This window comes from Genypterus blacodes, unplaced genomic scaffold (genome assembly GCF_046128005.1).
Source record: "Genypterus blacodes isolate CSIRO-AG114 ecotype Tasmania unplaced genomic scaffold, CSIRO-AGI_Gbla_v1 ptg000105l_1, whole genome shotgun sequence".
NCBI classification, from domain to species: Eukaryota; Metazoa; Chordata; class Actinopteri; order Ophidiiformes; family Ophidiidae; genus Genypterus; species Genypterus blacodes.
Genome location: NW_027466909.1, coordinates 2,501,935 through 2,783,430, shown reverse-complemented (window position 1 = coordinate 2,783,430; position 281,496 = coordinate 2,501,935). Strand labels below are relative to the sequence as shown.

The window sequence follows — 281,496 nt, the reverse complement described above, 5'->3', positions numbered from 1 at the left end:
GATTCTTGTAATAGTTCACTATTATACTTGTACTACACTATAATATCCTTACTTTCACTCTGTATTTAAGGACATCTCAGGCAGAGTGGAGCAGCATTGCTAGAAGCACCAGTTCTCTCTGCAAACCTGCTCTTCCTTCTTCCACCCCTCCTCTCTCTCTAAGATGGCTGACGGCACATGTCAGTCTCTCTCTGGTCAAACCACAATACAACCATACACCTAGCTACTAAGGGAGAAGGGGAAATCTAGAGAATCTCTCCGAGTAGAAGCAAATAGTTTAGCAGAGTTTTTCCTTTCTATTCTTCATATCCTTCATGTCCCTCTCATTTGTTTGTTTGCTATTACCCAATATATACCACAGTCTTTCTGCTTCCTTTTTGAAGAACTGAAAGGATTGCAAACTTCCTAAACTTTTCTTTAATGTACTCACTATCTTGATTACACACTGACTGAATGTCTCAAGCATGTCAGATATCTTGTCATGTTCCAACAGTTTACTCAGCAAATCTAAAAGAGGGACAGAGACAAAAGTATGTAGTATAATGTATAACATGAATGTAGTATGCAGTCTAACATTACACACATACTGAACTGGTTCAATGCCTGAAAAGCTGCGTCTTTTGCGCTCTGTGCCTTGAGGCCTCTCTGCAGAAAAAACTAATTGAGTGGATTTAAAGTATTAGTTGTATTTCAACAGCTAATGAAGCTACAATAGAAGCATCAAGCATGCAGTTGTTATCTTTCAAATTGTTCTCCATGGTTTTCTTGTTGTTTGAGAAGACGCAAAACTTACATTTCCACATCTGCAATGCTGACACCTGTTTATTTATCATATACGGCCACGAAAAAGACAATTCAGACTTCAATTTACCAATTTTCCATACAATTTTCCATTAACCCAACCAAACTCCCCCCTAACCATTTATGTAAATGTGAAAGATAAATGATACTGATCTGCACTATAGTAAGATTATTTATGAATGTAAACAAGTGGCATCATATGGACACACAACACTTAACACATGTTTCAGTCTGGAGGAAAATGTCTGGCTCGTCTGCTAAATGTAGCGCATGATGCAGTTATATTGTTGTTACATTGTAAACCCAAAGACATTCACATTCTGTCTTCAGCATTCACCGTCCTGACATTTAGGAACATTGGCAAAATACTCAAACCTAGATCCCACAACCAGGTGGCCCTCCTTCCTTCCTGCTCCTCAAAAGAGGAACAGAATGAAGCTAAATCCCGCAACCTCTGAGGCCAGGAACGGCGAAACGACTGAAAGAAAACAAAAAGACAGAAACAAATTTGTTGTATGTCTGTTCTGATGATCTCATATTAAACATATTAAATTATTCCATATGGTTGGAATGATTGTTTATTCCAACCTTACGGGCGACCGTGTCTTTGTCTACTACAGGTGCATCTCAAAAAATAAGAATATCATGGAAAAGTTCATTTATTTCAGTAATTCAATTCAAAAAGTGAAACTCTCATATATTATAGATTCATTACACAGAAAGTGAAATATTTAGAATATCGTGTTAAAGTAAAATATTGTAGACTCACAGTGTCACACTCATCCATCCATCCATTATCTATCTCTGCATGTCTTAATACGGTGGAATGAAGCTGCAGTACCCAGACAGAACTCACACAGACACGGGGTTAGGAACATGCAAACACCACACAGAAAGGCCCTGGTCTCGCACCCACAACCTTGTTGCTGTGAGGAACAAGTGCTGACTGGTGTCACACTCTAATCTGCTAATGAACTCAAAATCACCTGCAAAGGTTTCCTGAGCCTTTAAATTGTCTCTCGGTCTGGTTCAGTCGGCTTCACAATCATAGGGAAGACTACAGTATTCTCATTTATTGAGATGCACCTGTATAGTTTGGCCTTAGAAGCTCCTTGCACTGGACTCCATAGCAGTGCCTTAGAAAAAACTGCAGTAACTATTAGTTCCACATTTAAAAATCACTACTACTGAGTACAGCAATGATTAGCAGCTGTTTGATTCTTGTATTAGTTCACCATTATACTTGTACTACACTATAATAGCCTTAATTTCACTTTTTCACTCTGTATACACTGTATACAGTGTAGTCGGATGTGGGATGTCCCCGTGGGGGAGTTTTGTATTTAATCGGACGTAATTACGTAGTCGTTTACGTCGACGCCGAGTGGCTAACACAGACACCCGTCTAGTTTGTTCCCCCTGGCTCCAGCAGAGGAGACAGCCTGAGAGAGAGATGGCGGGGGTTAACCTTTCTTGGCGTAAGTACTAAGGCACTTTAAAAAATGATTACTTAAACGATAGCTTGTCGTTTGGAAAAGCAAAGACTGATTTAGTGTTAATTTGCGTATTCCTGTTAGTAGTTTGCATTAAGTTGGACGGCATTGCATCACCCGACACATGTTACAGACAAAACGAGAATAAAAAAATCGTGATTTTTACGAAGGCGATCGACTTTTAATGTAACACGACGCGCTGTTTAGGTTTTTGAGTAACGTTATTACTGTCTCCAAGGTAGAAAAACTTAACGCTATAAAACGACCAAAGTTTAGATTGCTCTCTCTTCCATCCCATCCACGGCGGGGGGGGGGGGGGGGGGGGGGGGGGGCAATTGAGGATTCGGTGCCTTGCTCAGGGGGACTTTAACCAGTCGCCGTTCAATTGGTCTTTGATTTGCCTCGGTGTTAAGATAGGATAAGATAATCCTTTATTCGTCCCACAACGGAGAAATTCACATGTTACAGCAGCAAAGTGCAAAGCAATAACGGGCTCTTTAGGTAAAAATCCTTACACATACTAAAATGACTTGTGGCTGATTTAGGGAACGCTCGGAATTCAAATCAGGTAGATACGTAGCCCGCTAGTGCTTGTGCTACTGCCCGACAGCCGTGTAGCTGTGGAAAACTCAATCACGAAAATAAAAACATGGGGCTGCTAAATGTCGTGACGGTACTTTTTTTTGTACAGAAATACAAGTAATTGTTTCGCACCACGTCTCTTCAGCGAGGGCAAGAATAGAAACGCACCAGGTTGGAGTTTTTTTTCAGGTTTAAGGCCCCAATGTTAAGTCCCAATGCACCTGGAATTCCTCCAATTCTTATTTGGATATCGTCCAGACGAATGTAGACAATATTCAAATAACATTTGAGCGTTGTTCATTTCCGTTTTGCCACATCGCCGGGACGAATGGGCGACCAACAACAACAAATCGAGTATGATATTTAGTGACGTTAGTTCGACGGTGGCCTTGTGGAAATCGAAATAAACTGTCAAGACTTAACCTGTTGCCTTGTTGGCCTGCAGGCGTTAGTTAAAGCGACATTTTGAGCCCAGAGTACAATTAAAAAACTGCGTATCAAAACTATAAACTCGACCGTATATGAACTAATGAATGCAGAATACGACCAGCATCAACCATGAAAACAATGAACAAATAAAACACATACCTGCATACATGACATAAAATCCAAGTTGTAGTTTCCCAGACACGACAGATCCTCTCTTTATGGCGCGAACTGAAGAGTCGCGCAGCCGTGATGTTCAAATAAAAACAAAAAATCCAAAACATGAACAATAACCAGACATAGATCAAAGATTTGGTGAAATTTCAACATATTTACAATTGTAACCTGGTTACATAAGAAATTAACAGGTGATATTTGCTTATCACCGATATAGTGGTGTTGGGTTATTTGTAAGAAGATATACAAAAATACATTTAATAGCATATATTTTGTATAAGATGCATATTTTTGTATATTCTTACAAATTAAGATGCATTTTACCCACAGTTCTGTATCATTCAATGTTAACTGGTCAAACTTTTATTGTTATCTATAGTAGAGCTAACACTGTCAGAGCACGTTAGTAACTATGTGATAGGAGGGTCCTTGACAGAAATGATTGACATTCTGTGTTTACATGAACAAAGTAATATTATTTGCGGTGATGTGATTGTCTCTTTTCCAGTTGTGATTCTCGTGGTATCCAGCAACGCCTGCATAGTCAAGGATGTTGGTGGCAACACTCAATACACTGTTCCAGGGTCAAATGCATCTAGCTGCAGCTATTCGTGGTTGGACAGCGACGTAAGTCAGACAATTGCAGTTGCATGAATTGGACTGTAATGATGATGTATTATCTGTGCATTGCGAGAATTGAGTTTTACTGTTACAAGATTTGTCATCATCTTATCTCTCATTTTACTCCCTTTCATTTGTTGACTTTAGGAAAAAAAACTGGCAGATGAAACAGAAGTTATCTTTTCACCTGTGTTGGCCAAAACCGAGACAACCTTGTTAACCTCCAAACGCCTGAATAATGTCGCCTATGAGCGAATTTGCATGCCTGAGGTATTGCACATTTCACATGTGAAGAAGCTACAACTGACAAAAATGAGCCTCTTTCAGTATGAAAAGACAAGATATTAGTTTTAACAGTATGGGGCTAATTAATATAACATAGAACTTCACTCCTGTCAAAGCATTAAGTGAATTCAGGCTTCAGGAAGCTTTTGTCCTGCGTGAATCTGATCTTACCTTCTAAATGTTGTGTAATATATTAGATGAAACCTTTAGTCTGCCTGGAATCAGCTGGTAATATTCTCCTGCATTCTTTCCTCCTCTGCTCAGGGAATCCCATTCAAGACTACCTGCCCAAGTAAATATGTTTTTTGTGTAACTGACATTATTTTCTGTGTGATTTCTTTGTCATTTCCTACATTTTGTTGTATTATATAAAATTGTGTTTTGATTTTGTTTCTTTGCACTTGCTGTTTGCTCAGATTTGTCTGATTTGCCAGTTCCCTTTGCTGAAGAGGCTGAACATGTGATCCGCAGCACAGGTCAGTTAATCTCATCAATCATTCAAGCTCATATTGGTATTAGATGTGATGGCTGTGTTACAACAAAGCAATGTGTCTGTTTATTTTTTATCTCACTGTACACATGTGGTTATGTATGTGATTACAGAGGGCACAGCGGCACCAAACATCACCAAACCCCCACAAAGTAAGATTGTGTTACTCATGCTACTTCAAAAACTACTGTCTGTGGTTGCACCGACCTGAGTTTGTGGAGTGTATTCGAGTTATTCCCCAGTTTAGTTCATGACTTTGTGTTACATATTTATCTTGTGTTTAGTGTTTGCACAGTGCTTTCACTTTGCCCCGCAATTTACAAACTGTGAGAACAACTGGAGTTCTTACCATGTTGTGATGTTTTGATTTCCTGGTTACGTCACAACGCAAGGGCAAAAGGATTTGGCGCAACTTCCTACGTCCTTTTGTAGTTTTAGTTGCCGGTAGTGTGTTTGGAATAACCGATTGTTCCCAGGCTTCAATAGTCGGGCTCCTGTTACACAATATTCAATTCTAATGGTTTTCAGGCAACTTTATATGATCTCATGTAGGACATATGTAGAGTTATTAGTTCAACTAGAGACCTAAAACAAAAGTGTCAGTTTGAAGCATTGAGTGTAAAGGTTCTTCAAACTTTGAAGGTTGGTTTATGTTATTTTAATGAAATCTTTTGAAATAGAATGTTGCTGGGACCACATTTTTGACCACCTAGATCTGAATTTTATTATGAAGAGTTTGTGAGAGTTGATACCAGCTCCACTTCTCTGTCCCTGTTTTTTTGCCACTGGAGTTAGATTACAGATTGTGCCTTAACTGTCAAATTGTCACGACAGATTCTGGCCAACAACACATCATCATTGCTGTCGCTGTCACCGCCATCTTTGTCTTCGTCGTCGTCTTCATATTTGTTCTGTGGCACTACAGAGCGCAGGTATAGGTTGCTCACATCGCAGTGTATAAAATCATATGCATGGTCTTCATGGCATCTTGGATAATGTTCTGTTGCATCTACAGGAAGGTGTCTAAGTGGATCAAGCCAACCAGGGGAGAGCAGCAGATTACTTTGACAGGGGTTGGGGACTGCTGTCTCCCTCGAGGGGAGAAGGAGGAGGAGGAGAAAGCCATGGTGCCACAGTGATCAGTGATCAGCCGTATCCAATGTTGTAGTCCTAAAAACTTGGAGAGGCATCAGCTGTGGGTTCCTTCGTCCAAATTCCAACTCAGTCGCTAGTTTTTATCAATTTAAACTCATTGTAAATCGTTTGCGGGCTCTTATCTCTTAACCCATGTGAGTATCCGCCGTTAATCAAACTTGTAAACGGAAACCTTCCAAGGGAACCCATAGTGAAGTGACTGTCCAGGTGGCCTACATCATCCCCATCATCCCATTGACCCTCCAATCTAAAGTCAGTGGGGTGATTTTTAGTCCTTTAATGATCATGGGAGTTTTGCTTGCCTTTATATATATTTCACTCTTTCTCCTTAGAACTTAAGTACTGTATATCCATGAATTCAATCAGTGTCAATCATGCAAATATACAGCTTTTCTTATGGCATATCTCTAGTTGAGATAGGACACGTGCTCAGGTTAAAGGGAAGGGGTTGAAACCTCTAACTAAATGTTCAAGGTTCCACAGCACAATGTGGGTAATGATGTCCATATCTCTACAGTGGATTTGTACTGTACATGTACCTTTGTTCAGCAGATATTAAGCAAAGTAGAGTATAGGTAGCACGTGCTGTATTTAAAAAGAAAAGCTCAAATACTATGAAGTTAAAAGGTGCAACATTTGCAATACTCCAAGCATTCTTAACACAGCCAATTGTTATTTATCATGTATTGGTGCATAGATGAGAACCCAAATTGTAAAAAGAGGAGTCATTTTGGCTGTGGAAGCTGAGACTCTCTGCTGCGCCAGCGTGTGCACACTGAGTGGCCAGACCCTAGTGAGCAACATGTGCCTAAGCTGTGGAGGCTCACAGACAGAGACATATCTATAAGTAATTGAACAAACAATTTGTAATATATAATGTTATTAGTCTAATATATGTATTTAAGTATAATATTGTATTATAATAATATATATATTATTTCATATAAAATGATGAGCAGTGATAAAGTGCAGTGCTGTGGTAAAAGATTTCCATGTCCCCACCTATGATCTCTCAGGGATAGAATTGTTTCACTGCCATTTGACACCAAAATGCTGTACTTCCTTCTCAGTTTTGGACCAAGATGAATGCACAGTTGTAACTTGAAGCCGCACTTTACTGCTGGTCATGTGAAAGCAGATCAACTAACGTGTTATTATTGAGTGCTTTACTATTTATATTATATCTTATTTTAATATATAATGTGTATATATATGAATATGTCTATCCTCTGGTGCCTTAGTTTTCATATCTCTGTGCCTTATGGATTGAAAACATGCCATGTATTAGAATGTCTGATTCATTGTCCTTGTTAATGTGCTTCGCTGTGGAAAACCTCTTTCCGGTGAGAATCATGTGAGAGGAAACGACTCATCAAACACCTGGGGGGAGGGGGCTACTACACACTGGACACATTTCTGTTAGTGTAGGAAGTTGTCGATGAATAAAAGCACCTGTCAGTTATGATAAGTTATGATTACTTAATGTGTTTACTATTCATTACTTAATAAAAGATCACAAATGCTTAAACTCCTACAAAGCATGTGTGTGATTTTTCAATCAAGGAGCCTAAACAGTGGAGACGAAAAACAATCTCCTGAATTCCTGGGGTGATCTTTTTAAGCCAATGAGTGATCAGCCTGAGTGACGCTGACTGAACATTTTGAATGATGTTATTTATAGAAATGTGTGGAAGTTCCCCCAGGACAGAGGTGAGGCAACATTGCCAGGTCTGCCTTTATGTTGGCAGAGGCCTAGACTGCCATGGGACTTCCCATGAGGCACCTCTCTATCTGTGCATACCATACAAATCATTAATGCTTTTCAACAACTAAAATAAAACTCCTTCTCTGTAGATTTCTGTGTAGAAGTCTGTCCTGTAGAGACTGTAGACCCTGTCCCGCTAGAAACCCATGCATTCTATTCAGATTAGTATCATTAATCATATTTAGATTTGGCACTATGGAAAGTTGAACTGAATTTAATTGAATTGTTGCCTCAAAGGCCAAACTGAACAAACGGCTATTTCATATAAAGTCAACATAAAGTGGTTGCAGAATTGTATTGTTTGCTTCTTCTGGCTGAATCAGTTAAATTGCTGTACAGTTAGTCACCAGCTCACCAGCATTTCATCATGAAGAAACGCATGGGTTTTGTCCCCGAAGTCACATGTCCACTTACTGTGTGTGTGTGTGTGTGTGTGTGTGTGCACGCTACAATATAAACACATAGATCAGATCATGCCAGTCACTGCTGCATAGAAATGGAAATGACCATAAATGGAACACTGCTCCAGACTAATAAGGGCGTGACATGTGACTGCTGGAAGCTGAGTCGGTGGCTACATGTCTTGTGTTTGGTGGAGGTGAGCACAGCAGTGTGAACCCTCTACATTCTGTAAGAACTTTGAACCAGGTTAAGCAGTTTCCCTCTTCAGCAGACATAAATAGATTCCCTTTGTCTTCGCCCTCCAGAATTAGGAATGTACCAAGTACAATCAGTGGGTCCCACATGACCTCACACACATTTCTTCACACGTAACCTGGCATATTACTGTTCTGCATATTGCATCGCTTATAAATATGAGGGAAAATGATGATCTTTTACGCACCATCAGAAATCTATGCCCTAAACTTCTTAAACCTGTTTTTAATTCCAATTTCTTCTGCCAATCCAAAAATACTCCTTTGCTCTGATAAATGAACCCCCCAGGTAGCTCAATAGCTCCCCCAATTCTGCCACGCCCTGACCCTTGTCCTCATTACATTACATTACGATTATTTGGCAGACGCTTTTATCCAAAGCGACTTACATTACATTACCACCCTTCGCAGAGGGGGGAGCAATTGAGGGTTCGGTGCCTTGCTCAGGGGCACTTTGGCAGGGGCTCGAACCGGCAACCCTCCGGTTCCCAAACAGAAGCTCTACCCACTGAGCTACTGCCTCCCCTTGTCCTCACATGTCATACTTGTTTATTGGACATGTTTAGTGCACAGGCTCTCTGTCAAGGGGGTGAGGGATTAAGATGATGATTCATATCATGCCAGGTACTGCTGCCTTATATGGTCAGCCCAGTCAAGATATTAACACGAGGGTGTGACCATGGGCCGCTACAAGTGCCTGTGAACCTGCTTGTTGGCTCATTGACTCTTTACGTGGAAAAAAAACTGCTGAGTCACTGTGTGTTTGCAGCTGGGCTGTTTGGATTGTAAAAAACCCCAACCTAACTGGTTAGAAAGAGAACAACATCATCTAATGTTTCCATCTTGCTTTAACTATCTATCTATCTGTCTCAACATTGGGTCAAAGTTCAATGAGGTCATACCCAGCTTCAACAGATAATCGCAAGTGACTATGACAAGTGCAAAGCATTTAAAAGCACATTATGCAATGGCGCAACATAGTGGTTAAGAGAAGAAAGACAAAGAGACTAATCCAAACTAATCAGCCATTCAGCCTCTTATATCCCCACAAGAGCAAATATATATTTTTATGTCGCTGTTTTAACTTAAAGGAGGACAAGAAGGAAACAGATGGGAAATATAAACAGATTAAGAGGGGAGCACACACACACACCACACACACACACACACACACACACACACACACACACACACACACACACACACACACACATATGGAATAATGCACAAAACACTGACTGAGCCTCGAACAGCTTGTCGTGAAAGCTACATCTGTACTTGGAATGGAAGAGGTTAAACAAAAATGATGATTAAAAGAGTATGAAACCTACCTTACTTTGACAAGACACGTACTTGGAGCGCTCTCTGCTGGTGTGCCAGGAGAATGCAGATTTTTACAGAAGAATCAAAACTTTGAATTCCATTCTAAGAGGAACATTTTGCTGCTTGATCTCGTGCCCCTGTGTTTTGTGTTTTGTGTTTTGCTCTGTGCTTCAGTTCTATGAACGCATTAACAAGCAAGAAGAGGAAGACAAAGAAGGAGCAGGAAGGAGAGAAAGCTCGATGGGAAGGGGGAGAACAAAGGCAGGCGAGTCGGGTGAGCCTGGGATTACAGAAGTTTAAAAAACAAATTTCATATTAGCTTTGTGTCGTATTTAGGAGGGGAATTTGACAGATTTACGCTTATCTAATCAAACAGACTCACACGATTAGAGGGATTATCTGCCCAGAGGGAGGTACTCATCTTCCTCTCCTCTCTCACCAAGTCCACGTTCTCACCAAATCCTCTCTTCTCTCAGCCAGTGTTTACATGCGGTGTGTGAGGTGTGTGTTTTAGCTCTGCCTCTCCTCCTGCAATATTGTCACAGATCCTGTTTCATCAGTCAGTTTCTATCCAAATTCAAATAGGATTGTTAGGCCTTATTTTGAGGTTTTGTAAACGTTTATGCCACACATGCTTTTCCTTTAAGAAACAACAAACCTGATTATCATTCAACCTCTGCAAATTGAAAGAAGTGAGGGAGAGAGATAGAGCGAGAGGGAGAGAGAGAAGGGGGGAGAGAGGGGGGGAGAGGGGAGAGGGGGGAGAGGGAGAGAGAGAGAGAGAGAGAGAGAGAGAGGGAGAGAGGGAGAGAGAGAGAGAGAGACGCTCACCTGATTAAAGTTCGTTAAACAAGTGACTGTTATTATAATTTATCTTCCGTTAGAATAAGTGTGGAGCTCATCCATTAGAGCAAATTAACATGAGGATCAAGGCAATCAGCCATGCTATATACCTCTGGAGACACTCACACACACACACACACATACACACACGCACACACACACACACACACCATCATTTATCATCGTCATCATGAAAGAGTGAAGGAGAGAGGAGGAACGGGGACACTTGAAGTTGTTTCAGATGAGATGAGATATATGATGTGAGAGACACACAAACACACACACATTCAGGATCCACTGACACAAACACACACACACACACACACACACACACACACACACACACACACACACACACACACACAAGCAGGGGGAAAATAGCTACACTGACAGCAGCTGTGGAGAAATAGTAGCTGTGCGTCGTGTGTGTATATTGTGGATACACGTGAGAGTGTGGCTGTCTGGCTGTCTGGCTGTGTGTGTGTGTGTGTGTGTGTGTGTCTTTGCATCAGAGATTGAAAATGTGTTTGATGGCTGTTCTCTGGGAGGGCGGCGAGGCGTGTGAAGAGGATAAGATACGAGAGAGGAAGCTCCGCGTCACGCTGAGCCCACACCCAAACGCTCCATCGCTTTCCCTCTCAAACACCCTCAGCGGCCAAATCTATTGATCAGCCTGACGAGGCCGATCACAGTCAGTACACCAATAGTGTGGCCTTTAAAGACATACAGTTAAAACAACAACTAATTGGCCTTCAGTGGAACTTTAATAGAAATTTCAGAAACGTACAGGTCAGCAACATCTCCCAATAACCGCCATCTGATGTGAAGTTAAGTGTCTGGAGGAAATCACTACTTAGCTCTTAATTGCAGCATTCTGGGGGAAGGACGGCGGCCTTGTCTGGCACATAATCGGATTTCATTTGCAGTCGTCGCAGCGCAGAGTGACACATCGGTGGCTCCTGCAGCTGTTTGTGGACACGCTCGGGAAAGTGGAAAGCTCACATCTGATCCTCTAATTTATAATGTGGTTTTAATATGTAAGAGGCGCCGACTGTTGACTGTAATCCTGCAGCACTTTAGAGGATTTGCTGAGCTCGGGGTTCGGTTCAGTGACAGGCCGCTTCACAATGATTCACTACACGCACTTAAACGCGCCAGAGATCATTTCAATTTCAATCAGAGTGAAAAAAGTCGGAGCGATCCTTCATAAAGTGTGATATACATGTGCTGTTTACATCAGCGCCTTCCATCATACTTTTGATCAGCAGTGAGGATAGTCAGCCAGTGAGGATGACGAATCAAAAGTCAGATCATGGCCCTGACAGTTTACAGGGTCAATAAATGGAAGATTACCCATGAGCCTCTGATACTGTGTGAGTTTGATAAAAGCAGGAAGCTCTCAGCCGGCGGCCCACAGGGGGCAGGACGTGTGCTGAATGCTCACACAAACATCTTCAGGTGCGTCGCACATTACGGCCCGTGCTCTTCAACTCTTCATTCATGAAAGCAGCAAGATGAAGAGTCACCAGACGCTTCGTTTGACCGAACACGACGGCCCAGCGTGCGACTCAGATATCAGCCAGATCTGAGTCGCACACATACAACACCTCTCATTTACGTGGGATTAGAATGTTATCTGTGCTATGTATGAAAGGTGAAATAGGAAACGTCCTGCTGGCTGCCATCTGCTCAGGTTCACGGGGAGAAGAGGAGAAAGCAGTGGGAGAATTCTCCAGTATGAAAATGTGAAAGTGCTCATATGGAAGAATGAATCCTGTTACACATTTTGATGATGGAAATCTCCAAAGAGGCTCTGTAATGAATTAATTCTAATTAAATTTGGGGGTGAAATAACAAAAAAACACACAAACAAAGCTCCTCTCTAATGTCCCTTCCCCCAAAGCAACAGATGAAGCATGTTTCTGCCTTCGCGTTGGGGGCAAAACACAAATCCGTCAAGTGACAAGAAACCTCTGACTCCCTGATGAAATATGGAGTAGAAGGTTAACGTGGTGTGAAACTGGAGATGAGACGTGAAAGAACGCAAAGCAAAGCGACTTTTCCAGGCTTTAATATGGAGCAAGATGGGACGGAATATCGGAAATATGAAAATCAAGTCAGTACAAATCTCAAATTTCATGACAACAGAAAAATACTGCAGTAAAAGTGAAGAAGTTAACATTACATCCAAACAGCACCGCTCCAATACTCCACTGCTATGTTAAAGATGTGGACAAGAATGTTCCTGTTCCAGCTCCTCAGACATCTATCCACTTATTAAATACCTCAGTGAATCAGTCTTGATTTGAAAGAAGTGAAAGAAAAGTTTTCCTTTAAAAGCAGCATTTTCCAGAGGAGCAGCATCTATAGTCTATATGAAGTATGTAGGCTCATTTTTCCTTCAGCTGCTCCGAGGTGTCAATAAAAAGACTCGGGGAGAAAAGGCCCTTTTTCTTGATTTGCTCAAATCTGTCACTGCCCGCCGAGTTCAAGGCTCTGGAAAAGACCAATCCATCACCGGTTCGACTCGGCCGGACTCGCGGCTCTGACCTTGAGGCCGTAAACAGCATTACTGATGTATTACAGCGACGCCGGCGGAATAATTACATGCGGAGGAGGAGGAGAAGACGACCTTTGGCACGTGGGCCTGTGGGTGGACGGAGGGGCGTGATTTGGACGGGCCGCCGAGTGAAAAGCGGGGAGTTTGATGGAGGTGGAACTCCAGCTGGGTGGCTTTCATGCATAACTGTCACACTGAACCGCCTATCTGTGACTACAATGGATGTGTGTGGCTGCAGATGTGATGTGTGAGAGGCAATCTGATTTGTACCTGTTGTGTTTTGTGTCATGTTGTATATTTAGGCGGTTTGTTAGGCAATCTGGAGAAACAGCAGTACAGAAATTGGATGAATAAACTGCATAAAATTGTTGCCATCAGCATCATCATCACCATCATCATCATCGCCATTTTAGAGGTCAAACTATCTTTGCTGCTTCGGGGGGGTGAAAAAACACACAGCACTTTATCCCACAGGAACAGGTGTGATTTGGGAACATGGAGCAGCAAGGTTCCAAAATGGATGGAATTTGCCTGGTGGGGAAATTAAACCGCAGCAATCAAACCCACTTTAGATCTGCTGCTGCTTCTGACTGTGTGAGGAAATGAATGAAATAACTTATATGAGTTTAAATAGATCCATTTGCAGATGCATTATTCATACTCCCCCAAGTAACCACAAACACACACACACACACACACACACACACACACACACACACACACACACACACACACAAGCACGCACACACGCACACACACACACACGCACACACACACACACACACATATATATTTTACCTGGCTGCATCTTTAATTCATTGCTTGAAATCATTTCCTTGCCTTGCTCATGGGCGCATACATTGACCTTTTGCAGCACCTTTGGAATGTTGAACATCCCGATGTCCTGCTGCATCTTTGAATCATTTCTCAGGGTTTTCCAGGCTCCAGTTTGTTGCTACTGGAGGTAAAACATTTCTTTCTCGCTGTTATTCTAACCAAGGTATACGGGACTGTTGAATTAAAGCAGCAGAATCTATGACCTTTGTAAGCCTCTAATGGCAAATGCAGCCACGTTGACAGAACTGATCACCTCCCACACTGCCTTTGGTTCTGGCAGGGCTTCTAAATTACAATTGTTGAGGAGTTTTGCTCCTAAAAAGAGACCTGAAGGGAATGAAAAAAAAGCAATCACAGAGTCACTATTGTTGGTTAACAACGCAATCAACTGACATGTGATTTATTATGGTCATTTTGGCCTGTGGGGCAAGAAAAACCTTATTACATCTTTAAATGAAATTCTTTTTTATGGCGCTAAGGTACAAATTGATTTTGGCGGCTGTTGCCCCGTCAGCAGGACATGATGCTCCAGCCGTCGGATGCAGACAGGTTTGTGTTGTGCGTCCCATCGATACGACAGGAAACAGGACAGTTTGTATTAGGGGACTCACTCTGTAAACGTGTCTGCTGAACACTCTCCCCTGGGCATCGACTTAATGATGCTGTGTTCTAGTGCCTGATGGAAAGCACGCACGCACACGCACACACACACACACACACACACAGCCCGGCTACTCACTGCACAAACCAGCAAGACACTGCAGCCGCATTTCTTTCACCTGCTGTGAGTATTATTAGTGCTATTAATTCCAGCATGATGAACCAAAAAGAGAGAGTGTGTGAGAGTGTGTGTGAGAGTGTGTTGGGTTGGGCTGAGATAACATTCTATTGTGTCATTGCACCAGAAAGGCCAACTTCCTCTGTAAAGCCCTCAGTCAGTTATGTATGCTGAATGAGTCTGCAGCAGATCATTTCCATCCTTTTGTAAAATTCATACAAATACTGAAAATTTGGCACCCAAACTTCCTCTCCGCTCTGTGACTGCCGAGCTCTATTTGCTCTCCTGGGTGCACACGTCTCCAAAAGCTGCTCAGAGGATAAACAGACTCTCCACAATTTAAACCTCAAAGTGCCCCAAAGCTTGTTATTTGAGTATTTCCTCGATTCAAGGGGAAAGAGCAGTGGGCCCAGTGCGGTGCCATGCGGTCCTCCCTCCGTGCTGCAGCTGGGCAGGATGAAGTCCAGCAAAGAAGCAGCTGTTCCTGTCATTCTGGTGTCCTAGAATCTCTGTTTCCCTCTATGAACACCCTGACACGGAGGACAGCGGAAACACGGCCCAAAAGCTTTTAACATCAAACATGTCACATTGATATTCTGGATGCATTTCGTTCGCATGATTGTGATGAGACGGAGCAGCTCTACAGGTCCTCGCTGTCCTGTGCAATCAGCCCGATGTGGGAGACATTTCTGTCCAGAGCAGCTCATCCTCTCCTCTCCTCTCCTCTCCTCTCCTCTCCTCTCCTCTCTTCTCCTCTCCCTTAATTGATTCACTTCATTATTGCCTTCACTTGTTTATTCATGAGGTTTGATAACCGTAAAATTAAATTATGCTTCAGTTGCAGTCGGCTTTGCAGGTTTTTTTTTATGTCCTCATACTTTGTAGAGGCAAATATGAACTCTGAAGTCGTTTTTATGATCATGTGACATCAGGAGTTATGACGTTCATGTGTTCAGACCAGAGGGAACGACTAGAATCTGGTAAATCACACAGTTATAAACCCAAGCTGATGTTTATGTCAACGTGTGACTACAGGCCAGGACTAACACAGAGGTTTCTATTTATTTCAAAAGAAGATATTTACACCCAGATGGTGCTGTTAGTTAATAGCCAACATGCTGACATGATCTGATTCTCTTGTTGCTTTGAGCCGTAAGCCAGAGCGAGATGGCAGCGACTCCTCTGTCTGTTTCATACTGCATAATATTATCGTTTCAATCTCAGTTTGAGGAACACTTGTTTTTTGCCCCTATTAAACCACATTTCCCTTCACCAGCCTGGCAGTTTGCCGTTGCCGTGGCATTAAGTGTAAAGAGCAATTTCATGCACGCAGCAGACAGTAACATCTGGGCATATGAGGTTATTAAAATGTAATTTCTTAGAGACATCAACACCAGGGAGCCGCTGCTGTTTCTCCCATTTGATAGGATTTTGACAGTTTGTGGTCTGACATGTGAACGTGTCGTCGTGATCTCTCAAGTCTCATTACTCAAATTCACTTTTTCATTATGTCTGCTGTTACATAATCATATGGTGGTTTAGTGGCATGAGTTTAAGTCTGCAGCAGGAGCAGCACGCCGACACATCTCTCTTCGATTCTAATCACCGCGGTGATGAGCTTGACTTATGATCTTGACTTTTACTCCTCATGCTGTTGCAGCCTGTAATGTATCACCGTCAAGGAGACCTCTTCTCCCTAATGAGCCACTGATTAGAACCATGGATGCATCTTATTCAGTAAACGCCTGATCTCTCACTCTCACTCTGTCTCTCTCTCTCTCTCTCTCTCTCTCTCTCTCTCTCTCTGTGTGTGTGTGTGTAGCCTTATCGTACATCAGAGCCCATGTTTTATCGCTCCAGCTCAGGCAGGGGTTCAGGTGAGCCTTTGGTGAGAATTTGCTGGACATCTTGAGTCTCTGGAAGCTTCAAAAGCCTCAGACAGTGAAGCTATCTCCTGTCTGCAGACGGATGCATATTAATGCCCAACAGAAATGTCACACGGTGAGGAGCCGTACAAAAGCAACTTTAAAGGACCTACATTTGAAGATGTAAATTTATGCTAATTAAATCATCTGAGTTCCGGGCTTCATTTCACCGGGAAACTTTTTTCCACTTCACATGATGTTGCTTTGTCGAAGTGTTTCAAAGGAGGAGAGAATCAAATCAGATTTCATGTTCCCTCCCCTGACTGTCACATTTCACAAAGACTTTACTTTTACAATAGATATTTTATCTATGCAAGATATGACAGATACAATATGTTTTTCCATTCATGCTCCATCTGTCATAACTTTCATTTGATACAGTTGCCATGGTTATCATCAGGATTTGCTTGGTATGGTTTCCTGGTGGCTCAGCTCTATCTATAATCTTTTTGCTTACACATTGGGATGCATAGATATTAGATAGTTGGAGTCTTTGTGCATCATTTGGTTTTTGGCACCTGGTAATGTGCTGAAATTTACTTCAACATCTCGCAATACAAGAAGCAGGCATCAGCCTTTGCCACTTAAGTGTAACAGCAACCTCTCTAAGCTGATCATATTGATGTAGCAGAGATAACAAACTAGTACCAAGTTGTTTCAGTTGCTTACACACAGTCGGATACTTCCAGATAACGCTGGCAGTGATTTGATGTTAAATTTGAACGTTTTGTCAACATGTTGATGAGCTAGGTCACATTATGCGTCTCCCTGAACACAATTTGCCAAAACAAAGTGGATGGATTCTATATTAACATAATTCTTATGGGGCAGGGTTGAAAATGATTTACTGTCATAAAAGAAAACAAACCTCAATCAGAGAAAATTGGTGAGTGATTCATCAAAAGTATTTAATGTGACATTCTGGCAATGGCTCATGGTGCATAAAGTTTATTCAAAATCCCCGTCGTTACGATCTCTTGGTGCTTTTTGCTTTTATTCAACTCCAACAATAAGAGAAAATTAATAGACAAAGCATAAATTATATCCAAATAGCATGACAAGAACAATTCATTCTGTTCAAACCTCTAAATTGTGATCCTTGCTCGTGTTTTTCACACACACACACACACACACACACACACACACACACACACACACACACACACACACACACACACACACACACACACACACACACACACACACACACACACACACTCCTGATTGACATCACATCACACTCACATCAGCGCAAACATAAACAAATGTCAAACCTTTGCTGAATAGTGTGTTGTTTTTCTGCACCCATAAACATGAGATAATAAGCTGCTGCCTATGGGATTTGTCCAATAAATGATGAAATATTGATGAAATGCAGGCTTGGAAATCCCGTAAGCCACCGGAAAAACTAGGAAAAGGCAAAATGCAAAGAGTTGCGACGAGAAAAGTTCAGCGTGACTGCATATATGGCGTTTTCACTCAATGTCAGCGCAAAATAAAAACACCAGTTCAGGGTAAAAAATGAATTCTCACCACTTTGCATCTGAACTCACTCACTCACTCACTCACTCAAAGCCTCAAACGTTCATCATCCTTGTAGGAAAAATGCACGCAAGTCGACACAAACGCCACCAAGCAGTTTAAACGGTTTTAAAAGGAAAAGTTTTAAATTGTCCATTTAAATATGTCAAACATTTCAAAGACAGACAAAGACAGGCTGATATAAAGTCATAAATCCAACATTTACATATTTCAATATATACAACTGTTCCACTGAAAAGTTGATATTTTTTTATCCAACATGTTCGTGTGCGTTTATATACAGTCTCTACAAAAATACAACCACAGGAGCAAAAACATAAACCACAGTAAAAAACAAAGAAGAAGATCAAACATGAGTGTTCTTGTTGTCGGTGTTCCTGTTTGGGGCAGAGGGTCGGGTCTGTAGCGTAAAGCACTGAGGCTTGGAAAGGCATCTGTCTGTGTCCTCGGCTCAGCAGCAGGCCGGCCCTCCGCCTAGATAAAGTATTCCTTTGGGTTCTCCCTCCGGCCGCCCTGCGCCTCCGCCGGGCTGCTGAACGGCGGCTCGGGGCTGTCCTCGTGTTTGGCCCCCTTTGCCTCCTGGCTCGGACACGTTCCTTTCCTCCTGTAGAGGAACCTGGCCATCACGGCTGATGCGGCGACGATGACAAAGATGGCCACGGCTATGGCACCTGCAAGGCACAGAGAGAGAAGGAAGGAACACTGCTGCTCAGCCGGTGTAAACGTTCATCAAGTGCAGCACGGCAACAAAGAAAGAATGATTATATTGTAAATGTAAGACATGATTGACAGTTGAGGTTGTGATTCCCCCTGTGGTAAATGGTGGTACTCCATTAGCTTCCCTCAGTAGGAGGCGTTACAGAGATATGATATCTTTTTCACACAGAGCGCTCACTTTATGGATTCCTGTCAGGATATAATGAGGATTTCAGCAGAATCATCAATACGCGGCGTGTAACTGTTTAAAGATTTCTGATACAATACCTCCAATTAGCGCCGAGTCACTCCGGATGGCATTTACTAAAGGCTGACCTGGATCCGGCGATCCAGACTGATCTGCAGTATGGGGAGAAACAAAACAATGAACTCTATGTCTCCGTTAGGAAGTTGGAGAAGTAGATCTCACACACACAGTAATTGTTTAACATAAATTCCTTTGTATCATCTAATAACCTGGCAAAATGCATTTTCCTTGACTCCAAACCTGCCCCATCAAAATCATATGAAATAATATGACAATGAGCCAGCGTGTGAACCAGACCGGGCCTCTTACCTGACAGGTGGCGTGTGGTTTCCGTGGCGTAGGGATTGGCTGACACGGAGCCACAGTTGGATCGGGCCAACGGGCCGTCCACCTCCACAGGGCTGGTGTCCGGGTGGAGCAGGGCGGCTTTCAGGGGGCTGATGGAGTTAAAGTGGACGGCCGACAGGCAACCGGTGAAACCCAGAGAGGCCAGCTGGGCCAGCTCAGGGTCCAGGCCAGCAGACTCTAATGAGAGGAAGAGGAAGAGATAATCAGTATGTTTCCGTGCCCTTTAAAACTTAAGATCATCCTGTGATTAAGGCAATAAATCAGATTTTTTTTTTTTCAGACGTCATATGACTTTAATACGATTCAAATGAGCACAAATGGATTCTTGTTGATTCTGCCTCTTCATCACATTTGGCCTTTTGTCGCAGTAAGGACAAATTACAGTGTAGCATGTGTGTGAATGTAGTGACGGCCCACAGCAACCTGTGTCTTAGTCCATATGAACAGATGGATCGGTCTCTCACACGGGCAGACTGACCTCTTGGTTTAGTTTAACCCAGCACACACACACACTCAGCGACACGGTGACTTTATTTATTTATGACCTTTACTTTCCCAGCTTGGCCTTTTGAATAGAAAATCTCTTCTGGGAGTTTGGGCCTTGCGAGCCAACAGAGGGGAAATGTTGCATGCAACGAATGAAAATCAGAATGTGAGAGAGCAGAGCTTGTTAGAGGGAGGGAAAGGTAGCACGGATGCTTAAATAAGGAGTTCTTGTTATGTGCATTAGGCCATGGATGTAAACATGGAAGCTTGTATCATCCAGAGGTAATGTGCTAAGTATAATGAGCAGAGGAGCGTCACTGGAGCTAACGACCGACCTACGAGCCCACAAACACATCCAGCAGCATGGAGGCGCTGTCTGGGAAGTTTAGAAACTAATGCGCAGATTGAACACAATCACAGGCAGCGGAACACACATGATGACCTTTCTGCTGAGTCGGCAGAGACCCAAGTAATGTGTGATCGTTAGTTTGTTTGGGAGAAGCTGCACACCGACTATAACGAGCAGCAGAGTGTGTGTGCAGGACATTTACATCCACACCTTCAAGCACACAGAGAGAGCTGAGTGTTTTATGGAGGCCTTATTTATTATTGACTGCGCACGTGCCGTGTGTGTGTGTGCTTGTGTGTGTGTGTGTGCAGCGTTTCTCCTCCCAGGTGTCCACCCTGATGACCTTCCTGTCAGATAATACAGAATGTCTCTGCGTGGAAGGAGAGGCGCGCAGCTCGTCTTGCCTCGTGTTGCCGCCTGGCTCACCGTGTATTTTGCCGAGAAGCAGCGACTTGACAGCACTGAATTCTACATCAGAGGTCAAGTTGAAGTCTTCCCTGATGTGCTGGTCAATCTGGAAGAAAATGAAAAGTTGACCCTTAGCATCTCGCACAGAATAGTCTATGTTTGCACAGGTGCATGATAGTGAGAGCAGATACTAGAGCTTACTGCAGATGATGAGGAAGATGATGAGGAAGCAGAGATACTTTCATCCATCTAACACCCACTGAGCCTTTTTAAATGAGAGGGTTTAGTGTCTAAAACCTTAAAGCCTTGAAAAGCTAAACTTAGGGGTGTTTCAGAGCTCAGGTGTTCATCTATGTGTGTGTGTGTGTGTGTGTGTGTGTGTTCCCTGCTGTCCTCTCATAGCTAACCCCACTGTGCCTACACAGAGTGCTGACACCGCTAGGCTACTGAGGAGAGGAGAAAGGCTTCTTTACATAACTACACCTAGCATGCCTAACAGTGTGTGTGTGAATGAGAGAGAGAGACCTGCACAGAGACAGCATCTGCCAGTCTGCTGACAGTAACAGTGTGCAGCTGTCCGTTGGAGAGGTTCCTCACGCTGCTCCTCAGCACGTCTTCGTCCTTGCTGCTGTCCAGTTTGTATCTCACCTCCAGGTTGTCTTCACATGCGAACACACACACACACACACAAAACAACACACAGGTATGTTGCTGAATGATCGAGCCACATAACGCTGCCTGCAGGTCGATAAACTTCCTCTTTTTCTCACACACAGCAGAGCGAAATGAGACTTCTATGATTCTTTGTCATGTTAAACACACATTTATACCACACTAACTCTTATTAAAGCATTTCAAACACTGTCACTCCATAAATTCTTTCAATTCTCGCCATACGAGTACATTGGGCACAGCTATTGTGAGCATATGCAACAAACTGAAACACTACTTATGTTGAGCAAAGAGAGAGAACACTAAAGTGAGCAAAGTGATAGGAAAGTGAAGCGACTCGAGTGAAAGACAGAGAGCAGTCATCCAATCTAAGCATTTTACAGCAGGAGCCATTATCATTATCACTTCATGCAGACTTACCTTTCACGTAACACTTATTAGAAGCGAGAAGTCAATTTTACAGCGATTCACGCTGTGGCAAACATGACTAACGGAAGCAGAGATGTGATTAACACGTGGCAGAGCCCAGAGAACCACGGGACACAAACTCATTTAACAAACAAGCAGCTGCCAACAACTTCCCACCTTCATGCGGCGACTCGGAGACAGGAAGAAGAAGAAGAGGTTCCTGGGTTTAAAGTGCGGCTACCTGACGACTATCTGATCACCATGGCAACTCTAATGACCCAGCAGCCCTGTCAGCTTCCTCCAGTCTGAATCATTAGAAACATTCCGCTCACATTGTCTTTGCAGCCAATCAAGGTAGAATCCCTCTTTTGATTTGTACCTCAGCCTTCTTTCGTCCTTTCCCCGTTGAAATGACCCCAATCAGCACTCGTCTGATGAACTCGCCGCCGCTTAGTCAAACAGGAAGACGGATAAATAGAGGGAGGAGGACGACAGACGAAGGCCGGAAGCCAGAAAAGGAGCGCAGGATTATGTCGTATGTATGATAATTGATTTATGAGTAATATTGACCAAGGAAATGTTCTCTGCTGCTGCAACACGTAAAACTACTTTAATATGCACACGATGAAAAAGACATGTTAATGGATTTTTAGGTGCAGGATAATGTGATGTCATCTACATCACACACACACACACACACACAAACAAAAACAAAAACAAACAGCATCAGGTGAGGAGTGTTTGGCTCACCGTGCCGGTTGAGCAGCAGAGCCAGGTGCTCTCTGTGGTAGGAGGTGATGAAGAGGAGCAGGGCAGGACTCTGGCTGGTCCTGAAGCTCAGCGAGATGTTCTCTGCTCTCAGCGTGGAGGCGTCAGAGTGGACGGAGGAGGGCGGGGGGGCGCCGCTGCTCACGTTCAACGCCGGCTCGCTGAACGTGTAGCTGACGGACGTTCCCGGCTTGAAGCTGGCTGAAACCTCTGCAGAGAGGGAGAGGGAGAGTGTGTGTGTGTGTGTGTTGTGTGTGTGTGTGTTAACCAGGTTTCCAAAGGACGAGATGAAGATGAAATAATGCAGGAAAAACAACTCCTCTTGATCACTCACATCAGACAAAGTTTCTATATCAGATTTGTGACTCCAGCCCACACAGCCCTTCACTTCACACACATCTTCTTTACACTTCCATAAAGTTTTATCTTGACAATAATTCATGTATTTTAAGTTCCTCTGTACACTCACAATGCCTAATTAGTCAGAACGCATCATGAAGCCTGCTGACAGCGGAAAACAACAATATGAAACCTGGCTGCTGATTATGAAGCAGCACCCCCCCCCCCCCCCCCCCCCCCCCCCATCAGGGCTGTGATCTGGGACTCAGATGAACCTAACAGCCACCACAGCTGGCCTGCTTAATTACTGAACACACACACACAGCCTGGGTCCCTCTCTGCTGTGGGTGCGATGACACAGAGTTCCTGTGATGACTTAAATAAGCAAAGTTTGTTTAAGTGAAACATTTTCAGTTGTTGAGTATTCCTAAGAGAAAATATTTGTAAATGTTTGTGCGGAGCAGTCGTAGCAGCGCTCCAGCTCATCGCGTGTGTGTGTGTAAAAGGAGGCAGTGGCTTAGTGGGTAGAGCTTCCGCCTACGAACCGGAGGGTTGCTGGTTCGAGTCCCTGCCGAGGTGCCCCTGAGCAAGGCACCGAACCCCCAGTTGCTCCCCCCTCTGCGAAGGGTGGTAATGTAATGTAAGTCGCTTTGGATAAAAGCGTCTGCTAAATGATCGTAATGTAATGTAAATGTAATGTAAAAGCCAACGTGCAGTGATGAAGATGACCACAGATTCCTTGTGAAACAGCAATTTACATGAGTTCTCAGGCCTCACATTGCATTTTTACAATTTTACTCAGGGACGTTTCAATAAATAAACGCATAAATATAAATGTATGAAATGTAAATGATCTCAGTGAAGGGTTTTTAATTTACTTATTTAACATTAATTCATTGTAATTGTTGCGTTATGTGCATATTCTTCACATACATGGGTGTAATATGTATGCATGCATATCTGTGTGTGTGTGTGTGTGTTAATCATTTATTTATATTTACTTTTCTCTTCACTTCAGCCCCGACATGCATCACAGACGGATGACATCGTTTGTCTCCTCTATGAAACACTGCTCTAAATAATTGGTACACATCACATTATAAAGTGAAAGCTCACACGTGTGTGTTGTGTTTACGAGGCGGTGTGAGTGTTTATGTACCCTCGCACAGAGCATCTGTAAGGCCGCTGACAGGCGTGGATGCTGCACGAGGAGCACAGAGAGGTCAGGGCAAGATGGATGAGCGACCAACCCTGAGCTCCCGACACACTGGGATATGGATGATGTCATAAACTTAATAAAGGCCTCAGCTTTATAAGGTTATAGTGATTACTTATTGTGTGCAGCCAGTGTGTGTGTGTGTGTGTGTGTGTGTGTGTGTGTGTGTGTGTGTGTGTGTGTGTGTGTGTGTGTGTGTGTGTGTGTGTGTGTGTGTGTGTGTAGGCTGCGTCAGTATGTGCCTGTGTGTGGATGTTGTGCAGTGATGGCAGAAAATTCAGTCCAGTGTGTTTGTTTGCGTGGCCTCATTCTAGCGTGCATATTCTCCCTTCATGTCACGTCCAAGTGTGTGTGTGTGTGTGTGTGTAAATAAACATAAATTAGTTAATAATTAATAATGTTTAGTGAGCATATAGACGTGTTAGCAGAGCTGTGATCTCATTACATTCTTCCATTAAAATACACAAACTGACTTAATTTACAAGAATATAAAACAAAGGAAAGCAGCAAATTGAGACGCAACTAGATAAGGTTTAACAACTTTACCCCATAAATGACTGAAACAATGAAACCATTAAAGTTGGTGTTACCCTTCATATGCACACATACTTAAGTTTCCATAACTCATTGTTGTCATAGCGCCTTGACTCACAGACGGCTGGAACACAAACTAAAAGCTCAAGCTGAGGCTGAGGTGTAAACAGTGGCAAGTGTGTGCAGTGTGCAGTAGATTAGCTGTGTCACTTTAATTTGGCACCAGATGCCTCGGGGTGATTTTGTGAGTCTCTGTACCTCTGTCGCAGAAAGCTCCGGTGAAGGCAGAGGAGCCGCAGTCACAGGTGAAGCTGTTGGCTCTCTCCACGCAGCGCCCCCGGTTCTTACACAGCGAGCCGTAGCTGCTGCAGTGGCCCGGACATCCAGGCTGAACCCCGGGGGTGATCTTAGCCCTCTGCTCCAGGTCCAGCGTCACGCCGTTCAGCTGCAGGGAGCGCATGCACCCGCGGAAACCCTTCTGTCTGGACGCCGTCCCTCCTGATGACGCGACAGATCAATTCGTTAAAGTCTTTCAAATGGAAGCGTGATCATATTATTGGCTGTGGCCCCTGAAGTGATCCCACAGGCTCCAGTAACGGCAGCGTTGACTTGATTACAGTCCAGACAGCGTGGAGCTTGTGGATTTGGGGTATTCTGATGTTGCTTCAGGAGTCACTCTGTTCATTATGGGCCTTAAACTCACCATCAAATCAATGCTTTCTGAGCCAGAGGAGCTCATTGATTTCACTAATTGTCTGCAAACGACAGGATCAGGTGCAGCCAGGGCCTCGGCAACACCTCCTTATTATTGCTTGGCCACTTCTTATGGTGATCAGTGGCCAGGACTTCGTTTCCACATTTAAAGAAGTCGTCTTGTTACCACGGCATGCCTCCTCTCCTCTCCTCTCCTCTCCTGTACTTCCTGCCTACATAAAGACATCACTCCTGCATTGTGTTTGAACTAAAATCCCCCAAGTATCTCAACCAGTATATCGCCTGAACCAGAATTCACATCAGAAGCCGATAGAAATGTATTTTAACAAAGCATCCTCTCCTTCTCACAGCCGTAGTGATTCTCCTTTGGGTGCATATCACAGCAGGCTGAGGCTGTTTCCATATCATCCCCTCATATCATCATCCCGCAGGATTTTGATTGACTGTGTGAGAGAGACTTCTAACGATGCAGTGATGAAACAGCGGTGAAACATATACTGGCAGGTAAAAAAATTCAAGAAGCTGATTTTTGTTGTCTGCCTGTGTGCTGGCTAAGCAGTGTGCTGATTGTAGCTATCTGCAAAGGTTAAACTGTCAGTCACAGTGACAGTGTGCTCGTCTTGCCTGACTGTGACAGAAAAAACGATTTATTTTCCCCTCACTTTTCCCGTTTCCTGCAGAATTAAAAGTTTTTGTTTCCCCCAAGTTGTCACAACCTCTAACTGTCCTCGTAGCTCCGTCCCTACACGCATTATAATTGTCTCAGAGCACCAAACTGGCAACCTCGAAACTGTTATGAGATAAACAACTCTCCAGCACTGTGGAGTTGATGAGGCTCATATCAGAGCCCAGAGTTTCATCAGCTGCTGCCAGGGAAAGGAAAAGTCTCCTGACTAATAGACTGATAGGCCTGAAACTGGTACAAGGCTGCTGAGAGCAAAGTGACCACAACCACAGTAACTTTCCACTGCACCTATTCTATTTGTAGGGATTTACTCTATGGAGGTGTTCCTTTTATAAACTGCCCCCCCTGTATGGCAGAAATTATGGCCCAACATTGCTCATGGTGGCGTGTTACTGTGGAGTCGCCCTGACAGCTTCATTCTCCCAGACTACCTGCTTTACTTCAGGGGGAACTGAACCAACACACACATAAAACCTCTCCGGCTCCCTGGGGTCAACAAATTGCAGTAGTATAGATTTATTTTGTAAGTGTGTGTGGGAGGGTGTGTGTGGGGGTGAAAGAGACAAAGGTAGAGGGAGAGAAGCAAGAGGAGGGTGACTAGAAGGCACTGGGAGCACGTAAGAGATTGATTAATTATTAGATTGATTCATTATTGAGAAAAAGCACATAAACACACTCGTACCTATAAATAACTGGCTGTTGAGTTGCAAGTGGATGTGTCCGTCAGCGGGAGCCTCCTGCGTGGCGGCGGCGAGCTCGTCCAGACGCAGGGACGCCTCTTTGATGTTCCGCTCGGCTCGAACGCGGTGCCACCTGTTGTCGTTCAGCGGGACGGCGGCTTCCACCCGAACCTCCAGCGGGCCGTTACCCACGTCCAGGGAGAAGACGACCTCAGTGGCGGCTGGAGATGGAGGAGAGAGAGTCGAGTGTTTAGCTGCTGACCATTGACCTGAAGTTGTTGAAAAACACTCAAATTTGTGGATTTTTATGCGATTCCATAAAGAAATAATTGGCAACACTGTAATGGAAACAGACTCTGTGATTTAGTGGTTACGTTTCAGTTCCCTGTTGGGTCTAACAGATGTTTACAGACACACACACCGTGTTTTGTGTGGACTGGAGAGGAAACTGACAGGAAGAACACACTAGCCTGCAGCGACACTCGGTCAAAAGCAACAGTGCAAATGTGAGAGTCCATTTAAAGCTGGGAGAGCAGTTTGCAGTTTGTTTGTGTTTCAGTTTCAGTCAACAGCAACACTGACAAACTCCGGAGACGCGACTGGACGAGACTGTCTGGTGTTTTCCGCCATTCTTCTTCTGATGCCTGATGCCCCCTATGCTGTATGGACACACATACACACACACACACACTATACGCGAGCTTGTGACCCATTTCCTGGAGTGTGTGCTTCATCATTTGATTTACTGCAGCGTTTATCTGTATGCGTGCCTATTGTTAGAAAGAAAGAGCGATGGAGGGTCGTTGCCATGTGCTGCTTACAGCTTATTACAGCCAAATCTATGTTACCCACTACAGCGCCTCGATTGCAGTAATTATGAATACTTGCCCTCTTTCATTATATATAATTGTCATCGCTAAGCAACGGAGCAGAAAGGAACACGGGCTCAATTAAACTTACTTCATAACCAAAGCAAACTCTATCACAGTTTTGAGATTAGTGATGTGCTGTCTTTGTAACGTTCCAGGTGGTGTGTGGTGGTGCGTTCCAATTCTTAAATCAAAGGTCACAGTGAGGTCACGCTGCATCCATCTACTGCTGATGTTGTAAGTTAGAAAAAAAGTCCTAATTTTACACCAAGAGCAACAATAACACAGCCAAACCTAAGCTGGTGTGGTTATAGAGGGAATGTATTGCAGCAGGCTGGAGCAGCGATTCCCCAGAGGAGCGGGAATAAATGGCAGCGTCGGTGGAACAGCGAGAGACTCATCACCTGCGGCTAAATTCAATCCACTCCCAGGATCCCTCTCCCAGTGAACCGAGCGCCGGGTGTCTCAAACCTGCAGGTTTTACTCACAGCTCAGCTCGATCCGGATGAAGTCTTTGATGCCCAAGTTTTCCAAGAAGACGCCGGAGGACGACGTGGTTTTGAAGAGGAAGGAGACGTCTGCGCTCAGCTCTCCGTGGAACGTGGGGAAGTGGAGGTAGGAGGTCTCCTTGTCAAAGAACGCGGCGTTCCAGAGGTTTCCTGTGATAAACGTTCAAAAATCATGAAGGTTCAGCATGGGGAATTATTTTTATTAAGTTGAGTAGCGCCACGGAGCAACAATGAACTTACGGTCTCCATGGCAATGAAGCGGTCCCACCCTGTAGGCGCTCTCTGACCCGGGCCTGTTGGAATCACCCAGCACCAGAGACCGGACCGGCAGCGTCTCCTTATGGGTCAGCAAGCCGGAGTCATTAGTCCTGAGAGGGGAAGGTGCAAGAGAAGAAGGTGAGGAGGAAGACGCAGTGAGGTTAGAATTTAAAAGAGAGAGAAGAGAATAGAAGAGAGAGAAAGACAGGAAGCTCTTTCACCATTCAGAGTGGTCGGCGTCACAGTTGCAGCGGTGCCTGGGGTCCACGCAGCTCTCCTGCAGGCCACACCCACACTGCTGGCTGCCCGGCCGCGCCCCGCCCCAGTGAGTCTGGATCTGCCCCGGGTCCGGACCACCGACCCACCAGCTGAGCAGAGAGCCCTCTGACACACACACACACACACAATGTCTTACTGCTGTCATTTGACATTTTATTTAGCAGGGAAATGGAAAAGGTGAATCTAAAAAGACCTTGTGCTGTCTTACCCAGCGTGTTGAGAAGGCGAGACTTCCTGCAGTAGTAGGCCACTTCCTGTTGGCAGTGTTCTGATTGGTCGATGGCGGCCGTCAGCTGCTCCTCCCCGGATGCGTACTCAAAGCGGGCAGAGCGCAGATTGTCTCCCGGCGACGGCTGGACTCTGGTCAGCTCCGTGTTATTATGTTGGATCATCATCCACGTCTTCTCCTCTGAGCGAGACGCAGACAGACAAATGTGTGGGTATGTTGCAGAGACTCAAGCGTGTTGATGTGTGTGTGGGACTGTGTGTGTGTGTGTGTTACCTGTCATGTTGCAGTATACAAGCTGCGGTCTGATGGCTCCGCTGCCATCCACATCAATGTAATAATGCCCTGATGTGTTTCCTTTGTGTTTGTAGGCCTCACAGGACTGCTCGTAAATCGCTGAGAGGAGAGTCACAACATCATCATCATCACCATCACCATCATCAACATAAAAAGCTCACAGTGTCGCTGAGCCCTAACTGATCAAACCAACGATGATATCAAAGCCTAGTTTGTCAAGCTTGGGGGTCAAAGGGCAGCATGTCGTCACCTCATCGTTTACAGGCAAACGCACACACACACACACACACACACACACACACACACACACACACACACACACACACACACACACACACACACACACACACACACACACACACACACACACACACACACACACACACACACACACACACACACGTACAGAGCATGTGGGGTCCTTACAGCTGTGACAGGTGGCTCCGCTGTAGCCGGTGCCGGAGCAGTTACAGTGGAAGGTGCTCCAGGACTGAGTGCAGCTGCTGCCGTGCTCACAGTGACTGGGAGAACACCTGAGGAAGACAGAGACGATGATGAGGAATTCATGTTTCTGAGTCATCCGTCCCGAGTGATTCTCCTCGAATACGTCTCAGAACTCCTGCAGCATCATCAGCAGGACAGAAACTCAGAGGAGAGAATGGTGAGCAGTATTGTTTTGGTTCTTTCTTTGGAATTTGTTCTCTTTGGAATTCTCAGGGCTCAGTCTGGACAACAAGTAGGGCTGTGAGTTTGCAGGGAGAGTGAGAAGACTGAAGGCATTCCAGCCATGAAGGGAGAACTTAACCTCGCATTTCTGAGCACAATCCTGCAGTGAGTGAGTTTAGAAATAGTTTTTTGGGATTTAGAATTTGTTTTCTCTCTCAGTAGGAGCTGAGGCAAGGAGAAAGATACCAAAACTTTCCAGCAATTCAAAACCCTCATCACCCTTTCATCCAAAAGAATGAGATTGTGACCAGGATGGATTTTTTCCGGGCTTCATATAGGGTGTCAGGAGGACTGGGAATGACTTGAGAACTCGGAGGAAAAGATGAAGACATAGCTAAAGAGAGACTTAGCTAGTTTTGCTTGACACGTTGCCTGTGCCACCTCGTTGAACGCTGTGTGTGAAGCCTCATCGCAGATTAACATAGACGGCAGCATCCTGAATATGTAAGCGGCGCGGGAGCGAACTCGTTCCCCTGCACGGTGACAAATTAGCCTTGTGTGACACAGCTACGTCAGCCTGGTGTCAGGACGGAGCAGGGGGGAGGAAGAGGAGGGAGAGGAGGAAGAGGGAAAAAGTTAGAGGAGACGAGGAGCGGTGAGATGAATGTGAGTGAAGTGAAGCCGTGCGATGGAGGGAGGGAGGTGGAGAAGCAGAGGAGAATGAAGTGTGAGAGAGAGAGAGAGGCAGAGGAAGGAGGGAGAGATGAAGGTGGGGTGGATGGAGCTCAGCTGTGACAGGGTAATATTTGTGTGGGAAAATGAGGTCAGAGTATTGTGGCTGCAGACAGAAGAGAGAGAGAGAGAGAGAGAGAGAGAGAGAGAGAGAGAGAGAGAGAGAGAGAGAGAGAGAGAGAGAGAGAGAGAGAGAGAGAGAGAGAGAGAGAGAGAGAGAGAGAGAGAGAGAGAGAGGAGAGAGAGAGAGAGAGAGAGAGAGAGAGAGAGAGAGAGAGAGAGAGAGAGAGAGAGAGAGAGAGAGAGAGAGAGAGAGAGAGAGAGAGATTCTGAGCAGCTATGCATTTTTAATCTCTCCGTCAGTGGGAGTATCTAAAACTCTTGGAAAGTGTCTTACTCAGCCAGTAAAGTTTGGTTTGAGCACCATTTTCTGTGCTCTCCCGTTATCTGAAGCTGAGTTTGGGGGCGGAGGCGGCGTCGTATTTATATCACATTTGTGTCAGCTTTCCCTTTAGTCACCGTCTGCAAGCTCCACCGGGTCTGCAAACGTTCTCATCTCACACAAAAAAGGAAAGGAGGAGGTTTTCTTCCCCCCCCCCACAGGCCGCAATTAAATTCCGCGACCACATGATCAATCAACCAGCAGTTATTTAAACAATATCCACGGTGTTGGTAGCGAGGTGAAGCGGTGCAAATCAATTTTTTAACTTGACATTTTATTGAAATAAAAGCAGCATGGTGGATAATATGTATGCCATTTACCAGCGGGCACTAATGATTTGGAAAAGGTCTTAAGTCGTGTTCTTGGAGCAGTGTGTGATTGCCGATACTGCACAAAACATTAAACTGACACAATGGAGGTTGACCTGACATTTGCCGCAGTGCAAAATGAGGAAAGTCACACATTAGAGGCCACAGTTCCCAGGTACAGGGACGGCTGGAATATTGATCGTGTCCGGCTGTAGCCCTCAGCACAGCCTTTCAGATTACATCACCTTATGAACGCTCGTGTTTTTTAATAACAGCAAAGCGTTGGGATTTTAGAGGGAATCCATTTTGAATTGTCTTCAGTTATTTGCGTTGAATTAGCATGCAAAGCTGCAACTTCCATCCAGCTGAACGCTCTCGCTGTGGGCTTCAAAAGTGCAGGAGCAAATTGCGGACAGATGCGCATATTAGTTATGAGCACAATCATAATGGATCAATAGCTTTTGCTTATGTCTTTTAAAAGTAATGATACGAAGAGAAGATGTCGACAGAAACCAGCAACAACGACTCAAACAGCAGAGACATTTCTTATTTGCATAGTTTAGACAAAACGCAAAAATGTTTCCAAAGGAGCAACATTGTCAAACTTTGAAGCAGACACACACACACAAAATAGAATTTCCCTCCAAATCCAATCGCACAGTGAGTCACAAAGTTAGGGCCGATATGTTGACACGTTAACACAGGCTAGGCAACAATCAGCAGAAAAGACAAAAATACTTCTGTCACTGTGGTTATTTCTCTGCTCAACAATAACTCTGGATTTTAAGGGAAATAACAATGTGGCTGTGTGTGTGTGTGTGTGTGTGTGTGTGTGTGTGTGTGTGTGTGTGTGTGTGTGTGTGCGTGCGTGTGCCTCGTGCTATGCTGCATTCTCTTTTTTTCCCCCATTTTACAGATTACCACCACTCCTCACAAATAAATTACATTGTCAAAAAAGTGAGAAAACAAAATCACATTTCAGCTGAAGGGATATAAAAACCTCTGCACCTCATATGAAGCTGGCTGACAAAACAATAATGGGATTGTTTTCCTATCAAGGAGACATTTTGGTGCGGATTAGTGTTGCAATGACATCACTGGCATCCACCCCTCTGCTCGACCTGATGGCACCTCGGTTTGTGATGACGCCGGGTGGCTTATTAAGGATTTTATATTTTTATCCTGGCACTCCCGGGGAAAATTTGGTGTAAATTTGAATTTACAAACAGAGCTCATCTGCAACTTGTGTGAAGTGTTAAAAGTGAAAGTTTTGGTTTGCTTGCTAATTAACTTGAATGGGAAAATGTTGTGGATGTGGGTGTGTGTCGGGGGACACACAGTTATTAAATGTATCACTTTGATTTTACAGTTAGACTCATGGTGAGATTTGGTGACAGGGTGACAGGATCAGTGTGAGAGCCCAGGAGAGCCACGTGTGCTTCTCACTCACATGTGTGAAAGTTCCAAAGGCAGAGACTCAATAAATTACTGTATGTCCTTGTCCATGAAACATTACAAGTGTGTGTGTGTGTGTGTGTGTGTGTGTGTGTGTGTGTGTGTGTGTGTGTGTGTGTGTGTGTGTGTGCTGCTCTCTCTCTCTCTCCTGATTGCAGGTTGAGGTTCACTTGGCTGCTGATCACCACCAGTTCCTCTTCAGCCAGCTTGTCTACTTCCCCGTATGCCTGTCGGTCAGTTCCTGTGTGTGTGTGTCTGTAGCAAATCCTTGGACCAAACTTCTGCCTCCCAATGTTCTGCTTTTGGGTTCAGCTTAGGCTCTCATCTCACTGAAACTATTAGTTTCCTGTTTTAATATAACAACTTTCCGTGACGAAAGGCGGAACATAATTTTCATTTCATGGATGACAAAAAACATGATTTTGTGGAAGAAAACAGATTTTGTCATTTCAAGGAGAAAATTTACCACCGCGGTTTCGTCCAGAAAATATATACACTTGCACTTTGTGATGGTATGAGATCAGAAACTATTATTAAAAATGACCAATAAAGCATTAAATGAATCTCCCCTGGATTGATATGAGCCTGATGGTGTGTTAAGGTCTGACCTGTCCATGATGCCACACATGTCAATCTGTAAGTGACTGTAGTTTCCCAGAAGTCTCTGCTGCACAGCCATCAAGTCAACCGCTCGCCCGTCCAGAGTCAGCAGACGCATGCAGCCCTGGAAAACGTTGTACGGGTTCCGGCACTCTTGGTTGATCACTTCGGCAGGACAACCTGGACAGGAGAGGAGAGGAAATGACATGAGTGTGCTGAGTTTAATTCAGAGAAGGTCATCAGTTATTACCAATAGTCGGAGCCTCTCTCTAAAGCCTTCTTAAAGAAACAGCTTCAACATTTAAAAACAGTTACGATGACACACACACACACACTTATTTGTAACCTTTCTTACCACCAAAGTAGAGGTGACTTCCTGTCGTAACAGGAAATGAAGGGCTGGCATGAACAGTGGATTCTTCATTTCCATCCACAGCGATGGTCAGACGCCCTCGCCTGTAGATCAGCTCCACAGCGTGCCACTGACCGTCATTCAGAGCTGAGCCTGACCACACACACACAAGTTTAAATTACAGCAGACACTTAACTAATCAGTTACAGAGGAGCGTTTGAGTTGTGACAGACCGGCGCTGAGCTCCAGTGGTGCCCTTCCAGGCTTCTGGATCTCTAGATGGAGCCTGGCTTTGCTCAGGTACAGCCAGGCCACGCCCCCTTGCTTGGGCAGGTCAAAGGTCAGCAGCAACCCGGCTTTATTCCACGTCCGAAACTGGAGCCCCACTGACATTCCCGTGGGAGACGGTTCTGTCACCCCTGGCATCCGGAGGAAGCTCTGGGTGCCGGCGAACGTCATGGCAACGAAGACGGGCTCGGCGCAGGAAAAGGTCACATTGCCCTGAGAGAGATCCAGAGGAGGGGATGAGGAGACAGAGATTATAATGGCTTAAGAGGGAAAACATGATACGACATGAATTTGAATTATTTTCCGAGGGTTAGTAGCGGGATCTCATCAGCAAGTCTCCTTAAAGAGCACAATAGCATTAGCATAACGATAACAGCCAAGGCTTAGCAGAGGCACACGCAGATCAAAACAGGAAAACGCCAATGTCACGAAACAGCTTCCTGAGGTCACCGCCGGGAGGTGAGAGTGAGCAGGAGGGGTCAGAGAGTGAGACAACAAACAGAGGACGAGCCTGGGGGGGTCAGCTGGTCATTTCTGGATGTAGGCTTGTAGTCTTGACGTGCGGTAACTGCAGTAAATCTGTTGCCGAGGTAGCGACGGTGATGTATTGGAGCTCATGTCGCCTGTTGGGAATAGCAGCTTTCTATTTTCAGTGGACTTTGCAGCACAGACACTTGACCAAATCTAAGAGCTCTTTGTGGGGCGTTTAAAGTGATTTACAGTAATGCAGAGCCAAGTCGATAGCACCTTAGAGACTCGGCGCTGTTTGTGCATTAGCCTCAGACAATCCAATAAGCACCCCACACACAAACACACACACAGAGAGAGAGAGAGAGACACTCACACAAATCTGCACATCTGAAGAATTTACAGTAAATAAAGGCTGTTTCATTGCAAAACAGAAAGAAGAAATTAAGAGAGTGCAAAATTGTAGCACTGGGACTACAACTACTTTTTACAATTTCATTTTACTACAATATTGAGATTTCAGCTTAGTGCATTTATACAATGATGACATTCATTAAGAAAACACTGTCCCACTGTCTCTCTAAACAGAAGAGCATTCAGAAAGCACAAACCTGTAACCTGTGCCTCCATAAACATGCTGCTGTATGGGAAAATGCATTTCTGTCCACTAGGTGCAGATAAATCCAAACTATTCATGCATTAATCCATCCATTGATTAGGTGGGGTATTCGGAATTCGGAAGAAATGAAAGAAGAAGTGCTTTTCAAGTGTGTGAACAATAATCCCTCACTCAACCGGTACCAAGCAGTGTAACTGTAGATGCGACACACAGAATCATCAATTAAACATGCAGGCAGAGACTAGAATCGTTTATTATTAGGATTCTGTTGTGACACTGGACAAATACTGCAAGGCACTTTGTACGGCATCCAGCAGATTACCTTCACAGTAACTCTCTGGTTTTTCTGCCTGGCGAGCTCGATCAGGTTCAGGCCGTTGTAAAGGAGGTTTTCCAAACATCCATGGAAGTTGGAGTCCACTGACCTCTGAGAGCCTGAGAGGCCGTGATCTGCTCCCACACTCATCTGCACCGGGAAAACAGCAGACATGCATCAATAAAAAGTATGTCGGATGTGTACCCGTGAGTGTATTTCTTCATCTTCACTCACTCACTCACTCACTCACACACACACACCTGCTCGTGATCCCAGTGGGCGAGTCTTTGGGGGATTTGGACCCACTGTGTGCTTCTGTCCACAGTGAGGTTGAGGTGAGTGATGTGACGCTCCACTGCCACGTGATGCCAGTGCTGGTCGTCCAACAGGCTGCCAAGGGACACCACGTGGTCGCCGTCGGGGGAGGAGCTCCTACCTGGAGCACACCAGGAACAGGAGGGGGAGGAAGGAGAGAGAGAGGCGAAGATGAGAGACAAAAAGCTGAAGGAGAACACTTAAGTGGCTTGTAGACATTAAATGAAATTTTTTATCGGTGCAATGAGGAAGATTGAATTCATTCATAAGTGTTGTTTCAGGGTAGAAAGTTGGCAGCAGCTTGGAATCCATTGTTTGAAAACGGCAGACAAATTCAATATTCACAGTTTCACCATTTTCTGTCAGGGAAATGAATGCACTAAAACAACAACAACAACAAAATAAGACAGAAAAGGCAAAAGTAAATGACAAACAAATGCGGCAGATTAATTAATCAATTTCTGCATTCCCTTAAGTGTTGGCAGAGAGCAGAGTTTGGAACTAAACGCACCAAGTCATTAAATATGAATTGCATGGTTTGAAGGGAGACAACTTTGCTGAGAGAAAGAGACAGAGAGACAGAGAGAGACTTTTTCTTTTTCATTCTATTCAGTTCTGTCTGCTGTCGATTTAATAAAGTTATAGTATAGAAGTTTTAACTGTAAAATCGTTTTCTGATTTTCACCACACTTTAGCTCAGATTTGTTGTGGTTTATTCAATTAAATCGATATTTTCGAACACAGTTGCTTGGAATTCTATGGTGTGCAGCTCAGCAACAAGATAAACGACGATGTCAGACATAAACAAATCACATCCACGCTACATCCATATGCAAAACAAATGTAAAGTGGATTTGTAAATAATGAATGAATGAATGAAGCTGGCAAAACTATGTCAACTGTCAATGTTGAGAGCCCCCAAACATAACAGGCATGGAGTGTTCAGTCTCATTAGTTTCACAGCCTTTCAGCCCTTTTTGATTTTCAGCGCCGCTGCTTTCATGAAAGGTTCACTCGTGTCTTTTAAACATTCCTCCTCTGTAAGTTCCTGTGCGATGTCATCCACGGCAGGCAATATGTGCCAATAATCTGCTGTCAGTGCTGCATTAAGGCTGCTTGGATCAGGCTCAAAATGTAATTTGGTGCGGGGGTATTGGCAGGTTGTACCAGACGACGACGGGCGGCTGTAATTGTTTCATTCCATTCCATCCAGTTTAAAATGAGAGGGACTGTGTTCGCTATCAGTCAACAGCAGCGTGACGCGGGAACGCTGAACCCGCTCCAGCTAGACACTTATTTCAAGTTTTTTCTCGACAAGCCTAAAACAAAGAGAACACATTATTTTACTGATATTCCTTCACTGTCTGAGCACGTTTCAATTTAGATGCAGAATAAAATGAAAAAGTCAAATCTCTGCTTTCTCGTACGTGTTTTATTGAATAGGGATTTAGAAATTTGCTGCTATATTACCATCTTTCAATTTTTAGTTATTTGAACATCACAGCAGGGAAATCCATACTTCTCAGCCTTGTCGGAGGTATACGCTCTCCTCACTGTGTGTGTGTGGCCGTGGGCTATAAAATAAAGCCCCTCTGCTTCTCTCTGACGTGTGCGTGTGTGTGTTTTCGTGGGTGAGGTTAAGCTGTTTATTTACCACCATATAAGACGGAACACAACCGTAAGCCCGTCCCATAAATCAGAGCGGCCGGAGTGGGATAACACGGTTAATCAATAGCAGAGTATTGATCATGACACGCAGCTTACCATTCATTCTGCCTGCTGTATCCTGACTGACTCATCTCATGCACCCACTGGACATTTTCTCTCATAACAATGACGTGACAGAAATGTTTGTAAGCGCCTCCTCGTGCTCATGTTGGTGCACCCACAGATTCTGTGAGCAATTATGGAGAGAATTTGAGCCTTTTTCCCCTTCAGGTTCAGGCAACCACAGGGGGAATAAAACCCAAATATTCAGGTTTCACACCGACACCAAAGCTGCATCAAATGAGCCGATAACAGAAATGTACTTTCTATCATCTGACACTTTTTAAAACCTGCTCCTGACAAAATCTCAGCCGGAGGAGACAGAAGGAAAGGCAGACACGGGGAAAGTGTATTAATCTTGGCAAAATAATCCATTGGTAGAAAAGAAGTGAGGTTAATTATGATCCAACGACGCCACAGAACTATAAAACTGACATTTTAATAAATGTAGAGCGGAGAGGAGACGAGATGTTTTTTTGGAAAGTGGATGCGTACATTTTAATAAGCTGGGGCATTTATTGGAACGCTCCGAGTGGCTCCAGGCAAACAGAGTGGAACTAAATGTGTTCCGTTAAGCTGCAGCCCAAGCCTGCTTAGTGTACACAGGGGAGCAAAAAGCTCATAATGGGATGTTACGGTGGGGACCCGACCCGCGCGCTAATGAATATCTAATGCAGGTAAAGGTGCGCCGCTGAATTTGTAATGAGAATCAGATTTTAGTCTCAGTCTGCCTTGATGCGACAGACAAAGTTACGGTGAGTGTCAAACATACGATAAGATGAATATACAGCATCAAAACAAATCCATACATTAACAACAATATAGCTTTTATTGTATATTATTGTTTTTTATACTCCCTAATCTACACACACCCACACATACTTTGGATCAAGCGGTCTTCCGTCCCAGCCTTTCCACTAATCAACAGTTATGAGAAACACCTGTGGATCCTTACACACACCTGCGGGTCGTTAGTAATCACACCCAGCCTACACATGCTGTCTTTGTCAGACCTTGGCTCAGCGTTTTTCACTTTGCTTCCTTTTGTGTTACGCTGGGAGATTTTGAGTTTAATAATTCTATTTGCTCAAACAGCACAGCCGTTTGGAGCTCCATTTGGCTAAGCAAGAAAATTGAATCGTTTATGACAATGAAAACATTTTTGCATCCCTCATTGTTCTGAAATCCTTTCACAAAGACGAGCCAGACCTTTAGGTGTGAGACTGCAGATGTGTGTGTGTGTGTGCGTGTGTGTGTGTGGGCACAAAGTACACAGCTTTGTTCTGATTCAGGGAATAATATGATACAATGTTTCACTTGGCCCATTTGTGTTGGCATGGTAACACTTAAGAGTGGACCAAAACATGAAGACAAATGCCACAAGCTTGCAAACTGTTTTGTGATTGATCAGAATTGTCAAGGAAGTTTGAATCTTTGGACCTTTTAGCTAGAAAAGTTTCCTTCTTTGCTGGGACAAGGTTGTGGTGTTCACACGTGCATAAACGATTGCATCTAGGGGAGGAAAGCTCCAGGTTTTGGAACAAATCCTCCAAACCAGCCAAGTCTGAATATCATTTGTAAGTTTTTGTCCTCATCAGAAATCCACTGTTTTCAAAAGGCATAACAGCATCTTGACTCTGAATGGAGGAGTTGTATAAAGGCTCTTAGCACCGAAGTCAGCGGTGTGCTGGGGGACGTTACAGTAGAGCATCTGTGAGAGAACAACATGTGCCACGCTTTGGCTTCAGGACTCAAATAAAAAAAAAAAAAAAGTCAGAAACTCTTCGTCCTGACAAAGCTGCGACTCTGACGTCTGTGCTGCAGCAGTGTGTCGCATGAAAGAAGACCGAGGCAGAGGACTACACACCATCCGCTTGTTGTTATGCTTCCACCACCCAATATAATATAGAACCGGGATAAATAATTCAGAAATATATTGGAAATGACCGAATAAAATGAAGTGATTTGACTTTGATAAAGCCATCATGCAACAAGCAAGTATGACGCCATTTAGATGTGATAAAATAGTTTCATTGTTAATTTAAATGAAAAGTAAAACTCCCTGACCTCTGGTGCTGATGAAACACTTTCAATTCTCTGCATTAACATAAAAATCAGTAGTGGTGGGCGCGCTGTTATCTTTCTCTTCTTGTGCCAATCTTATTAAACTGTTCAGGGGGAAGATCATTTTACAGCTTCGTAGCTTGGTGGTTGTTTGGGGAGACGAAAACCCATCTGACATTTACATAATATAAAATAGTTCTCTGCTACATTAAACATAAGCACAGCAGACAGGCAATTCTATGTTGGGGCCGCCTGCATTATACATTTACGCGCGCTGAATCACAAATGTATATATTTAAGTCACAGGACATGATGTTTTTCCAGCGCGGCATTGCGGCTGACAGCTCAAGGCGGATGTGCAAAATAGTGCAGTTTGTAGAGTCAAGAGAAGGAGAAGGAGGAGAGGAGGGGAGAGAAGAGGGTAAGTTAAGAGGAAGGACACCTGCAACAACGCAACATGTCATCATTCCAGCTCACTCTGTCAAGGTGGACAAATGAACCGTCGAACGCCACCGATGATTACATCTGATCACATTATTTCTGTTCCAGACGTTCTTAACCTGCATGCAGTTTGAATCCTTAAAGATGTGACAGCAGAAAGGACATGAACACCATCTGACCCCTTGGCACCGGGTCTGCATGTTCTGTCTTGAGTCTGTTAATGTATATGAGCTGAAACAGTGAGGTGATGCAGGGAGAAGGTCAGAGGAGGGAGGGAGGATGAAGGGAGGCAGAGGGAAGCTGCAGACAGAGGGAGGACAGGTGTGTGATTGAGGGACGTGTGCTTCAGGGAGGTGGGGGGTTGGGAGGGAGGTGTTACTCCTCGCTGACAGGAAAGGGTTTGGAATGGATGTGGGCAGGTAAAGAGTGAGAGGAAGAGATGGAGGGAAGAACAGACGGGGGGGATTTAGAGTGATTTATAATGGGAAGGGATAAACAGAGGAGGGGATAGAGACAGAGACGGGATGAAACGGGGGTTTAGAGAATCAGATGTTCATTCTTTATTTTTGAACGCTTCTCTCGCAAGATCGTCGTTCAAGGGTCGAGCTGCAAACTTCAAACAATCAACAATCCAAAGGCAGCATGAGCTTGCCTGTGCCCGTGTGACGATTTGACCTTCCTACCTTGTCGCAGGAGCAGGAGCAGCTTTCCTTTCTCTAACTCCAGGGTGAGGCTGTGCTTGCTCCATCCCTCTGCGTGTAGCAGTATCCCAGAATTCTTCAGGGTTTTAAATTTCAGAGAGATGCTTTCGCTGGTCGTCTGCCTTTTAACGCTCGGCCTGTAGACCAGGCTGCTGTGACCGTCAAAGCTCACCACACCAGAGTCTGAAACACAACACACACACACATATGCATGAATGTATGAATATATAATTTCCACATCAGTTTGAGAAATCAGGAGAATCCGTAAGGTATTTCGAAAAAGTTAATAAATCACTTCCCCACACCTTAAATGATAAACAAACACAAATGTTTTGATAAAGGTTCTGAATAGCACTCAGACTGAAAGGAAATGAATGTTGGCACAAGTAAAACCTGGACAGAAGATGAGTGAAAACTCAGAATTTAGGGTTTAAATCCCATCTGGTGTGAGACACCAACACATGGCACAAGCACACAAGCACACACACACACAAATTCCTTGTCTGGGTTATAATAATAATAATAATAATAATAGCGCAAGTTGATGACTTGCTTACATTGGCTCGCCCACATTTCATCAGTCTAAGCTGCTGTGACAGAATCAGCAATCAAAACAGCAGCTAATTATTCATGCTGCACAACGGGCTGTGTGGTGAAACTTACAGCGACGCGGTTATTTTAACTGTTGTGACGCCTGAAGGGAAAACTAATGTGAACTTTAAAAAGACGAGAAGATGAGACATGAAGAAGCTCAGCAGAGAGAGAACACACACACACACACACACACACACACACACACACACACACACACACACACACACACACACACACACACACACACACACACACACACACACACACACACACACACACACACACACACACAATTATTGGCTAAATCTAGCCCCCCTGTTTCTGTTAAAGAATTAAATAACTAAGTATTTTTTATAATAATATTTCTGTTCCGATTTTAAATTCAAATACACAAACATCCCATTATGCTTAATCCGCTAAAAAGTGACATATCAGCTTCTAATTTCAAATGTAGTAATTAAAATTTCACATGTATTTCTGCTTGATTTCACGTTCTTCCAGCTTTTCGCTCGATTTGTATCCATCCTCTTTATTCCATCCAGATAAATCATCCATGTTGCATGCAACTTGTAATTTGCATTTTATCTCATTCCCCCTCGCAGGAAAGTAAGACAGTGTCATGCAATATGTTATAATTCATTACACGTGAAAATATAAGCACCACTCTGGGACTCTGTATTTCTGGCTGGAAGCTCTCACATCACTCTCGGGACAATAATCATACAGTAATGTTGCCCGTCGTGCTGGTTTAAGTGCTACTTTGCTGATTCCACACATCTCCCACCTGCAGTGTCACCAGTGAACCATCAAACTGGGGAACGTCAGCTGAGATTCATCAATTATAGAACGGAGCACATTCGGGCCTTCACTCCTGACGCTGATGTTCCGAATGATACAAGCCGTTGAAATCAGACGGCAATGCCAGCAATTTTTAACACACAGTTCCTCCTGCCAAGAGAAATCCTTACGGGTGGAGTAAGACTGTCGTAGATCTGCAGCAGACACGACCCAGAAACCTCAGTTAATACGGAAAGCCGTGTCATTTCTCTTAGACGTCACTTTTTCTTGTTTCCCTTGCTGAGAAGTGTCTGCAGGACTTTTTCCTGAGATATTTCTGTAAATCTGTAGCTTCCTTGCATTCCTATTACTTGTTCTTACTGCTACTTTTGCACCTCTTTGGCTGTTAGCTATATATCTCAAAATATTATAAATAGATAAGCGTGATGCTCTGTGGAAAGCTTGACTTAATTCACTCGAAGCGGAAAAATGAATACCAAATTGTGGTTTAAAATGCATACACGATGTCTCGTCACACCTTTCCGGTCAGCAATGCGTGATGATAAGATTCATTTAATTACGACACATCTTCATTATCTGGTGGCTATTACTACACGACTCATTATAAGAGGTGGCCATGAGTCATTTGTGTTAACAGAGGACGTTGCCTCTCCTCCTCCACATACAGTGTTAGTGAACCATGGAGCAGGAGAGTACATGGTGTCTGTAAACACCCTACTGAGCACCATCTTTATCATCATTATAAAGAGTCAAACATAGACACACACTTACTGTAGGGACATCCATAGGTCTCCAGCCTGAGTCCAATCCGTCCGTTGGGATTCCAGTCGAGGGGGATCAGACGGACGTAGCGAGCGATCACCGGCTGCTGTAGCTTGTGCTGGACCACACTGTCTGCATTAGTGTTACCTGGAAAGGCCTGGAGAGGAGACAGACACAGTATCCATCCCTTCATCCTTCATCTGCATCATCTGATTTTCCTCAAAATCACTGCTGAATAAGTGAAGGACTCTTTTATCGTTTCATTAAAACTGAACTGCATCCCCAAAGGCGTCTGTGGAAGCTGACACGGTTGATTTATTTCTTAATGAAGAGAATTTTGTGGAGACACAGCCATGTTCCTGGTGAACGGCTCCTCAATCAGCCCGAAAATTAGATTTTGGAAACGAGTTCTACATCGTATATGTGACACCATGCTTTGGTAAACTTTCGGCTCGTAGAGGATCGGATTGTGTGTGTGTGTGTGTGTGTGTGTGTGTGTGTGTGTGTGTGTGTGTGTGTGTGTGTGTGTGTGTGTGTGTGTGTGTGTGTGTGTGTGTGTGTGTGTGTGTGTGTGTGTGTGTAAATCACTATATTGGCAGTGGTTGTGTACAGGAGTGCTATGCTCCACACGTTGCTGTCTCCTACTGAGAGTAGCACTTAATTTACTTTATCAGTGTTTGAAAAATGAGGCAGGTCAAGGGAGTAAAGCTTACAACCGCAGGCTCTGATTGGAGGACTGAGGGAGATCCTGGGAGGAGGGGTTTCCCACAGAAAAGTGTGGCAACGCGCCATCGTGGATGTCACAGCAAGACAGAAGAGCCGGAACCACAGGAAGAATCTCAGTAATGCAATCAAAACTTGGCATGGAGCATTGCCCATTTATAGAGATGATAAATCATGTGATGTTTTATAAAGTGGAAGTGAACCCATAGAAATGTACTAATGTAGCTTCAAGGCTACGAGAGGACTTTCCATAACGGGTGTGAAGTGGAGAGAGATAGAGAGAGAGAAAAAGAAGGAAAGGACAAAGTGAAAAGAGGATGGGGACGAGGAGAAAACGAGTTACTGTATTGAGCGCCTCACATTCTGGCCAGCAAGAAGATATCCTGAGGGAATCGGAACGGATGAAGCAACTCAACAGTCCGATCTCTTCCCCAGAAGCCACAATAAAGCGGGCTGACTAATATAAAAAGCTTTAGAAAGACACGCTGCGGATTTATCACAATTTATGCCGAGTGTGAAATCAACAAGCCTCTAAGCCCTGAGCCGCCGCCCCCCCCAGGGAGTTTTAGACTGACACTCCCTCTCATCTGAAATATTTCCTCTCATCAACTCTCCACATTGCCAGAGTAGGGAGAGTTTCCTGGCACTTTCTGGAACCGCACTGCTTGAGCCGTATCCATGCCCACATCATGATTCTATTCTATGTGAAATAACGTATTGGCCAGCGCAAAGCCTCTCTTCCAGTATGGTGCCAAGGTCTTGTTTCCTGGATGGTGCCTGTGCTGTGATCAGAGAGCAGCCTGCTTATTATATTATTGTTTATAACATCACTGCTGCGTGGGCTGTGAATGAACACATCTGTGTGTGTGAGGGACTAAAGCATTGTGATACAGATCCTGTTTAAATGCATGATGCACATCACACTGTACTCACCCCTATGCTGTCTTCCTGTCTGTACTGTTTCCAGTTGTGGCCCGTGTCACTGAACATCAACAAGTAAGCCGTCAGCCAATCAGAGCTGCCGTAACGGCCCTGCGTGGCCACAGCTGTGATTTGGGTCCGCCCACCCAGATCGACCTCCAGCCACTGATATCTGTCCGAACTCAGCGGAGACCAACCACCAGCTCCTGGACACAGAGAGAAAAGGCAGAGAGACAAAGAGATCTGATAGATTAGAGGAGATATTAACTTTCAGAACAAAATGTAAAAGTAGAACTAGGAAGGAAAATGGCCTCAACCATGATTTATTCTTAATGTTCTTCATTAGACGCAACGTTTCCAAAGTTAAAGGCCAGGAGCAAAAACATTGTATCAACTTCTGTCTTTGATCATTCAGTTGGAACATTTAAGAGTTTAATCTGTAGCTTTAGGACTGTTTGCTGTGTGCTTAACAGAAGCTTCAGGCAGGACCTTCATGATGAATGCCACACTCCTTATGCTATATTAAAAATGGACACTGCAGGAGAGATTCTGAGTGTCGTCCTCCAAACACGGCAGGTGATGAAAAATATGCGACCACATGACGAACACCTGGTAAATAATGAAAAGGTCAATGTGTGTGCATTGGTGTGTCCTTGAGTGTAAGCTGCGTAAAACCACATTACCATATGGCCTGATTCTCACACACACACACACACACACACACACACACACACACACACACACACACACACACACACACACACACACACACACACACACACACACACACACACACACACACACACACACACCCTCTTACCCTCATCTCTCTAAAATTACTGTACATTATCCCACTTAGGTTCTTATCTCATATATACATACATGATGTGTGTGTATGGCATGTATTATAGGGCTAGATAGATAGATAGATAGATAGATAAAAAGGAAATAGCTGTGCGTTTCTCTTAAACGGGGCCGTGGAGCCTCTGCTGCTCATTTTGCTGGTAAATTGCCTCTGACTGAAGCTGCTCCTCTGAGAGCGTCAGCAGCAGCTGGAGGAGACTCGAATGAGCAGGAGACGCCAATTTATCCACTGATTTACTGTGGACGGCTGAGATTGCACAACTGAAGCCGTTTTAATTTCACGTGAATGAAGCGGTTTGTTTTGGTCTATTGCAAGTGTGTGGCAGTGTTTTGAAAATAAAAACTAGTTTGTGTCTCAGGGTTTTGTTTATTTAGTTTATAAAGTCACATCATTGTAAAGAAGTGGAAGCATTGGAATGGATAGAATGTTTTTGTAACATTGAGGCAGCTTTGTACTCTACTATCTACATCAAAGTCAAGTATTTTGTTTTTTAGAGTAAAACTATTTATCTACATCTCCCATCTTTCCAACCTGCTGCATCCACACACATCTAATCCTCCTAATTTATGACATACGCTCGCTGCACAGCCTCCTGAGTGAGCAGGAGCAGGGAGGTGTTGATGAGGAGTCATCAGGTGTGACACAACAGGATAACGAAGCAACGAGCCGCACCTGGACCCAATTAGCACTCCACGCCTGTTACCTACACACCAGACACACCTGCAACCTCCAGCTGGGTTAAGTGCTGCCTGCATATCATTCCCTCATTTTCACTCTTAAAGCCCCAAAACTTTTCCTGGCTGCTTTAAACGCCTCACCTGACCTCACTGCACCTGTTTCTGCTTTTATCGTCTTATTTTGTACATTACAATTGAACAAAATGTGCTTTTGACCGCGCTTCATTAATGTTACTCATTAAGTTAAGTCCCCTGCAACCTAGGTGAAAGTGTTAAAGAAGCATCTAATGAAACCAGCTAATTATCTCTAAGGCAGAGAGCTGATAGGACATTTGTAAAGTATTTGTGAGATGTTAATGAAAAATCATTGACAAGGCCAATGAAAGCCAATAGGGCAACACCAGAACCAATATGTGACCAGAAGGGATTAAGATGATTTCAGATCAGCTGAAAGGATATTCATCACTCAGCAGAGATTGTTGTGTTTGCACTGTTGCTATTCCTACATTCTATTTCATCTAACGTAGCCTTTCATGCAAATGAACCACAAAAATATCTCCGGCTTCTATCCTGTCATATTATTTTCTCGGATTCAACTTTGTAAACCAAATTACATATGTTTAGTCCCTAAAATGCATCAGATTCTCCTTTGCCCGGATCAGACTCTGATCAGCAAGCAGAGAAAGCAGGATGGCTCTGCTGCAGGGAAACACAAGGGCTGTGTTTGCTTACAGCTTTTCGCCATGAAACACACCGAGGAAACCAAGACCTTCAGGCTGTGCTTCTTGTACTCCCCCAGATGGTGAGAATCTGTCAGAGTTTGTGTCAAAGACAAAGACAACACAGCACTTTCATGTGATTTTCGTCTCTGGTTCGAGTACAAAAACAGCCAACCCTGCGTCTCAGAACATTCTACAAAGAAAGTCTGGAATTTGTTTAAATGTTAGACCGCTGATCCACTCAGATGTATTCCTCTGGCGACAGAAGGTGACCTTTCGCAATGTCTGTGATGCGACACAGTCATATACCTGCAATACATGTCAACAGAACAAATAGGAATAACTGTTGTTTATCTGTCATCTCTGTGGTGTCACTTTGAGTGAATCTTTGATGTGTTCTGTGTGCCTTGCAGGGGAGTCGGGGCTGAACAGAAACTGAAGAGAGCTTTACTTCTGCAGGTCATCAACAGAAACGAGTAAAGAAAGATGGAGAGCGTAGCAATAATTTATTGATGTCAAAGAGTAAATTTTTAAACGTGGGACTAGGGGGAGGTGAAAGAAGCTTTAAGGCGTTCCTGTTTCTCATGAGCAATAGCATCCTGTCCATATCAGCATTTTAGCATTCTGAGAAGCTGCCTGGTTTGTTTTTTTCCCAGCAGGCTGTCATCGAGTTGTTTGTCCAATGTGGAAGAAAAAAGCTTTAAAAAACCAATCTAGTAGGCTACAAAGTGGTTCTACGCTCAGATTCCCTGCTTTTACTTTTACTTTCTTTGATGTTGCAAAAGAGTTAGAGGGTTTTGTGGACGCTTGTTGTTTGAACTGCAATAGTTTGAAAATTCCCAAGCTAATTAAGTCTTTAATTTTTGTTTATGTACTCCAACCATGCAGACGAGAACACCTCTCCATCTGCAGCCACCATATATCTAATGGAAATCATCTGCATTGACAACAGGACAGCTGTGACCTGACAGGCTCACAGTAAATTTGCTGGGCTGCTGTTTATGATGCCACACATAATGATTAACAACACTAAAAAGACACTAGAATATAGCACTCAGAGCCAGGGGCAGGCGTTGTGCTGTGACTCACCTTCTCTCCTGTTCAGCTTAGCGAAGCCTGGCCCGTGGCTGCTGGACAGGTGGGAGGCGCTTCTGAAGGACGACGGCTGTAGGTTGGACACCAGCGGGCCATCACACGCCTCTGTAAGTCACAGAACCATCAGAAACTCAGTGTTAACGGGGACAAACTAATACAGGAAACACTGAACTACGGATGGAACACAAACACAAGCTAACTGACTGAACAACAAGGAGCACAAAGGAACACAGAACAGGTGAGGAAAATCACAAAGGTGGAAACAATCAGCTAACAAAACAGGAAACACGAGGGCAGGAAGTAAAGCAGGAGAAAATGTAACGGGAGATGATTACAAAATAAAACAGGAAATGAACACAACTGACAATTAGAGGATCATGGAGGGGAACTAGTACGTCATATCTCCATTAACATTAACCAGATAATACAGAATAGCATGTTAATTGTAGGAGTTCACAAAATGGTGCTTTCCTGCCACAATAGTGAGAATATCTTTTTTAATGATACTGCGGATTATGTGAATGTTAGCAGTGGATCTTACTCCCTGATATCAAGCTTGACTCTTGTGTTCTTTTCAGTGTAATGAGAGCTGTATGGATAAATAATGCATGGTGTCCAAAACAGCCAAGCAGCGATTCATTAATTAGACAAACTGGGCGTTGGGGGTGTGGATCTCTGATGTATAATGAGACTTTTCATAGAACCTGAAGGTTAAAGATACAATGCTGATGCTGGATGTCATAAACACAAAAACTATTTCCATTTTTATCTTATGTAATTGGATTCCACGGACCAATTATGGCAACAAAAATGCAGTTTTAGAGATTTTCGAACAACTTTTATGGTCAGCTCAAAATTGCGAAACACACAGAAGTGAGTTTAGGTAAATCTGTATGTTTTGTTGATGTAAACATGTGTAGTATGTTGTCCAGCAGGTTGCAAGCATTCATCATCATCGTTCATCCGGCAGACTAATATTTCACGTGGAGTCCATTTCATAACCACTTTACTGTATTGCTGAGGGGCCCACAGAGTCAATGATTACATCACAGGTCTTGACAGCTGAGGGGCATCATCCCCCACTTCCTATAAACAACAGCAATCAGAACATTTACAGGTTCAGAGCTCTTCAACGAAGGCTGAACATTCATAGATCAGCGCGTCTGTCACTGTGATGTAATTGCTCAGCCGTGCATCAGTGAGCACAGTAATCGCACCGAGGCTGCCTGTCTGTGCCCTGAAACGCCAACTGTGTTCTTCAAATCTTCAAGACTTCAATGTACCCCTCCCATTATACATGCAACAGCCTTTGCACGTTTGTTTCCACGTGTTCACCATGTGTCTGAAGTGTCCTGCTGTTGTTGCAATCATTAAACTACCTTTATTTGCATTTTAATTTCAAGTGACTTGCTTGCTTCGTCATTTTCTCAGAGGCAGATAATGGAGCATTTTCAGATGCTGCATGCAGTTGTCTTCGCAGCAATAATCGTAATAATTCATACAAACTTAGAAACAGGATCTTTAATTGCGACCATGAAAGCTGTGTAAGCAGTGTCACAGACAGAAAAACAACAGGTGATATAATAAAGCGCCCAGTCTGTCCTCCCACTCATCAAAACCTTATTGTGCTCAGAAGAATACAGGTGCCTCATAGCCTGTGTTAGGCTGGGTACACTCCATTTCTTCAGATTATTTGGGAAAAGAAAACGGGAAATCAAAATGCAGAAATGACGACATAATATACGAACAGACAGATATAAAATATGCAATACTGTGCCAGATAAATGAGATAAAAGCCAGTAGGTACAAACAAGAGATGACAACAAAAGACACACAAAGAAGAACCTGGTGAAATGTGTGTTTGCGTCATAGAAAGTGAAGAGCAGAAACGGTTCTGTCCTCATTTCGTAGGAGGAGGAATAGACTGTGTGGGGAACAACTCTAACTCCGCCACCATAATTCATGTTGGAAAGTTGCGGTCAGGGGCAACAGAGTTCTCTCCAGAGGAAGCCGGTCTTGTGTTAAGTGACGAATGCACTCAGTGTTGCAGCCACACACTGTATAAATTAAGAAAAGGGCAGGGAAGAGCACATCTTCTCCGTCTGGGCTTTGTGCTGTAAATAAAGCAGACGTGGCAGCCTGTTAGAAGCACTGTGTACGTTCCCTCTGTTCGTTAGCTGCTCTTAATGTACTTCTGCTCATCCACTTTGAATGCAAGAAGCTTTCAGCCATTTACTTTGGATTAGACTCAAGGCCGCTTTAGAAAACTGCTCCCATCATTTTCAAAATCGCTGTAGTGAATTCCACAAAGAGTCGCATCTCTGTGTGTAATGTGAGCCCTTTTACTCATTAACGTGCCCGGTTAAACTTTCATTGTAGAGGAATGAAACTGCAATGGCGCAAAGAGAAACCGTGCCCGCCTGCCTTGACCCGCATGGTAGCCTGATACCGTCCGTGTCTCTCTTGAGCCAAGGCAATTGCGATGTGATTGTGAAAATGAGCGTACACATGCGCCGACCTTGCCTGGGTGATGAAACGCATTACAAACAGCTCAAATGCTGCTGTAGGGGGCAATAGGGGGCAAGAGGAGGAGGAAGAGTCGGCATGATTTATACAGATTTAGAGGCAAGGCGATGGACCAGATTAATGCTAATGGCCGCCAGCATCATGAACTGTAGAATTCATTGAAACACAAACAGATTCCACCAGGCAATCAATTGATATAATTTATTCAGATTAGTTATATAACTCCACAATTGAAATGCAACTATTGATTTTAGAGATGATAATAATCAGAAGAAGAATTTGGTAGTCATAACAGCAAAGGCACGGACTAACAAGCAAACGCAGCAAAACGAACACGAATAAAACAACAAATCAAAGAATCAAACAAAGAATAAAAACTATTTCCTTCATTTGTTTGTGTGCTAATGGACACGAGCCGGTTGATGGCGGCTCTCCAGTTGTCATTAAATCCGAAACATTAAAGAAGTGTATTCGCTAAAATGATTCCATTTTCTTAGTAATGCGTTCAAAATAGCTGGTAGCTCCAAGCCAACGATGTAAACAAGCACTTTTAGTATCATGACAGCATTGGTTTTTATCACAGCAGGTGGTTTGTTCTCATTCTGGAGTGAAGCTCTACAAATGTCTATTAGTGCAGCAGTAACATTTTAACTGCTGTTTTTATCTGAAATCGAATTATAGAGTATTAATAGTATACAACAAAGAAGAGAGCATGAAGCATTTGTGGAGATCATTTATGTAATCTGCAACTGTACAAAGACTTTAATTTGAAAGTATAAATAATAGCTACTAAACCAAAGATAATGAGAAGTGCCACACACACACATTATAAAGGCTGTGAAGTTTCATTTGTATCTTTAATCTTTATTGAATATAGCCCATCTTGCCTGGTGTGCTCACTTTCCTACATGGGCTGTAAGTTTCTCACATTCCATTCACGCCATTCATACACACTCACAAGCTCTCTCTCACACACACACACAGGGCTTTTCATGGGTGCTTGGTAATGAGCTGTTACTTAGATGTTTCCTTTGGTTCAAATGTGTCAATCTTTGAACCTTTTCTTAAGGATCTCCTTGTTTCCTCTGAAGGTGACGTCCTGAGAGCTGATCAAAACAAACCAAAGTGACGGGGGGAGAAGCGTTCCTGCTCTTACAGGTGCTCTCGGGTGAGTCCTTGTTTCTCTGCGGTGTCTCACACCCCATTAACCACGTCATTAACCGGCTCCTCAGACATTGCCGTGTGTGTCTCATTGCAAACTTTCTGCTTCGCCTCAGCTTTGTCCTGCAGTGTTCAATGTCAGCTCCACTCCTTAATGCCACTGCTGTTTTTTCTCACTCACATTTACCACGACACCGCAGCTGATCTAATTATCCCTCGTGGCAGAAACTGGGCTTGGGCGTAAAAGGTAACAGATGGCAATTTACAGTCTTAAGGAACATCCAGACAGCTCCAGTATGTAGATGTTCAGTTAAATTATGCCCAGGACTCTCTGGAGCAGGATGGAGCATAATGTAGAATATCAGAGTATGAGCCGAGCAAAACATTGGATTCAATATTCTAAAGAATGGATTTGAGGGAATGCATACTGTATGAAGCATCAGATACATATTCAAACTGCGGTTACAGGTTGCCAAGTTGCATTTTAAATCGTACAGTATATGAGGACAACAGGTCAATAGTATGCGTTAAGATGCTGTGAATGAGCAGATCCAATGAATTTCTAAATCTTTGACTTAATCGCAGTATAGACAAAATTGGAACATACTGCCAGTAAGCATCCAGTGTGTGAGTGCAAACCGAACATACACGCATCTACAGTACAACCCAGTGCTGCATCTGCAAAGTGACAGAACGCAGTGACCTCAGCACGGCCGGACAGATTCTTGGTGTGGCAACAAGTCATCTAAAACTAATGACAGGGCAATTTGATGTATGGGTGTGTGTTCAGGGACCAGTGGGACGAGGCCTTGAGCAAATATCAACGCGTCACAAACTCTGATAGATGGACTTCAGGCCTCTGTCAGTTTTATCACTTAACCACTTGTCTCCGGGTTAATAAATCCAGATTTATGACTGACGGCTCCAGGTTTGTACCGACAGGCGCCGCCACCGCTACGTCGCCCAGACTTCATCAGATCATATTCATGGCTCGCTTCCACTGACACACATTTTCATAAATGACACTAAAGAAGAAATATGGGAGGGAGTTCCTCCTTTTGCTTTCGTTTGGCTTTCTCCTCAAACTGCAACGACTCATCAATCATAAAGGACAATGGGTTTTGCAGGGAAATCCACATTATATTCACAAGAATTGGATATATTCAAAGGGAGAAATGGAGCTGTGTGGAAGCTTCAGGTTCATCGGTAAACAGAATGTGGAAGATTCTCAAAGCTTTTAAAGGACAGACATAGAGATAATATAGCTGGTTAAGAAAATTGCCCAAAACAATGAACATATTTTAAGGCAGCAGAGCACTTTATAAAATCAATTCTGGTACCAAAAATAAAAATGAAAAAAGATTTAAAAGAGCAGGCAGGGAACAGAAACCTCTGAAAGGAAGAAAATGAGATTCCGTCTCTACCCAACACGAGGTTAAAGTTGCAGAATTTTTCCTTTAATTATCACATTTCCAATAATCAAACTCTCCTCCATCTGAAATGAGCATTTGTCAGCAAGATTGCCTGTTTAAAGGAACGATGATGAAAGAAAACCAATAATGTGACTAAGGTGAATAATGTGTAAATGGGTCTCTGCACATACGATCAGAGAGTCAGGGACACTCAGGGACACTCGAGTGTGTCAATAAATTAACCCGGGGCCTCTGACAGACTGACCCCACTCACTTCATCCCACACGGATCCTGTTTGGGAACATGTGGTTACAGGAAAGGGAACGTCAGATATAAAGGGCAGTAGATTCCATTCTTCATTCACTCCCAATGGTCTCTGTTCAATGATCTTCCTTGATGCGAGGAAGACTCTGCCTCATTCTACTTCCATGTTTTACTTTGTCTAACTTTGTCCTCCACAGTTTCAGTGGGTTAGTTGAGAGACCATGATTCGCCCCTTTATAGTACCTTCAGTAGTATATTGCTTATTTCTCACTCTTACACGGCAGTTTTAATGCTCGGCTAGTCTTCACTTTACGGTGCGCTCGGTTTGGCCCACGTACAGTAAAGTCTCCTGGGCACAGGGATGCGTCGAACTATTTGTTGCTGAAAAAGAGAAAATTAATGTTCTTGGGGAAAATAAAGTTAAAAAAGACCCCTAAGTACCATTTAGCCTCTTGCTGAATAATCAAATACATGGAAATCTACTGCTTAGCATCCATCATCAGCCAACAATTCCCATTTCTAAACAGCACTGGGACAAAACCAGCTGACTCTCTACCGATCTCTCTCTCTCTCTCTCTCTCTCTCTCTCTCTCTCTCTCTCTCTCTCTCTCTCTCTCTCTCTCGTTCTCTTTCTGTTGCAGCAGCTGATGTAGGTTTAACCACGACCGGTGAGAGAGAGATAGAGGGCGAGGAGGAACATATGCACAGACTGAGGCACATATGCTCAGGCACACATGCCCCCCCCCACCCCTACACACACACACACACACACACACAAACACACATAACAGCTAAGGGACTTTTGTTAAACTCTACATTGCTTATTATTTCTAAAGCAGCTGCAGAAATGTAAGCTTCTTGTTTCCATCTTCTCGTATTCTCCCCTGGTTTGCCACTCAAAGCCTCATCCCTTCCCGCTGGGACCTGTTGACTTCTTAATGATTTTTCCACCTTTTTTTGTTGTTTCTGTTTATCCATCCGCCTGAATTCCTCCTCTCGTATTCTCCTTCTCCTGCCAGCTTTCCCACCTGATCCTGCCCAAACTTGTCCGCTGGCTTCTGTCTCGCTGCTCGGCTTCTAGCTTCTGGCTTCTTCCTAACCCACAGCGTCCATCCAGTTTCTTGTTTGTTGGTTTGTTCTCGTCCAGTTTCTTGTTTGTTGGCTGATCAACCTGCGTCTTGTTTGCGGCCCAACTCTCCTCCTCCTCCTCCTCCTCTACCTTTCCAAGCTTTATTCTTGGGTTTCCATCAGAGGTTCTATTCCCTGGTCCATCCCTTTCCCATCTTCTCATCGCCTTCTTGAGCCATCACTACCGTAGGCTACATGAGCAGGGATGAAAGAAATGTTCCTTGCACTTACAGTTTCTACTACAAGCCGACACTCGACCCTTAAAGCTTAAGGACATTCCCCTCCGCATCTGAGAATCCCCTTAGATTCTGACCCTGGCACCGCTCCAGGATCTGCATTAAGTGCAGGGGCGGCATCGTTTCCTGAGGCTGAATGACTTTGACTGAGTGCCGATCATTTAACATCAGCTGGTGCATTCAGTTTTCAGCTGGACTCAAAGCTTGTAGGCTCCATAAACGACTCCCATTACATAATTGCCCATTAACTAACTCATTAATATTTGCATCCACTCTGCAGGGCATTTAACTGTGGCTGTTACCTGGAGCAACCATAAAAGAGTGACATCACTGGCTATTGTGGGGATCAAACCTGTGGACATCATGTCACAGAACACACACTCTCTCTCTCTCTCTCTCTCTCTCTCTCTCTCTCTCTCTCTCTCTCTCTCTCTCTCTCTCTCTCTCTCTCTCTCTCTCTCTCCACCTACTCTGCCCACCCAGGCTGGAGTTCTGCTCAGTGTTTCACCTCCTTTGTTCACTCTGACAGATCGCTCTGGTCAGACCTTGCCTCTGGCACTGGCACAGCACTCACACAAATTCACATGAAATGCAGAAGGAGGGCATGAGAGATTACTAAGTGGCTAATGTGCTGCATGTAGGGTCTCTGTGGGGGCAAAAATGGGTTTCAGACTCCACGTATTGATTTGGTAGCCAGATGCATTTTCTTTCTCTCTTTTTTGGGCTGTGCTTCTCAATTGGCACTCCGCCGAGACCAAACCTCCCTTTGCCTTCTGAGCAATTCAATCTCAGCTGTAGTCTGTAAAGAGGAATATAAACGTAAAATCCAGAATATAAACAAAAACAATGCAAAATACAAAAAACCGAGGCGGCAATATCCATCAATTCACCTCCTTCTCCCTTCTCCGCTGAGCCTGAACGCCTCTGTGTCATTTTATTTTCTCAAATACTTTCGAAAAATCTTGTTTATTGAGGCATGTCGACTCAGAACACAATTTAACACAGCAATCGCCTCACAATAAATAAACATTTCCCCGCTGACATCCTCTTTATAAAGCTGTGTCTGCAGTATTGTCAGCTCTATATTGTACGGGGAGGAAACATTGTTTGCCATTCTTTTGTCTGCCACTTGCAAACAGCTTCTACAGAAAACAATTATCCATTTGTTGACATTTCCATAACACAATGTAGGAGTGGGACCCCGTGTGGAATTTGAACAATGACTAAACTCACATGAAGCAGCTGTTATTGGAGAAGTGGTTTACACTTGGAAGTTTTGCAATTGCTACTATTCATGATATTTCACTTAAAGCTGCTTTTGCACGCTCACCCGCAATGCTAAGCCAATGTTTCAACAGGGGGAAAAAAGAATAAAATAATTGTAACAGGAAACGCGAGAGGGATAAAAGAAGCCAATGAAATATTTAATCATTAAATTATACAGGGAATAAAATCAAGATGAGGCCGAATGATACAAATCATAAATCTGGGATAAGTGGAACTCAAGGAGGAGGTTTGTTGTTAGACTATAACAGCAGCTATAACTCCTATAATACCCTCACCTATAACTCATATCTGCACATAACAGCCACATCAACCACTGAGGAGGAATAAACTCACCCACAAACACACACTTTCACATTCACACAACTCCACAAGTCAACAGCAAACTACTGCACTGAGCAACAAGGAGAGAAAGGAGTGACAGGATATTCACACAGATATCAAAATTTCCCACATCCTCATAAGTTCTTCCTCATCATTTGCACCACCTGTCTCACTCTTGCTCACCTTCTCCAGTTGCCCCGCACAGGCTGAAGAGTAGAAGGACAACCTGTGCAATAATTCCCCCGACTTTCTCACTCCAGAAATCCATGACGGCGCAAAGGATGCAGCAGCTGATCCCGCGCCGTGAAGGAGCGAGCACAGTCCGTCTCTCCTCTCCTTTTCAGTCCACTTCACTCCACTCCCTCCTCCTCCTCCTCCTCCTTCTTCTCCTTCTCACTTAACTCCGGATCCCTTATGAATTTTTCACTTCTCAGCTCTGCGTCTGCACAGCGCCCGCCTGTGTCGTACCACACTGGCAGAGAGGCAAGGGGATGCTCTCTGTTTGACTGCACTCTGCAGAGTGAGCAGAACGGAGAGAGAGAGAGAGAGAGAGAGAGAGAGAGAGAGAGAGAGAGAGGGAGGGAGGGCATGGGGGGCTTTCAGCACTATCACAGCTTCAGTGAAAGGTTCATTAGTCATTAAAAAGGTTAGAAGACCCTCTGCTCTGCTGTAACCCCTCAGCTTCAGAGCCCCCCTGGCTGCGGGTGACACTGCTCCCTCCGCTCCAACAATGTGAGAAAGAGTCGTCCTAAGTCCCATCAGGATCCGGGCCACTGCTCACCATCTGTTTGTCATCGTGTAATGCACCGGTTCAAGGTTCAGTGGGCACCGTGGAATCCCCGGCACAGCGAGAGAAAAAAGGCTTTTCACAGCACATCCATCAAGAGGAGACATTAGAGAGAGAGAGAGTGAAGTGATGAAGTGAGAAGCCCAGTTTAATGGCAAATCAACAACCCCATCGCTTTGGAAATGAATTGATTTTGCTATATCCTTGATTGACAGGTGTTTTAGAGGTTCTGGTTGCCCGCCTGCCTCATATCAGCATCGGCCAGATTCAATTTTGCCAGGGGAACAAGTCCTGCGTCCATGTTTTCCCTCAGCTTACTGTTTCTGCATAAGTGTGATAATCAGACAGATTTATTGGCAGTTTTTGCGCAAACGTGACGCTTTCAACAATGGCAAAGTCCAGCAGGGACACAGTGGACGGACGTCTCATTTAGATATCTTTCATTCAAGAAGGCATATAGGGGATATAGAATAAGGATCACAAGCAACCGAGGGCGGAAGAGTTCACCTTATCAGCACAACGATAAGAAACACAGCCGTGGAAATATGTCTGCATGACTATTGATCATGCGGTGAAAGAAATCAGATTATTTGCTTTCTTGTCATTTTGGATTAAAGGGAAGGAGGGGAGGTGATATCGCTTGTTTGACGTGTCGGTCCGCAACACAGAGAAGCAACGCAGAGACAAACACAAGAGATTAAAGTTAATACAAACACACACACACACACACACACACACACACACACGCGCACGCACACACATTCCAGGGCAGAGAAGTGTGTCTGGCTCCACTTTTATACGTCCAAGTGATTTATATTTTGATGCCACCTCCAGCCTTTGTGGCTCATAAAGAACACAGAAAGTGGAGCAATGATGTTTTATCTTTGTAAAGGACAGATTATTCTCAGTGCTTCTGGTTGAGGTCAGATAAAATCACATCATCATCACAAACCACCAAAGAGTCGTGTTTCTGAAACTCAATCAGACGTTCAGACTTTTACTTAACGGAGTGGAACAAAAAGCTTATTCATTATTCATCATCTTAAATGTGTGTTAAATGATGTCGTAACACCTCGTCTGAAGCGCTCTGACTCACCTGCGTTTTAAAGGCGCAGTACATTGAACGCCGGCCTGCTTTGCCTTATTTGAGCCCCTTGTTTTATCTGCTGTGATGACTTACAGCTACTCGGGGGTGCAGGGATGATGTTGGGCTGTTACACTGCAGAGAGGCAGGCAGCATGTGAATGAGGCTGGCGGCTGCTGCTGCTGCTGCTGCTGCTGCTGCTGCTGCCCGGTGCACGTCGGCTTCTCTGCCCTTTGTTTTCTGCCTAAATAATTTAGAAAGACAGAGAAGACAGCAGAGGAGGTTTTTCAATATCTCTGTTTGAGAGGCATGAAGAGAGACTGGACATTTTTAGCAATTTATCAAGTTCCCCTTTTTCAGTTCTTCATCTGAGTCTCTGGATGTTGTGTCTATATTTGGATTTTCCTGTTAGCAGATATTTGCTAAGTGAAAGGAATGTCAGCGCCCTTTAAAAGCCAACATGAAAGTGAATATTTGGATGGAAAACATTTGCAAACCATTTGTTAGTCGGGCCGTTTGTGGTTCCACATCCAACATATTGATTTTGAAACAGAAGCCATCAAATGGACTGAGCTGTGTTTATGATCTACATTGACATTAAAAGTTTTCCTTCTTGGTATTAATAACTTATTGGTAAGTTGGTTGTTAAATGAAGCGACACATTTGGAGTAAATTAGAATTTATTAGGACTTATCATTATTACTATTATTAATATTTGGCTTTCACTTAATTGTTAAATGAAATTTCATTTGAACTTACTGCTGAATAAAACAACATTGCTGTAACTTTGTATTTTGGTCAATTAAACTCTTTTTGCTGGTAAATGAGGCGACTCATTTTGCTTTGCAGCTGTTTTCCAGCATCTCTGCGGCTTGCCAGGCCTTGTTTTGTTTAAACATCATTTTTATTTTGCATACCGAATGAAGGCAGTCAATGATTGATGCACTCTTATGCCAATTTATATTCACAACACCTGCTGCAGGCTGCGGACGGCCTTCCGGTCGGCCAGTGTGCCGGCTGCATGAAATAGAAAATAATCTTTGAATCTGGCTTTGCGTGTTGAGCAGGTGAAGATTAGACTGAAGATAGACAGAATTGATCCTCTATCGAAGGTGATTGTAGCCGTGTGTTGTGGGTGATGAGGGCTTGAGAGAAGGAGTGAGGTCTTCTACTACTTGGACAAAGTGTTGCTGTCTAGATTGAGCAGCTCCTCAGCTCACAGTGCCGTGCAGCCATGTCACTCTCTCCTGCTCCTCTCTATTTAAAGCAAAAGGATTTTACAGGCGTGCATAAATTCAGCTGTGAAGGTACAAAGAAATGAACCCCCTGCCTCTGTACTGAACGATTCATAGCACTGTGGCAGAGAGGAAAGAGACAGAGAGAAATTTCCCTTTCACTATTGCAATTGTGCTTTTAACTGTGATGTACAGATTTTTTAACTTCTCCTTCAACACACAAAAGAGAAGAAATTAATGATACACCTTACATATAATTAAAGATTACCCTGCAGCATGTAGCGTGATTTGTTGAGCAGGAGGCTCCGCACGCCGTGGGAATGCTTTGTTTATTAGACTGGGTGAAACATTTCCCTCTGAGGAAAAGTGCATCCTCTTGCATTTTGGAAGCAGGAGTGTTTCTTTCCTTTAATGACACACTGTCCCGGGCGGTGCGGCGTGACAAACTGCACATCCCGTCTGCACAAAGGCCTCTGCTGGCGTGCAGCTCTGCCCGGCGCCGCTCGCTTCAGAAGTGGCTTAGTTTCCATTATCGACTCCAGGTTGGTTTCCATTATTGACCAGAGGTGAAGGAAGGTTTGTGTTATTTGTGCTTCAGTCTTTAGATTATGCACTCATGAATAATGTGGAGGAACTCAATGAGTGAGCTGATGCCACCAGTTTGTACGATTCAAACTCAAGATCAAGCACTTGGCCAGTCTGAGACCAGTACATATAGAAATTCTACAGACTGGCTGACATCATCAAGTTGGAATTTGGCTTTTTCCACCAATCGGCACCAACTTGTCCTCTTCTTGTCTGTACAGTGGGAGAAGGATGGAGTGTGTGTGTGGTGGGGATCTGGATGCGGCGCTGCAGGGTATCTGCGGGGTTGTGGAGCATGACATTAGGCGCACCTCTCTGCACCGCGGGGAGCCTTGCTATCTCAACAACCTCCAAGCTTCTCTGACCTGCCGTGTGTGACTGACAGGACCGCTCGGCTGGAAGAAACAGCTGCTGTGGGCTGTTAGGCAACAAGAGGATGGACGCAGGGTGAAGACTGGTATCACTCTGAGAACGTGCACACAAACACACACACACACACCTCAGGGATCCATACCTGGCGACCCTGCAGACTAGCTCAACCTGGAACCAACTGACCAATCACATCCTTGTTGTCAGAATAGGGCTGGGGAAGAAAGACTCTCTCTTTCTCTCTCTCTCTCCTTCTCTCTCTCTCTCTCTCTCTCTACCTTTTTGTGTTTTAGTTGTATTGAATACATTTTGAAACCCGTCCCCTCTCTCCCCAGTCAGATGTGTCTGCAGACTGATGCGTCTCTGTTTGACCCGTATCTCTCCTCTCAGTGAGTAAATCAGTCTCAGCCACCTGTGACCCTGCGCGGTGCCGTCGCCCTCGGTCTAATCTTTGGCTAACGCTGACCCTCGGCCTTGTATTTCTCTCTCCCACTCTTCCTCTCTCATTGTCTCCTACATGCAGCACCATAAATAACACACCTCCCAGGCTGTTATTTCTTTTCTCAGTGAGCGCTGCAAAAGATTTATGACACCGGAGGAAACCTCTCTGCAGATTTCTCCGTGCTGCGCGTGTCTCTGCACCGTATTCTCTCCGCTCGGGGTGCTGCCATCAGCAAACGGACTAATTTATTACAAAGACGGCGTTAACCTTTCCTCTCCCGGCCCGCTCACCATCCGTAATGTCTTAGGACAGGTCAACAACTGTCTCTCTGCCTCTGTCGCCCTCCATCTTCTGCTTCCGCTCACTCTGTCTCTCTCCTTCTGACTCGCCTCCTCCTCCTCCTCCTCTTTCTCGCCTGTCACTGCCCGACACCTGTTTCCTTTTTCGCTGACAAGATCTGGATTAACCTGAGCAAACTGGAGGCAGCACACGATCCAGGGGGAGCGAAGCACTTTAACAGGGAAACAGACGGGAGAGAATGACATTGATGACTTTTCCTTAAAATTAAAAGACGGTGCAGCAACATCTTATTGCTTCTTCTTCCTCTCTTACTCCTCGCTGGAATCAACACTTGTGGTCGAGCTTAGAATACCAGATCACAGGAAACTAAACGCACAGGAAAAATTAACAAAATCTTCAGTATATGAATAATATATGTGTTTTAAATCGAGCTTTATTCCCCTGTTCTGAATATTCTGCATGTTTTGGCTTCGTTTCCGCATCATGTTGCCTACGAAGCGTGACTCTGTAGCGTGTTCTATGATTATCGCATACATTTAGCAGAAGGAAAAGTGCACCCGGCAAAGCCCTTATAAGTTTCAAAGAGAAGCCGCCGCAGAAACCCAATCTTCATTAACGGCAAATGAAGAATAAGTGGATGTGATCGCTGCAAAGTGGAAGTGCAGCAGAAAAACACCACCTGGTTCAAAACGCTTCACTCGTCCCTGTAAATTCCTTCATTAATACTTCCTCCAGGAATACACAGAAGAATCAAATTACATACGTCATAAAAGTCACATCTTGTGTAAATATTGGAGTGCTTTGTAAATGGACAGATTATTTTCTTTGACATTATTCAGCCTCTTTTGTTCAAACATCATTAAGTAGCTTTATGTGTTGCCAATGGTGCTCTGTCAATAGGAAGAAGAACACACTGCAAATGTTCCTTTGCTCTTTTGTAGTTTCCTTCATTTTTGCCCATCTTGAAGCACAATCCCTCACACACACACACACCCCCACCTACACACACACACACACTTGTGAAGCACCGAAGACCCTCTGAAGTCGCAGTTGTCGTCGTCACTTTTCTGCTGGAAGAGTCTCACTGCAGACGTCTCGCTGAGTAAAACAACAACACACACAGAGGTGACAAATTAATGGAGCGCCCGGCGACTCTCCAGGCCGGTAATGGAGCTCTTTGTGTGACGACAGGCTGCAGGTTCACGGGGGTTAATGGGGGTATCGCCCGCACGGCTCTGTGGTGGCAAATAAGCTCCTATAGTGACTACAGAGAGCTGAGAGAAGAAGGGGAGGAGGGGGAGGGATAAAGGAATATAGAGCTGAATACACACGTGATGTTTGTGTTTTATATATTGGTGCATAGTTTCTCTCTATCAAGTTCAGTTGTGAAGATTTCAGCCAGAAGCTGCAACAAACAACTGAACACTGAAGGTGTCGATTGAAATGCTGAGTGGAGGAGATCAATAGGATCTCTCTCTCTCTCTCCTCCTCTCTCTCTCCTCCTCCTCCCCTCTCTCTCTCTCTCTCTCTCCCTCTCCTCCTCTCTCTCTCCTCCACTCTCTCCTCCTCTCTCTCTCTCTCTCTCTCTCTCTCTGTGTCTCCTTCTCTCGCTCTCTCTCTTTCAAAAGCACACTACACACACACACACACACACACACACACACACACACACAGCATATTTAATCTAGTCAGTAGCCCTGTGAAGGCAGACAGGTATGCAGCCATTTTGTTACTGCAGTGTGTGTGTGTGCGTCTGTGTGTATGTGTAGGTGTGTGTGTGTGGGTGTTTCAGCGCGACATAACAAGGCAAAATAATTGTTGCCGTGTTTCTTCTCCGCTCTCTGATATTAAAGTCATTTAAATGCACAACAAAGCTGTTTTAGAGATGACATCACTTTCAATTAGTGTGTCCAACTTCGCTTTATTGCCTTTATACCTGGAGGCATGAAATGAATTGTTTGAGTGAAGTGTGTGTGTGTGTGTGTGTGTGTGTGTGTGTGTGTGTGTGTGTGTGTGTGTGTGTGTGTGTGTGTATGAATAGTAATGTAAAATTGGTTCCAAGCTGTGTTGACACTGGATTATTAAATTAAAGTAACAAACAGCCATTTTGTCCTTGATGTCCGTTTAATGGTTTTGGAGACGTCGTGCCGAAGCTCCGGCAGAGGAACACACACAGTGTTTAGTGCTGCGCTCACACTGACGAGTGTGTTCAGCGCTCCTGCTCCTTTGTGAATCTGCCTTTTGTTGCAGTTTAGTTTCCGACGCTTGCGAGTGCCGATAAGAGAAAAGGAAAAGCTTTGGATCTGCCTCAATTTCTGAATAATGATTTTGCATTTTGGAAAGTCTCACACAATCTATAAATCATCAGCACCGCCACATTTTAACTTCTATCTCTCGCTCTCTTTTTGCTCTACACACACCCGATTAGCTCATTCAGAAACAAAACTTTAGTTGGAGCGCAGGAACAAAAAATACATCAAAGGAGGCGGAAGGGAAGGGATTCAAATACTGAAGCAGGAAATTACAGATTCCAAGAACAAAGATTTTTATTACAACTGCCACAACTGAACAAAATCACAAAGCAACTTAACCAACACGAGTTTCTTCAAGACCTCGTTTGGGTCCTAAAGAGTCCAGATGTCCTCATGATTCCAATCTAATCTCATAGGAAAACTTTACTTTCAGGCCTCAGGCTGTTGTTAAATTAATATTCCGCTATATGGCTGTGAATGCACCGCGTTGCTTTCAATGCACGATCAGAGCTCCTCAAAGAGCTTTGATTAGAATTTTAAAGAAGTAAAAGGACAGTTTTGGCTTTACTTTCTCTCTCACACACACACACACACACTTCAAGCCAATTAGTAGTCCGAGCAGTCGTCCATTAGCTGGATATGAAATGACAGTTAGCAGATTCACAAATTTGGCCATAAGTCCATTTCCACTGGAGATGTTCTGAATCTGTGAAACTACTCAAACTAAAGTGTGACGCCACTTTCACAACCGTCAGCAACGAGCTCACACGTCCAACCTTGATAGCTACTCTACATATCATAGTAAAGCTTTGATTTCACTTTCACGTTTCCTTTTGAACTGCCCATAAATCTTTGGCTTGTGCCGTGTCTCTGTTGACATGTAACACATTTATATTCACACACACACGTGCGCTACAGTAAGAGGTGAGCTAAGCGTGTGTGTTTGGCCGGCAGCCTGCGGGGGCTGCCAGCTCAGACTCGAGGCGTCCAGTGTGCACAGCGCTGCAGCTGCATGGGAGAGAACAGGAGCTTAAAAAACACCCGAACCTGAACGCAGCACCATTGGCGTTCACATTTTGAATTGTTTCATTGTACACTGAATGCTGCAGATGATGTTACGCAGTTTTAATTAACGATTTGATATTTGTTGAGGTGTGAAGTCGGGATTTCTCTCCACCTGCGTCTCCATATGCTCGGCCTCCTGTTATCTGTCTGTCTCTCTGTCTCTCTCTCTTCCTGTCTTACTTTCTCTCCTTTGCCAGTGTGTGTTTGTGTGTGTGTGTGTGTGTGTTGCGTGTGCATTAATCAGCATTTTTTGGAGGCTGCATCTGAAATTCATCGTTCAATATTTCAGTGGTTCATATGGTTTAAATCTGACACACACACACACACACACAGACACACAGACACAGACACAGACACACAGACACAGAGTGTTGTTGATCCCACGCGTGTGAGCAGAGACGTTGAGTCCTTTAGCCTGATTTCCCTCTTCCCGCTCAATCTACCAAACGTGTAAAAATTCACTCACAGCCGCGTGTTTCTGGCCGTCGCTGCCGTCCATCAAGCTTCACGGTCCAGCGTTCAAAGCCTCCTCCTCGTCCCTGGATGTGTTGCTGGAACGCTGATCGCGCTACATAAACCGTGACATTCTGAGTTTCAGTCCTGCCAGACTACTTTCGCGGTCATGTCATCCATTTTTTCCCCTCCTTTAATTATTTCAAGACTGGCAGCTTCATTTGTTCACTGCGTCAGTTTGCTGTTCCTTTTATGGGAAATCTGCTCTTTTGTTTGATTGCATAAAACGTGTTGAAGGCTACGAGTCTGCCCGCACACAGCAGAACAAAGCTCAAATCCTCTTTTTTGGGTCACAATGATGCATCACATCCCAACGCTGATGTCGTCTTTAGCAGAGCCAGGTGTGTGTGTGTGTGTGTGTGTGTGTGTGTGTGTGTGTGTGTGTGTGTGTGTGTGTGTGTTGAGCTCAAGACTCTGAACTGAAAGATGTGTCATTACTTGAGGCGTCTGGGAACAAAATGTGATCATGTTGTATTTTTCCATGCAGTTTGTTTCTGTTATGGTCTTTCTTCTTCTTCTACTGTGTGTTTTTGACATAAATGAGAGAAACGAGGAAGAAATACACTCTCCCAACTTTCCCAGCAAGTAAACTTGACATTTGCAGTCCAGGCTATTGTCAGATTATGAAGCTTACAGGCAGCATAACCTTCACATACTGATGAGTTCTGCCCATGTCAGTCTGTTCAGTCTCCGTTCATTTCCAGTCTTCACTTGTTTACTCGTCTCTATCTTCTTCTTCTTCTTCTTCTTCTTTACCTTTGATTGTTGTTCCTCAACACATACTGTATCTGTTTCCATTTTTAAAGCAGTCTAGGATTCAAACCCTCAAAAACAGCGCTGGGTTGTATGAATATGGCCATGAAGTTGTAATTTCAAAGCCTAATCTTAACTTTTACCTGACAAATGTAACAACTTTTGAGTATTCATCGACTTTCTCTCACTTCCGGGTTGGTTCTGCTGTTTTGGCTTCATGTCAGATCACTGATTGTAGAGGAATTAAACTAAAATCGTCTTAAATTCTTCCGTGTATTTTCCCTTTCTGAGGACCGTGTCTCTATCCATGGTGCTGAAGTCCAGCGTGAGACCTAAGTTCTTGTTTTCGGGACCTTTTAAAACAGATGTGTCCATTATTTAGCATTTACGCCCCAGTGGCTCTGCTTCGTTAACACTCCCCACCCTCCTAACCCCCCTCCCTTTCCCTTCCCCCTAATTACACTTTTAACAGGCTCTTCATTATTGCAGAGGTGCCAGCTTTTATCCGATCATCTCGCCCTCCGCCTGAACTCTACACTGGTAACTCTGTAAAGGTTATTCCGCTTGGGGTCATTCAAAACCTTTCACACACTCTTTGAAGTAATTATGAATCCTAAGGCAGCTTTCCAGCGCGAGCGGGAGTGTTTAACTCTGAAAATGTCCCTGTTTCAATCCCTCTGGTTGAGGTTTTAGGTGTGTTTGGAGCCACACAAGCGGCGCACAAAGCCAGACGGCTCTGCAGTTTGCATGAATTTGTTTGTTAGCGACTGTTCTGGGGAATGAAACTATCTTGTGTTATTGTTGTGTTCCAACAGAAGTTTGAGGCTGGGGCTTAGAAGTAGAGGAGCGCTTAAATCTACAATCCTTACTGTATTAATAACACAAACCACCTGCTCCACCTGTATCCGCCATGTGTTACGGTGTGTGTGTGAGACTGTGTGTGAGACTGTGAGACCAGATGTAGCTATGTCACCTTGTCTGCTGCTTCCCATCATTAGATCAACACCTTCTTCTTCTCCTCCACTCAAGATCAGTGTGTGTGGGTGTGTGTGTGTGGGTGTGTGTGTGTGTTAGACCCGTGTCTATGTGTACAAAGTCAAACATGGACAATTTCATATTTTATTTACCCTTTAAATGAATGTCTTTAGTTGCTATGAAGTGATATTTCCCTTGTGGATGTCATTTCACTTTCTTGTGACTTTTATTTATTTATTACTTTTTCCTTCCTTTTCCGGTGTAATTTTGTTTGCCAACAAATACAAATTGGAGAGTTTCTATGGAGTGTTTAAACAGGAACCGAGGCTATTTTCTTTTCTTTCCTGTGTCTGCTTCCTCCTTTAATCTGTGCCTGAGTGAAGCCTCCACCAACACAACACAGCACAACACAACACAACACAGCACAACACAACAGGCACCAGAAATCAGAGACACCTGATTCACAGTGAGATGTCCCCACGCAGTCAATCAACACAGACACCAGCAGTCGAGCTGAGTTAAATCAGCACAGAAAGATCAATTGGCTTCCTGCGAGGCTCAGTTAAGGACCTGGACTCTGGAGGAGGCACGGCGGCGTGGGGGGCGGGGCCTCACTGCAGATTAGTTCGGGCCTGATTTGTTGATTGTGCTTTAACACACACAGAGAACCTGCCATCTTGTTATAGCGTGTGTGTGTACGAGCATGTGTGTTTTATCACAGAAAATGGAATAAATCCAAGAATTTGTTTGGAATATTATCCATAGTTGTACAATTAATGGATATTTTAAATGCTTCTTAAATACTTTGACTGACAGATCACCTTCTTTAACATGAGCCATATTGCCGTTGCCTGATGAGATCATTGCGGTGGTCTTGATTGCAGACGTTGCAGAGATGGTGACTGTGAGGCAGCAGGAACTCCAAGATAATCGGATTCATTACACGTTGTGTCATTTATTTGCCATTTGCCGCTAATTAATCTTAGCAGGAGACAAATTTCCACCCAGTCAGAAAGCAATTCAAGTCACATTTGTCTCTGCGTCGCCTGCTTCAAGTTGGGATGATTTGAATAAAATGGAGAAGTTTCTGATCCAACTCAACTCCTGTTTGCATTTTCAACTTTAAAGGAACTCATTTCAGCTTTTGTATTGCGAAAGCAGAAATTGACGTGTAACCTCGGAATGATTAACCCTCTGACTGCTTGGTTTGCAGCAAGAGATTGGATTGTGTAAAGTCTGGGTCTTGTAACCTGTTTTAGCCTGTAGGGTTTGTCTCCTGCTCTGGCTCCTAAATGATCGATGGAAAAGGGGAAGAAATAAATGGAACTGGATCAGCAGATTTGGCCTTTGTAAGTAAATCTCATTAACTCAGGAACACTGCTGTACCCACGTCCGTCATCAAGCCAAAATGTCACTGGAAATTGCAGCCTTTGCTCTGGAGTCGTAGATTCCAAACATGCCTGAGAAATGTGCACATCACACAGAAGACAATTTGTTGTTACACTTAATGCTGCTAAATAATCTGAGATTAAATGTTGCATAGAATGTGCAATGTATTATTTTATTTTATTTTATTTTATTTTATTTTATTTTATTTTATTTTATTTTATTTTATTTTATTTATTTATTTATTTATTTATTTATTTATTTATTTATTTATTTATTTGTTATTATTATTGTTGTTGTTGTTGTTTTTTTTACAGCTTTGGTGAGGATCATGAGTTTTCCCTATGTTAAATTTTAATCATCAACAAGATTCAACTGTTTAAAATGTATTTGATGCTTTAACATCCTTTTCTGAGATGAATGAATGATGCTGTGGTGACCTTTGATCCTTGTTGCTGTTGGTAGATTCAGTCATTGACACTCTGCCCTTTGTTTTTGCACTTTCTTTCACTTAAGTGCTTATTACCGGTTGAACCCAGCACCTCAAACTTTTACTTATGAAAGTCCAAGTTGCTCCATGATTCTGTTACATCAGCTGATGATGTGGAACAGCAAAGCAGATGTGTATTTATGGAAGAATGCCCCAGATTATGACTTGAATATTGTCATTATCCTGTCTGTACTGTTCGGCTCCCCACTGAGTTGCCAGTGTGAAAGTGGAGGAAAAACGCACGCTCAGCAGAACATCCCAACATAAACGCAGTATAAATACAGTTTTAAAAGTTGGCACTCTGTTGTAATAGTCTATAAATAAGACAAAAGAGCCCATAAATACAAAGCCCAAGGAGGCAGGTTCTGGCCTTGCTGCTCCTCCTGGTACAGTGTGAGTTGTTCCCCTGTATTCACTGTAGAGAGCGTCGGCCTCTCACAGCCTGCACTCACTCAGCCTTATCTTAATAGATCTTTCTCTCTCTCTCGCTGCCCAAACAAAACCCTCTGTTTCTTTGGCAGCGAATATCATCTGACAGAAACAGATGACTCAGAGTTAATAGAAATGACGGGAGAAGCACCAGTAAGGATTTAAGTTCACACAATTGATTCCAGGAGTTTCCATAGCTCATATTGGATATTTCACTGATCTATTGATTATATGTATTGATTGTTCTCTGTTTTTATGTATGTCTTTGATTGTTCCTTGCTCCTTCTTCCTCGTGTGACCCAGGAATTGATCTGGTCCGCCATGAGGACGTTCCACAAGCCCTACTTTCTGCTCTGATGGAGATAATTCAGAATGGCGCAATAGCAAGAGACTGAGAATTGATCACCACAGCACAAAAAATAATAATAAATAACAAACACAGCACACAATGTTGTTCACCCGGACTCTGCAGCCTGCAGCAGTAAACTCTGTCTGATCTGGATTATGGCGATGTCCTGATTCAAACAGGAACATTTTCATCCCAAAATACCAAATGTGTGTGGAATTGTAATAAAACTGTAGATATGATAACCTTACTCCACTGGGTAGAAGCTCAATTATGTGCTTATCTTTTATCAGGATTTCCATTCAATGTGGTTGCCTGAGCTGCAGGAGAGAACTGATATACGGACATGAGATTATCATATACAGAATGAAAGAGATAGGGCAGCAATCCACTCCCTTTGGAATGTTGACATTATTGGTCCAAAGGGCCATAGAAAAATGCTTGTCATGTTTGTGTCTGCAGCCATGCTGTCTCATTATATGAACATGTAAAACGTGAAGATGTGTTTTTTAATGGAGTCTCGGTGTATTGAGCAGACTGTTGGATTTCCTAAAGAAATTAATTAAGATTTTATCAGCATGATGTTTGGTTTAGGAAATCATTAAATGACTTTTAATCTATTTCCATTAGAGGCAAAGTGATGAGGTATGTCCAGAGGGAACGTACTGGAAAGGAATTAATGTCAATGTTTCTGACTGAAGCTGCACACACCTGAATTAGCCCAAACAAGCAAAGAATGCATTAACAAAAGCCAAACTAAAAGCTATCAAATGATTTCGAACCTCTACTTGCGATAGATTTTGTCCTTTTGCTCTTTTGCTGAATACACCAAACATGGTAAAGGTAATTTAAATAACAACAACAACAACAATAATAATAATAATCACAAACCTGATCTTCGGCTTTGTAAAAACACCGAATTTTGATAACAAATTATTATTAATGACCTTCGTGTTGTTGAGGCCAAACATTGGTTTTTGCTGACATCTGCTGGACAAATCCGGAACTCAAACAAGCGCTTAAAGGGGAATTTCACCCCACAAATACCGGAACACAAATTCAAAGTCCCACATCGAGTCTGCACAACACAACGCAACTTGAATTCAAGAAAAGGATGTAAACACAAACAAATAGTTGGTATAGACACAAATATCGGTATAAAGACATTCAATGCGATAAAACGCGCAAAAGCTGTTTACCATGCTCATTCTCAGCGGCAAATATCAAACTACATATTTCAATTATCTGTGAACGGTTTATGTCACATTACCATTTACATCGGCTTGTTTTTATGGTATAATTTTTGTATAACTTTAAGTGCACTGCCCCTTTAATATCTCCTTCGCATAACCCTTTTGGTCAGCGTCGCTCCTCGTAGTACACAGGAAGTCTGTGGGATAGCTGTTTGCAAACACTTGCTCTCCGCTTCAAGTGACTATTTTCCAGAACTTGGACGTTAAAGACATCGTTTTAAAATGTCTGGAGGAATTCAGTTGGACAACGCCAACCCGGTGGTGTTCGAGAAGTCTGGAGCGAGGCAGCTGACGGCGTCCGAGGAGGATGAAGACGTCCACGATCCCATCGACGACAGAGAAATATTCGATATCCTCTTTCTAGACCTCACTTGACACGACTTCCCTGATCTAACTAGTAAATATGAGCACCGTGCTTCTTAATTTTAAGTCTTTATAAATTAGGTAATCGGAGGACATAAGCCCTGTTATAAGCTGTTGCGTCATGTCCTGCACGCTACGTAATGCTTCGTTATTTAATAATTTTTGTGTCGTTTGTATGTTTACAGTGCTCGAACTGCTCATGTTTCTTACCTAGTAGGGTTATAGATTAATTACAATAATAACAAGAACAACTGATCAGACTGGATTAGATTCTTAATTCAGGAATGTTCATTCTTTGGAAAGTTCAGCTCAAACCTCAAAGTTTTATTTGCTGATCATGTTATATGGCTGTAAGGGGCAGAGCTCATGTTGTTGTTCATCAAATCCTCTGTACGAATCTTTAACTAAAGCTACATCTGATCAGATCTATCAACGACCCTGAGCACCCTCTGTCTCTGGAGGAGCTCAATGTGGTGGAGCAGATCAGGATCAAGGTAAGCAAACGTCCCTGGAATGTTCTTGTAGTTGGATGTTGTTTGTATGGGAATGTTATGGGAAAATAGTGTAAAATAGATGATGTACTAGTGTGAGTTGTGTCGTCTCTCTCTCTCTCTCTCTCTCTCTCTCTCTCTCTCTCTCTCTCTCTCTCTCTCTCTCTCTCTCTCTCTCTCTCTCTCTCTCTCTCTCTCTCTCAGGTGAACGACACAGAGAGCACAGTGGGAATTGAGTTTACTCCCACCATCCCTCACTGTAGCATGGCAACGCTCATCGGCCTGTCCATCAAGGTCAAACTGCTGCGCTCGCTGCCCAACAGGTTCAAAGTACGTATGTCACACTGTTTCACTCAGTTATCGCTCATGTCAACCAACAATGTTTTCCCCTGCTTTCTTTAGTTTCTCACATTATGTCTCATCTCTGTGTGTCTCCTCTGTCTCCCCTCAGGTCGACGTCCAGATCACCCCTGGGAGTCACGCCTCAGAGGAAGCAGGTAAAGAGCAGCAGCCGGACATGAGTTGATTTTTATTCAGTTAAATTACAACTTACGTGTTGTTATTTCTTATCGTCTTTAATTATGTTGTGAATTTTCTCTTTCCTTTTCTGTGTAGTAAACAAGCAGCTGGCAGATAAAGAGCGAGTGGCAGCAGCACTGGAGAATTCTGCGCTGCTGGAGGTCGTCAACCAGTGCCTGACCACCAGGAGCGCCTGAGCAGCCGTCACCTGCTGCAGCGTTCAACTTCCTTTTGCACCAGAACAAAGCTTCAACCTCCTCCTCTATGCCACTGTGTCTGACACCTTAAAGTGTTGGCATCTATCCCTTAACAGGTCAATATGAAGTAATGAGGAGGATGAGGGAAATCTGCTTATCAGTAAAATAGGTTTGTCATCATTGTGAACATCTGGAGAAAAAGTGTAACATCTATTTTTCTATTATTCAGTTTTGCAACACAGACATTTTGTAATCATAGTTATTTTTTAGACATTTTCTTTCTCTTTCACAATGCTCATTAAAGCGCACAAATAATGTTAATGCTAAATAAAAGAGAAATCTGTCTATATCATTGCATTTTACTGTGGTTTTTAATGTCTATTATATTGAGTTTTTATGTCTGTCATAACCCTAAGGTCTGTTTCCTGGGGTCATCTTGAGGAGAAGTGGCTACAATATTACAAACAAGACAACAACCATAACAATCGGGCTCTAACTTTTACAGATAAACTTTGGTTTGTAATGCCTGAGCTCGGAGGCCAAAGTATTTCTGCAGACAAACTGCACAGTCAATTTTAATTTGAAACACTAGGGAGCGCCCTTACTCTGCAAGAACATTCCAATGGCGCTGGATGAGTAGGAGAATTCCTTTATATCAGAATAAGAGACTAGGACACATTGCTTATTTTGAGATTTGTATTGGTGTATGATGGCACAGAACACTTTTAAAATTTTCTCTCTCTATATATATATATATATACAGTACCAAGGTTATATTACTGTTACAGAAATATGTGTGGAGGAAGTAATTGTTGTTCCACAGACCAGACTAAGTTTTTTTTCTTTTGTTCCACATCTGGAAACATTGCATCACAGCTAAAGCCTCAAACCGGCACATCTGTCTGAGTGAATCCAGAGCCACGAGTACGCAGTGTAACGCTGCGTACTCGTGAAGACTTAAGAATGTGACACCAGACAACAACAGAGTGCCTCTTATTGAAATTATGTGTAAGAGTGATGTCATAAGAAGACACACACACACATTCTAAAAACACAGATTCAAATAAGGATCAACATTGGATTCTTCATTGTTTTGCAAAGATGAGCAGCATAAAGTGTAGGCCTACAGTAGTTGGCCTACTAACATCATGCCATAAATAAGAATAGAATAGCGTTCATTGTCATTGTACATAATACAACGAAATGCATTTGTGCTGTGCCTGAATCTTTGAAGAGTAATAAATAAACAGCAATAAACTGTAAATAAACAACTATAAATAAATAATAAATTACAATAAATAAACAACACACAGTTCCATTCATACATTAAAACATAAGTAGTCCCATAGCTCAAGATGACCCAATAGCTCAAGATGTCTCATATGACATGTCTCGACATCTCATATGACATCACGACATCCCACATGACATCACAAATGACATCATGACATCACAACATCACATGACCTCACAAGACACCCCATATGACATCACATGACATCATAGTTGAAGATGACCATGGCTCAAGATGCCCAATATGTCCAAGATGCCCAATATGTCCCAATATGTCCCAATATGTCCCAATATGTCCCAATATTGCAATTGACTTTTGGGGTACTAACTTGTCTAAGGTTTGATTTAGTTTAGCTCACTTATGGCCCTTACAAAGAAGCTGTTCTTCAGTCTGGTGGTGCGTGTGTCCAGTGATCTGTATCGCCTTCCAGAGGGTAACAGACAGAACAGGGAGTTACCAGGGAGGGTTGCATCTTTCAGGAGGGTGTTGGCCCCGCGGAGACAACAAGTCTTAAAAATGTCCTCCAGAGAGGGCAGGGGAAGTCCAATTGTTTTTCCTGCTGTTTAAACAGTTCTTTTGAGTTTTTGGCGATCTGCCTCAGTGCAGTTTGCATACCAAGCTGTCAGACAGTATGTTAGGACGCTCTCTATACAGCATTGGTAGAAGGCCCTGAGCAGCTCTGCAGACAGGTGGTTCTTCTTCAGTGTGCGGAGGAAATAGAGTCGCTGCTGCGCCTTTTTGACAAGGGCCGAGGTGTTTACAGTCCAATTGAGGTCTTCACTAATGTAAGTCCCCAGGAATTTGAAGCAGCGAACCCTCTCCACCTCCTCTCCCCTGATGACAAGAGGACTGTGGTCCTCATGGTGTCTCCTGAAGTCAATGATGAGTTCTTTTGTTTTTTTAATGTTGAGTGTGAGGTTGTTGTCCATGCACCAGTCTGCCAGCTTGTCTATTTCCTCACAGTAGTGGGTTTCATTGTTGTTTGAAATGAGTCCCACCACTGTTGTCGTCAGCAAATTTGATTATTGTGGTAGTTGGGTGTTTGGAAATACAGTCAAAGGTGTAGAGTGAATACAGCATTGGACTGAGGACACAGCCCTGAGGTGCCCCAGTGCTGGTGTTAAGACTGGGAGAGAGCTGTGAACCAAATTTGACTGTCTGTGTGCGGTTGGAAAGAAAGTCTTTAATCCACATACAGAGGGAGCTATCGAAACCAAGGCCAAGCAGTTTGTTGACCAGCCTGCTGGGAATAATGGTATTAAAGGCTGAGCTGTAGTCGATAAAAAGCTTTCTCACATATGTCCCATTCTTGTCGAGGTGCGTGAGTGCTGTGTGGAGAGTAAGGGCAATGGCGTCCTCTGTGGATCGGTGTGCTCTGTAGGCGTTTTGATGCTGGTCGAAGTTGGCAGGGAGACTGGATTTAATGTGTTTTAGGACCACTTTTTCAAAACATTTTAAGATAAGAACAGTGAATAGAATTTTATTAATATGGTGATATAGGCAAAAGAAGATTAAAGAACATGTAAATCAGACAGAAGGCCCTTTTCCAGTTCAAATTGAAAAGAAAACAAAAGGTTCTGATGAAGTAGGAACGTCAGTACATTGAGATGAAGAATCCGCTCGCGTCTCTTGCTTTCTGATTGGACAGTTACGCTTCGCTTTCTGATTGGATAGTCCAGAGCATTCTCCGGATTGGCCCGCTGGGTTCAGCCGTGCTGGTTCTGCCAAAATTCCGCACATTTTGAGTCAGCGTTTGTAACTTCACTGTCGCAGAGTGTGTAGGAAGTTTGAGCTCTGAGTGAAAATCCATGTCCGCGCATTTGCAAAGCGATTAACTCCCAAGCCCAAATAATTCCTACAGATACACAAAACCTTTTTCATATGTACAAATGTTTTCTTGCTGCCTCAATCCAGTTGCACATGTTAATCATACTAATATTTCCTATACTGACAATGAGGCCGAAAAAAGTTCAACGCCGGCCTGAAGGTGTCCTCAGAGAATACGAGGTCACAGTAAACTTCAGCTAAACAGCTCTCTCCTCTCCTCTCCTCTCCTCTCCTCTCCTCTCCTTAAAGTGCTCAGGAGAAGAATTGTTTCCTCCCATCAGGTTCCCCCAGTATTCTGTGTGTGAGTGTGTTCAACCTCCTCTTCCATATTCACACGCCTGGGGCACCGATGATGGAGCAGCTTCTTCACTCTGCTAACTTCCTCAATACTGACGTGATGAAACCCACTGACTCATAAAGATATCAATGTTTTTAAACAGTAAGGTTGACCATGAAATGAAATCCCTGGGCTGTTCAAGTAAATAAATGTAAAATGTTATATGAAGATTAGTTTCCTTGTCTTTAAATTAAAGATCAATAATAATAACAATAATAAACCCCTTCCGGCTTTTTTCTATTTATTTTTTTATTATCATTATTATTAAAATTATTATTATTTTATTTTATTCCGTCTCTTCCGGTGCTGCTGTATGATTATCGAGCTCCTCTTCCTGGCATATTTCTGACGTGTGTGTGTGCGTGTGTGTGTATGTGTGTGTGTGTGTGTGAGGCAGTCTTGACACAACCCCAGCCTTTAGTTGGCCGCTGAGCTCGCCAGTTCCTCTGCACACACACACACTGCGCCGTGCCGCTGGCTGCACACACACATACTGCAGCAACACCGACGCTGGATGGGAGCTTATTATCAGGCGTGCAAAGTATTCCACACACACTCTCACGCAGGTAAGTTAAGAAAGACAACGTTATGATCATTTTGTTCCTGTTTGCTGTTGACGTGTGTGTAGAAATAGGTTTGATGAAGCGGAAACCGTGAGCTCGCGGCTGATTTCCAAAGCGAAAAAGAAGTTGTCATCCTCCAGAGAGAAGATAGCGATGGAGCGGTGATGAAGAGTGTGTTTGGCCGCTTAAATACGCCTTATAAGCCGCCACAAAGTCTTCGTAGACTCGTACAGATCTTTGGTAGGGTTTTTTTCTGGCGACATGCCAAATGTTGTCTTTTCTTCCACCCTCAAATATCGCGTTTTTTTGCCGTTTTAAACTTTGTCTGCTGCGAAGTTACAAGCCGTGCTCGTGATTAAATGTTTACGTGAAGGAAGCTGCAGAGAGAGAAGAAGAAGAAGAAGAAGAAGAACGGGAGGGATGGACGGACGGACATGCTCGCATATTTGGGCTTTAATTCAAACACACACACGCATACACACACACAAACGCACACACGCGCGCGCACACGAGTAAAGGAATCCCAACTGCAAGCAGACGCAGCATCGCATTAATTAGGACGTAGAGAAACATGAGGAATGAGTGTGTGTGTGTGTGTGTGTGTGTGTGTGTGTGTGTGTGTGTGTGTGTGTGTGTGTGTGTGTGTGTGTGTGTGTGTGTGTGTGTGTGTGTGTGTATGTTCTTAAGCTGTTTGACAGAATGCTGTAAGCTGTCTCACACACGCACACACACTGACTGTAGAGGCCGAGCTGCTCCAGTAAACATTGATTATTGTTTATAGAGAGTTGCTGGTGTAGTGTGGAAGAATTCTGAGTACACACACACACACACTCTGATCTGATCTTCCTCTCTCTGCGGTCCCATAGACTACCGTAATATCTGGCAGTGTATCCGTCACGGTTTGCCCCTTTATTCCTGCCTCTGTTGTATTGTTTTTGTGATTTTATCACCATGGTCACCTTTTACTTGTGTACAGTTTTTGGTCTCTTGTTTGTTTACAATGGAAGACTGAGCTGTAAGACAAATCTCCCATGTGGGACCTGAACCGTCTGAATCTGAGTCTTAGAACCTGCTGCCTCTCTATGCAAGAGTTTGTAATCTTAAATCAAGTTGTTTTGGAGGGATTGGTAGTACATTTTTAATCGATTAGTTGTTTCTTTTGTAATCGAATAGTTGTTTATAATCAATTAATCGGGACAGGCCTGATGCATGCCAGTCTGGGGTCAAGGCTCATTGGTGATGGTGTTGGTTCATTATTGGTGTTCCTCTTCCCATATGTGACACTGAGCAGAAGGAGATCGCTAGGATTATATTGCACAACAGTCGTTTCCAAGGTGTTGTCCATTGTTGAAGCTGCGCATGAGGTCGTGTTTGTTTGCGTCAATACTTCAGCAGAGGCCTAAAAGGGATTTGCAGGATTTATTCTCTGGGTGTTTGCTGGTTGCACAATTGATGAAGGAGGTTTGGATCAGGATCTCTCTGTGTTTCTGCACTGTAGTCTCCAAATTCTTCAACCCACTGGGTCCAAAAATATCTAGAATAATAAGGAAACCCCCCTGCAAGACGAATTCACAAGAAGTATGAAAAAGCGCCAACTACTTTCACTTCATCTAATGTGTCTCCTGGGGATGACTTTGAAACTCAGCATCCTGATAACAGGCTCAGCAGGGGTGTGACAGCTCTCTGTCACGCTCCGCCTTTTGCTCCTAAACGGGAGTTCTTGGATCCTCTCAGAGTATGTCAGGATCCTTGTCTCCTTGTCTCCTTGTCTCCTTTTCTCTGTGCCCTTGCTGCCTTTGGTCGTCTTCTCATTCGCCTTAATGTATTTATGTGCTTTGTCACTGAACCTAGTTTGAGGTCATTGCAGCGCTGAGTTCTCGTCATTCCTCAGGGTCTCAGAGGAGCACAGTGGGGCAGATGCAGAGCTGGTAAGGAGCTCCATGATTAACTCCCATTTATCCTGCCTCCTCCCTTTAAATGCATTCAGAGGATCCAATGAATCTCTCTTTTCCCTATGCAGATATGAGAATTAAAGATACGGAAAGAGTCCAGACCGTTTCTGTAGTTGACCCGTGTGTGTGTGGTGAGAGGATATGGAAGGGTGGGTGTGTGTGTGTGTGTTGTAGCAGAAGCATAAAGCAATGTTGTGTCTCCATCTTTGCGTTCAGCTCCGTTTCCTAATCAGGACATGTGATCCTGGCATCTCCCTGTCCATCACCCCTTCAGACCCATGACCATGGGCCTCGTGCTGTTAATGGAGCAACACACACCCCGACAGCATCCAAATTACACTTCAATAAAAAGTGTACGTTTTGTTCGCAACTTCATTTTTTAGAAATCATTAAATCAGCAGTTGGGTCGTTCCATTGGACGTCGTGCTCTCATCTTGTCACTGTGTCTCAACTTGTGTGTCAGTTGCACATTTCGACGTAACTTTTCACGCTGCATCTGAATTTAAATGTGATTGGCCTTCAGTGTGTGTGTGAGTCGTGTGAGTCGTGTGAGTCGTGTGTGTGTGTGTGTGTGTGTGTGTGTGTGTGTGTGTGTGTGTGTGTGTGTGTGTGTGTGTGTGTGTGTGTGTGTGTGTGTGTGTGTGTGTGTGTGTGTGTGTGTGTGTGTGTGTGTGTGTGTGTGTGTGTGTGTGTGAGCACAAAGCATCCAAAGTGACTGAATGGCCTGGAGGCTAACACTCATGTGACTGTGACATACAGGACTGAGGTCTCTTCTCTTCTCTTCTCTTCTCTTCTCTTCAACGTAGGCTGACGACTGGTTTGCCCTTTTCCATCTGTGTTAGTCATTGGTGTGGACAATTGATACAGGTTTGTGACCTAGTCAGAGCTGAGCTGACAGTGTGTCCACATACACACACATACACACACACTCACTCACCAGGCCTGTTGGTGATGTCAAAGCATAAGAACGGAGGAAATGTGTTGAGACACAATTCAGTTCCTGTTGCTACGCTGTAGTGTTGTTAGGCAGAAACTGGGGGAACATTCAAAGAGACGCATCCACCCATTCACCCATTCATTCTCTGTGACGCCATTATGGCCCTGATGGGACACAATGTGCTGTACTTCACAATACAAACAGCACTGTAAGACTCCAAACAGTCAGAATCAGAAAAGTTCAGTGTTGGAAATTGATGTGTCGTCTTAAAGCTGGAGAAAATGGAAAAGCCCAGACAGGTATAGGTGTCAGTAGCTCTGCCTGAAGGACCCATGTGCAGATATTTGCTGTAGATCATTCTGTGATGATGTAAGGTCCATAATAGTTTGCTCTCCTGCACAGCAGAGCAGAGCTGTTACACACTCTGCCTCTCTCTCTGATACTTTTCAGATAAATATAAATATGCAGACTTGTAAAAACTTGTGCTTTTTCCTGACATGTGCCAAATATGAGGTCACGGATGGAGGAAACAAAATACAGATTCCCAGAACTTTGTTTTTTCTGTCCATGCCTGAGGGAGACGCAGAGACGTTTCGGTTCTTGCTGCAGGTTTGCTTATGTTTCATATACTTGCAGTTTTTGAGCATCTTTCCATGCAGCGTCGGCTCAACTAAAGCAGCGTCTGTGGTGAATTCTGACCTCGCTTAACGCTCAAGCACCAGCTCGGAAAGCGTTGCCACGGTAAAGACAAACAGCTGGCCACGGAGTTAAAAGCCAACACGTCTCTCTCCCTCTCTCTCTCCTTCTCTCTCGCTCTCTAACGCTGCAGTTGGCTGTGGAGAGACGGGACGAGAGGAGAGTGTTAAAGCGCAGCCGCTGGTGTGTTGGCAGAGGGCCGCCGACTGTATTTCGAGGCAGGAAGTGTGACACGCAGAGCACAGGAAGTGGCCGACGATGGCGTCAGGCTAGCCCTTTCCCTTCACGAGCGGTTTACTCTCAGCTCATTTAGTTGATCGGCGGCTTTAATTTATGTTCTGACTAATAGATGAAGGTTAGGTCTTCTTTTAAAGCGTTTTGTTTGTAGCAAAGTGCAGCCCAGTGAGGGGGCGAGTGCAGGGACGCCAATCAAAACAGCAGGAAACGGGAACACTGAGCTCTTTCACTCTTTACCTTTTTCTTCTTGTAATCTTTTATTTCTACATCTCCTTTCTGTCTCGTTGTCCCTCGTTGTCTTTCAGTGTTTTGTTCCACCTCGTCTCCAACTTCTCCCTTGTGGTCACTGCTGTCAAAAATTCAAAACTACATATGACGAATGAATGAAGATAAAGTTAAAACTGACGCGTCCAGTGTTTCTCAGAATAATGTAAAGTGAATCACTAATAACGGCCTTGTGTCATCCTGTGACATCATTCAGAGGAGGAGGAAGACGACTGGGACTCTGCAGTGGTGTCTTCTTCATCCTTCGTCTCTCAAACATGACCTCTGAGGTGTGTGTGTGTGTGTGTGTCAGATTGTCACTCTTGTCTTTGTGTTTGCTTATGCACACAAGATGTCCAGCTTCCCAGAGTGACAATCTAAGTCAGATATCTCAGTTTGCCTTCACACACACACACACACACACACACACACACACACACACACACACACACACACACACACACACACACACACACACACACACACACACACAGAGCAGCAGGACTAACTGAGCATTGAGAAAGAGGAAGTGACACGAGCCGCATATGAAGTGCGTGCGTGCGTGTGTGTGTGTATAAGTGTGACTTCTCTAAACGTTTTTATATGAGTGTAGGGGAAGAAGAAGTTCCACTCTTTGCCTGGATGCGTTTAAAAAGACTGAGGAGCTTCTTATCTTCCTCTTCTTCTTTGTCTTTTAGCTTTATGTGACTGCTTGATTGCATTTTTACATTTTTGTGAGGAATGAACTGAGACGCTTCTTCTTCTACCGTCTTCTTCTCAACGTACTGCGGATTCTCCTATGGGCACAGTTTGAGTAAGTAGACGTGGTTCCTCTCTGTCAGACTGGTAACCAGTCTTGTAGATTTACAGGAATGTGGTTGAAATGGGATTGAATCATCTACATATAAATATGAATGAAGTGGCTGAGTGGAAGTTTCCTGTATGTTAGAAATAAAGCGACATCGATACAAAGTGTTGCTCAGAGACGATGTTTACTTATCATTTCAAAACCTGATCAACTTCTCAGGAGTGTGTCTTGGTTTTGGTCCTGCCCTTCCCTGCAGCCTGATTCACTGCTAGTTAACATTTTGAGTGTTTCAGACAAACAGAAAGGCATAATGTGGTATTGATGTGATATTCTGTTCATCCTTAAAGGGAAAGATTTCTTTATCTCGCCCTTCGTCAAGGTCAGAAGTCGGGATCGGTTTCATAATGGCTGGAATCTAAGCAGTAAGGCTCCTGTCAGGGTCGGCTGGAGTGCAATTTCAGTATCTTGGTGATGGTAGAAGGTTTTATAATCATAATATTCATGTTGTGGGAGAAGTATTGTGAGGAATCAGGTGTGTTCTTATTGAACATTGCTGTATATGGACTATACAGCATGCAGGCAGCTGGTGTTGATGCCTTTTATAAAGCATTTCAAGACTCAGCTTGACATCACAGGGGCAGAAGGGAAGGGATGAGGACGAGGCGATGAATTAATGTTTGATTTGTAAGCCTTTTTGTGCAGCGTTAAATCAGTGAGAGTAGCAGGGAAATGCTAGCACGTACAGGAACCTCAACTACTCCATATTCAGCCCCGTCTGGTTATGTCAAGACATGAAACACACGTACACACACACAGAACACTTGCGACGTTTACCACAAGTATCTCTTCATTAATAAGACAAATACCCAGAAGGCCTTTCTGTTTTTTTAAGAGAAATTTCCTATGTAAACACTTGTGTCACAAAATGCCCTCAGCAGTGTTTATTTTAAGCGTTTGCCCATTTTTTACAGATAAAACCATGACACAGCAGAGGGGGAGTCGAAAGTTAAAGCTAAATGCAGCTGCTGTGAGTGTGTGTGTGAGAAACGGACGGAAAGAGAGAGAGAGAGAGGGAGAGAGCAAGTGCCTGTGAGCGCAGCACAGGATGTTAGCTTAGCCACTCAGCACCGTTCCTGCACCACTGACACATTTGTTACAGGCCGTTTGTGTTGTAGGTTCTTAGTGTTACCTTTCACCCTCGCCCACCAGCAGCAGTCATACTGACATTTTTGCCTAGCGACACACGTGACTTCCACTTGAGGCGGGTCTGTGAACGCACCAAATGAGGGTTTGAACTCGTTTTCAGTTTGTTTCAATGTTAAACGAGAATCTTTTAATGTTTGTCCTCCATAATGAATGTTTCTCTTCTTGAAGGATTCGTTCTGACTGATGTTTACTTTGATTTCCTTTCGTCTACGTCTCACTAACTTCACCAGTTTGTACAATAACAGCATCCAGGTGCGCTGTGAGCTGGTGGTTGGTTGGATGTTGTTGTTGGTTAATAAACTGCTGACCAGGTGCCCATTTTCTGTTTTTATCTCCCTTGGATACTTGGGGAAAGACGTCGTCACACTACTCCCCCCCGAAAATGTGCAATGTTCCTTTAAACGGCCCTCTGAAGTGAACACGGTGTGCGACTTTAAAATGAATTTGTTCCACCAGCATTAAAGTATTAGGAAGGGGTTTGGATCAGCGCAACCGGGGAAGTGAGGAATTATGTTAAGATTGTGAAAATGTGAGCAAGCGTGTGTGTTTATGTGTGTGAATGTGTGTGTACATGAACCCCTAATGAGGTCGCGAAGCGTGCGAGCTTCGGTGGCAGGATGAAGAAGCCTTTTTATGGCCATTTGTAAACTGAAACACATGTGGACCCTTTCTGTGTGCGAGTGTATGTGTTCAAGCGCGTGTGTGTGTGTGTGTGCTGGTTGGCTGTGTTTCTTCAAAGGTTCCACACCCTGGAATCCTCATATCTCTCTCTTTCTGTCTGTCTCTCTCTCTCTCTCATTTATGTGAAAGGAGCCATTGTGAGTGCTTAGCTAATATTAGGCAGAGAGAAGGAGAGAGAGAGGCAGAGTGTTGTGTGTAGAATGTTAAAATGTCCACACACAGGCTTGTTTTGAACACTCTGGGCTCTTAAATCAACTTGCGGCCACGTATCTTAGTCTATATTTAGACGTCCTCTTCACCGTGGACACCTTATTAGAAACACATGTCTTTCAGCCACACTGTGAAAACGATCAAACGCTCCAGAAACGTGCGTCCTCCCGTCTCACATCCTGACATCTGCAGCGAAGAGACGTCGTTGGTGTCATTTCATCACGGCTGCAGGAAACAACTCCACGTGTGGGTCTCTGCGTCCTGATGGAGGCCGATTTGACGAAACTCAAGACGTTTCACTCTGGGTATAAACGTCCTCAACATTCCACGGGAGAGGAATGAGTGGAAACGGTTTCAATTTGACACCGAAATAGAAATGGAGGCACGAAGGTCAGAATGCAACCATGTGAATGTGTGCGAGTGTATACGCTGTAGTCACGCAGTTTCACACAGCTGGCACATCCTGTTCCTTCTGTCGTTTACTTTGCGTTCAGCTCTCCTCTTCTCTCCGCCTCGTTCTCTTATAGTTCCTTTATTCACCTCATTGTGTTTGTCCTTTTGTGCTATATCTCAAAAAGTGTTCCATAGATTGTAATGAAACTTGCTGTGCTGGTTGGACACCACCCAGGGAGGAAACAGTGACATTTTGGTTGCAGTCGGCCTGACGGTGGCGCTGCAATGACCGGTTTCACAGTTTGGCCTTTAGTTTTGGAACAGTGCGTCGTAGAATCAACATTGCTTTGGTCTTATTGCAGCTGTCAATCTAAGCCACGCCCACTTGGAATTTCACAAGTACAATATCTTTGATATTGCTCACTATTTTGATATAATTGGCTGTCAAAGTTGAGAGTGGGTGTGGCTTATTTGTCAATAAAAGAATGGATTAGTCGATAAAGAGAGATGAAGAACAATAGAGAGAGTCTTGATCAATGGGAGACGTGGTTCGGTGTACACACATGAAATATTAAACGTGTGCTGACTGAGGGAGGAAGAGGAGATGGAGGGGTGAAGATGAACTGCAAGACAGAGAGAGGGGAGGAAGACAAAGGGGATATGATGTGACTGCATGGAGGACAAAGGTGTGAAAAAGACAAGGGCAAAAGCACAATGACAAAGTGATGAGACGTATCTGTATCATCATCGTAGCAACCGGATGGCTGCTGTGGCGCTGGGGCTGTGTGTTGACTTCCTGTTTGTCAGCAGCATACAGGAAGTAAGAGGCCCCTAGAGGATGGCCTGACACTGTGCGTGTGTGTGTGTTTTCTTAAAATGAAATGAGAAGTTCAAATGTGTGACATGAGATTGATTTTGTGTGTGTGTGTCTGTGTCTGTGTCTGTGTGTGTGGGGGGGGGGGATTGAACATTGAACATTTTTGTTTCCTTTGAGTATTTCATGTGTTTTTATGGTTAAATCTTGCCCAGTGAATCTAATGTGTGTGTGTGTTTTGTCCACCAGGGTGCAACATCCAGTACAGACAGATTAAAGAGGAGAGAGGAAGATGCCTGTCCCGCCCCCTCCACCCCCAGGGCCTCCCCCACCCCCCACCCTCGCCTTGGTGAGCATCTCTCTCATTTATTTGTCCATCTATCTTTCCCTTTATCCGTCTTTCTGTCCACCAGGCGAGCTCCTTCGCTGCCTTGCTCCGGGCGATTGCGCACAGCAGCATCACCCTGTGGTTAATAAAGTCATTGCATGCTCTTCTTCTGCACTTTTGGTTTTAAGCGCCTGTGTGTTTGTGTTTCAGGCCAACACAGATAAACCGTCTCTGAATCGATCGCAGCAGAATGGAAGGAGCGCTCTGTTGACAGACATTTGTGGTGGCGCCAGGTTAAAGAAGACGGTCACCAATGACCGCAGCGCAGCCCTACTGGACAGTAAGTCTGGAACAGTACAGACCCAGTGATGTATTGATAGACTGCAGAAAGAAGAAGTCTATACAGCTGAAAATATGCTTGCAGAAATGAAATGAGGAATCGGTCCTTGTCTTCCCAGAACCCAAAGGAGGAGGAGGAGGAGGAGGCGGAGGAGGAGGAGGCGGCGGCGGTGGTGGTGGTGGAGGAGGTGGAGGAGGTTTTGGAGGAGGAGGCGGTGGTGGTTTGGGAGGTCTGTTCCAAGGAGGGATGCCAAAACTTAAATCTGCTGCAAACAGGGGCTCCACAGGTAAATATCATACAAAAACAGCTGAATTTACCCTGGAAACACCGAAACACTCACAGATCCAAACCTCCTCAGGGCAGAGCAAACCCCAGGCAGATCGTGGAAACATTGGAACCATTTTGGAGTTCATTTTTAGTTTTGAAATCCACAAGTAGATTTCTGATCATCTCTACAGAATCAACCTCACCATGATGTTTTTCCTTCAGATGCAGGACCGGGTCGAGGCCCTATGCTCCCTCCAGGCGGCCGCTCTGCTGGCCCCGGCTCCATCGGTGGTGGTGGAGTCTCCTCTGGACCACCGAAGCTCCCAGCAGGCCCGGGGGGTTTCCGTGGCAGCGCCCCCGATCCCGGGCGAGGGCGGGTGAACCAACCAGCCAGACCGGACACTCCTGGAGGGCCGCCCCCACCCGTGCCCAGCACACCCAGACCGAACCAAGGTTTTCAATCCCGCGGGGGCCCCCCTCCACCACCGATCCCCGGAGGTCCCAGGCCCGGCTCGGCCCCGGCGCCTCTTCTTCCCAGTGTTCCACCTGGCAGGCACGGAGCTCTACCTCCACCGCCCGGAGGATCCTCTGCTGGAACACGATCTGGCTTCTCTGGGCCTCCTCCTCCGCCCCCAAACAGCTCCCGCCCGCCTCTACCCCCCGCTCCAGGTGGGAGGCCCCCACTTCCAGACGACCGCCCACCGCCCCCACCCGCTCCGATGGGAGGTCATCGACCGGCGATGCCACGTGATGGGCCCCCCCCGCCTCCTCCGCCCTCTTTCAACTCCAAACCCTCGTCCTCCGTCTCCTCCTCCCCCTCTCGCCCCTCGGCTGTAGGGAGCGCGCCTCCTCTTCCGCCAGGTAGACCGGGCCCTCCTCCTCTTCCTCCCAGCCCAGCTGGAGGGGACGAACACAACACCCCTGCTCTTCCCCAAAGGAAATTCTCACTCAACAGGTGCTCACTTGTTCACAGAGTTCAGGTTCAGTGCCTTGCTCATGGGTTATTGACAGTAAATGCTGAGGGCGTTCAGATATATGGCATGTAGGTTAACATGTTTCTTCTCTCCAGCCACCCTCAGTCCAGATCAGGACCCCTTCCTCCCCCGCCCAATGAGAGGCCGCCTGCTTTTGGAAGAAACCAATCTTCAGTTCGCACAGGTGAAGATGTTTCACAAACCTTAACAGGACCTGAGCTAAGTTAAGTTTAAGAGATACTGGAGTGTTCGCAGCTGATTTGTACTCATGTATGTTACTTCGTTCTGCCTCTCCCAGGGCCTCTCCCTCCTCCTCCTCCCTCAGGGCGTGGCGGGGGCAGCGGGAGATCGGCACCAGCGCCTATTGGTCGCCCGCAGCCCCCTGGTGGCGGACCCGGCAGCAGACCCCCTCTCCCTCCAGACAGGCCTGGGACTGGACCCCTGCCTCCACCGCCCATGGGCAACGGCTTCCAAAACTCTCATCACAACCAGCAACAAGGTGAGTGGGTCAGGGGTGGGATAGATCTGAGTCTGAGAAAGGACAAGAATGTGTGTAAATTGACCATATCTGTGTGTGTGTGTGTGTGTGTGTGTGTGTGTGTGTGTGTGTGTGTGTGTGTGTGTGTGTGTGTGTGTGTGTGTGTGTGTGTGTGTGTGTTGCTGTACACCATGTATTTTCTACCTCACTTTTACGTTGTGGCCTATGACTTTTGAAGAATGCATTTTTTTTGTATTTCCTCCTTCAGTTTAGGGTCAATTGTATTTTTTTCCCTGGTGTTTTTTGTTTTCCACGTTGAATGTCTGGACCCAGCCAGACAACAGTCACATCATTGACTGCCAGGGTTGTGTGGGTTTGCCTCATTCATCAGCCGTGCTGTATCTCATGAATGTATTAAAGTGCCCGGCCCTTTGTGATGGACATGTCTTATAGGAGCCTCGTCTTACTGTCTTACTGTCTTACTGTCTTACTGTCTTCCTGATGGTGACAAACCGCCATTTCTCTCGTGAACAGATGAGTGGGAGTCCCGATTCACCTTCCACCCCATCTCAGACCTTCCTCCTCCAGAGGCCTATGTGCACATCCAGAAGACCTATCCCAGCAAGATTGGCAAGACTGAGGGCAGAGGTCATTCACTCACCCACACACACATATACACACACACACACACAGAACTCCCCTGAGGAATGGAACAGGGCAAACAAGTACAGAACTGCAACTGCTCCACATGCAATCTGTCCCCAGCGGCAGAAAATGCAGGGAAAAAAGTGAGGGAAACTGAAATATCGTTGTATTTGCTTCTTTCCAGGTTCTGGGAAAAAGGAAAGAGGCGCACCTCCTCTTCCTCCGGCGCCCAGGTGAAGGACAGTTGTCCGTGACCACAACACCTGGATCTACTTTGTCTGTGTCCACTCCTGTCTCTCTCTCTCTGTTGTGCTCATTTTGCTTCGATCAACAAACAGCATGTGGTTCATGCATGGACTATTATGTAAATGAGCTGACGTACTATTGACCAAGTAGAAAAATACATCGTCTCAGTGACACCATTGACACATTGTAGCAGCAGAAAGCAGCACCTAAAGACCAAAGCCTTATACTCTGGTATACTGTGACGAATAATTACAAATGGCTGATTTCTGTTTGTTTTTGTTGTTTGTTTGCATCATTGGGTGGTGAATTGAGTAATTAGCATATTTTGAATGAGCGATAGCATTTTCACGCACCAATATTTTTCTACCCGCTTCTCTGTGAAAGAACAAACGTCCACCGCCTCCCAGTGTTTCATTTTTGTGCTGCAGAGAAATAGATCAACTGACGGATCCCAGATATTGTATTTCACCAACCAGCTACGCCTTACGGGAAAGAATAGGATATCTGCACAGCGGCTGCATACTTAACAAACACAGCGTTGGGTGGTGCGCTTGTTTGACTTTCACAGCCTATTTGCAGACATCATTATGCAAAGCTAATTCAGGCTCTTAGGTCAATATCTTACCCAGCAGTGCAGTGCTTATCATGCATCTTCCTCAGGTGCGCTGAGACGCTGTTTCTCTCTTTGTGTGCCTTTTGTTCGATTCAGGTATGTGATTTCTCGCTGCATACAAGTTAAGGGAAATATGGAGTGCTGCCATTTGTGCCTTCAAACTGTGTGTGTCTGTTTGTTTCTTTTGATTGTTTACCACCTTCAGAAAGTACCACTTCTGCTGATTTGACACCTGGAAATAGAAAGAGGACAGCGGCCTCTTTTCTTTTTCAACATTTAGACTCTTTTGTGCTGCAGGGTATGTTAATGATTACAGCTTTAAATCCAAATTCAATACATCATACACAGAGAGACATTGAATGAAAATAAAGTCCCAGGCCCCCTGCCACTGCTGCACAAATCACCAGGGGAAATGCTGGTGTGCAATTTGCCAAAACCGCAATGTGCCTTCACAGTGTGTATCTTTCTGCTAAATCTGAAGTTTCTGTTGGAACCACTGAGCGGTACTTTTTATTTGATTGTCTTGTTGTGACGTGAGCATGTGATTGTTGTGTTGGGATAGAGATCAGCTGTTTTATAAGGAGGTTGTACAGGGGGGTTATAACAGCATGAGTTTACTATGAAACTGGTTCTTGGTTTGCTGGTTTGTGAAAAGCTGCCGTGGCTTTTTTCTATGAAGGATCTGTGTGTGGGACTATATGATTAAAGGACTGTATCGTTTTAAGTTATGTTAAGGATTTGTGCAGTATTATGTTTTTTGCTTTACCCAGCGCTGCTTCAGACGGTCTTATGTGTTGGTCACAAAAACATTTTCTTAAAGACAATCATACAGAAGTATACATTTTTAAGAATAAATAAATAAAAAATGCTTTATGTGCTGTACATGGGGTGAATGTGCTTTTATTGGATGGTGCGCTCTTAGTAAATATTTTGACAATATTGCACAAAAGAGGATTGATATAAGATTATCCTTTGGTTTATCCAGGTGTATTAACAGCAAGTGCATCATATGTATTGATTTGTTGTGTATGTGATCATATAAGTTATGAATCATTTACACGGTTGTACAATAAAGATGGGAAATATATGAATAGCCTGACGTGATGTGAGACCAGAGCTTTATGGTATTTCATTGCCTGTAAATATCTGAGAGCAGAAGCTGCAATTGTCAAAATGTGTTTTTGATATGAAGGTATTCAGGTCAAATCATGGTGATATTTAGCCAATCCAGCTGATCGGTTAATGCCGATCAGAAACTGTGAATTAAATCCACACTGCAGGAAACAATGCAGACTTGTTGTTTCTTTCAATAGAAGCATTCTTGACTACTTTAGAAATTAGAACAATGCAACATTGTGTGGCTGTGATCACACAGAAATCCAATGCTGTTCCAAATCCTAAAGAATTTGAATCTACTGACACCTAGTGGACAGACAATTTGCAGCACGCAAATCAAGATATACTCGTGCCGCCGCCAGAGTGCAATCATTATGGACATGCAGTCTCATAACTTGCTGCACATCTTCACCATCATCTCCCTATTCGCTGTCATCATTACATTCCTTTGAGGTGTCACTCTTCATCAAAAGTGAAGAAATTGTCAGAATTTCTTAAAGTTGTCACACTAATGTCATACACAAACATTTTCACTGGGTGCAGTCCACTGCCAAAGTCATGTTCCATGTTCAGGTTGAAGGCAGTTAAGTATTGAAACAATGTATGACCAAAGTGGATAAACCCTCAGATGAATCTTTCAAATCCCTTTGTGAAACCTTTTTCACGAACTCTCATGTGTCACAAATTACACGCATGACCCTGGAGAGCACAGATTTTATCCGTCCTACGTCACGCGAATGCGCCACACGCACATATATGATCTTATCCAATCACAACTCGAACTGGAAGCCTATCTCGCCGGCGATTGGCTGAATAAGCTGTCAGTCATCGTGCAGGGTGTTTTCCTTTCTGCAGCTGTCAGATTCAGAAACGGAGATTTGCCATTCAAACGGCAAAACACGGTCTTTCCCCTCCCGCAGGACTCATCTACCCCGCATCTTTTGCGTGAAGATGCTGTTGTAGATAAGAGACGTAAGCGTTTTATTCATTTCAAAACAAAACCCTTTAAATATGATGTTCGTGCCAGATGTGAAACGTTTAGCTCGGGGCTACGCTTGTTTGTATCCCCTAATGTTTTTAGCGTGCACCTAGCTAAAGCTAACGGACAGCTGGCCATGACAATGCAGTGCTGTCACACACGGCAGGTTGTTGTTGTTGCCACTGTGGCTATTTAAGACCACAGAGCATTCGTTTGAGTTCCTTGCCTTACATATTGCATTTATCGTGACTGAACGGACTGATTTGACTGCAGACTCCGTACTGTTACGCAGGGGCGCATCTCTCTGGATTCTGTGGCCGCTGCTGGCCCCCCTGTTGCATTAAATCAAACTAAACAGTCTAGAGTGGTTATTGGTTTCTCTCCAGCCAGAAGAACTCTCACCTTACACATTTATATCAGGTGTTATATGTTTATGTCCTTGATCAACAATTTACATTTAGTTGTATTCATTTTGTCCAATGTGAATGTGGGAAAATGTGGTGTAGTATGACAGAAGCAAGGTGCTGCAGGAGAAACATGGAGAAATATTTAAATATAGCAACCATATGCACAGTGTAGTGTGTGTGTGTGTGTGTGTGTGTGTGTGTGTGTGTGTGTGTGTGTGTGTGTGTGTGAGGAGCATTGATTGATCTCAGACAGGTAGGTGCTGCTCTGGTCGGTGCTCTGGTCGGTAATAAGGAGCGACCGCCACTGTGATTTTCTCTTTCCTTCCCTTCACTTCTGTCGTCCCCAGTTGCTGAAGTCAGCCCATTACCTGACCCCTCCCATACTCCTATCCCATCACCGCCATGGAGAGCAACAACTACGTGCTGATCCATGGCAAGAACATATCCCAAAACACCGTGGCGGGCGCCGTCGGTGGGCCGCACATGTCCATCGACAAGCTGTTCCCGGCTCTCCTTGAGTGCTTCGGGATCATTTTGTGTGGCTACATAGCTGGCAGGTAAGGGGTTAAAAGGGGTTAAACAGCAGTCTATTAAAGTTTGCTTGCTGCGTTGTGATGGCTGATGAAGGGAATACTGAGATGATCTTTGACCCACAGGGGCGACATCATCACAGAAAGCCAGGCGAAGGGTCTGGGGAACTTTGTGTCTAAGTTTGCTCTGCCAGCTCTGCTCTTTAAAAACATGGTGCTGTTGGACTTTGGAGATGTGATCTGGGCTTTTCTGTGGAGCGTCCTGGTAGCTAAGGTGTGTCTTAATATCTATATCTTGATGGCTTATTTACAATCTGCTGTATTTGCACAACAGCCCATTGTTTCATACTGGACTGCTGTTTAATGTAGCTCAATTCTAATCAAAGGAACTAGTGACACCCTCTGTTTAAAAGGTGTTACTGCAGTCTTGTAAAAAGCACAAAGAATTATGCAATTAAACACAACTTAACACTCTCTTATCGTGTGTGTAGGTGACGGTGTTTGTGCTAGTGTGTGTGCTGACACTGATGGTGGCGAGTCCAGACTGCAGGTACAGCAAAGCGGGTCTGTATGCCATCTTTGCTACACAAAGCAATGACTTTGCTTTGGGATACCCTATAGGTGAGACAGAGCCCATATGAGTGACTGACTGACCACTGTACACACTCCCACTTTCAAAATACTTACATAAAACTCTTTTGTTTTCCCTAGTTGATGCGCTGTACCGGACAACATATCCAGAGTATCTCCAGTATATCTATCTAGTAGCTCCGGTCTCCCTCATGCTCCTCAACCCCATAGGCTTTGCTCTGTGTGAGGTGCAGCGGTGGAGACAGTCCAGTCACCCTCAGCACAGCACTGCTGGCATACTGGGAATCGTAATGCTACAGGTACAGTATGTAGAAGGTTGGTAGTCCTCTTACATCTGTTGTGTAGTCTACCTGCGGGTCAAAGGGCGAGTAACCCCCCCTCTATCCCCCTCCTCACTGCTGCAGGTGCTGAAGAACCCGATCGTCTTCATGGTGATGGTAGGAATCATCTCCCACTTTGCCCTGGGCCAGCAGATCCCCGCTGTGCTGTCAGAGTTCATAGACGGCCTCGCCAACTCGTTCGGTGGCGCTGCCCTCTTTTACCTCGGCCTCACTATGGTGAGTGTGATTCAGTTTGGTCCTCCTCATATCGTTTGTAAATCAAAATGACATTCAGCTGATCACAGTGACGTCACCGGGCTTTTTTGTGTGACAGGTGGGCCAGCTTAGAAAACTAACTAGAGACACTGGCGTCGCCTTGATTCTCCTCATCACTGCCAAACTGTAAGTTGCCGTTTGTTGTCCGTGTGGTCGTTTTATCTACAAATGCTTCAACCGTCACATACAAATGAAATTCTTTGTAATCATAGGACTCCACTTGTCCACTTGTCCTTATTGTCCTCTTGTCTCCGCCCTGTCTCTGTCAGGTTGGTGATGCCATTAGTCTGTAAGGACATGGTGGACATTCTGGACATAGGAGTGAACAGCACTAACGCCAACCACACCAGTTTGTCCAACTTTGCCTTTTTATACGGAGTCTTCCCGACCGCACCAAGTGTAGCCATCTATGCAGCTCACTACAATGTGGAGCTGGAGGTGGTGAGTCACGCTCTTCAACTCAAATAAATCGATCCCTGTTTCCAGCTCGTCCCATTAAGAGGAAAAGCTCTCAGCAGCAATCTCTGTATTCACTTCTTTTCTTTTGTAGGTAACTTCAGGGATGGTCATCAGCACGTTTCTGTCCGCCCCCATCATGTACGTGTCGGCGTGGTTGTTGACGATCCCTCTGATGGACCCTGCTCCTCTGGTGGCAGAGCTGCAGAATGTCAGCTTTAACATCAGCATCGTCAGCCTTGTAGCACTGGTGAGCGAGTTTGGCCACTTTGATTGTTAAAGAGGTTTAAGGAACAAGAGAACAAATGTAGTTTAGGTGTGGATTTGATGACGACTACAATGGTTTCCTTCAGGTGTGGACCATAGCCGTGATGCTGCTCAGTAGGAAATTTAACAGACTTCCTCACCTCTTTGCCTTGAATCTCTTCCTGGCTCAGGTCGGTGATTTTAAAGCTTAAATATCATGAATTAATGAAGTAATTCCATGATGATTTGTGATCGGTTGAAGTTTGTCCTCTAATGTGTTCAGTGTGTTATGTTTGCTCTCTCTCTTCTCTCTCTTCTCTCTCTTCTCTCTCTCCTCTGGCTGCAGTTCCTGGTGTGTGTCAGTATGGTGCTGTGGAACTTTTTGGTGAAACAGGAGGACAATATGGTTGGAAAAGTTCTCTCCTTCACTCTGCTCTACGGCTCACTGTACAGCACCTACATCTGGACCGGTAAGTGTGTGTAGACATAAAGAGTTTGTCACAATACCTGAATAATGTTTAGACACATGCAGGTGTGCTGTGTGTTCTCTTCTCCAGGTTTGATCCCTCTCAGCCTGGCTCTGACGAATAGAGACGATCTACTGAGACTCCGACCGGGAATTTTTATGATTTTGGGTTGGGGGTATGTCAGCACATCACACCACACACTGTACCTCGGGACCTCACTGTTACGCCACAACTGTCTGGTTTAATGTGTGTGTTTGTATGTGTGTGTAGGGTTCCGTTCCTGATGGCAGGAGGTCTTCTCATAGTCGGCGACAGGACCGACTCCTTGGACTCTGCCTTCTTCTATGGCAGAGCTCAGGTTTGAATAACAATGGCACTTCATTCCACTTTCTATCTATTGTAATCCATTCTAGTGTAATCTCTTCTATTCTATTCTATTCTATTCTATTCTATTCTATTCTAGATCATCAGCACAGCAGTGGTGCTGGCAGTCAGCCTGGTGCTTGGTGCCATATCTCTGATGGGTCTGAGCCAGGTTGGCAGGGAGCAGAGGGACTACCAGGCCCTGGACAGAGCCTCTATAACCTGCATCAATGAAGACTTGCTGCCCCCTGGTGGCTTGGAGGAGCAGCAGCATCAACAGCTGCAACCACAGATGGCAAGTCCGTCTGAGGGCAGCGTCCACTCAGGTAGCCGTATTCTGTTTCTCTACCCCTAACCTGAGCTGAGTTGTAGCCACAAAGGGACATACTCACCTGTCATCACCGTCGCTCTATTATGTGCCTCTGTGACTTTCCTAACAGCTGAGACTCGTCAGCGATGCGATGATGTCACTTGACAGGACCAATACACACACAGTCAATTTTGCCTCCGTTTGTGTTTTTCTTTTCAGACCTGCACCTCTGCTCTCCTCTCCAAAGCATGCCAGACATGATAGCCAGCACACAGAGAGAGCACACACACAGCACAGGTGACCACACACACACACACACTCACAATAAAACACAATGACATCCTTTATACCGTTGCTAACTTTCAGTCATTATGCCATTTCTCTCCAGGCCTCAGTGAGGCGCTGTGCGACGGCCAGCAGCAGCCCAGCTCTTCCTCATCAGAGCAGCCTCTGAACCTTCCACCGCCCGGGCTGCAGCCGCACGACGACAAACAGACAGTCAGACACGTGCTTCTCTGCCTGCTGCTCATAGTCAGCCTGCTCGCGGTGCGGATCCATTACTCTACTTAAATACTGTGTGTTTGGCTGCTGTGCTCTTCTTCTTCTCTTTATTCGCCTGATTGGTAATTCTGTGTGTGTGCAGAACTTGTCCAGTTGTCTGTGGTGGTTGTTCAACAAAGATCCAGGAAGACTTTACCTGGAGCTGCAGTTCTTCTGTGCTGTGGCAAACTATGGACAGGTACACTTTGAGTTTCCAGCTCTGTGTTAATATGTATTTGTGTTAAAGTGTTACTATGGGAGTGTGTGATGTGTCGAATCCCAAGTGATCATTGTCTGGGTTTCTCTTTCATCTCAGGGTTTTCTGTCCTTTGGTATCTTCGGTTTGGACAGACACCTCATCATCCTCCCCTTTAAGAAGAGGTGAGACTTCTCCTTTCATCAGTAAATCACAAACAGAGAGGACAGATAACATCAAAGTGTGTGTGTGTCTGTCTCTGTCAGGTTGCTCAGCCTGTGGTACGGCAAGGACAGTGAAGAGTTGAGTCCCTCGGTCGTGCCGGAGGAGGTCAGACTCACCTGCACGCAGTTTGTTCGTTACCACAAAGAACAGTGTGTCCAAGATATCGTGCACCCACACAGGTATGAAGACAGGTCTGCCTTTTCTTCTTCTATTCTGATTGTTGCTGATCAGTTAAATAAAGTTGTGTTCCATGTTTGGGTTTGTTCACATGATGAGTTGATGCCAGGAAAGGGACGTTTCCATAGGTAGTTTGCTCTCTTCTGTTGCCCCTCTGTCCACTCTGCACTTCTTTATCCCATGAAACACAATGAACGTTTCAGATTGTTTTTATGCATCTGCACTGCTGAATAAGTCCTAAGGCATTTCAGTGTAAGGCAATATTTGACTCAACCTGCTTCTTTAACCAAAACATTTTGGGTGCTTTACTTTGCTGAGTTTCTCTCCTAACACAAACTCTTTCCACTGTTTTCTTTTCCCTTCTCTCCTTTTCATTTAACCTCGACTCCTCCTGTATTTCCTATTCCCTCCCTGTTTCCCCCTCTGTCCTCCATGCCTCTCTCTCTCTCTCTCTCTCTCTCTCTCTCTCTCTCTCTCTCTCTCTCTCTCTCTCTCTCTCTCTCTCTCTCTCTCTCTCTCTCTCTCTCTCTCTCTCTCTCTCTCTTTCCCCCCTCTATCACCCCCTAGTGGCTCAGGGGAGAGCGTGAGCCCTCCGACAGGTGAATCCTTCCTCTGATAATGACAGGTTCGGAGCAGAACGGGAAGAGGACAATGGGGCTGTGAGATGGGGTCACAGCATCCATCCCCCCCTTCCCCAGCACCAGAGCGTCCCTTTGGAACAACCAGCGAGACGCCACAGTTTCCAATCCCATCACGTTCAGGAGCAATTCAGCCACGAGCCACAGAATCTGCATCAGAATCAGCAATCTCACCATGAAGGCAAACCCCGGGGCGGAACCTCTTTTCCATCCAGGTGCCAGGCTCAGCGTGAGATTGAAACCCAAACCCACGTCACCACCACAGACCAGGATCACGAACCAGCTAATCCTTCCCACCCGACGCGGCAAGCCCATAGCCTTATCCCGTCCAGTGTCCGCGTCTGTCCCCCGTCCCACGCCGCAGGTGTGTTTCAGGGCAGCCGCCTAGTGGACTCACTGCTGGAGCGCGGCCTGTGCCCCGGCCGAGCCGAGGCCCAAACGTTCTGCGCCCGTCTTCAGCGGGGAGGCGTGTTAGAGGATCCAGCGGCTCGGCACAGATTTAGGGACGACCCCACCCTGATGTACCGCTTCACCCAGGATGGAGAGGGAGGGAGAGAGGGGGAGGAAGATGAGCTAGTAGATGGGGGGAGAGTAGTTGAATGACGAGTCCATTAATTGATCCACAAGTAACCAACAGCAGACGGTTTACTGATCGGTTTTGGCCTCTCAGGTGTTTTGCTGTTTTATATTTCATATCATTTGAATACCTTTGCCACATTTACAGACAAACCAAACACTCCAAAAAGTAGTGAGATGCTGTAAATTGGGATCAATCATCAGTTGTGGCTTCTTCTTCTTCTGCATGCCCTTGTTGTTTTGTTCGGGGTGTTTAGAGATGTTTACCTTCGTTTGTGTCGCACTGACCTGCGTCGGCTGCCGTGTTGTTGTTGTAGTGTATTGACGCTACGCCGTATGGACTGCATGATGAAAGGGCGGGGCGAGAGGACTTGAGGTAGGCTAGTTGCAGCTTTCCCCTGTTTGTCCTCCACCTCAGAGCTCCTGATGAATCTCTCTCCATGGCTATTTTTAACTTTGTGTTCTGTGCATTTGAGAAAGGAATGCTGCTGCGTGCTGAGCCACCTGAGAGGCACAGAGATGTGTGAACACCAGATAGTTGATTCTGGACGTTCTAGAATCTAGATGAAGCCAAGAAGCAGCAGATTTGCTGACTAAACACCAAAACAGCGTCCTTGCACATTCAGTTAGATCCTCTCCCTTCATTCGTATCGTCATATGTATTGCACGCCGTGTCTTTTCATCTTACAGCCGTCTATGTCGCCTACTTGCATGACAGGAGAGCAGCACACAGGCTTCCACTGCACTCTGACTCATTCTACAAACATCTTTAAATTATGCAACTCTGCGGATGTTTTGTGTGTGTGTGTGTGTGTGTGTGTGTGTGTGTGTGTGTGTGTGTGTGTGTGTGTGTGTGTGTGTGTGTGTGTGGGGTCATATCACTGTATAGATTCAGCCAGGGTTTGAAAATTGCACAAGCTGCCTTTTCCAGACAGATTCAAGCTTCATTCATACTCGTACTGTAATTCCTCTCTCGCTGTGTGTTTCGTGAGGTTTAACCCAAATAAACCCTGATATTATATTAAATAAGCTCTCATGAAGACACAGATGTAGGTAGTTAATCAATCATAAACTAATCCAGCCCTTTAAAGAGGTCGGATGGAAAGAGTTTGGGTTACACGACTGCATAGATCCTGTAAACAGATCAGAGTCCTACAGTAGAAACGTTTTTCATTTCTCCTCTGACTCAACTGTTTGTTGTCAACTGTGACATAAAGTATTTTTGACTGTGATTAGAGTGGAAGATGGAGGATAATGTGCACATATAAACCACGCCAGTATAAAGCTCAAAAGGAGCAAAATAAGTGATTTACTGCTGTATTTTTCTGTTTACATCATTGCCTTTGCTCTCTACTGCCACCCTCAGGATAACTGTTTGAGCCCCACTAAGGTATGGTAAGGCATGAAGAATAGTCATTGTTGTTGTTTTTGTTCAGAACAATTCATCCAGATTCAGAACAGATTCACTTTTCTCCTCTCAGATTTTCTTCATAAGTGCAGATAAGGAGCGTGTTTGCTCAAACAATCCACGCCAGATTCTTGTTGTTTATTTTCAGTCCAGTTAGTCAAATAATTATTTCAGTGCCTGCTCAACCAAGGAGTATCTTCTCTATAGTGTTTGTTGTGTTGTATGCTGGAAGGTAAAAGAACAGAGCCAGAGGGAGTTTCCTGTTAATGTGCGATGGTGTGTGTGTGTGTGTTTGTGGTACAATAGTGTGACAGTATTGTATGGTTGGTTATTTTATTTTAAGTGTTCTAAAGTCAATCAGGATCAATGACTGTGTGACCTTAAGAAAGGCACTTATTAAAGTACTGTTTGCATCCAAAAGGCCCACATGTTGCATCGTCATTAAACAGTCACAGCGATTAGAGAAGGACATTATGAGACACCATGAAGAGGGTGAGAAGTTAAATGTTTAATTCAATGAACAAATAAATAATCTATACAATGTTTTTGGTTTATTAACTTAAAATAAGACTGCAGATTTACTAAGACATATTTTACACACATTCCACTGTCTGATAACACCTGAATTCTGCTCTATTCTTCTTCTAGAACTTTTTTTTTGGTCAAACAATGATGCTGCTACTGCTGAATCATCCAAAACACAGAAACAAGTCGACTAATAAGACCCTGATAAAAGACCCTAATAAGACTATGATGCTCTGTCATTAACCCAGTATTTTATAGCTTCACTCTTTATGGCACCAACATACGTTAAGCTATGTCCTATTTAAAATCAAGCTGCAAACTTTACCTCTAAGCTCTGGACTGATCTGCAGCATGATAATCCTTGGATCCAGCTTTAAATGTTCCAAAAGATCCTGCTTCCACTCTTTCTTTTCTTTAAAGGATAGCATCTGCATTTTAAGACTATTTTCTAAAACCTGACACAGAGGAAAATTAACATTTGTGCAATTTCACAATAACTTTAACATTCATTCAGTTACACTGAGAGCAACGGACATAAAGTGCAAAAACACACCTGAGCAAAACTCCCAATGGGAATGAGCGATGTGTGTTAGTGTGTGTGCGCCTGTGAATAAGGGAGAGAAGGGTCTTGGTGACCCCGGGATCCGGTTTCAAGATCCATCTACAGTGACGTGTAATGTCTTTGAAGGCTCGTATGTCTCTATGATGTAAGAATAACATGAAAGTCTCTGGAGGTATGTAGAGTTCATGAGGAGTCAGAGGCTCTCCTGTAATGGATCTCCTGTTGGATGGATCTCAGATGATGTCCTTATCTTAAAGCCATTAGCAGTGAGACATCCCTGGATTCATGATGTTTCAGGGATTCTTCTTCAAATCAAACCTCTCCTCTGTTCCCCCCCCCTGCATCATCGCCTCTTTCTGTCCGGCTTGATCCCAGCCTGACTGGGTCCGTTGCTGTCCATGTCCTCCATCTTAAGGTGCCCCTTGCTGTAGCGTTTGATCAGCGCCCCGGGCAGGAGGGCCATGCAGGCGATGGCCAGGAGCTGAGCCAGTGTTCCCCACGAGAAGATGTCATCTAGAGAGGAAATCTTAGAGAGGATGGAGCCCGTACGGACACAGATGAAGTTGTACGGTATCAACCCTGGAGAGGAGAGCGACAGGTGAGTGTGGTATTGTCAGTGCGTGTGTGTGTGTGTGTGTGCAAGTGTACAGTCTCACCTATAAACACAGAGAAGAAGAAAATGGGCATAGGGATGTTGAGGATGGGACAGGTGATGTTAAGGAACCAGTTAGGAGTCATAGGGAAGAAACGAAGGAAAAGGAGGAAGAAGAACAAACTGCTGCGGTTCTCTTCCGCCTGACAGAAAGAAGAGAGAGGAGAAAGGAGAAAAAGAAGAAGACAGGAGGAAACAGGAAGTGTCTCCAGCTACTGTCTGCTTAAACATTACACATGACAGACTCACCTTCCTCTGCATCAGCGCCACCTTGTCCGGGAAGAACTGAACCACGTAATGCTTTCCAAAGGCAGAGGAGAGCAGGAAGCAGAAAGTGGAGCCAAAGGTGCTCAAGAGGCAGGCCAACACCAGGCCCTCCCACGGCCCGAAGATGGCCCCGGCCAACATGTTCTGGAAGAAGGACAGATGGACAGACATGCAGGCAGTCTGCAATCTACGTGTGGCCTCACAAAATTTGGCTGTTTGATTTGGAAAGGTCAATTGATGGACTTTGGTGTGTTTGTGTGTGTGTGTCCATACTCACCAGGAAAGAGGACCCAGGTATGGCGAAGGATTGCTTGTAGAGGTAGGCGCTACAGAACAGCAGCAGGACGTAGCTGTAATGTTCTCGCTTGTAAAACTTCAACAGCTCAGCGAGCTCCCGCAGCTCATCCAGGTCAGACGGGAACTTCAGCCTGGACGGAAACAAATAAAACAGCATGAAATCTATTTTCCCCCAAGTTTTGGAGGAAGATTTGAACCCATGTCCTTACACACACACACATGTACTTCATCCTTCCGTCATATTTCCGAGCAAAATCTCATTGACAAACCCCAGAGCAGTGGATTGAACGCGATGCATTCAAGTGAAAGTGGGGAAATTCAGAAAATCAATTTCTCTCTGTAAGATAGTTGAAAACGCTTACTTCCTGTGTGTGTGTGTGTGTGTGTGTGTGTGTGTGTGTGTGTGTGTGTGGACAAGTGGAGGGTAATGTGATATGCCTGATTGAGGGACAGAAATAGCCTTTGCTGTCTGTAGACTGGAACACACACGCACACACACACACACACACACACACACACACACACACACACACACACACACACACACACACACACACACACACACACACACACACACACACACACACACACACACACACACACACACAAAATCCCCCTTGAAATTCAAGATGCTGTCTTTCTCTGCCACCTGCTTTGACATTCGGCAATCCCCTGTTCCTATTGGCTGGTGGACAGACACGCCGCTGCCCCGCTCCACTCATTGGGGCGATCACGCACGGGCACCCAGATACCTGAGAACATACAAGTGTATGTACTGTATTTAAGGAGGGAAATGTGTCATCGTGGTCACCTTTACTTTAGCTTATGCAAAGCCCCAGGAGAAACACTTAGTCTCACACACACACACACACACACACACACATACAGCATGGGTATAGACGTGCAGGGGAAACTCAGCAACTCCATCAAGCCTCAGTGCTTCATTAGTGATGACGGATAGCATTCCAAAATGTCGGAGCAATCATGAACCTCCAGGTGTGGAGTTATGAGTTTGTTGAGAGTGATGGATTTTGTCACACCTTAGGTTATGCTTATTGTTCTCGCTTCATCTTGTTCTCCTCTTGTCCCAGATTCTTCCATCCCTGCCCTTGTGTGTGATTGTCTACCCCGCCTTAATTAGTTTCACCTGTTCCTGATTGGCCTCACCTGTTTTTCATCAGGGTCCCTCCTCTATTTAGTCTGTGTTTCCATCTCTCTGTAACAGTTTGCAATTGTGAATAAGTGATGGGATGCAGATACAGAAAATACACTGTGATGGCTTTGACTATGGATCAGTCGGTCATCCTTGTCTGTTACAAAAACCTTTGCGTCGTCCGCTCTGGACATTTCTACCTCCAGCCTGCTGAGCACAAGTAACAGTCTGTTACTCCAACAGTTACTCCAACAGCTGGACATCACATTCCTGTGAATGTCATTCTCAGACGCTCCCTTGCAGATACCAGCGACTTAATAAAAAAAAAGTAAGAGTCGTGGCTGATTTACATTCTGTCAACACCACACAAAGCAGCTCTTTCTAGAAAATGATGAGTTTTATTTTGTTAGCTTTACTTTTTGTCTTCTGCTTCCTTCAACATTCTGCCACATTGGCCAACCTCATCTGGTTTACAGTATAATTATATTGCATGATTTCATTGACTTAGGCTGCTGTCCTCAGCTGACCTTCAATATAGATGGAATCTATCCACACCACTGATACACACACACACACACACACACACACACACACACACACACACACACACACACACACACACACACACACACACACACACACACACACACACACACAGGTATGACTGAGCAAAGGGGATTCACACAGACGTCATCTTTGAGGACACTCACGCCATACTTAACCGATTTGATGAGTAACTGTATAATATGAGTAATATCAATTTACAGGGGTCACACACAAACACACAAACACACACACACGGATCGGACCTAATCTTGGCCGCAGAGTGTCTGGGTCAATGATATTCTATCATCCTGTGACAACCTCAAAGTTGACTCTCTGGCACATTGCAAAATACCACTTAGAGCACAGACACACACACACATGCACGCACGCACACACAAACGTAGAGAACACACTTATAAACACACAACGTTGAAGTACACACTCATCATTCAGACTTGCGTCTTCATTCTGAGGGGTAATGTGATAAGTGCAAACTGCTCTGATGGGAGCTGGTGAAAGGAAAGGAGGAAGAAGAGGCAACAGTACTGCCTGTGATCGTGCAACACTGGTTATGAGAAATAAACTTATTTGTAGAGTAATTGCAGTTAAGATATGAAAGACCCACCTGAGAGTTGTTTAAATACTCTAAACTTACATTCGCCATACGCATGGCAGACAGGATGCAGGAAAATATTACAACTATATAAAATATAACAGAGAGAGAGAAAGCCACAAATTCAAGCAATCACATCAGAAATGCGTCCGGGTTTTTTCCTGACGTCACTGTCAGTAAAATTGTTGACAAGTATCTGCTGATTCCTCTACAGTAACACACAATATCCTGGAGTGAACTGGGATACAGGAGAGGAAGCACTTCAGGATAGGTTTCAAGTGCATAAACATACTGCTGTTGCTGTGTGTGTGGGTGTGTGTGTGTGTGTCCTTGTTGTGGTATGTAAAATGTAGGTAAACACTTGAGGAAAAGCCCGTTCATTTTTTTGGAAGAAATACAAAGTGTAAACATTCATTCATTCATTTATTTATTTTAAAATTATATAATCTGCAGTCATCTCCAACAAAGATTAACATTATTAGACTCTTTCTGTCCTAATTACACAAATGTATGTACAAATGTAATGATGTTAAAAGTTATGATTCCTTTCACTTGACAAAACTTAATACACCTTTTCTTTCTTTTCTACATATTCCATCAATGTTTTTGACTATGTATTTGCCCATATATATTCTATTCTGTGATTCATATATTATAATATATTTAATAATATTATATCAGAGTTTGGGCAGTTCCCTTGGATTATAGCAGATAACTAGAGACATTTGGTTCCATCACCTGCACTTGGTCTGTTTCTGTCCGATTCTTACCTGAGCTGCTGACCTCCCCGCTCCTCCTCCCCTTCAGGACCCGGCTGAAGGTGCTCAGGCCCCGGGGGAAGGTACGCGGACAGCAGGTAGAGGTAGAACGTTGCTGCCGCCACAGTGGCAACCAGAGCGGCTAGAGAGCGCATACTGCTCCCGCTGAAGGGCGCGCGTCTCCGGCTCTGAGTTCAGCCGGCACCGGACTTGAAAGAAGTTTCAAAAAATAGTTTTTACAAAGTCCCGCGGTGATACAAAATCTCGTCGTGTTGTCTTTTCGTTAATCGCCTCTGTTTTCTGTAATTATACTTTTCAATAGATCCGGCCACACCGAGGAGGGCTTGTGTCGATGCGGGGCAGTAGGCTACAAGTGACGGCTTACATTCTGGCTGGGCTCGGTGCAGATCACATGGCAAACGGCGACCAACAACTTCGTTCATGCTGATGGATAAGTCATTTGCATTTTCTTGTCATTGATTCGTTACTTTAAGATATTCAATTAGATCATCCACAGTTTGTCTCAAAATAAACAAACAAACACGTGTTTACATTAAAAATCATTCTAAACTCCATTTTTATGTTTTTTCAATCTGTAGTGACATAAACACACCACTAGAGGTCGATGTGTTACAGGCCACATCACTGGCACTGTTTGGAGTTTACTCATGTGGACAAGGCTTTTAGATTATTGTGATGTACAGTCAAAACATTTGCATTACATTACTACTCATCAGAGTTTCTAAATCACAACTACAAACATGAACTTATGTTGACAAAACCTCTAGTTTCAAATCAAGTAACATTTTTTAAATGTGTTTTTTTAATTTAATTCATCATTGGTTTGACAAACCAAATTATAAAAGAACTAGCTTTTGCTGAAGTAAGCCATTTATTTATATTGCCTCATTGCTCTCTATAAAGTGACCTCTGTCTTGTCTTTGCCTTTCACCCTACAAGTGAGATATACTATACTGTTTATAAATCAATGCCTTAAAACAAGAACATGGTTGTTCTGGTACCACAGTTGTATATTTGTGATGAATTTAGATGCAGATTTTCTCCTCCCAGAAATGCTGCAGCAATGTTCTCCTGCGAAATAAAAGTAGAGCATTTATCTATAAATAGCAATGAAGAGGTAGCCACAGTCATACTACAACGGTCTCACTTTCCTGCATTTCTAAGCTATCCTCGTTAAGGACACAAACATGAAGATTACATTCATAAAAGCAGCTTGTGATTGTTATTACAATAAAGCCATGTAACATTTGTCATAATGGAACACAACAGGGCAGAGGTTGATTTTCTTTCTTCCATGCAGCCATTGAGATCCATTCAGTTCAGCACATTACGGGAACCAGCTTGCAGAGATTTGCAACTTGCTGGAGATAAATGGATGGATTCAGAAGCAACTATAAATAGATATACTATTTTAAAGTCTAGGTTACACTTGAACTGTTGCTAACATAAAGTAACCAAATTCCACACACTGGTGCTCGTGTATGATGTAACATTTCCAGATAGATAACACAGCCGATACCAGCATCTTTGTCTAAAAGTCTCAAGCCATTGTGTATAGAAATGAATGGGACCCTGTGGCTGCTTGGACAGAACAAAGGAGGTTAGAGTTTGATGTGGTGAGGCTTCCATAAAACGCACACAATGAAATATTAAAATCTTACTATTCATTGGTCAGTTAAGGTTGGTTTTGGCCGTTTGGAAGACCTCGTCTACCATTGCTGGTCGCTGTCAGTTGAGAAATCAGTGATGAAAATAGGATTCTTCAACAGATAAACACACACACCCACACAAATACACACGCACAGCTTACTGTCATCATCAGCATTTGTATCGATTATATCCGGCGCAATGGATTGAAGGGCCTCCAACTCTGGAATCACTATGAGATAAGAAAGAGTTTGGTATGTAAAAAGAAATAAGCCAAAAGGTTTTTCATCAGTACTATTCTTGTTTCGTCATATGCAGTGTGTGTCTGTACCTTCCTCGTCATCAGTCATGTCGCCATCGTCTGGTTGTGCCTTAAGACCCAGCACAAGGCCAAAGAGCAGGAACAAGATCGGAGCTTTCATTTTCTACAAAAATGATAGCGTGGCTGAGTTAAAGAAAAAATTACTCGCAGGCTTCAAAACAACCTTTAGCTTTTTTGTTTTATAATATAAGTTATACGTTTTATAATGTAAAATAAAGTAAGGTCCCAATACATCCTTTTATCTCACCTGTAGGAGTCTGTTGTTGTTGCGGCTCTGTTACAGTGAAGTTCCCGTCTTTGTTGTTGAATTGTCATTTGCTGTTTGAGTGTTTGAGGCTGGGTGTGGTGCCCTGGGTTGGGTGTGTATGTGTGTGTGTGTCAGTTCAAGTCCTCATGTCTCACATGACTGGCCTCTCCACATTCCTGTCCACTTGCAAATGTACTGTATGTTTTTGTATGATTTGAGGAAGTGAGTTTCATAGTGTTGCCTGAGCATTTAAAAATGGAGGAAATAAACCACGAATGGCTCAAATGCTGGTGTTTGCAGCGGAAATAATTCAAAAGTGATTGGTCTCTAGCCTGTCATTTACAACCTCAGACTTTCTCACCTCACCCGTCACCACACACACACAACACATCCTCTTCTTCCCCATTGTTTGCAGCCACATCCTCCTTCCTCTATGCCAGTTTGTATTAGCAGTCTCTTGCGGTTCAGTCTGGTTTTGATCATCTTAGATAAATAACGTAACCGTAACCCATTATTTAAATTTGAAATAAAGTTCTTCAGGTTTTCAAATTCTTGTGTCTGCAAGTGTTTCCATCTCCTGATTCTAGAACCCAGTCAAACAACCTAAAGAGTTTGTTAAATGCTAATGTTTAAAATATATTAAGAATAAAACAACAACCAATAACCATTTTAAGAAATTTATTCCAGGATTACCATTCATTATCTCCAAACTATAGTGGATGCAGGCTGTAGAGGGTTTTTATCATTTCTTCAAAAACTACCACAACACCAAGCACATTAAATGTACAGCTATTTATCATAAATTTGGAAATCATTTGCTGTTTGTAGGTGTCATATCTTCCAAATTGTACTTGGAAACTAAATTTCTGGACTGCTGTAAAGCTAAACCTGCCTATACAATACATCTTATTCTGTGATATACTCTTATTGTGTCAGCAGTTCACCACGTCTAACTCCATGTTCCCCCGCTGAACATTTGCTGTTAAAGTTACTATTCTAGTGTTACTCATCTTCACAGTCAATCAACACTGACAGAAATACCACCGATCGACTAATTAGCCTACTGCTAGGGCTGACCTACATTTACTTTCAAGCCGATCAATTCTGTAAGCGAGACATTTCAGTTATTAAATAATTATATTGATTGTAACTGAGAATGAAGGGGCCTCATTAGCAGACGGATGGTTATTCCCCCTTTTTCCCTCTTGAATTTAAAGGATTGAAAGTAAATGACGCTAAAATATTTCTGGAAGATCCTCTGTATCGCACAGGCAGAGAAAGAGAGAGAGAGGAGAAATGGAGGAAAAATAAATGGATGTAAAGCTTCAGCGGGAGAGAAAGGGAATTAAATTAGCAGAGAGAGTGTGAGAATTAAACTTAAAACGGGAAAATGTTACAGAGTTAAAAGCAGCAAAAGTGACGACACAGACGGCAGATCATTACAGCAGCCTGGACTCTTCCATCGCAACATAAAGCAGAGAAGATAACATTTATGTTTACACCCACTGACTCGTTACTCCGGACGATTTACAGTCAAACGTAAACGCTGAGTCACTAACTGAAGGCTCGTCGTCTCTCTAGCTAACACTGAAACGATCGCTGGGACGACGCCTCAAAACCTTTTACGTATTTTCCTCATCTTGCCTCATTTAACAGGGATCCATTACCAAGGGGGGGGAGACCCTACACACTGCATCTTTGACAAATCAACACAGCAAAACAACAGATTAGCGCACAAAAGCACTGGATTATTTGCATTGAGATTATTGTGTTTATGGCTACAATGTTCAAGCTAACAGTCTGAGGGTAATTAGGCACATATTTCAACTTGAGGACGATGAATGAGTGAGTACACATAAGCGGAATATAGGTCAGTTGATGAGTGAACGTGTGATGAACATGGCGCCAAGGTCTACAGTTTCATGTGTACGACGCGCCAGACGGAACGAGTCAGTTCCATCGACCCGGCATCGTGTTAAGGAGCTACATTACGCTGCTGGGAACCAGTTATAGTGTTGATATTGCAACCACAGCCCTTGGTAGGTAATGTGAGGACGGCTCATGCAACAGGGGACGTGTTGATACGTCCGAAAGAGAGATACACACACCGCAAATACATGCCCTCCGTCAGGATTCTCGGACCTTTAAACGAGCAGCTGCCAGTAAAAAAACCCTTCACATAGCTTTTGATTTATCTTCAGCTCTGGTCTGGCTGCTAATGTTTCCATATGTGTTGTGGGTTTGTTTTTGTAGCACAGAGGACATTGAAAACCCTTTGACACAGTTTCCCCTTGTTGTAGGGTAAGATGGAAGTCAGGCTGGGGCTGTGTGTTCGTTTCCTGCTAGGTTTGTATTTGATGGCAGTTACCCTAACCCAAAATCTAACCCCAACCCTTACCCTCTCATCCCACAGCCCCATTTGTCTAAGCACTCTGTCTGCGGCTATCACCACACTGGATTTGAGAGAATAGTGAAGTTAACTGAATGTTTATACACTACAAAAATTGGAAACAGAGGAGTGTGTTCTTGTTTGTCGGCGACACTACTGAAGTAGAGACGCAACCTATGTTGTACGCTCAATCTTGTTTCAAAAGTCGTCTGTCAATAGTCGCCTGCAGTTTAATGAACACGTGTGTCATGGTGTTTGCTCTAAAACGCTGAAGGAAACATGATCAATTGAAGGAAAGACTGACCTAGACAGTAAATGTCATCAGATGGTGGGAAGTTTCTCCACAGGAGCATCATTTGGAATACAAACCGTTTTACCAGGAGCATCGTTATTCCAACATTCTTGAGAATTTGAGTGGCAGCAGGTACAAGCTTTGTGTCCAGAGAACTGCTGTCAAATGTTGGCCGCATTCCATTCCACTGAGCTGCTGAGTCTGTCAAAATGGTCGGGCTTTGGCAACAGTGTGAAAGTGTATGCGTCTCGTTACAGTTTCTCATCTTTGCAACTGGTGTCACAGCCATTTTGTGCCCTGAATCACAAACAAAGTGTTTCATTCAGCTCAGAACAACAAATTGTGGAAGAAACAAATTAATTGTTTTGCAAGATGTGATTAGCCTCGTGTTGCTGGGAGTTCCCATCATCCCCCCTCTCGGATTGGTGCTTGTAAAGATCACATGGCATGAGTGGGAGGGGCTGTCCGTGTGCAGGGAGCACTGACTCGTAAGGAGGCGCGGCCTCCAGCGGGAAGCAAATAGATGCGATTTGCTGATGCTCCTCGTCCTGCAGTCCCATCTGGTAGCGGGTGGGGGAGAACCAGGCAGCGCTCGCAGAGGTCTCCCCACAATATGCAGAGGGATCTGGGCTGATGTAGTCTGGCTCCTCTTCTTCACCAACCCCTCTGTTAGAGGGGTCCAGGATGGAGTAAGGAGGGGGATCATCAGTAGGGATGTAGATCTGAGTCGCACCCGGGCTAACGCACTCATCGTAACTATAGAGACGAAAACAAAAAGTGCAAAGTCAGAACTATAATGATGTCATCGCAGAGACACAGCATATGTATGATTGAGTAAATTATGATTTATAATTTGAATCATAATGCAGTTCAAAGCACACATCACTGTAGAACAACAACATTAAAGGTCTGGATGTAAGCACCGTATCAAATGTACATTAGGTTGGAAATGTAATTTCCTAAATTGAATCAGTGGATACCTAAATTGAATTTCCTTGGCTCCAGTGTGCGTGCGTGTGTGTATGTGTCTGTCACAGCAAAGTTAACTGTGTGTGTTAAAAGATATATGCTGACAGCTCTCCAGGTCAGTTACTGTCTCCACTCTGACAGAAAGAGACAGAGGAAGAATGAGCAGTGCTCTTCATCGAATTATTTTACATAAGACAGGAAACGGTCTCAAAAACTCACCTGCTCACCACACACACACACAAAACACTGTACTCCCATAAGTGCCTTCCCCCCTACACACACACCACACAAGTATAAAATTCAAAGCTTAGTCGCCCACACAAAAGCAAAGCTACACACACACACACACAGCACTTGGCAGCCCACAAGCTTTCTTGCAACAATATAACTCCAACATGAGTGTGTAGAATTTCACTGTTTCACTCTGTGTTTCATTCCTCCGGAAGATAAACATTACATGATCCTAAGGTACCTTGCAGTACAAAAATAATTGTGACAGTAAAAGGCCCCATGAAGCAGCATCAACCGATATAACACACAGTATCTTCATCCCTGCACAGCATCCTCACACACCGAGCAAGTCCGCAGCCTCCTTCATCTCTGCCAAACGCCAGATCTGCTGCTGACTGGCAGAAGCCCAAACACTTCATGAACTCCTGCAAGAGTTCAGGTTTCTACCAAACTGCAGCACCAGGGAACTCGGAACCATAAAAAGGAGATGAAGGTTCAGTGCCGCAACATACACAACAACGTATGCAGCTCCTGTAGGCCCCCGTCAGCATCACAGGGGTCATTTAAGAACAGAATATAAGGGTGAAAACCTCTAAAATGTTCTCCAAAGCATCTTCTCAATCTTTGTTTGCAATTTATGACAATGAGAAATGATTTTGTCCACATGTTCTGTTATATGGTGTATGTTTAGAAGGTTTCTAAGACTCTAACTACATACCCTGTGTGTATTTCCACCCATTAATGTGATGAGGAACATATCAGAATTCCTGTAAACACACAGGATGATGGTGGAGATAATAAGCTGCAGTTGTTTTGTTGTCATTGAGGCCACATTTCATACTGAATCTTGCCTTGAATCTCATCTTTATGAATCTTTTTAAGAGCAGGTTGGAAGTGATTTCTTCCTCTCGTTCCACCATCTGTCATCAGCAGAAACTATAAAAACAGAAACGCCGCTGCCAATTTTCACGTCTCGGTTATTTTTAGCGATCACGTCTCTAAATGAAGTCGTTTCTCCAAGATGAATTGTGACAAATATGGCATGTGGAACTTTGATGTTATGACAACGAGTAATGAGGCTCAGGATGGATGTGAGCTTGATGCTGATGGAATGCAGTAAAACAAACATAATGCTACTTTCTAGATCGCATCCCTCTGCATCCTTATTATTATTATCATTATTATTATTGTGTTGCTTTGGGAAAACTGACCTCTAGTGCTCTCACACCCGTCCAATAATCCATGTTGTGTTGAAAATGAGATAGGAGACTGTGTGTGTGTGTGTGTGTGTGTGTGTGTGTGTGTGTGTGTGTGTGTGTGTGTGTGTGTTGGCAGGAGGAAGATGTTGGAGAGGTGTTGTAACACGCTGTAATCCCTGTGTGGGGGAGTGTGAGGCTGTTTGGTCTTTCTCTCTGAGGAGTTATGAGCTCCCTCCACTCCCCTGTGGCTCCCCCCTCTCTCTCTCTCTCTCTCTCTCTCTCTCTCTCTCTCTCTCTCTCTCTCTCTCACACACACACTCAATTCATCCCCTGATCTTTCCCCTCTGAGACACACACTGGCAGACACACCACCTCTTCTGTTTATCTGTCTAATTATGTTTCTGTCAACAGCTTTTTTTCACCTGCAGATGATTCCACCAACATGCACGACTTTCTCATTTATAATTCATAAAGTTGTCTGGAGTGTGTGTTCACGCTTCTTACTCGTCTTTGTTAAAGCCTCAGTGATGGTTCGTGGTGAAAGTGTGAGATGAACACACAGGTCAGGATGAAGGGAGGACCTCTGGCATGTACTCATACATTCTTTGTGACGCTCTACAGAGCAGGACAGGGTGCAACTACAACATACAGCATATGGTCGTGTGTGTGTGTGTGTGTGTGTGCGTGCGTGTGTGCGTGTGTGTGTGGGGATCTGGCAGGTCCTTGCTCTCTGCCCTGTCAGAGGTACATGCCTGTTGAGATTACTGTGAGAAGGACAGAATAGATGCTGCATCATTCACGTGTGTGTGTGTCCGTCTGTATACCTAAGTTAAAGCGGAACTGATTTCTTGGCAGTTCAGAAAAATTCAATTCAACGAAAATGATTGAAATCACATTGATTCTAAGTTGAATGAGCTGTTGTGACAATGGAATCTGCAATTGCAAATATTTTAAAAAAATTCACACAACAAATGGTTGACTGATTACTTAAAAATGAAAAAGAAATAATAGCTGCAGCCTGAAGGCGAGATGACCTTTAGAATCTGAACTCAACCTGAAGCACATCTAAGATTTAATTTGTTGAAGTTTGAAGCAGAAAGAAACGGGAAATAAATTCACCATCTAACACTTTAAATGAAGAACAGCTCTTATTTTACACATAACAGCATCATCCACCTACAACTCAACTGTACTGTGTTTAAGCAGGCTTCAACCAACGCTGCCTGTTTGTTTAACCCCAGTTTGGTCTGAGAGAGCAGAACACACACGGGATTTAGCATTTAAAATGGTGGAGCTCGTGTGATAATAAGGAATATGGAAGAGCTTCTGTGTGTGTGTGTGTGTGTGTGTGTGTGTGTGTGTGTGTGTGTGTGTATGTGTGCCCGATTCCCCCCCGAGCGGAAGCAGAAGCTTTCAGTCACCACAGGTAAGCTGCTGATCCGTGAGTGTGTTTTTCTATTACACAGAGAGAGAGAGGGAGAGAGAGAGGCTGTTTCGGAAGTGTAACGTTCACAGCCTCAGTTGGTGAGCTGTTGATCTGAGTTCTCTGAGTTTCCCTCAACCATCTGTGACCCACACACACACACACTGCAGGATCATCACATGACTGCACCTACCTGCTTGCTGACAGGGTACTAAACAACAACTTCCTGACATTATGGTGAACAAAATGTGCAATTTGTACATATGTACTGTTTTGTGTGTGTGTGTGTGTGTGTGTGTGTGTGTGTGTGTGTGTGTGTGTTGGCTGCACTCCCATTACTTTGGCCAGAAAGTCCGGTAGTCACACAGGCTGCACAGAACACTCTGGTTCCCTGCCAGAGCACTGATGTACAGTTCCTCACTAGCTCCTATACTCTCCTCTCCTCTCCTCTCCTCTTCTCTTCTCTTCTCTCCTCTCCTCTCCCCTCCACCCCTCTTAACTTTGAACTTTGTGTTTGATGGAGAAATGAAGGACAAAATGAAAGAGTGATGTGACTGTATATCATCTTGGATTTAGAGATGCAGGCAAAAGAAACAAATCTGATATCTGAGATGAACACACACACACACACACACTGGAGGGAAGGGATGTATGTGAATTATTAAAGTTGCCAATTAGACCAGCTGACATTTAGATCAAAAACACCATGGCATTGGCCTTTAGCGATCTCCCTCTCTCTCTCTCTCTCTCTCTCTCTCTATCTCTCTCTCTCTCTCTCTCTCTCTCTCTCGCTCTCTTGTGCATACACACATAATAACACACACACTAAAGGTAACCAAAGGCACCAGGACTCCCTAATGAATGAATTACCACAGCTGACAGGTCAAACCACGTCATGAGAAAACAGGGGGAGATGGAAGCAAAAGGGTCGATTACATTTCAGATTTGACATTTTACACGTGTAGAATCAAATATCGTGTCAGCAAGTCTTCAGCAACGGTCCAATATCAGCACTGTTTGGATGAAACTAAACGGTACCTGCGTAAACTAACAATCTCTCATTCATGCAAAGATCTATTATCTCTTCTCTGATTAAAATAGCACTGATTCTATATCCGTGCTCACACACACTTACCATGGAGGGGAGTCTGGATACAGGTGGTTGACCTGTGATAGAGTCTCTGTGTAGGAGTCAAAGTCTAAACCAGGGGGGAAGTCCTCCAGGCAGGTGGACCTCAACTCTCCTGCTGAACCTCCAAAGGAGAAACCATCTGGACCTACAGAGACACGAGGCCACGCCCACATTTATAAAACACAACATTTAAGGAACAGACTGTGTTTACTTCTTTTACTTTTGCACAGACTCACCGTAGGTCGCTCGAAGGTGAGGGTGTCTGAGGCGGCTGTCTTTGCGCAGGCTGCCGATGATGATGGTGATGCAGGAGAGGAAGAGGACGAGCCCTATAACGATCCCTGCCACCACCAAAGGAGACACCAGGAGAGACGCCTCCCCTCCTCCTGACTCCCTCTCACTGCGGCAGTCTGGGTACTCCCCATGGCTCTGGTTGGAGCTCACTGCGGGGAGACGCGGAGGGAAGAGGTCATGGTGTGTGTGTGTGGGAGTGTGTGTCTATCTATGTCTGGGTTCAGGTTACATAATCTCTCTCTCCCTCCCTGAGGACTTTATTTCATTCCCCCATCTCCATCATTAGATTACTGAAGGATCCTCTCCCCCTCTGTTTCTCTGTCCTCCTGCCTGTCCACCGTCTGTCTGTGTGTTTGTCTCTCTGTCCTCTCATGCTGTCTTTCTCTGCCCGTCACTCTGGACATGGCTTTGACTCATATCAGAGGAGAAGAGAGCGGCTCAATTAAAGTAGACCCTAAGGGGTTTGACCCATACGAGAGGTCACGGCTAACTTGCTATGGTCAATACAGTCAGCCTGTATGTAATCTTATACAATGTCTTAAAACTAATACTATAATATAAGAGAGGGATATATTAACTGAATATCTTAAACCGGTTTCTGTCTGTTTGAGGTGAGCACGCCGGGAATCAATGAAAAACTATACTACTTGGCCTTGAGGTGGCGCCAAAACTCCAAGTCTATTTACCTGCATCTGATTGGCTGTAATTGTCTCACGAATATAAAGTAGGAAAGCGGAATCTCTTACTAATTTTCACACACACACACACGGTATAATTTTGTTCTCAGTCTGTGCTCATCCATCCCTCCATTATTCTCTCTTTCTCTATGGATCTTTGCGCCTGTAATCCTGTTGTCTTCAGTAATTTGGTTTCACACTGATTCATGAGAAGAGGAAGTTGTTTTCACGCCCTAAATAATTCCCAGCAGACCTCTCTCCTTCCTCCCTCCCTCCCTCTTTCCATTCCATATCTCTGTGCAATGTTCTCTGCCTCTCTCTCTCGTTCTCTCGCTCTCTCTCTTCTCATCACACTCTCATAAACTCCAATTTGTCTCTCGGCCTCTCCAGGGAGCATAAAGAGAAGATCTCAGAGAACTGTGATTATTTTGATATAAATTTACATAAATCTCCCTCATCTGAAACGCACAGAAACACACACAGACACACACATAGAGTGACAGACGTGAAAACCGCCTGCTTACAATTGCTGTGGCTTCGCTTCCACAGTTCGCATTGAAAGGACATGAACTGCAAGGCCGTCGGATGAAACCGTTTGTTCTCGCCACTTCAAAATGATATAAGACAGAGACGGAGAAATTTAGGATACAGAGAGAGAAAAGGGAGGACGGAGGAGAGGAAGCAATACTCTCATCATTTGAGGTGAGGGAGGAAGAGTGAGGGAAGAAGAGACGGCGAGGTTGTAATAAATGGTGATAGTGTTATATTTCAAAAGCCTGAGGGAAATGGACCCAGCTGCAGAGAGAGGGAAGAGAGAAATTATGTGTGTGTGTGTTGTTGCTACATGCTTGTAGTGTGAAATAAATCAGGGTAAATGAACAGAAGGAGTCGAGTTAACAAGGGACGAATAAATCCAGAGGAACATTCTGATCGCTCACGTCAAAAGAAAAAAGTCCCTTTGTCTCTTTAAATCTTCACAGCTGAGCTTCAGCCTTGGTAGGGACTCGCTGTCTTTGCTCAAAGGCACTTAGGGCGGCGCGGCACTCGTGGCTGCTGGCCTTCGGTGTGATGACCTCTGCACCGCGGGGGTTAGAGCGCTGCAGATACGTGCGCTCATACATAATGAAGCGGCAACAGTGGACCGCTGTGATTCAGTCTGACAGCCTGTCACTAAAGCTCACTGTTCTATACGCATCCGTCTCCTACATTATGTACCACAGAGCTTTACATACATGCAGCCACTTCTTCACCCGGAGGCTGACACCAACCCTAAGCTCACAGAGGATGATCCAATTATTTACTGCTCTTAAACTGCCTGAGGGCCGAGCTGTTTGTATTTATTTAGTTTTCCAGCTTTTTGTACATCAGATAACAGTTTTATTTGATTATTTTCCTCTTTGTCTTTCCGCTTTGACGTCACACTCTTTGGGTAAAACACAGAAGTTTGAGCTCTCCAGAAACGTTCGATTATTGAGGCATCATGCAAGAAAGAATACCATACACAAGTCAAAGGTCAACCTGTGTGTGTGTGTGTGTGTGTGTCTACCTAGGCCGCGTAGTCACAAGCAGTCAAGCCATAAAGGTTAAGAGGCTGCAATATCGACTGCCACTGCATACGCTGCATCCACTGTGTACATTAAGCCGCATACATTATAAAGAGGCATCAAGCGGCCGCGAACATTCAATCTGACAGCCTGTCGTTATGAGTTACGGCCACGTCTCTCTTCTGTATAAAACGCAGCGTTGCACTCGCCGGCTTGAAGCTCCGGCGTGATGTTAGTCTATTTACTGTCATTTACATCGACTTTACATCATTTTCCCAAAGCATTCTGTGCATTTTTTGAGGATCTTTCTGAAGGCATTGTGCTCGCATGGCAGCATGAGAGGCTGTATGAATATGGGGTTTAAATTAAATACAAAGCTGCTGTCAGTAGAAGAATTTGTGTGATTAATGTCTCACTCAGCAATTATCGATCGTCGACGCGAGATGACAAACATGAACGACATCGCCCGAAAGCGCCCAGTTTTAGATTGAATGCTAGATGTTCCGTGGTGAAACTCAACATCAGAGGGAAATCTGTTTTCTGCAGGACAAAGGTATCTAAAGTTTTGTAAATGTATGAATGAGGATAATATAAGATGGTATTTGATGCAGGTTTATTTATTCTGTTGTATCGAAAATCCTTCCATTTTCTTCTGCATTCAGCTGCTCAGTAATCACCAGTCGGCTGTATCATCCATGTTTGTGCCCTCTGCCATTTTCCCTCCTCCTCTTGCTTTAACGTTCCTCCCTTCATCTCTTTACAGCCCCTTCTGGGTGCGCTCCACTGCTCAGAGATCATTCAGAGCTCCTGGACAAACAACTGCAGAATTTTTCTCTTTTGACACCGGACAGCTGGAGTGCTAACACGCAAATACACCCCCACACACACACCCCCACACACACGTGTATGAATGCCTTCTGAGATTTCATGCTTCTTCTCAAGGTCAGGACCCTCTTCAGGCTGTGCACAGAATGAAATTATTGTATATGTGAATGTGAGAAAATACGTGATTGAGCCATTTGTATCCATGTTTTACAGTTTACATAGTAAATCGCTGTCATTAGCTAATGGACGACACATATCGCGTTTGACACGAAAGGCTAATTAAGCTGCTTACACGGGCCAATCAGAATCAATGCAGTTGAGACGGCGACGCTCATTAGGATGCATTAACATCAGTGCTGTTGTCGGACTCGCTTCATACTCCCAGCAGGAATTTAAGCCAATCAATCTAAGTGATATTGGAAACGTCTTCACCTCGACATGAAGTCATTAGTAAAACAATTAACAATTAAATCCAAAGTATCTAACATACAAAGTGTGACGAAGGAAAGAGCAAACAAAGTAAGCAGTAGGCAGTTATGATGACATGACAATGTAACCCTAGAGTTAGTATGATGATCTCATAGGTGCAACTTTTGAAGGGTGACATCATTCCATCGCTACAATATAAACAAACACCTCAAAATAAATCTTTTTACTGGTAAAGAATTACTACAGTAGAAAAGAGTATTCCGGTTTTAAACGACTTTTACTGGAGTGTGTGTGACTGTGTGTGTCTCCCTGAAAGTGACCCCTCTAATCTTCAGACCCACAGTAAGCAAAAACTGTCCTCATCTCGTCTCGTCTCGAAGTCATAACAACATAGCGCCACAACGATACTGGAAGGGTAACGGTGCATTCAATCTGTATTTAGATGAGGTAGTATGTGGGTCACAAAATACATCTCTGTATGTGTGTGTGTGTGTGTCTGTCAGAGAGAGAAAGAGAGAGAGAGAGAGAATATGGGTCAGGATACATCACACTGTACATCCCCCTAATCTTTCTCTCCCTCTCTCTCTCTCTTTCCCATGTGGAATGGGTGGCAGGGAGAAAGATTATCACAACCTGCTGACCCACATTCCTGCCTTCCCCTCGTTTAATCATCCTCCCTCACTTGCTCAGCCCCAAACATGCCTTGTTGCTGGCATGAACACGTGTCGAGGTCATTTATCTCCATAAACAACTGCTGACCCGCTAATCAGTGTGAATTCTGACTGCACCAGTAGTTTGGAATCTTGGGAATTGCCACTCTGGGACGCCAGGTTTGTTCTTTGACATGCACACACACCTGCTGGTTCACTTGTGATTGGAGGCACAACACACAGTTTATGATGTCAAAGTGTCTCACCGTCTGCTGCTATAGTGAGAGGAAGATAGATGAACAGTTTTTCATTCTGGTCTTTGTTGTTCTGATAGGCTGGGCTAGGAGGAAACACTATGCATTCCATTTATTGTGCAAGTTTAAATGTTGGAGCCTGAAAGATCCTTCACAATACCAAAAACCTTGGAAGTATTTCTCAAAATGAGTTCAAAGGTAAGCTGGTTTTTGCAGCTGCTGATAGTGTGGGTTTGACAGGAAAAGGAAACAGAAATGTTGTAATGAGCAGGTGCAGTGACGGCCTGGGAGGTTTACTGGAAGTCCAGTGGTCTGATTGTGTCTTTCTTCATTCTGGAGCAGAAAATAACCAGTATAAATAAAACACGCCTATATTTATCTGTTTATAGGTAGTAAAAAACACATTACGTTCAACCCACACAGCCCCAGCCTGGGTGATCCACTGTATTTGTCTGTGATTGGTCAGTAAGCTCTGTCAATCCGGTTTTGATTGGTCAACAAAAAAGGCATTTTACGTGATAATTGTTGGATGACCCTGATAAATCTGCCTCTGATTGGTCAGTGAGCGCTGTAAATCCGGCAATGATTGGTCAATTCTAGACTCAATCAGCACATCGAAAAGAACCCACACACACACACACACACACACACACACACACACACACACACACATACATGCTGTTACTCGACCACCGATTGAGACCACCTGGGAAAATTCAGGAAATGGACGTGATTCATTTTTGTGTGTGTGTGTGTGTGTGTGTGTGTGTGTGTGTGTGTGTGTGTCTTGGGACCGTTTCAGAAGTATTTGGGGACAAAGTGACTAATTTTCCCCCTGCCATCTTGCCATCTCACCTCCTAACAAGTCAGAACACAACACCTGTCCCCCCCTGCTCTCCTGGCTTCCCCTGCCTCTTCACACTGATAGCAGCTGAGCAGATGGATCTGCAGTATATTGTTTTATTTTTTTAGTATCTATGTAAAGAAGTTAGATGTTTTTTTTCTCGGCTGTTTTATGGCTTTGACTGTTCCAAAACTGAAGGGCAAATTGCATTGTTTCCTCGCATCTGTCTGCAATAAAGCCGTGACGGCAGGAATGGCTTTGCAAATGGGCTGAAACTTTGCCATTTTTCATTTTTACATTTGGCGTTCTGAGAGGTGACACATCATAGAGCGTCTGAACCTTTTCCCCTCACAAACTGTCAGGGACATCATTTTTTATGCAAAGTGCAGTGGAAAAAAATTCTTTACATTATGGGGACCCCTGGGAGCTGTGTGTGTGTGTGTGTGTGTGTGTGACTGCTGATTACGTGTGAGTTGTTAGTCTAAGACGATGTTTGGACAACAGGACGTCTCTCACACACACACACACAAATTACACACAAATGCATACACTCCTTACTCATGATCATCATTTATGAGGACTTTGTGAGGACTTACACAAATGCTCTATCCTTCATATAGATCAACATTGATTTTAATATTCGTTTGTACCATTTATGTTTCTATTCTGTTATGATTCCTTTTGAGTAATTAATGTACATTTTGCATACTGTCCTCACTGCAGGTCAAATGTTTGGATTGATTTTCAGATCACTTGTTTTTCCCTTTAATGCTCCATGTGGAAAAACTTTCAATCAGATCAATCAGACGTGTGTAATCATAATCCTAATGTATAAAGTATACGTGACTTCACAGTAAATAAAGCCGTGGCTCCTTAATGTATGTGTGTGTGTGTGTGTGTATCCATCCACAGTCAGTGACATTGAGCTAATGAGCTGAAGAGAAGGAGAAGGATGCAGCAGGGACGGATGGAGTCAAAGACAGACGCCGTTCGTCAATACCGCCACCAAAGACATCTGTAGAGACATTCACCCTTCACGTCTCCTTTGTCTCTCCTCCACCTCTCCCCTTCCCCCCTTCCTTATTCGTTCACTCGTTCCGAGCCACCTCCCTCAATTTCCCTCTACGCTCATCTCCTTTTCTGTCTTCTTCCCCCCGAGACAACGCTGTTTTCCCCAAAGGCCCCCCACACCTCGTTCCTCTTCTCCTCTTCCTCCTCTTTACCTTTGCTCCCTCCCCTGCTTCTCGTTACTCTTCCTCTGGTCTATCTCATCCTGCCTTTCACGTTCCCTCTCCTTTTCTAGATCTCCTCTTGGCAGATGGATATTTCTTTCTTTGTTTACTTGTCTTTCCCTCTCACTCTGTCTCCACCTTAATCACTCTCTCTCTCACACACACACACACACACACACACACACACACACACACACACACACACACACGCAACCACCTGTGGTGTGTATTAATTGTCCATGGACCCTGATGGGTGTCTAGTGAGGTGGAACAGCCTTGGTATTTGCTGACCTGCCCGTCCGTGAAATCTTCCTTCATAAGCACATGCCTCATATCCATTTAAATAGATCTGAATAAACAACCTCACACTGAGGACATGGATGGATGGATGGATGGATGGATGGATGAATGGATGGATGGATGGACGGACGGACTGATTGATGGTTGTACAGACAGAGGTAGAAGGAGTTTGGAGGTAAAAATGGCATTAAATGCAGTTTCCCCTCCATTTCCATACAGCATGAAAATGTGATGATTGATGGCGCGGTGGCAGGAAGGCGAGGCGGCACGTGGTGGTGCTGATAGATGGATAGATGATGTGTGCAGTCAGGGGTAACAAAAGAAGATTCCATTTCAGATCTGGCATCTGATGCACACGCATAGCTGTGCTCTAATATGTAGATTGTGTTTAGCCTTTATCTTTCGTACAGCGACGGGTGAGAAGGGCACAAGAACACATGCACACACACACACACACACACACACACACACACACACACACACACACACACACCTAGAGAACTTGTATTACTGTACTTGCGGGGACATTAGTGTGTTTTGTGCTAATTTTTTTGTGGGGTGCAAGACTCTGTGAAGCTTCATCTCAGTCTTCCAAGCAGGGACCAGAGCCAATTAAAGTAAAATAGTCAAATTTAAAAAAAGATACAGCTTCTGCACGATTTTCCCTTATTCCAAAGTCTTAAGACAGATGTGTGTGTTTATGTGGTTGGTTGGACAATGTAGCAGGAACCCTCAGGCTGCCATGTGTTGCCATGTGTTACCATGTCAGTCTCTCACACACACAGGGGCAGCACCCAAAGGTGGCTCACGCTGAAGCCACAAAGAGTTAGCACAGACTTGCTTGAAATGAGTTACTGTTTATTTTTAGATGATTCCCCCTCAAAGTGTCGTGGCTTCTGTTGACACTGAGCATCCAATGCATTAGAGCAGAAGTGGGGTTGTGCGCCTTACTCGATGGCATTTCAAAAACTAGATAGAAGAAATGTGAAAGTCACTGCACATCGGTCTAGTTTGTCTATCTTTAGAATTTTACCTCTGGAATTATAAAATTATAATTTGAATAAGTATGAAATACAGTGCAGCCATTGCTCACTTCACAGTCTGACAGGCTCAGAACTTCTCATTCAAGCCTGATAAAGCATCTTTGAATGCTCTCAACATTATTAACTGATGGTATCTAATGCCGTGAGTGGATGTGAAGAGCAGGAAGTTTAGATGGAGTAAACACAGCTGAGATTCTGTATCCTTAAGATTTCTTTTACTGTTGCTTTATTTCTTATCCAGATTCAATCTCACGTGTCTGGACTATAAAGGCATGAGCAAAATGTCAAGCCACACAATACGCCGCACGGAGAAAGAACTCAGCCACAGACACCCGTCCCAGCGCTTTTCATCTGTCTCCCTGCTCTGTTCTTTTATTCATCACTCTATTCCTTCTCCTGCGAGGGGAAACACCCTTGGTGAGGGTCTAAACGCCCCAGAGCCAACGGAGGGATTTCAGGTGTGAAAGGAAGAAGAGATAGAAAGAGTCAAAGAGGTCTGTGAATAATAGATCAGAGACAGAGGGAGAAGGTGGGCGAGAGTCACGGGGACTGAATAGTGTCGACATAAAAGCTGTTGGATGGAGAGAACTTAAGAAAGGGCGAAAAAGGAGTGAAAATGTTTGAGAGGAGAGAGGAACTAAGGTTTTTCTTTTCCGGAAAAAAACGTCCATACAAGCCAAGCATCCATCCATCTGTTCATATCTGCATCCGTCTGCTCATCCATCCGTCCCTGCTCCTGGTGTGGTCAGGAATTGTTACGTAAGACGGCAATTCCTCCTTCTATTGAGATGCGAGACTTCTATAAATACGCATAGGGCAACGGCAAATCAAAACGCAGCAGCGCGAAACACGAGATGCGTTTCCACTCACATTCATAAAGGCAACAGGCACTCTGACTTAAGGTGTACGGTTACAGAGTTTATATATAGACTGCATATACATCACTACCGTGCCTGGTTGATATGGAGAGGTTAACTGGATAGAAGTTGAGGAATGAGTTTGCAAATTCAACATATTCAGGTGTTTCTCAATCTCTGGGTCATGACCCCTTGTGAGGACGTTTAGTGATGGTTTTCCTTCCTGCTTTGTGATTTAACGAGGAGACGAGGTTTACAATACACCATGCAGAAAATACACATTCAGGAACGAAGGAAAGAAAGAAAGAAAGAAAGAAAAAAAGAAAGAAAGAAAGAAAGAACGAACGAACGAACGAACGCACGCACGCACGCACGCACGCACGCACGCACGCACGCACGCACGCACGCACGCACATAATACATTAATATGGGCAGATATCAATACGTCTCTTGTTCCTTACCTGAGCAGATCAATTTCATCAGCATGAACTCCTGTCCAAAGTGTTTCCTATTGACGCATCTCAACGGGCAGGCAGCCAACCTCAACTGGTCTCCGCACACACACACACACACAGAGAGCCGCTGTGTGTGCAGACGAGCAGAGAGAGAACAACAAGTCAGTGAGGGGAGGACGGAAGAGCAAACAACAACAAGGCCAGGAGCTGGACAACGACCCGGCGTAAATAAGAGAATCACAGAGGTGGTGTACGTGTGTGTGTGTCTGTGTGTGTATGTGATAGAGAGAGACAGCAGAGTGTGGGGGTAGAGCAGGAGGAGAGACTGATGTGCAAGTCACAACCTCTAAGCCCAGCTGTTTGTAACCCCCCAGGCTGTGTGTGTGTGTGTGTGTGTGTGTGTGTGTGCGTGTGTGTGTGTGTGTGTTTGTGTGTGGGAGATGCAGTCAAATAACCGCCCACACCACCCTGAGCGTGTGAGTGTGTGACATGTTCATGGCTCTTTCTGGAACATGGCCACAGGGTTCAAACGTTCCCATCAATACCTGAATCCCACACACACACAAACACACACACACACACACACACACAGTTATCGACCCTATCTTCATGGACGTGATGAAGACCACGCTCGCTTAGTTTCCACATACGTATGTTAGCACAGAAGTGTTGGTCTTCATCATCAATGACCTGTTGATGCAAACTTATTGGAATTCTAACTCAAACTTAACCTATAACTAACACATTATTCATGTATCATTAGGTTTCAGTGTGTATGTGTGTGTGTCATGTGAACCTGTAACAGATTCTGCTTTGTTACATAACTGTCCTTTCTCACACAGACATTGTAGACAACACACTCTGGATCGAACTCGCTCGCAAAAGTAGGCAGTTCTCACCGGAGTGTGTGCTCGCTCACGTACGTGTGTGTGTGCGTGTGTGTGTGTGTGTAAAGAAGGCAGAAAGAACTCACAGGATTGCAAGTTGTCAACTCCAGCTCAACTCCATCGTGATACAGGAAGAACTGTAGCTAACAGGAGAGCAAAGAAGAGGATACAACTATAATTCCAAATTATAATGATCAGTTTTATATATTTTTTCATGTTATCATATCATCTGGAATTTGAAAAAGAGCCAAAATAAGATGGAAACAATGGAAAAAGGACAAAACTGGCAGCAGGCAGCATCTCAAGGTGTAATTATGGAAAGCTGCATTAAGTCACATTCATCATATAAAAAGATAAGAAAGGAAACACCAGCAAAGACAAACTTGTAAACTTTAGAAACATTCAACTGTTGAAGTGTGAAATGACCCCATTTTCACTACTTGTCTATTTCTCTATTGACTCCAGCTCATGCAAACTCTGCAGAAGTAGCTTCCCATCGATAATAAGAGATGGACCCCACAAACGCTACACTGCAAGAGTAGCGGCATCAGAAGAAGAAGAAGAAGAAGAAGCAGTTGTGGTCGGCGACATATTTCTTTGCAGCGTTGCCACCGGTGCTCCGGCGACTCTGTGGCGCTTGTAACGGTCGAAGACAATGGCGAGGCATGATGGAGAGAGAGAGAGGAACAAGGGAGGAGGAGGAGGAGGAGGAGGGGGGAGGAAGAGAACGAGAAACTGAGGGAATCTGGTACCGCCTGCAGCCACAGCACCACTCTATCAATTCTACCATCTCTCTCTCTCTCTGTCTCTCTCTCTCTCTCTCTCTCTCTCTCATCCATCTCCTCCCAGCTCTCTCTGACAGTCTATTTGGCCCACGCAGCCTCGTCATCCATTCAACCTGTCAGTCCCGGGCAACGGGCGCCAATCTCTCTCACACACACACACACACACTCATATTTGTTTGCGTCGCATGGCATGGCCTGGTGTTTTTGACGAACATCCCTATCGCTCGAGGTTGCAGGTTTAATCCCCCCCCCCCCCCCCCCCCACCCTCTCTCTGGTGACACCATTCTCTCTGGTCCATTCCCAGAAAGGTCACAGGTTTGACCAGCGTGTTCTGTTGTTGTTGCCCACACTGTGCTCACACTCACACGGCTGCCTTCACACTCACACGCTGCCACTCCTGCTGTTGTGTGAAAACTTTCGAACAATCATTGTCACGATTTGAAGCATTGTTAGATAATAGTTTAAAGAATAAGTTTTGTCCATGATTCTCTTTCCTCTCTTTCCTTCTCAAAGAAACAAACGGCACTTTGACTGCTACTACAAATGTAAACATTGCATTATACATCTACCATATATGCCAAGAAGAAGCACTGTTTAAGAATCTGTACCATACACACGTTTAGCAGACGCCTGCCTCTGTCTCTGAGTGCAAAACTTTGAGGGTTTTGTCAGAAATACTGCACAGATCTCTAAGTGTCAGAGTGAAGTGGAGCCTGGCTGTTTGTAGTTGACCTTCACAGCTCAGTGGGCAGAGAAAGGCACTCAGACAGCCAAGGTTAGGCTTTGAGTTTCCTCCAGGATACTACGACTGTGTTTAATCCGGCTCAGTGACGCTCGCTGGATCAAAATCCATTCACCAAAGCATTCACAGCTATTTAGTTAATAGCTGTGAATGGATTAAAGCTGGACATTTTGAAGTTGCACAGTTTGAAGACTGATGGCTGTAGTTGTCTTAAAAAGCCTCATTTACCAAATTCTTCTTCATGTACACATTTCCATCAAAGTAGTTTAGCTTTACTCTCTTACTCATTTTCTTATTCACATATTTTGTTCTCCCTTCCTCCCTGGTCATTGTTTCTTTTGTCTTTGTTCTGTTTTGGCCTTTTGTGGTCTCATATTCTTCGACTGCACACAATTGGACGCTGCTTTCTTCTTGTAAAGAATGGTTTTAATGAGGCTATTTTAAATAAACTCACACCTATGCTGTGTATCTGAGCGATGCTGTGACCCATTGCCCTCCATTCTTCTCCTCACATCGCTGCTGTTACTGTCGGGCTGCGAGCCAACTGTACTGTTGAAATGTGGGCGTAAAAAGCCAGAGAGAGTCCTGATAATCCATCTTACTGTATCCCTGTGTCCTCCTATGGTATCACAATATTACTCAGAAATACTTCAAGTCTGTAATCACCTTTTGTATCATTGCTGTGTGTAGTGATTTGCATGACACTCTATCAGTCTCTGTGTGTTTTCTTGAAGCTCCTATGACATCACTGTATAAAAGAATATTACAGAACATCAAAGTCGACACCCTGAACATTCTACTTACACATTCACACAAACTTCCGTTGCTTTAAACCGGAGCAGCCTGCGATCTTAGAGCCTCAGCAGTAGCAGCGTGTTTACACTCGTTACCTCACACACTTCACTTTCACTGAGGTTCGGTACTCAAAGCGTAACTGCATGAAGTTTGAAGCTGCAGCTCGAGTCCCATTTAACTGTGCCGCGGCTGTAGGGAGGGAAGGGACCGAGGGGAGGAAGAGGAGGATGAAGAGGGAGACGAGGAGGATGGAGTGTTGTCTTACCTGTGAAAATGTCCGGAGTCCTCACATTTGCTTGCTCTGCGCCGTTTCAATGACAATGACAGAGACGATAGAAGCATCCCTCTCTCTCTCTCTCTCTCTCTCTATCTCTCTCTCTCTCTCTCTCTCTCTCTCTCTCTCTCTCTCTCTCTCTCTCTCTCTCTCTCTCTCGGGACTTGGCCCACCTCCTCAGAATAGCTCCCCCTCCTGCTCCCCCCCCGCCTCCTTCTCCCCCACGTTAAACTCTCGGTGATCTCCGGGATTTTTCCCCGCCACTAAATCCGCGCATGTTTGATTGACACCGACGCGCTCCGATACGTCCCAAGCGTCTTCCTCTCCGAGCTGTCCCGTCCTCACTCACCACCGAAGCATCACATCGCCATCAGTATCATCATCATCACCCTCACCATCATCATCATCCCAATGCACAGCGCTTTATTGTCTCGTCTCACTACTCTCTATATACTGTATGATCGTCTTCAGCTTGAAATAGCGTTTCTCTCCCTCCTCCTCCTCCTCCTTCTCATCTTCCTCGTCCCCGCATCAGGATGACTCTCCGTCTTCTCCGTCCCGTGGCTCTGCAGCCCCAGTAAGTGTGTCATGCTTGGGGAGAGGAGCGCATCATCCATAGGGCTTCAGGTGTACGGTGAAACGGCCAGGAAGTCCCCCAGCAAAAGATTCATTTAGGAGAAATACTTTTGCTTGTTTTGATGCTTATAACTCTTTATATTATAACACATTACAGAAACACAGCAAAGCTCACAAATGTTGTAGATACTCTTATCATGAGATTCCATGTGTTGAGTAAAAAAGGAGGTAAAAACCCACACGTTTTTCAATAAACAAACATGTTACAACATACTTGTACAATAACTTTCTACAGGAGTCATATTTCTAAATGATCCTGTCTAAATTGTTACCAAATTTGCAATATAGGCCAATTGGAACCTATAATAAATATTGTTTTACTACAGCGTGGTCATTTTCTGAGAGTTTGCAGTGAATACATAATCAAGGCACAGAACATGCATTTGTACCTTCAAGTTGCAAGATTCATTTGCTCAATTAACTGGCTTTAAGAAAGGCCTGACGCTGGCCCTTTAAATGTGGGCGTAACCTAAAATGGCTGACGTCATATTACCGGGAAACATGGCACCTGTGGGTCTGGATACAGCATAACAACATAACATAACAAGCTTCAAAATGACTGCAAGTAAGCAAACTTATTCAATATTTTGGTGGTGTTATGGCTGAAAGAATTTTATAACTCCATGCGGAAGTTCAGAGGCCCTGCTGCTGCTGCTGTTGGCCTGGTCAGCTTCTGTGGGATTGTGTGATGCGAAACGCTACTTAGCATGCTTGGCAATATTGTGTTTTTATCGCTGTTTGTTTGGAAGTTGGTGTGTGTATTTGTAAATAGAAGTGGTTCTTTTGAACAGAAGCAGGTCTAAGCTTCAAACTCCTGCCATCTTTTTGTTGCATTGTTTTGCTCAACAGGTAGCCACGCCCAGCCAGGAACAACAGGTAGGTAGACAGGCATGGAAACAAGGGAGTGGAGAATCCAAAATACCAACACAGAGCGATCTCAAACAGATCCTGACAATATGTCGCAACAATGTTTGAAGTATGATAAAGTCAAATCAAATCCCTTTACATAACATGACATGACATCAGTCCATCAGTATGTGACTCCAACACCTCTGTTATTATAATAATAATAATAATAATAATAATAATAATAATGCATTGAATGCTCATTTGTTCATTAACGTGAGTTTTGGGATGAGATGTTAATGAAAACTGAAGCTCCCTACTTGGCTGGCAGATGAATAGGCAGACTGGATTAACCGTGACCAGCTCTATTCACTATTCACGTTAAAATACGTGTTTAGCTGAACAGAGTGCAGGGTTCATGGAAGGTGTATTTCCTGCTTTATACCACAAGTCGGCGACAGAGCATTACCAGTCATTCCGTCTCTCATTGTCTCTCTTCGACATTGAAAATACTAATAATACTTAATACTTTAATTGTTTTTAAATGTTTACAATAAAAAATAACATTTAAACCTGGACTCTGAACCTGGGCTGTGTTTTACTCACCAATTACCCACTGTTGAAATGTGACTTTCTGCTTTTGTAAAACATTTGTGAACTATTACATTTTTGCAGATTTATTATAAAGCATGACTCTGAAACTTTTATTATAAAAGAGCACTTCGATGGACAACTTCACAGAAATCTGGTTCAAACTCTTCATATGCAGTTTTGACTTTGTGAGGGTAAACTGCAGTGCTTTTCAAACCCAGAATGAGGACGACGCCTGTTGAACTGGTGTTGCGTGCATTGATTCACTGTTACTGCCCTCCAGGGTTATTTTGGTGGAACTACATGTTAGCTGAAATGGGTCACAGTCTCTCATGTGGAGGTCCAAGCCATGAATTCACGACCGAGCCCCCCAAAAAAACATAACGACATAACTTTTTGGAGTGTTTATTTTTACTCTACATTTACAAAAAAAATAATGTGATAAAAAGTCATTGCTATAATCATAAAAACATAAAACATAAAAAATCATGAAAACATTGCCTATACCATCAAAAAGTACTTACAGCATAGATTTGAACAAAGAAAGCATGTTTCTACCTTTGAGACCTTCAAAGTTAGAAGAATTTACAGGCCATTCGGAAGGAAAGACACAGAATTAAAGAAAGAATTAAAGTCAGCGTGGAAACAGCGGCAGTCCGGTCAGCAGTCCGGTCCGTGGACGCTGTACACCTCTGCCACGGTCTTAAACCGCGGACCCTGGCTGTTCAGGAAGTTACAATCCACAGGCGACTCTGTGGAGGAGCTTATCAGAGGGCTAAGGCTCCCGGTGATAGACCCGGGCCCCTCGTAGCTGTAGACGTGCGGCGCGGTACAGGGGCAGCCGTCCTGGTTGGGGTCTGCAGGCATGGAGCGACCTTGGGAAGCGGCGATGAGGATGGAGACGTCGTAGCTACAGGAGAGAGGTGCAGGATTGGATTGGGATCGTTTGGTTTGGCAGAGGTCAACTTCCAAAAATCTCTGTAATTTCTTTTTCTGATGAAATTCAAGAAACTTCGTCAGGTCCACACAAACAGTTACTGAACGTATCCTTAAGGCGTTTCCTTTTCGTCCACTTACCAGTCGGTGTCCAACTCTCCTCCTCCTTCCACGGTGTAGGTCACCAGCTGCTCATCGCCCTCGCTGTTCTTCATACTGGCCAGAAGATTCTCCATGCAGGGTCTTCCCATCACAATCAAGATCACAATCACTGAAAGAGGAAGAAAGGAGGAAGGATCTAAATCAATGGATGCCTTACATACAAAATGAGGAGAAGGTACTTGAGAGGGTACGCTAGACAAAGACGGAGTAAGAGGGAGAAGAGAGATGGAATAGAAGAAACCGGAAGAACGAGGTGTAAAAGACTGAACACAAGAATCATAAACTTTATAGAAATAAATAAGCCGAGTGTCCGTGTGTAGGGGACTTGGGTGTGGCTTCCTCCTTGATTGCCACTCATTCATCTCATCCTCCATTAGGTCCCTGTTTGCTTTGTAATCTGACTTCCAGGTTTTTGATCCCTGCCTGAATATGCTGATCAAAAATAACTTCAATCTTCAAACTGACAAAATATGGTGAGTATGGCGAGTGTTCCCAGCAGAATGGTGATCAGGGTGTTAAAGCTGACTCCAATCCTCGGAGAAGGCCCTTTGCACTGAGTGGGAACCCGGCTGGCATCACAGCGACACACCTGCAGGCCGTCAATCAATACATCAATGAACAGGAAAAATTGTGAATTGTTTATTTTGGCTTGTGGCAGGTTGATTGTTGGTGGCTGATCCATTGTCAGACCTTGATCGGCAAGTGTGTGACGCTCCTCTTTGGGGGTCGCCCTCCGTCGTCGATGCCCACCTCCAGGCTGTACTTCCTGGGGTCATCCAGGCTGAACTTGCCCTGCCTGACCTTGATGTCTGCAGTGTTGTCTGGAAGCACACACACACACACACACACACACACACACACACACACACACACACATTATTTCTAACTTTGTAAGGACCTCCTTCTCCATCTCCTCCTAAGTGAAGAGTTTTACAGATGAGAAATTGGAAGCAGACGGATAATTTGTGAACTCTTTTGGCACTAAGTCTGTTGCAAGCCTCTGCAAGTTCGCAGAATTTTTTTGTAAAGAGTTATTTCTAATTTCTGGGAATGACTGAAATCAGAATAGAAATTGAAGAGAGAAGTGAGCAGAAATTGTATTATTTCCTCCTCGTTCCTCTGACCGACAAACTAGGCATTTCTCCATGATGTCCCCCGTTGTCTCCGTTAAAACGCTTCGAGCGAGGGGTAGAAAAGAGTGAAAAGGCTGTGCACACTCACCCCTGCTGTCTACAATGGAGAAGATGGCACTTGGCTTGGTCAGGTAGAACCTGAAGAAAGGCAGGAGGTCTTTATCTATGGCTCGCACCGTCCCAATCACCTGAGGAGAGACGGGAATAGACAAACGTGTTAACATTCAAACCTATCCAATGGAGCTTTCACTGAACACTTCCCTCTTCTTCTATGGATGTGGGTCATTGCAGTGGATTCGTCCCCGATACCTTTGTTTCTCATTTCCCTCTATAGTCACACTTTTATATCTCTCAGAAGCTTCTACCCTCAGGCAGAAGATTTCAGATGCCTTCATGTGAGCTTAACTGGTTTAAGAATTCTTTTATACCTGTTGCAGTGAAGTGGCTCGACACCACGAAGCAATACCTGCCTCAGGAAACTCAAAGTTTGCACAATAAGTCTCAGGGCCACCAATGCGTTAAGAGATGCTGTGTGTATGTGTGATTATGGCTTACTGTGCCGGCCATGTCATTCTCGCAGACGTAGATTTCATCCGCATCCAGTTTGGGCTCGTTATGGTTGATGTCCTGCACTGAAATGGTGACATTGACAAGCGACTCCAAACCTGTGAAGAGTTAAAGACAACAGCGGTTAGGTAGCAGACAGTTTGGTGTCCTGCTGGGAGGAACTGCTCAGGAGGGAACTAATGTGGAGAAAAGGTGATGGCCTCCATCCACCAGGTGCCACGATGAACGCTGTTTGCAGGGGGCAGAGTTTACACACTGTAAAAACATACTTTCATTATGGGTGTGATCTATAGCCAAGAGCAGAGCATGAGATTATGTTCCATTAAGATTTGTCTGTGATGATGTTGACACCACTGAGCTTGGTCACAGAGTTGTGACAGGTGAACAAAAACACACTAATGTGATTGTCCTGTTTGCGTTTAATTCCATTTGTGCAAACCCGGCATCATAGCAACATGTTCAGCTTACAAATCCAAAAATATATACACCACAGTGTGTGTGTGTGTGTGTGTGTGTGTGTGTGTGTGTGTGTGTGTGTGTGTGTGTGTGTGTGTGTGTGTGTGTGAGAGATGTACCACTTGGCTCCTCCTGTGCCTTGACTTGAAACCTGTGTGTTGCCTCCAGCTTCCTCAGGGTGAACAGCTGACCTGTGATCGGGTCGATGCCGATGGGACAGCTCTTGTTTTGTATGGAATACCTAAAGACCGAGATGCATTATTGCAACACTAACTCCTCAAGATTGTAAACGCTATGAGAGTGTGTGTACGTCCTACCTGATGCTCCTGTTTTCTTTGTCGGGGTCTATGGCTGTGACTAGGCCTATGTTGTCCACCATCATCTCCTCCAGCACGCTGAAGCTGTAGGCGGGTTTGGAGAAGACCGCCTGTTTGAGCATGAGGTCTCTCTTCTGAATCTCATCTCTGTCCACCAACTCCAGGCTTCCGATCTTTTCATTCAGCTCCTGGTCCTCTGGAACCTGCAGCTCGTACACCTCTGCAGACAAAACACACACATCAAGAATATTACTGTTATCATGAATAGAACAGCATAATATCAGCAGTAAACATATTGCAGAAGTAAGTATTAAATCAATCAGGTCACAGTTAAAACTGTTCACTGATGTAGCAGCAAGACCTCCTTTATCCTCATTAGTCACTCATTAGTAATTGGATAAATAGTGACAGATTATTACTATTACTGTTATTTTAACCTCTTACATCATCTTTTATTACCCCATCTTTTTTTCTTTGTTTCTTACTTTGAGTATTAGGAGCTATGTTGTCGTTGTTGTCAGTGATGGTGATGGTGACGGAGGTGGTGGCAGTGTGTCCAGTGGCCATCCCTCTCATGTCCTGAGCCTGAACCACCACCATGTACTGACTCCTGGTTTGCCGATCTGGAGAATCCAACCTAGAGGTGATAATACCTGGAGGGGGGATATAGGAAGAGGAAGAGAGAGGGAGTTGTGTGTGAGGTAAAAAAAGAGACACTGGACGATGTGTTAGAGCTCAGTGGACTCTGCATACCTGTGATGCTGTCGATTTGGAAGGCAGAATGATCTCCAGCTTGTGTCAAAGTGTACCTGAGCTCTCCATTCACTGTGTTGGGATCATCAGCATCAGTGGCTGTCACCTGCACCACTTCAGTTCCTATAGAGGGTGAAGACGATTTATGGAAGGTGTGTGAAACGTGTTTGTGAAAGCCACAGGGAGACATTGGAGTTTCCGTGAACTTGTAATGGTTGCTTCAACAATCTGCCTGCTTACCTCTCCTGGATCTCTCCATGATGGACCCACTGAATACTTTGGGGAAAATGGGGATGTTGTCGTTGATGTCCAACACACAGACATACAAATGTTCTTCATCCTTGATCCTCCTGTTGTTCTCATCATACAGTATGTTAGTTAGGTTGTAGATGCTCTTCTCCTCTCTGTCCAGAGACTTGGTGACGAACAGTTCTCCTGCGTCATTCACTGTGAAGATGGAGTTGGCTCCCTCTCCTTTTATTGTCCACCTGTATATACTTAATGGATTTATCAACATCAGCTGTAAGAGGAAAGGACAAGTTTAGTAAGTGTGGTAATTCAAATTCAAAGTATGGAAAATGCAGACAATTTGCCAGCCAGCGGTCTTTTGCTTTTGGTGAAGAAAAGATAAAGGGGGGAAAGCAAAATAACATGGTCCATCAGTTAAGTGTATTAACCCACCACTCCAAACTTATAGGGGACAGGTGTAGGTCTCTCTTCCTCCACATAGAAGTATATATCCACCATGGATTCTCCAGCAACAGGGAGCAAGACAGCCAAGGCCAAGAATCCCACGGTCCAGAGCTGAAAACAAGCCCTCATCTAGGAGAGGGTGAGAGACGGAGAGTCAAGGCCAAGGACTCACTGTCCCCTCACAGCTCACTGCAGGGCTTGATGTCTCACTATTGTTGTCTGTCACATTTAGCCTCTCAGCATGGGAGTCAGGCTGACGGCATGTCACTACTATGGGATCTCAATCGAAGGTCTGTGACCCATGTTAGGTCCTGACCCCCCTGTGTAAAGTCAGATAGAGGTGAAGAGAGACAGACAGAGGAGGAATATGACATTGCTTTTCCCTGTCATTTCAGTTCGACGTGGAATTTTCAATTTCTTGTAATACAATGTAACATATTGTGGAAGGAACGTTTGTATGGCAGCAATGACAATAAAGTAATCAAGGTCCAATCAGATGTTACTTTAAATTTGTTTACAGCCTGAAATGTACTGCTTAGTCAAGTCAGCTGTTGTTTACACCTGCTCCAGTGTGCAGTCACTCCTCCTGGTCATCCTGCCTGAAGGTTAACTGTGTATCAACCTGTGTATCCTTCCTTCCTCTGAGTGGACACACAGAGGCTAACAAAACAATAGAACCTTGTATTGTCTGTTACTAAATCGCAATTTCCAAAAACACTATGTATTAGTACTAAGCCCTCGAAAAGAAAGTTACTGACCTTGTGCAAAGATTCTTTTTAAATCACATCACAAAGCACCAACAACGAGAAACGTTTCCCCACTTTACCAAACTTAAGGTGGCAAGACTCTAATGGTGAGCTGCTGACTGTGGAACATGCAGTCACTTAAAATGATGATTCATTACCATTACCATTACCATGACATCATATGGAATGTCATGATGTCATGTGGGCTGTCGTGATGTCATGTGATGTCATGATGTCATATGGGATGTCAGACATGTCATGGGACATCTTGAGCTATGGGACTACTTATGTTTTAATGTATGAATGGAACTGTGTGTTGTTTATTTATAGTTTATTGCTGTTTGTTTATTACTGTTCAAAGATTCAGGCACAGCACAAATGCATTTCGTTGTATTATCATGTACAATGACAATTCTATTCTATTCTATTCTAACACATTATAGTCACTGATATCTCTCTCTCTCTCCCTCTCTCTCTCCTGTTCTGTTCTGTTTTGTTGAATCTCTCCAGGTAAAAACTCAGTCCACTTCTCTTTTTTCTTACCTTGTCTTCCCCTTCGATCGTCCAATTCCCTTTCTCCTCCTGTCACTAACCACAGTATAAGGCTCTCCAGCTTACTTATACTAACACCATGAGGTCAGCAAACTAACAACAATGATGTCATCCAATGACATCATATAATTTCATGCAATCCAATGCCAGAGAGAGACTGGCTGACTGACTAACTGGCTGACTGACTGACTGACTGACTGACTGACTGACTGACAGTTTTGAAAAAGTGGCTTCAGTAGTAATTGACACTTGTTGGTCGGAACAAAACAGAGATGTTTGCTGTTCCACATGTGTAAAATATCAAATCTGAAATGTAATTGACCCTTTTGCTTCCATCTCCCTGTTTACTGACGACTTTGTTTGACCCGTCAACTGTGGTAATTCATTCATTAGGGAGTCCTAGGGCCTTTGTTTGCCTTGAGTGAGTGTGTACGTGTGTGTGAGAGAGAGAGAGAGAGACGGAGAGAGGACGGACTCAGAGAACTCAGTTACAATTCCCAAACTCTCTTTCTCTTTCTCACTCTCTCTCTCTCTGGCAGGAGGCAGAAACAGACAGCATAAAACACACACACACAACACGGTTTTCACCTGGAGAGATTCAACAAGATTGAACAGCAGCGTTTCACAAAGGTAAGTGGAAGGACGGACTGAGAGGAAGACAGCGGACAGGGGAAGAGATAGAGATGAAATGGAGTGTTAAAAGTTTGAAACAGTAGAAATGAGAGAAGCAGAAAAGAGTGCGAGGGAGTGACAGTGAGAGACACTGTGAGACAGAAAAGAGTGACAAGAGACAGAGAGAGACGCACAGAAAACAATAAAAGTGGTAAGAATGTAAGGGGGGAGAGAGAGGAGAGATTCATTAATGACTATAATGTATAAGGTGCTTGCATATTACATCGTCTACAGATTTATGTGTATGGTTCTGCTGTTGTCTGCTGCTGCTTATATGCATGTGATTTTGATATTCAGTAGGTTTGTGTGTGTTCATTGAAGGAAAAGGTCAATAATTGTGTTCAAATCTGACGGAGCAGCCTGATATACTTGTAAAATTTAAGGTCCATTAGGCCAAACAATGCAACTGATAAAAATGGACTTGACTAAGCAGTACATTTCAGGCTGTACAACAGAAACGAGTTTAAAGTTACATTTGAGTTGACCTTGATAACGTTACTGTCAGTGCTGCCATACAAACGTTCCCTCAGCAATATGTTACATTGTATAACAAGAAAAAAATGCCACGTCGGCCTGTGATGGCTGGGAAAGGCAGAAAAGCTGTGTAGTTTCAATGTCATCTTCCTCCTCTGCCTGTCTCCCTCTACCTCTGTCTGTCTCTACACAGGTGTGGGGGGGAGAGAGAGGGAGGGAGGTTGTGCTGATAGGTGGGAGGAGTCTTTCTACAGCTGATAGGTGGTTTTAATGTGATCTTTCCCCTCTTCTTTCTCTCTCCCTCGCCCTGCATTTCCCTTTTCATGTCTTTCCACTTCCTCTTCCATTGTCATTTGTTTTTCCTCTTACTCCTCTTCCCCCTTATTCCATCCCCTCCTCTCCTCTCCTAGATGATGGCTTATCTTGAGCTGTGGACTGTGGGATTCTTTGTCTTGACCGTCTTGCTCACCGCTGCTGGAGAATCCGTCCCTCTTGTGGCGGAAGCAGAGGATGAAGGACATGTTCCGATCGCGTGGAGGAAGTCCAATTTTGTCCTGTTCCGGCGGAGTTTGAAGCTGATGCACTTCACTGTGGAGGAAGAGAGACCTACACCTGCCCCCTATAAGTTTGGACAGGTTGGTTGATACACTTGGGTGGTGGACCATCACATCACTTTTCTGCTTCTCCCCCTTTTTCTTTTTTGCAACCAGAAGCAAAAGAACACTTCCTGCTTTATTCATACTTTGAATTTGGGTTACCACACTAAGCTTGTTTTTTCCTCTTACAGCTGATCCCTCCCAACAGATTGAATCTGAAAAGGTTCGAGATAGAAGGAGAGGGAGCCAACTCCATCTTCACCGTGAACAAAGCAGGAGAAGTGTTCATCACCAAGTCTCTGGACAGGGAGGAGAAGAGCATCTTCTACCTAATTGCCAGAATGTATAACGGGAACAACGGGCTGATCGAGGATGAAAGAAAGTTTGTCGTCTTTGTGTCGGACATCAACGACAACATCCCCATTTTCCCCAAAGTATTCAATGGATCCATTATGGAGAGATCAAGGAGGGGTAAGCAGGCAGATTGTTGAAGCAACCAAGTGCATTGAAACTGGCATCCATTATACACACAATCTTGTTTTCATTTATTATTGTTGTTGTGAGTTTTACCTTCTCCAATTGTAAAAATGTGAAGCCTATACATCAATAAAAACATTTTTATTTTGTGTATAGCCTGGGTGAAATGATGTATTTCTTTGGTAAGTTATTGTATAATAAGCAGGATAATATGTTTGCGGGTGATTATCATGGAATAAACCCCAAATCTTTTTCCTTTTTTCTTTTTCCTTCCATAAATCGTCTTCACCCTCTATAGGAACTGAAGTGGTGCAGGTGACAGCCACTGATGCTGATGATCCCAACACAGTGAATGGAGAGCTCAGGTACACTTTGACACAAGCTGGAGATCATTCTGCCTTCCAAATCGACAGCGTCACAGGTATGCAGAGTCCACTGAGCTCAAACACATCGTCCAGTGTCTCTTTTTGACCACGTTTTCCAAGCACCAAGCGTAATCACTGACCTCACACACAACTCCCTCTCTCTCTTCCTCTTCCTCTTTCCCCTCTCCAGGTATTATCACCTCTAGGTTGGATTCTCCAGATCGGCAAACCAGGAGTCAGTACATGGTGGTGGTTCAGGCTCAGGACATGAGAGGGATGGCCACTGGACACACTGGCACCACCTCTGTCACCATCACCGACATCAACGACAACATAGCTTCTTTTACACAAAGTAAATACACTCTGTGATCAAAGCTGCCAACAACAAAGATGACAAGTTTTTATTATTACTTACATAGATATTTAATTGAGCATATACGTCTTGTTGACAGCTCTTATCTCAGCTAACAATGTGCTGTTGTCTTTCACGCTTCGCAGGTTTGGAGTCGCTTGTCAACGTCAACATTTTAGTGCAGGACATCAACAACAACGAGCCCAAACTGGATGCGGATGAGATCTACGTCTGCGAGAATGAGACGGCTGGCAGGGTAAGACAGTACGCATACACACGCATTGGTTGCCCTGAGACTTATTGCGCAACCTTTGAGAGTCGCGATGCAGGTATTGCCTCGTGGTGTCGAGCCACTTCACTGCCACAGGTATAAAAGAATTCTTAAACCAGTGAAGATCACACGAGGGCATCTGAAATGTAAAAAAAAAAAAATGAACTGTATATTAATGTTTGACTATAGAGGGAAATGAGAAACAAAGGTATCAGGGACGAATCCACTGCAGTGACCTTCATCCAGAGAAGAATAGGGAAGTGTTCAGTGAAAGCTTCTCACAGGTTTTACACTCGAACTACTCTTCCTCTTAACATGAGCCAACATAATGTGTCCACAATCTGCATTTTTGCTTTTGCAACCAATTGTGCTCCTTTGGATAGGATTGAATGTAAAACGCGCTCCTCTATTCCCGTCTCTCTCCAGGTGATTGGGACGATGCGAGCCACAGATAAAGACCATCTGCCTCTCTTCAACTTCTACCTGACCAAGCTGAGCGCTAACTTTTCCCTTGTCGACAACAGGAGTGAGTGTGCACAGCATTTTCACAATTTTTTACCCCTCCCTCGAAGCGTTGTAACGGAGACAACGGGGGACATTGTGGAGAAATGAACACCTTCTCAGCAGGAACTTTTTATACATAGGACTCTTCTGAACATTTATACCAAACCTGTAAACAAACCATACCTCTGTGTGTGTGTGTGTGTGTGTGTGTGTGTGTGTGTGTGTGTGTGTGTGTGTGTGTGTGTGTGTGTGTGTGTGTGTGTGTTTGTTTTTGTGTGCTTACAGACAACACCGCCGACATCAAGGTCAGGCAGGTCAAGTTCAGCCTGGATGACTCCTGGAAGTACAGCCTGGAGGTGGGCATCGACGACGGAGGGCGACCGCCAAAGAGGAGCGTCACACACTTGCCAATCAAGGTCTGAAGATTGATCAACCACGAGCACTGTTCACCAACAATCAACCTGCCACAAGCCAAAACAACCAATTCACAATGTTCCCCTTTCATTGATGTATTGATTGATGGCCTGCAGGTGTGTTGCTGTGATGCCAGCCGGGTTCCCACTCAGTGCAAAGTGTCTGTTCAGATTGTTGGAGTCAGCATCTACGTCCTGATCAGCATTCTGCTCGCCACATTCATCCTACACACGGTGAGACCCGATAAGCTGTTTAGCTACACCGTGGAAATGAGGAAGAGAGATGGACACTGACTTGTAAGTGGATGAAAAAGAAACCCCTTAAGATGTGTGGACCTGACGAGGCTTCTTGAATTTAATAAGAAAATGATATTACAGAGATTTATGAAAGTTGGCTTCTGCTAATCTGACTGGCCGAGGCGGCGGTGATGCAGACGGACCAGACTATGACCATCCTCCTCACTGATGAAGATGAGACACAAAGCCAAACTACACACACACACACACCACAAACACAGTTGTCAAAAACAGCCATAAAAAACACACTCACTCATTGCCAAAAAAGAATGCTGCAATGACACACGCACACAGACACACACACAATTCTGTCAACTTTTAGTGAGCCTACAGTTATGGGTGTAAGTAATGATGGTAGATGCAACGTTTTCTATATTTTAATAATTACAGCCAAGAATTTTTATTACATGGCATTTTTTGTAAATGTAGAGTAAAAATAAACACTCCAACAAGTTTTGTTGTCTTAGATTTGTGGTCTTATGCATGGTGGTGGTTAAATGCCACATGTACTTTAAAATGGATTTAGGGGAGGAAGCTTTAAGAAAATGAATTTCAGTCTTATCCTCAATTAAACAACAGATGAGGCAATATCACATGAAATTAAATTATCCCCATATCACTATCTATCAATAAAAAAAACAGTAAAATGTGTTTATTTAAAGTTTAATTAGTCAAATTAGACCCAAAGGATTTTGACCCATACCTGAGGTCTGGAGGCCCTCAGATCAGAACTTGCCGGCATTAATAAAATCTTATAATCATCATACAAATGAAATCAGTCTGAGGACTCTGGCACCACATCATCAGTGGTGTTGGTACAACAGCTCAGTGTCGACACACTGTAAATGGAAGATATTACAAAGGGCATTAATGTTTCCATTTAACGACTGACAAAATATTCAGAGAATAAATCAGGGGAAGTTGTAGTTCCTGCTTTGAACCACAGAGAGGCGACAAAGCACGACCAGTGATTGCGAGGACGTGAAGGCAAAACCAAGCATCTCTCTCTCTCTCTCTCTAACCTCAACAATGAAAATACTAAAACAGAATTATTTTATTGTTTTTGATGTTTACATTACATAGATATAACCTGGACTGTGTTCTACAAACCAAACAGCCAGAGTCGAACTGATGGTCCCTAGACCGGCTCCAGGCGGCGGTAGTCGTGGTTTTACTTCCCTGGTCGAGTTGGAAGTGTAGACGCTGGCACTGCCGAGGATAAACTGCGTCAAGATCACCAACGAGCACAACACAGCGGAAATTACGCCATCTACCTTCAAAATTAAAGTCTGCCTCTAATGAAATAAAGCCCACGAAATGTTTCAACAAGACATTGATATTCATCGAGCAAATTCATTTCGCTTATCAACAACATAAGGACGAGTCACTGTATTCTAAATGATCTATAGGTAGTCCAGTAATCAGGATGATGTGAGGGGTATTACTATTAATTTCTAATCAATCTTCTTAATCAGACTTCTTCACTGATAGTACAACAATCTGATATTTTAGATTTGTTTTCATCAAATAAGAAACGATTTATTGTGATGGTCACGACAGGAAGTGGTGTGTGTGATTTATCCCAGCCTCCATACGTGGTCCAGTCTGTCCGCTATTCGCAGGGAGCAGCGCTGCGTTATTGCTGAGCAACCGGAGCGGCAAACCGGGTTGCAGGGCAGGGCGCCACACACACACACCTTCAACAACAACACATCCAGCAGAGAAAGGGGGTAAGTGACGAGCCGCAGCCGTTTTTATTGACACTATATCGGCCATTGTCGTCCTGCTGACCTGCCGTTGAGTTTACAACGGCGATAAAAACATCTTTTATAGGTGTTCGGCTCAGTTTCCTGCTTTTTTTCGCTGTTGTTTGTTGATGTCAGAAATATCTCCCGAGATGACGCGACAGTTTTAGGAGCTTCATGCTTTAATAACACAAGGAATTAATTACAAAACCTGTGAAATAGAGCCAATATACGCCTCAGCAGAGTGGACTGACAACCGCTGGCTAGCTTAAACGGACATGGACGCACCGAGCTGCACACTATTGTCACCGCGGCGTGTCCAGCCCGCTCCGCCTTTGTGACCGCCACATAGCCTCGGTACTTCATTGTTGGATACATTTGTCCGCTTCTTTACCGCCGCTGTTCTCTTTCTGCTACCGAACCACGGTTTACATTCGTCGCATCCTCATGTAGCCACGCCGAGGCTAGCAGGATGCTCACCGGTGACTGCTTTGTGTTTACGGCATCAAAGACACCGGCACCCGGGTCCTCTTGGGCTTCAGTACCTGGGTCCTCTTAGGCTCCAGTACCCGGGTCTTCTTGGACTCCAGTACCCTCCAGTCCCCGGGTCCTCTTGGGCTCCATGTATCTTGTATAGGGGGGTGTTTCTCCCAGTGCCGGCCCCCCCTCCTCTTCCTCTGTGTGGGGGCTTTGTTTTGAAGCTAGCCTCCATAGCATCCGCTCTCTTTGTGTTCATTTTAGATTTTTTTTCTCTTTGCACTCATCATCATATCAGATATAAAGCCCGAGAATATATTAAAATGTCGACTTTAATATGTGTGACCAAATGCATGAATACAGACCTCCAAGATTATTTTATTCCGTGTAATTGTTGCCTTATTATCAGATTATGGAGTGTTATGATTTATGCCCCCCCACCCCCCCTCTTCGGCCTAAATCACACGGCTTTATTTAACAGTTGGATCCGATCCTGCATACATTCAGTGCTTCTTTGCATTAATGACACTTGCCATGCCAGCCTCTCTGCTTGTGAAACAGTGTGTTGTTTGCATACAGTATCACTTTATTATTCATGTTAAACTGCACCTCTATAGGCTGCAGGTCATCTGGCCTGTTAGTCTCCTCCTCCTCCCTCAGCTGCAAGAATTCAAACTTTTTGGGTTTGAGCCACAGAATGTGTTGAGATTATCCAGTTCAGCTCTCCTCTCCTCTCCTCTCGTACTCTGTTTTTTCCTCCTTTTCCTTCCCTTCCTCCTTCTGCCTTGCATACGTAACCCGTGGCACGCTCAGTGGCTCTACAGGCGGATGCCTTTTTAAAAACTGTGTCACTGTCACAGGACGGTTGCTGCACTCTGTTGAGAGGAAACTGAACGCTCTCATAGGCCAGCCTTCCTCCAGACTAACAGACTAACACAATTAAGAGTGCAGAGCAGAAACCTTCATAAGCAGGAAGAGTCTGCATGCTGAAAAGAGTCTGGGGACTTTATCTTTTGATCTGTTGAGGTTCATTAAATTAGTGTTATGCTCAGTTGTGTAAATGTAAATATTAAACAGCATTGTTACCCCAATCCTGTATTAGTGGCAGCAGCAGCAGCAGTAACTTTGCCTTAATTGTACAATTAAAGTTGATGGTACAAAGTTCAGTATAAAGATAAGTCCCTTTGATTATACTGAAGTTAATGTACTTATATAATTCAATTGATAGATAGATAGATGATAAACTGTGTATGATGTTGGACTCATTGATGCAAACTCATGTTAGTGTTGACTGAAACTCTGTCACACACCTTTAATGACTTTGAAGGTGTCTGTACTCATGATACTACTACCTACCTGACCCTTATGGTCAGGTAGGGCATTATATATGGTGAGGTTTCCTTCAATAACATGAGAACAGATTCCCTCCTCCACCCTGCTGGTTGGGGGGTTGTGGCCTTGGTTGTCCGGCCTGCCTGTGGCCATTGTGTATTAAAGGAAGTTTAGGAAGTGAGTTCATTTGACTTCAGTTGTCGGGGAGTGTTTGTGACAGAGAACAACATTTAGTAGAACTTAGCATATTCATTGAGATGCAGTCTGAAGTGTTGGGGAGTCTGTGACTAAAAATAGACCTGAACCTCACTTCTGTAATCTGCCAGAGCAGAAAGATGAAAGGGCTTATGAGAGTCGTATCGCTCTGCTCGGTGCAGAAGATCCTGTTTTTAATGCGGGAACTAGAATGAAAGGAGAGAAAGAGGAGCGGAGAGGAACAGGGAGGCGGATCAGAAAACTCTGCAGTAATGAGGAGAGGCGGGCAGAGCCGAAACCTGATTCATCTACATCACCGTCTGCCCTTCACATGTTACGGAACATCAAGGGTGCGTCTGTTTACTCTTTGTCCCCATGTTTAAACTTCTCCAAATGAAATCTAATACAGAATGACCTCCACATCTGTTTCGGGGTGTAACATACTCCCTTCTGATTTTCCGGCATGTTGTACTTCTTTCCACTGTAGATATTGATCTTATATTTAGTTAGTTTCCACTCCCCGCCTCTCTCTCACTCTCCCTCTCTCTCCCTCTCTCTCCCTCTCTCTCTGTCTCCCTCTGATTGTCCCGTTATGCCAACATTGATGTTTTTTTGTCTGCTAAGTGCCAGTGTGGATTTCAGTCTCAGTGGGTTCACTATTTTTATCTACTGCTGAGGCTATTGCAGGCCGGATAAATGTTGGTGCCATAATCAACGTGGCAGGCAGGGTGGGTTAAATACTAATCTTCCCAAAAAGGGCCACCAGTCAGTCGTTACTCGCTCAGCATCAGCAGCATGAGAGCACAGGGGCCAACTTGTGTCCGACATAAACATTTAATGATAATAGTTTTGTTTCAAAGTGTAGTAAACGCTCCCTTCGCCAGCTTTGAAGACAAACTGGCTTTTAGCTTCCGTGCGATGTAATGAGCGACTCTGACTGTGTCGGGGTCTTTGCACGATAGCCACCATGTTTGTTTTAGAATCAGGCTTTGTTTATGCTGGTGTGTGTGATGAGTCTGATTGATGAAGTCTGCTGCTGTGTTCTCCCGCAGCTCATTAACAGTTATTTTGATAGTAGTGAGTTATAGTAGTTGGAAGAAAACCTTAAAGCAAGGAAAAGCAAATATCCATCTTTAGAATGACATCAATCACAAGTATCCAAGTTCAGAGAATACACAGTAAGGAATATGGAATGTAAATGAAAAAGAAGACGGAGCAAGAACTTAACTTGAAGCTCTCTGAAGTGAGATAGATAGTATTGTATATAAGTGTTCTTGTAATAAAGGCCCGGAGCTCATGGTGTATATTTCTTATAAACTACCGCTCCTATTTCTAAAGGTGTAAAAGATTAAGCTCTGACTTCTGCCAGTTTGATTCAAGCCGCTCTCCCTTCCCTGCCGTCTCCTTTGACATCCCGCGTTCTGACATTTTTTCATCATTGAAACCACCTCCATTCTCCTGATCCCAGACCCCACAGTGTGTGTGTGTGTGTGTGTGTGTGTGTGTGTGTGTGTGTGTGTGTGTGTGTGTGTGTGTGTGTGTGTGTGTGTGTGTGTGTGTGTGTGTGTGTGTGTGTGTGTGTGTGTGTGTGTGTGTGTGTGTGTGTGTGTGTGTGTGTGTGTGTGTGTGTGTGTGTGTGTGTGTGTGTGTGTGTGTGTGTGTGTGTGTGTGTTCACGCTTCAGCGGCCTGCGCAGAGAAAGACGGCGCTGCAGGGCACAAGTCTGATTCATTCTCTTGGATTATTAATAACACTTTTTTTTAATCTCTTTATCTATGCGAGGGAATCTACATGGTGCTTCCAACCTTTAGTCCCCGCCAGAACAATGTGTTTTGTCTCAGAGAGCGCTGGAGGGCTCGCTACGCGTTTTACTACAACGCCATACGTTTTTCAACAACCTTGAAGCTGGATCCCTATACGCCCGTCTGTAGGTCATGTGAAACTGGGAGGTCATGAGGCGCGTGCTGGGTTTGCGTCTCCTGGCGGCCTCCTCCTCCTCCTCCTCCTCCACAGCTGCACTGCGTTGTGTGTGTACGGTGATAACAACGCAGCAGCCTGGACGGATGCTGGCGGAACGGAGGTGTTTTCTTGTTTGTTCCACTCGGCAACTGCTGGCGGGACGCATGTGGCCGCCTCTCGGCACCATATGGCCTTTTCTGCTGCGGCACACAGTTTCTCTCTCCACATGCCGCATACGCACGCAGCCACATCAAGCCACACACACACACCAGGATACACATGTGCATTCACCTTACCGCAGCCTCGGTGTAATGAATTGACACGGGGATGATTTATCGTCCTCCCGCGCAGCAATGTGATCCTGGCGTAAAGAATTAGCACTGGTGAATATTTATTAGGCCGTGTAAAAATATGAAGCAGGGAAATATAGGCTCTGGTTTGATCACATTAATGTCTGCTCCTTTGTTACATCTTCCTCTGCTCGTGTTCCCAGATTGGTTGGATTTTTGCACACTGTGTTCAAACTCTGTGACGTCTGGGAGGATCTGCACAATGTCAAACAACATTTGGCCTCCGGTCCCTTATTGAGCCCTCACATTGACCAACAGTACGATCAGCTCTGTTATGGATTTCACTCTCCATTTGTAGTCAAAACCCCTGCAGGACAGAATGTTAAGTAGTTGTGTTTAGATTGGACAGCGTTTACATTGAAGGACATCGACAGAACAGAGTGGGACTAGTAGGTGATGCAGGATGAGGGGAGGTACAGGATTCAGATTGATTCCAATGTCCACACTAGAATACTCTAGACTACATGCTTCATTTCAGTTGGCAATGTCTTGTCCACACACACCTTAAACCTCAGCATAACACCGTCACACACTACACGACTTGCATATCCAGTGAAACCTATAATAGCTGGAAGCTCTCTGGTTCACAGCTGATTGTCACTGATGAACAGGTAGCGTCAGGAAATGACCACATTCCACAACTAAAAGCTCAACCAGACTTCGCCCATGTCATTGTCAACATTTGATTGACCCTGTGTGAGGTGCGTGGGACATTATGATCTGAATCCTATGTAAAACCTGTTCTCTGCCCTTGCTCAGTGTGAGCAGCTCAGAGAGGAACAATAGCAGGCATACCTTGTCTGCTGTATTCTTTTATGTCCGTAAAGCTACTGAAGACTCAGCCGCCGGGGACTAGAACAAGCCTTTGTCTCGTCTCTCCGTCTACCCGTCTACCCGCGAGTTTGTCTCCAGGTTGTCTGGGCCGTCTCGTCTTGCGCCTGCTGCCCGGTTTGCTCTCCGCGCCCCTCGGGGTTCTGGAAGCTTCCCTGCTCCCCAAAGCATCTGCACGGTTGCAGGCGATTGAGGCTGTTTGGTGTGTTATTGACCCCGGTGAGGCAGAGGTAACTGGCCCTGCCCAGCAGCATGGATTTAAGGGAAAGGGGCTTTTCTTTTAATGATTTTATCTCTTCCTTCAAGGCCTGACTTCATAGATGGATCTGTGTATCTTCTCTCAGTATCAGAGCTACAGTATTGATTCTCCTTTCATCGATGAAATTGCTCCAAATGCTAATGAAGTAACAACCTCATTTGCCTCTTAAAAGGTTTGTCGCAGGATTTCTGTATCATTAACTCACGTCGTCCCATAGAATCACTGCATGTGTGTGTGTGGAGTCGCCCAGCAGAGACGTGTTGTTTACTAAATGAGCTTTGTAGAGCTGAAGTCGCCTGTGGCTGCTTGGCTCTAATGTAGCTGCAGCAACATAAAACTTCATTTTCTGAGTTTGTCTCCGCATCACAAGGCCGTGTGTGTGTGTGTGTGTGTGTGTGTGCATGTGCGCGCGTGTGCATGTGCGTGCGTGTGCTGTCTCTCCTCCGTTTCCAGTTCTCCCTCTCTCCCACCATTCCTTCCCCAATCCCCTCGCTGTTGCAGAGAATGTGTGGATCTGTGTGTATGTGTTTGTTAGGCCTACTCAGCAGCCCTGTGTGTGTGTGATGTGGTGTGAGTCAGTGCTGGTCATGGTAGTGTAGGGTAGATGACAGAGAGAAACAGAGTGGAGGAGGAGCAGCAGCAGGGACGGTTACCCAGATGTTGCATCATCCCGGGACACGCATTCACACCCGTACGCGTTCCAGATTTATGGGACGTGGATAACCGCAGCCATCTGTTGAGAACCTATTAGGCAATGTGAGCGTGGGGGGGGGGGGGGGGGACTGTGGCTATCACCCATGTCACTTCCTGTGTCCTCCGAGCCCCGCACCTGTGATTGGCCGGCTGAGTGTGGAGGGAAGAGATTTGAATCAGTGAAACGGGAGAAGAAGGCTTACGTAAGGGTGAACTGGAGCGCAGAGGAAGCGTCCTATCTGTGAGAGAAATCAGGCAACGGGAATAAATCCGATTATCTGCCTCCGTCTTTATTTCACCCATTTCATTTGAATGTCATCATGGTGTACCTGCCTACTGTATTTTAAAGGCGGCTTCCAGGCTTCACTCGCTTTCTTTCCCTCACTGTCTGGCTGACAGTTGACAGTTTCTCATGTCAGGCTGTCAACAAATAAATCTGAGTTACTGATGGGCGGTGCATTGAAACGCCAGTGTGTCCATCACGGGAAGTGCTGCGCCAACTTCCTGTCTGTCTCGTCCATCCATACAAAGCATTCACAGTCATCTTGGAATAATCCCACCCTTTCACTCGTTGTCTGTGTGCGCGCGCACTTGAGTCTGTGTGTGTGTGTGTGTGTGTGTGTCTGGGGGTTGGGGGAATTCCTGCCAAAACCATGAAGTCACTATTCCTCCTCATGAGTCTCTTTGTGGATGTTGCCAAAGCCTGGAATGAGACAGAAATGTGGCGGTTTGTGTCTCTAAGTCCAAACTGTCCCACTGTCTTAATTTCTAAACATTGATAAGATTAGCGGTGTGTTATTCTTTAGGGTCAGCTGCAGAGTCTGTGTACTGACCAGCAGATGGAGAGACGCTGAGAAGTTCAGTCATACCAGCAGTGAGGATAGAAAGTAAACGACTTAACTCGAATAAAACTATGGCCAACCGAGAAATGTAAGAGAACAATGGTGGAAAACAAGTCATTATAATTTAATTCCTGTTTTTATTCTGATGTTTCCCTGCCCCTTGTTCTTGCCCACACTCTTCCCCCACAGCCACATGTATGACATCTCTATGAAGCGGTGTGATGTAGGCAGATGTGGTTGCTGATGTCAGATCTGTGAAACCTCAGCGACCCTGCAGAGATGCGGCGTGGATCTTTGTGTCATGTTATGAAATCTATGTCAAAATGTTTGTAAGATCATGACGTGAATCTTAATGACATTTGTTATAGTCTAGATAAATGTTATTTTTTTGGCTTTTACAACAGGGCCGATATTGCAGCCCGTCTGCCTCATTTGTTCCTTTTTTCCATCCCACTCCAGCAAAACAAACCCTGACACGAGCCGCTGTAGAGAGTTGCCAAAAAATGAGCCGGAGCAAGAAACGACTTTAATAATTCATATTTGACTCGGAGACTGAAGCTAAAACGCGCACAACGGTGTTTACCAGGCGGGCATACCAGCTCGTTCCCCCAGCTGCATCCCGTCTTTCATGTGTGATAGCGAGGAGGCTGTAATGACGCTGCACAGGCTGATGTGAAGCATTAGCAGAGGCCCCTCAGCCACATCACCGCTTCATTCTGCGGTGGGCGTGCAGTGGTTAATGAGCCAGCTCGCCTTCTGACTTTTATGGCTGCAGAGAGGAGGAGACACCACACATAATTATGCTTAATGGTAGTCAAGTTGTCCCTCTTTGTTGCTTTGCCCTGATAGTGTGTGTGTGTGCTGTGTGCCAGCGCTGACACACTCAACCTAATACCTGTTCCATATCTCAACAGCTTGTAGTGGGATGAATGCGTCGTACCTTACATTCACCATCTCACCAGGGTTACGTAAGGAGCTGTCAGACGTCTGCGTTTCATCTTAAAGTTTCCTCCAGGGATTAACGAGTTGGCAAAATCTGTATTTACAAGGTCAAGGGAGCCAGAGCTTAGTTTAATCATCTTAAAGGCTCTCTAATGGGCCTTTCTTGGCACTTTATGCTCATTTTAATTTTAGTGATATCTCAAATTACGGTGATATATTTGCTTTGAAACCTGTATAAATGTTGAATATATTAATGACGTCATCAAAGCTATATAAGCCCCCACAGAAAGCCAATCCTTTAGATGTAATAATAATTCTTTATACCATCAGATATTATAAATTGGATCCCATAAGAAAGTATGTTGGGTAGAATTTGGAACCAATGTGCCAGTCATGAAGAAATCACCCATAGAGACGTTCTGACAGTTGGTTAGCTCTGCTTGATCTTATTCCAGGGCTACACGGTCAGAGAGGTGGAGGGTCCGGCTTTGACCTATTTACTAGTTCATCTGAAGGAGCCGAGAGAGAGAGAGAGTGAGAGAGGGACAGAGAGAGAGAGAGGGAGGATAGAGGCGGGAGGGAAAACAAACGTCCTGCTGGGGCAACAAGCCAACATTCCTACATCACTTCCTCCTCTAACATCTGGCAATGATCAGGGCAGGCAGAGAGAAAGGGAGGACGTATCCCACTGGCTCACCAGTGTTCACTCACAGGCTTAGGCAGAGCTTGGGCATCACATTGCAAGACCGCCCACCATTTCTTATTCCCTCTACCAAGAAAACAAAATGAGGCTAGAAGCAGTGCTCAGATCTGACTCTCTACAAGTGTTTATACTCTGCCGTCTTTATCGCAGTCTTATCCTTACCTCGCAAATGTAATCTTAAAGTAATGCTTAGAGAAGAAGTCCTCCCTCACATGGCTGTGTCCATTATGGTGAAGGAACACACATTTTGTGCCCCTGCTTGGTTCTTTGGTCCTAAATGAAAAGACAGGGGAGTAAAAACCTTCTTCTTTCTGTCCCTGTCCTCTCTCAGGATGGCCTAGCAGTGCAGTGCTGACGGCATTCTATCAGCAGTGAGCTACCTGGACCAGAGGTGTGTAACAAGACATTCATGTTCCCATATTTGGATAATCATAATCATAATACAATAAGGCTCTCAGGTGCACTCCACTGATGGAAATCCCGGTGCTTGTTTCCCCTGCAGGTGTGTACCTGAGGCGGCAGCAGCAGGGAGCAGAGATGAGTGTGACCTCGTGGTTCCTGGTGAGCAGCGGGGGGACTCGTCACCGACTCCCCCGGGAAATGATCTTCGTGGGCCGGGACGACTGCGAGCTCATGCTACAGGTGAGGACACGCAGACGGTAAAACGGATAAGCGACATATAACAGACAAATGCAAACACACACTCGGATGCACACAAACCTACATAGTTTCACTCTCTCTTCAACATTTCTATGGGTGATCTGATTACAGTATTGACACTCATTTACATCTTATGACCCATATAAGAAAATGAGACGGTAATGAACAAATGTAGTCTATGATTAACCATGAAAGATTGGATATACAGTAACTTGTTCTGAGTGCATTGTGGGGCCCGCTGAGCCCTTTAGTGCATGTGTCATGTGTTGCATGTGTCCCCATGTTTGTGTGTGTGTGTGTGTACGTGTACGTGTACGTGTACACTGAGATGGTTTGTGTGCATACAGAGAGGACACGTGTGCGCTCATGTGTACCTCTGGCCAGCGCTCTATTAATAGAAAAGTGGGGCAGATACCTCCTTAAATTAGATCTTATCACACTCAGTTGGGCCTCAACCGGCAGCGTCTGCATCCATGTCTGCAGTGTTTACTCCCTGTTAGTGGCACCAGGGCCTGGCTCAGGATGGTACCATCAAGGGGACCTGCAGGGCATTAGCCTCACTTTACAGACTTTACTGCTTAGCCTTATAAAAAAGTTACAAATATTTGTAGAGATACACGTAGAGGTAAAAGATCTGCTTTTTATTTCCAAACACATCTCCTAACACAACTCTGGTGATCTGAGAGTGAAGTGTATGTGTGGGCGCGCATGCATCATGACCTTTCATAACTTTGTCTGCTTCATGTCTAGTTTCAAATGATAATAAGATAAGGGAGAACCTCCAAATTGAGAAAACATGTTTGACTTGTGTGTGTGTGTGTGTGTGTGTGTGTGTGTGTGTGTGTGTGTGTGTGTGTGAGAGATGAGCACACACTTTGTTTAGCTGCAGAGAGTTTTCATCCATGTGACTGTTTTTAACGAGCCGTAGCCTCATCACATGGCTTAACTTTAAGGGCTTCTTGTTTCATGCAGTGAAAAACACACACACACACACACACACACACACACACACACACAGGCATCAAATGATGGTATGACTAATTGTTAATACACTATCTGGCGTCGTCTTGCACATTTCTTTCATTCATTCACACTTCTGAGTGATTTTGTCAGCAGCAGCATTTACACACTGTGGCTTCATGCCTGGAGTGGATCAGTATCATATTTATTTACTCAGAATGTTTCCATCGGCCTGGATCTCATTTAGTTTGATTTTTTTAACCGACTGCCACACATTGATCTCATCTTGTCTGGATCCGAGCGTCCGGCTCTTCATCTAAATCAGATTTGGTTCGTCACCACCGCTTCATTAGAGCTGATTCATGATTCTGACTGGGATTTTCTCTCATATGCTGAGGAAGTGTCTCACACAATGGACTCAGAATATTCCAGACACTAGACTCTTTTCTTTTGTTTGTATTGATGTGTCTTATCTGTGAGGCCGGGCGTTGAGTCCATTGCTTGTGGCAGATTTCTTCTATCTGTATTAAAATTCTCTTGACATTGATACATGAAACATAAAACGCCAAATTCTACAATACTCGACTCTTCTCTCTCACCTGTTTTTGCTGGAAACAATTTATTCTCAAAACAGCTGATGGGCTCATATCTGGGGAGACCACAGAAAATCAATACCTTCACCCTCCCTGCTCCACTCTTCTGCTTTGTGTGCTGCGTAAGAGACTTTGAAATGCCTACAGCATGCTGATGTATTTCAAGCTGTTATCACATTCTTACATTTTCATCCCCATGGGTCCCTGACATTACTGACAGAGCTGCATTCTTAACTTTGGATGCTCAGAATTCTGCAAGAATTTAACATAATACTCCATTGTCACAGACTCTCCAGCTGTCTGTAATTTAGGGCTAATGAACAGTGCTATCGTTTCAGCCAAGTCAAAGGTGAATATGAGCAGAAGAAGAACAATGCTGATCTAAACGAGCAGCTGTCGGTAAATGGAACAGCTTGGATGAGTTTTCATGTTTGCGTGTGTTTGTGTTTGCAGTCCCGCAGCGTGGATAAACAGCACGCAGTCATCAACTATGAAGCCGGCACAGACGAGCACAAGGTCAAGGACCTGGGCAGCCTGAATGGGGTGAGTACACGCACAGGAATAGCATAATCAAAGAGATAGGGAGAGAGAGAGATCAGGACAGAGATAACAGAGGACAGGGAGAAGAAAACAAGGACAAGAGGAGAGGAGGGAAGAGAAGACGGGGTCACATGACAGGGATCAAGAAGGGTTTATGCAACAAAAGAGACCAAAATACGGAGGAGGAGGTTGAGGCTGTAAAATAAGACGTAGAGGTTGAGGTCATTTTCCTGCTGTTAATCAATCTCTGAGTTAATGAAGAGTTATATCGGGGCAAAGGTCAACTGGAATCCAAATCCAATTATAGAAATCAATAGTGATCCACGACTTAAAGGCACAAAATGCAAACTAAAGGCTGCTCTCACTCTCTTTAATAGTCTGTAGTAGATGACAACACGTCTTTATATTGATATTATGAGTTGAAAAGCACATTGGCCCATTTTTAATCTTGCTGTGATTCACAAGCAGAGATGAGCACTCAGCTGGAACCCACCAGCTGAGACACACATGCGGTACGTCCCTCATATCCTCTCGCCCGGTCTCAGACAGGAAGCCGGGGTCAGAGCCGCTTCCTGCTTTGTCATTAACCGCCGGCTTCTCTGGCCTGGATGAGCAGGAAGTTCTCTGCTGCTGAGTCAGTGCCTTTGAGGAGGTTTGACACAGCTGTGAGTAACAAGCAGAGTCTGAGTCGTGCCGCCATCTCACCGGAGAGGCCTCGCTGCTGCCGCTCTGTTGTTAAGCTGTTGTGATTCCATCGCACCCGCAGAGGTGAATTGGATGTTTTATCGCCACGGCAGCGCAAGTGTGATTGAATTTCATTAGCAGCCCCAGTGAAACCTGATCTTGTCTCAGTGCAGCATAGGGGACTCTCTCACACGCTCTGTATGTGTGTGTGTGTGGCAAGTACAAATTTGGTAGGAAGGGTGAAGTACAGGGAAATGGGAGCAGGAAAAAAAAAAGAGAGATGAGAAAGAAAAGAGATAGACATACAGTGGAAAATATGTGCTGAGGCCATCATGACAGGTTCCTGTAAAGATCCATCACCGCCCAAAAACCAAAACCTCTCTGTCCTTAAATGCTTTTTTTATCCGGGCAGGAACAGATTTAGGAAACGAAAGAATATTTGTGCAGGAATACTTCCCTCTGGAATCGCACACACCCAGCACTAGGGTCAACTGTGCAACGTACACAGATTTATGTCTCTAGTGCAGTTAACGTACACAAATGTAGATTAAGACTTATACACAGATGGAATTGGGCTCCATACTATTTGTCTCATCTTGCCTTGCTCTCCCTGTGCAGACGTTTGTAAACGACGTGCGCATCCAGGAGCAGATGTACATCACTCTGAAGTTGGAGGACAAGCTGAGGTTTGGCTATGATATCCTTTATTCTCCCTCACAGGGCTTCACTGGATCCATCATTCCAAACTCGCACTGTGCAGCCAAGCTTTGTTCAATTGTTTGAGAGCGCTGTACTTTTATTTTTATTTTATTTTTTAACAAAAACCCCAAATGTTCTAACAATATTAAACATGTCAGCATGTGTATTAACTTTTCAAGGTGTGTGTGTGTGAGATGTTTCTGAAATGATGCACGATACATCAATGGTAGATTTTCTTTAACCTTTCTGCCTCACATACCAATCTGTTCACGGTGGTAAGAGGAGAGCTCACCGTGCCCGAGGAGGCTCTCAAGGTAAGAACACACACACACACACACACACACACACACACACACACACACACACACACACACACACACACACACACACACACACACACACACACACACACACACACACACACACACACACACACACACACACACACATACTCATACTCATACACTGTAAACCATCACACCACAATACACTGTCACAACACTGTAAGAGAACCTACTTCTCAGTGTTAATGAGTTTGTCTCTGCTCTCAGTCCCTCTCTCTCTCTCTCTCTCTCTCTCAGCCTTTTGACAGTCATCTCCTTATTGTCTTTGTTCCCCTCACGCATATTAAAGCACGAAAAGTTCACCAGCGGCCTCCAGCTCAGCAAGAAGCCTCCCCACAGTGAAACCACTACCGCCACAACAACCACTAGCAAGTCTCCCACTAAGACCTCAACCAAGACACTCAAATCCCCCAGCAGTGGCAAAGCAGCAGATGGGGTCACCTCCTCCTCCTCCGCCACCAACCCATCAGCCAAAGCTGCTGACGCTCACAAAGGAGACGAGAGGACACTAGGAGGTGAGAGATGGATTACAGAGCGATGCTTTGTATGTGTGTGTGTGCACTATGTGTTTGTTATGTAGGGTTCCTCATCTCATCACCTCTGAATTTAGAATACACACATACTGGATACATGGAATATACACGTCTGACTGTACACATACTAACTTTACACAACCAATGGCTCACAAAGTCAAAGTTAAGAATACAATATAAGATAAATGGACCAATCGCAGAGCTGAATGTATCTTTCTGCCCGTGTTCTCCGGGTGTACTTACGTTTATAGTCTCTCAAATGTCTCTTGTCGTATTTCTTCCATTTCTGCTTCACAGATTCACAGTTCTAAAAATGAAAAATGAATGTAATTAATGTTCCTGACCGCCAGGCACCTGGTGATTAATGATTCATATAAACTCAGATGGGCTCTGCTAGTGTCATTTTTTTTAAATGTATCCAGAAAATGGTTCAATTAAAATTGTTAACGGAGAGTGGGAAAGTATTCCACATTTAATAACAACTCACTGAGGCTCAATGATGAAGAAGAACACGATTTATATTTATGCGGAACTGACACTAAATCATGTTTCCAATTATCTGTTCTTCTATTAAACTCTACTCATCTGGAAAATGTGAATAATACAACAGGATGATTCCACATTCAGCCGCGTACCTGCTTCAGTTTATTACTCAATATTAACTTCCTATAATTGAGTTCTTCTCTAAATAAAGGTGCATTGCAGTATGATTATTATCCCAAAGTGTAATGTGTCTGTGGCCAGCAGGGGGTGGCTGTGGTCATAGAACTATCACACCAACATCCAGTCAGCCCAGTTTGGGTTTTAGGTCTGATGTTGTCCCTAATAATTGACTTTACTGACCAGGCTGGGGTCCCAGCAGGGGTCCGGACTAATCCTCCAGATGTTGGAACAAGGCCACATGGCTTTTGTCTGTTAGCGCAGATTAACCAGTGACACGGTCAAAGGCCTGACCTACATGTTATATGATGGTTTTTGTGTAATGCATACACACATATGAAGACACACACACACACACACACACGCACATACTGTATGTACATTTGGATGCAATCAAGCAAACATGCTGTACATACATCTGCCACCCATGTTTTTAATGAAAGCTTCACCCTGCTGTTGCGTCTGTAATGCGAGGGCTCGCCCAGATTTATTATACAGGACCTCACAGTGAAAACAGTTCAGTCAGGTTTTATATGGAGGGCTCCTACAGTACTTAATGTCTGCAGCTTGGCACAGAACGCCTATAATTACCTGCATACTGTGATTAAACTGTGAAAATGTGAAAGGGTACAGGGTACTTAAAGAAAGGAAGGACGAGAATAGGAGAGACGTTACAGCCCCAGTCCATGTTCAGGAAAATCCCTCTTTGGCTTGGATTGTGTGTATTTGTGAGGGAGAGATGTGAGAGATGTACAGGGGTGTGTCCATCTGTCCATCCTACCAGTTCAATTCTGTAAATAGGTCAGTAGTACAAGAGAACAGGGGGGAATTAACACAGACACACACACGATCACACACAAAGCAACAACAGCTGGTTTCACTCAGCTGCATTATGAATGAGCTCATGCAGACAGAAGCCATTGTGGACAGAACTGAACTGCATAAACACCATAACATTCATCACAGTGTAAGCTAAAAATGCCCACTTTGATATATCTGTGTGTGTGTGTGTCCCAGGTGACCTCGCAGCTCTTCACCGTGGGACCCCCTTGTACGGCCAGCCGTCCTGGTGGGGGGACGGCGACGCAGATGACGAGAACTCCTTCAAACAGGAAACAAAGTCTATCATCAAAAAACACGACAGCCCCATATCAGGTGGGAAGTTCTCCTATTTATACTTTCTAAACACCATCACACACATCTTTGCTGGCCCCATTCTTACACACAAATGACACTCAGTGAAGGCCGCTCCTTTATTTTAGATTTTCTATTATTATTATTATTATTATTATAATTATTATGCAGGGCAGCACTTTATCTCAGCAGTGAAACAGAGACTTGAGCTCAATGCCCTCTAGCTCCGTTTATCTGCCCTGTTTGTGCTGTGTGTGTGTGTTTGTGTACAGTTTGCATATATCCAAGGGCAGACAAAGACCTGTTTTCAGAGCGTGCGTGCGTGCGTGTCTGTTTGCCTTCAGCGCGTGTGTGTAGACCAACGGCTGGACCGGGGGATCCCGTTAAGTGGTGGCGGGTAGCAGTAACAGGATTAGAGGCTACAGCTACAGCAACACAGCCGGGTGATGTGAAGGTTCAGTCAAATGTTGGAGCAGTGTTGAGCATCCTCAAATCTCTCAGCACATCTGGACGGATGGACTCACAGCGTCTTTATTTGTAGTCACAGAGCCATATTAGATTAAAACAAGAAGAGTCAGTCTGTAAATCCTCAGTCTGTAAATGGGATTAGCGACCTCGGTTGTGGATGTGGGTGAGTGGAAGTCATTACTGCCTCACTGGAAACTTTTTTGGAATTGTGTGTGTGTGGATGTTTTTGGGCTTAATTGGCTACACACTCCTGGATTTAGAGCACAGTGTGTTACATGAATCAGGTCCTCAGAAGTTTGGGTGTGTTTCTGAAAATGTGACGTAGACGTTGCGAGGAAGTGAGAAACAAAGAGAAGTCACAGATGATGTTATTTTAGAATTTGTATGTTCTATGGTGTGTGTGTGTGTGTGTGTGTGTGTGTGTGTGTGTGTGTGTGTGTGTCTGCGGGGCTCCTTCCCTCCTCCCCAGTGAATAGGCTGTGTTGTCGTAGCCCCCCAACCTCCCCTCCTTGTGTATTGTCCCCGTAGCCGATTGGGTTACGCCATTGGACTAGCACCCCCCCCCCCCTCCAAGTCCCTCCCCAACACACACTGACACACACACACACACACACACACACACACACGCACACACTCTCTCACACACACACACACTCAGTTCAAACAGACCTCTCTCTCACGCTGGCGTAGTGATTAGCTAACCATTCTCTGGTAAGTATTCCTCTCTGTTCCACTTACTCTGACTAATGGAGCCGCTGAGAGGCTCTAAGTTGGAGCTGCTTGGTTTTCCAGGGAACTACAATTGTTCTGCACTCGTTTGCCTGTGGTTCCTTTAAGAAACAAGTTGTATGGTCAGTTAGCTCTACTTAGCAGTGAAGTTGCAACCTTTTGAATTTGTAAAAGGAGTTCAGAGTCACTACAGGCTGCTTTGAGTTGTGTCTAAATGTGCTTTTGATCTTTACAGCCACACACAAGTTGCAGGAAGTAGCAGTTTGTCAGTGTGTCAGTTTGTTGTCATTAATCTGTGATTTGTGTGTCGTCACTCTTTATGGACTGTGATCATATGCGAGGCAGACATGGATGTAAAACACAGAGGGTTGAAGTTGCTTTGATCGAACAGATTTAACTTAATCGAGAAACAACTTCCCGGACCTGTCATGTGACTCGTCCGTTGAGGCTTTGACAGTATTTAGTCAGTCGTATTTATTTAAGGAAGGAGAGGACAGAAGTGCGTCAGTGTGCGTTTGCCTTGTTTAGTTCCGTTACATGTACAGTAAGCTTCGTGTCAGTGGGTTGATGTAGAGATTGAACACTTCTGCCGCTCTCTGTTGGATCTTTCCTCACTGGATTCTCTGCCTTTAAAGCATCACTTTACACATTTCATTGGATTTCACAGACTTCACATTTCCACTCAGTTTGTATCGATGGTGTAAATCTACCCAAACTTGCAGAGCATTAAGCTGAACTGAAGTGAAACTGAGCTCTCACACTCAGATCCTGTTTTACTCATGACTCCTCACTATGATTCATGAAGAACTGTGTTTTATATATTGTCTGTATTCATTGCGACGTCTCAGTATCTTCAGTTTCTTTTCCTGATTGCTGTGTGTCCCTACATTTGCTCCAGCAGATGGCCCCTGTAATTTGTTAAAGTCTAATTTGTCATACTCGGATCCCACAGATGCTCTGTTTGTTAATATAAACGAATGAGAAAAGGTGTGTGTGTGTGTGTGTGTGTGTGTGTGTGTGTGTGTGTGGACCTTGGCTGATTCACTTGACCTTTGTGAGTGTGTGTGTGTGTGTGTACAGGTGTGTGAAGCAGGGAGAAAGACAGCGATAGGCAGATTGTTCATGTGCATGATTTGTGGCGTCTGTGTTTCACGGAGCCTCATCCTCTCCCAGACAGTGACAGTAATTTAGATAAATGGTGGGAGAGACTCTGAACAGAAGCAGATCATGATTAAATTGGTCCATATGGGGCTGAGCTTGACCTTTCACTTCCCACTTTGATAATGAATGCTAGTATTCATCTGTGATCCTGCAGCTTGAGGACCTTATTAAGGGCTTTCCCCATCCTCAAGACACAGATTAGAGGCATAACAAACTAAGTAGATGTAGTCTCGTGCTATGTATCATATCAGCACTGTGGATCAGTGAAGATGTGGTAATGTAGGACGGTGTGCATCTCAGAAAGCTTGAAGCCGGCACCAAATCAGCTAAAAACAAACAAAACGTGCACGGCATATAACATCTTCATGTGTCTCTCAACCTCAGACAGCAAAGAGGCACGACGTGGGGAGAAGACTAAAGAGGACGGCCTCCATGCGTCCACCGGCCACGAGTCCAATTACTTTGAGATCCCGACCAAGGAGGGCCACATGGCCAGTAACGGCATCCATGAGATCCCCACCAAGGACACGGAGGGGAACGCAGCCAACAACTCAGCAGGTAAACCACACAGCTCCATCACTCAATCAAAACATACTTACAGGAGTTGTTTGCTTATTTTGCACTTGTATTTGTAGTAAAATGAATAATTACCATCACGGAAAAGTCACTTTGCTGTAACTGTAGCCTGACCCGACTGTGCTGTCTCCTCCGTAGCTCAAGGTCACGCCTCCTTCACCATAGAGTTTGATAACACCTCCCCGGGGAAAGTCACCATCAAAGACCACGTTTCAAAGTTCAACGCCGACCACCACCGCTCCCGCTCCAAGAAGAGCGGCGCGGGAAGCGGAGGAGCCGGGGGGAGGGACCTGAGCACCCTGCAGGCCGCCATGATGGCGTCGGAGAGCAAGGTGGCCGACTGGTTGGCCCAGAATGACCCCACGCTGGTGCGCAGCGAGTCGACGGAGGAGGACAGCAAGAGCATCAAGAGCGACGTGCCCGTGCATCTGAAGAGGCTGAAAGGTGGGAGGTCGTTGTTTGATTTGCTTGTTTGCCTCCCTCTTTAATTCCGGCTTATGATTATGTCTTTGAATGTCTCACCTCAGGGCTCTAGGTGTGGATTTGTATCTAAATTGGGCCCTCAGTTTGGACATCTAAGTCTCTGGCTCTGTGTGGTGTTTGCAGTGGGTTTAGTCTGAGTGCTGTGACTGTGTGAGCCGTGTGTTCCTTTGTCCTCCAAAGCTGCCGGCTGCTGAGTGGCCTCCTGCTGCTCGGGGCGCTTGAAGTGGGCGGGCCAGATTAGGGCTTCAAACCCGCAGGTACCGGCGGTGCTGAGCTTGCCGACACAAGGCTCCACGCTGGTTACCGGTTAATTAAATGGGGGCTGAATTTATGATGTTGTTGACAGGCGTGGACAGACAGGGAGCTGATGAAAATGGAAAGCTGCCCAGACGAGACGGGCGTCCGGGAAGCTAATTGACTAGATGGAGGCGGTGCTACACGTGTGTCAACTGGAGGGCTCACCTAATGGATGATAGTGTTGATGAATGGATTGTTGACTTGTTAATGTTGCAGTCGTCCCAGCTGAAGGCTGTGTTGGAGCAGCGTGGGCAGGTTGAAACCTCAGCCGCTGCTCGCTCAGTGTTTCAGCGGGAGCGAAAGAAAAAAGAACAAAGAGACGACTGCGTGTGACGGGCATTTAGTGGAGGGTGACAGGAAGGACGAAAAATGACAGAAAGAGGGGCGGAGAGGGGAGGGAGAGGGACGGAGCAGGTGAGCAGCTGTGTGGAACGCTTTTGTCAGACATGCGGCGAGGAGACGAGGACGGGAGAGGCGAGAACGGGACTGAAGTGCTGAGAGCAGCATTAACAGCAAAGGTGACTGGACAAAGAAGGGCAAGAAGGAGAGAGAGAGGGATCTGTTTTCTGGACTGCAGTGAAAGCAGAAAGGAAGACAGAGGTTTTTGTGGTTGTTATAGTAACAGTGATGCTGAGGGAGGGAGATGGGAGGGGATTAGAGGCTCGCCAAAGTACCAAAGATTAGCAGCGAGCATCCGCAGGAGAGGAGCGGCTCATTCAGGGCGTGTGAAAGCATGTGGCGCTCATGTGCGGCTCAGTGTGTCATTGGCCCGCCACGCGTGTCTGTGCTGCGTGTGTGTGTGCGCGCGTGTTTGTGTGTCTGACGGCGAGCACTGCTTGTGTGAGGGGTGTGCCGAGGAATTCAGAGGAAACAGGCAAGCAAGACGGGGTTTTGTTTTGTTTTTTACATTTAAGGTGAGTCTCTTCCTTGTTGCCATAGAAACCAATGCAGAGGAAGATATGTGAGATTGCGTGTATTGTAGTTTATCTCTCGGAGATGTGTGTTTTCCTCGCAAGTATAGTGTGATCTGGATGATGAGGAAGACTGTTTTGCATTTTTGTGGCTGTGGGTTGTTGGCTGTCGTTGCTTGTTTGTGCGGCTGTGTGCATGCATGTTCAATACAAAGTGTGTTTGTACGCATGTGTGCCTGTGTGTGTGTGTGTGTGTGTGTGTGTGTGTGTGTGTGTGGGGCCAGCGGTGCAACCAGCTCCTCTGTGAGTCACGGCAGCGCTAGCGGGGCAGAGCGCCGGGCTGTCACAGAAACCTCTGTTCTCCTCCGGCCGGTCGGCCAACAGCCTCTTTGTTTTAGGGAACACACACACGACATGACAGCGTCGCCTCATTCTGTCTGCTTATCTGCCTCACTGTCACCTTCCACACACACACACTAACCTTCTCCTGCGTTCTCATTTCAATCGCTGTATCTAATTGTAAGATGTGAAAGAGAACGAGAAGGCTGGAGGAAGTGAGGAGTACAATGTGGTTGATTTTGAACTCAAACATCCAGAATATGTGTTCAACCCCAGGCAACGCTGCAACAAGCCACTGCATTGTTCAGCTCATAGTAATGAAGGATTGTGCTGCGGTACATTGTGTAGTAAACTGTGTGATAGTTTGAGTTTTGTGTAGGATGCGACCACAGCAATTCTGACTGACTCCCTTGATTATGTGATCATACTTTAGGACACAGTACACAGCACAGTTGTAGTACAGTTATGATCATTGACTCAAATATGATCCTCAACTAAACGACATTTAGCGACATTAATAACGTGACATTGTTTATGTTAGGAGACTGATTCAGAGCCTTATAGTCACTGAGTCTGGACAGATACTGAGGAAGAACAAGAAACGTTTGTTGGTATTGTCACAAGTACATGGGTTTGTTCTCTACTATATCAGAGTGACTGAAGGCATTTTTAACCTTAAACACACTCGTGAAATCACAACAGTCTTCAGAGTAGTCGTTAATTGTTCAGCCTCATTGCATTTTACTCATCCAAACTCCAGGGGGACTGACTACAGACCTGCAGCCTAGTGCCTTGGTCAAGGGCATTGGCAGGAGTGGGAGTAGACCTAACGCACATGGATTTGATGGATGGCTGACAGAACATCATTGTAATCTGCACTCCCTGGTCCTAATGACACCACTTGGTTGTAAAATGAGTCCCAATGTGAACATTAAGCACAGAGGAACGTTCCTTTGTTGCGACTTTACAGCCACTCAGCAATGTAGAGACTTCATTTAACAGAGCCGCCGGTGTAACAGTGAAGTAGGACAGAGTGATGCATCTCCTCCTCCTCCTCCTCCTCCTCCTTCTCTCTGAGGATCTCTACTGTTGTGTCTGTTGTGTTAGAGGGGCAGCACGTGTAACTGCTGGATCTGAACTCTATCTCTCTAACTCTCACTCTAACTCTCTCTCTCTCTCCCTGTACTTCCCCTCCCCGCCTCCTTCCCAGTTCAGCTTCCTCTTCTTGTCTCCCCTTCTCTCCAACCCCCAAAGCCCTTTCTCTCCTCCTACTCCCCCCCCCCCCCCCCCCCCCCTCCTGATTCTCCTCTTCCCCTCCCCACTCTCTTTCTCTCCCCTGCTCTCCGTCGTCGCAGTGTAGTAGACAGGGTCCGGTAAGCGTGTGGGTGGCATGTCTGGCTTAGCTTGGCAGGGACAGGACACGCTCATCCACTCACATTCATAAACTGTAGGCCCAGCAGCAGCGTTGTAAGTTAGCCAGGCTTTTGTCAATAGATCAGACCCGACCAGCTCAAAGCTCAGAGTTTAGAGTTCTTTTTGGCTTTTATCTGGATCAAACAACAGCTGCTCCTCGCTTGCGGGAACCAACTATGAATGTGCTTTCAGGACGATGTGGGACTCATTTCTTCTTCCTCTTGAGTGGCTCTCATTCAAGCAAACATCTGAACAACCAGGCACATTTTATTGTACTGCACAATAGTTTCTAGAAGTTGTGATGTAGACTTGGGCATGTTATTCCAAGTTTGATTCATAGCAGCAGGAAGTTCCTCATCCTCCCCAGCAGCCACAGAGTAATGATGTGTTTGTGACTCATCTGTTTGTTTTGTGTCTTGTTGTGTCCTGATAGGCAGCAAGCACGACGACGGCACCCAAAGTGACTCAGAGAACGGACTAGGTCTTCGCTTCGCCAACCGCCGCCACGCCCTTGAGGAGCGTCTGAAAGCGGCGCACGAACGCGGGGGAGGAGGAGTTGCAGGTGGAGCTGCGGGAGCGGGAGGAGACGGGTGCAGCGCCGCAGCGAGCGGGAACCGAAGCACCGGGCCCCGCACTGCCTTTATGATCGAGTTCTACGACGAGGAAAACCATCGCAAACGCCGCTCGTACTCGTTTTCCCAGACTGCACCGTTGTTGGGGGCAGGGGCCGGCGGGGAGGGCCTGTGTCCCCAGCCCCCCTCCCACCCTAAGGTGTTCAGCATTTCCACCTCTGCCACCACAGCCTTAGAATCAGGTAGGCAAACTGTTACAAATAACTTCTAAACATCTGGATTAAAAGGTCTCGTTACATAGAAGTTTCTGCCCCACTTTACACACACACACACACACACACACACACACACACACTATGTGACATCCATATGTGTGTCTGCTCCCTTCTAGGTAAGGTCCCTGCTCCAATACCAGCCACAGTGGCTGCCGGAGCCCCGACTGCCGCCCGTGTCCTCCTCAAGCAGAGGTCTGAGGACCAGAGCATCGGCCGGAGCTCCATCAGCACGGGTCTGGCGACGGGCAGCCCCACCAGCCCCAGCGAGGACGCCTCGGCCGCGGGGAGGACGGTGGGCACGGCCGGGGGAGAGGGGGAGGACGACCACAGTGACAAGGGGACGTACACCATCGAGCTGGAGAACAGGAACGCAGAGGAGGAGGAGGCCAGGCGCATGATAGACAAGGTAGGAGGAGACAGGGAGGATGCTTAAGGTTATTGATTGGTGAAGTTTCTTTGCTATATTGGAGTTTGGGAACTTCAAGCTTTTGGCCGGAGAAGTGCTGTGTAAGCCTCAAACTGTCAAATCACAGTGTAGCTTCACAGGAAAGCTTTTTATTGCTTTTCCCAGGTAAGATCTGGCTCCAGTCTCTCCAGTCCCTGCTGCGTCAGTTCCGTCCGGCAGAGAGGAAAAGCAGACGCAGACTGGAGCGAGGTTAACAGCCTCTGCATTAGCTGCTCTGTTGGCACTTTCACAGGGGTATTAGCGAGTCCTCTGAGGCTTTGTCGTTCCCTCGGCCACTAAAACAAAGCCGTCAGCTCTCAACTCGCTCTGACCGCCACTCCATCCCTCCCCTGGGCCGTCGGTTAAACCCCAGCGCTTCTTGTGACCCGGGGAGACTTCCTCCATCAAGCACTGCACTCTTTTATTCAGCAACACTCCAGGGAGGCCGAGGAACCAACAATCTACCGACGCCTTAAAGCGGCAAAGCGTGAGAGGTGCCGCCATGTTGCTTTCATGGTGCTAAAGAATACAAATGAGGAAAAAAGCTTTGATTTATTTTGACCATAACACAAGTCAGGTAATGAAGTAGAGTCGTAGAGTAAGTAGACCTGTTTTCAGCTCTTTAAATCATTGTAGGACATTAATTTGGAGGAAATATCCTTATTTCCAGCGAGTCAAGGCCATTAAAGATGATTACACAAGCATCATTTACAATCGCTCCTTTACTAAATGACATCTGTGCATTTTATGTATGTGTGTGTCGGCACAGAGGCGTTATTTTAGGGCTGAAGTGATGTAATTAGCCGGCTGTATTTCTAGTCTGAGCACACTACATTCAGAACTGGAAGTGTTGTTATGCTAATACCTGTAATTAGCTGACACACTAATTGGCACGCCGCTCACAGTCCGTCCTCTCTCTCTCTCTCCGGGTTCCTTTTGTAAATGGACGGTGCCCGTGTGCGTGTACATCTGAGTGATTTAGCTCTCTTGGTTGCCATGGCGCTCAGTTATCAAGTGCGTGAATAGTTGCTTTAATCCAACACCTTCTTTCTGTTCCGATGCACGTTTGTTCATCAAGAGGTTTGGTTGACGATAGGACCGTGTGTGTGTGTGTGGTGAGGACCTTTAATTAGATCAGGATCATTACAAAGGGAAATGGAGACGTGTGCTACAGTATACGAGGCCACACACACACACGCAGTGAAGGAGGCATGTGAGAGCATCTATGGCCGCCGGATTGTGTCAGAATTGTGCTTATTGAACTATTTCAGGTGTTTGGAGTGGATCAGAACCAGAACCCTGCTGCTCTGTCCGACCTGAAAGGAGACGCGGGAGGAGGCGGAGGAAAGGAGACGGCAGATGCAGGGAAAGAGGTGAAGATGTTAAACTGTCTGACTCTGTTGTCTCTGTTTCTCCTCTTTCTCCCCCTCCTGTCTCTGTCTGTCTTTGTTTCGTCTTCATTTGTCTTTCTATGTTGAAGCGTCGATTGATTCTATACAATTCTTGCCACATCCTTAATTTCAGCATGGCTTAAACACATCACATCCTTGTAGTGTGACTGAGGAAGACTCAGCTTCCTGATCACGTGACTCTCTGTCACTCCCATGGCTCCCCTGTCTCCCCCTCCAGCCCGTCTAGGGAGCGGGCTTGTCCCCGCGGTGACTGACCTAGATCAGATCAGGCTAAGATGAGGAGAGACGCCCTCAACCCCCCCAGGCAGTTTATCCGTGAAGATCATGAGAGGGGGGCGGGTGTGTAACGTCTCTCACAGGGTTAATACCAAGGACTTTATGACATTTAGACAGAAACACTTCTCACAGTGAAATGAGGAACGACATCATCACACAACCCCAACTGCCTCCTAAGCTGAAATCCATTGGTCACATTGTTTATGAACTGAAACACTCTTCGTCCCCACAAACCCAAGTCATCTCCATCATTGTTCATGTGGCTTTCAGATGAGCAGATACACACTGATCTCACTCATCGCCTGCTTCTGTATGTTATCTGCCGCTCTCTCTGCCACCGCTGTTGTGTTTTTTCCCGTCTCTCACTTCCGTCTCCTCCTCTCCTGCCCCCTCAGGCTCTTCCTGGTGACTCGAGCTGGGTCTCTCAGTGGGCCAGCCTAGCTGCCAATCACACCAGGACAGATCCAGAAGGCTCAGGGGCAGAGACGGCCGCCTTCCTGCACAAAGAGAGAGGTAGATACACACTTAAGTCTCAGAGAATGAGCAAATGTCCTGTGGAGCTGTAGAGAATTCTCAGTAGGTGACTATGTTCTTTAAGCTGTCTTGTCCAAACGATTGTCCTTTGGTCTCCTCCAGGAGCCGATGCCTTTGAGCCCCTCAGCAGAGACGACTCTTCCTCCAGTGTGACTGACCGCAAGCGCAGGACCCTCCCCCAGCTCCCACTGGATGACCCCCGGGCTAAATCCAGTGCCAAAGGTCTCACTCTGAGGTCAGAGATCGGGGAGAAGCAGGACACTGAGCTCCAGGAGAAGGAGCACAAAGGAGACGGGGAGTCCCCAACTCCTGCTGAGAACAGTGAGATGGCCAGTAAACGCAAACAGAGCTCCACCTCCTCTCCGTCCAAGCCTCCTCTCCGGACCTCAGGCAGCGCTGAGCGGAGGAAGAGGTCAGAGGAGAGAAAGGGAGCAGGAGGGGGAGGGGGAGGAGAAGGAGGAGATAAGTCAGGGAAGCCTCTGGTGCGGCAGGGCAGCTTCACTATCGATAAGCCCAGCGCCAATGTGCCGACTGAACTCATCCCACGCATCAACAGAGGTGAGCGTGAGCGCAGCGACTCTGTGGGCAGCATGGACACGGCGACGCTCCTGAAGGACACCGAGGCCGTCATGGCGTTCCTGGAGGCCAAGCTCAGAGATGAAAACAAACTTGACAAGAGGAGCAGCAAAACCGCCTCCTCCTCTCATGGCTCAGTCTATCCCCCTCTGAACGACTCCCCCGAGTCAGACGTGGACACCAGCACGGCCAGTCAGATAGCCGGGGAGGCAGAGAGGAAAGCGCTGGGTGGCGTCGGGCAAAAGCGGCGTTCCCTCAGCAGTATGCACCGGGAGAAGAGCAACATGAGCACATCCTCCAAGGCCAGCGTCACTAACCCCAGCGCCCGGGAACGCTTGGAAAGGAAGACGAAAACCAGGACTGTTGAGCCTGGAGGTCGTAGTGAAGCACGGCGCTCTGTTCAGCCTTCCTCCGCCTCCTCCAGGGCGCGCCAGGCCTCCCTGGATCTCACCGACGATGACCAGACTTCCTCTTTCCCCATCTCTGACATCCTCTCCTCGGACCAGGAGACCTACTCCGGATACGGGCATTCGACTCACGGACGCGGCTCGCACGCAGACGACGTCCTCCGTTCCAAACTGGACAGCAGATCTGCTAAGACTTCAACCAGCGCCTCCTCCAAACCCAGCCGCAACCTTCAGGCGGCCACCACCTCCTCCTTGGGGAAGCAGGCCGCTCTGCCTCAACCGAGGCCCACGAGAGCCTCCCTGCTGCGCCGCGCTCGCCTGGGGGACACGTCCGACACAGACCTGGCCGACGCAGACCGAGTGTCCGTGGCGTCTGAGGTTTCCACCACCAGTTCCACCTCCAAACCGCCCTCCGGTCGCAAGGGACTGACGCGACTGGACTTGCTGGCGCAGCCTCGAAGGACGCGCGTGGGCTCCATCTCAGCCCGCAGCGACTCAGAGTGTACGGTGAACCGCAACTCCAGCTCGTCATCGCGCCTGTCCGCCGAGACGGCTCTGCGTCTGGGCCTGCGCTCCACGACGCCCACGGAGAACAGACTGACGCCGAGGATGAGGGCCAACAGCGTCTCCAAACTGACAGAGGCCAAGACCAAGACGACCACATCTGGATACTGCTCGCCCACAGGTGAGCACAGCGGCCACAACAGGGTTCATTACATCATCACAGTGCGCCTGGTTTATGCCTCCAGGTCTGTAAATATCCCTCATTATGTGTCAATGTGTGATCATCTGTCTCTAAACATGTGCCATTATGTTGTGATGTACTTTGTACTTGTGCGTTCATTTCCATGGTCCAGAGAGCTCTCAGCCTGAACCTGAGGGCGGAGCTACAGAGGAGGAGTTGATGGGTACTGTACCTGAGCTGTAGAGGCTTAGTAGGACGCTGTGTGTGTGTGTGTGGGTGTGTGTGTGTGTCAGACCTGGGTCACATAAACACATGCTGCCACATCATCTATCAGTTGGTAGAAAAAACAAGAAGATGATCTAAGGATTATTAAATCTTTCAAAAACCTTGTTTGGTTGATAGACATACACACGTTTTACTGATTGTAAAATACAGATTTCACAGTTTTTAGTGGTTCCTGCCTAAATGAAAAGCTAGAGGACAGAGATGGTAAAGTGATCCAGCTCTGGTGTGTGTTGCAGTGTTTAACCACGTGTCCCCTCCCCTCCCCTCCCTTACATAAACCTGGATGGAGACTCTAACGCTCCCCTCCCACCACCTCTGTGTGAAACTGCGTCAACTCTCTGAGCCACACTGCCCCACCCTGTGGACACAGTGGTGCATTACACGTGACTTTAACCCTTCCAAGGCTTCTGTCATTTACAGTAGCTCTCGATAAACCAGAGCCACGGTGTCTCCTGCATTAACACAGCTGCTATGTGAACATTGTGTCGCAGCTTAACAGAACAATGTTCCATGGAGCTGCTTTCTACCTGGTTGGTGTTTTGTTGGCTGCACGTGGCAAAATACTGCAGCTGAATTTGTTTTTGTTGCTGTTTTATCGTCTCCAGAATCTTCCTGAGAATCAGATGTGTTGCGTACATTCTCATTCTCATGGCCACCGCATTTTAAAGAGGAAAATAGAGAACGACATTATCAATCTTTATCGTTAACGCCTCTAATTTTTCAGTTTGAATCTTATTTTATGAAGTAGCTGTAGTTAAGTTTTTAAGTTTGTGTTGTGGTTTAAGTTGCAGGAATGAGGAAGTCCACAAATGGACAAATCCATGTTGAGCTGTCGTCTGCTGCCTCTAAATAAAGTGTTACTAATTCTGCTTGAACGCTTGGATCAGAGCAGCGATTGGCTGCCTCAGTAACAAAGCCCTCTAATCGCATCATTAACATCACTAGTGACTAGATTCTAGAGTCACTAGATTTTAGTCATGGCTGATCAGAGACTAAACCTCTGCCTTTTCCTCCGCCTCGTCCTCAGTGTCCAGCAGCAGCAGATGGAGGCGTCTGCCCCCTGAGTACGGCTCCACCTCAGAGGAAGAGTTCGGCTCCAGCCGGAACACCCAGAAGCACGGGGGGCGCGCTCACCTGCGGCCCAATCACCAGGTGGTCCACCGCGGCTCCAGGCTCAGCACCGCTGCCGTCCCCCCGGGCTCCGGCACTGCGACCGGCTCAGGGGGCGTGGGGCTGAAACATCGCATGAAGGAGCAGGAGGAGTACATCAGGGACTGGACCGCACACAGCGAGGAGATAGCCAGGTACGCGTATACGACATTTACATTCATATATATCTATATGTTAGAGGCTAATAATGTACTTTGGTTCTTTAATCTGACACCCATGGTACTTAGATACAGTATTTTTAATTAGTATTTTAATTTATTACTAGAATTTTTGCGTTTGAATTTGGACAGCTTTATACTGGAACAAAATATTAAATCACAATGTCTTTATACTGTATATTTATTACTACATAGGCACTTTTTTTGTGTATGTGATTATTGTGTGTCTCTGCATGTTGTGTGCATGTTGTGTGTATTTTGTGTGTATTTTGTTGTTTCTAAAGCGCCTTGTCTGGTGGTTAACAGGTTATTCCCCTGTGTGCGCAGGATCAGCCAGGACCTGGCTAAGGACCTGGCCATCTTGGCCCGCGAGATCCACGACGTGGCCGGCGAGATCGACTCTGTCAGCTCGTCGGGCACGGCGCCCAGCACCACCGTCAGCACCGCCGCCACCACCCCGGGATCGGCCATCGACACCCGGGAAGAGGTAGGCCCTGCACGCCCCACGCAGCCGGACATACAGGAGAGCATGAGAAAGGTGCCCGCTTCTCTTTTACTGCACGTGTTTACATCCCCATCAACATCTCATTCCTTCATTTCTAACTTCTCTTTACTAAACTCTACTAAACTCCAGTCTCAGTTCATTTAAGCTCATTTCCTTCTTGTCGTTTCTCGCCCAGCTGGTGGATCGAGTGTTTGACGAGAGCCTTAACTTCAAGAAGATCCCCCCCGTGATCTCAACCAGCAAAGCCCCGGAGGTCAACGGCAAGCCGGTGGAGCTCCGCCCCCGCGCTCCCGACAGCGTGGAGCCCCGAGCGCTCAGGAGACGCACCTACAACCGAGAAGAGGTGAGGGAGGAGAACCAAGACAACACAGGCGACACAACAAAGCTGAAACCTTTATTCTATTATATTTAGAAACGGGAGGCAAGTCAGGAAAACAAATGTGTGTCTTCTCTCTCAGGCGGTGTTGGACAGCCTGCTGCTCAACTCAGTGTCTCAGCTGTCCACCAAGATCAGGAACGCTGTGGACAAAACAGCAGGGAAAATCAGGTACGTTTAGTTTGTAACAGTAAACTTTTTTTTGCATGAGAACACATTGTTGTTAATATTCCTCATTGTGTGGTTTCCTGTGTGTCCTCTGCTCCTCCAGGATACTGTTTAAGGATAAAGACAGGAACTGGGATGAAATCGAGAGTAAACTGAGGTCTGAGAGTGACATGCCGCTCCTGAAAACCTCCAACACGGTGAGGCGACCTGACTTTCCCCCTCACAGTGTTCAGACAGAGTGTTCATGCTGGGAACTAACAGTTTGGTTGTTTTCTTCTCTCCTCGCTGCAGGAGATCTCTTCAATCCTGCTCGAGCTGAAGAGAGTTGAGAAGCAGCTTCAAGGTAAAGTAGAAGATCCGTGTTCATCTCTCATGTAATTGGGTTTGCTGTTGGCCCTCATGTTCCACTGGACTGAAGTGTAGACGTAGCAGCTTGAGTGTAACACTTTTCTCCTGCTCTTCTCCCTTTCACAGTGATTAATGTGATGGTGGATCCAGACGGGACTCTGGATGCTTTGGCCAGCCTCAGCCTCGTCAGCCCCACCACCCCCTCCAAGCCTCTGACAGCCAAAACAGCCACCTCCCCCGGATCCCAACCCCCAGCCAAGGAAGCGCTCCCTCAGATCCTAGCCGCACCCGGAGGATCAACGGCCTCCACCAGGGGGCAGGTTTCCTCCCCCGCCAACACGGAGGAGAAGGGACGAAAGCTGGACGTGGGTCTGGCGTTAACGGGAGTGGGAGGACTGTCTTTCAACCGCATGTGGCCCAACGGAGAGGAAGCCATCGCACAGAAGTGAACACGCGTTCCCCCGTCACGGATCTTATGAGGTTGAAGAAGGGGAGGAGTGCAGAAACATTAAACCAACTGCGCTGACAGAAGAGCGGTCATTCTCCTGACATCATCAGGCTAAGAGTTAACGCTTTAGTCAAAGTGTTGCCGTACTTGGGCTGCAACATACTGCTTCAGACTCCGACCCGGTTCTCTGTACTTTAGATGCCATACATCCCATGGAGCGGTGGGAAGGAAATGACCCGTGAATGATTGGATCGTAAACATAAAGTGTTAGTGTTCACCGGCCACCTGTGTGTCCTGGTGGACGAGTGGACAGGTGTCTCAGTGGACAGACGTCTCTGTGGGTGTACAGTCTCTCCTCCAGTCTTCTCCTAAGGACATGCCTTAAACACACACCATGGGCAGTGTCTCAATAAACAGCAGCATCCATATAATATAAGATAGAACCTTTAACTTAAAGATGAATTGTACCATAATTTCTCAGAATACATTTTCATATCACACAAGTTATATTTACACTAAATGCGCCACACTGCAATAATTTCCATGACGAACCAAACACACTTATCAACACACGCCATGCCTGAACCAGTGATTGACACAGTTATATTTGATTGACAGATGAAGTCCACGGATGGATCCGTCTCTCACACACACACATCTGATTGTTCAAATGTATTTGTAGTGCCTCCTCCTCTCCTTCCGCTTTACTTTGCTGTTTCTTTCCTTTCTCTCCAGGGTGTAGCACACACGCACACACACACACACACACACACAGCTGAGAGTTTACTTTCTGTTTCGATCTTACTAACGCTGTTTAGTAGAAATGGTCTGGCTTCGTAGCAACAGCTTTCAGTGAACCAATGATCACTTCCTGTCACTATTGAAAGAATCCACCAACCAAAGTAAACATGTAGCATGAGAGGGGTTGCTGTTGTTGCTGTTGGATTCAAAGATGGCACTTCATCTTTATGTTTGTGTTAAATGAAGACCCCTCTCTGTCATCCAAACGTTTACATGCTTTGTTACATGTTTGAATCGCTCCATTCCTTTCCTGCCCCATGTGGCTGGTGTTTGAAGTATCCGTGCCCTTATTGCTTTGTTCTTCTGTGCCATCACTCAAATTCCAATTAGCGGTTGGACCTTCATGCAGTCGCCCCCCTGCTGTGACATAATGACATATTCAAATTGAATATTTTCTCATTGTTGTTTTTTTGTATTGTAGAAACTTGACTTTCTGTCCCTTTTTTAAGCGCCGCGTCAAACTGGAGCTTTACTGCACCTGTTTGAGCTCCACTTCGCAAGAACCTGAACCTGAGAAAGCTGCTGGAACTCATAAGGAGGCCTTTGTGTTTCCACCGATCACATCTTTGGACATAATGATCCGATCGATTGACGGATCAGGCTTGTAATACAGTTTCATATCAGTATATCTGTGTGTGTGTATATAAATACGCTTTGTTGTATTTCCACCCAGGGAGAGATGTTTCCTGCTCACTGATGCTGTGGAATCAGTTAACCTCCTCACGGTCTTTGCTGCTTTTCCTGTTAATTTATGAGGATTAACCATTTCCTGAATCCTGCTTCATTTTATAATCTGTGTTCTAGAGTAATATGACTTAACAAGACAGTGTATTAGTATTTAGATACTCTAGCAATTGTGAATTTAGGTACCAGAACACGTCCCTTCTCTCCTGTCTATACTGTAACTGTACAGTTTTTTTTCAATGCCTCCAAGTGCCCAGTTTAACCATTGAAGGGCATCAAGTTAAAATAGAAAAAAAAGACGTAGTTGTCTAAAAAATGTTCCTCTTATTTTGCACATCAGAATGTGGTATTTTTCCCTCTCACAGAAGAAGTGAAGAAGCAGTGAAAGGCTGCTTGAAATGAAGGATATCTCCTTATCTGATATCAAAGTGGCTGCCTTGACTTTCTGAAGCTATTCTGTCGTATAAACAAAGCCTTGAATCACTGCGGCCCTGTTTTATCTCTAAAGGATACAGGGGGGACAGTGAGTAGGTACATGTTTATTTTTTTCCTGTTATCAGTTCAGTGTTTTTTGTTTTGTCATTTTGTAAAGAAAATTTTATTTATTTTTTTGTTTAATATTTTGTGGATGTTTCATGTATTTTATATTTGTTCCACTATCTGCATTGTTTCTTATTGTCAATAAAACAGAGCCATTGATGTTTTTCTATTTTCATTGTTTACAATCAGTGTGCTTTGATTCGACTTTTTAAATAAATATTGGAGCATCTAATGTTGCCAGTTTGCTAACTAAGACAAATACCTTCCATCAAACTTGCATCAGAAGTACAGATCTGTTCTGTGGTTTGTTTATCATAGACAAAGTCTAGATACCTCAGTAAACATTCTTCTGTTGTCACAAGCCGCCCTGCAGGATCGCCTAGTTTCTCCTTGGAACAAAAAAATTGGCTCAAAGATTCTTATCATTAAATACAGTGACTGCTTTCTCTTCCTGTCAGCACTCGGTTGAGGGAGACACTGGGCAGAAAACCACACCAGAAGTCAAATGAGACAAAAAGACTTGTGTTATGAAGTGCATTTAATGAACTCTGACAGACTTCCAATTTTTGCATGGCTCATTTCTTTCATCCGACAAACTTACAAACTGCCAACAATAAATGTGTATTGGTTGGTACATGACTGAAGGCTGACGGCAAGATGCTCAATGCGGGGGAATGAGAGCTTAGCCGGGGGGCCAGCCCAACTGGCGCCCACCCAGGACGTGGACATGGAGGTGGAAGACCGTCTGGCCTCCATCCGCCCCGTCGTTGATGACGATCCTGTAGCCTTCAGACAGACCCGCCTGCTCGGCACACTTCTTTGCAACCATCATCAAGTGGCCCAACAACTACAGTCAGAGACACAAGCAATCACTCAAACTACATTTAGCTCAGGTGTGGCATATTAAAGTGTTTATTCAGCTTTAAATGATTGTGTAAAAGTCCAGTTTCTCGTACTCACAGCAGCATCACCCTCTTCTGCTTTGGACAGCTGAACAATCGGCTTCTTTGGGACCACAAGGATGTGAGTGGGAGCTTGAGGGGAAATATCAGGGAAGGCTATACACTGAAATGAGGAAAAACAGCAGAATTAGTCAGATATTATAGGTTTACATGCTTATTATCAGTGTATGTAACACAAAGCTTTGAGGTTACGTAGAACATTTTGCTGCATCAGAGTCCTTAGAAATCAGAGAACATGGACAGACCCGACAAACTCATTATGGGCCCATATTTAGCCACAGCGCCCCCTGTAGTTTAAGTTTACTGCTACTGTATTTGGGTAATAGGGAACTGTCTGAAGGTTTGATGCTGTGTCTCTCCCAGGGCTCTCTGGCCTAAATGGAACCGAGTCACCATTAATGTAGAGTCATCACAGAAAAGCACAGGAGTGAATAATAACAAACCTGGCTGTGTTCCATTTAGATGCGTCTACGCCTGTGTGTTGTTATAGTTGTCGTGCTGGATCCAGTGACGCACTTAAATTGACTCAACCCTAATTAATACTGCGAGTTAAAGTCGGGCTTTAACTGATATAAATCAAAATCTCTGCATTGAAAAGTAGCTGCATGCGCATCTGTATTTGTTGTTCTATTACTGCACACAAACTTGGACTTGGCCTTTGATTTGACAGCCAAACTCCCCCACTTACCTGCCTGGCAACGCCTGGCAACGCCTGACTCCACAACGAGAGATAGCAAACATAAACGCACTTTAGCTCATCTATTTTTAAAACGAATACATTTTTAGAATGTATTTTAGCCTTTTTCCTGCAGAGCTAGCACAGAGCTAACGTGGTTCCCCCCCGGAGCTCAAAGCAGAGCAGCAGACAGCTTCACTCGCACCCACGCGTGTTTAGGAGTGAGAATGCCGCGTGCATACCTTATCATCCTCGTAGACTAGTTTTGCTGGAATCTCTTTGCGTATAATTTTCCCAAATATCGTGTCTCCGCCTGTCCGGGCTATTTCATCATCAGCCATGTTGGCGCAGACAGATACACTCACTGCAGCAGCGGGGCAGCAGCGCGAGAGACAGTTTGGGCTCCGGAACACCCTGCTGAACGCTCATTGGCTAGAAAACCACGTTGATCAAACGTGCGCGCTGATTGGTTATTGTGAAGAGTGACGTTCGCAAAGCCGGAACTAAGCAAAAAGTCAACATGGGGACTCGTTTGAAGGTGAGGATGTAAATAAAGATGTATTATTCTGACTTATGCTGCATTTTTTACCAAGCCATTGTTGTTACAGGGATATACAAATACATTCGTTAGTATGTGAAACGACAGGAGAAGCAAATGGCTGTTTACGTGCTACAATCGTACGTTTAATGCCGAATGCTTTATTTTGATATCAACGCAGGTCCTAAGTGTGTTTAAATCGCTACACAGAACAAGGATCGATGTGTTCAAAGACGACCACAGAGCTCTGACAGGTAGGATATATGTCTGGATAAGTACTTACACATGTTTTATTCACAAAGGAGAAGTAGACATTTGGAGAAATTATGCACCTAGACTTCATGTTCATGTTAATCAGCTGCGTGTTTCCCCTTTTAAGCTGCACGGGTGAAGATCAATGAGGAGTTCCAGAAAAACAAAAATGAAGCCTCAGAAGAAAATATTAATAAGGTACAATCAAGGATCATGACCGATGTGGCGCACATTCTAATACCCTGTACGTGTGTGTACAGAAATAGTGATGTTCCTCTTCTGTTAGTCAAGAGCAAAGTAAATATTGTGTTTTTTCTTTACACACTTAAACAGTAAATGCATACATTTTGAATGGTGTTGCATGGTGTTGCATTTGATTGCATGCATGTTTGCACTTATCAATTATTTTTCTGCCCTTCTACTTTTGCAGATGATCAAAATGGGCTCAGATGTAGAAGCTGTTCTTCGCCAAACTGTGCTGCAGATGGAGCACGTCGATGAAAAGACACTTTGTACGTAACAGTTTCACTCCCTTTCTATTATTTTGTTATTAAGCTAGAAGAAAAGGAGTGTTGCATATGTGTGTGTGATGTTTCTCTATTTTTATTTTGTAACAGTGCTTCGACCCAGAGATGGCCTGATGCTTGAAAATGTACCATATTGTGACCAACCCAGAAAAAAGTTGTGACATCAAGGAAGATGTTTGCTTCAAAAAACTCCATCTGTCATTAATATGCATCTGCAATTTAAAGGGTTCATCCAAAACAACATTTCAGCTTTTTACAGATCACCTGTATACCTGAGGAGCAATGCCTGTTATTGATTAAAGTTTCCAGCTGTTCTTCTTTACACACTCAGTCACTGTAACAGTCATGATTTCATGTACATTATTTTGTTAAAGGTAATTAATACATTTCATTTGCACTGCAAGGAAATGTAACTGTGCTTGTGTATGTGTGTTCTGATAAAATTAGAACAGCTTGGGTATTTATTGCTCAGTCTATTAAACATGATGAATAGAAACGCCAGGGTAAAGTCCATGATGGTTCTTCATGAAAGAGCTCTTTTAAAATAACAAAATTCATGTTCATTCAAGTCATATTGCAGTGTTCTGAATCAGTGTTGCATATCAAATTCTAACCTGACACTGCTACTGTATCTTGTTGGAATTGCAATATTTCCTGTCACTGGTATCTTCAAAATGTTGTCTTTAAAACGTCATACAAGCCTGAATTTGTTTGAATTCTAACCTGTCATTGCTACACAGTGTATTGTGTCCTCATTTCATCTGTAAATATGAAATAAAATATATATGGAATAATAAAAAGATTGTTCTTCTTCTTGCTCATAAATGAATCTCTCCACCTTAAATCCAATCTTTCATGTCTCTGTTATCTTGTTGACATGTTTATACGCGGTGCAGTGTCTCTTATTATTGAGATATTCTCTCTGTAATCTTATCATGGGGAGGAAAACAGTCATGCCTTTGTATAACTCAATTTCCCACAATCCCATACGGCAGGATACGTCATTACAAAGCGACGTTACCCTGGCAACACAAGGTATCGTCGCTTTCAGTCAGCTAGCTTGTCAACAAGAAGGTACATCTCGGATGCGATGCCAAAAGTGAGGTAAGAATCGCAGTTTAGGTTCGATGTTAACGTCTCAAATACACCTGGTTATGTATTTTGAAGCGCCATGTCGGGTTGGTCCCGGTCTCGTTTAGCTCGGACACGCTGTGGGAGCTGGCCGCGGCGGAGGTGCGGAGCCGGGAGAGCGGAGGTGTGGAGGAGGACGGAGGAGAGGCAACCGGAGAGAGAACCGTGTTTCTGATAGGAAGCAAAGCCGGGGTGTGTTTACGTGTTTACGCCAGACCACACACACAGACACACACATACACACACCTAATCCTGTTAGCTATAAGCAAACCTGTGTTCTGTTTCAGGGGAAAACCTCCCTCCTGCTCAGATGTCTGGACAGGTGAGCCAGACACCAAACTATTCCTTTTCTCTCTGGGTTACCAATAGATAGTTTCCCACCCTGATTTAAAAATATATTAAAATTTAAGCTTACATACACATAGTGGTAATAAGTGATCATGTTTGTCCTACAGGGACGAACCACCCAAGCCAACGCTGGCTCTGGAATACACGTTTGGGAGAAGAGCCAAGGGACACAACACGGTAAGGAAACACTGACTTGTTTGTCTTCACTGGACTAGATCTGCACTTGTTTACACAGTTGGTGCGATCAAGGCCCGAGTGTGATTCTCCGTCCTTGATGTGTTTTTGCCTTGTCCAGCCTAAAGATATCGCTCACCTGTGGGAGCTGGGAGGAGGCACTTCGCTGTCAGACCTCATCCAGATCCCCGTCACACCTCTAAACATCAGGTAAATCCCTGACATGCAGCGTGTGGGGGTCCTGTCTTCTTCTTTCTGGCTTTTGAGGATTTGTCAGATTTGTATGTATGATTTGTGTAGTTTCTGTAGACATAAATAAGTGTCCTGGGAGCACAAGATGGTGTATTAATAAAGTATTAGATCTATGCAGCATGTGAGTAAAAATGTATTCATTCCTCTCTGTTCCAGGTCTTTGTCTGTCATCCTGGTCCTGGACCTGTCCAAACCCAACATCCTGTGGGGGACCATGGAAAAGCTTGTGGAGGCAGCACAAAGCCAAGTGGAAAAGGCTTCGTCACAGGCTCAGAGAGGAGAAAAGGCCAAGCCCGGGGCCAAGAGCCAGACGTCTGTCCACCTGCCAGCACGTGTCTTACCTAAAGACTACCCTGTGAGCGCTCACAACGTTAGACTATACATGAAAAACATACTAAAGCTTACTGCTAATTGTCATTTCAGAGGGTGGACTAAGTTAGATAAGATGTCTAAGGATGAATTTCAGCTTCTAATGTGGTAAACGTTGAAATGTAAAAGGTCTTATTTATCCTGGATTAACTGTGATTAACTCCACCAACAGGACAGAGACCTGATCAGTCCCTTTCCTGTTCCTCTGCTCATTGTTGGCAGCAAATACGACTTATTCCAGGTAAAAATGTGAAATATTGGTGATTTGCACAATTTCAAACTAATAGTTAAAAGGTAATATATAATCTGTGTGTTTTGTAGGAACTGGACTCTCACAATAAGAAGGTGGTCAGTAAAACACTGCGTTTTATTGCTCACTACTACGCAGCTTCTCTCATTGTAAGTTTGCTTTTACATTACGGACAACTCACGTTTCTTTAATGATGTAACATTGTGAGCACATTTTCAGTCACATTTCATGCTTTTTCTTGCCTTCTCCCAACATTGCAACACTGCATCCATTGGACAACTCTCTTCATCTGTGTTTGCTTCTGTTTGTTAGTTCACCAGCATCAAGTCGGAGAGTCTGATGTCCAAAATGAAGAGCTTCTTCTCTCACTTGGCTTTTGGTCTGGACAGAGGGTGAGAGTTCCAAAATCCTTCCTTCCTTCTTAGTGTTTGTCATGAGCCCTATAAAAACAGGCCAGTTTATCTGTCCACCAGTTTCCCCTCAAGACTATTGCACTGAATGGAAAATAAGACGTTTGGTTAAGGCTGTGATGTTTACTGACCCCCAAAAAACAATGTGTTTAATAACTGCAGCGAGTCATGATATCAGTATTTCTTGTTGTTTTATGATCAGGAAGACTGTGTCAGGTGACCCCACCAAGCCTCTGATCATTCCTGCAGGCTCAGACTCCTTCACTCAAATAGGTGAGCACAGCACTCTCCAGTGGACAAAACAAATAATGCATGTAAATGAATTAAAATGCAGTTTGTGTTTTGTCGAGTTGTGCGACTTTCTTATGGTTTTGAGCCAAATCTGATATGATTGTGTGATATTACATGTTTGATATAATTCTCCTTTTATTTAAGGTTCACCTCCTGCTAATGATGTGGACATTTCATCTTTGCACGCCAAAAACCCCAAGGACCTCTGGAAGAAAGTGTACGAGCGCGCTTTCCCTCCAGAGGTACTTCACTTTCTACACATTTGTCTTTTCTTTTCTTTGCAGAGATGTCAGCTTTGCACAATGCAACTGATTCAACTTGTGATGTTTAAACGGATAAATCCTCACAAACTTGATGCCATAATCTTTTTCCTTGCAGAGTATCAATGAGCAGAGAGAACTTAAGGATCCAGCTAAGGATCCACAGTACAAGGAGCCTCTGATTGATGCCATGAGGGCCCAGAAGGACCAGGTAACACATCCAGATCAACCATATGCCTCATGTGATCAGATGTTCTTGTACTGATGTCTGTCTCACACTGCTACACACGTAATGATTTTAAATAAGAATTCACTGTGGGAGAGACAGATGGACTTCCTGCTCTGACTCCTGTGCACTCTACCCCTTGCCTTGAATCAGGATGATCGATAGTGACCTCATGTCTGTCAGTGGCCTCTGTGCATCAGTGTTTCTGTCACAGGCTGTACTGTATCGCTCCAGCTGTAAACTCAGATAAGCAGCCTTCTCACTTCACTGCACAGGTGCAGCTGTGCCACTTGAACTACAGTAACCTGCAGTAACGCCACTCTGTTATCATTGGCTCACTCACCTGATGATGATTACCTGATCCTGCTATTGGTTGGCACGTGTTGTAATTGGTCATGATGACCAAAAGAAATGAAGGGTAAAGGTTTATTTTAGCTTGGTGAAGAGATTAAAGTTTATGAGGGCCTAAACTGTATTTAGTACGTATTATTTGCATTGTGGTGTTTTTAAAGGAGATCAAAAAGATGCACAGTGTTTTATATGTTTGGTGTCACTGTTAAGGAGACGTGATATTTGACTGTCCTCTCTGTTTTTCAGGAGTTGGAACAGTACAAGAGGAATGTAGCCAAATCATGGAAAGGACTTCAACTGGAGTCCTAAGAGACCCTCAGCTTTAATGTCACACACACACACACACACACACACACACACAGCATATTAATGTACATTTACATCTTGCATTTATTTATTCACAATGGTATCATCATATGTTTTGTCGTTACAAGGAGAGATTGAACTATTTTTTAAACAATTTTTGTATTCTGGAGCTGAAATATCTTATAGAAAAATAAACTATATAACATTATTACAGTAGGCCTCACTTGGTACAATCATCAGTATTTAGACTAAGAGGGAAGTAAACACATGGGGGAGATTGAATTGCTTCAGGCATTGACAGCCGTCCACTGATTCCACATCTCAATCAACTCATACTGGTACTGATTAAAACTACAGGTTATTCATTTAAATGTGGTGTATTTGTACAGTGCAAAGCTCCAGGGGGAGGTAAGGAAAAGACCTGATTCATTTATCAATATGGTCCATTTCAGAGGTTGTTACAGGATTTCTTCAGGTCTCATTCCGTTCTTTAGCAGATGGTTTCATAAGTGATTTCTTTATGAACCTTTGGCACAGACACCACTATCATAGCTCTGAACACATAAATGCAGATACAGTCCATTAAGCCTGAGCCTTTAGTGAGCTCTTATGCTGGATGCTTGAGTGAAAAGACAGAAGGAATGTCTCAGCAGCAGCCACGGTGCTTCTTCTCCTGCTCCCTGTGTGATGGTCCCTGCCATAAGTGCCTCAACTTCCTCTGTGGCAAGCTGGCGTCGGTGGTGTTAGTGGCGGATGAGGTGGTCTCTGATCTTGAAGCTGACCATGCCCAGCAGCAGGAGGGCGGGGAGGAAGGAGTAGAGGAGGAAAAAGTCTAGAGTGTATCTGGACAGAGCGCCAGGATAGCCCTCATGGATGATCTGACTGCCCTGAGTGATCAGACAGGCACCTGGCAGAGGTTTGGCGTTACCGGTACCTGCAACAACACAGCACACCACAGAGAGATGTCGTAAATGATTGTCACACACACACACACACACACACACACACACACACACACACACACACACACACACACACACACATACACACACACACACACACACACACACACACACACTCCTTCTGAAAGGTTCACTGGTTCAGACAAATCTGCCAACTGTGTTTGCCAATTACTAATTGTGCTGACAAGTGTCCTTGAACAACAAACCCTTGTTTATAATTAGCCACTCTTACTAAACTGTAAAACTGATAACAGAAGTCATACCTCCTACAAGGCTGACCAACTTACTTCTTCTAATAGAATATTAACTAACACAAGCTCAGGCTCAGGATTCAAACCCCTGACCCTGTGGATGTGAGATGCTTTATTTGTCACAAACAGTAGTTGATACTATTTATGGAGGCCTGGACTCTTAGAAATTGATGACACTATCTAAATATTCCTCACCTCTGGCTACACATACACATGTTTCCTGACTGTATCATAGTGTTCATTACAGACTCACTCAGATCCTTCAACAGTCTTGATTAAACAATCTTAAAGCAAGATTATGTACGTATCTTCATTCTCCGGCCGATCCAGAAAACTTACTGCATGTGAAGTTGAGTCCGTGGAACTCTGTGACTATGAGCAGCTCACAGCTGTACTTCTGGAAAGTCAGGTAGCTGAGCCACTGAAAAACTTCTGGCATCTGCTGCGTACTTCTGTGAAGGGGAAGAGGAGGGGAAGGTGTGTTTGGATTAGTATGTTATCTACAATACAGGCCTTAGAACGGCAACTAGCCTCACCAAATCACAACAGGTTTAACTGAACATGACAGATGTTAAAACCTTAGATTACACTTGTTCTCTCACCTTAGGAAACCAGATCCCACCAGGATCCCAGCTATATTGAGCAGAGCCACTCCAGAGTTGACCATGTTAGGGTCTTGGACCACTCCTAGTAGAACCACAGTCAACAGCTCACCTGGCAAAAACATTACAAAGAACTTTATCAGTGGCTGGATTTGTATGATAACAGATGTCCCTGTAATGTGTTTGATCCCTCTTCTCTGATCTGCTCACCTACTATATGAGGTACCAGGACCACTGCAGAGAAGCACAGGAAGCGAAGGGTTTCAGGGTTCATCCCCACTACCCTGAGATGAAGAGAGGTAAGTCCAGTGTGAGTGAAGACGGACTCAAGTGAGAGGAGAAGTACACAGAATATGTGAGTCCCTTTACACCACTCTATGATAAACAAACGCCACCCACCAATATAGGAAGGAGGTGAAGATGAAGATGCTGATGATGCTGAAGGGCAGAATGTGGAAGATGTAAGCCAAGAACATTTGCCATTTACTGTACAGGCCGTCCTGGCTCTCCTGGTCGCTGATGGCTCGCAACGCAGGGACTGTGGAGAGGGACAGGAAGCAGAGAACACCAGGAGCAGGAAATGAGAACTGGCAGGGAAGCAAGAGTAATACCTGAAAAGTAAGGACAATATGTGGCGTGACCATTTTGTGAAATCCTAATTTGACACAAGAGCCATTCAGAATTAAGTGTATGTCATCTGTCCGACCCAACCCGGTCTGCAGTTCATCAGTTATCAGTTATCAGTGAGTTTCAAGGTCAGTGTGATATCTTCAGTCATGACCTCCTGCTGTTTGGGCGCTTATGGAGTGTTGTGTAGTGACTCCACTGCTTTATCGCTTCATCCTCCGTATCTGTGACAGCCAGAGCACTAAAGCTCAAACGGTTCTAACCTGTGCTGATAACTGAAGAGGGCAGTAACAGATAATTACCCCACCAGCATCTGAACCTGTAGAAGTTGGATGATACAAAAAGTAAAAAAAAAAGAAGAAAATCTATGTTTTATAGTGGCGAAGTTGGAATCCAAACATTTACCTGTAGAAATACTGTGACATGCAATGAAAGAGCTCCCAGATTTATTGGACGATACGATCAAAACATATCAGTGCTATTTGGTAAGCTAGAACCCGTGACATGTGGGGTTTAAAGTTTTAAAACATTTATCAAAATAATCAGATTAAAAGAGATTAAAATCTGTGACTGTTAATTGCCAGGTTGTCTCATACATACACAGCATGTTTGGGTTAATCTTATCTTTATCTCAGTGTTCTGCCGTTCTATCCCTTGTTGTGCTCTTTCCCCTGCTTTCAGTGTCTGTGTCATGTCAGCTGCTATAAATACAAACCGTGAACTCACTCAATTCACAGAGAGAAACACACACACACGGGTAGTAAAGATAGTATGGTTGATGTATGGGTCTGTAGGTAAAAAGGAACTCGCGTTCACTGAACTCTACATGCATGGAGTTAAGGTCAATCCCCCCAGCGCCACAGCAACGACTGAAAACTAACAGAGGCAAATAAGAGATCATGTAATATCTAGTCACTTCTTTGTTTATATTAATATCACTGGCAACTATGTTCACTTTCATTACAGCGAAGTTTGCACATGTAGCTGATTAAAGCCTAAAGGAGCAGCTGTAGATCTCATCCCCTTTCACCCAGTCAACCAGAGATAAGAGAACTCACACAGCTGAGATAACAATGATCCACACACACACTGTCTAACACAGAGAGATAACTGTATGGACCACATGCACCTCAACCACATCACAAATCAACAAATTCCTTGAAATCAGAATGCATTTCTTCCACATAGGGGTGTAATGTGTGTGTGTGACTCACAGAGGGCGACAGCGTTCAGCATGCCGGTGTAGGGTGAAGCCCCCACAGACTGATAGATGATGCCTATGCGGTCCTGTATGGCTCCCTTAGTGACATCATTGTCTAAATGCATGACGAAGAAGGCCACAAAGAGCCCGTAGATCAGGTTCTGGGACAGACGCATCAGCACACCCATCCTGTCTCTGGACAGGTTCCGAGCAGTCCTCCTGCACACATACACAAACACACACACACACATCCCGGTAAACCACACACATACAGTCTGTGAAGGAGTGTGAGGAGCTCGGCACTAACCGTAGCAGAACTTCAAGTTTAGCAGCACCACTGGGAGACTCTTTGCTCTTAAAGGGGATAGCTGGCTTGTCCCCGCGCTGCACGCACTGATTCGTTTTTCCTAGCATGCTCTGGTAGATGGCAGAGTTCTGATAGGTGGAGGTGATGTCGTGCATGCGGCTGAAGGTGGCCGCCTCCCTCTCACTGCTGCGTGTGTCCACTGAGGTGAAGTCAACTGGCCGGCACAACAGGAAATATCAATCAGAAACCATAGATCAATCACATTATATGGGCTTTTATTGTTTGAATCCTCAGACTTAAACATCGCCATAGTCACCATAGATGTCAAAGGGGTTGCAGTACTCTGGACACTCGTATCCACACTGGCTGAAGAAGTCCACCATCTCCCCTGGCTGCCCACAGAACACCAGCTCTCCACGGCTCATTATGGCTATTCTACTGAACACCTGGGACACACACACACACACACACACATACAACAAAGGTCATCAGGGACTAATTTTTAAAGTGTTTATGTAACATTTCTGTTAATTCCTTCATCATTTCTCCATCAGACTCACCCTGAAAAGCTCTGAGCGTGGCTGGTGGATGGTTACTATGACGATGCGGTCTCTCCTGGCCAGCTCTGCCAGCAGCACCACAATCTGATTGGCGGTCATGCTGTCCAGCCCGGTGGTCGGCTCATCCAGCAGGATGACCTCTACAATGACATCACCCCAGTGACGTCACACAGGCGAGTCACACACAAACAAAGAGAAGATGTTCATATCAACTTTCTCACTCTTTTATGTTGTAAACTTTTAAAAGTAATGTACTTTTATGAAGTGGCCTCTCAGAGGGGCCACCTTGTTAAGATAAGTGGGTTCTTTTATTTTAGTTAATTACTCTAATTAGAACAATTAAAAGATTGGCCTCTTTACATTATGAAAGCAGAGTGGAATTAGCAGATGCTTTAATTGTGGGATTAATTCATTTCCTGGTTGATTGGAGAGTCAACGAATAGGAACTCCTTATTACTGTGTGTGTATATGTGTGTGTGCGTGCATGTGTGTCTAGTTTAATAATCCTGAATAAGGACTTCGACCCTTCAACCTCCCTGGGGGATCACAGACCTGATAAACTACACGGGGGATGAGAATAGACACACACACGCTCACACACACACACAGCTGGGTCAATTCTTATTCCTGTATGACCTGATAACCCCATCTTTCATTACTCCTCTCCCTCCCTCTCTTCTTCTATTACTTCATTCTTTCTTACTTTCTTAACTCTTTCTTTGTTTCCTTCCAGCCTGAACTTCTGAGGCTCTTGTGGTAAACTTTAATCTGTTCTAATGTCATGTGTCATCTCAAAGGATTTCATTCTACAGACAAACCTCACATACATTGTAAAAGAAGTGATGTAACTCTAATAACTCTAAGTCGGGCGTATCTTTGAACAGCCTGTTGCAGAGCTACTCACTGGGGTCCTGAAGTAGCTGGCTGGCGATGGAGACCCTCCTCCTCTCACCCCCGGAGATCCCTGGGAAAATGCGGCCGCCAATCACGCTGTGGGCCACGTGACTCAGACTCAACTCTGCCATCACCGCCGACACCTGAGCCGGAGCCAGAGGTCAAATGTCAGACGACAAGACAACAACTAGACGTGATAATAGAAGTAGAAGAGTGGAGGAGAGTCACCTTCTTCTTGATGGCCTCGGCCGAGTGTTTCCTTAGAGCCAGCTGTGCCGTGTAGGTCAGCGTCTCCTCCACGGTCAGATAACTCAACAGGTTGTCACTCTGAGGGAAGGAACAGCACAGAAGAAGAGAAGCCTATTGATCAGCTAAATCATATGATGTTGAACCTATGACCCTCTGGTGAAGTCTGTCCATGGCTCACTGCAGCTTAGTCTAGCTGTTCCTCATTGGTTCCTGAGTTAAAGGTAAGATGGTTTAATTCATCTGTTGTCGTTCTGCTATTAGGAAACAGAGCAGCGTGTACATTTGTGCAGAGACTATATCTTCACGTGAACAACAACTCTCACTTCCTGCTCTCTCACCCACACACACCCGCACACACACATGCGTTACTCGAACCTCCCTAACCCGCCGCCTGCCTCAATTAACATGTGGCGCCTCCCAGTCCCACGTCTCCTCGGCCTCTCGTCCCAATGACTTCTTTAATATCAGGCGCTCGCATCTCCTCCTCATCTGCAGCTTAGTGGGGGGAAGTTAATGACGAGGCTTAGAGAGAGGAGGGGGGAGGGGGAGGGGTGCGCTATCAGGTGCTGAAGGAGAGAGATGATTTAGAAAAGGAGGCGAGGCAGGTTTTAAGCCAGTGTTTTTAATTCAGGCTTTGGATACACTTGAGCAGCTCTCATTGAGAGATTAAGCACATGAGGAGGCTATCAAGGGCCTCAAGTTAATTTCATACGGAGGTCCAGGCAACCTTTCTTTGAGTTTGTGGCCAATCAGCGAGAGTGTGTGTCAGCCAGTTCAGGCTTTGGTATTTGTGGTGATTAATAGGCAACTTGAACACACACACACACCAGTCAATCATGTCAAAGGGCAAAGATGAAGCTGGTGTCAGACTGTGGGAAGTAGAGTGCCTGTGTTCATGAAGTATTCTCACCATGTCTTTGTGATTATATATTGCTAATATTTAATTTAACACTGCAGCTATAAATACTGTTACTGAAGTCCATGAAAAGTACTTCATTTTAATTTGATATATTACTGTCATTCGTGGCATTCAAACACTTTGTGTGAGCACATTACTGTGTGTGTGTTATGAGGCCAATTGTGTTTAGATCTTTTCTACACTCTTTTATATTTCTCACTGCAGCGTACCTGTCCGTGATGTAACGGTCCCGCCGTGACGTCATGACGCGAAGTGCAATCTGGGATTCAAAATATCTCTGCGCTATTAACACCGGAAACGCTTCTGCCCATTGCGGCCCTTGTGGAAACGACGCATGCGCATTTGTGTCTCTGTTGCGCGTGCTGATTGAAAATGATTTTCAGCTTGGTAAGTGGACTAAACCAAGCTCAGCTCTTTCACAAGCAGACACTGTGTCCCGATAGATTTATATATGTATTTTATAAATGCTACTCTGACATATGAATAACTTTATTGTAGTTTGTTAATTTGAGCCTACCTTTAGAAAGAAACTAAATAAATTCAGAAACGTCCTAAATTCCAACCGCCCTCAATCAGTAATGGGTTAACCCGGATTAATAAAGTTCACCTGGTCAATCGCCGCCATTGTTTCCAACAACGAGATGACAGCAGCAGGTAGGAACCAAACGCTGTTGTGGTGTTTGTTTTGATGTCTGTTTGTTATTTTCAATACTGTTTTCCTTATGCGAGAACCCGTGAGTTCTCCCTTTGCAAAGGCCACCTGAGCCTTAACTCAAATATTAAATACTGCGCCATGGTTCTATGTTCATGTTTGACTGCCGCGTGCAGGCGCCAAACAGCAACAATGGCGTCTTTCATTCACGTCTGTGTATATTTTGCTTTTTTGTGGACTAAACTAATTTACTGGACAAATTTTACTTCCGAAATTGTATTGGACCAATATTTACTTCCGAAACTCAAATGGACAAATTTTACTTCCGACATTTTACTGGACGCATTTCACTGCATATCGCCTGGAAACGTCTACATTTGTTCATCACTTGGAAATTTCTGAAGAGAAAGATGGCGGAAGAGTCCAGGAGAAGTTCAGGTAACTTAAGCTGCTAACGTTGCCTTCATTTTATCTTGGTTTGAAGTAAAGTTAGAGTAGGTGGCTCCCAGAAATCCAACCCCTCGTCCTCGCCGTGGGAGGTGGAAACGGGCCGAGTCCAGGTTTGAGTCCAGACAGGATGTAGGTCTGCTGGCTGAGCCTGACAAAGCTGGACTCATATGGAGATGTGCTGGCTAACGGGGCTCTGGTCCAACAGCAGTGACTCACTATTACACTTGACTGCATGAGCACTGTCATATCAGATGCTTTCTTCAACTAAGGCCTGGCTTTAAACATTGACAAAGTCATCATCTACAGTTTGTTTTAGTATCTTCCATTTTGTTTTCAGCATTACTTTGCCCAGCAGGCTCGTGAAGGCTTGTATAGATGTATTGGAGAGTCCCTATGTGAATAGAAAAGCCAACCTTCACTCAGATGTCAAAGGAATGTGTGTTTTACCTGCAGCACATAGGAGAAGCAGTCCTGATACTCTTCTCTCTTCAGTTTCCTCCCATTAATGAAAACATCTCCCAGCAGCGTTCCTGAGTTTCCGATCCTCCCTGCGATTGCATCTAGCAAGGTGGTTTTCCCTGAGCCTTTACAACACACACGTACAGTACATACAGAGTACATGCAATAAATGACAAATGTATCTAGGTGATTATTTAAGGTGTCTTTATTTGAATTTGTGAGAAATGAAAACCTATCTTGTCGCTGTTTGTTCCTTTGTCTTAACTCACATCTACATCATAAATCCCTGCTCTCCATTGTTTTCATCCTATTTCTTCTTCCCCTCTGGATATACGAAATCTTGTCTCATACCTGGATGCTCACTGTAACACCAGATGCTCTCCAAAAAATATTAATTTCTTTGTCCACTTTCATGTAATGCCCACCTGAGTTGCCCAGTATGCCCATGATGTGCCCACTGTCTACATGGAAGGAGACGTTGTTAAGGATCTGACGGGTCCACCGCTTCCTGTAGGAGGGCACGTCCCACCAAGGACCCACATGCTCACTGGCACACAGAGACAGAAGCACACACACAGAAGCACATCAAAGCAGCTCCATTATATCCTGAGCACTGCGACAGTTCCACCGCCATCTGCTCGTCCCTGTTGTGATCCGTTTGTTTACCTGACGGTGTAGGAGATGTTGCTGACGCTGAGGCAGCTGGAGGGCTCCGCTCGCTCCCCTATGCTCTCCCTCCACACGTCCTTCACCTCCGACACAAACTTAAAGGACTCCCTGCCCCGGGTCCCATTTTCCAGCCCCTCCACCGCCTGCATCGCGTAGGATCTGCTCATGATCTGCTCATCCAAACCACCGCTCTGCCCCTGGAGCCTCTTAAGTCAGTTTGTTCATATCCACAGCGTCTTTAAAGCGATCAGGCCCAGATTCCGTGTCTCTGTCCACTCTCCCTGCGCTGCGGTTCAAGAGCAGTGGCGTCTCTCAGGAGCCATAAACACACAATGTAGCGTTATCTGGGAGAACTTTGATCTGGAGTTGTATAAAGAAGACAAAAAAAGGAAAAACACGGAGCAGCAGGCTGAGCCGTCCCGTCCTCCTCCCTGTGACCCAGCATGCTTACAAATGACCAGAGCAGCACCTGACGGCTCACCAGAGCGGAGGCCTGTGAGCTGAGACGCCAAGAGCTCTTCAGCTGGACTGGAGTCACAACTTCACCACGTTGAGAGGAAGAGGAGGAGAAGGGGGAAGAGGCAGGCTGGTGTAAAGAGAGAGGATAACAGAGGAGGATAAAGGGGGACATGACCTCTTGAACCTGCAAACTTCACCCGGCGATTTGCATCATCATGAGCACAGGGATAGAACCAAACGCTGCTGACACGAGCCTGAAGGTCAGTATGGATCACATTACCCCCACTCTGTGCTCCAACACACACACACAATCACTTGTACAGATTATACTAATTGAAATAGTTGGATACTGAATATATGTTATTGTTGTTGTTTCCAGACCTTCTAGAAAGGACTTACCTGTGGGCCCCACTTTAGAGGCCCTCAATAGCTAAAAATCTAAAATTAAGTTTAGATATCAAACCATAATTTTATTGTATATGTATAATTTTTATTTCGTGGTAGTAAATGATATGTTTTGAAGATTACATAATGTTAATATTAAACTCTGTTACATATGGACTCTGGACCCACAAAAGCAGTCGGGCACTGTTTGCTATCTCTCTCTCTGTGACACACACACAGATCTGAGACCCCAAGCTGAGCTCTAATGTTCTCACTCTGCTGCTGGAGTCGTTATCGCAGCGTGTCTGTTTATATTGTGGAAACTAATACATGAATAATAAAAACGCTTCACGTGAAACTTATTGACCCGTCTGCTCGTCCTCCCCCAGCGTGTGGACACGGAGCTGTTCTCGTCAGAGGAGGACAGCAGCCTCTACTTCACCTACAGTGGAGGTCGCAGCGAGCTGAGGGTCAACAACCTCCACTATGAGGTCACTGCCGAGCAGCCGCCATCACCTCATTCGCACGACCTCGAGCCTGCAAGATAGCGGCTCATATCTTTAGCTCTTAACTGTTTTGGTGCATATGTGTTTATTGTGTGTGTGTGTGTGTGTGTGTGTGTTTGTGTGTGTTCCCAGGTGAACATGGCGGCTCAGATCCCCTGGTATGAGAGGCTGTCAGAGTTTAAGATGCCGTGGGAGATCAACAGAGATAAGCAGACGGCCATCAACAAGCTCAGCCTCAGAATGCACAGTGGGCAGATGCTGGCCCTGATTGGCAGCTCGGGTAACACACACACACACACACACACACACACACACACACACACACACACACACACACACACACACACACACACACACACACACACACACACACACTGACACACTGACGCATGGTGACCGTTCTTCCATCTCTGATCTCAAATGATCTTCCTCTGCCAGGCTGTGGGAAGACGTCGCTGCTGGACATCATCACGTGTCGGGACGAAGGCGGCTCCATGACGTCCGGTCAGATCCTGGTCAATGGGAAGCCCAGCACCCCCCAGCTGGTGAAGAAGACCATCGCCCACGTACGGCAAGACGACCGCCTGCTGCCTCACCTCACCGTCCGAGAGACTTTGGCCTTCGTTGCCAAGCTGAGGCTTCCCACACACTACACGCAGGCTCAAAGGGACCAGAGGGTGAGAAACCAGCACAGGGGCTCAGAATGTTCACACTGACCTCTGATGTCCCACAAGCCTCCTCAGCCATGATCTCTGTCCCAGGTGGATGATGTCATTGCAGAGCTGCGGCTGCGGCAGTGCGCGCACACCCGGGTGGGCAACGACTACGTGAGGGGCGTCTCTGGAGGGGAGAGGAGGAGGGTCAGCATAGCCGTCCAACTTCTCTGGAACCCTGGTGAGAATAAATGGATCAATTCTGTATCCGTGCTTCACTGCATCGCCCACAGTGGCTATCTAATAGTTCTGGACTCGTCCTGTCACGTCTCAGGCATTCTGATCCTGGACGAGCCGACGTCGGGCCTGGACAGCTTCACGGCTCACAACCTGGTGATCACGCTGTCCCGCCTGGCCCGGGGAAACCGCCTGGTCCTGCTGTCCGTCCACCAGCCCCGATCGGACATCTTCCAGCTATTTGACCTGGTTGTCCTGCTGTCGTCGGGCTCGGCCGTTTACTGCGGCGCCGCCAGAGACATGGTGCCGTATTTCACCATGCTGGGACACCCCTGTCCACGATACTGCAACCCCTCTGACTTCTATGGTACGTGTGTGTGAAGAGCGGGAAAACCAAATTATGATATCAAATAAGAATGACCTCCAAAATCTGCCAAAAAAACTACAAGCTTTTTATTACCTCTCTCACTTATATATATGTGTGTGTGTGTGTGTGTGTGTGTCCAGTTGATCTGATCAGCATAGACCGGCGCACTCAGGAGCAGGAGGCCGAGTGTTTGGAGCGAGCTAGGATCTTGGCTGAACAGTTCACGGAAAATATTGGAGACGCAGATGACTACATGTGGAAACCAGCAGGGGGCAGCACAGCGCCCACACACACAAACAGGTAGCTTTCTAACTCCCTCTCCTCTGTTAACATAACATTACATAACCTTCAGTGTATGAAAAACAGGACAGAATACCAATCGGCCTGATGGTGGCTCTTTTATGATCGCTTTTACCTTTTGCTGCCAATCAAACAAACCTTCCGTTTAGCCCCTCCCCCTAAATGCAGCTCTTGTCTGTGTGGTAAAAGGGGACATTGATGGGTCTGAATTATAGATTATTGATCAATCCTCTGCTTGTCTTCCAGCCCTCAGCATTCCGGCAACATGGAAGGAGACGAGGTCATCGCCGTTTCCAAGCAAAAAGACAGACTGCCTGGCAGACTGCATCAGTTTACCGTACTCATCAGGTACACACACACACACACACACACACACACACACAGGGTGCGCGAGCGAGAGAGAGCGCAGTGACTCACTCTAACCCCCATCCCACCCGCAGGCGTCACATGTACAACGACTTCAGAGACCTGGTCACCCTGCTGGTCCACGGCTTCGAGGCCCTCCTCATGTCCCTGCTGGTCGGTTGTCTGTACTACGGCGCGGGACAAGAGCGTCTGTCCATCCAGGACACCGTTGCCCTCCTCTACATGATCGGAGCTCTCACCCCCTTCGCTGTGGTGCTGGACGTCATAGCAAAGTGTGAGTGATGATGATGACAGTTCAGAATGCTTCTTTTCTGGATAACCAGTCGGTGAAAATCTCCTTGATCATAAATGTGAATAAAGCGTTATCAGGGCGGTTACAGTGAGTCCAGCCAACAACCAGGAGTACAAGGTCACACAACCAGTCATAAAACTGATGGACATGAGCTGAATACTGTAATAAAACCTGCAAAAGAGCTAAACAATGACTGTGAACAAAGCATTTAGAATGTTTTTGAAGCAGGAGGTCATAGTGATGTACTTCCTGTGTCCTGTGAAGGTCACACAGAGAGGGCCATGCTTTACCACGAGCTGGAGGACGGCATGTACTCCGTCACCTCCTATTTCTTTGCCAAGGTAAAGCACAATGATGAAAACAGACTCTCCACTAGGGGTCAGTGTAGGCCCATAGATCCATAGGTCTGACTCCTTCCTGCACCTTTAGGTCCTCGGGGAGCTACCGGAGCACTGCGTGTTCACTCTGGTCTACGCTCTGCCCATCTATTGGCTGGCCGGACTCAATGAGGCCCCGGACCGCTTCCTGCTCAACTTCCTGCTGGTGTGGCTGATAGTTTACTGCAGCCGGGCCATGGCTCTGTTTGTAGCTGCAGCCCTGCCCACCCTGCAGACCTCAGCCTTCATGGGAAACTCTTTGTTCACTGTCTTCTATCTGACCGGGGGCTTTGTCATCAGTCTGGAGAATATGTGGCTTGGTGAGAACACACACACACAGTAAATGACCCATAAAGGGATTTATTAGTACGCACCTGATGATGAATGGATGTGTTTCCACCTTCTCAGTGGCCTCTTGGTTCTCTTACGCCTCCTTCATGCGCTGGGGTTTTGAGGGCATGCTGCAGTTGCAATTCAGAGGCAACAAGTATCCTGTCTCCATCGGAAACTTCACCGTCCTGGTAGACGGCATCCACGTGAGTTAAATAGAACTCCCACATATACACTCCTCCATCTGTTCTCCAGACCTGCTCCTCCCATTCTGGGTTGTAGGATGGTGGAGAAACAGACAAACTCCAATTTTTACTGATATTGGAATGAGGTGAGTTACTTCTGATGAACACACTGGGCCTCTCACTGATAAACACACACTCAACCTCTCACCGTCTCCCCCAGGTTGTGGAGGTCATGGGCCTGAACCAGTTTCCTCTGTACTCCTGCTATCTGGTCCTGCTGGCCGTCTGCCTCTTCTTCATGGTGCTCTACTACCTCTGCCTGAAGTTCATCAAGCAGAAGTCCAGTCAAGATTGGTGAAGACTGGGACGCGTCTCAGGATCTCCTCCACGAAGATTTCTTTGTTCGACCGGTTCGATGTTGACAGATTTGACATTTGTTTGCAACCAAATGTAAATGCACTTTTGTTCATATTGCAGTTCTTTTAAAATAAAAATGCACTATACACTACTTTTGAATTCATTATTGTTCCCACTGAAATGGTCGATGTACGCACAAACGTCATTTCACATTTCTCCAACGTTCTACACGTTTTGTGTTTTCACTGAAGATTGCGCTTGCGTTCGTCATTGCTCAGCTCTACTAAGAATGTTTGTACGTGAGCGAATGGATGGAATGTGAATGGAACATGAAGAGCTGTAGTAACTGCCACAGAGCCTCTGCTCACCACTGGGTGGCAGCAGAGGACTTCAGTCAGATCACAATTGTTTTTTTCTTCTTAGTAAACGATCAGAGCTCCACTTTGGCTGATCTCCATCTACACACACAGAGCAACAACTAAAGCTGTGTAGAGATTTAGTAAGTCACACTCATGGAAGAAAATAGATTCATGGTCCTGTTGTGTCTTCGTAGATTAATGATGTAAGATGTTTGGCACTGGGGAGTAAAGCAGTAAATCAAATGGCTACACTGGACTCATGCTGACTTTTGTCCCTGTTATTCAGTTTAGTTTTATACAATAAACTCTGAAATGCTTCTGTAATCACTTAAACACACAGACACAGAAATGCAGGTCACTTTGATTCCTTCCATCATTTATTATCACACATTATTTATCAATTATTCTCACTTCTGTAAACCGTCGGCATCTTAAACACAGTCAATACCTCAGTGGACAGTCAGACATTCAGAATTCATTCACAACAGTAATAAGACAATATTACACAACGTTTGAGCTTAAACAACTTATATAAAAAAAAAACAAAGCGGCAGAAGAAGTGGGCGGAGGTGAAGAGGGGCGGGTGGAGGGGAAGAGGGGAGGAGGAGTCTTTACTCCTCGGCCGTCGCCTGGGTTTTGGCCCCCTGCTCCTTCAGCTTGTCTGCGTAAAACTTGTACGACTCCTGAAAACACAAAACACACGTAAGATCAACACGGTTCATGTATGACGTATGCAAGAGTGAGTGAGAGACGGTGACGGGCTGAGTGTGTGAAAATTGCAGTGAGACAGACGGAGACGGCAAGAGCAAGACAGAAGGAGAGCGTGAGAACGAGAGACTAGAGAACTTTAATACAGTGTCAATGTAAGATGGAGGACAGACTGTGATAAAGGGGAAAGAGGGGGACGGGTTTAGGCTGTGAGACGCTGGTCTGTCCAGGTGAAGGTAGATTTGGTCTTGCTGTGTTTGTGTAAACCAGACAAACTGTGAACTGAACACCTCTGAATAATGCAGCGGCCTCTCTGCTCCTCCTCTACCTCGCTCTTCATCCAGCTGTGAAAGGAAGAGGTGAGCTGCACCTGCCTCCAGGGGCTGAGAGGGTGTGTGTGTGTACGTACGTGTGTTCAGACAGAAATAGGCGTACAAAGTGTGCAGAGTACAGAAACACCAGAGAAGAGAGATTGTAGTGACATCATCAAGCTTACACTGAACTCTATGACCAGGGGCACAATTTCACTCACACACACACACACACACACACACACACACACACACACACACACACACACACACACACACACACACACACACACACACACACACAATTAGTGCACGAGCTGGACAACTGCCAGCACTGGTTTGGAGTTAGTGTGTGTGTTTGTTCATAATTCATATCTGTTCATATAAGCGTGATTGCACCAATATGTGTGTGTGTGTCTCACCGGGGGCTCGGTGAAGGGCACCGTCTCTCCTGAGCTCTGGTACAGGGAGGCCAGCCGCTTGAGTGACAGGTCGTCTACTGTCAGCCCCTCCTTCTGCATCTGCTCGTACAGAGCTTTAGCTGACGTCAGGTCGTTATCCAGAGCTACACACACACACACACACAGAGAAAGAGATTTCATCAGGACCTGACCTGGCACAAACTTCTTATTCACAATTGACAAGAAAAAGCTTTTGAAGATCAAACACTTTGAGAGTAAGACATCGAGTTGAAGCAAGAGCACAGAAACACACAGAGGCGTCATCTGCTAAACTAAAACTGTGTGTGTGTGTGTGTGTGGGGGGGGGACAAAACAGACAGTGAAAACTAAGGCCTAAGGTCACTGCAGTCAAACCGTGAGTGAGAGAGAGGAAGAGGCCGTGAGAGCGAGCGGAGACCTTTGATAATTGCGTCGCCCCCCTGTGCCTGCCGTGACCCAAGGACGGGTTCAATGCTAATTAAAGAGTCCAGTCTGTTCTCCTGTGTGAAGCACAGAGGAGAAACAAGGGGGAAAGAGGAGGAGAGGGAAGCTGAGTGGTGGGCCATGTCACGATTAGCACGCTAGGCTAGCCAGGACAGCTAACTCATTAGACGACAAGTGTTCCTCTGACCCCTGAATTTCACACATACACACACACCCCTCTTACCCTGATGAATTGTTAATGTATGCGCTGATGTTGGCTTTTCCACAGGAGACGCAGCCTCTTCCTCTGTGTGTGTGTGTGTGTGTGTGTGTGTGTGTGTGTCTTACTGTGGCATTTCATCAGGTAGGAGTACATCAGCTCCTTCTTCACACAGGTTGGGATGAGGCTGACCAGGGTCTTGATCTTTCCCACCTGTCCGGGGCTTTGGGCCTTTTTAGTCAGGTAGCTCAGCAGGATCGTCTTCTGTTCGGCCAGACCGCTGCATCGCTGAAGAGAAGAGAGAGACGTTTATGTAGCAACACTACGTATAAGCTCACACACACACACTCCCACACACACAGGAGCCCAGAGGTTAATTACAGGTTTAATATGGTTTCACACTCAGATCAACTCATTTCTTTATGAATTCTAACGTACAGCAGCGTTCACCTCAGAAAGCCTAATTATCCACACTTTGTGCTCATAAAGGAGCCAATCGGCTGCTCAGAGGCCATTACAGGGAAAATTACAGGAAGTAAGAGAGACGATGGAGAGAGAGAGAGAGAGGAGAACGAGGCTAGAGATGGAGAGGAAGGAATTTAAAGAAAAAGAGACAGCAGGAGATGAGAGAGCAAGTTTAGAGGAGTGAGTAAGTGTGTGTGACTGTGTCTGTGCGTGAGGTGAGAGAGTGTGTGTTCTGTTCTCTGGCCAGGTAGCAATGATTGTCCGATTATAAGCCAGTCGTGAACTGACATGCTTCACTCTTTCGCTGCTTTGGAACTGCAACACACACACACACACACACACACACACAGTAGACGTGTGTGTGTGTTTGTGTGTGTGTGTGTGTGTGTTTGTGTGTTTTAAAACGTGCTGTTGGTGTCTTTGTAACTCTAATTCATTCCCGGGCGACCTCATCTCTCTTCATCGTTATCGTTAGCTTGGGATGCAAAAGTTGGGCTGTGACCTTTCTGTGACCCCGACAGTCACTTGGGGAGAGAGGAGGAAGAGCAACCCGAGTCAGGATGGAGGTCTATGCTGAGCTTTCTCGGTTGTTTTTTCGGTTCCTCTTATTTTCCTCCTCTGAGTCTGATCTCCTTTCTCTCTGGATCTCTGTGAAATCCACAGTTGGCGTTTAAATAGTGATGAAGAGGAGAGAGAGGCCGGTATAATGCGAGTAATGTATCCGTGTTCATAAGCACGTGTGTGTGTTTAATGATTGAGAGGGACAATCACTCAGAGAGGGATGAAGATGAAGACGCAGGGTCCAGTCTCTTTGTGACTGGATCCATATTTCCTTTCCCTCTCCTTTCATTTGGTCTCGGGTCACCATGAAGAAGAAAGAGACAGCGCCCGGCCTACGGGTTTTAAATGGAAGCTGCTCATCAGCGCAGACGGAGACTAATGGAGATAAACGTCTGTCTTTGCTGTCCTCCATGTCTGTCCCGCCGTCTCTCACTTGTTCAAATCTCCGACTTTCGGTGTGAAGTCATAGAGCTGTTACGTGTAAACGTTGTTGAATTAGTGAGGCGGGTCGGTGTCGGCGCGGCAGAGGAGCAGGGGAACGTGGGAAAGCACTTTGAGCACTTAGGAGGACGAGGACGGAGCGCAGGACGGATAAATAAGTCAACAGACGAGCCGACGGGGGTTTGGACGCTCTGATGGGCCGAGCGGGCGAGCGTCCCCTCATTAAGCACCTCGGATTCATGATCCAGACTCAGAACTGTAAACTTAGGATCTAAATGTTTCTAATGAAGCCATATTTAAAGTTACACACACACACACTTACCTCCAGCATGAACTTGGCGTCCTCGACCTTGTCCATGTCCAGCAGCTGGAGGAAGAGGTCTGTGCTCGGCCTGTAGCAGGCAAACTGGTGGGCCACTCTCTCAGCCATGGCGCTCACTGCAACACACCAGCACACACTTTAGCGACATCATTCACATGCAACTGTCCCCTCTTGTCTCATGTCCTCCCCGGTGTGTGGACGCTCGTCTTACACTTGTCTAACGCCTTCTCGTTGTTGTCTTCCATGAGCTTCCTGAAGACGTAGGACATGCTGCGGTCTGCCCCCTCTGGACCCGTGTAGAGGGCCTCCAGAACCTCCACGGCCGAGTCCAGGTCCTCACTAGAGAGAGAGAGAGCGGGAGGGAGGGGTCAGAGGTCACCCAACTGAAGAGCTTTGGAGCAACCGTGTGTGTGTGTGTGTAACTGATGTGACAATGATGCAGATTAAATCTTTCCTCGCAGCAAGTGCACTCTAATTCTGACACACACACACACACACACACACACACACACACACACACACACACACACACACACACACACACACACACACACACACACACACACACACACACACACACACACACACACACACACACACACACACACACACACGTTCTGCTGAGGTCGTCACAAACCAAACAAAAGCCTCCGCAAAAACCTCAAACAACTCAATCTGGCAACCGAGCCGAGCCTAATAACGCTTCACGCCGCCCTTGTTCCTCGCCGCCGTCACCCGTCCAGATGAATATTTAACATGCTGCGTCCATATACGTGTGTGTGTGTGTGTTGTTGCTACTGGGACCGTCTGAATAATTCAGCGGGGCGGCCCCTCTAGATGTGGCGCTCTGCCTCGCCGCCCGCTCGCCTTCCTCCTCTCCACCCCGGCTCTTAACCAGTCAGCTCGACTCAGGCGCAGTGCGGGGCGGCGGGCGGCACACGTGTCACAGCCGCTCAGAGCCCTGCGCCCCGAGGTCAGGGTTCAAGCTGACAGGCCCGAGCGGCTGTGGCCAATCAGGCGTGAGAGGCCGCCTCTGCTATTTCTCACTTCCTGCTGTCCCTGCATGTTGGCACGGGGCCGCCGCCACCGCCTTAACCGGGGGACGGCGTTAATGCGGCGAGCAGAGCGATGAAAGTTTGATGTGCAGTGTGTTTTATGTTTTGCTCTCTTGTTTGAGAAGCGATGAAGCTGGACTGGAGGGAGGGAGGGGTGTGTGTGTGTGTGTGTGTGTGTGTGTTTTACATGTTTTACATTAAGAGAAATCATGAATAATCCTGCGTCCCCGTGTTTCCCATTTGTACTTGGCGCCTCGTCCTCTTTGTGAGCTTTTATGTCAACATGAGTCACTTTAGCCTGCCTGCTGGAGATGCGTTTACTCTGTCTGTCTGTCTGTGTGTCTGTGTGTGTGTGTGTGTGTGTGTGTGTGTGTGTGTGTGTGTGTGTGTGTGTGTGTGTGTGTGTGTGTGTGTGTGTGTGTGTGTGTGTATATATACACACACACACATCACAGGGTTCGTTTTCAAAAGAATGCAAACTAAATCTCTCTTGCGTCCCGTGGGCCTTACTTCTTGATGTGTGCCATGACCTCGTTGTTGACAAACAGCATGCTGGAGTGAAGGGGCGTGCCTAAGCCAATCATGAGCGACTTCACTTCCTGGATGCCCGCCACGTCGCCTCGACTACCCAGGGCCTGGACCAGCCGGGTGGTGGCGATCAGCAGGGGCACCTGGTTGGCCTGCAGCATGGACTTCAGGCTCTCCAGGCCGTCTGAGGGAGAGAGAGGTGGGGGATGAGTGATCGTGTGTGTGTGCGTGTGTGTGTAAAAACAAGTAGTGGAAGTCTGACCTTTGGCCTGGCCTTTCTTGCTTTGTGTGACGATGAGCAGGCTGTTGGCGGTCGCACTGAGTTGGAAGTCGGGGATGTGAGACTCGGCCCTGTGAGAGACGGAGACAGAGACAACTCAGCATCTTTACCTTGAGACAACTTGACCTCTGACTGTTTCTGTTACTAAACCAACCTCTGCACTCGGGGGAACAAAAGTAAAAGGAACTCCATGATGGCTGAGTGACTTAATGACAGATAATGTAGTTAAGATTGAAAGGTGATTATTTCCCCCCCATTCGTTAAGTCGAGAAGCTTCAGGCGCGTTTCAGATCGCGAGTCTGGTCCCTGAGTCTGGTCCCTCGAGTCTGGTCCCTCGAGTCTGGTCCCTCGAGTCTGGTCCCTGAGTCTGGTCCCTGAGTCTGGTCCCTTAGTCTGGTCCCTGAGTCTGGTCCCTGAGTCTGGTCCCTGAGTCTGGTCCCTGAGTCTGGTCCCTGAGTCTGGTCCCTCGAGTCTGGTCCCTCGAGTCTGGTCCCTGAGTCTGGTCCCTCGAGTCTGGTCCCTGAGTCTGGTCCCTGAGTCTGGTCCCTCGAGTCTGGTCCCTGAGTCTGGTCCCTGAGTCTGGTCCCTGAGTCTGGTCCCTGAGTCTGGTCCCTGAGTCTGGTCCCTTAGTCTGGTCCCTGAGTCTGGTCCCTGAGTCTGGTCCCTCGAGTCTGGTCCCTGAGTCTGGTCCCTGAGTCTGGTCCCTGAGTCTGGTCCCTTAGTCTGGTCCCTGAGTCTGGTCCCTGAGTCTGGTCCCTGAGTCTGGTCCCTGAGTCTGGTCCCTGAGTCTGGTCCCTGAGTCTGGTCCCTCGAGTCTGGTCCCTCGAGTCTGGTCCCTGAGTCTGGTCCCTGAGTCTGGTCCCTGAGTCTGGTCCCTCGAGTCTGGTCCCTCGAGTCTGGTCCCTGAGTCTGGTCCCTCGAGTCTGGTCCCTGAGTCTGGTCCCTGAGTCTGGTCCCTTAGTCTGGTCCCTGAGTCTGGTCCCTGAGTCTGGTCCCTGAGTCTGGTCCCTGAGTCTGGTCCCTGAGTCTGGTCCCTGCGTGGGAACCGGCGGTTGGTCGACTGATTTGCGGCGGATCAACGTAGACGAAGGGACAGAAAACAATCGGAGCAAATCTGATTGTAAGCAGGTCTGAGCCTCTTGTAAGTTGTGGCGGCCGCGACCCCGGAAATCAGGCAGACATGAAACTCTTGATTGATGTCACGGTACGTTTGTTGTTGTTCCTCCCTGCCTGAGCCTGTATGTGTGTGTGTGTGTCTGTGTGTGTGTGTGTGTAATCTGGGACAGTCTGAATGCGGCCCTCCCTCCTCATCACTCCTCCCTCTCCTCCTCCGTCTCTTGGCCGTCCGCTAAAACCTCAATCACGCTTGCCTTCCTTCTCTCCCTCTTTTTATTATTATTATTACTATTATTACAACCAGATTAATCCGCCCGCTCAGCTGAGCATCAGGCCCCCGACAATCCTTATCACCACGGTGACACCGGGCCAAGTGGCAGCCGCCGGCCATTGTGACGGGGAGGACTGGCGCGTCAACAGGGTCGCAGGCAGATTGCTGAGGAGACCATGTGGCGGGTGGGGTTATGTTTATCAGAGAGCGACACACACACATACACACACACTCTTGCCTTTCCCTTCTGGTGCCACTTTCGCCTACGAATCCATCATCTACCTCCGCTCATCCTCTCTCTCTCTCTCTCTCTCCCTTAATCTGGCTCTAAGCACCCCCCCCGCTGCTCAATTCTGTACAGATTACCGCAAAAACAAACACACACAGATATACACACACACACACACACAGTGAATTAATGCCCGCGGCGTCTTCATTAACCTCATACGTGATTAAATCTGCCCCTCCTCCTTGCATTCAATTCTCCTTTTCCATTTAGCTCCTTTTATCTCCTTCCTATCCTTTGCCTTCCTTGCCTCCCCCCTTCCTCCTCCTCCTCCTCCTGCCTCCTCTTCCCGACTGTGTTCTCAACTCATTTCACTTCTCATTTAGCGCAGAGATAAACTAAGCTTTTATCCAGGTAGGGATGCTGTAGACAGTGCTTCAGAGCGAGCCTGCAGACGGGTTATCAGATGTGCTTGTTGCAACACGCCTCCAAAACCGATATGATTATTCCACGTGACGTTAAGAGAGCGAGCCGCGTCCAGAGAGGACCGCAGGACTGAGACTGATAGTGTAATCGACGTTATGCTCTCGCCGTGCAGAGTCGTCGTTCGCTCGCACGGTTTACCAAAGAAGAAAAGCACAAAAGCAGATAGAGGAAAGGGAAAGGAGGGGCAGGGAGAAACAAAGCTCAGGAGATCAGGAGGCACTAAGCTCCGCTCCTCTAATGCCTCTGTCTCTCCACGCGTTTGTCCCCCCCGTCCCCTCAGAGCTCAAACCCCCCTAATACAGTTTGTCCCCCCCCCAAACCCCCGATACAGTTTGTCCCCTGGTGACACAACAACACAAGATAAATTACTAATCAGGGGAAAGATTGGTGTTTTTGTGCAAAATCGCCCGCTGCTCAGAAAAGCACAAATTAATCTGTATGCATGAGAGTGTGCGTATGTGTGTGTGTGTGTGTGTGTGTGTGTGTGTGTGTGTGTATCTTGGAGCTTAGTGAGTTCATATCCAGTATGCGGTGGAGCTTAGCGTGTCGGCACACAATCACCGCATAATCGTTGTGTGTAGAAGAGATGCGGCCTTAGCCTGAGTTGACCCGTCGCTCAGAGGGACTCAACCACATCACGTTTGCTTGTTTCTTCCCTTGAGTTGGAATTGGGACTAGATCTCCTCTTTAGTTGAAATGTTGTCCCATTAAATCCCCTTCAGCACAGAGATCATGGGCTCATTTCTCCTGATAGACCTGAGATCTTGAATCAAACTTACGTGGCCTTGAGGTTCATGGCGTCTTCCATCAAGCCGCCTGCCAACAGCGCACGGATCACATGATTGTAGTCGTCGGTGAGTACCGGCACACCTTTACCGTTGGCTTCCTGTAGGATTTCGACAGCTTCTGCAGACAGACAGGGTGACGGGCGATGAAGAGGTTTGAATAATCACAAGAAGAGAACAATCTGAGGTAATCTTCATTTAATCAGATTATCACAGTGATTATCTTTGTAATCTGCTTTCATAAAGACAGAGACAGAGATGAAACATCAGACGCTCAATTTATCTTCAAGGAATAAACCCCGCCCCCTGTTTACCTTTGCCCTTGCCCTTCTTACAGAGGGACAGCAGACGGGTCCTGTAGTTGCGGACGTCGCTTTTCCTTGCCTTTTTGGTCGCCTGGGGACGATTGGTGGCAGCTTGTTCGTACCACGTCTGTAACGCACAAACACACACACATAAAGCTCAGATCTGATGTGAACACAACAACACACACATAAGTTGTCCAACAGAGAAGAAAATACAAGTCTGTGTGAATGTGCACCGGCAAAGAGCTTGTGAGTGTGTGTATGTGTGTGTGAGACAATGCAATAATGCTGGACAGGCGGGCCCGGGGTCCCAGAATGCTCAGCCACCCGTGTGGCTCTGAGGGGAGGGGGTTAAGCTGTATTGGCTAGGGGCAAATTAGGCCTGGCACCCCAGGGGCAGCAGCAGAAGAAGAAGTGTGAATGTGCTGCATGTGTGTGTGTGTAGGCGCGGGGGTCTCTACTCCAGAGCCCCAGGGGTCACCAAGTTCATCGCTCCAGGCAACAGCAATCACTTCCTGTCTCATCATGCTTCGGGCTATTTGAGCGCGCACACACACACACACACACACACACACACACACACACACACACGCCGCTGCACCCATGCACACACATTTAACGCCCCGACCCAAGGCCGAGGAAAAGTGCAGTAAAAAGGAAACAATAGAAGCAAAAGAGAGCGATGCAGTATAACAGTTAAGATCCCGGTATGCTAAACCTATGTGGACCAAAACAGGAAGTGATGTTGCTTCACTTAGGCACATAAGATGACTGCAGTGTAAAGAGGCGGATGACATCACTACCAGTCTCATGGAGCCATACGGCGGTGAAATGAGTCCGGCATTACGGCCGATCAGGCGGTAATTTGTCTCATCAGCCGGCCCGACTGATTGACCACACTTCAGGTCAGAGCGCCAATCCTGTTGGTTCTGCATGTAATGAACAGAGGGGGGGGGGCGCTGCTGATGGAAGGCTTGATTTGTAGGTCAGCTCCTGTGATCAGTGGTTGAAGTTAAACTCAGGTTCATCTCTTCAGTAATATTCTGCTCTCTAATCTCATCTCCCTAACGTTCCTCCCACCATCAGCGCTGCCTTGTTGTGTTTGACCTCAGGCACCATGATGGACTCCTCAAGCGCTCTTGGATAAATTTCACCTGAGGGCATTTGGACATTGCTTCCCCCCCCCCCCCTCCGGCCTTCCGGATGAGCCCTACTGTATGGTTAGGACTGTAGTCTTACCTCAGGCTCAACGAAGGGCACCTCCTGTCCGTTCTTCTTGAGGATGTCAGCCAGCAGACGCAGTGTGCTCTCCCTGGGCACCACGTTCTCCTCCTGCATCTTCGTCCACAGAGCCTCAGCCTTCTGCCAGTTGTTGGTCTCCTCTGGAAAGCAATGAGAAACATGTTGGTTTGATTTGTTTGTAGAAACACTGGCCTGATGGTGGCGCAGTTTAGTTGGGCCTTGGTGGAGGTATGGCCCGTTGCTACATCTGGAATGTTCTGTTGCGTGTGTTTGTGTGTCCACACCTCCCTCAGGCTGAATCAGGGAGTCATTTGTGACGATGTGCTCCATGCTGAGAGAGGGCAATCAAAAAGCTGATCTGATCAACTGAGCAGCCCTCAACAATGCTGTCATTTAGGGAAACACATCCACCACAGGTGTGTGTGTGTGTGTGTGTGTGTGAGAGAGAGGGGCTAATGGGTTGACAATCAGCTTTAACACTCCAATCACAACCGTTATCAGCTCCACTCTCCACTGCTGCAATCACACCATGTCTTTGGCTTACTTCTGATCACACACACACACACACACACACACACACACACACACACACACACACAGGACGATGACGTTGTCCTGTAAATGAACACATGTGACAGAGAAGCGGGGCCACTTACTGCAGAGTTGGAGTGTGTACTGGTACATCTTATTTCTGTCACACTCAAACAGCTTGGCTGTCATGTCCACCATCTGCTCCAAAGGCTCCATCTACACACACACACACGTTTACAATCTCAGTAGGATATATACCATTTTAACTTTTTGCTTTCTTTATGATTAGCTGAGTCTGTCTAGAAGTGTGTGTGTGTGTGTGTGAGTGCGTTTAAGTGCGTGTGGGCGTTACCTTGTTTGTAGAAATGCATTTATCTGCAAACCACTGCAGGCGTCCAGGCTTTGCCCTCAACCCAGGGGTCTAGAGACAGAAACACAAAGTCACACAAAGAACGCATAAAGATGACAGGATGATGGTCGACCCACTCAACAAGCTTAACATGAGCTTAAGATGCTCTGTGTGTGTGTGTGAGTGTGAGTGTGTGTGTGTGTGTGTGTAGGGGGGTATTATTGTTATTATTAACATGGAACAACTGTGATCTGGACTTCATCTGTGTCTCTTGTGACTGCACTGCTTTGATACACTGAAGAACACACAGATTGGGGAATCTTCTCTCTCTGGTAATCTGGTTGAAAGAGGGAGAGGGAGCGAGGGAGACCTGGCAGGAAGTTAATCTGAAAGGGCCATCGGCTGGATTCAAATCCCTGCTGGTCTCTTTGATGAGATCCGATCATACGAGCAGAGAAGCAGTGAGTCCAGAGGAGAGGACGAGGCTTTATCCCTCTTCCTCTGGAGAACTCTTGCCTCTCTCAATCCCTGCTTCTCTCACGCCATCCGCCTTTCCTCTAAAGCTCCCCTGCTTCTCCTCACTCACTTCCCCCTCTCTCTCTCTCCGTCCATCCCAGGCTAAGGCATTATGTTCTTACCCCAACCTGCCAAAGGGACAAATTAAAATGTGTTGCATCCCACTCTCTCTCTCTCTCTCCCTCTGTTTAATCTTCTTAGAGACTAAGGCCCAGCTCGACTGCTCCATCTTCTGCCTCCGATTCCTCTTACTTGGTTAAATCTCTCTCTCACAAATACACACACACACACACACACACACACTACACTTTCTTGTCGATTCCAAATAAACAAGACACATCTCCTTAATCTGAACAGCAAAAAAAAACAAGATAATGGAAAAAGTCAGATTACTCAAATAATCCCACTCACACACGCAAACAAAACACCTATTATTCCCACTATGACAAACTTCCCTTCATCCTTCCTCCTTCATACACAAACAGAAAAAAAGAGGAAGAGGAGGAAAACACAGCAGGGTGAATCTTAACCTTCTCTCACCTCCACTTAACAAACCCTCTCCATCTCAATTCCTAATGTTCTAATTCCACTAATCACCTGGCCACTTAGTTTGCGCACATCCTCACACACAGACACACACACACACACCGAAGCCATCCTCCCAACCTCCACTCCCTGACACAAAAACACATAATGGCGCACCACTCTTTGGCAATACTCACTAACCTTGACCACCGCACACATGCATACTGCAGTAATAGGCCCGACCACATGACGATCCTCTACCTTACCGTGACCATTTAGCACAAAATTGGCCACCTTTCTCTATCATTACATTTAATTAGCTGTGACTAATCACCTGCCAATTATACCAAACACAGCCTAAAGAGAGACGCCACTCTGGACCGCCACTTAACACTCTCATGGAGGGAGGAGGAAGAGGAGGGGGGGGGGGGGGAGAGGCAGTGATAGATACGCCTATCAAACGTAGCTGCATCACACAAAGGCTATAACCATCATCATTCCAGGATAATAAGCGACAGGGGTCAGAGGTCAGCGTGGTGTTCAGGAACCTGGATTTAAAACATCCACACGTGTTTGGAGAGTAGAGACTTTTAAAGTGAGGAAATATGGATGGTTTTGTTCTTATTTTGACCAATTACCCAACGGGAAATGTCAAAACACTGAAACCGAGCCCTGTAGGGACGCTTGATCACAACCAGGCACTCGCTTATGGCTTTAAACTGGACTACTATCAGTACTCAGGCCACAGTAGTTTGAGGGACAGGAGACATCGTTTAAGCCCCTTCGTGTGTGTGTGTGTGTGTGTGTTTACCTCAATGATCTTGCGTGCCTCCCTGTAGCGGCCCAACTGTAAGAAGGTGAAGAACAGAGAGTACAGCATGGCCATCTCTCCTTGCTCCCGACTCAGAAAGTCCATGGCTGAGGAGGAAAGAGAAGAGACGCTCACGATAACGACTCACAACAAATAAATGAGCTAATACTTCTGAGGTGAACAAACAAGCTGCACACTTCATTCCCCCCACCCCCTCCCCGGTCCATTATTTGGCACAATGACACACACATGAGAAGAAGCCGTCCCAATCGGCTCTGAAACCCACAAACACAAGTCCCAAATGAAAGCCAAAGCTCTGCTCGTAAACTTGTGAAAGCGCTTGGCTCAGCATTAAGCATTATCTCTGTCCAGCAGCTCTGAGACAGGTACCGCGCACACACACACACACACCAGTGCAAACTTTCTGCCATCCAAATGGACCTGCTTAGCCAGTGGTGATGAAGAGGAGAGAATAATCCCTCCGACTCTTGTTGACTGGCATCCCGCGCTGTGTTCTCGCCTACGGCTGCCAGTTTAAAGGTTAATATGAGGACATGGCAACACAGCACTTATTTAAAACACTTGTGGCTAAATTTGGGAACCCTTCATAGTTTGTGAACATCTGGATTTGTGGGGGACTGAAGATGAACTCAATGACACTTTCCTCTTCCTCCTCTGACAGAACACACTGTCCTTCTTGTGTTTCTAAACCAAACACAGTCTGCATTTTCCCGCTCCCCGCCACATCCTGGGTTCAAAGACACGATGGCATCAGGTCACGCTTGACACGAGAGTTGCATGTCGCTTTGGGAGACAATAATTTGTTATTGCAGGATCCACTGGGCTGATACTAGTTTACATGCTGGACCCTTTCAAACAATCGTTATGAAAGTCATTTAGTTTTTGGAGGGTTTGTGACCTTTCTTGTTAGAGAAGAGGAGGGGAGGGAAGGGGGGGGCGGGGACGAGGGAAGGGAGAAGAATGAAAAGAGAGGAAGGGGAGGCCAGGAGGTGGAGAGGTGCTCATCTGCATGGAATGGACCTTTACGCACTCCAGAGCCGCTCACCTCTGCCGCACACCCAACTTGACCTTTCTGCCACGCTGCTGTCAACATTAACGAGAGACCGTTAAACACGCGACCCCCGCCTGACCCTGTCACACTCGCAGCCCCTCGTAGAAGAGTTGCCCCCTATCCAGGAGCTTAATACAAACACTGCAGAAGCACTTAATGTTTGCGTATGCACACTCACACACACACACGTGCTAGAGTCAACCAGGAGAAACTTAGGATGGGGGCTGGAGCGTCATGATGTTGGAATACATGGAGTTAAACTTGTTCTATCAGTTAGGTAAAGACTAATTGGGTCCTTAGACACACCAAATCCCTGCTGATTACTGCTTAGGACGGACAGATGGACATAGACGGAATAAGACGTCTAACCTTTCTGTAGAAGTTCAGTGTCTCCTTTTTCCACCAGGGCAACGGTGATGGCGTGCATTCCAGTCAGGATGTTGTAGTTCTTGTAGTACTCCATCGCCGCTTCCAAAGACGCAGCGATGTCCTTCCTGCAGACACACACATGCACACGCACACACACACACACAAACACAAAGAAACAGGAAGAGAGCAGAGAGCAAGTTAGACGTCAGGTCTGTCCAATCAGACATGTACAGGGCTGTGTCAGCGGTGAATAGAGAGTGTATCATGGGGCGTTAACCCAACGACCTCCTATTCAAGCACCATGACCCACCACAACAATACAGGCCTTTGAATGGCTGACAGCACAACTAGAGGAGACGACACCTTTGGCCTCAATACATCATTGGCGCACAATGGGCCACACTCGAGCACACCTGTCTGCGCGGGGCTAATGTCTCATTGGACAGGCTTTTAAACGTGGAGCGGCCCAGCGGACAGAAGGACGCGGCTGAACTTTACCCCTCTCTCCTCACCTCCACACATTCTTTCACCTCCTTTCACCCGCCGTGAGTCCTTTCACCTCCCCTCCTTTCCTCTTCTCTCATTTCCCTTTCAGCCTCTTTTATCTCATCTTCTCTCTCATTTTGCCTCTACTGCCTCCACTCCTCTTTCATCTCCCGTGCCCCTTTAACCCTTCGCCTACTCTATTCACCTATTTCCTTTTGATTCCGTGCTGTCAGCTCTCACCTCCCTCCGATGACCTCGCCCCCCAGCTGAGCGATTTAGCAGAAATATGGCAACAAAATTAGAGACCCCCTATCTCGCTCCCTTCATCTCATGTCATCCTTCCCCTTGCTCAATCGAGCCTCCGATCCGCGCTCGCTCGGCCCCTTCCGTGGCAAGTGAACGAACAAACAAAAGAGCGTGTAGGGAGGACGAGTGTGCCTGATGGAGTGAGAAAGAGAGAGCCGGGGAGACGGAGAAGGCGAGGGGATGCGAGCAAACCAGAAACGTAGAGAAGGGGGAGGGAGAGAGACCACTTCAATCCCCTCTATTGTGACAGTGCTGCCATCAATCTGCTGATTGGGTAATTACCATGTCAATCACACAGAGGTCAAAGCAGATAGGGCACCGATGGGGGAGGAAGAGGGCAGAGTGAGGGATAGACAGAAGACGAGAGAGCCGGAGATGGAGTGAGCACCAACAGGTATAATTTTTGAAGTGTTTTCTCCTCTCATCAATTAGACAACCGGATAGGAGAAATATGCCCAGAAAGGGCATCAGACCGGAAAAAGGGGGGAATGGGTATGACCTTGGGTTGGACATTGGCAAGGTGGGAGCAGAGGAGAGGGAGGGAGGCTGAGAGAGAGAGACGGGGATACAGGGAGGGAGGAGTGGAGTGATTGGGGTTGGAAGGTAAAGAGGTCTACTAATTGAAATGAGGAGAGACAACATTATTCAGCAGCGACAGTCAAGAGGCTGTTCAACCGCACAACACAACAGACTGATTGAACAACACGGGAGGGAGACTGGAAGGGTGTGTGTGTGTGTGTGTGTGTGTGTGTGTGTGTGTGTGTGTGTGTGTGTGTGTGTGTGTGTGTGTGTGTGTGTGTGTGTGTGTGTGTGTGTGTGTGTGTGAAGAAATGCTTGTGGTGTGATCGGTGGCTTTCTACGTGACCGAAGGTGGAGGAGAAGCTCACTTCCATCCCTTCTGCCAGACCTCCTCTACACCTACTCACTATCCCTCCTTCCTAATGAGACACCTTTAAAAAAAAAAGACGCCATCACGCCTGGCAAAAAGAAGGGGGGGGGGGGGGTCACAATTACACCCCCCCCTCTCTGATCCACCCCTCCCGCCCCCCCTCCCCAAAAAAAAAAGAGTTAAAGATGTCGAAAGATGGATAATTTCCCCTCAGTACAATTTAACTGTCACTTTGCGTTGCCATTTACTGCAGCTTACAGCCCTGTTAATGTCCCCAACTTTGCATGTCAGCCACTTTCCAGCCAATTAAGCCCTGAAAAAATAACGAGCAGCCTTGCATGGCGGAAACCTGAAGGATTAGACAAGGGGAGCTCATTTTGCCTCATTTCACTCCCCCCTCTTTATCTACCTCTATCTGTCCCCCTCCTTTGTTCAGAGCAGATCCACAGGCCTGTTATCAAACCGCTGTCCTTTCCTCAGGGGAGGGGGCGGGCGGAGAGGGGGGTCGCATGCCTCTAAATGCAAATCCGACGAGTGATCATGACACCACTAGCCTGTCATTTCACTGGATGGAAGAATAGCACTGACTAATGATGATGCAAATGAGGCAAAAGAAACTAAACTTTGCGCCTGGACGTGACCGTGCTGGTGTAAAGGTGTTTGGATCACAATATGGCACCAAGATGTCTCTCTCCTCTGACTGCTTCCATTTGAGTTCTCTGGATTTTCTATTTTCTCTTTTGTCCTCCTGCTCATCTTCATTGTTCTGAACTTCCGTCTTCATCCTCCAGTCTCCTCCTCATATTGTGTCCACCTCCACCCTCTCTCTATCTCTCATGAGCTCCTCCTTTTGTTGGAACCATTAGCAGTTCCTGTCGCTAATCGCCGCTGTACGGTTTGTGGCGGGGCGAGCTAGCAGTCTGGCTAGCGTGGCAGGCTAGCAGACAGCGCTGGGCGGCCGTGCGCGAAGGCTAACGGGGCGGCGGTGTGTATGATGGGCTGTCAGGGGCTAATCTGCCCGAGAAGTGTTCATTAAGTCATTAGCGCTGACGCAGCAATGAGACGGGCACAGATGGGAGTGATGCCTGCTTTGTCCTCTTTCATCGCCTCCATCCCTCCTCCTCCCCGCCGCCTGTCTGTCTGTCTGTCTGTCCGCACACTGACGGAATGAAAGAAAATAAAGGAGAAGGAGAGTAGGGGAGTTCAAGGAGACATGGAAATGAAGTGGGAGAGTCAAGTTTTGTATTCAAATCTGCCCGGGGCTTGGTTGAGACACAAAATGGATGTCCTGTATCTGTTACACACTGTAGGTTGAACAGTATGCTGCTTGCTTTGATGACTAATGCGTACAAATTTGTCTTCTAAAGCTTTAGTCACATTATCGTGATTACATTCAGTGTTGGGGAAGCTACTTTTGAATATCTTTTCTACAAGCTACTGGATTGAGCTGTAGCTAGTCTCTGGGAGGGGGATTGTTCACACTGATTAGTGTCTATTTGGAGACTGCATTGTATTGGCATGTGATTTGTTGGCGTGTGTGTGTGTGTGTGTGTGTGTGTGTGTGTGTGGCTGACGTTGACGACCCAAGAGTAAATTAGTCTGCTAATCTCACAGAGGCAGTGATTAACGAGTGAACCTGCAAACTCTGTTTATGCCAGAGACTTGACTTACAGCACAACAAACAGCAGCAGGGGACCACTGGTGCGTGTGTGTGCGTGCATGTGTGTGTGATGGCAGAACGTGCGTGTCTTTAACCACATCTCTTCCACGGTATGTACAGTCACAGGTAAACACTGTTTATGTGCACTGTGTAGTGGCTAGCCCCCAGTGGTGCAGTGTGTGTGTGTGTGTGTGTGTGTGTGTGTGTGTGTGTGTGTGTGTGTGTGTGTGTGTGTGTGTGTGTGTGTGTGTGTGTGTGTGTGTGTGTGTGTGTGGTAAATCCAGTAATTAGTGCTCTGTACATAATTAACATGCTAATGAGTTGATCTACTTAAAAGCTGCTCCGACAAACATAGAGCGCGCACACACACACACAACCAATAGAGTCAAGGGGGTGGGGCAACAGCAGTGACCTCAGGGCCAGCTCATTTACATATTGGCATTATGTGAAAGAAGCAAAGATGTCAACTCCACACACACACAAATCTTAGAGTATAGCGATGGGTGCTTCGTGAAATTGTGGGTGGGGGCATGGGAGAGGTTGCAGCTGGCGAATGCTCAAACAAACAAACAAAGCCTGGCCGAAACCACACACACACACAAATCGGCAATTTCCGCATCCTCTCTCTGTCTGAGTCGCTGACCCAGAATGTCACCCCAGCTATGATCACAGGGAGGGTTGACGGACTCGTCGAGTCCCACACACACACACTCACACCTGCCAACTGGATTTGGCAACAAAAGACGAAAAGCTGAAAACAAAATGATGTTTGTTTGCGATTGATAAGACGGACGCTTTCCAAAAGAGCAAGTTCATTTCCTCCAGCTCTTCACTGGGGTGTGTATTTTCTGTAGCATGATGTCATTTCAGCTTCCTGCTCCTCTGCTGCTATTAAGAGGACGATCATTCAAATGTGCCAATCTTAATGTTTGCCATCTTTCATGATGACATTTCACAGCTTGCTCTCATTTAATTTCACTGTATAAAGCTATTATATTTCATTTTCTTAAGAGAGATATACACTTTTTACACTGTTAACCGTTCATGTGCTGGACATTCTGTTTGCTGGTTATATTCCCTGTTCACATCCTATTTCTATTCGTAAACCTTCCTGTTGATTTACTAATTAAAAAGCATTGAACTGCACACAAGTATAACGTGTGTATGTGATAAATACAACTTTGTAAGAGTGAATGCATCAAAATCTGTTTATCTGGTCAGTTCATGTCCGTCTGTGTAGTTTGGAACACAATCAGACCGTTGTTATCAAAGTCCTGTGCCTTTGCCATTATTCCGGCGTTTGCTTGGTTGTGCACTTCAGAGCGATCTTTACCTTTGCAAGTGGGCGTTAATCAGCGGCGAACAGAGGTTGGCAGTGGGCTTGGCCAGTCCGAGGGAGAAGATGGTGTCCTGCAGCCGTCGGATGGTGGTGATGTCGCCCTTGTTCCCTACAAACCTCAGCATCTGGGAGAGAAAGGTGTCGTCGGTTTCGTTCAACACCTTTTTCTCTTTCATCTCTTTTAGGATGTCCACAGCCTCTGAAGGAGGAGAGAAAGTGTTGACATTGAAAACTGGGACATTTGAGAGAGAGATTAAGGTAAAAAGATACTTTAGCCTGTGAATATAACAGGAGGATAGAAAGTCAAACGTAAAGGCTGGGAGACAAACGACAGGAACAAAAGATGAGAGAAAGGAGAGCTCATGCACAGAGAAACAGGGCGAGCGAAAAAAGAAAAAGTGAGAGAGTGGTTAGCTGGGAGACGAGTAGGGTGTGTGAACATGATAAAAGGCCCCTTTAGCTAATTCCATGTGGGGAAAACAAACCCATATTAAAACAGCATTTTACACCCAGTAGGATGCAAATCCAACCCCGTATAATGCCAACTCTGCCATAATTGCTACTTGCGGTTTTCTAAACGAGACTACAATTACCGGACCCCTACAATGGAGGCTGGCTTTTTGCCGTGGCCATGTGCAAAGCACTTGGGGGGCTAAATTATAGGTATGCGTTGACGAGGGCCCGGCGTGGCCCCAGTAAGACCCGAGTAAGCAGGCTGAGGGGAGGATCGGTTTGGTCAAGTCCAGCCGGTAATGGAGGGCTTTTTGCTGGGCAACGCGCCCATCTGGCCAACGCTAGAGGCTAAATGGTGAGCAGCCAGTGTGTGCGTGTGTGTATCTGCAGTGTGTCAGGGTTGAGGTAATTAAGATGCATTTACTGTCTATTTAGACGGTGGCTAATGGGCTGACAGCGATACAGCCGCTCTCCAGCACAGATCCTAATCTATACTGCTTGACCAAGAGAAAGAGAGTGTGGATAATGTGTAGGCACACACATAATGGACACGAGCGCAGCAAGCATGACGCCTGGCTGAAAACTGAATCGGAAGCCTCCATAGGAAGCTCTTTAATTAACTGAAGCAAAATGCTCACTCATTAGCCTGCGGGAGAATCACAGCACACACAGAAACCAAAGCACCACAACACAGTAAGTTAACAATAAGTGAGTCTAGTGGTCTAATGATGATAACACCAACACACCTACTGTATGAAGCCAGTAAAATAACAAAGCCCTCCAAAAGAGAGAGAGAGAGACACACACACACACACACACACACACACACACTGGTGAGTGCTTTGGCATCCTAATTTGAGTGTGTCTCTTCATCTCTGCGGCTCTCTAGGCCAGTTGTTATAGCGATGGGAACCAAAGGCTGTCACAGATTTAATGGGGGAAGGGGGTGAAATAGGGGGTTTGGGTGGGCGGGTGACGACTGGCAATGGATCAGAAACCCATGAAGGATGAATGAGGGGGGCAGAGGCTTGTTAGAGGAGCGGGTTGGCGTCGCTCAATGACGGCTCGACAAGAAAGAATGACAAACAGGAGAGGAGAGGAGAGGAGAGGCCTTGAAGTCACTGGGTTTCTATCCACTGTATTGTTTCAGTTATGCAATATGAATTTCCACAAACACACATCATAAAAGGGCTGCAACAGCTGAGCAGTGTATTCATGAGGCAAATGGCTTCTGCTCCCTTTTGTCGTGGTTGTAATTAAGTCCATTCCTTCAGACTGGGAATCATGTCTCAGGGGGAAGCCAATAAGTGGAGACAAAGCAAACACATAACACTGAGGAAGGGAGTCCACAACATTACGGCAATGACAGTGATCCTGAATCAGTATTGTTATGTGGCCTTAAAAGTCTCATATTACATTCACCATGTTCCAATTCCAATGTCCAACATTGTGGACACCAATGAGTACAGTGGAGCCCTGGTGAGCCGACATACATCTGTAATGTTTATCAGTACAGATGCTCCTCACTCTGCATGTCTCCCTCCCGGCCTGTACACACTCACACCGTCCTCCATCACACTCTGACAGACCCGCTAATCACAGAGACCAATGGCTTGGAGTTGATCCGCCCAAATGGAGCTGCGCTGGCCAACGTTGCTCCAAACACACGACTAAACCTCCCTCCCTCATTCACACTCCCCTCCATCTCTAGCCGTTTAGCCAGTATGCATATCCATCAGCTCAGCCAACCATCACAGCCAGCAAAGTGAGCCAGACACACACACACGCACACACACACAGAGGCAGACAGAGAGATGGGGAGGCAGACAGGCCAGGTAAACAAACATCACACAGCCCAACGGTTCATCTAATGTTCAGTGGCTTGACTGCTGGAGATGTCTCGCTCCAAAAACATACACACACACACAGTACCAAAAGATGATTCCGGGGCCATCTAAACCCAGGACAAGTTATATTTTCCCAAAATGGGTGGATGGACAGACACAAGCAGAAGGGCAAGAGCAGGTCAGAGAGAGCTCAGTCAGAGGGAGAGCTGTATCAAGAAAAAGGAGGGAGAGGAGAGGAGTGAAGGGTTCAGGGTAGAGCGGGGGGAGAGAGGGGAGGACGCCCACGTGGACATGGCAGAATCATTAGGTCAAAGGATGGATAGATGGAGGAATGAGCAGGGGAGATACACTATCACTGTGGGGAACCAGGGCTCTGGTTTGTAGTAAACATGGAGGTTTTTACAGCTTTGCTATTCAGTTTATTGTTGTGTACTTCAAACTGTTTAAACTACATTCACGTGGAAATGAATGAGTTTTTTGGGGTGGGACAGTGGAACAGGCAGTGTGTTGGAAAATTGTGATTCAAAATACGCATTAATAGAAATTTCTACATTCATAGAAGGTGACAGAATGTGTGTGTGAGAGGAAGTGATTTTAAAGGATGAAGAAAAGAAGGGAGAAAGAAAGAAAGAAAGAAGTTTCCTGCTAAGGTGGGGGGGGGGCGGGGTGCAAGGGCAAAAACAACAAATCCATTAGAGAGGGCGAGAAGCAAAGCGAGATGCCAGGAGACATGATCTTGGGCTGAGTCTGCTGTGTGGTGGAAGCCAGGCAGGCAGGCCAGCGTCTGGAGGGGGGCAGGCTAACATCAAGGTTAGCCATGTGTGCTAATGTGGATGACAAGCGTCCCCTCCATATGCACACTCTGGCTAATGGCAAATGCGTTAGCGCTGCCTATACAGACCCAGACACACACACACACACACACACACACACACAAACCGTCCACCCCGCCAAATGCCTTTTGCTTGAATTCACATGCAAATTTGCATGTGGCTGTGTGTGTATGTGTGTGTGAAATGTTCAAGCACTTTGGTGGACATGATCTGCCATTAGCATCAAGGCGGATTTCAATAATTCTGGAAAAATACACACAGTCCTGTAATTTTCCCCCTCTCTCATTTCTCACTGACACCGTTATGTATGTGTGTGTCTGTGTGTGTGTGTGTGTGTGTGTGTGTGTGTGTAAGAGAGGGGGGGGGGGGGGTAACGGGTGAATGACACGCTTTGAGACAGAGAGAAAGAGAGAGGGTCAGATAGAGAGACGGAGAAGAAGATGAAGAGTGAGCAATGGGGAGGAGATGAGCAGCAGGGATAGACAAGGCAAACATTTTGCCTGTCATTCTGTGCACAAAACCCCATTGGCAAAGCCGATGGTAATCGGGTCTTGGGTGGGCTGAAGGAAACCCACCGTAGCATTTTGGAAATGACTAATGGCTAATGTGGTATGAGGGGCGGGAGGGAGACAGACGTGACACACAGATGAGCTCAACCACACACATCTGCAGGCACAAACCTGAGCTTCTCTGAACAGGCAAAAGGGTGCAAATATATGTAAAGTACCTCCTGTAAACATACTGTACTGTATAGATTAGTATTGCATTGTAGTGGTGAGGTACAGATGCATGATGGGACATTTCTTACCCTCCACTCTGTCATTCATGGCCAGGGTCTTGACCAGGCCCACGTATTTACCGGCATCCAGTACGGCTGCAGAGTCCTGCTGACTCCTACACACAGAGGAAGAAGACGGGAGAGAGAAAGCTAAGTTGAAAGAATTCCCTACGCAGCTGTTCAACTTTGCAATTGTACTTTCACCAGTTGGGAGTTCACAGTCTGACTGATGTTGGAACCTCAAGAGTGAATGAAGGTTAGGAAATAAATGGAAATGGAAAGAGTGTTTCTGTGTTTCAGCCAGTCAACGGAGCGGCTGGACCCTGCATTAATGTCTCCCCTAATACCACTCAAGTTAAACATTAATGGCCTACTACTGGTCACGACCGTGCCCTGGGTGTGTGCAGCAAATGTGTGTGCGTGTGCATCTTGTTCGACTCACATTTCCCTCTTCAGGTTGAGCGCCTCGTCTACTTTGTCCAGGCGAGTGCACAGGTGGATGAGGGAGGCGTAGCTGGCTGCAGTCATGTCCTCTTCGTGCTGCAGCTTCAGCTCTAGGGCGCGCTCCAGATTCTGACCAGGAATGAAAGAAAACATGAAACTACATTAAATAGAATTCTAATATGCATGTCTAAATTTTAAGACATACTAGAGGGTTTGGAGGAGCTTGTCGGCTGGTTGATGAGCTTCCTTACCTCCTCAGAGCAGAGAGCAGAGATGGTGTGTCTGAGAGTGGCGCTCAGTTGTTGGTCATTTTGTTTCTGATCGGCTAGTTTCTTCTCCAGGTACTCACTCCCCTGATGGAGACAGATACGTGTTACATAGAAGCTTGTACCAACTCCCAACTGTGCACTATGACGACATAGAATGTTGGTATGTTGTGTGTTTACAGCTGATATCCATACACACGCTGCAGAACTTACAGTGTTATGGGAGGGAGCTGGTGAAGCGCCATTGGACTCTCCCTTTTCCACCAGAGGAAGCACATCCTGTCACACACACAGAGAGAGACAGAGAGATATTGGAGCACAGAGATGGGGTACCTTGGAAGTATAGCACATGAACAGAACAGTGACAGTATTAAAGCGGTGAGCCTGGCTGGTGGCTCACTGTACCTTGAGGAGCTCTGGGAGTTGGTAGGTCATCAGGAGATTCCTAATGCCTCTGTAGATGCCTCCAGGGATGGTGAAGTTCTGCAGAGAAGAGGGAGGGGGGGCAGGACTTTTAACTTTAACTTTTAGAGTACTGTACTAAAGTTTAAAGGTCATGACTAGCCTTAAAATTCTGAAATTCACAATACCATTTTCTCCATTTGTGCTGTTTTAAAGCCAGCGCTGACCTATGACCTTTGACCTGATTCATTAGGTGTAGGCATACCTGGGCGTGCAGCTGTTTGAAGAATTCCCTCAGTTTGTCTTCCTGAGCCTTCACCTCTGCCTCCGACATGGTGTTGATCAGATGGTACAAGAAGTAGTGTGCTTGTTGGACTAGACACACACACACACACACACGACACACACACACACAACACACAACACACACAGAGACAGTCATCATGGGAATGCATTTGATTTACCACTCTGTCAGTCAATTGACCTAATTGTGTATTTATACAGTTTTTGCTGTAACCTTTGCAGTGTGTGTGTGTGTGTGTGATGTGGTCATTCTGCTGACAGAGGCTGCTTTGGTCCTGAAGTGTGAGCGAATGTGCAATGGCTGGCAGTCACAATCTTCCCTGTCTTGTTCTCTCCCTTGCTCTCTCTCTCTTTCTCTCTCTCACACACACACACACGCACACACGCGCACACAGGCTAACGGGACGTGACACAGAGCACCATCTCCATCTCTGCCACCAGCACACACACCAGTACTAGCGCAGTGGACCAGCCCATGCTTGGTTACACACACACTGACACGGAGCGACAGTGTGTGTGGGTCGAGCATTGATGCCGGCCAGCAGTGACACACACTTTCATACACTTAAGCTACTCAGCGCTGTGTCAGCAAACTCTGACGGAGAGGGTAGGTCTATCATTCACACACACACACACACACACCTAGACATAAACACACACACACACACACAGGCTTCATGACAGATGGTAAGCCAGTCAGCAGTCTACTGCTACCGAGACTGCAGGTATACACAAACAACACCAGCAACACACACAAATGCACACACTGTCCTGTCATCTGAATTATAGTTGTAAGGGGACTGTGGCAGAGTCTGCAGATATACATGCCCCACACACACACGCATACAAACACTTTTGTCAACAACAACAACAAAGATTCATGTCTGCAAAATATGATACAGATATTTACTGGACGAAACACACAAGCGACCACTCCTCTCTCACACACACCTCTACTTTAACGACAGTGTCAGATATGAATCTCCAGATGTGTGTGTGAGTACAGGGTGTGTTTACGTGCGTTCTTACCAGCAGACTCGGACTGTCCTTCAGTGGGGCGCCCCTCTTTGCTCATGAGCTCAGTGATCTAAACAAACAACAAAGCAAATTAGGTTGAAACATCAGCAGACCTGAATTAGGTTGATAGATTAGAATTTTGACACCACAAAAAACATTCAAAATGCTAGAGTTGAGGGTCCGATTCCCACTAACCCTTCCATCCTACATATTCCTCTCCCTGACAGAGCTGTGAGGGGCTTCACTTAAGACTGCAGAGAGGATTTGTCATATTTTCTATTCTTATCCAAACGCAATGTAGATGTATTGAACAGATGGTGATGTCACTAATAATAATAATCAATGCTAAATATCTTTTTGCTGTGTAAATTTCACCATCAATATTTTCTTTGGGCCTTGCTGCCATTGCTTTAGAATCAGAAGCCCCACTTGTACGACCTCTTCCTCACACACACATACACACAACACATACTTGAGTCTTACCTTAACCATGTGCTCCACGTCGGAGGACCTGCAGGGGGCAGTAGAGGACAAGACATGAGCATTCACATAAGTCGCACTGCATGAGGTGAAAAGCTGCAACATGTCAGGGTTTAATGTGCAATTTTCTCGTTTTTCCACTATGGACTCATTCTGCCGCGTCTTTATTTTTTGCTAGACAGATAGAAGGAGGTTTATTCAGAAAGAATATACATCTGGTCATTTCACAGTTCTTAACACACACACATTGCACATTTCACCATCACTGCAGCTCCTGACATAACAGTGTTCAATCGGACATTCTGTTCAACTACACAGGAGAGACAACAGTACAAGATAGAAAAGAATCAATGCTCTCCCCTCGTTCTTACACACACAAACACACACACAGGCTAAATGATGACAAATTGATGACAAAATGTGGAATCTGGCATTGTTGGCTGGGCTGCAGCAATGAGAAGGCGCGAAGGGAGACAAGAGGGGAGAGGAGAAGAGAGGAGCAGAGGTCTTTAATGATTAAATTATCCCCTGACCTCGTCTTTGACAGGGGCAGGTTCCCTCATCGCAGTGACACACACACGCGCACACAAGTGACATGCCCAATTATGACCCTGTCAGTGAACCTAACAGTAAAAGAAGAGTGTGCGGACACGGACACGGACACACACACACGGACACACACACGGACACACGGACACACACACACACACACACGGACACACACACACACACACACACACACACACACACACACACACACACACACACACACACACACACACACACACACACACACACACACACACACACACACACACACACACACACACACACACACACACACACACACACACACACACACACACACGACAATTCTGTACTGAAAGTCTTGAACCTTACAGACCCAATTTATTCTCAGCCGTTTGCATTTATCCTCAACTCTGTGCTTCTGAATGAACTAAATCTCCCTCGCTTGAACTTTTTACATTTTGTTCCTGAATTGATTAATTTATTTCAAACTTCCTTGGTCTTTTTTCATTTAATTAACCACATTTGTATTTTCTTGGAGTGTGTGAGAGGTGGGAGGCTGAGATTCTTTACTTCTCCATGATATGATTGAACAAACAGCTCTGCTCCCCGCAGAGGAACCAGCATTTCCCTCTTTAACTCACCGGCCTGCCTTGCTCAGAGGCTCAGGGAGTGTTTTTGTTGAGGGTGTGTGGCGTTAAACTTTGAATATTCATAAACACCCCTGCGAAAAAGGCCCAGGAGGTCAGACCCTGGTCCTAAGGCGAAGCCTGTGTGTGTGTGTGTGTGTCTGTGTGTGAGAGACGCAGGGAGAGCGTGTGTGTGTGAGGGGGTCTTCTGCTCATTTAAATATCTCCCACGGTGCTTTGGGGTGAGAGCTGAGCGATGGCAGTCTCCATATGCATGAAAAACCCATGCGTGTGTGTTTGCAAGTGTTTGGAGTGTGTTTCCCTGCAGCTGCCCCCCCCTACACACACGCGCGCTTTAGACGGTGTGATATGCTGCACATGTCATATTCATAACATATGCTGCTGCGACCTCCAGACTGCTCACAGGCCTCCCCAAAATGCCCGTCAGGAGTTAGAAGGCAAAATATGGAGAAATATGGAATTCCAAATGATGGAGAACGCATGAAAACATAAACAGACGAGCCGACGGGCTAATTGACTCACTTGATGAAGGCCATGGTCAGGATGCCGCGGTACAGAGTGCGTGTCAGCTGGGGGTACTCAGGGCTGGACACTGGAGGACAGAGACAAACAAGTGACCAGATTAAGAAAAAGACACAATGAGTAAAACAGTCAGTCTGGGCGAGACAGTGTGAGCTATTTAAGGGCTTGTTGTGATGTTGGTTACTTAGCAACAGGAACGTAACAAGGATGAGCAATTAAAGGAACTTCATTGAAGCAAAGTTGAAAAATGCTTTGTATGCTCTTGTTGTACACAAACAGACTTCATCAGACTTCTGCTGTTGGTTTCAGATTCACTGTCATACCATGCCTTGCTCAAGAGCACATTAAGAAAATGGTATTCAAACTTGCAACCCCACTGGTCTAAACCGGTCTTTGTATCTCAAGGTGTTTAACGTGTGTGTAAAGCATTTTATACTGAGAGGAAACACAATAAATGTTTAAACTTAAAATGAGTCTTTTATGCGGGAGGATAAACAACAATGGCGACAGGCAGAAACTGGAAAAAAAGGGAAGCGGGGCCATGAATGTGAAAATGAGTTATTGATGGAGTTAAAGAGAGCGGCGCCCGCAGTCGACTTAACAAAATGAAAGAGTCATCCATTATTTAACGGCCGTCCCATTCCTCTGCCATCTGAGGTGCCTCTTTCTCGCTCTTTACATATTCACACAGACTAATCTCTTAAAAGGCATGACGAGAGCAGGGGAGAGTGTGTATGTGTGTGTGTGCCCCGACGCTGGGCCAATTAGCCCAGAGGCAACACAGAGGCCATATTTTGATGATGATTGGTGCTCAAGTTGAAGTTGTGTGTGTGTGTGTGTGTGTGTGTGTGCATACTCAAGGTGTACAATTCAGCCAGGCCCCGCATGGCCGTTGAGCGAAACTCTGAGTATAAGAAGGATTCGGAATCCAGAGGTATACCGGCATCCTGAAAAGAGAGAAAGCAAAACCAACCATGACCTCATCTGTAACACACACACACACACACACACACACACACACACACACACACACACACACACACACACACACACACACACACACACACACACACACACACACACACACACACACACACACACACACACACACACACACACACACACACACACACACACACACACCTTCAGTGCCTGGCGAGCTGCATCATTGCTGGGGAAGGAAGGGAGGATGTAGTTGCTGAAAGTCTCCCCATCTGGAGTCACTCCAAGGTCAACCATAGCCTTTACCAACTCTATCACACCTGCAACACACACACACGAGACAAAAACAATATAAGTGCATGAGCATGAGACAGTTTTCTTCCATATGGGATTTTGTGGATGCACACACTTTCCAAACACTCCCTCTCAGGAACAGGCCTGGAGCTGGGCAAGCACTGTTTGAATGTGGGCCCAAGAAATAGGCTCTCACGCACACGCACGCACACGCGCACACACACACACACACACACAAAATGCTAATGCTGGCTCCCAACCTGGCTCTGAACTGAAGGATACATGTACATGAACACACACTCTGGCCCTGTCGCCCTGCTCTGGGGCAGCGCCCTGGGGTCCTGCCCCGGGGTAAGGGGGCTAAAACAGCCACATGCATATGGAACAGCCACTCACACATTCTCAATATGCCCGCAAGTGTTTGTGTGTTTGAGTGTGTGTGCACAGTCTGAAGGAGGCACTTTGCATACGCCTTGGAGTGTCCCCTACTAAAAACATGGGCCTAAATGAGCCACACACACACCCACCCACCCACACACACACATTCTTTGCTCATGTTGCTATGTAGTTTAGCTCCAGAAATATCAATGCATCCGTGTGCTATATATGACCACATGCAGGGCACCAATACACCTTGTTCCCATGTGGACTTCAACAAACTACCCTAAAGTGCTTCCTTGAGTCGACGCACAGAAGAAATGCTGTGTGCGGTATTTATTCTCCACTCACACACAGACTGTATATACAACTCTGTGCTTCTGCGTCCTCTTGGGAGACGTGTGTTCACCTGGCAGTCCCTCTCTTAGGCTGAATAAAAGATGAGGCCCGGGCTTTTATACGCCATTAAACCCTACAGCCGGCGCTGCATTACCCCAGGTAGTCCTACCTGAAGCACTCCATCCGTCCATCTCGCCCTCCCTCCATATCACTCATCCCTCCATTCATCCGCCCCTCTGGATATCCATCTACCCGGGCTTTCAAGAAAAAGTTAACAGGCGATCTTCCCCCTTTTTCTCAATGGAGGATCCATCTCTCCTTCCGGCCTCCTCATCCATTCTTCCCCCTAATCGTTTTCATCCGGCCTGTTTTTATGAAAGGAAACCCGGAGCACCTGCTTTGCTCCTGAATAATCCATGATCAATTTTGCGGTGAGCCAGACAAGTGAATGGAGGCTTGGAGGGATAAATGTAAAGGCCCACTCTCTCTCTCTTTCCCTCTCCGTTTCTCTTCCGCACGTGAGCTTTCGTGTTCATCAGCACTTTTGGTTGTCCGACATGCATGCACATGTGCTGCTTTTGCAAGTCAAGTCTGTGTGTGAGAGCTTTTAGAAAAACACTCCGGCTTCTTCCAGTGACAGCCAAGTCTCTACCTTCTGGTTCTAAAATAATGCAGATAAAATGTACCTCATCTATCAACAACAAAGGTAAAGAATCAAAAGCTGAAATCTGGGTGTTTGTCCATTAACATATGACATACGCATGAGGTCAAACCCCCTCTGCGCCTCGGTCTGAACAGTTTAACAGAGAATGCAGAGGGAGCAGAGGCTGATCCAGTCTGGTCAGCACAAAGTCTGACATTCCATCCGGGCAAAGAAAGTATCTAAGTGGCGACTTATGCGTAGCGGCGGTCACAAGATATCATCATCAGATTCATGTCTTCAGGTTAACTGTCACAGACGAGAAGTGAGGAGGGACAGAAGGGAGGAAAAGAGGAGTGGGCTGAACCGGTCCCTGTCATCTTCTCTCGTCCTTGGACATGAGTACCTGTCACTTCTCCTTTCCGTACGTCTCCTGAAACCATCTGTCCCTCCGTCTGTCCTTGTCTCTGACTCCTTTCTGGTACACGAGCAAAGGCCATAAGTGATTTCTAGAGACTCACTTCTCTTCATTTGTCCTTTTTTAAAGTGATACGCCAGCAATTTTCAAAAGATTCTTTCAGGATTTAACCCTGGACCTGTTAAGTAAACTAATCAAAACTCTCAAATGTTCCAACTTTATAAAACAAAAACAAACAATGCCAGAGACCTAGTTTGCTTTGTTTGCGTTGGTTTAAAGTAGCGGTGGACAAGTGTGAGAGGGTCACAAAAACAAAGTCAGGTGTGGTGCAGCCAGGAGGAAAAGCAGAGCAGACAAAGAATCCTTTTACATTTCTCATTACCCAAAACAATCCCTTCCTCTGCACTCTCCCTCCCTCCCTCCCTCTTCCCCCCCTCTCCTCTCTCGCTCGGCCGTGTCAGAAGTGATAACAGCGACGCCTGACAAGCGATGACTAGCTGGCGGCAGGTGGAGAGAACGGCCGAGCATATGCTTCCACTAAACCCGCCAAATCCACACCTCATCAACATGCAGAAGGATTTATTTTTCTTCCTCTCCCCCCCCCCCGTCAATCCCTTCATCGCCGCCCTCCCATTCCACGGCTCCGGCCCCTCTGCCTGCTAGTGACACCTGTGGACAAAAAGTGACATGACACTTAATATTTCATGGGCCGTGCACAGTGGGGCGCGTAATCCAAAGTGAATTCCCTCAGAGCGCTCGCATTTACATGAAATCAAGTCACTCCGCATCAGTCACATCACCTGCACTGCCCCCCGAAAGGCCCCTCGCACACTCACAAACCTCCTGCAGCCAACCAGTGTGTATGCGAGAGAGAGAGAGAGAGAGAGAGAGAGAGAGAGAGAGAGAGAGAGAGAGAGAGAGAGAGAGAGAGAGAGAGAGAGAGAGAGAGAGAGAGAGAGAGAGAGAGAGAGAGAGAGAGAGAGAGAGAGAGAGAGAGAGAGAGAGAGAGAATGAGCGAGAGAGAGAGAGAGAGAATGAGAGAGAATGAGAGAAAGAGAGGGTGCATCATTCATGAGGGTTCAGGCAAACACCGTCGGAAGCAAGGGAGTGTGCGGGCAACGGAAAACTTTCTCCTCTCTCCACCCTGCTTCCGTCCTTCCGCTCGGTGCCGTGACGGCTAAATGAATGCCGCCTCGCGTTTGTGTGGTCGTGAAGATATGTGGTCGGCGTGTGTGTCTGTGTGTGCGCGCATTCGGTTGCGACGTTTCAACCCTCGTCTACTCCTCCTCCTCGTGCCGCCTGCGCCGAGCCATCGCGCCCTTCAAACTGAGAATCTGTCTCAACCGCCGCGGTCTACCCAGTCTCTCCTCCCTGCCAGCTCAAATGCTGTCAATTAGGTGACAGGGGAAAAATGCATCATTTATTAATCGCTCTAAAAAACCCCAAAGAGAGCGTAAGAAGTCGGCATTAAATAAAGCACTTAAAAGCTGGGCTGTTTAAAGCTTTTGACAGGGTGTGTTTGGTAATGAATGGCGAATTCTGACAGATCTCCGAGTGCCAACTTACTGTCACTGAGATGATTCTGTTCTAAAGCTCATTACAGACAAAAACAAGTGGGAAGAGAAGGGCATTTCCTTCAAAAGGCGCAGCAGATCAGAAATAGAAAATGGGAATAAAATAGCAGCCCGAACGAACAAATGTAATTTTACTATTGCATGAATATTTCCCTATGATTATCCGCCAATAAACAACTTAAGCGTTTTATTGCGTCTGATTTAATATTGCATGCTCCCATTTCAATCTCTTTCAATTTAAAGAAGAGGCTGAAATCTGGAATGAGTCAGTAATATCAGACTTGGGTTTTTAGTAAAGTATCTTATTGGAACACTTAAGAAGACCCTCATGCTGTACTGGATTTTAATTTATCTAACAAATTCAATCATCCAATCAACACGACTCAGCCCCATGTTAGGGAATGAGGGATGAATAAGGGATTAAAGGAGCTGCGGGTAAAGAGAAACAAATAACTGTAGGTCTGAGTCATGGTTTGAGCAGAGCTACAAGAGTTAAATGACCTCTGACCTTTCTGCCTCTGTACAGACTCCCACATTATTTACATTCATATGTATGCATAAGACGCGCCACAGGCAGCAGAGCCCTCTGAGGTGTTACTAACTAGGGAATCCTAGGTGCCCCTGTTAGAGGGCAAAGGTCACTAGATCAACGCTAACCCACACAAGCCATAACAGCAAAATCGCTTAAAATAATTAAGCTTTAAAGTTTTAAAACTAATGTGGTCTTCTGTGAGTAACACACACAGACTCATGGATCATTTCTTGGGACCTCCATCATGAGGTAACAGCTGCATGGACCTTTAGGCATAAAAAATATGACATTCCTGCATGAGCGCACTCTCTCTTTCTGATTCAAAGCTAATCTGTCAAGAGAAGCCAGCATGGCATGTTTAAACCTCTTCTAAACTTTATGATTTATTTGTACAGCTCTCCAGAGAGACCCGTGTCTGTGTGTCTGTGTGTGTGTGCATCTTTTGTATTGTTTGCACCATCTCTCTCACGCAGGGATCAGACCTCTTTGCCCCCGACTGCCCCGGCCCAGTGAAACATGTCCCAGTTAGGCCACTCTGTGGGGCATTAATATTTGAGGGAAACACTCCTTTAAAAGCTCTTTATGGCTCAAAGCACTGAGGAAGTTGTAATCCCCCCCTGCACAACAAAAATAACACGCATAATCATAAACTGCTAATATCATGCCAACAGCACAGCCTCTCCATTTCAGACTGGATGCACATACAGATGTCAGACAAGCTTTCACTGCCCCTTGGGGCGTCACAGCACCCATTAGGTTCTCACACACAGGAGACTAGGATGTCAGTCTGGCTTTAGAGTTCACCTACAAGCTCCTCACGGCAACACGATGTGTTCAGATGCAACATCTCACAAACAACTGCCACCAAAGGGAAAAGCTCTAGTTTGAATAACCACCAAGTCAAGCTCACCATTACTGCATTTAAAAAACTAAAATCAATTCAAACTGTACAGTATGTAGCATGAAATAATAACTATAACTATTGTGAAAATATAAAAATGATTTCTCGTAAACCTTAAAAGTTCATTGTAACTCATCCAAATCAAATTGCCTGATTTATGAAGATTTTTAATTTCAAATATTATTAATATTGTAATTTGTCATGCTTGTCAGGATTTAACTCATACAGTATATATATTTATATTGATTACTCAATTAATAAGGAGAAAAAGTCAGTAGATTAATCGGTTATCAAAATAATCAATAGTACCAGCCCTAATGTAAATGTTACTTTGCAATGAATGGAAACAGTTCAATATGTGTGTGTGTGTGTGTGTGTGTGTGTGTGTGTGTGTGTGTGTGTGTGTGTGTGTGTGTGTGTGTGTGTGTGTGTGTGTGTGTGTGTGTTTACCGGCTGTGTTCTTATCCTTCACATGCGGAGTGAAAAGAGGCCAGAAGTAATGAGGCCTTACGGGTAAATTCTGCTCCTTCAACATCTTCATCATCTCCAAACAGACATCTGAAAAACAGAGAAACGAATGATTATGCCGAAAAAAAAGGGAGAAACAAAACGAATTTCAAAAGTCAAAGCTATTCCTCATCATAAACCTCATCCTCATAAAGGATTCCATAAATCACAGTGTGTGTGTTGTACCAGTCTTCTTGGCCTGCAGGGCACAGAGCAGTGTGAACTGAAGTGGAGAGGCGTGCAGACGGGACTCCTGCAGCTCTCTGCAGTAGCGGCTGATCTTCTCAATAGACTGTAACACACAGAGAGAAGAGGCAACATGCAGTGTAAACAAGGCTTAAAGATGACACTGGTTACATATAAATGATGTTAAGGTGAATTGAAGCATTATTGTGGGAGGGAATGTTGCGTCTTTGAGTACCGTGCCCATGTTGACACAGTGTCTGAGGAAGAAGTTGCCCTGGTTGAGGGATTCTTCGCTGAAGCCACGCATGTTTTCCTGGGGGAAGGTTTTCAGGACGTCGAAAGCCGCGTCCTCCTCACCCTGAGTGATGAGACTTAGACACAGGTTCATGGCGTCTGCAAGAATGAGTGGAGATGGTGTGAGCTTCAAAGCATATCCATCACCAGTACACATGAATCTGACAGATTAGTGGTTCTGTTTCTGCATACCCGGAACGAAGCCCCTCTCGTGCCTCATGCGCTCCGTCATCTCTGGGACGTGCTGCTGATGTCCCGCCTTGACCAGGGTGAAGATCACCTGCATGAGGTCTCGATCCATCAGGCTGCAATCTGCACTGTCCGCTGCCTCCATAGTCTGACGAGAGACAAAAGGAAGAGGGGGGGCGACGAGGAAACAGTTCAAAAGGAGGAGTGATTGGAAGAGAGGAAAAGGAGGAGGGAGTATGTAGTCATTGATGCAAGAATTTCAGGTCAATCATCATTCTGCTGAGACAAACACACAAACCTTCTTCAAATTCTCCATGTCGCCCTTCTCTGCATAGGCGCTGATCAGTGAGACGAAAGTGTCGGGGCCCGGTTCAATTCCTGCTGCCTTCATCACCAACAGGATGTTCTCAGCGCTCTCAAGGTCGCTGCGCAATGACACAGACCAGAAGCATGTTTGGGATTAAAACAAAGTCCGAAAAGGTACGTTACCTTTACTGATGAATCAAACACAGCATGGTACTCACCCAGCGCGAGCGTGGCCCGTTACCAGGGAGTTAAAGACGGCCTCTGTGACTGGTAGATCCTTGCTCTTCATGAAACCCAATATGGTGCTGAGTGAGAAGAGAATAAGGTTAGTTAATGTTAATGTTCACTGAATCTGAGTTAGGGATGAGAAAAAGACTTAGAATATGTAGAAAAATATAATCAATACAGTGGCTCAAACACTGCCATATGTTGGTTCTAGGGCTATATATGTCTTCTTCACAAATAACTACATAATAGTCTTCTTCAGCTCATAAATCGCAGGTTGGACAGTTTGTTCACCTGGCTCCTTCGATATCTCCATCCTGGCAATAAGCATCTATGAGTCTCTGGTAGGTAACCTAAGAGATGAGCAAACTCAAATTGAGCTCAAAAGTCCATTAATGTGAACGCACTCTTGCATTTATTGTGCCCTACAGTTACTCACTCTGTTGGGTTGGATGTCAGCTGTTTCCATCTTTGCCAGGAAGTCCGTGGGGGAGAACTTGAACTCATTCTGCAGATAAACCTTCAGCAGTGCGTTGTAGTGGCTCACATCATATAAAGCATCTAAGGAAGACAGGGAGAAGATATATAAACAACTTTACTGTGGTTCAAAGCCTTATTATAATCAGTCCAACAGTAAGAGAGTATGTTGGACACAGTGACATGTTTTCTTCAGTTTCTCACTCAGCTGTTGCAGTTTCTCAGAGATCTGGTGTGCCAGCTCGGTTCGCTCTTGTGGGGGAACTTCAGGCAGCAGAGACCCGCAGCTACGTAGCAGCAGCAAGGCCTGGTTCCCACTGGGATAACCTGAAAACACACAGTCACATATTTATTATATATTTTTAATTTTACATCAAATTCAGCACTAGAACTACAGGGGGCGCTAGACTTCACTCTATCTGAATCTGCACTGGATATTTGGGTGAACATACTGTATTGTTGATGGCATCATCTGCACCACCAACAGTTTATAAGCAAAGAAGCTGAACACACACCAGAACAGCCCATCATTGAATATACTGTTAATGTTAGAACACAGGTGTTGTATTTCATTGTATTGCTTTAAGAGCCACAGGATGTCAGTGTCATGTGACAGGAACCAGGAAGTAAGTGAGAGGAACATGGACATAAGTAGGCATGCCATTCTGAGAGCAGGGTTTTGTCGTATCTGAGATGATCCAGCTACATCTGCAGACAACCAACGCCTCACATCTCCAGTAAGTGTTAACCTTTTGTTGTTACATCTACAATCGCATGATCAGTATCGGCGAAAACGTCGCACTTTGTAAGGTTTGCTGATTGCTGATGACTGCTAGGCAACTGGACTTGCTGGTACAGGGCTTGAAGACGTGTTACAGAGTTGAAGAAGCCTTTCAGATGAGAAGTGAAACGTCCAGTTGCCTCAGATTTCCTTCCCTTAGATGCCAAGACCATCATCCTCTTCAACTACCCTCAATCTGTCTCCCTGCTCCACATTCTGCCTACCTGTCCTGCAGATATCGTGGAAGACTTGGAGCAGCAGGGTCTTGGTGACGCGTCCCGTGTTCCTCACAGAGCTGTCTAGTTTGTTCAGAGCCCAGTCAAACTGCACCACCTGCATGGTCCGGACCGACAGGCTGCCGTCTTCCTGCTGCTCTGTGGCCATCGCATACGTACGCACACATCCCGTCGCACAGGGCCACACACCACTGAGAGAGGGGGGAGAATAGAGAAGGCAGGTGGAGTATGAAGAGGAAATTGGGGAAAAGAAGGAGAAACCAATGATTATCCAGTAATTTCATCTGTTTCCTTCGTCAATAAAGCTTTGTTCTTTTGTCTCCAATTATTCTCCAATTTTAATGACCCTAGTTTTATAACTGTCGCCATAGATAGAGAGATTTATCATGTTGATCTGACCCCAACAGAGAGCAACATCACAGCAGAGTCTTCACTCTGCTGTATGTTTGGAAGCAGCCGTGACCTTGACAGATAAACGGCTATAATCATGGCTGCTACTAATCATTTGTGCCCAGTAACCGTCAGGTACCTTTAACAGAAAGCGTCAAGAATACAGTTTAATGTTATAAACTGTGTCATGGTGACATCATGGCCTAAAGAGCTTAGTCTGTAAGCCAGTCCGAGTCCTGAGGCTATAAGATAACAGTTTTAGGCTATTACTAGCTTATAACAAAAACAAAAGGGTAATTTTCAGCATAAAGTGTATTTCATAATTGTAGTTTTATGTTTTAAGTTGTGACATTAACTGTAAACATGAGTTACATAAAGCCAGATCAGCTTTCATCAAATAGGCCATGTTTCTTACCTCTACACTTTTGTTAGAGGTGTTTTATACCTTTAAACATACATTTCACAGTATGACCCATTATAACGCAGGACTGTTGTGTCCTAATCGTGAGTGTGTGGTTGTCATTGACCCTCAATGACACCCGGCTTCACCATCACGCGTGGCTAACCGCTAACGGGGCTGCGTGTTACCTGCTTGTTTGTCCGCGAGCAGGGAAGGTCTGTCGGGAACAAGCTCCGGCTCCTCTGCCGCCGAGAGCTCCGCTGCACAGCCGGCTGAAGGACGGCCCGGTTCTGTTGGTCCTGGCGACGTGAAGTAAGCCCGAAGGCAAACATTTCAGTAGCCGTGCTGATCTCAAGAGCGCAGCCATGTTTCGTGTTTCGAGTCGCAGCGTGAAAGGACATCCGCGGCACGTGACCGCTCCAAGATATCGCGAGAGTGCGGGGCTCTCATAGACCCTTCGGCTTGTTTAAATATTTAAATTTAAACTACTTGAACTTGAACTTTAAAAAGGACATTTTCTATAATGCATTCAATATAATAAAGACATAAAGAACATTATTCAACAACATTACAACCAATTGACTCTAAATACACACAGGCACACACACACATTTAGCAAAGAACATTTAATGTCATTGTATCCATATAATAAAGACAAACTAATGTGATGAGGGAATTATTTTCTCAAATATCCAATTTGCTATTTGACATTAGGAAAGATCTGATGACACATAGGCAGATATTTGTATACATTAACACATACAATGTTTTGCAAAAATACTCATTTATTAAAAGGTTGTGATCAACATTACTATCAAATACAATCCCAGACATTTGGCGGATGATGTCACAATTAGAAGCTGAACTTTATTTTCATGATTTAATACAGCCATCTATTATACTGTGCACTCATTTCCTAAATCAGTCCAACTCTTCAATCATCTTGCTTTTGTCTTTCCTCTTCCCTCTCTTCCAGCTCCCCTCCACTTCTCCCTTTGCTTTCTCCATCATGTGCCTTTCTCTGTCCCGTTTGCTGTGTTCATGCCACAGCTCCACAGCCACTCTGTTCATCAGGCTGCGTCCACTGTCGGACACCCAAGCCTGAAAGAATTCACACTTCTTGCTGGCCATGAAGCACCTCCGTCTCTTCTCCCCTTCCTCTCCTTCTTTACGCAGAGCCGCTCTGGCCTGGGAGAGCGCTGAGCGGAGCTGACTCAGAGCTGCCAGGCAGTATCCTGTAGGATCCTTTCTGCTTCTGCCAGTCACGATGTGAGCCGTGGCCTCCAGCGCCCTGGCCGGGGCATGGGGGTCCTCCTTGTCCATGTGCCCTCCGCTCACAATGGCACTTTCTCCACAGTCTAAGGCCTCCTGGACGGAGTTGAACACCCTGGTGGAGCTCAGAGTCTCGGACAGAGACAGGATCATGTCGCAGAACTCAAAAGTCAATGAATCTGTGCAACCGTTAAACAAGCGAAGGGTGAAGCTGTAGCCAAAGAGTGTGTTAACTAAACTGTAACATACAAGAGGAGATGGATCTGCACATAAGGAACTCAACTTTGGAATCTTAGCAGAAATGACAGGCACCCTGAGTGAACCTCCTTTGCTTCTATCTGCTTTATTTCTACCTTTATCCTGAACCTTTCCTGGTGATGTTTGGTCTTCATCTGTTTTAGAGGGATTTTCTGGATCCCTGCTCTCCATTTTGCTTACTTCCTCCTCCAGCATCTCAACCAGCCCTCTCCCTCCCTCCTCATGCTCCTCCCACCATGGCCTCCACAGGGGGACCAGCCCTCCCAGAGCTCCGCCGTTCATCAAAGCCATGAACTTCCCTTTCTCCTGGCCGTCCAGAAGTTCCCACAGTTCCGCCTCAGAAAGCTTGTCGATATCTAACCCTGAGAGCCGGCCAGCCAAGTCCAACTCCCCCTCAGCGCTTACAGCTTCCTCATCCAAGTTTCCTACATCCTCATCTCCATCCTGCCCTCCTCCTCCTATCTCTTTGAGTTTTCCCAAAATATACTCTATCTCTGTGGCGTCCCCGTCCTCAGACTGTTGGAGCTCTGCCAGCCTGGATAGAAGCTCCACCACCTGCACTCTCTCCTCTGCCTCTCCCTCCACAACACCTGCTTCTCTTAACAAACCTTCCATCCCCCCGTCTGTCCTTTCCGCCTTTTCTCTCAGCGACAACAGAATATTGTGCATTTTCTGTCTCCCCTCGCTCTCCGTCTTCCCCATTTCCTTCAGCTCTTGTAACACAGACTCCTTGTAGAACTCCTCAGAGCAGACAGAGTGATTTGGGCTCCTGTAGCACTCCACACCACAATAAGCCAGGTTACACCGGGGGCACGTGTAGCAGGAGGGTTTACATTCACACATCCCACAGATTGGTCTCAGTCTGGGGGTAGTCCCATCATCTGTGCCCTCCTCATCTCCTGTCCTGGCTGGAGTGAGAAGCTCCTCTTGTCCGGCAGCAGCAGCTCCTCTGGAGGGGAGCAGGATCCCATCTCTGGTCTCTGGGTCGGGTTCTGGGTCTGTCCACTCCTCCTTTGGACCGATGTCGGTCAGCAGGCTCCTCACAGACGGAGGCAGGCGCCGTCTAACGTTTGGATTCATTAGCTGTAGATCGGACACAGAGCACGCAGTCAAATCAATGGAATCTGAGCGATGAAGACATTAGAATGAGACGGACAGAGGCGAGCTACTGTTTTTGTATTGTTTTGCTGGTGTAAGTCCCATAAACAAGCATCGATCATATTCTGATCACTGCGAAGCAACGTTCACCGCCAGTATAATAACATTGTTCCTATAATGACATCTTAACGAACAATATGCACTTACTCGCTAGCTTTTGCTCTTGCAGCGCTGTTGTCACGTTTATATCCGTCTTCCTTGCTGTCGCAGTTTGATGACGCTACCACCCCGCGCAACACAGACGTTTTCGTGTCATTATTCTAAGAAACAACCAAATATATAAAAGTCGTCTAATTACTTTACTTTTACAACTACCAACACTGCTGCTACTAAAGATAAAATAAATATTTCAATTGTTTTCGTTTTGGGTTAGGGTTAACATAATGGTAATGGTAAACATATTGTTTTTTATAAACTCACGATTGTTTTGTAAACCTTTTTAATTCACCTTTTGGTCTCGATGATTGTTTTTACAAGATTTAGTAATATATGAGAATGACCTCATTTCTTGTGATTGTATAGTATAAGTGACTAATACTAATATTGTAACGCCTGTTAGTGTGGATGACACCACTCAGTGTGATGACATCACTATTGATAATTTAAGTAGTCTTTGGTAAATTCAAATGTAAAGAAATAAACCTGTGAAATACGATCATAACTGATCACTGATGAAGTATTGAGTATGAAATATCCAGGTTAGAAAATTTTTTTTTTTTTAAAAGCCATACATTACAATTAGCATTGATGTCACCTAATTTCTAAACTAATCTTTAAAACTCTTGACTTGTTCAGTCATCGTTCAGTGACACTGTGGGGTGGAAGATGAGGTTAAAAATAATGCTTTTTAATTACTTTATGCTGAGATGAGATTCACTAATGAATCCATCATCAGGTTTCTGTCAGCTTGTGTGTGCGTTTTCACTCAACTGTCCCTCTACGTCTTGTTCTAACTGTGCTGTGTGTACATCTCCCATGGGACTGTTTGCTGGGAGGTTATTGCCCCCTGCATGGGGTCAAGCACGGTAAAGGTCATGCAGGTGGGAGCTGTCAGATGGCGGTCCACCCCTCACTGGGCCAAGGGGCTCCTGTGCCGCCTGTCAGAGCCTGTGGGGAAGAGGAGGAGGAGGTCTGATGTGTGCCGTGCTGTCTTGGCCCCCGCCACTGGCTGCTGTGCCAAGCTGCTGCCCTCTCCTGTCTCCCTGCTTCTTCCCAGGCATGACCTACCAACATGTTATTGCCACCAAGATTAGGGCCTTGCTTACAGCACCACACACATTGTGCTACAAAGGCTGTCTTTGGTTGCTTTATGGTTACACAAGCAGACTAGTAACTGTGACGGGTTAAATCCCTGGCAGATACCTGTCTGACCTCAGAAGCTACACATTAAATGGTTAATATTTGATTTGGTAACTTGATCAAAATTCACCTCTCAATACAGAAGTATATATGTTTGTCTTAGAATTGTTGTCAGACTGGCAGATTTTTGCAATGGCAGGTTGTGAAACAAGTGAAAAGCCTTTGGGGAGTAGTGCTTCCAACATGTCAGTCCACTTCAGTGAGATGACAAACTGGACAGGCTTGTGTTGATATGACAGCCAGGGAGAAAATGAATCTAGAATGAGGGGAAAAATGTACAAACCATCCCAGCTGTGCTTTCATTAACTTGAAGAAATGATTCAAGATATAATGTTTAAAATGCTAGACAATAAACTTTTTAAATCTTTGGAACCTTTAGCCTGATCTCTGTCTCCTTGAGTATGGGAGAAAGTGTCTTCAACAGTGAGACTTCTCCCTCATCTCTTTCTCTCACCTCTCTTTCTCCATCACACAGTTCCCACAGGAATAAACCTGAGACACCTGAGTGTGTGTCGGTGTATCACCTGCTTCCATCTGTGTGACCTCCAGCCCTCCCTCTCTCCCTCCCCATGAGAAGGAGCAGCGTATCAAGAGAAATAGGTGAAAGGGAGGAAGTGGCAAAGGAGCGAAAGAGTTGAAGTACATCCGTGTCCAAGAGGATTCGTCTCTGCCTGTCTCAATCAGGATGTGAGAATGTGATGGCAGGAGAGACAGAGCGAAGATGATCCCTCAGTGTGTGTGTGTGTGTGTGTGTGTGTGTGTGCTGAGGTGTCACGTGTGTGAAGATCACAGCTCCATGCTAGTGGCGAGCAGGGATGATGCTCCGATACACTGAAATGCCAGAGACGTCTGTGCTGTGATATGTAGACTGTGTGTGTGTGTGTGGGTACATGTCTGTGTATGTGTGGCGTCTTGTGGGGCATTTGATATAGATTAATACTTTCTTATAAGTGTGTCACCTTGAAAATACAATAGAATGATATCAGACGCACACACATATACACCTGGGATACGCATTTACAACGTGCTGTATACTCACACACACACACACACCTGACATCATTACACATGCTCTCTCTCCCTGTGTGGGTGAATAATTAGGTAGATGCAGGCTTGTCTCTGTGTTTCTCCTCACACACATGGAGCGACACGAATTGAGGCCAACACGGCTCACTGTCAGCTCCACTTCCCTCTCCTGCACAGTCACAACACCACACTAGGCCATGTCTCCTCTGGTTTATCAGCCCCGCTATCTCCTTCTGTCTATCTTTACCTCTCACTCGCACGAGGTAGGTGTGAGTCACAAAGAATTCTCTAAGCAGATCAAGGAAAACTGTTTCTGCAATCGGGCAGCAGACGCACACACACACACACACGCTGACGGTGGTGTCGTTGCAGTCGCATCATTATATCCATAATTAGCAGGGAAAACCCTTCACGCTCCAACACTTGCATGCATTCTCAGCATGCACTCTCCGGTGTCCTATGCCAGCTCTGTCTAACGCATGCAATGTATGTGTGTGTGTGTGTGTGTGTGTGTGTGTGTGTGTGTGTGTGTGTGTGTGTGTGTGGTCTACCCCTGTCCTATTCTAGCTTGACAGATCCTGCTTGACACATGGCATGCTTAGCGTATGCTTATCAAAACCTAGGCTCATACACTATTCTATATTTGTCTGTCTGCCACATTGCAAGACATGAAGCAGATATTGTTTAACCCTTAGATGCATAAGTGGGTCAAAAATGACCCGGTGAGGTTGTTTTCTTGAAATATCTTCGTAATGAAAAATTGTTATCATTTCATATTCCAGGTATTCCTCAAAAAACATGTTTTTGATATAATGCCATTTACATTTTTAACTTACCTTTTATACATTTTAAGAAATTGTAGTTTTTGTATTACTACCCCAAGCTTCCATAAGTGGGTCAAAAATGACCCGCATGCATTTTCTATGGAATCCAATGGGAACCTTTGATTCTTATCACCTGTGGCTGTCAGGAATACATTAACTGTGGACCACACAGACTATATCAGAAGTGTCACCCCTCAGGAAGATTATTTTACACAGCAAGAGCTGATACGTGTAAGTATTATCTTCATATAATATATATAATATAATATATTTCTACAGTACATGCCAAGCAAGCCCGCCAAGTACGGCCTAAAGATCTTCTGGGTTTGTGATGCACGCATTCCCTATGCAATAGATGGTATAGTTTACACGGGGAGACAACCAGGGGAAGAAGTTCAGAAGAATCTGGGGGAAAACATTGTCCAGCAGTTGTGTAGTAGATTTAGAAACACAGGTCACAACATCACCATGGATAACTTTTTCACCAGTGTGCCTCTTGCGCAGCATCTCTTCGAGAAGGATCTCACTATTGTGGGGACTCTACGTCAGAACAAGCCAGACATCCCTCCTCTGATGAAGCCTTCCAAGTCCAGGGAGGTTCATAGCACAGAGTTTGGATTCAACGACAGCCTTACCATGGTCAGCTATGTCAGAAAGAAAGAAAAAGCTGTTGTGCTCCTGAGCACGATGCACCACGACAAAGTAGTGGATGAAAATAGCCACAACCCAGCCACAGGAAAGAAGCAGACAGGGCCAACCAAAGAGAAAGAGGTGTCAGATCTGCCCAAGTAACAAAGATCGCAAAGTCAACAATACGTGTGGGAAATGCAATGTACCTGTGTGCAATGATCACAGCCAGAAACAGGTAGTTTGTCTGAACTGCATACAGTGATTAGACAAGAAGGCAAAACAGGGAAAAGAGAGAGGAACTGTCAATGACTGGACAGTTACACACATACATACACACAAACACACACACACAGACACACACAGACACACACACAGACACACACACACACACACACACACAATGGATGTTCACATTTTTCTATTGCTGTTCTGGGTAAGTTTCTTTTTCAAAAATGTTAAAAAGTGAAAAATAAACATGAAATCATTCTTGTGTGGTCCTAAATACAATACTAAATATTATACAAGTGATTATTCTTAACCAAATTGACAAAAATGGCATAAAAACACATTGATTCTAATATGGGTCATTTTTGACCCACTTCTGGAAGAGTGTAGGGTCCAGTCACTCGTGCATCTAAGGGTTAAATTGGGGAGACAGAGGGATGAATGAGTGAGTCAATGTAATGAGAGAGACAGCCTATATGTTACTGTATATACTATCACCTCAGCCCTGTTAGACATCAACTTGACTTTAAGCTTGACTATAAAGTAAATATGTCCATCATTTTCTCATAAATAATGCCACATCGTGCCACAACAACACACACATACACACATGGCACATACTTATTTGGATAACACAAGAAGAATTCAACTAATGCCTGGATTTGCTCACAAACAGATGCAAGCACAATCCATTTTCCATTTTCCTTTATGGATGTGTTTGTAGTCATGTGAAACTCTTCAAAAGCTTAAAAGTGACAATCATGAACGTCAACAATCAACATGAATTAATAAGGATATTCTGCAGGTTAAACAGTTTGGCCAAATAACAAAGCATTGCATGCAATTCATAATTAAATATCAGCATTAATTGTTCACTATAAGAAAGTACAATAGGGGAACTCTGTCAACAGTGCTGAAGAGGGGCAGAGGAGCACTTGGCATTTTAAGTACACCATACTCCCACACTCGCACTGAGTTAGTGTTTTCCTGGAAAGGTTGTGTGTTAGTGTGTTTGACTGCACTCGGACCCTGGCTGGGATGTTGACATTAGCAGGCCGCGACGCGTCACCTCTACTTTGGGGAAAAGGTCTACAGAGAACATGTCTTCACGCACAGCAGGTGGATTTGGAGTTTGTGCATGTTTTTGTGTGTGGGCATTAAATGTTTTTAACAACTTTTGCTTTGGTGGACCTGGTACCAGTTTTTGAATCTGATTTATGGGTCTAAACAAATTTGAGGTGCATTTATGCATTTTTTTAGATTATGAAGCTATGATATAAATGCTAAATCAAGACCTACTGAACAATCTTTACTATGAATGTTCTAGATGTATGATTGCTGGTCTCTTGAAAAAAAGGGGATGTATTATCTGCAAATGTATGAGTGCCAGAATGAGCTCAAATCAACCAGAAATATGCAGACAGTATCAAAAAACTGCTTTTCCACCATTTCCAGATAATTTGGAGCTCTTGGTCGCCTATTCGTGTGTTGTGCCCAAGAGGTATCAAACCATGAATTACTGTAGATGTCAAACAAATTTCTTTCTTTCTGTGCATGTTTGTATCAAATCTTACAAATTTCGCAGGTTCAAAAAGAACGGCAGAGGCTTTCAAGTGCTCCGTGCACTGAAAGGAATTCCTGGTGTGAATTCTGCTGACAGGTAATTACACTTTCCTGGGTGGTAGCTTTAGTTTTCAGCAAAATGTTAAAAATGAGACCCTTTCATATGTTTCAATACAAAACTTGCAGCACATCAGCTGAAACACTTCCCCGCTCTAATCTCCTCCGTCAGCCCTTTGGAACTTTTCCCGACATGGCCCTGCATTTGTTGACTACCATCTTGTTTGAGCCGGCTGTTCACTTTTGCGAGGTTCTGTGACAGCACTTAAATCTAATTCAGACGAGATTTATACTCCACAAATTGTTGCCGTGCCAACTCAGGCGCGTTGAGCGAACGGGATAGGACAACGAGACGCAAACAAACAAGCATATAGATGAATAACCCAGCGCTGATGTCAACAACTCGGCTGTCATCATCAGCGGAGACGGAGGCCCTCTCAAGCGTGACACGCAATTGCCACACAGGAGAAGAAGAAAGGGTCAACAAAACGATTGAGAGCAAACTGACGGGGAAACGAACTCGTGCATCTGAGATTTGCTACGACCCCAAACATGCAAACATATATTGTTTTTCTCTCATTTTCTCCCTCCCTTTGTTTCCTGAGCCCTTGCCAGATGTTTGTGCGTGCGTGCGTCTTTAATGCGTGTTTGCGTGTGCACATATGTATGACGTCCAGCGCTCTCGTTTGATTTATGTGGTTTGGAATGTCAGACATGTCTTGTCACATTAGGGAGGATGCCGACTGCCATTGTGGGCTGATGGAGGAACCTCAACAACAAACGCTCCACTCCCAACTGCAACCCCCCAACACCCCTGAGTGCTTGGCTTTTATCAGTGCGAGGGTCTGTGGTCAGGGATTGTGGGGGTGGGATTTTGCTGTGAAAGTCTGGCCTGGGGCAACATGACAAGACGGTGGGGATTTTCTAAAGAGCTGATAAAGGCAAATGATGCATCTTGGTCTCTATGGCAGCTCACAGCCTGCAAGATTTACTTCTTCTTGCAACAGATGTCTTTCCTTTCATCCCTTCATTGGGTTAGTTTGCCTTCTTTCTGTCTCTTTCTCTTCTCTTCTCTATCCATCCATCCATCCATCCATCCATCCATCCATCCTGAAACCATCCACCAGCCCTTTGGTGTCTTGTCCATCCCTGTATCTGTCTCCTGTCTGCCCTTAAGTCAGCTGGCCTACCTCTCTTCTTTAACCCATTCACCCCTTCATCCTTGGGCCTTTTGACTGCAGGTGGATGTTGCAGGTCTGTCTCACGGTGACAAGGCTGCCCTTCGCCTCTGTGTGTGTGTGTGTGTGTGTGTTTGTGTGTGTGTATGCGTCGTGATAAGGGTGTGAAGGATGCTGTCATGCTTTCTCAGGATCATATGCTGGCTGTCAGACATGCTGTAAAGTAACTGACATGCAATCTCTGAAATGCCCCCCCCCCTCTCTCTCACACACACACACACACACACACACACACACACACAGCCATTATTCCTGCCTGCCGACAGTATCGTGGGTCGGCTTCTTCTCCTTTTATTGCAGTATGTTTGTTCTAAGTTTATTTGTCCTATATTTATGTGTGTGTGTGTGGGATGCATATCTGCATGTCTATGTGTGTCATCTCAGGTGAAGGTGAATGTCTGTGTCTCCCAGGGCCCAAGCCTGTCCAAGACACATTCACACACCACTGGGTACATCATCGATCCCTCCCCCTTCCTTCCCTCTTCTTCTCTGTCTTCCTCTCCTCTCCTCTCCTCTCCTCTCCTCTTCTCTTCTCTGCTCTTCTCTTCTCTTCTCTTCTCTTCTCTTCTCTTCTCTTCTCTTCTCTTCTCTTCTCTTCTCTTCTCTTCTTGTGTGTGTGTGTGTGTGTGTGTGTGTGTGTGTGTGTGTGTGTGTGTGTGTGTGTGTGTGTGTGTGTTTCTCAAGGTCCGGTGAGACGGAGGAGGCGAGCAGGTCTCTGTTGGCCACAGCACAGCTGTCGTTTCAGGTTAGCGAAGGCGAGAGGTGGCTGAGGAGGAGGAGGAGAGGGATGAATAAGTGAAGAAGCTGCAGTCTGGACTCATGTTAAATGTAGAATGGATAACAGACCAAACTGCTGGAGCTCTGTGTGTGTGTGTGTGTGTATGTGTGTGTGTGTGACAGAGAGAGAGAGAGAGAGAGAGAGAATGTGTGTTCATTTTTACGTGAGCGCTACAGAAGACCTGCTCCTTGTCCCACTGAGCTCCCAATTAACACACTGACACACACACACACACACACACACACACACACACATATGCATTCAGGACCCCAGAGAGAGGCCCCAAACCTGCCTGTCAGCTGCTGTTAGATCACACTGCACTGGGCCTACACTGCAACACACTGTCTCACACAAACACACACACACACACACACATACACATACAGAGAGAGAGAGGCACACATTAAAATGCAAACAAACATTGAGATTATGTTTAATTAAGTCATAATATCCATATAATTGAAGAGGAGCCGCTGCGTTGTTTAAACACATCTCACTGTGTCATATAGACAATGTCACTAATGTGTAGAGGACAAGAGAAGCCTGTGGGAAACACAGCAAGCTTTCCCCTCTACAACTAAGAGACTAGAGAGTTGTTGGTTATTGATGATGATGAAAACTCCTTTTAATTGCAGAGTGAGTTGCTTTTCTCTCATCTCATCAAACAGCCTCGGCAAAGGAAACTTATATCTATGTCAGGGATTTAGTATTGTATGTGAGGACATTTCTGCAGGGTGCATGCTTGTCAGGTTTGGAAAATTAAAATTGTTTCCCCTTGCGAGCTGCGGTCAGGATTTAAAACCCACTGGTTTACTTCATGCATCATTTTCTATTCTGCGTTTCTCCCTTCCTTTTGCTGACATTTTCCCGTAAAGACAAACAAATCCACCCATGTGTTATCCAGAGTGAGATCGATGTAGGTCAAGCATGCACGGCTGGGACACATGATGAAGATGAGGATGAAGGGGAAGCTGAGGTGGTGGCCTTCCTCGGTGCCTGGTCAGGGGAAAGATTGTCCTTGCTTTGTTAAACGATTTCTTCTGGTTGAACTCTCCTCCCAATATCAATCAGTGAGATATTACCGAGAGATCACAGAGAGAAAACGAAGTCTGCATGTATACCCAGACTTCCCTGGGTCACCTTGGCATACAGCTCACTCAGTGAATCAATCGGTTTATTGCCATTTCAATAGCCATTCCGCTTGTTTTGTCACTAAGTGCTGTGCAGTGCCCAAATCGCAGTCAGACCCCCACAGATTTTCTAGATGTGTCTATTTTATGACTATAATGGCAAAATGAAATGGCAGGAAGCCACTTCAGTGCAGAGGGTAAATGTATTGTAATTGAACGAACCGTTGAGCGCTGCTACAGCCTTATATAATGGGCAAGATAAGCGATACATTTCAAGCTCTTGTGTTTTTTCCTCTTATGTATCATAAATGTAAAGACAATACCTCCTTCTTGGTGTGATTGTGTTTAACAGTTTAGGCCAGTCCATGTCCACAGATGTATGACTAGCACTGTATTAATGGCAGAGTTTAAGGGGATACAAACATCATGCAGCCAAAACCTATAGTTTCTCTAATACATGTCTGCCTGAGTATCTGTGGCAGGTAGACACTCCTATCTACCAGCACAAAGGCAGTATGGGCTGAGTGGATCAACTGCTATCCAACAGCCGAATCACCTGCCTGCTTTGGCTGCATCACTGCTCTGCTCGTTGACTCTGGCAGCAGTACCACTCTCTTCCACTAGATGGGAGTGTGATACTACTGGAGGGCCACAACCGACCCTAATAGCTTTTGTCAGGGCTCTGATTTATCAACTCACCACCGGTAAGACCAACCATATTATAACAAGGCATTGAAGCAGTAATGCAATTATACAAATACGCTACCTGACTGCACTACATGGGTTCAGTCCCCTTCAGGCCACAGTGCCTGGAAGGTTAAAGAAGTTGGTTTAGGCTGATGTGTTCCTGGTACAATCCCAGGCTATAGGAGTGATCTATACATATCTATTTAGTGTCAAATGTGTTATACGTGAATAAGCAAAGACAAAAACAAAGCCTGGGTATATAACTGCTGCCAAATGCAGTTTATCATGTTGGTAAACGCACATGCTCTCCTGACACCAACATGCAATGTACACACTGTTCTTCTGTCACAGTAAAGGTAGTGGGTGTGTCCAAGCACAAGTCTGTTATTCGATGTTATAGACATGTGATCAGAAGACTCTGTGTGTGTGTGTGTGTGTGTGTGTGTGTGTGTGTGTGTGTGTGTGTGTGTGTGTGTGTGTGTGTGTGTGTGTGTGTGTGTGTGTTTGTGTGTGTGTGTGTGTTTGTGATATATGCATAAGCTTGAAAATAACATGTGTCAGCAACTGCTGGGTATGCATGTGAATGACATATGTCCATGGACAGCCGAATGGTTTGCATGGATTGTGTGTGTGTGTGTGTGTGTGTGTGTGTGTGTGTGTGTGTGTGTGTGTGTGTGTGTGTGTGTGTGTTTGTGGTAGTAATCCGCACTGGGCAGCTGCGCTCATTCGTATTCAGCCCCAAGGCACTCCTATACGCCACACCGCTGATTAGGGATCAGAGACAGAGAAAGAAGGAGAGAGAGGAATGGGAGAGTGAGAAAGAGAAGGATAGAGACAATGCAAGAGAGAGAAGGGGGGGACCGCTTTCATTCAGTAAACAGCTCATTAATGACTCTAATCCCATTAAAACTGGGGTAACAGCTTGCCCCCTAATATAACATGCATTAGTATGTATGTGTAAGTGTTATTGCCGCGTAGATGCTCACACACAGACATACACACATACACTGTACTCTATGACCAGGAAAGGAAATTGATTTTCCCTCATAAACATTCGAGAAATCCCTTATGTCACATTGTGAGCTGTGAGGTTTGGAGAGCGCTCTAATGAAAATGACATGTAAATCAAATGAGAGCTGTGTATTTTCAGGCACGATTTGCCAACAATTATTGTTTTGACCCAGCTCCTCAGTTGACAAAAGAAACCTGCTCCCTCTGAGGAGCAGGAAATCAGCTTTTCAAGTGCTCTTGTGAAGAGTGGAAGGCAAGGCAAGGCATGAGTGCTGCACGCTGCAGAAAGGAGCAGACATGGTGATTTCATACAAGCAGAGAAGAATAAAGTCAAGGCCAAGGCTAGATGTTTGTTTCTCCCTCAAATATATAAATACGTAGCCTAGTGATGAGGCTAGTGACTATTTCGAGAAGATAATAAAAAGGTTAATCTCTTTGTTGTATTAAATCATTGATTACAAAAGGTTTGTGGCCTTCTTCAATGTTACACAAAGCTGGTTGGTCTTTCACATTATTTACACTATGAAGGTTGCTAAAAAGAGACCACACTTCTCTCCACACAGGGGTCGCATCCCACTCGTCCATCAGTCAATTAGTCAATAAATTAATCAATGACTCAAACAAAGATATGGATGAAAGGAGTGTTGTGTCAGTCTACACAACAATACAGAATGTGCATCATTTAGAATATGTATACAAAAATATGAGTAGGATTGTTTTATTCAAACATCTGATACACTCTGATACATTTCAGAATACAAGAGCAGATATCAGCATTTGTTCTCTTTTTGTGTGTCAGTCGTTTATCAAAACTGTCCAATGGCTGTAGGCGTGAATATGTGTGTTAGGAGGGTCGTCCCACCCAGTGAAGTGTCCGTCCCTCTACCTCCACTGACTCCTCCTCAGTCTTCCCCTTTATCAATCCATCTCTCACATCAAAACTAGGAGTCTAACTTATTTTACTCCATCTTGCTCTCCATGCACCTCACTCTTTCTCCTCCTCTGTCTCCTTATATCTTCTCCTTCGTCTCTTCCATCTTCTTCTCCTTGAGCTTGACGAGAAGGGAGAGAATGATGAACTTTTAAAAACTGTCTTTACCTGACTCGTCCTTCCACAATCTCCTCCTCTGGCTGCTTCCTCTCCTCTGACTCTTCTGTCTACTCCTCCAATTGAACTTATTCTCCTCCTCCACCTGACCATCCCCTTCCTCTTTGTCTTCATTCTTCTCCCCTGACTCCTCCTTAATCTCACCTATCATCCACCACTTTCTCACCCTCATTCATCTTCTCCAAACTCTTGACCACCACCTAAGATGTGACCTGGGGGATTCTTTGTCAGTTGCACACACACACATACACACACACACACACACACACACACACACCATATTTCACATTAAACGTTACAATGTGCTGGTGCCTGTTGATTCAGTTTAAAAGGCTATGAATCTAACTCATGAGAAAAGAAAAGAATCATTCAAGCATGTATCCCCAGATGAATCAGCAGTCTCTATCCTGAATGTGTGTGTAAATGAACCATGGCGTGTGTGCGTGCGTGTGTATATGTGTGTGTGAGAGACGGGGGGGTTGTATTTCTCTTTCTATTTCTTCTATGGTTTGTTTGTGATGAGTTGAAGATGTGTATGAGCGATACGTCGTCAGACCAATGACGCGTCATCTTGATATCCATGTTTATCCAATCAGAGAACAGACTAAAAACCTCGCCCCGCCCCCAGACTGGATGTTGAAGAAGAACGTCACCTGCCTCATACATTTAGCCTTAGCCACAGTTAGCTTGCCATTCAAGTCACAGATATCTCCTGCGGAAACCGGGGTTCGGCATTTCAGCCGACAGCCAGCGTAACTGATATTTATTAGGTGTTCCTTCTGGTAACAGTGCCAAACATGTATATTAAAGCCTTAACCCGCTGCAGGGACATGTTGAAGGGGGAATTGGTCGTGTGAAATGTAGGCTAGCTTCGCCAATGTTAGCTAACGAGCAGGGGGCCGAAAAACGAAAGTGGCTAACGCTAACTAGCGAAGCGTATCACAACAACGGACGGTAGTTGGGTCATAAACCTGCCGCGGAATCTTCCAGAAGAAGGACCGATACAGACGAGCCCCTTTTCTTTGACGTAAGTAACCTCTGCTACGTGTGATAAGATGTGTTTTTAGAATGTTACAAGTAAACACGGACATGCTAATATTAGCCAGTTAACATGTAGATAGCAGCACTGTGACAACTGTGAACTTAGCTGCATGCTAACTGAATGCTAAGAAGACGAATGGTAAACTGGTCTCTTTTTGGAGCTGCAACTTGTCGGCTATAACTTAACGATAGAGCGGCATAAGTACTCGGTTTATGCGCTGGTGACGAAGATGATTATTTGACGAAGACGGCATATCGTGTCAAGAATAACACGCTAGTTCCATCCATGTTGGCTAGCCGAGCAAGCAGTCTGCGTATTATTAAAGTGTATTCATTATTAAAGGTAGATATGGATCAGAAGGTTTATATTTGAAGGCTGGTTTGATTATGGAATCGTTTTTATTGGTGCGTAACCGTGATAAATATGGTACTGATACGTGCTGGTATCCATCATGTTTAAATGTAATTCACCCTTCATCACGATGATGGAAGATGAAGGAATTATATTGCGTCATCAGGAGTGATTATGTGGCGTTAATGGTATAAAACATGGAGGATACATAAATTAACGGTGACTTTCCATGTTTACATTTGCAACAGGTGTGACTTAACTAATGAACCAACTAATTGTTAAAAGTTGTTTGTCAGCAGGCAGTTGTTTAGTCATTTATCCATCAAAATGATACAAATCTCATGGTTCCACCTTGAGGCATTAGCTCATGTTCATTTACACATTTACACTCCTTTAATAGACAATCAGCAGAAAGCAGTCTCCATTTCTCTTGGAAAGTTTGGACATTAGACAAGTAATTCATGTAATAGTAGAATCGTTTATGTAAATAATCAGTAATTGCAACCCTAAACTCATAAATTCAAAATCTTAAAAAACAGTCTTGTGATCGCTGCACTGTTGCCGGGTAGTTGTGGCGTTTGTGTTTATGGGAGGAGAAGACGCTAAAACACTAATTTCTGCGGTCACCTATACAGTTTCAACGCCTCCAAATCCTTGAACAGGAACACACACACAGTGCAGGCAGTGTACATCTTGCATACCTTTACAAAAAATCACTACACTCTTTGTTTTGTCATTGAGAACACAGTTTTATTATGTTATTATTGTTGATATGCAGTAATCATAAGTCATAATCCATAGCTTATAGCTGTCAGATTTAGTAAATGTTACTGTCACTAAAGCCAAAGGTCACTGTTCCTTTAGGTGCATTAGATAACCTGGTCCTATTCCATTGTCTTGTCATGGGTAGTTTTATTGCATTGTTGGAGTGTGTATGACTGTGTGTGTGTGCCAGTGTGTTCCAGAAATGGCAGCATCATCACTGGCATGTTTGTGTTGGCACCTTCATGTGAAATCCTGCCCCGGCCATGCTGCTGTGGTTCATAGCTGCCGGGAGTCTGTGGGTCTGTTCAAAGGCTTTTTTCTTATCAAACATTTTTGGTCCCGTCTGCTGAATGAATCACAGCACAAGCAGATGTGCACGCAGATACGGTGTGAAGTGACAAGCTCAGAATAACCCATAGATAAATGTGTCATGTGTGAAGAGGCAGGGGAGAAGAAGTATCTGTGTGTGCCTGAGAGGAGAAAGACTCCAGTGAAAAGGAATGTTTACATCCCAAATATCACTGAAATACTGAGAATTTGTCGTTATTAGCCACAGTACTTTATGTCCCTGAGTTTGAGGTATGTATGGTAATGTTCTTTTGCTGCTGGGGTATTCCTGTAGTCTTATTTATGAATGCAATAAGTATGTGTTTTGGCTGTAACCCTTCTGTGCGATCTAAACTTGATATTGGAATGTGGAGTACCATGGGTGCTCAGCGGGATTGCAGGTCGGGTTTCTACATGGGAGAGAGAAGGAGAGAATAGGTACACAGGCACACACCCTGTTGTTGCCGAGAATCCGCTCGCAGACTAATATAACATAATGCAGTTACTTTCCTCCTCTTACGCTGGAGTCTGGTGACGGCCCCAGTAGATCTGACGCCACTGAACTGGAGATGGCTGAAGCCTTCTGTTCAAAGAGGACTTTGTCCAGGAAACTGGCTCCGTCTGATGGGATTATTTAGATGAGTCATCAAAGAGGGGGTCTGACAAGTCCTTGTTTGTCTACCTTGTCAATTTGTTGAAACGTTGCATTGCCTCACTGATGAGTAAATCAACTTACACATTGTTTTGTATAAATGTCGTCACAGCTGAGGAGATAATGTCCAGACGCATTGCCAGTGATCCATTTATGTGGTGTTTGTAGTCTCCTCTAAATGCAGAAGCAGCCAATGGGTGTTCTTAATAGGACAGATGACGGTATTGATGGATGTGATCTGATTGGAAACAAATACATTAGGCCTTGCGTCACTCCACCTTTACTCTTAAGTGAGTCAGTAGGATGAACCTCAAAATCTTATCATAGCCACACATGAGGACCAAAGGTTACAGCTGCTGTCTGCCGTCATTCATTTGCTCTCCATTGATTTTTTGCACAACTAGACACCTAAAAGTTGAGAAAAGAAGTTATTTACAAAACTGTAATGGAAACTGCTTTCCCATGGCGATCTACATAACCACTCATTTGCATAGCGTTTCAGTTTTTATCCGGGCATGGCAGATCTTTGTACGGAAGCATGGCGTGCCACTGATTATCTTGAATTTAACCACAGAAAATGAAGTTACAGCACAGCGAGAGAAATGATCAAGCGCTGTAAGATGATATGCGTGCCAAAGGCTTCCACAACTCCAGGCGAGTCGTGTTCCAAAAGGAAAGCACTGATGCAACGTTACTGTTTACTGTTAACTTAAATTATTATCAGTTAGTTAGCATTGGGTAACATTGGCATGGTGCAGTTCTGACTGGCTGGTCTTAGTAGAACATGATCATAAACCTTTCCTTTCCCAAGCAATCCAGACAGGTTTGGGGTTGTAATTCCTCGAAAGCTACTAAATTGTGGAAAGCCAGCTCCGTTGACATTTTGGAATTGTACACAATGTCCTGCATGTTACCAGTGTACTCAACCATTGCTCTACTTTTGGAGCACTCGTCCTGTCTAACTAATCTAACTGGAATTGTCAATACTAGCGAAGCAACGTGCTACAAACTGAGCTACAGAGCTGGCAGGAAAATTTCATCTGCATGTTCAGGAAGCTGACAACAGACTTAAAGGTGTCTCATTACTGAAAGTGTCCAGAGTACACAGGATAGATTTTTCCTGTGTGGTCATTTTACCACCAGAAATGACAGAATGGTGACACAGTGAAATAGGAGGCTGTAATATAGTACATTAATGTAGGTTGTTATATCACAACAATCAGGAGCCATATCTGTTTTCACTGCTGTGTGTAGTGTGTGGTTTGTGTTTGACAGGTTTATGTGGCCCGGGGTGGATCCCATCAGCAGCTGACGGCTAAATCGAGTTAGCTTGTTAAAGCTACCCTGCTGTTCTTTAGCTGGTCTGAGACCTGGGGGAAGTCTGGGGCTAGCCTGCTTTTTTACTAGCTACTCACAAATGGCATCAGCCCTTCTCTCCACGGTGGCATGCAATGCCTTTGTGGATACGTAAGCCTGAGGTGTGTGTGTTTGTGTATGTACACTAAAAGGCCATGGGAACTTGCACATGAACACTCAGGCACATAGCGGCACGGCTGTAGGCCTCTTGTCCCATACTGCAACCGCTGACATCTACTTCTTCTGTTGCTATGGAGACCAAACAGCTGCCACTCCAAGCTGCCGTAACCATAGAGACGTAAGACTCTGAGTGACATCATTCCCCAGAGTGCTCAGTAACATCACTCTGAAATATGTGCACACACACAGTCGGGCTACTGATGCTTATTTTGAATGCAAAACCCACCGAGTGTGTGTGTGTGTGTGTGTGTGTGTGTGTGTGTGTGTGTGTGTGTGTGTGTGTGTGTATGTGTATGTGTATGTACTGAGCCTGTGTTGAAATAGTGTTTAATGCTTTACATGGCTTTTGAACCTCAGCATAACAGGCCCCTCGCCTGTATCGAGTGTGTGTGTGTGCTGCACAGGCGACAGAGCAAATGATTTGGTTTAGTGATGACGGCCCAGGGCTTTGATATCAACTTAAGAAGGTGTGTGTGTACACGCATCTGTTGTCAAGGTAATACTTCAAGTGTTTTAGAACAGTGATGATTTCCAGCCCTTTGATATCGTCAGCAGCCAAGTGTGTTTGTCAGCTGATATGCAAATAGAAGCCGGCTATCAAAGGCAAAGGCAGAAACGGTGTGTTTCTCTGCGTGTGTTCTTTATTCGGCGGGTCGTCTCCAGTCTTTACACAGCATCTCTATCTGTTACGGTGTGAGGAGTTGTGCTCATCACAAGTAGTCAGATGTTTGTGTCGGTGCCCTCAGGCATGGTTATGATCACAAATTGCATTGAAATCACAGACACGTTCCACAGCAGGAGTTTCCAAGGGATTCACTGGGTTTGCAATTCCTCCAATGTTCTTTAGAGACAAGAAGCTAGAGTTCATTACACGGAATGACTTTAGTTGTAACTTTAGTCACTTTAGGCGTTTCACAAATGCATTACAGACATATAAGAAAATGCCAAAGGTCGGGGTTATGGTACATTCAGCCAACACTTATGTAGAGATGTACATGCAGAGCCATCTTCTGTTCATTTAACAACTGCAGGTGCAGTAATGGACAGATAACACATCCTCTTCACTGCTCTGTGGAGTTAGTTAATGCGCTCACCAGCACATTCTGGCTGGCCAAAGAAGCTTTTAAGCTTGCTCCCTCAGTCTCTTAAAGCATAATCCAAAGTGCCTGGACTATTTCTGGATCGATCTGTATTCATAATGGCTTTGTGAGGCCAAATTTAGATGATTGAGCCACTTAATCTTAAGCGACTCTCTGCTCTCTTTGCAATATAACTGATGTTTATTATGAGAATTCCCTAAATGTGACAACCTTTTACCACACATTGCCAAATTCAAGCAATGTTTTGTCTCTCTGCTCTTCTCCCTCTTGTCTTTCACACTCTTCTCCACTGTAGTTAGTCCTGGTTTCTCTACAGTCGAGCCATGGGGGCGTTCCTGGACAAGCCCAAGACCGAGAAGTACAACTCGCGCGGCGAGGGCAAAGGCCTGCGTTACGGCCTGAGCTCCATGCAAGGCTGGAGAGTGGAAATGGAGGATGCTCACACGGCTGTGCTGGGACTCCCTGCCCCTGGGATGACTGAATGGTCCTTTTTTGCTGTCTACGATGGTCATGCTGGGTCAAGGGTCGCTAACTACTGTTCCAAGCATCTTCTGGATCATATAATAGGTGCCAGCTTAGGGACTGGAGGAGCACAAGGTTTGCAGGGCACCCAGACTGGCTCAGACAGCTCTACCAGTGACCCTCCACCGTCAGCTCCACCCGCAGTGGAAGCGGTGAAAACAGGGATCCGGACGGGCTTCTTGAGGATTGACGAGCACATGCGTAGCTTCTCCGATCTGCGAAACGGTATGGACCGTAGCGGCTCAACAGCTGTGGGCATCCTCCTGTCACCTGACCACCTATTCTTCATAAACTGTGGTGATTCACGAGCTGTTCTCTACCGCAATTCACATGTCTGTTTCTCCACACTTGACCATAAGCCCTGCAACCCAAGGGAGAAAGAGCGCATCCAGAACGCTGGTGGCTCAGTCATGATCCAGAGGGTCAATGGCTCACTGGCCGTATCGAGGGCCTTGGGGGACTATGACTACAAGTCTGTGGACGGGAAGGGCCCCACAGAGCAGCTGGTCAGCCCCGAACCGGAGGTGTTTGAGATGGTTCGGGCCCCGGAACAGGATCAGTTTGTTGTCCTGGCGTGCGACGGGATCTGGGACGTCATGTCCAACGAGGAGCTGTGTGAGTTTGTTCGATCCCGGCTGGAGGTGTCTGACGACTTGGAGAGGGTCTGCAATGAAGTGGTGGACACCTGCCTGCACAAGGTGTGTGTCAGTGTTCCATCAAGTATGATGTGTTTTTGCACAGTAAATTTGTCATTTAAAAGGTGAATTGCTTTTTTAGATGAAAGCTTTGGCCCACAGTGAAACCTATAATGAGCCTCAGCAGCTATAATTAGGAACATGCTCTAATTAAATGTCAAATTTGTTGTTTGTTTTTGGACTTTATCTTCATAGGTACTTGAGTGACGTGGTGTGTTTGTGTCATTACATTATTGTCTCAAATCCACATAAATGCATCCTTCCTCTAAACCCGTTTATATTCCACCAGGGTTACAAACGGAGTGAGAGTGTGTGTGAGCCAGACCTGCTGCACTGACTCCCTCTCTAATCTGCTCTTCCTTCACTCACATTTCAGGGGAGTCGGGATAACATGAGCGTTGTATTAGTGTGTTTGCCCAACGCTCCCAAAGTGTCGGAGGAAGCCGTGAGGAAAGATGCAGAGCTCAACAAATACCTGGAGTCTCGAGTGGAAGGTGAGGATGGATGGATTGATGGGCGGATGGATAATGGGGGGGAATGATCCATGTGCAAACATATTGGGAACATTTTGTACAAATTTTAGGTTTATGAGGTTTATATGGCTGTGAAATTAACAAGTTGTACTCGTAAAGTTTAGTCCAGCGGACGCAAAAGTTTTCCCCAGCTTTTCTCTGAAGATTCAGTGTCGTCTGACCTCCAGCCGAGGTCGCCCTGGTTCACCTCAGAGACGAGACACGACCCTGACCTGCTTTTCCTCCAAGCGTCTTCTCTCTATATTCCTCGCTCCGCTTCTCCTTTCACTCCCTTAACCTTCACTCTGCCTTTCTCCCTCACTCAAAGCAAAACAAATCTCGCTGTAGTTGTGTCGAAAATAAACTTTAATCTGTGACCCCTTGGTGTCTTGACCCACAGTATGACATTCCCTCTGCTCACTCTGGAGTGTACAGTGTTTCACTTTGCAACACAATGAACTCTCACTCAGGCACTTATTGTGTAAGTTGTTTCAGCTCATTCTAATTCTCAGGCGAAGCAACCATGTAATGTGGGAATGTTTCTGCAAGATGAAGTTACTCTTTGGGTGACACTGGGATATGGAAAGAAAGAAAGAAGGAATTGAAAAGGAGGGGAGAGAAACAAGGGAGGAATGCTCTGGCTGAACGGCCAACTGGCCATATGCCACTCAACTAGGCTGGAGCCCCTCTCCCCCTGTCTCCTTCTCCCCCCTCTCTCTCTCTCTCTTTCCTTTCCCATATTTCTACAAGTTCAGTTGTATGGTTTCCATCTGCACTTCTGCACTTCCTGCCCAATCTGTCACATTTTTGGTCCGTGGGTTCAGTTTTCCTGTTCCTTCCGTGCGTCTCCCAGCTTGTCTTGGATGTTGGCGGCTTTGTTCATACTGACTTGTGTAACATGTCCGTCTGGTGGTGGTGTTGTTGTTTTTTTAGAGATGCTCTCTCGGTCAGCGGAGGAGGGCGTTCCAGATCTGGTGACGGTGATGAGAAACCTGACCGCTGATAGCGTCCCCAATCTGCCACCAGGGGGAGGCCTTGCCAGCAAGTAAGTACCACCTCCCCCCCTCAGGGACACTGGTGTCCCAGGATATGCTATGGGGTCCAAAAGATAGAAGTTAAGAACACTGATGGACTGTTCTTATCTGTAATGAATAAACAAGGGGGTTAGTGCTGCAGAGGAGGATGTAGCAGGGCCTCCAGCTGGCTCAGGAAACAGGCCTCCAACTGTTAAAGGACACTTCCAGCTAGTTTCTTTTTTTCTATACAGATACAGTTCTTTATTATCTCCACTTGACGTATTGGTGAAAGCAACGGTGTGGTTCAAAAGCACAGTCACAGCATTGCATCTGTATTCCTATTACAGACGCAGTGTTATTGAAGCAGTATACAACCGTCTGAACCCACACAGGGAGGAGGATGGGGTGAGTATCACTACATGTCATGGAGAGCTGTGTGTTTCTCCTCTGTTTATACAGGCAGTGCTACACAAACCCTATGCTTCAATCAGCTGTTCGTTAAGGTCCGAGTGATCCTGGAATCTTACTTTTGTGATTGATCCCTTCTGGTGGATGGAGCTGGTTGGATCATTAGACTTAATGCTACATGAAGTATTAGGAAGGACTTCATTGATGGCTTTGAGCTTCTATCACCTTGACAACTTGCTGTGCACCTTTCTTGTGTTGTGTGCATGGATGGAGCATGACGCATGCCTGACAGCACAGCTTTGTAAAAGTGTTTTAGTAGTGGACATGAATCGTTTAACATAAATATTTATAAGTCGGTCACTGCCGGTGCTTGATGGATCGAGGACACCGTCTCTATATGATGATGCAATAATAAGGAGCCAGTGGTTTAGTTCCGCTTGCGTGTCTGGGGCTGTATCATGATAGCCTTCTATCAACATTTCAGCATTTAGAAATGGATTATATGAGTTTATTTGGAAGAGACTGTCCTAGTTGTATTCCGTTTTGTTTTGCCGTATGTTAGTGAAAGCACCAAGCTGACATCCATTCATCCATCCACTCATTCATTCGTGCAGGGGGCTGCGTCCCCCCCCCCTGTCCCTGAGCCCGTCCCAGCGTCCCCCGGGGAATCCCCTGGACAGTCTTATCACTGGGCTAACACACAGAGACACAATCGGCAGCACCAACAGGGAATGTAGAGATTCTTTGGTGCCTAAAGGAACAGACAACCTCCACACAGAAAGAGCCTCCCCTGATGCAGGAGCTTAAAGGCCAGCGGATAGAGTCAGGGATGGAGTCAGGGTCAGACCGTTAGAACTGACTGAACCATCAGTGATAATGAGGTGTGTGTGTGTGTGTGTGTGTGTGTGTGTGTGTGTGTGTGTGTGTGTGTGTGTGTGTGTGTGTGTGTGTGTGTGTGTGTGTGTGTGTGTGTGTGTGTGTGTGTGTGTGTGTGTGTGTGTGTGTGTGTGTGTGTGTGTGTGTGTGTGTGTGTGTGTGTGCGTGTCTTGGTTTGTGTCAGTAGAGGTCCATTACTGTTTGCCTAATACAAACACACACACTTAAATAGATTCTACATGTAGCTAAGATAGCACTCACATCCAGATGTACAAGAAGTTTCATACAAACAATGTCAGGAAAGGTGTTTGGTAAATTTGGCACACCTAAGCGCACACACATACTGTATACACACACACATACATGCATACACACAGGTTGATGAGGGTTGTGTAGATTTATCTAATTGTGTGTTCACCCTCTGATTAACGCAGCCCTCCTGTTTCATTTGGTAAGTGATCACATATATGACTGTTCCATCCCTCCCACTTCTCTTCCAACCCCTCATCCCCACACACACGCACACACACGGGCATGACACTGGCCTCCTGCTTCGTACTTCTCCTCGTCACCCCTTCATCAGTCTCTTCCCCTGCCTTAATCTAATCTGCAGCATGTGGAGCTCCATCTCAACTTTGAGGTGTGTGTGTGTGTGTGTGTGTGTGTGTGTGTGTGTGTGTGTGTGTGTGTGTGTGTGTGTGTGTGTGTGTGTGTGTGTGTGTGTGTGTGTGTGTGTGTGTGTGTGTGTGTGTGTGTGTGTGTGTGTGTGTGTGTGTGTGTGTACCTCTGTGGCGACGCGGCTGTCGAGGTTTGATGGCAGCGGTCGTGTTCTCTGGTCCTGTCTGTTTCTTCCCCTCTCTCTCTCTCACTCAAACACGCATGCGTTGTTGTCTCACTCTCCACGGCTGCACGTGAGGTGAGAGCTCTCTTGTGCGTGTGTGTGTGTTTGTGTCTCGAGCTCGGCGATGTAACACCGAGCCTCTGAGTTGTCGTGTCGGCTTCTTGTTGCAGATGGCACCCGCCCACTGACGTTGAACCCGTGACCCCTCCGGCTTCACCTTGTCGTTCTAACTACTCTTAACTCACTTTTGCTCCTAGGAAAACTGCTCACCATCTCTAATTCCAGGTTGTTGAAAATGTATCTGGGTTTGTTTGTAGAGTTTGTATCAGTTTGGTAACAGGTTCTCCTCTTCTGTCGTCACCCTGATCTCCCTTCGGTGTGCTTCCCTCTCTCCCCCGTCTCACCGCCTCCCCCCTCCCCCCTGTCCGTCCTCTCCTCCCTTCCCCTCCCCTCTTGCAGAATGGAGGCGAGTTGGACGATCCTTGGTAGCTGTCCTGCGCAACTGCCTGATCGGAAAACAACAGGACCACTTTTCCACACAAGATCACATCTGTAGTCACCTCTTGATTTTTACTTTTTGTTTTGTATTTTTATTTTACTTTTTTTCCACACTGAGGGAACAATTGAAGCGGAATCGGCGGTTTTAAAAGCCGCACCGGACACACACACACCAATCTGGAGGATATTCTTTGTTCTTTTTATAAAATGAATTGGTCTAAAATGAGAACAACCGTAAACACCGGCCTGCTAAGTGAACTGCATAGACACCGTACAGTATACACGTCAGAGGAGACGCAAGCGAGCACAGTTCTGTTTGTTTTTGTTTTTTTTCCTTGCTTACTTTGTGGTGGTTATTTTTTTTTGTGGCGGCCTGACGGAGACAAAGATGCAGCCCGGCTCTGGGCGCTGCGGGGGCACAGTGACTGTGACGCTCTTCAGTGCCTTGCTCAGAGAACTGAGAGAGAGAACGGAGGAACTCAACAGTCCAGCAAGCTCGCAAGTACCAAAACAGCCGCTCGTGGACATGTGGGTGGACTGAACTGGACTGAAGCGGCTCCTGGGCTCCTGGACTCCTGGGCTCTTGGCATTATTGTTTTTTGAAGTGTGAACTTGCACCCAAGCTTATGACCACCCCATCCCCCCCCTTACCTGGTACCTTTTTAAATAAGGCCCAATGCCGCTTCTGCCCGTTGCCCCAGGCTACCTAGACGAAACCTCCATGGCCTCCTGGATCTCAAGTCCTCCAAAGACTCCCCGGTTTAAAGCCTCAAATTCAGGGCCCAACAATGAGCTTTTGAGCCCCAGCGCTCTCTGCACACCATCTGTAGGAACACAGGGGGGGGGGGTCGTACAGGGAGCCTTGTTTTCCACGTGAGAGAGCCGAGCTTGACTGGCAACACACTCTCTCCTCCAGACCAGGTCAGACCTGATCCAGGTCCATAGCGTAGGCGTAACAAACAGAGGGTTAAAACCCAAAGTGTGATGACTTTTGTTTTTCTTCTTGCACATCCCGTCACTCCTCCTGTCCCTTCAAAGATGTTCCGGACGTTATTTTCTCTCTCTTCCCCTCGGCCTCTCTCTCTTTTGCTTTTTGGGTCTCTTTGTTTGACAGGAGAGACTCGGCTGTCATTTGCAACGGCAGCTTTTGCCAGAATCATAAGCTTTTGAGCCTGCTGTTGTTTCAGAGATAGAAAATAGAAATTATATATTAAATCCATATATATAGATATATATTTTGATTTGTTTGTTTCATCTGAATTCCCAGCCATGCTGTTCATTGTGGCCTAATAATCCATGTGTGTTACAGATGTACGTGTGTGTGATTTAAAAAGAAAACGACAACAAAAAACCTAAAAAAAACAAACCTGTGCCACACAAACTGTCCCCACACAGCAGTGGTCCAAAGACAGGGTCTGGGGAAAAGGGATTTCAACCTTGCTATGTTCCTCTCCTTAACACATGCATGCACACACGCACACACACACATATACACTCACAATCCTGCTCATGCTGAAACTTGCCTTTTCTTTAAAACTCTGAACTATCCTGTGTAAAAAGAATGCTTTTTTCCTTTCATTGAAGAGGTTATCAGGAAAATTATATCCTCCCTTATAGAATAACTCTGGCGTGTTAGTTTTATATTGTATAACGGAGGACTTTGGTATGAAAATAACAAGCAGAGGATGACCTTTAACCTTGTAAAAAGAGAGCGGGGCAGAGTCTTCTGTTGCAGTAAGGTGGTAAAGGGAGCGGCGGCGTCGCAGGGTCGAATCAGAGCCCCGACACCCACGTCTGTGTGTGTGTGCGCACGGCCCAGAAAATTGCAATCAACCTGTCCACGTCTCCCATCGTAGACGTTGCCTCAAAGGCACGAGAGGTTGCCGTGGTGAAAAGGTCAAACACGGCCCCTGTCGACCTTTACCGGCAACCGAGACGCCGCCTCTTTTCTGTCAATTCACTTTTTCATCTTTTTTTTTTAAACAAATACGCATAGATAACACATTGGCACGTATATTATGTGTGAATGATCCTATCCGTAGATGCATTTAAAATAGATGAGGAGTATATGCAGATGTAATATACATTTCTTTAAAGACATCCAATCCTGAATTGGTAGAGCTCTCTGAAGCGGCGGCGTGGAAAGAGAAAAGGCCCGACAGCTCGCTGGCTGGTTGATGTTTTTGTGGTACATTTTGCCCTTGGTGCCATACGACAAATAGGTACTTGAATGTGTAGTTCTTTTGCAGTTACATTGTTTTATAGGGATGGTTGATCTCTTTGTTTTTATTTTGTTGTGGTGGGGGATCTCTTTATAGTTGTGCATGTTTTGTGATTGAGGGAAAAGTGCATTCTGTGTGCGAGTGGGAGATGTACTGAGCGGGCGGGCGCAATGTTCAGTGTGTTCAAACGCAATGTTGGAAAGTGAAAAGGTGAGACATTTAGATTACATTTAAAAGAGAAAAGTGAGGTCCAAAAATTCTCATTTTAGTCATTTAAACAATGAAAATCACTCAGATACGTTTGTGTTTAGTCCAAAAGCTACATTTTCTTTCCTATATCTAATTGATGGTAGTAATGACATTTCATGCAGCCGATACTTCTCTGACTTTTGTAACATTGTACCAAGTTTCAGCATGCTGAACCCGGCCCTTTAGTTTAGGTCTGTGTTTAATCTATACGAGACACTGGGCGATAGGAGGAGACGAGGGCGGTCAGGAGGGAGAGACATTTATTTTTCTGAATGTAACTCACCATTATCCACACCATGACTCCACTGCATGGACTGAACACAGCAGCACTGCAGCACCACACCCTCCCTCCCTCCCTCTCTACGCTCTCTGGCCTCCCTTTGTTTTGACATTGACTGTACTTGATCATTGTTCTGACTGTGGAATATAATATTAAGACGCAGATGTGGGAATGTTTGTCACTCTTTTTTCTTTTCTAGAGCAGATATTGGAGTTTGGGTGACGCCTGAATGGTTTAGCTACGATGTGTCTCTTTCATTCAGGCCACACAAAGTAAACACACTTTACACAGCAGGTTGCTTCCTCAAAGCGTTTTTTCCAATGCGACCGCGAGGACGACGTAAGGGAGGAAACTCGATATAGGAACCAAGTTTGCTTGTGAGACGGCCACAAAGCAGCACTGCAGCCAAGATTCCTCCGACTTGTTTTGTTTTGTTGCAGGGTTTTAGTTTGATGGATGGATTCCCTCTGATATCTGGTCCCTCTTTATATCTCCACACGTACCACCACAATGACAAGTTCCACATTTATTGTTTTATTTATTCCAATGCTTTTAGCTGTTTTAAAAATAAGAAGTGCTGTACTTTTGAGGACGGAATGAGGTTATGATCCGGCTGTGTGTGTGCGCGTTTAAGAGTATTCCACCCTCGCCTTCAGCCACCACAGCCAAGAGGAGTGAAGGTGGGGTGGGTCACAGGGAAGTGGAGGACACATCCAGGGTTTCACCATCCCTTCTTCCTGTACTAATTTCCCAGTATGATGTTGTGATGTTTCAAACCATACAGTGAACATAATCGTCAATAAAAGATGGATTTGAGTTTAACTACTGCAATTCCCTTTTTGGTTTCTTTTTGCCATCACATGTTAGCTTGTCTACTAAGCGTTCTTTGTTCAATAGACTGAGACATTATTCATACTTGCTCACACACGCATAATCAAGATCACACACGCACCATCGACATCACACACACACACACACACTGTCAAAATCACAAAAGCTCCATCAAGATCCCACACATGAAACGATCACACACATGCACCATCGAGATCAAACACACGCACCATCAAGCTCACACACACGCACCATCAAGCTTATACACACACGCATCATACTACAAAAGGAAGTTAGATATAATCACAAAGTCACAACTCCCTATTCAAAATAACTTCATTAATAATGGGCATTAAGAGGAAGATGTGGTAGAATGAGGTTTTCAACTTTTATAAATATATCCCAACTACAGATTGTAGTACAACTAGACTGATAGAGTTAGCTCAGTGTCTTTCACATTTCACAGTGAATGTTGTACTCATCAAAAACTAAAAGGTGTGTCACCTTTTCCTCCGTAGGTGGCACTACTCTACATGTCCACCAGATTGATAGTCAATCTATCTCAGACCTACATCTCTATGTATCTCATCAACACACTGGGAGTACAAAAGGTAACGCATTCACACACACACACATGTAGATCTGTCATTCCAACCGAACCAGTTCTTCCCATTGACAGTGAGTAAGGGATAAGGTGCCTAAGGTGGAATTTAGGCCTTAAATGTAATTGTTAAATTTAATAATAACAGTTTCAAAGTTTACCTACAAGCTTTTAGATTTTTCGTCTTTTCCGTCTATGTATTTTTCGATTTTAGTCTCACTCAATCACTCTATGATCGAAGGATTCATCTGACAGTGATGTTCTTGTTGTTCTTCACTCCCTTTGCCTCCAATAGAATTTCCTGTCTCTCTCCCTCTGCAGCAAAGTGGAGCGTTTGTCTATGGAGCCATGAGTTTTACTGATAAAATGGCCAATGGAGTAGCTGTGATGATCATTCAGGCCCTGAATCCTTGCCGGTTAGTCTACAGGCACATACATGAGTACACTCACATGGACCATTAAGCTACTCCTGTATACAAGAGTAACTTTATCTTCCTCTCCCACTCCCTCTCTCTCTCTCTCTCTCTCTCTCTCTCTCTAACACTCAGTACTGTTGGTTGCTGTCCGGACTGTGTATGGTACTACCATTACGTCACGGTCGTTGTGACAGGGGCTGTGGTTGCAGCTTCAGCTCTGTGTACCATCCTTATCTGGCCAATCAGAATCAGACGTAAGACACATAATTACACTCTAACTGTAATCAATCTGTCTGCAAAATACGTACATCTGCACAGCTCTCTAACTCACTTTCTCTCTACCCCCCTACATCTCTGTCTCTCTCTCTTCATCTATGTTTGTGGTCTGGCAACAGGCTACCAGGCGGACACGGACTTCAGCCCTAATGGTGCAAACTCACAACCTTCCGTTTCACCCAATGTACCAGGAATACAGAGCGATGCAGACATTCTCTCACACTGACACACGTTTCCAGGTTTAGGCTCGACTGGTACACATGGTGAAGACTTTTGAATGAACAAACAAATGAACCCTGCAAAACCCCGCAAACCCTGGACCAACAGCTTTATAAACTGAAAAGAACAAAGGGATTGTGACTGTATGAGAAACTCTATCCACAAAAACCTGGAACTTGTACTTTCGCAGTTTCTATTTCTGTTTGGAATGCTTTGTTTGAGGAGTATTGACACCATTTCCCCCCCAAACAGAATTACAGAATTAGTACAGAACAAGCTCTGTACTGAGGTGTCTGAAATGAGAGAAGCATTGTTGAAACTACTTCTATACCATCTGTTAGTCCTCAAGGACATATTGGTGTTTCAAACTAGTTTTTTCTTACATTGTTTCTCCTTTTATTTTCATCAGAGGGCCAAAATGGGAAATGTCCATGAGAATGTATACTTGGATAACAGCACTGCTATTTTTGTTGCTATATTAAAGGGATTACGTGGATACATTTAACATTCATATTAAAATACAGTGTTTCTGGAATCATGCCGTTAAATGCTGTAGAGTCCACAAGGGAATCATTCAGTCACTACAAAGAATTATGTTTCCTAGTGTAGTGTCGTGTCTTCTTTTGTTTACCAAATACCTGTGGATAAATGTGTCACATTGTGATTTTATTGAAATGAGAGTGAAGTGATGAAGTGAAGTCCTGCATCATTCCCTCAACACACTCTGCCAAAGCACTTTTCTATGGACTGTGGGTGAATGATTTGTATTTTGCAAAGGTATACTTATTAAACCTGTTTTTCATGTGTGGTTGTGTGTAACAGTCACATGAACTCATCAATCATTTGCTCAAGTTACTAGAAGTGTGAACTTTCATAAACCTCAGTTTGAGAAGTGTCTATGAACTCAGGCTGAGCACTGTTTTAGTTTGGGTTGCATCTTTATTATGTAACATACACGTAGATCACACGGAGTCCACATTCATAAGCAGTACAGTATTTAATCTTTTCTCTTATACTAAGAGTTGGTGTTTTTGTTGATGATTAAACTCCCAAATGAAATGAGCTTTTAAACTCTCAGAAAAGACTTGATCTTGTCTCTGCATCTGGAGAAGTTAAAACATTGATGAGACAAAGCAGAACCAGCAGCAAAGCTCTGTCCATGATGAACTGGAGAGTTTCATATTATTGTGATACCCACAGCTCTTTATAGACTCACTGGAAAGAGGAGGCATGGCACACACACACGCGCGCGCGCGCGCAAGTATTGCCTTGACTGAAACTCTCTGTGATTCCTTTTGATTGCAGGTTTATTCTATGTATCTTATTCTATGTAAATGAGGCAGCATTTATATTTCATTTAACAAATTACTGTTGTTACATTCAACGTAACAAGCTTCCTGAATCTAATCAAGGCTATGGTTTAAAAGACGGGGCTCTTATGTTATGGTCGGCGCCGCTTTTACAGTTTTTACGGTAATGGCTTAGCGAGGAAACCGCAGGGACCAATTGCATGCGAGTTTAAACCATCCCACGTGATACTACTCAAGCCAATGAGGTTTGTGCCTTTTGGCGGGAGAAATTGTGACGCTCCACGCAGACAGGTGACGTCTACAGTAATGGTTTAGCAAGGAAAAACTCAGAGACCAATTGCATGCGAGTTAAGCCATCCCACGTGATACTACTCAAACCAATCAGGTTTGTGCCTTTTGGCGGTAAAAAATGTGACTCTCCACGCAGACAGGTGATTGCTAAGTCAGAGCCAAGTTGAAGTCGGAAGCGGAAAAAGAAAGAGCGACACAGGTAAGTGAAAATGTTGTTGTGCTTTAGCTTGTAATTCTCTGCTTTAGCATAAAGTCGGAACATTTTGCTGACGTGTTAAAACTTAGAGATATATATACAGACGACTGAGCCGGAGAAAGTTGAGAAATAGGAGTGAGGCGGAGAAAGGGAGACAAAATGGTGCTCTCCAAAATTGTGTAGTCGACATAGTTGTTCAGAATCGGTGTTCCGTTAAAAGTGCCAATGTGAAACGGCATTATGAGACAAAACATTAGGGTTTTGAACAAATACAGCCGCTAAAATCTGAAGTGAGATCGTAGAAAACAAGTGGTCTTAGAGCCCAATATGAGCAGAGTCCACCGGGATCCGCACATTCAATGTTCCCTCAGAGCTGCTGGTATTATTCTTTCCTCGTTTTGTGTTTAGAGTGTTTATGCGTTTATTATCTGTGAAATCAGTTGAGTCAAGATGTGAAACAGAAAATGGGAGATTCAAGCATTTGCTTCCTTTATTTTATATAAGTTGAGCATTTTATTTGAACATGCTGAATTATATTTTGAAATGCTACTTTAACTTGGTACATATACTGTATGTTCTATGTTACGTGACAATGACTTGTCAAAACGTTTTTGAATCGTACTAAATTCATTTGATTTGACAGTCAGGTATTGATTACAAGCAGATGTTGATACAACGGGCTACTTAAATATCACACTACATAGTTAGACATTATGATCTTCCAGACCTTTGCTCCGAGAAATGTTCTCTAATGGCGCTCTTTAAATTGTAGTTAAATACCCCTGCTCTCCAACATAAACATATCTGCTCCATGAAGGAGCCGAATCCAAACGATTTTATTTCATTGTTTTATTTTGTTTTATTAATATAGTTATAACTTTAATTATATGGATTTAAATGTATTTAATGTATTTTGTATTTTTTGTATTAACTTGTGTTAACTTAAATGTCTTATTAGATTAAATTACATTTAAATTACTTTATTTTCATTTAATCAATTTCATTTCCTGTGGCATGTTGAGCTAGAAATTCGCTGCTTTAGCATAAAGCCAGATCATTTTGCTAACGTCTGTCTGTTTTCTTCACATTTCCCAGGGTTGGTGGTTAGGGGACCCAGGGACTAAGCGGCGGGACATCGGTGTGATGATGCTGACACAGAGGTAAATGCTTAGAAGTCATGTCGTCTGGTGGCTAAGCTGCACAATATCTCACCATCAGCTTTGACGCGTTTTGTGTGTCTGTCATTTCACTCCAGCATTGTTGCCGAGCTAAAGCCGAGAGACCCGATGTTCCCGGACGTGGCTCACAGCATCCTGATCCACAGGGTCATGATGGGCTCTCCAGCCAACAGGTTAGCATGTTTACAGATTTGTTTAGATTGTTTACAGATTTGTTAACGTGTTAATTTGCTAACGTGTGCACCTCTGCCCTTTAGGCCGACAGGACCGCTGCTTCCCCATGGACTCAGACATGAACTCAGATTTCAAACTAGACTTGGTTGAGAAGCTGTTTGCCATTGATACACAACCCAGTAACCACACACGTATGTTACGGTTAAGACGACTGTACTGAGGACATCCTTGATCTAACGTAGGGAAGGTTTCCTCATCGCTCATTCACTCATTGTATCTTTGTCTGTGTCTCAAAGGCAATGGAAGGCTTGGACCTGGACATGTTGGCTCCCTACATCCCCCTGGACGGTGACTTCCAGCTGCGCAGCCTGACACCGGAGGAGCCCATGTCGTGTGGATCACTCACATCTATTGAAAGCTCTTCTGCTCACAGGAGGTGCACAGCTCCTATCCCAGCTCGCCATTCAGCGAACACAGCAGTCGTGCAGCATCACGTGCCAGGCGCCGCCCGAGTCGATGGATGCTCCTGATCAAGCCGCAATGATCGCTAAGAGGTAAAGTAGGTGTCAACAAACTTTACTGCATTTCGCTCAGGACCTTGGCACCTCAGAACCTACAGCGCAAAAGAAAACTGTCTGAAATTCTTGGACAGGTGAGTCATCAACAACCAGACATTGTTCACACATCAGGCTTTACATCTTCACATGCAGGGGTTTGAGCCTCTGTGTTTGATGTTTTCCCCAGGGAGCAATGCTCAACGACCAACAAGTGCAGAAGAAGATGTTGAAGGTCTCCGAGTCAGAGGCACCGGCTGCAGTCTCCCATCGGACCATGCTTCTACTGCCCACAAGTGAAGTAACCCATCGTCCTGACAACTACATGTTTCAGCAAAGCTCTGAAGAATCACAGTGATGATCTGTATTTTCATCTCTTTCAGATTGGGCGAGTCGTCTGCTGGGCAGCACGTCAGAGAGCAGCTCCCTCTTCACCTTGCCGCACCTCACCCGCGATGGTCAACGCCCCCCTGCAGGGCCGGCAGTACCTCCTGCTGGGAGAGGAGCTGCTGCTGCTCTGGACCATGTTAACTGAGTCGATGCTCAGCCTGCTCACTGCTGGACCAGACTGGACACTACAGCTTCTCCCCAACGTTCTCAGTCCCTGTCTAAGGCCCCGCCCCTTATTTATGTATCTGTATGAGTCTGACCTTTGTTTGGCTGCCGCTTGTGCACTTCATGTGATATCTGCAGCATTCCACCGTACAAACGCCACAGCAGTGTCTTTGGTTTTGGTGCAGGATTCCTTTTTCCAGCAGGTCACCACTGAGTCTGGGGCTGCTGACAGCAATGTATTGTAAGCTAAAGTCACACAATTTCTATTTTTTTAAAAAGAAAACTATTACCAGCAATTTATATCAAGCCTTTTATTTTATTTTTCTCGTACTTGTATGTTGTAGTACTTGTTCTTAACAAATGTGTTTACTCCACAATTATAAACTTATTGTTTAAACCTTGAGTGGTCTGAATGTTCTCTCCATTTACCAGTTATCAGTCTGAGGTAAATACATTGAACTGTGTAACAGTCCAGTACATGCCTCTTTAATACATTACTGTAAGTGTGTTACTGTACATAGTTCATTCATATTTTACTTGTGTGCGAACTAGATTGTGATGGAGGAGGTGAGGATGGACTCCATGATGGAAGAGTAGAAGTGCACCATCATTGTCTTTGGCAGGTTGAACTTCTTCAGCAAGTGGGAGCTGATGTTGAGCTCGGGGTCCTGGGAGATGTTGGATCCCAGGAATCGAAAGGACTCCACGGTGTCAGCTGGGGAGTCACACAGAATGATGGCGGGGCTGCGTTGAGTCAGAAATCCACAACCATGTCCTTTGTGTTCAGAGCATTAATCTCCAGATTGTTCTGCCTGCACCAATTCATCAGTCAACAGTCAACAGTCAATCTCCTGCCTGTAGGCGGACTCGTCCCCATCGGAGATGAGTCCAATGAGCGTGGTGTCTTCCCCGAACTTCAGGAGCTGGACCGACAGATGACTGCAGACGTTGGTGTATAAGGAGAAGAGCAGAGGAGAGAGAAAGCAGCCCTGATGGGAACCGGTTCTTAAGTAGCGTTTGTGAGTTGCTCAGTTAATGGTGGTCAGTATAATACCATTGATCCATGCCCTGCTCTACAAGATAAACATATCTGCTCCATGACGGTCTAGTAGTGTGTGCCTGTAAATACGGTGTGTGTTTTGGGTCTAAGTCCAAAGGAGAAAATGTTATGTCATTGTTTTTTATTTATTTGTTTTTAACTTTAATTGAATGTATTTAAATGTTTTTAATGTTTTTTTTAATTCCATTGAATGTGTTAAGTTAAGTTAAGTAACTTGTGTTAAGTTACATTTCTTTTATTACATTAAATTACATTTGAGTAACATTATTTTCATTTAATTAATTTCATTTCCTGTGGCATGTTGAGCATGGAATTCTCTGCTTTAGCATAGGCCAGATCATTTGGCTGACGTCTGTCTGTTTTCTTCACATTTCCCAGGGTTGGTGGTTCGGGGACCCAGGCACTAAGCGGCGGTACATCGGTGTGATGATGCTGACGCTGACGCAGAGGTAAATGCTTAAAGTCATGACGTCTGGTGGCTAAGCTGCACAATATCAAGCCTTTTATTTTATTGTCCTCGTACTACTGTTTGTAGTACTTGTTCTTAACAAATGTGTTGACTCCACAATTAGAAACTTATTGTTTTAACCTTGAGTGGTCTGAATGTTCTCTCCATTTGACAGTTATCAGTCTGAGGTAAATACATTATATTGTGTAACAGTCCAGTACATGCCTGTACGATGACTTCCAGCTGCGCAGCCTGACACCGGAGGAGCCCGTGTCATGTGGATCACTCACGTCTTTTTAAATCTGTCCTGCTCACAGCTCCTAACCCAGCTCGCCATTCAGCGGGCAAAGCAGTCGCGCAGCATCGCCGGCCGAGTCGATGGATGCTCCCAATCCAGCCGCAATGATCGGTAAGAGTTTACTCTGAGTGTGTTGCAGGGTCTCGCAGTTAAACAATGAAGCGTCACTCAGGACCTTGGCAGCTCAGAACCTGCAGCGCAAAAGAGAGCTGTCTTTACGTTTCATCAAAGCTCTGAAGAATCTCTCCCTCACCCACGACGGTCAACAGTCACTAAAGTAAGTGAAGGATTTGTGTCTAAGTTTGGTGTGTTGTTAACATTACCATTTATTGTTAGCTATTGGCACCATGAGAAATAATGTGTGTGCTCGGAATAACCTCCTTGCCCAGTACAGCTGAGATCCCGGATTGTAATGAGCCGGGATTACAAGAAGGTAGGTATAAAAAAAAAAAAAAAAAAAAAAAAAAAAAACCCTTCCGGACCTGCGCAGAAAAACTCAGTCGGGGTCTGCGCAGGTCCGGAAGTGACGTAATTTTCGGAAAAATACGTCACTTCCGGACCTGCGCAGAAAAACTCAGTCGGGGTCTGCGCAGGTCCGGAAGTGACGTATTTTTCCGGAAATTACGTCACTTCCGGACCTGCGCAGAAAAACTCAGTCGGGGTCTGCGCAGGTCCGGAAGTGACGTATTTTCCCGGAAATTACGTCACTTCCGGACCTGCGCAGAAAAACTCAGTCGGGGTCTGCGCAGGTCCGGAAGTGACGTATTTTCCCGGAAATTACGTCACTTCCGGACCTGCGCAGAAAAACTCAGTCGGGGTCTGCGCAGGTCCGGAAGTGACGTCATTTTCGGAGAAATACGTCACTTCCGGACCTGCGCAGAAAAACTCAGTCGGGGTCTGCGCATGTCCGGAAGTGACGTCATTTTCCCGGAAATTACGTCACTTCCGGACCTGCGCAGAAAAACTCAGTCGGGGTCTGCGCATGTCCGGAAGTGACGTCATTTTCGGAGAAATACGTCACTTCCGGACCTGCGCAGAAAAACTCAGTCGGGGTCTGCGCAGGTCCGGAAGTGACGTATTTTCCCGGAAATTACGTCACTTCCGGACCTGCGCAGAAAAACTCAGTCGGGGTCTGCGCAGGTCCGGAAGTGACGTATTTTCCCGGAAATTACGTCACTTCCGGACCTGCGCAGAAAAACTCAGTCGGGGTCTGCGCAGGTCCGGAAGTGACGTATTTTCCCGGAAATTACGTCACTTCCGGACCTGCGCAGAAAAACTCAGTCGGGGTCTGCGCAGGTCCGGAAGTGACGTCATTTTCGGAAAAAATACGTCACTTCCGGACATGCGCAGAAAAACTCAGTCGGGGTCTGCGCAGGTCCGGAAGTGACGTATTTTTCCGGAAATGACGTCACTTCCGGACCTGCGCAGAAAAACTCAATCGGGGTCTGCGCAGGTCCGGAAGTGACGTCATTTTCGAAAAACACGTCACTTCCGGACCTGCGCAGGAAAACTCGATCGGGGTCTGCGCAGGTCCGGAAGTGACGTCATTTTCGAAAAATACGTCACTTCCGGACCTGCGCAGAAAAACTCAATCGGGGTCTGCGCAGGTCCGGAAGTGACGTCATTTTCGAAAAATACGTCACTTCCGGACCTGCGCAGGAAAACTCGATCGGGGTCTGCGCAAGTCCGGAAGTGATTTTTTTTTTTTTTTTTTTTTTTTTTACTCCCCCTTCCTTTCTCTCACTCAAAGGTCTTTACAATCCGGGATCGCAACTGTAGTGGGGGTCATTCAAGAAGGTTATTCATAGCACACACATTCTTTGTTATGGTGCCAATAGCTTTCACAACATTAACAACAATATTACTACAAAAAATTACATCTACATGTTACTAACAATAACATCTCACATCCACTTGTTACAGAGTAACGGTGCAAATCCACTGTTTCCCAGCCAACGGCAACAAGACGCTTCGACCTTTAGATAAGCGTTCCTATCAGTCTCCCACATTCCACCAGTGGCACCGTCTGTCAGAGGGGAGAGAGGAGGGGCAGGGTGTGTGTGTGTGTGTGTATACTGTGATCCTCCCAGGGCAGGTAGATCAGTTCATGTTGGCTCTCTGTCACACCGGACTCACTTTGTTCGCATCATGAGTCTTAAACTCGGCCTCAATGACGGTAAGATCGAGCTGACGGGCTGCATCAGAAATGTGGGTTACGAGGAGAAAGAAGACCGGGCTGCGACCACCGACCCGGCGGCGGAGAAGCGGGACTCCACGGCGGTGACGTGCATCCCTGACGCGGCCGACTACACGCAGATCAAACCGTACGCCGGGATGCCCAAGGAAGTATTGCTGTTATACTCGAGGCGGGCCCGGTACCGAGTCCCCCGGGAGGTTCTGTTCTGGCTGACGCTGGCCTGCACTCTGGCCCTGGTGGCGCTGACGGTGACGGTGATCGCGCTGTCCCCGCGGTGCCTCAGCTGGTGGCAGGTGTCCCCGGTATACCACGTCTACCTGCGCTCCTTCAGGGACTCTGACGGCGATGGAGTGGGAGACCTCAAAGGTAGAGAGAGGAACCAGGACTGGAGGAAATGTTGTAAAGCTGTTTGATCAATTTTTAAATTCATTTTCAGACTTTTCTTTTTGTTAAACTCCCACATCTGATCGCAAACTTCAACATTTCTTAATATAGTCAAGAATACATTTCTATTTGATTTGTAAATGAGTGTTAAATGTTCCTGCCAAACTCAGCTGGTGCCTTTATGAACACCTCAGCTCACCGAACAGTTAGGAAATGAGTACAGTTCCTTTACTTAGTTTGGAGAAATAGTTGAATCCATGTATTGATTTGTTAATTTTTAGATCTTGGCCCTCCTCTGAGCTGAACACATAATAACTCCCAGCTCTGTGCACAGAGCTGGAGAGGCAGAGGGCAGAGCTCATATATGTTTTCCTGGCAGGTGTCCATGAGAAGCTGGATTATTTCCAGTACCTGAACATCAAGTCAGTTTGGATCAGTCCCTTCTTCAAGTCTCCCATGAAGGACTTAGGCTATGATGTGGAAGACTTCCGAGCCATTGACCCGCTCTTTGGAACTATGGAGGACTTTGATGAGCTCCTGGCTGAAATGCACAGTAGAGGTGTGTGTGTGTGTGTGTGTGTGGCCATCAGTGCACCTCTGTGTGTGCAGAGATTTAGTGATGGGTGGTGGGAGGAATGATGGACTGAAATGCATGAGTGAGTGTTTGGAGTGACTGTCCTTGAAGTTACTGGGTACACACACATACACACACTGTTGCGTCTCCAGGCACCTACCTGGCTGAAACGTTCACAGGCGTCTCTGACTCTGACTTCTCTCCCTGTTGCAGGATTGAAGCTGATCATTGATTTTATTCCCAATCACACCAGTGATCGCCACTCCTGGTTCAACCTGAGCCAGACTGGAGATGAGCGCTACAAAGACTACTACATGTGGGCCGACTGCAACGCGTCTGCAACGAGGCCCAACAACTGGGTTGGTCCATGCGGTTGTTTGCTTGGCTGTTGGTTTCGGTTTATTCCTTTGGCTGTATTTTCACTGAACCTCTGCCTGTGAACTGTACACACTATGGCTTCTTTCACACAGAGATTGGGGAACATTGGCAGGAAAGTTGCCAGGGGCTTCTGTCCCAGCAAGGTGGGATGGGCGGGACCAGTGAAAAGACTAAATGGGACATATGGTACAACATGGAGCCATCAACCCAGCAACCAGCAATGTTGTTAGATTCTCATTCTGGAATCAAACTGTGGGGCATTCTGGCTCGGACCAATTTGAAGGCAAATTAACGTAAAGAAAGCTCTGTGTGATGATTATACTGTTTTGTCTCCTCTTCTCTGTCAGGTGAGTGTGTTTGGGGAGTCGTCATGGACATATGATGCAGTCAGAGGACAGTGCTACCTGCACCAGTTCCTCAAGGAGCAACCAGATCTCAACTTCAGAAACCCACAAGTCCACAACGAGATGATGGTAAGATTCCATGACCACACACTCTTTAAGAAGAAGAAGAAGAACAGGCCATCATCTCTGCTTTTGACTCTATCATAACAGCATGATGTGCTGTTATAACATCTGATGTCATTTTATAATGTTGTCATTCAATTCATCCTCCTCCTCGCTATCTGTTACAATAATGTGTGATGGCCAAGACATTACAGATTAGCTAACTAGTGTGTCTTTAACTTTTGCTTGACACAGCAGCCCAAAGTTCAACAGGGGCTCACAGATTCTACAGATAACAGACAATGGAGCTGCAGTACTGCCTCACTCTATGAACATTTATCTTGTTGTCAGCCCTGTTTTTTTCTCATTGTGTTTGCTCTTCACTTTTCAGGATGTCATGCGTTTCTGGTTAGGGAAGGGAGTGGATGGGTTCCGCATGGACGAAGTGCAGCACCTCCTGGAGGCTGCTCACCTGAGGGATGAGCCACAGGTGGACCCAGACAAGCCTCCTGTGAGTTCAGCCTCTTAGAGCCTCATAGCATCTAACCGGGCCCCTTCTAGTTCATCAATACCTGGACCTGGTTTGTGATCACAGTCACCGATGTCTGCTGTTGTTCTCATCACGGGGAATGTTAGAATGTAAATAGTTGCACTTTTTCAGAGCTCAAATGATCAGAGCTCTTTAAAGTTAATAATCTACACGTCTGCTATGATATTCAGTTAAAAATGACATTGTGTTGGTATTTTATTGACTTGCAGTGCAGAATATGAGGTGCCATAGTCCAGATGTTAATTGTCAGGGACATAAAAGCGGTGCTGTGGGCGGGAGCGCCGGCTTTCAGTGTAGCCGTTAGAACAAACATCCAGAGTTCATGCTGCATATTTATCTGAGGTTAAAATATTCCGCCGCATCTTGTGCCTTTTGTAGAGAAAACACAGTTTCTGCTTTTCAAAGAGTGGTGATGCTTTAGAAGCTCAGAGAGAAACCTCTTTGGCTCCATGAACACTGAAGTTATTTCTCACAGTACAAAGATGAATAACAGCACATTTCAGTGGATTAGCAAATCACTGGGATTTAGTAACACTGCAGAAACTCAACGCAATACTGAGACTGAATACAAGCTTCCAGACAAATTCAGTTTGATAGTGATTTTGGGTGCATATGTTTACAAATTAGGTGAACCAAACAACTGCAAAAAGGAGCCACGTGTGTTTGTATTCATAACTCTTAACATGATTCATGAACATTATCACTGTTCGACAGCTTCATGCTTTATTGGGCGGGGTCAGTAAATGTGTGTTCTAACTAGGAGATCCTTATTCTAGCTATCATCTTATGTTCTTCCCAACCCAGGAGTCTGTGATGTCATACTGGGACCTCCACCATGACTACACCACCAGTCAGCTGGGGTTACACGACCTGCTGAGGGAGTGGAGGGCGGAGATGGACGTTTACAGCCGCGAGCCTGGGCGATACAGGTGAGGGAGCTATGCCTGCATGACTGATACGTTTATATGAACGAATAGGAGCTAACTTACATCATAGCTGGGTCCAGTAGTCCAGAAGTGTAGTCTATAGAATGGACCATGTGGAAAAGCATCTAAAAGCCACATGACATGTCATACATTAGGTTTGGCTCTAGTTTACCTTTCACTGACCTGGTCTGGGTGTAATTTCCCCAAAAACCATTTAAGTAAAACCAGCAGTAACACTTTAGTGCAGAGACTAAAAGTGGGTAAGTGGACTTTAGTCTCTTGGATACAAGTGTGGTATAAAAAATGCAAGGAAGTGAGTCTAACTTTGTGTAATCAGTCATCCTGTATGAATCTGAGCTCTTTCTGCACCCGTAGGTTTATGGTGACAGAGTCATACGACCGCCAGGAGGTGGACAAGACCATGATGTATTATGGCACCCCGCTGGTTAAAGAGAGCGACTTCCCCTTTAACTTTTACCTGCTGGACCTGCCTCAGAACATCAGCGGCTCGTGGGTTCAATATCTGGTCCACCGCTGGATGGACAACATGCCCAAGGGACAGTGGCCCAACTGGCTGGTGAGTCAGAGGGACTAACAACCAACACAGCAAATCAGGGTGCTCTTATTTTCTTCATCAACCTCTCTTCTTCGTCTCCCGTCATTATCAGGTAGGGAACCATGACCAGCCTCGGATCGCCTCCACTGCTAGTTACAAGTACACACGCGTCATCAACATGCTGCTGCTGACCCTCCCTGGCACGCCAAACACCTACTATGGAGAGGAGATTGGCATGGAGAACATCAACATCACAGAGAGTCAGATACAGGACCCTGCTGGCAAATACAATGCAGTCAGTACAACAAACACACACACATACCCACACTGAATACACATCTCCTTTAAGTGCCATTTAACTGTCTCCTGTTACCCCAGAGTGCCAGTCGGGATCCTGAGCGCTCGCCGATGCAGTGGAGCGCTGAGATGAACGCAGGCTTCAGCGAACAAACCAACCGCACCTGGCTGCCTGTGCACCCTGGATACACCAGCATCAACGTGGAGGTACAGCAGAGGAACCAGAGCTGTGTGTTTAAGACCCAAAGTCAATGAAGGATCACTTTTATTGCTTTTGGTCATATTTTATCAGTAACCTAACAGATTTCGCCTTAATGGACACAAAACAAAGCAAACGACAAACAAACTAATCCTTTCAGTGAATTCCCTTGCAGTAATACAGTCTTGCCAGGGGGCGGCGCTCTGCAGTACACAGTGGAGGCCTTCAGCTCTATAGTCTGATGTGGGGAAACAAAACAAAGGCTCATCCCTTTGTTGCTCTTCTTCCTCTAGGCCCAGAAGGCAGATGAAGGCTCCCACCTGGCTCAGTACCGTTTCCTAAGCGGCCTGCGCAAGTCGGCGCTCTCGCTCAACCGCGGCTGGTTCTGTGACGTCCACGCAGACGCCGACGTCTTCTCCTACCTCAGAGAGCTAGACGGGCTGGGCCGAGCTTTCCTCGTTGTGCTCAACTTCGGCGGGAGATCGGCCGCCACGGATCTCTCCTCCGTGGCGGAGCTGCCGGAGCGGCTGAAAGTGCTGATGAGCACCGACCGGGAGAGCGACGGGAAGGTGTTCAAAAAGTCTCACATCCCGACGGCGTCGGGAGAGGGTCTGGTGTTGGAGTACTCCACACACACTCGCTTTAATCCCAACCACCCCGGGCAGTGCTACGTCTCTGAGAAGGCCTGCTACTTAGAGGCCTTTGACATCCTTTATACATGCTAGAACTGTATGAAAGGATGTGACTTCATTACAGCTTAGTAGCTATCAAATCGGGATTCATCTGAAATTGACAGCCTGTTTGTTTGGGGAAGTAATAAAAAAGAACCATTGCAGTTACTGTTCACTTTAGGTTTTGTCGTCGTGGCTCTCATTGGTCGATCTTTGGTTGTGTTTGGATCTTAATTGCTGGCTGATCTCCTCCTCCTCCTCCTGTGTGGAGCCAGAGGAGGGTCCAGGCCCAGCTCGGTGTAGAGGAAGGCTAGCTGGAGGGCAACCTGATGTGAGAGAAAACACACAGCCACAGATTTGACTCCAAACTCACATTCTAACTGGAGAAAACGTGTTGCTTGATGTTTTCTTCTGTATTAAGAATGCTTTAGCAAAGCTACAGGAGGGTCGGTCACCTCGTCCAGCGTCTGCTCCAGGTCGTCCGGGCCGAGGTGATCTGCTCCGGGTTGGACATTCAGAACTAGATGACGCTTTGGTTCACATTCTGAGAGAAAAATGAGAAGAAAGAGGTGAAGAAGAGGAGAAGAAGAGCTCTGATCTTTCAAACTTCCTCCGACATTTTCCTTATCTTACTCTTTGCCCCTCTGTGTTCCCATCTGATACAGCCTCTCTCTCCATATTATCCCCCTCCCCCCCCCCCCTCCCCCCTCCCTCAGTCTCCATGGTTTGGCCTGTTTCACAACTGCGGTCTTGACCTTGACAGCTCCCAGTCTGTGGTGTCTAATCTCTAGTTTCTGTGATACACTATCTCTTTACCATGCTAATGGGCCGGCCCGTACGCCCGCACCCGCCTGGGCCATCAGCACTTTATCACACTGACGGAGAGATTAGGGAGAGACACACACACGCACGCACGCACGCACGCACGCACGCACGCACGCACGCACGCACGCACGCACGCACGCACGCACACACACACACACACACTTAAGCTTCCTACTGTATGCTTGTGTGGACAACAGTAGAAAAGTGAGCGAGGTAATGTGTGTGTTTGAAACAGGCGGTGCATGAGAGAGGGGTGTCAAGAGGAGGAGCAGGAGTGTGTGAAGGGAGATTAGAAGTGAGAGGGAGAGAGAGAGCCTGGCTACAAAACAGTGTCGGGGGGAATACGGAGCAATTAGCTGAGAGAGAGAGAGAGAGAGAGAGAGAGAGAGAGACACACACACACACACGCACACACACACTCCATTACAAGGTGACCCATCCTACACTTTGGTCTTGAACTTTAGATGCTGTTGACATCTACATTTCATTTCATTCAGTTAAGAAAAATTGCCCAAATTAAGAAGCTATTATCTTTCCAGGTCATAGAAAAGATGATTGATGCCTTTATATCCTCCGGGCTGGACTGTAATTCTCTGTTTTAGGTCTGCAGCTACATGATGGATACAGGGAATGAATGTGTGGCTTGCCTGCTGCTGGGTGACTGGTGCTGTGTGTGTGAGCGGCTTCCTTCAGTCGCTCCCAGTACTTGAGGACTCCTGCCAGAGGGACCCGGGCGTCTCCTCTGTAGGCCGTCAGCAGCATGGACGGGTAACGCTGTCAAAGACACAGAGGACACTTCACCTCGTTTATATTACAGCACTTACTGCTAATTATTAATTTTTTTCCAGCGGCACTCGCTGTCAACTAAATCAAAATCTCAAAGGCTCTCTGTGCCTCTCAGCGGGACACGGGACCAAACAAACAGAGCTTTTGATCCTGCGTTGGACAGATGTCGAGTAAGCGCTCTAAACAAAAAAGAAGAGCTGTTTAAACGCGACCCCCCGGATGAAACGTGGCGGCGGAGGCTTCAGTGCAGCCTGAAACGCCTCTTTAACACCGGGGGAGTTTAATGCAGGCGGAATCTGGCCTCGCTCTCCGTACCTGAGGTGTAATGTTGTGAAGGGGACAGTAAGAGGCGATGGAGAGTCTGTGCTGTGGGTTTGCTGCCAGGTCGCCCCATTCCTCTCTCTCCTCCACGGTGAGAGGCAGAGCGGGGTCCTCCATCGTCCCCAACACATCTAGGAAAGGAGACTGGACACAGGCATAGGGAGGCTCAGGTTGTGTTTTTGTGTGTGTGTGTGATCAACAGTGAGACAGTCCTTCAATCTGTGTGTAACCTCATATATTTGCAGGTATTTGCTGTGTTGAAGAGTGCTGGAGGAAAAACACACACACACACACACACACACGACAATCTTCCTCCTCGCCATGTCTCGTGTACCTGCAGTGTGACGGCCTGCATCAGGTGTGGCTGGGTGTTGCACAGCGCTCCCACTGCCACGGCCCCCGCACTGCAGGATGTCAGAGCGGCGAGCGAGGGAGAGGAGACGCCCGAGGAGAAGAGGAGAGCGAGGCAGGCGAGGAGGTCCTCCACTCCTCTCTGCTTCCCCTCCACACGAGCCTGTCTGTGCCAGGAGAGACCCCCCTCCCCTCCACCTCTGGGAGGGCAGAAGAAGAAGAAGAGTGAAGACAGATGTTGGAGCTCCAGGCCGGTTAAAGTCTCAGGTGTGTGGAGAGGAAATGTGTGTCACCTGACGTGGCAGTAGGCCAGAGCCCAGCCGTACTCCAGCAGCAGCCTCTTCTCCGGGCTGAACTCCATGCTGAGGTCTCTGCCATAAGCTCCGTAGACGTGAACCAGTAGCGGCGCTGCCTTCAAATGCTCCACAGGTGCGGCGTGGAGCACGGTAACCGGCACGGCGGTGTGGTCCTGCAGAGGAGGAGGAGGAAGGGGGGAGGAAAGAGACGTTACTACGCTTCATCACTCACGTCTCTATGTTAGCTGTATAAAGACATGTTTGACAGAGTGTGTATGGAGGTCGTCTGTGACTAGCTGTTAGAGGATGACAAGTGTCCAAATCCTCAATGCTGTCTACCCCTGCTGATACCATTTCAGTGTGTGTGTGTGTGTGTGTCAAGTGTCCTCACTTGACTGCAGGCTTCCAAGCGTGTGGTAAAATAATTGCCCTGCTTCTCTGGGGAGGCGCCGTCTCCTGTGCCTGATAAAAGGAGTCCATCCTGGGGGTGTAAGTGGCAGGGCACAGGGGGGTGGACTGGAGATGAGATCAGGAACTGGAACATGTTGTTTTCATCTGCCAGGCCTGGTCTCTTTGTTTCAATGGCGCAGGCCCAGGAGGGGAGCTTGGGAAGAGAATGAAAACAAGAATAAAAAGGTAGCGAGTGGCACTAAGAGGGAACAAATCAAGAGCAGGAAATCACAAAAACAACAAGATCACCAGCTTTTTTTTTCCGTCCCACTGACCTGGACGGTGTACGCTTCCTTGGGACGGGCGAGCGGCACCACAATCAGGACCAGTTCCCCGGCTGGTACTCTGGCAATCACCACACAGTGATCCCCCACCACCTCCATGTCTTTGACTGCAGTGCCAAGTCCAGGGGTAAACAAAGGAACCCAGGAGGCCAGGGACGGCTCAGACAGAGGAGCCTGCACCACCTGGAGAAACGGATCAGAACAAAGCTGCATACTGGGAAAAACACTTTAATGTGCCTGTTATTGTGTGAGTTACCACGGTTACATGGAGATTAATGTCCGATCAAGAGACTAATGACCTGATATTCCTGTCCAGGTGCTGTGTTGGTCAGGATAATCAAGCGGCCTCTCCAGTGCTCCACGTGGTACAGAAGGTTCTGCAGGCGCGGCTGAACCAGGACGGGTTCTAAAGTGGGAGTGGCCGTATCAACGAGCAAAACCTCTGAGCTGCTGCGGCTGTTGCAGTTGATTGTCAGAACGCGTCGGTCTCTGGACTGAGAAACCTCCACAAACACACTGAGGGACGACGCCAGAGTTAGAGATGTGACTGGACAGTTTAGGCATGTCACACACACACACACACACACACACACACACACACACACACACACACACACACACACACACACTTACTCAGGCCGCGTCTCCTCCATCACTGAGGAGATCCGGGCTCCACCGGACGTCAGATCCAGACGGAACACTCTGCTGCACCTCAGCCCCTCCAGTGTGGTGTAGAACAGAACCTGGTCTGAGGCCCATTCTGCACAAACGCACACAAAACACACAACCTCCTTCTGTTTCTGTCATTGTTGTGTTGCATCTACTGTGACGGAAACGTTCCCTTTGTTCCTACCAAAGCTGAAGACGTCGTCCAACATGAGAGGAGGGGACCGTCCGTCTCCAAGCCTCACAATCACACACCTGAAGTAACATATACACACTTAAACACACTTTCCTCTTTTTCCATGCCAGCAGCTAAATCTTGAAGTTTTATTTTATTTTTCTCTTTTCAATGCTTGATTGTGTTAGAATTTGTCAAATTTGTTTATTTATTCTGTGTTCATTCACCTTGGCTCTTCTCTGTCTTTAGTCTTAATCGTGGCGGCAAGATACTTCTCCCCTGGGGACAGACGCACTCTCTGGACCGCCCAGTGCAACTTCTGAATTGTCCCTTCATTGTTGTAGCCAGTCATCTTCTTCTTCTCTTCCTCCTCCTCTGCAGAAACACGTCCCAGATCTAAGACCTGCTCTGGTTCTGGATTGTCTAAACAGCCAGAGATGAAACACAGCGGTTCACTAAACTGGCAACGTTAACACACCAAAGAGTCCAGTTGGGCTACATCTAAATCTTGGAATGTTCCTGAAGATTTGGAGACATCAGACTGCTGCAGACAGGAAAACATGCGAGTACAATTTCAACACAACACAACAAAGAAGCTCAATTTAGTCATTTTCATACTCACCCTGTCCTCTGTTAACTCTGTAAATACCATCAGCCTCAACGAAATACACGTGATGATGTCCACACACCTGGGAGGAGAGACACTGGAGTGAATTTTACATACTTTTGTATCATATGAGCTTAATAACATGGTACAGAAAACTGTTCCAGTGAAAATCTGCAAATCAAACCGTCTAAACTCAAAGCAGAAGCAAAGACTTACCGATGACTGTTCTGCTATGTTGGAGATCCTGCTGTACGTCGCCCTCAGTCTCTTTTTAAAACACTTCTGCAGGTCCTTGTACCGCTCGAGTCCAGAACTGAGACGGTCCAACTGAGACTCTGAAGTAGCCTGCAGGGGAAACACATCTGATCAATAAATAACATCGAACTTCTACTTGCTGTTTAATAATCACTAATCAGCACGGTTCACAATACGGTATGTATACGTGTATATAGTGAACACCACGAGGCTTAAATGTTGTTGTTGTCGTCGTCCTGGATTCCATTATATTATGGGATGTTTCTTTAAGTACTCATAAGTCTTAACACAGGTTTGCTCTGTTGGACCCGACACTCGTCGCTGTCACCTCTATATCCTCTGCAGGTCCCGACACCTCCACATTAGTCCCTCTGGCACTGGACACCATGTTAAAGTATTCATAGCTAAACGTGATCCGTGAGCAATTAGCCCCGTAAACCGACACCGACAGGCAGCAGCGTTCCTGTTGACACCCTTACCGGAGAGTAACAGCGTGGGGCGGGAGAGGAGAGCCATCTTATCCGCCTGCAGACAGCGAGCTCCCGGAGCCGTAAGCGAGACGGTGACACGAACCGAGAACACGAACAGAGCAGAGAGGAGACAATCGCCATGATGAAAGTTTAACAACAGTTAGCGAC

At 45.5% G+C, this 281,496-nt stretch overlaps 18 protein-coding genes and 4 long non-coding RNA genes across 39 annotated transcripts in view; 11 read left to right on the top strand and 11 right to left on the bottom strand.

Annotated features, from left to right (window-relative positions):
* The window catches only part of LOC143008599 (uncharacterized), a 6,677-nt gene extending 5,257 nt beyond the window's left edge, over positions 1-1,420 (bottom strand). Inside the window, exon 1 of the long non-coding RNA XR_012964613.1 lies at positions 427-1,420. This is a non-coding gene — a long non-coding RNA (uncharacterized LOC143008599). The remainder of the gene's footprint in view (positions 1-426) is intronic.
* A 16,303-nt stretch (positions 1,421-17,723) lies between these two features.
* LOC143008540 (contactin-associated protein-like 4) lies at positions 17,724-56,559 on the bottom strand. Its single transcript, XM_076160349.1, has 24 exons — positions 56,475-56,559; positions 47,951-48,061; positions 44,613-44,806; positions 42,966-43,113; positions 40,785-40,985; positions 35,775-35,950; positions 35,521-35,664; positions 34,057-34,324; positions 33,827-33,976; positions 33,480-33,651; positions 29,695-29,801; positions 29,248-29,367; positions 28,954-29,154; positions 28,688-28,850; positions 28,449-28,576; positions 28,188-28,358; positions 26,833-27,051; positions 25,010-25,249; positions 22,645-22,872; positions 21,340-21,473; positions 20,833-20,920; positions 19,533-19,748; positions 19,244-19,315; positions 17,724-18,930 (listed from the first exon to the last, which is right to left on the bottom strand). The coding sequence occupies exons 1-24, from the start codon at positions 56,557-56,559 to the stop codon at positions 18,734-18,736; spliced, it is 3,933 nt and encodes a 1,310-aa protein (XP_076016464.1). The 3' UTR covers positions 17,724-18,733.
* A 14,109-nt stretch (positions 56,560-70,668) lies between these two features.
* ciao2b (cytosolic iron-sulfur assembly component 2B) lies at positions 70,669-72,806 on the top strand. Its single transcript, XM_076160424.1, has 5 exons — positions 70,669-70,906; positions 71,335-71,412; positions 71,614-71,739; positions 71,861-71,906; positions 72,025-72,806. Exons 1-5 carry the CDS (start codon positions 70,778-70,780, stop codon positions 72,123-72,125), a joined length of 480 nt encoding a protein of 159 aa, XP_076016539.1. The 5' UTR covers positions 70,669-70,777; the 3' UTR covers positions 72,126-72,806.
* A 3,173-nt stretch (positions 72,807-75,979) lies between these two features.
* wipf1b (WAS/WASL interacting protein family, member 1b) lies at positions 75,980-89,522 on the top strand. Of its 4 annotated transcripts, XM_076160358.1 has the most exons (10): positions 75,980-76,149; positions 78,905-78,965; positions 84,594-84,693; positions 84,883-85,012; positions 85,131-85,298; positions 85,502-86,234; positions 86,349-86,437; positions 86,552-86,752; positions 87,266-87,379; positions 87,561-89,522. In XM_076160358.1, the coding sequence occupies exons 3-10, from the start codon at positions 84,637-84,639 to the stop codon at positions 87,611-87,613; spliced, it is 1,545 nt and encodes a 514-aa protein (XP_076016473.1). In that variant the 5' UTR covers positions 75,980-76,149; positions 78,905-78,965; positions 84,594-84,636; the 3' UTR covers positions 87,614-89,522. The 4 variants fall into 4 exon arrangements, with proteins under 4 accessions (XP_076016473.1, XP_076016471.1, XP_076016470.1 ...); XM_076160356.1 differs by lacking the exon at positions 78,905-78,965; XM_076160355.1 differs by lacking the exons at positions 75,980-76,149; positions 78,905-78,965 and adding an exon at positions 80,777-81,046.
* A 714-nt stretch (positions 89,523-90,236) lies between these two features.
* Positions 90,237-96,152, top strand: LOC143008481 (lysosomal cholesterol signaling protein-like). Its single transcript, XM_076160265.1, has 20 exons — positions 90,237-90,323; positions 91,085-91,294; positions 91,394-91,541; positions 91,759-91,888; positions 91,979-92,157; positions 92,263-92,415; positions 92,513-92,580; positions 92,724-92,895; positions 93,005-93,160; positions 93,264-93,347; positions 93,503-93,626; positions 93,714-93,798; positions 93,894-93,981; positions 94,087-94,312; positions 94,516-94,593; positions 94,685-94,842; positions 94,940-95,035; positions 95,153-95,217; positions 95,299-95,436; positions 96,002-96,152. The coding sequence occupies exons 2-20, from the start codon at positions 91,140-91,142 to the stop codon at positions 96,048-96,050; spliced, it is 2,352 nt and encodes a 783-aa protein (XP_076016380.1). The 5' UTR covers positions 90,237-90,323; positions 91,085-91,139; the 3' UTR covers positions 96,051-96,152.
* A 2,723-nt stretch (positions 96,153-98,875) lies between these two features.
* Positions 98,876-105,814, bottom strand: LOC143008633 (transmembrane protein 41A-B-like). The gene is made up of 9 exons (XM_076160479.1): positions 105,667-105,814; positions 105,429-105,522; positions 105,261-105,329; positions 105,112-105,175; positions 103,442-104,521; positions 100,340-100,490; positions 100,045-100,206; positions 99,800-99,938; positions 98,876-99,722 (listed from the first exon to the last, which is right to left on the bottom strand). Exons 5-9 carry the CDS (start codon positions 103,582-103,584, stop codon positions 99,487-99,489), a joined length of 831 nt encoding a protein of 276 aa, XP_076016594.1. The 5' UTR covers positions 103,585-104,521; positions 105,112-105,175; positions 105,261-105,329; positions 105,429-105,522; positions 105,667-105,814; the 3' UTR covers positions 98,876-99,486.
* Positions 105,815-106,329: 515 nt separating this feature from the next.
* On the bottom strand, positions 106,330-122,811 carry bean1 (brain expressed, associated with NEDD4, 1). The gene is made up of 4 exons (XM_076160269.1): positions 122,712-122,811; positions 113,538-113,744; positions 113,305-113,446; positions 106,330-109,103 (listed from the first exon to the last, which is right to left on the bottom strand). Exons 1-4 carry the CDS (start codon positions 122,734-122,736, stop codon positions 108,704-108,706), a joined length of 774 nt encoding a protein of 257 aa, XP_076016384.1. The 5' UTR covers positions 122,737-122,811; the 3' UTR covers positions 106,330-108,703.
* A 6,111-nt stretch (positions 122,812-128,922) lies between these two features.
* On the bottom strand, positions 128,923-133,333 carry LOC143008507 (cadherin-5-like). Its single transcript, XM_076160290.1, has 12 exons — positions 133,268-133,333; positions 132,827-133,106; positions 132,587-132,709; positions 132,319-132,486; positions 131,834-132,053; positions 131,636-131,757; positions 131,049-131,158; positions 130,582-130,681; positions 130,051-130,181; positions 129,826-129,949; positions 129,340-129,469; positions 128,923-129,172 (listed from the first exon to the last, which is right to left on the bottom strand). The coding sequence occupies exons 1-12, from the start codon at positions 133,331-133,333 to the stop codon at positions 128,923-128,925; spliced, it is 1,824 nt and encodes a 607-aa protein (XP_076016405.1).
* Positions 133,334-140,625: 7,292 nt separating this feature from the next.
* Positions 140,626-173,347, top strand: cep170aa (centrosomal protein 170Aa). Of its 5 annotated transcripts, XM_076160316.1 has the most exons (22): positions 140,626-140,728; positions 149,657-149,716; positions 149,828-149,967; positions 151,992-152,081; positions 153,381-153,459; positions 153,717-153,775; positions 154,095-154,320; positions 156,016-156,153; positions 158,875-159,048; positions 159,205-159,510; positions 162,943-163,323; positions 163,473-163,762; positions 165,073-165,174; positions 165,885-166,002; positions 166,126-167,691; positions 169,004-169,280; positions 169,611-169,791; positions 169,985-170,152; positions 170,268-170,356; positions 170,457-170,550; positions 170,645-170,696; positions 170,828-173,347. In XM_076160316.1, the coding sequence occupies exons 3-22, from the start codon at positions 149,863-149,865 to the stop codon at positions 171,148-171,150; spliced, it is 4,818 nt and encodes a 1,605-aa protein (XP_076016431.1). In that variant the 5' UTR covers positions 140,626-140,728; positions 149,657-149,716; positions 149,828-149,862; the 3' UTR covers positions 171,151-173,347. The 5 variants fall into 5 exon arrangements, with proteins under 5 accessions (XP_076016431.1, XP_076016430.1, XP_076016429.1 ...); XM_076160315.1 differs by lacking the exons at positions 140,626-140,728; positions 149,657-149,716; positions 149,828-149,967; ... (3 more) ...; positions 154,095-154,320; positions 156,016-156,153 and adding an exon at positions 157,212-157,311 and having other exon boundaries at positions 169,611-169,842; XM_076160314.1 differs by lacking the exons at positions 140,626-140,728; positions 149,657-149,716; positions 149,828-149,967; ... (3 more) ...; positions 154,095-154,320; positions 156,016-156,153 and having other exon boundaries at positions 157,322-159,048; positions 169,632-169,791.
* Positions 173,348-173,694: 347 nt separating this feature from the next.
* On the bottom strand, positions 173,695-175,216 carry hint1 (histidine triad nucleotide binding protein 1). Its single transcript, XM_076160467.1, has 3 exons — positions 175,055-175,216; positions 174,135-174,239; positions 173,695-174,021 (listed from the first exon to the last, which is right to left on the bottom strand). The coding sequence occupies exons 1-3, from the start codon at positions 175,151-175,153 to the stop codon at positions 173,857-173,859; spliced, it is 369 nt and encodes a 122-aa protein (XP_076016582.1). The 5' UTR covers positions 175,154-175,216; the 3' UTR covers positions 173,695-173,856.
* A 37-nt stretch (positions 175,217-175,253) lies between these two features.
* Positions 175,254-176,300, top strand: lyrm7 (LYR motif containing 7). Its single transcript, XM_076160468.1, has 5 exons — positions 175,254-175,350; positions 175,532-175,604; positions 175,730-175,800; positions 176,033-176,114; positions 176,220-176,300. The coding sequence occupies exons 1-5, from the start codon at positions 175,333-175,335 to the stop codon at positions 176,288-176,290; spliced, it is 315 nt and encodes a 104-aa protein (XP_076016583.1). The 5' UTR covers positions 175,254-175,332; the 3' UTR covers positions 176,291-176,300.
* Positions 176,301-177,150: 850 nt separating this feature from the next.
* On the top strand, positions 177,151-180,549 carry dync2li1 (dynein, cytoplasmic 2, light intermediate chain 1). The gene is made up of 13 exons (XM_076160342.1): positions 177,151-177,233; positions 177,329-177,452; positions 177,548-177,582; positions 177,716-177,785; positions 177,904-177,992; positions 178,191-178,389; positions 178,576-178,644; positions 178,725-178,802; positions 178,966-179,045; positions 179,266-179,336; positions 179,499-179,596; positions 179,733-179,825; positions 180,438-180,549. Exons 1-13 carry the CDS (start codon positions 177,220-177,222, stop codon positions 180,498-180,500), a joined length of 1,083 nt encoding a protein of 360 aa, XP_076016457.1. The 5' UTR covers positions 177,151-177,219; the 3' UTR covers positions 180,501-180,549.
* Positions 180,550-180,563: 14 nt separating this feature from the next.
* On the bottom strand, positions 180,564-189,870 carry abcg5 (ATP-binding cassette, sub-family G (WHITE), member 5). 3 transcript variants are annotated; one of them, XM_076160339.1, is made up of 15 exons: positions 189,781-189,870; positions 189,297-189,659; positions 189,056-189,177; positions 188,619-188,755; positions 186,130-186,228; positions 185,912-186,044; positions 185,008-185,147; positions 184,764-184,893; positions 184,448-184,661; positions 184,154-184,359; positions 182,712-182,850; positions 182,523-182,596; positions 182,313-182,424; positions 182,050-182,162; positions 180,564-181,431 (listed from the first exon to the last, which is right to left on the bottom strand). In XM_076160339.1, the coding sequence occupies exons 2-15, from the start codon at positions 189,464-189,466 to the stop codon at positions 181,241-181,243; spliced, it is 1,980 nt and encodes a 659-aa protein (XP_076016454.1). In that variant the 5' UTR covers positions 189,467-189,659; positions 189,781-189,870; the 3' UTR covers positions 180,564-181,240. The 3 variants fall into 3 exon arrangements, with proteins under 3 accessions (XP_076016454.1, XP_076016456.1, XP_076016455.1); XM_076160341.1 differs by having other exon boundaries at positions 189,297-189,610; positions 189,781-189,842; XM_076160340.1 differs by having other exon boundaries at positions 189,297-189,610; positions 189,751-189,822.
* A 56-nt stretch (positions 189,871-189,926) lies between these two features.
* Positions 189,927-194,263, top strand: abcg8 (ATP-binding cassette, sub-family G (WHITE), member 8). The gene is made up of 13 exons (XM_076160338.1): positions 189,927-190,018; positions 190,532-190,633; positions 190,781-190,928; positions 191,087-191,325; positions 191,410-191,542; positions 191,636-191,905; positions 192,046-192,205; positions 192,452-192,553; positions 192,646-192,845; positions 193,128-193,204; positions 193,293-193,560; positions 193,649-193,776; positions 193,976-194,263. The coding sequence occupies exons 1-13, from the start codon at positions 189,974-189,976 to the stop codon at positions 194,111-194,113; spliced, it is 2,010 nt and encodes a 669-aa protein (XP_076016453.1). The 5' UTR covers positions 189,927-189,973; the 3' UTR covers positions 194,114-194,263.
* Positions 194,264-194,828: 565 nt separating this feature from the next.
* Positions 194,829-232,425, bottom strand: lrpprc (leucine-rich pentatricopeptide repeat containing). Its single transcript, XM_076160367.1, has 37 exons — positions 232,230-232,425; positions 231,240-231,442; positions 230,439-230,561; positions 230,197-230,318; positions 230,052-230,110; positions 229,751-229,837; positions 229,525-229,651; positions 229,230-229,374; positions 228,979-229,136; positions 228,744-228,849; positions 228,501-228,608; positions 223,176-223,294; positions 222,889-222,979; positions 222,033-222,102; positions 220,336-220,363; positions 219,865-219,922; positions 218,798-218,907; positions 218,536-218,613; positions 218,344-218,409; positions 218,116-218,217; positions 217,863-217,993; positions 217,451-217,536; positions 213,504-213,708; positions 208,830-208,954; positions 207,389-207,495; positions 205,540-205,608; positions 205,313-205,403; positions 204,654-204,796; positions 203,424-203,541; positions 203,104-203,230; positions 200,208-200,296; positions 199,928-200,129; positions 198,574-198,701; positions 198,363-198,478; positions 196,702-196,861; positions 195,913-196,055; positions 194,829-195,154 (listed from the first exon to the last, which is right to left on the bottom strand). Exons 1-37 carry the CDS (start codon positions 232,406-232,408, stop codon positions 195,083-195,085), a joined length of 4,251 nt encoding a protein of 1,416 aa, XP_076016482.1. The 5' UTR covers positions 232,409-232,425; the 3' UTR covers positions 194,829-195,082.
* Positions 232,426-232,690: 265 nt separating this feature from the next.
* znhit2 (zinc finger, HIT-type containing 2) lies at positions 232,691-234,943 on the bottom strand. Of its 2 annotated transcripts, none has more exons than XM_076160261.1 (2): positions 234,877-234,926; positions 232,691-234,695 (listed from the first exon to the last, which is right to left on the bottom strand). In XM_076160261.1, the coding sequence occupies exon 2, from the start codon at positions 234,649-234,651 to the stop codon at positions 232,963-232,965; it is 1,689 nt and encodes a 562-aa protein (XP_076016376.1). In that variant the 5' UTR covers positions 234,652-234,695; positions 234,877-234,926; the 3' UTR covers positions 232,691-232,962. The 2 variants fall into 2 exon arrangements, with proteins under 2 accessions (XP_076016376.1, XP_076016375.1); XM_076160260.1 differs by having other exon boundaries at positions 232,692-234,654; positions 234,877-234,943.
* A 12,064-nt stretch (positions 234,944-247,007) lies between these two features.
* On the top strand, positions 247,008-261,071 carry ppm1ba (protein phosphatase, Mg2+/Mn2+ dependent, 1Ba). 6 transcript variants are annotated; one of them, XM_076160258.1, is made up of 7 exons: positions 247,009-247,396; positions 252,438-253,358; positions 253,732-253,849; positions 254,801-254,912; positions 255,231-255,288; positions 256,602-256,618; positions 257,468-261,071. In XM_076160258.1, coding segments are annotated over exons 2-7 (1,203 nt in total). In that variant the 5' UTR covers positions 247,009-247,396; positions 252,438-252,461; the 3' UTR covers positions 257,469-261,071. The 6 variants fall into 6 exon arrangements, with proteins under 6 accessions (XP_076016370.1, XP_076016372.1, XP_076016371.1 ...); XM_076160255.1 differs by lacking the exon at positions 256,602-256,618 and having other exon boundaries at positions 247,008-247,392; positions 252,434-253,358; XM_076160257.1 differs by lacking the exon at positions 256,602-256,618 and having other exon boundaries at positions 247,008-247,396; positions 256,751-261,071.
* A 943-nt stretch (positions 261,072-262,014) lies between these two features.
* LOC143008583 (uncharacterized) lies at positions 262,015-263,611 on the top strand. Its single transcript, XR_012964606.1, has 3 exons — positions 262,015-262,105; positions 262,238-262,359; positions 262,501-263,611. It is a non-coding gene; the product is annotated as an uncharacterized LOC143008583 (long non-coding RNA).
* Positions 263,612-264,229: 618 nt separating this feature from the next.
* On the top strand, positions 264,230-267,255 carry LOC143008568 (uncharacterized). Of its 2 annotated transcripts, none has more exons than XR_012964601.1 (7): positions 264,230-264,400; positions 265,493-265,557; positions 265,653-265,748; positions 265,833-265,940; positions 266,046-266,401; positions 266,494-266,599; positions 266,687-267,255. It is a non-coding gene; the product is annotated as an uncharacterized LOC143008568 (long non-coding RNA). The 2 variants fall into 2 exon arrangements; XR_012964600.1 differs by having other exon boundaries at positions 266,494-266,604.
* LOC143008569 (uncharacterized) lies at positions 265,655-266,497 on the bottom strand. The gene is made up of 2 exons (XR_012964603.1): positions 266,363-266,497; positions 265,655-265,735 (listed from the first exon to the last, which is right to left on the bottom strand). It is a non-coding gene; the product is annotated as an uncharacterized LOC143008569 (long non-coding RNA).
* Positions 267,256-270,608: 3,353 nt separating the features above from the next.
* slc3a1 (solute carrier family 3 member 1) lies at positions 270,609-275,896 on the top strand. The gene is made up of 10 exons (XM_076160325.1): positions 270,609-271,227; positions 271,625-271,804; positions 272,033-272,178; positions 272,545-272,670; positions 273,035-273,154; positions 273,998-274,122; positions 274,495-274,696; positions 274,788-274,970; positions 275,054-275,179; positions 275,465-275,896. Exons 1-10 carry the CDS (start codon positions 270,813-270,815, stop codon positions 275,894-275,896), a joined length of 2,055 nt encoding a protein of 684 aa, XP_076016440.1. The 5' UTR covers positions 270,609-270,812.
* Positions 275,897-275,964: 68 nt separating this feature from the next.
* prepl (prolyl endopeptidase like) overlaps positions 275,965-281,496 on the bottom strand; it is a 5,766-nt gene continuing 234 nt past the window's right edge. Inside the window, exons 1-15 of one of the 2 annotated variants that reach the window (XM_076160323.1) lie at positions 281,338-281,496; positions 280,820-280,948; positions 280,619-280,685; positions 280,224-280,419; positions 280,009-280,076; positions 279,789-279,915; positions 279,455-279,671; positions 279,147-279,338; positions 278,813-279,025; positions 278,419-278,594; positions 278,109-278,325; positions 277,769-277,918; positions 277,315-277,441; positions 276,298-276,386; positions 275,965-276,168 (exon numbers count right to left, since the gene is read on the bottom strand). The exon at positions 281,338-281,496 is cut by the window's right edge and continues 234 nt beyond it. In XM_076160323.1, the coding sequence (XP_076016438.1) occupies positions 276,073-276,168; positions 276,298-276,386; positions 277,315-277,441; positions 277,769-277,918; positions 278,109-278,325; positions 278,419-278,594; positions 278,813-279,025; positions 279,147-279,338; positions 279,455-279,671; positions 279,789-279,915; positions 280,009-280,076; positions 280,224-280,419; positions 280,619-280,685; positions 280,820-280,948; positions 281,338-281,469 (2,196 nt within the window). In that variant the 5' untranslated portion in view covers positions 281,470-281,496 and the 3' untranslated portion in view covers positions 275,965-276,072. The other variant, XM_076160324.1, reaches the window with a different exon arrangement.

Excerpts from the sequence above, each read along its gene's own strand:
- LOC143008540 (XM_076160349.1), bottom strand. The coding sequence starts at position 56,559 with ATGGATTTCTGGAGTGAGAAAGTCGGGGGAATTATTGCACAGGTTGTC. Across the intron at positions 33,977-34,056 it reads ACCACTGGAGCTCAGCGCCG|GCTCAGCTCTGAATGACGGT; the intron begins GTCTGTCACAAC and ends GTGTGTGGTCAG. Across the intron at positions 29,802-33,479 it reads ATGTGTGGCATCATGGACAG|GTGTTCTCCCAGTCACTGTG; the intron begins GTCAGACCTTAA and ends TGTCTTCCTCAG.
- ciao2b (XM_076160424.1), top strand. The coding sequence starts at position 70,778 with ATGTCTGGAGGAATTCAGTTGGACAACGCCAACCCGGTGGTGTTCGAG. Across the intron at positions 71,413-71,613 it reads TGGAGCAGATCAGGATCAAG|GTGAACGACACAGAGAGCAC; the intron begins GTAAGCAAACGT and ends TCTCTCTCTCAG. Across the intron at positions 71,740-71,860 it reads CGCTGCCCAACAGGTTCAAA|GTCGACGTCCAGATCACCCC; the intron begins GTACGTATGTCA and ends GTCTCCCCTCAG.
- wipf1b (XM_076160356.1), top strand. The coding sequence starts at position 84,637 with ATGCCTGTCCCGCCCCCTCCACCCCCAGGGCCTCCCCCACCCCCCACC. Across the intron at positions 84,694-84,882 it reads CACCCCCCACCCTCGCCTTG|GCCAACACAGATAAACCGTC; the intron begins GTGAGCATCTCT and ends TTTGTGTTTCAG. Across the intron at positions 86,235-86,348 it reads AGGAAATTCTCACTCAACAG|CCACCCTCAGTCCAGATCAG; the intron begins GTGCTCACTTGT and ends TCTTCTCTCCAG.
- LOC143008481 (XM_076160265.1), top strand. The coding sequence starts at position 91,140 with ATGGAGAGCAACAACTACGTGCTGATCCATGGCAAGAACATATCCCAA. Across the intron at positions 91,542-91,758 it reads GGAGCGTCCTGGTAGCTAAG|GTGACGGTGTTTGTGCTAGT; the intron begins GTGTGTCTTAAT and ends TCGTGTGTGTAG. Across the intron at positions 95,437-96,001 it reads GATATCGTGCACCCACACAG|TGGCTCAGGGGAGAGCGTGA; the intron begins GTATGAAGACAG and ends ATCACCCCCTAG.
- LOC143008633 (XM_076160479.1), bottom strand. The coding sequence starts at position 103,584 with ATGCGCTCTCTAGCCGCTCTGGTTGCCACTGTGGCGGCAGCAACGTTC. Across the intron at positions 100,491-103,441 it reads CGGGGAGGTCAGCAGCTCAG|GCTGAAGTTCCCGTCTGACC; the intron begins GTAAGAATCGGA and ends GTTTCCGTCCAG. Across the intron at positions 99,723-99,799 it reads CTTCTTCTCTGTGTTTATAG|GGTTGATACCGTACAACTTC; the intron begins GTGAGACTGTAC and ends TCTCCTCTCCAG.
- bean1 (XM_076160269.1), bottom strand. The coding sequence starts at position 122,736 with ATGCTGATGAAATTGATCTGCTCAG. Across the intron at positions 113,745-122,711 it reads GATGAAATTGATCTGCTCAG|TGAGCTCCAACCAGAGCCAT; the intron begins GTAAGGAACAAG and ends GTCTCCCCGCAG. Across the intron at positions 109,104-113,304 it reads TATCCAGACTCCCCTCCATG|TTACGATGAGTGCGTTAGCC; the intron begins GTAAGTGTGTGT and ends TCGTCTCTATAG.
- LOC143008507 (XM_076160290.1), bottom strand. The coding sequence starts at position 133,333 with ATGGTGGATATATACTTCTATGTGGAGGAAGAGAGACCTACACCTGTC. Across the intron at positions 131,159-131,635 it reads GGCACAGGAGGAGCCAAGTG|GTTTGGAGTCGCTTGTCAAT; the intron begins GTACATCTCTCA and ends AACTCTTCACAG. Across the intron at positions 129,950-130,050 it reads TCACACACTTGCCGATCAAG|GTGTGTCGCTGTGATGCCAG; the intron begins GTCTGACAATGG and ends GACGGCCTGCAG.
- cep170aa (XM_076160316.1), top strand. The coding sequence starts at position 149,863 with ATGAGTGTGACCTCGTGGTTCCTGGTGAGCAGCGGGGGGACTCGTCAC. Across the intron at positions 159,049-159,204 it reads CGCAGCCAACAACTCAGCAG|CTCAAGGTCACGCCTCCTTC; the intron begins GTAAACCACACA and ends TCTCCTCCGTAG. Across the intron at positions 165,175-165,884 it reads CGGCAGATGCAGGGAAAGAG|GCTCTTCCTGGTGACTCGAG; the intron begins GTGAAGATGTTA and ends CTGCCCCCTCAG.
- hint1 (XM_076160467.1), bottom strand. The coding sequence starts at position 175,153 with ATGGCTGATGATGAAATAGCCCGGACAGGCGGAGACACGATATTTGGG. Across the intron at positions 174,240-175,054 it reads TAGTCTACGAGGATGATAAG|TGTATAGCCTTCCCTGATAT; the intron begins GTATGCACGCGG and ends TCCTCATTTCAG. Across the intron at positions 174,022-174,134 it reads CAGAAGAGGGTGATGCTGCT|TTGTTGGGCCACTTGATGAT; the intron begins GTGAGTACGAGA and ends CTCTGACTGTAG.
- lyrm7 (XM_076160468.1), top strand. Across the intron at positions 175,605-175,729 it reads CGACCACAGAGCTCTGACAG|CTGCACGGGTGAAGATCAAT; the intron begins GTAGGATATATG and ends TCCCCTTTTAAG. Across the intron at positions 176,115-176,219 it reads CGTCGATGAAAAGACACTTT|TGCTTCGACCCAGAGATGGC; the intron begins GTACGTAACAGT and ends ATTTTGTAACAG.
- dync2li1 (XM_076160342.1), top strand. Across the intron at positions 177,786-177,903 it reads GAGCCAAGGGACACAACACG|CCTAAAGATATCGCTCACCT; the intron begins GTAAGGAAACAC and ends TGCCTTGTCCAG. Across the intron at positions 178,390-178,575 it reads TCTTACCTAAAGACTACCCT|GACAGAGACCTGATCAGTCC; the intron begins GTGAGCGCTCAC and ends CTCCACCAACAG.
- abcg5 (XM_076160339.1), bottom strand. The coding sequence starts at position 189,466 with ATGAGCAGATCCTACGCGATGCAGGCGGTGGAGGGGCTGGAAAATGGG. Across the intron at positions 189,178-189,296 it reads AACATCTCCTACACCGTCAG|TGAGCATGTGGGTCCTTGGT; the intron begins GTAAACAAACGG and ends TCTGTGTGCCAG. Across the intron at positions 185,148-185,911 it reads CCAGCTACTTCAGGACCCCA|AGGTCATCCTGCTGGATGAG; the intron begins GTGAGTAGCTCT and ends ATGTCATTGTAG.
- abcg8 (XM_076160338.1), top strand. The coding sequence starts at position 189,974 with ATGAGCACAGGGATAGAACCAAACGCTGCTGACACGAGCCTGAAG. Across the intron at positions 190,634-190,780 it reads TCAACAACCTCCACTATGAG|GTGAACATGGCGGCTCAGAT; the intron begins GTCACTGCCGAG and ends GTGTGTTCCCAG. Across the intron at positions 193,205-193,292 it reads CCTCCTATTTCTTTGCCAAG|GTCCTCGGGGAGCTACCGGA; the intron begins GTAAAGCACAAT and ends CTGCACCTTTAG.
- lrpprc (XM_076160367.1), bottom strand. The coding sequence starts at position 232,408 with ATGGCTGCGCTCTTGAGATCAGCACGGCTACTGAAATGTTTGCCTTCG. Across the intron at positions 229,838-230,051 it reads GGAGATATCGAAGGAGCCAG|CACCATATTGGGTTTCATGA; the intron begins GTGAACAAACTG and ends CTTCTCACTCAG. Across the intron at positions 228,609-228,743 it reads CCTGCAGGCCAAGAAGACTG|ATGTCTGTTTGGAGATGATG; the intron begins GTACAACACACA and ends TCTGTTTTTCAG.
- znhit2 (XM_076160260.1), bottom strand. The coding sequence starts at position 234,651 with ATGAATCCAAACGTTAGACGGCGCCTGCCTCCGTCTGTGAGGAGCCTG.
- ppm1ba (XM_076160255.1), top strand. The coding sequence starts at position 252,462 with ATGGGGGCGTTCCTGGACAAGCCCAAGACCGAGAAGTACAACTCGCGC. Across the intron at positions 253,359-253,731 it reads TGGACACCTGCCTGCACAAG|GGGAGTCGGGATAACATGAG; the intron begins GTGTGTGTCAGT and ends CTCACATTTCAG. Across the intron at positions 255,289-257,467 it reads CACACAGGGAGGAGGATGGG|AATGGAGGCGAGTTGGACGA; the intron begins GTGAGTATCACT and ends CCCCTCTTGCAG.
- slc3a1 (XM_076160325.1), top strand. The coding sequence starts at position 270,813 with ATGAGTCTTAAACTCGGCCTCAATGACGGTAAGATCGAGCTGACGGGC. Across the intron at positions 272,179-272,544 it reads CAACGAGGCCCAACAACTGG|GTGAGTGTGTTTGGGGAGTC; the intron begins GTTGGTCCATGC and ends CTTCTCTGTCAG. Across the intron at positions 273,155-273,997 it reads TGGACCCAGACAAGCCTCCT|GAGTCTGTGATGTCATACTG; the intron begins GTGAGTTCAGCC and ends TTCCCAACCCAG.